Source organism: Ursus americanus, chromosome 6 (assembly GCF_024610735.1).
Source record: "Ursus americanus isolate L20-20 chromosome 6, mUrsAme1.1.p, whole genome shotgun sequence".
Lineage (NCBI taxonomy): Eukaryota > Metazoa > Chordata > Mammalia > Carnivora > Ursidae > Ursus > Ursus americanus.
The window spans coordinates 78,008,771-78,297,128 of record NC_142132.1 but is presented as its reverse complement, the minus strand read 5'-3'; the positions used below and the strand labels follow the sequence as shown (position 1 = coordinate 78,297,128).

General features: G+C 44.7%; 2 protein-coding genes, 1 long non-coding RNA gene and 1 other non-coding gene across 12 annotated transcripts; 3 read left to right on the top strand and 1 right to left on the bottom strand.

The window, feature by feature from the left end:
• Positions 1–74,615: 74,615 nt before the first annotated feature.
• SGMS1 (sphingomyelin synthase 1) lies at positions 74,616–181,631 on the top strand. 3 transcript variants are annotated; one of them, XM_045802388.2, is made up of 8 exons: positions 74,616–74,752; positions 76,700–76,780; positions 144,230–145,032; positions 160,234–160,305; positions 160,550–160,667; positions 175,874–176,027; positions 179,201–179,367; positions 180,022–181,631. In XM_045802388.2, the coding sequence occupies exons 3-8, from the start codon at positions 144,410–144,412 to the stop codon at positions 180,199–180,201; spliced, it is 1,314 nt and encodes a 437-aa protein (XP_045658344.1). In that variant the 5' UTR covers positions 74,616–74,752; positions 76,700–76,780; positions 144,230–144,409; the 3' UTR covers positions 180,202–181,631. The 3 variants fall into 3 exon arrangements, with proteins under 3 accessions (XP_045658344.1, XP_087719269.1, XP_045658347.1); XM_087863143.1 differs by lacking the exon at positions 160,234–160,305; XM_045802391.2 differs by lacking the exons at positions 74,616–74,752; positions 76,700–76,780 and adding an exon at positions 89,265–89,401.
• LOC148110015 (uncharacterized) lies at positions 75,130–88,961 on the bottom strand. Of its 6 annotated transcripts, none has more exons than XR_015724877.1 (4): positions 88,821–88,961; positions 87,680–87,888; positions 81,648–81,825; positions 75,130–75,609 (listed from the first exon to the last, which is right to left on the bottom strand). It is a non-coding gene; the product is annotated as an uncharacterized LOC148110015 (long non-coding RNA). The 6 variants fall into 6 exon arrangements; XR_015724873.1 differs by lacking the exon at positions 75,130–75,609 and adding an exon at positions 76,779–79,306; XR_015724875.1 differs by lacking the exon at positions 75,130–75,609 and adding an exon at positions 76,779–79,013.
• Positions 181,632–189,886: 8,255 nt separating the features above from the next.
• On the top strand, positions 189,887–189,992 carry LOC123795563 (U6 spliceosomal RNA). Its single transcript, XR_006780539.1, has one exon. It is a non-coding gene; the product is annotated as a U6 spliceosomal RNA (small nuclear RNA).
• Positions 189,993–218,408: 28,416 nt separating this feature from the next.
• LOC123795513 (neutral ceramidase) lies at positions 218,409–283,912 on the top strand. Of its 2 annotated transcripts, XM_045802315.2 has the most exons (20): positions 218,409–218,535; positions 221,371–221,594; positions 223,196–223,345; positions 231,059–231,235; positions 232,461–232,588; positions 233,753–233,830; positions 247,698–247,818; positions 249,360–249,485; positions 253,184–253,270; positions 254,985–255,089; positions 255,205–255,286; positions 263,807–263,922; positions 264,997–265,091; positions 266,772–266,811; positions 267,585–267,680; positions 270,761–270,856; positions 273,295–273,441; positions 278,374–278,433; positions 281,302–281,390; positions 283,361–283,912. In XM_045802315.2, exons 1-20 carry the CDS (start codon positions 218,409–218,411, stop codon positions 283,548–283,550), a joined length of 2,334 nt encoding a protein of 777 aa, XP_045658271.2. In that variant the 3' UTR covers positions 283,551–283,912. The 2 variants fall into 2 exon arrangements, with proteins under 2 accessions (XP_045658271.2, XP_087718621.1); XM_087862495.1 differs by lacking the exon at positions 254,985–255,089.
• Positions 283,913–288,358: the final 4,446 nt, after the last annotated feature.

Below are 288,358 nucleotides of genomic sequence, written 5' to 3'. Positions count from 1 at the left end.
GCAGTTCTAACTATGACTTAGAAAAGGAGGGTGCATGAACAAGATACGTGCATTTCTCAACCATCCTGGTGTGGATGCTCTACCTTCTGGGTTGTCTGTGGTAAACAAACATTTAATCCCGTGACCGTCGCTGAACAGGCGAAGCCATTTCTGTGTCTGTTGGCTGAGAACGTATGTGCAGTGCAAGGAGAAATAATGCTACTGCTTTTCAGGTTGAAACCATCCTATTTTGATTTGGTGTCATGGAAGAGGGTTGGAGTGTGGGGTCGTGGAGGTGGTTTCTCCTTCTTCTCTGATACTCGCTGGCTGAGTGGTTATGGGGAAGTTCTCTGACATTTGGGAATGTCAGCTGCTGCCTTTAAAATAATATTTGCCTATTCTCAAAATCTTATGGCTCAAATTAAAAAAAATGCATGTGAGAGATCTTTGTAAATAATGAAGATTTCTTCTAAAAACATTAAATTACTATTAATAGTTTTGGTTAAGGACAGAAAATGGCTTAGACTGGTGGATAGTGGAGATTTTCTTTACTTCTGGTGGCCCTTTATCCTTTTAAATGTCAAGAATGATCCACAAGAGAGTTTCTTTCCCCAGTGGACCCTTCGGTTCCTTCCGGTTGCCTCCTTTCTCATTTCCTGCCCTTATTATTCCAGGCAAAACTCCAGTGACTGAAGAGCTGTAGATCTTCTGAATTTCGAGAGCAGTGAAGTAGGACCATAGCAGAGGGTGTATGAAAGACAACACGTAAGTCAGACTCCACCTTTTATCCGTTTGCAGACACATCACGGATCTGAAGTTCCCCAGAGTTGCTCCTGCTTTGTTCTGAGATTGTCCATGAGGCTCTGATGCACGGAGGGACCTTCCAGGCCTTCGAGGTGCCCCAGCTCACCATCAGCCCAGGGGAGGCCAAGTTCAGTTTGGGGAAGGAAGGAGACAGGATTGGACTGGGAAGGCTACACAGGCTAGGGTGTAGACATGTGGAAAATGAAGGGTACAGGGGGTAGCATCTGCCAGAGTTGCTGGAGATGACGGAAAGGGCTTTGCAAGCTCTCAAGTCACATAATAAACAAGGACATTTAAAAGGAAAAAGGGCCACCTGGATTCAGGAAAATCTCTACTTGAGTCTAAACCATTTTTCACCTTTAACCTGAACTATAAATAGTAATTTAATTGTAGAAGAAATTTTGAGGGAAGTTTCCAGGGGCAGGGGGCCCAGGGAGCCATTTGGAATTGGAATTTATTCTGGAATCGGTTATGATGGAGGCTCTCTGTCCGGGAAGATTGTGGTTACCCAGTGCGCGCTCTGTTCCTCAGTGTTCCTCTGTTCCTCCGTCCTCCTCTGTTGGAAGACCTGGGGCTGTGTCATGGGTGTGCCGGCCTGCCATGACACAAAGGGTTTGCTCCAGAACCAGACCAGCAAACCATTGCTTGTGTTGAGAAAGTCTACCGAGAGTGAAAATCCCCTGCATGGGGCTGCGTTCTTCATGGTGGCGGTTGCTTTCCATCCTGGCACACAATTACCCTCTCTGTGTATGAACACAAAACCGGGTATCGCTTCATGCTGCTTGTTTTTAGGCTGGGTAAGAATGGTATATTGCATGTAGCATTTACTAACTCATTTGTCTTGTTAAGATTCACTTGTTGCATGCATGTGATGGTAGTAAATTGTTTTTTATGGTTAAATAAAATCCTTATTGTAAAAATCTACCACAGGCGCCTGGGTGGCTCAGTAGGTTAAGCGTCTGTCTGTGGCTCTGGTCATGATCCCAGGTCCTGGGACTGAGCCCCACATCGGGCTCCCTGCTCAGTGGGGAGTTGGCTTCTCCCTTTGCCCCTCCCCCCAACTCATGCGCTCACACTCGCTCTCTCCCACAAAAATAAATAAATAAATAAAATCTTAAAAAAAAAAAAATCGCATTTTATCTGTTGCTCCACTTCCTTCCAAAATTGGGTATTTTGTTGCCAGTCTAGTGGGTGTAAGATAGATATCACTCTGGTCTTCATTTGCATTTTCCTGATTAATAGTGAGGTTGAGCATCTTTCTTTTTAGTATCCTTTTGAGAAAAGAGTTTGTGATTTTAAGGTAGACAAAATTTTCGGTCTTCTGTTGTATGGCTAATGCACTTTTCTTTATTTCTGTTTTTTTTTTTTTTTTCTTGGTTTTGTTTTTTTGAAATATAGCCTAATATTCTCTTAACTATGTGTTTGGTTCATTTTCATTGCTAATCTTTTTTTTTTTTTTTTTTGGATTGACTGAAGTTTTTGTTTATTTGTGTTCTAATTCAGTGTTCTTTTCTCTGTGGGTTTGGAATGCATTCCATTTCTGTCCTCCTGTGATTGCCCTGAAGTTACACTGTGCACACCTCACAGTTTTGAAGTCAATCAGTAGTTATGGTGTCACCATCCCCCCCCCCCAGAATAGTACAAAACTTGGACACCTAGTGAAGAGCGTCTCCTGTTCTCATCGCCATCCTTTCTGTGTTTCAGTTCTGTTTTGCCGTACGCATCAGACCATGTTACCTTTTAGAGATGCTATGTTTAGCTTCATATGTAACGTATCTTGCGTCTCTTCCCTTCTTCCATCCTGTACCTTTCCTCTGGTGAGAGGTGCCTCCTTCAGAATTGTCTTCCCTTCGAGTCACTGGGTGGTTGCTTCTCTTGACTTTGGTTTATGGAAAGTGTGTGTGTGTTGCTGTCCCGGGTCTTAGCTGACAGTCGCTGTCGGGCAGCGTTGTGAACGCACTGCACACGGTCCTTTGGCTTTCGTTGTTGCTCTTGGGAAATCCACTGTTAGGTCTCTCGTCGTCATTCTTTGGTAAATGACTTGGCTCACTGGGGCCCTGCAGTCTCCCTTCCTTGTGTCTGTGTGCGGCTTTCTGGTTTTTATCCTGTTTGTATTTGGATTCATGCCATTCATTGGCTCTGAAAATTTCCCAGCTATTAATGCTCCTAATGCTGTCTCTCTCCTGCTCGCTCTATTTGCTCCTTCTAGTTTCGATAAATAGATGTTAGAGCATCTCTTTTTCTTCTCCATCTCTTTTAATTTGTAGTTGGTATTTTCTTCCCTTTTTTTCTGTTTGATTCTAGGTAATTTCTTAAGATTTAGCTTCCAGTTTAGTAATTTTCTCTTCAGTGGCGTTGAATTTTTTATTTAACCCATCCTTTGAGTTTTTCATTTCAATGATTACATTTCTTAATTTTTGAAAAAAAATTTTTTTAAATTTATTTGCGAGAGAGAGGAAGAGAGGATACAAGAGGGGGATGAGGAGCAGAGGGAGAAGCAGACTCCCCGCTGAGCAGGGAGCCCAACATGGGGTTCGATCCCAGGACCCTGGGGTTGTGACCTGAGCTGAAGTTACATGCTTAACTGACTGAGCCACATAGGCGCCCTATTTCTTCATTTTGAAAAGCTCAATTTCTGTTTCAGATCTGCCTGAATATATTTAGTGGTCTCTTTTTTGCTTGCTCATTTTTTTCCCTCCATCTTTTATATCTGTAAGCAACACCAAGCAGAGTTGTTTCATATTCTGTATTGGATAATGCCAGTATCTGAAATCTTTGGTGATGTAAGTCTGTGTTTGTGGCTTGTTTCCTAGTGTCCATGGTGACATGAGTTTTGATTATGTGCTCATATTTGATAATTATATGTCAGAATCCTGAGGTCTTGTTGAAATTTGTGTGTGTTTGTCCTCGGAGCCAGGAGGGTGCTACAGAGCCAGGACTGTGTTCATTTTCTTTGGGAATCCTGGTTTCTGGTTGGGTTTTCCCTCCCTGTAGAAAGCTTTACTGGTATTCACCTGGCCTCCATGGCAACTCCCACTCTCTTCTTCGCTCAGATTTCAGTGTGCTGTCCCTGCTGTGTCTTCCTGGTGTTTGTTTCTCTTCCTGGAGCTAGCCAATGTACTGAAAAGTATTCCTAAAATTAATTTACCCAGCATAGCAGACAGGCCCTAAAAATACCTGCCCACCATAATTTCTAAATTAGTAATACCCAAGCAATACTTGACAATTTTCCGTATGTGCCTTTATCAATTTTCTTTGACTCTTAAAACTTTATCTGGTACATTAGTTTACCCATGGCTAAGACTAGTGCAGTAGCAAACTCCTTGAGAGCTTGCTAAACTGTATTGACACTCGCATCACATACCATGGCCTTAAACTTTTGCCTAGGTTTTTTTTTTTTCTAGTTAATCTAATGCACTGATTCTAGTTCATCTACTAGTATTCACTTCCTTGGAAATTCAAATCTCTACTTTTGGAAAAACTCATAAGCACAGAGTTCTTATTCACTACTCCTTTCTTCTGCGTCTCAGGCTGTTTCCTGTTAGAGTGTCATTTTTCTTTTTATGCAGAATCCTGGGTATAAAAGATTCATTTGTGGATCTCTGCTTGTGGATGCCTCTCTTCCTCACGCGGAGTGCAGATAACAGGGGTTTGCTATTGTGAATTAGAGGCATTGTCTCCACAAACCCCCTGTCCTTACATTGCACAGGAAACAGCGTGAAGTCTTTGATTTGTAAAATATCGAATTGCCTTGGGCACATGAAAACATGTTTTGTTTCAAAATGGATGCCAATCGAGGTTGCTGATTTCATAGACTTTTTATTGATTCTTCAGCAGAATGATCACCTGTGGGCAACCACACTCTGACGGGTGTGTGTAGGTCACAGCTTTGTGATGGGAGTGCTGTGGGAGGTGTGTCTGCTCGGCAACGTCCTTATGCTCTGTAGGTTACAGGGAGGATTTTTGTAATACCAGTGTAATCATAAAAAAGGCAGGCACTGGAAATGTTCTTGGGAAGTGCTGAGCTCTGTGGCTAGAAATTCTCCGAAGGATGGCCTGTCACTACTGGCTCTGTACTTTCCCTTGGAAACTGGAAGCATCAGATGATTCTGTGGCTTTTCCTCCCTTGGACAGCAGTTACTTAGTCTCTGTGCTCATGTTGTGGGTTCTTGTTGGCTGTCCGTTCAGGCACTAGGGAAGGTTGTTGCTTTCCAGAAGCTTCTTCTGGAGAGCTGGGCAGGAGATGCAGAAGAGCTGGAGAAGCTTGCCAGGAGTGGCCAGTGATTCCCAAGGAAGGCCGGGCGCCGCGGTGCAGGAGCGCACACTGCTCCGTGCGGAGAGGGATCGAATCCCCCGTTGCGTTGTTCCTGGGCCCGGGCAGTGATCGGCTGGAGCGGCCACTGGCCCTTTGGACTTCCGTTCTCCTCTTTTATGGTGAACATGTGTCCTTGGGAGGCTGAGATTTAGATCCTTAGCATGATTTTAACACAGTTCACCTGAATGCAGTGAACTCTGGTCCTATCAGGGCCATGCAGAGAGACAGCCCAGGAACGCGGACTTCTCAGGCAGGGCGTGAAGAACGGGGGCCTGACAGTCACTGTCAAGACAAGTCTGCTCACCAGGCCCCATCATGTGGCCCAGAGCAGTGCTTTGTGTCACGTGCCCCGTGCCCCGTTTCTCATGACCTTGGTCCTAATCGGGCTTGTCTAGACCACAAATGGTTGGCTTCTCCTCTCTCTGACTCAGCACGGGGACACTTGGCCATACATAACATTTTCCTCCTTTCCCACATGAGGTAATGAACTTTCTATTTCTAAAGAAGATTCTGAAAAGCAGGCTTATTTTTAGCACCTTCTTCTCTAACTTGACCTCCCTCCTGCTCAGCAGATTCACATCTGAATGCTTGTTGTCATACTCTTTATTTGATGCCTGCAGAAATGCCCACGGAGTGATTTTTATTTGCCTTCCTCAGTCAGGGTGTTCGGAGCTTGGCAGCATGGTGTAGAGGGAGTCATACTAGGTTCATCGGTAGCCAGACAACCTGAGTTCAAGCTGAAGTTCTGTTCACGGTCTGTTTGACTTTGGTTAATGACTTAGCTGTTTCTGGGTTTTAGTTTCCCACCTGATAACTACCTTAATCTGTTCATGTGCTAGAGCAGTAGTTCTCAAATGTTTTTTTTTTTTTCCAAAGATTTTATTTATTTATTTGACAGAGAGACAGCCAGCGAGAGAGGGAACACAAGCAGGGGGAGTGGGAAAGGAAGAAGCAGGCTCCCAGTGGAAGAGCCCAACGTGGGGCTCGATCCCAGAACTCCGGGATCACGCCCTGAGCCAAAGGCAGACGCTTAACGACTGAGCCACCCAGGCGCCCCACTGAGCCACCCAGGCGCCCCTCAAATGTTTTGCTCTTAAGAAACCCTTGATACTCTTGGGGTGCCTGGGTGGGTCAGCTGTTAGGCATCTGGCTTCGGCTCAGGGTGTGATCCCAGGGTTGGGATCGGGCCCCGCATCGGGCTTCCTGCTCCACTGGGAGCCTGCTTCTTCCTCTCCCATTCCCCCTGAGTGTGTTCCCTCTCTCGCTGGCTGTGTCTGTCATGTCAAATAAATTAATTAATTAAAAAAAAAAAAGAGAAACCCTTTATACTCTTAAAAACTATTGAGGACTCCAAAGACCTTTGTTGAGGTGGGTTATATTTCGCATTTTACAGTAGGCAGAAAAATGGCCCCCAAAGGTCCCCATGCTAATGCCCAGAACCGGTGAATATATTGCGTTACCTGGCGAAAGAGGCCGCAGAGGAGCCTAAGCCTAGGATCTTGAGATGGGGGAGGATCCCGAATGATCTGGCCTAACCAGGTAGTCATCAGGGTCTCTGTGAGGGGAGGCAGGAGGGAGTTAGCAGGGTGGAAGCAGAGATTGCTGGAAGGGAGGGGAGCATGAGCCAAGGAGCCCAGGTGGCCTCTGGGAAAGGTCCCGGGCGCATTTTCCCCTGGAGCTTCGGGAGGAACTCAGCCCTACCAACACCTTCATTCGGGTCCCATAAGACTCGTTTTTAGACTTCTGACCTCCAGAACTATAAAATAATTTGTGTTATTTTAAGCCACCATTTAATTAAGTTAAATTTAAATTTAATATATTTTAAGCCACCGTTAAATAAAATTTAAGTTTAAAAAAATAATTCATTAAAAAATAACAAACCATTATAGGTTAGCATAAATTACTTTTTTGGGGAAAATAAAATTTTCTAACTAGTACTGAGAAAACTAGCACTGCTTTACATTTTGTAAATGTCTTTAATTCTGCCTTAATAGGAGACAGCTGGATGCTGATATCAGCTCTGCCTTCAGTCCGCTGTGGCATCAGAAGTCACGTAGCCTCTGAAAACTCCCCCGTGTGCTCACGAGAGAGTGAGTGAGCATTAAAGAGGCAAATCATAGTGTTGGTTCTATGGATTACCTCAAAGGGGTGTGGGGTCTCCAGGGGTCCCCAGACCCACTTTGGGAACTTCCGGGCTAGAACGTCGCCCCGCGGCTCTCCTAGCTGCAGAAGACGCTGGAGCTATGGTTCTCATGCTGGGCGCCAGTTACAAAAGTGGAGGTTCTCTTATTAAGAAAGAAAGGGAGAATGAATATTGAGGGATATTTAGGAATCTCAAATTCTTATTATATGAGCGTTTGATGCACATTGTAGGTTAGATAATCACCAAAATGTTGGTTTCCCTTCTCCTTGCCAGGGAAGATGGGCATTCCGCTTCGACTGCACCCTTTAGAAATACCTACGACAGGGCACAATGGTATGTGGGCAGAAGCATAATTGCAGTGAATTGCATTTTTAGCATTTGTAGATAAATTATATAAGACATCTTTTGTTGGGTGCTCACAGGCAGCTTTTTGATATCTTGTTTGGGTCTTTTGAACTTAACAATATGCTTCCTTTCCTTGGGTAGGAGGAAATGTGGAATTGAAATGAGATTCAGACTAGCTTTGATTCATAGTTATTCTTCATGGGTTTAAAAATACAGGGGGCGTGACATTTCCTCTGGGTCATTCTGTAAACAGTTCCTGCTGATCCCTGGCGGCATTCCGTGGCTGAGGAATAACTCAGTTCCAGTTTCTGATGTGAAATATTTGTGCTCAGAAACTTATATTTTTAAAAGATGTGTATAAATACAGTTAAAACAGTTGGGGCTTAAGTGGCTTAATTTTGAGCTTAATATAAGGCTCAGTGTCGATCTCACTAATTGATGACCATGTTTAATGCATTCTTCGTGCTATCCTATCTTTAAGTCAATTATTGTACTATGTTTTGGGCGAGTGAGAGATTGGGAGGTACTTTTACATCTTAATGTGTGGTCTCGAACTATTATCCCAGAACCCTGGGGTGGGAGCAGCTTCGTGTCTTTCACGCCTCGATTGTCCATTTGCCAGACGAACTGACCGGGAAGGGGAGCTTTGGTGCGGGATAGAGGGCGGTGCAGAAGAAGTGTAGATGGTAATTTTAGGGCCTGGACTACGTGTAGGGGGAAGATGCCCTTGTCTAGGAGCCCCACTGGGGTGGGCACTTTGGGGGCCAGAGTATCTCACTGGTATCTGGTGAGCAGTTTTTGTTCCTTTGCTGTTTTTCTCAGTGGAATCCGTGGTGAAAACAGAGAGCGAAATCACTTTGGTGTAACTTGAACTTGAGGGACTGGAGACCTGCCGGTCTTTAGCACCTTGCATTGGACCACTTGGGGTCTTCAGCACCCAGCATCGTCATGGTAGCCATCGGTTACCTGTGTATGGGCTAGAAAAATTCTAAGTGAAACCAGTAGAAGGGTGACCCTGTTAGTTCTTGAATATTTTTCAGGTCATGATTACCTGGTGGTTCTCCATGCCACACCGGCTGTCCCTGAGATTCACTGGGTCTTCCAGAAGAGGAGAGTGTGTCTGGCTGCCATGCCCTCCTCTCTTCTCTTCAGGGTCATGACCACTGTCCCCCGGTCTGCCAATGGGCAGCAGGGGTCAAGGTGCGAGCTAAGAGAAGGCTGTGGTTACAAGCCATGTAGTGATTTATTGCAACTGCTAGTGGTTTTGAAAGTATGGGCTGGAATAATTTTCTGATACTTTCAAATAATTGCAGTACAATTAAGATTGCAAAAGAAATCGTGTTTTGATATGGGAGTGTCTACATTAATCACTAAATGTAAATGCATTCTATGTGTAAGAGACCCAACTAGTTCAGGGCCAAGAGCAGGGCTTACGGGTCTCCCCAGCTCTTCAGCGAGCCCGGGGGCTGCCCAGCTAGCCAGCTCTGCGAGGCCCCCACGCCATCCGAGTCCTTGCTGCCTGCACAGGCAGCTCCCGGGGTGCTCAGGAGGCAGTATGTGACAGTTTAGGCAAGATTAGGGTCTCTCTGTAAAGAGGCGGAAGAATTTGAAGCAGGCTAGCTGTCGTGTCTCCTTTCTTACTGCTCTCCTAGCTGACGTCTACAGATGCTGTTGCAAGGGCTTGCTCCTTTTTGAACTCCTGGTCTCATGTCCTTAGACACGAAGTCACGAGAGGAGCCTGCCCTTTCCCTCCTCCTCTCCCCACTAGAGGGTAGCTGCTGGTTTCCCGGCAGGTGCCAGGCTGGTCTGGTCCCAAGCCTCGACACGATGGGCAGGTCTTGTTTCTCACCCCCTGAGGCCACCTCCTCTGTCCTGTCGCCGCCCTCCCAGACGCACAGCCATGCTGCTGTGAGAGTTAGCTCCTCTGTGCTCGGAGCCTTGAAACGGAACACCTGTCTCAGGCCTCTGAGTGGTCTTTTCCTGTTGAGACCTGTCTGTTGCGGTCCACTCCCTCAGAGCCCTGCCCTGTACGTTGTCATCTGATAGCTGGGCCTTACATGTTCACAAAACATTTACTGACTACCTACTGTGTGCCTAAGAGCTGGGGCGTGGATACCAGGGAATGCAATGCAGAGGTGAGCCAGACCGTTGGGGCTGTTGGCATAGAAGCGGGGGGAGAAACACAGCAACACAGCATTAGAGATTACTACCCATAAACGTACGTGCAGGTTCGAGCGAGGACATGAGCGGGAGGGAGCCCCTCTGTCCTGAAGGCTGTGTGAGCCTGAGCCCGTCCCACCAGAGGAGAGCCATCTGCCAGCCACCGGCTAGAAGTCCCTGACGGGTTCCTGCGTCCCCACTTCCTGATGGGATTCCATTGCTTCTAGTCTAGATCAGTGGACACCTCTGTAAATAAAGGGTCTCTAATGGTGGAATTTGACCCAGTGTGGCAGGTGGTTAGAAAGAAATTTTGGAGGCCGTGGGTGTGTCTCGGGTAACATCACACGAGCAGTGGTCAGTTCTGTATCTTTTGGGCCAGGCTCTGACCTCAGGAGAAGATTAGCAGTCCTGAGCCCCAGAGACTTGTTTGGATTCTGCTTTAAGAATTTGTTGGTTGTAGGGGCGCCTGGGTGGCTCAGTTGATTAAGCATCTGACTCTTGAGTTCAGCTCAGGTCACCATCCCCAGGGTTGTGGGATCGAGCCCCATGTCGGGCCCTGCACTCAGCGAGGAGTCTGCTTTGGATTCTCACTCTTCCTCTCCCTCTGCCCCTCCCTGGCTCACATTCTCACTCTCTCTCTGGAATAAATTAAAAAAAAAAAAAAAAGAATTTGTTTGCTGGATACTTAGTGCTCAGTGGCTCAGATACTTAGCTACCCTGCTCCTGCAGTGAGGCCCCAAATACTGAGTCTGCGGATGAGGCTAGATCTAAGCACCTGCCGGTCTAAACCAGGTTGTGTTTGAATTTTCTGTGTTCTCTTTACTTTTCATTCCTGGATAGTACTGGTCACAGTTGGTCATTGTGTGTGTATGTGTTCTTTTAAAGGCAGGCAGTATGGCTCTCCTGTTCACCATCGTATCCTGTCGTCCACCCTGGGTTTGGTATGTAATACAGAAGGGACAGACAGACACCCAGCCTGAAAAGTGAACTTCTCTGTCAACAGTGGTTTGCACAAGGCAGCCTGAGACCAGATAACTGATGTTTAATTTGGTCAAGAGAAAAGGCAAAAAGAGTAGTCCAGGAGATAAACATTATACAACCAAAAGGTCTTTTCAAAATACATGCTTGGAAGGGATAGATTTATATCCTGATCCTGGTGGTGGTTATATGAATCTATACATGTGATAAAATATTATAGAATCGTGCAAAACAAAACAGAGCAGACAATAAGCAGGAGCACGTCAAAACTAATGGAATCTGGGGAAGGTCTGTAATTGCGCTTATGGCATTGGGCCGGGGTCCGGCTTCTGCTGTTGATAGTCGTGCTGTGGTTATGGAAGATAAGCGGGGGCCTTGAGGAGGGACACACGGGAACCCTTCTCTCTTTGGTTGAGTCTAAAACGATCTCAGAATCAAAAGTTAAAAACCTAACAAAATACCGCTTCATACCTATGAAAATGGCTAAAAACCAGACAAAACACAACCAGGTAATAACAAGTCCTTGCAGAGATGTCCGTGGCCGCACGCTAACTCAGCGGTAGCAGGGACACACACGGTTCCTGGACTGAGTCTCACGTGCATTATACGTTTGAAAGAAGCCAAACTCGAAAAGGTACGTCCTGCATGACTCTCAACCGTCCGTGCTGTGTGACCCCATGTCTCATGACATTCTGGACAAGGCTGAAGGACAAGGTCCGAAGACAGGAGTGGTCGTGAGTGGGCAGGGGCGGATTGACTTACAAAGGGCATAGGGAGCTTTTTTGGAAGGAATGAAATGTTCTGGATCTTGATGGTGGAGGTGATTACCTGTCTGTATGGTTTGGATAAAAGTCAGAGAGCTGTGCACTAAAAAAGATGGGTCCCTGCATAAATTATGCCCGAATAAATTTAACTTTAAGACAAAGTGCCAGCAACAAAAAGAAGTAATTAACGATGAGCTTTGATTTAATGCCCACAAAGACGGCCGCGTCTGCCGCTTGTCTGTGTTAGGATAGGACGGGCTGGGTCCTCCGTTACACAGGGTGGCTCATTGGGACATGGCAGTATAGCCTCTTTGGGACTTTGGTCTCTTAATTATTGCCACAGAGGTGGGCGCTCTAGTGTTTGTTAAATGCGGAGGTTAGAACACGAGCTTCTGCTGGAGTCCTAGCGGAGGCAGCTGGAGGCATGTATCACTGTATGAACATTTAATCAGGTGTCACTCTCTCTTCTCTCCTGGCTCCTGTGCCATTAAAAGTGTCATTAATAGGGCACCTGGGTGGCTCAGTCAGTGAGCGTCTGCCTTTAGCTCAGGTCATGATCCCAGGGTCCTGGGATTGAGCCCCATGTCGGGCCATGTCGGACTCCCTGCTCAGTGGGGAGTCTGCTTCTCCCCTCTGCCCCTTCCCTTGCTGTGCTCTCTCTCAAATAAATAAATAAAATCTTTTTTTTTTTTAAAAAAAGTGTCAATAGAGCAGACAAGGTTTTGGGTTGTTTGTAATCTCAGCCGTAACTGTTCTGTGATCCTCCCCGCCGCCCCCCATGGATTATAAACCATCCCATCAGGTTCAGTGTGGTGGGAGGAGGCAGGGCTAATCTCAGCGTGACAGCCTGTGGTCTAATTTAAATCTAACTCGCAAGTGTTGGCAGCCGGAACTCGAAGATTCAGACTGGAAATTAGAAGATCTGGAGCTGTGAAGCGGTGTCTCGATAATCAATGGCCTTTGTAAATCAAAGTCAAAAGTTGATTTTGAGAGGAGCTTTACACAGTGAAGACTCCGCTGTGATTTCGGGGAGTGATAGGTACAGGGCCTGCTGGTGAAGCAGACAGGTGGGTAAGGCCTGTCGGGTGACAGCAGGCTTTCCCAGCAGAAGACTCCTCATTAATTTGAAACGGTGCTTCCTAGACTGGTTTGGAATGAGTGCGATCCAGTCATCATTTCTGTTGGGCGAGTCCTTACTAATCATAGCCGCACGTCCTGCCTGTTGGGAGGGAGCGGGCCCTGTTCCCAGGGTGCTCCCCATCCCCCAGGCTCTGCCAGGTCCCACGCCGCCCTGTAAATCCCGCCATGGCCGAGGGGACTGTCAGTGGGGGGAGACCCAGACCCAAGGGGCGACGCATGAGGTGGGCCTTGATGTGTAGGTAGGATTTGGTCTGGTGTAGGAAAGAGAAGGCCGAGGCCGTTCAGCCAGAAGGAGCTAAGTGCTGTAGGGGAGCCTTTTATTTTTTTCTTTAATTTTTTTCTCTAATTTTATAGAGAAACATGAAAGCTTTTGTGGTCAGGGAATCATGACATGGACACTGGGCAAAGAATTTCTTTCTTCCCTCCATGCCTACATAAGAGTTAAAATAAAAGCATTACATTTATAGTAAATATTCAGAGTTTCCAAAAAGATAGAAAATAAGTCTTTGACCCCCTTTCCTCCATATCCGTTTCTCTTGCTGTCGTCCTTAATTACCACAGCATTTGTGTTGTGAAGCACATGTTTAGTATCTTACGTTTCTGTGGAACAGAAGCCCCACGTGGGTCTCACTGAGTTAAAATCAACATGTCAGAGACTTTGGGTCTTGCCTACCCTCGGCCACTTTTCTTTGGTTTGTGGCTTCTTCCTCCACTGTGTCCATGACCATTCCTCTGTCATCAAACCGAGGACAGGGTCTCTGATTTTAAGGACCCGTATGATTGGGTAGGGCCCACCGGAGAATCCTGGATACTCATGCCATCTTCGTATCCTCAGTTGATCCCATCTGCAAAGCCCCTTTTGCTATGTGAGCTAATATTTTTACAGTTTGGGGGGTTAGGACATGAACATGGGGGTGTTACTTTTAAGCTCATATCTCCTCCCACCCTTCTTCTTTTTCCCTCCCCGCTGGTAAACTATCTGGACCCGAAAGCTAGTATACAAATATTTTTTAAAAAATTTATCCATTTGATCATAGTATGTACAGTTTTATACCTTAAAGTTCTTTCCTTTTATTAGCACCCACCTTTAAAGCTCGACAAGAGTATTCTAGTTAGCTGGTATTACTTTTTTTTTTTGAAGGTCACAATCAATGCTGGAGTGACCATCATTGGACATATATCCTGACATATTTTCCCCACACATGTCCATAGGGAGGATAGACTGAGTTACTGGAATAAGAGTATCCGTGGGTTGTTAATGTTGAAAGAAGAACGTGACGGATTAATCAAAGGGCAAAGGAGTGGTGATACAGAGAGGAAGTGCTTCAAGAGCATCAGGGAAGGGGGCAAGCATTCACTTACGGTTTATTTTGTGCCATTCACGGGCTAGCGGAGTGACTTCCTCTTTCTCATTTGCTGTCTCCCTGGGATAGGGGCAAGCTGTTTTTGACCCGTTTGTTGAGGAGGGAAGTGAGCCGTCGAGGCTCCGTCACAGCTCTAGGATCCAGTCCCCAGGCTGCATCCCACCTGCCAACGCTGGAGACACCGTCCATGTCAAGGACACTGGGGGCCCCTTCTGTCCCCCACATCTCGGTTCTCCAGTGTGGGCAGCGGAGTGGTGGGTCTTTAAAGTCTCTTAGATTGTTTCACTCTTTAAATGTTTGTGGAGCTCTTATGAGCATTCTTACATGATTTTTACTTAAAATCTCATGGAATGAACAATTTTTTTTCTAAAACTTCATGTATTTAAGTCATCTCTCCGCCCAGCATGGAGCTCCAGCTCGTGACCCCGAGACCGAGAGTGGCACGCTCCCCCGACAGTCAGCCAGGTGCCCGAGATTATGGTTTTAAGTAGAGCTTTAAGGCCGCACGCAGCACCCTGCATGGCCTGAAGCCTGATGTGCCTGGGGGCTCTTGGCTGAGTGGCTGGGCTGGGGGCTTGTGACTGTATGGGAGGTCTTCCCTGATGGGATCTGTCGTGGGGCTTAAGCTGGCTTCATCCAGTCTCTGAGCTGCGGTTTGGAGCCCCTGGTCAGAACAGAAGTTCCCCTGAGAGGTGCCACTCGGGCACTTAGTGTCTTGGGGTCGAAGCCCCCGAGGATGGCATGTGGCCATTTAGGGCTGTTGCTCCCGGAGAGCCCTAAGCGCACATCTTTGCCGGCTTGGTCTGGCCTGGCGGGCCCTGTGGTGGCTGGTGGCCGTTAGCTGGCTAATCCTGGGAGGAGCATGCCACAGTAAACTGATTAGGGTACAGGTGACTCCCGTGGCTCAGGCCTTTCTCTCCTCCCTTGTACAGAAGGGATCGTGCATGGAAGTTGTGTTGATGGCCACCCCAGAGGGCTGGTGCCCCCGCGGACTGGGCTGGCTGGGGCCCAGGGCCTCGCTGCTCCTGGGCTTCTGCCGCTCAGCAGGGCTGCATTGGGTGTGCAGGACAAGGGCTGCCTGTGTGGGCCCAGACCAGGGGCAGCTGCAAGAAAGGAGAGGGATAAGGTCCTTCTGTTTTGCTTTGGCTCCTCTCTAGAAGCTCCCATCGGGTGTTGGTAATGTCACAGGGTTCCTTAGGAAAGCTTGACCAGGGCGGCGGTGGCGGGGGTGGGGGGAGCGGCGGCACGTATGCTGAGGGTCTTAGGGACCTTCTGCGGGGGGAGGTCCTGTTGGAGGGACAGGGATGGAGCAGTGGGCTGGGCCTCAGCGCCGGCAGCGGTGTGATCTCGGGTCGGTCTGCGGGGGGCTCGGGCTGGAGCAGCGGTGCCAGCGCTCGGTCACGCCAAGCATGGTACCGTGACACTGAGTGCTGATGACCATGCTTTGCAGAGATGAGGAGTCTGACGGCGCTGCTTCTGGTTCGCCGGCCGCAGTAGTTAAGAGCTCTGCGAACCCGAGCATGTGACGTCCCGTCTTCACTGCTGGTGGCTGTGTGTGTGTGTGTGTGTGTGTGGTCACGTGGCTCTTGCAGGGGTGCAGTTGGGGTGAGCAGGGGCACCTGGTTGGAGGCCGCCATTCACGGGGGAACTGCGTGGTGTGTGAATGTCTCTTATTTTCTGCCAAAGTGAGTGGCTCCCCTTATCTCTGATCTTTAAAAATTCTGATAACTGTGTACCAATGAGATGTCCTGTCCCCCAGGGCCTGGTGCTCCCCCAGCCCCTTTTCACTGTCCTGGGCTGTGAGGCTCCAGGAGTAGACACTTCTGCTTGCTGGGCTTCCCGTTACAGGATGACCCTGTCACATGCAGTGACAGTGAAAACAGACGTGGTCGAAATGGCGCCACTTGGAACTTCCATTATTTCAACATGGCCTGTGATTAGGACCGCACGACGCAAGACGTAGACAACGCAGTGGGAGAATTCAACTGTGCATTCTCCTCGACAGCACAGGGGAGCTGAGGGGAAGGCTAAGCGGCTTCCCAAGTATTTTCTGAACTCTGCTGTTCCTGAGGCACTGGAGATGCCAAAGTGAGTTCAGCCGATGTGGTCTTTGGCACCTTGGAGATGGTTGGGAGCTTCCTGGGGCAGATCTTGAATCGCAGAAGCGATGCTTTAACCTGGGGGAGCGTGGGGTATCGTAGGTGTGTACCGTACGGTCTGCAGGGATGCAGGTTGGGAAAGTTACCTGGCAATGACTGTGAGCTGCAGGGATGACAGGGAGGGATGCTGAGGAGATGGGGAAGGTCTCCCCAGGCTGAAGGGACACCAGCAAAGGCCCTGGGGCAGAACAGATCTAGGCACATTAGAGAAGCTGGAAGGAAGGCTAGCGAGCTGTGGGACCGGGGGTGGGAATGATCAGAGAGGTAGGCAGGGCTGGACATGGAGGAGGGTCCAGATTTCATTCCAGAGAGCTGTGGGAAGCATGGAGCTGTTTAGAGAAGGCCGTGATATGATTACATGTGCGTTAATTTTAAAAGACGACCCTGGCTTCTTAGTGAATAGACATGGGGGCCAGGAAATAAAGGACATAAAGGACACGGGGAGACAGGTGTAGAGCTTCTGTGGCCATCCAAGCTTGTGAGGACGAGGCCTTGTGTTGCTCAGAGGGGGACTAGAGATGAACATGGTGGGGGTACAGTCTATAGGGCTGGCTGATTGTATGGGGAGATGCGGAGCCTGCCAGGAGAGGGGTGGCGCCATCTGGGCAGAGAGAAAATTGGGGCATTTGTGGTTTGGAAGGGGGGAGTGTCTTCTGGACACTCTCCTTCCCTTTTGGGGACACGCTCCCCCTGGATATTGTGTGGCTTTGCTCCCCATCTCCCTCGGGGCTCTGCTCAGAGGGCCTCTTACTGGGAAGACCTTTGGGCCCACGGCTCCCACCTCTGTCCCTACTCTGTCTTACTTGCAGGCCTGTGTGGGCTGACAAACTACTTGTTTGTTCTTTGCTGATGGTATTCATATTCTGTAGCGGGATGGGAGCTTCTGGAGGGCAGGGGGTTTTGATCTGTGTTATTCCACTTGTGTCCATAGCATCTAGGACAGTGCCTGACATATAGAAGGCTGGCAGTAAGTGCTCGCTGGACGAATCGTGACTTTGATTTGGGTTCTGGTTTTTGTAGCCTTTTCCAACTTGATTGACCTGTAATTAACCTGAGGCCAGAAAGAGGTGAGCTTGGGGGGGTGTATTTTGATACAGTACTGCTCATTTGACATGTCAAGACTTTTTTTTTGGGCAGGATGAGTAGAAACAGTTAATTTTTTAAATTCAGTATTAGGTTAGACATCATAGAAGAAAGCAACCATAAAAAAGTTTGAATATCACATATTTTTTGTTCTTTACTAGTGAGTGTAGACACCTAGCTCTCCATCTGATATATTGCTCAGATTTGGGGGCTAAGTTACAGCACCTTGCACTTCCTCTGAGCTAATTGCTGGTTTTTCTTGGAGGGTCCATTGGCCTTTGATGCCTTCTGTATACTTTCTGGGGAAAGGTCTGGAGGCTAGGATCAAAACTCCCTGAAAGAGAAACCTGAGAGGAGCACAGGATAAAAACCTCCTGTTAGAGATATTGGTGGATCTCTGGGTCGCTACATAGCCAGCAATTCGAAAGGACTGATAGTTCAGAAATGTTTTCCTAAATCGTTATGACTTTTGGGGAATCAGTCAACTGCTGTTCCTTGTGAAAGAAGAGCAGGATCTATGCTGTGGAAGAGGAGGCAGTGTTTGTGGAATGGTTCTGAGTGTATCTGTCGAAGCCTGAACACCCCCTGTCCCCTGTCATCCACTGGTTGTGTAACTCTGTGCAAGTCACGTAACCCCTTTCTCTAAAATGGGCATCACCGAAATTGTATTATGATTTGAAGGGTTAGGAGAAGACAAATATTCATTATTGTTACCGTTTATAAGGTAACATAATTAATGCTCTTGCTAAGTGGAATTTAAAGGTGGAGTGGTCTCAAAGAGAGCTAAGTGTTATGGTGTATCATTGGTCCAACCCAGTGTTCCCCAAACTTGCCCGAGCGTAAGAATCTCCTCAGGGTGCTTGTTAGAAGTAGAGATTCTCAGGCACCACCCAGGCTTGCTGAATCAGATCTCCAGAGGAGGGGCCTGGGAATCTTGCTAGGTGGGCAGGGTGGTGACACACCAGTATTTTGTGAGCCTGTCCTTGGTTGCAAAATTCTGCCTGGTGAATTCCAGATATGTGTCTATGCTTGTCAGATTGTGTCCCAATTTTTAGACAGGAAATATGGTCACTGTTCATATAGGCCATCTCATTCAGAATCTTCCTTAATCAGAGCAGAGAGAATATGCTTCTGGGTTCCCAGGAACATGAGAGGATGTGTAGTTGCACACAGCATAGTGTTGGTGTAACTTACTCAGCTTTCTTGGCCTTCGTTCTTTCTCTTTGCAAAACCTGTACGATCTTAATAACTTGCTGCATTAAATACATAGAGCCACACAGTCAGTATATCCTGACAGCTGTCTGTTCTCCCGAGTCTCTACGGCCTCAGTCTCTGGGCTGTCAGGATGACAGTGACCTGGAACAGTAAATGCACATGGGGGTGACCGCCAGGCTTTGTTCATCAGTTGGCCAGGCCAGCAGCTTTGTTCTTTCCTCCTCTGAGGGCTGGGAACCAGGAAGGAACGTCTCACTTGACTGCACTTAGGACAGCATGTTCTTAATCAACTGTTCTGGAAAAACAGCATTTAGTTGTTTTCACACAAGCCTGCAAGTTGATTTCCCCTCTGTGCCCAGGCAGTAGCTAATCATTTCCCTTCCGTGACAGAGGCAGACGAGCGTCTGAGACTTTAACTCAGACAGCTGAGCCTTTTCCAGACCTTACAGGGGATTTCACACCTCTGGGAGGAGTATAGGACTCTCATTTTTTTCAGAAAGGTGGCACTCCCCACCCAGCTGGGGCTGGGGGTGGTGGTTCTCTCACAGGATTCTAGGAAGATTTGAAGAACTGCTCTGGCAGCCATTGTATGGGCCATGGTTTCCTGCTGATCTTTTAGTTCACCTTATTTCAGGTTGGCCTCAACTGTGTCCGTTTGCATTATCGTGGGAGAAATTGATTTGTGCTGAGAATCTTATTTGGATGATGAGTTCATTTTCACACCTGTGACAAATCAATCTGCTTTTTGGAGCTGGTGTTAAGATCGCAGATTTGATGTGTATTTATAAATTTGCACACTTTTACTTCGTTAGAAAAAGCTTGTGAGTTCTTGAGGGCATCTGCCTAATGCATTGAGAGTTAAGGATCTGGAAATTGAAAGACAGGCATTTCTTCTTTTTTTCCCCTGCCCTTGTGTTCTCAGGTGACAAGGTTTTGTATCTGCACGGTATTAAGTAGCAGAATCTAAAATTTAGTGAATTTTAAAACAACTTATCAGAAAAATGTGAAATGTGGGCAGATACTTGTTGCTCAGTGAACAAGCCTGACGTTAGGACTGAAGCCTTCCAGATAGAAAGGGCCAGAGCTGGGTCCGTGTTCAGTGTTTGCTTGCTTCTTTCTCGTGGGTGGATAGCAGGAAGCCGGTCCTCAGTGGGGACTGTCCCCTCACTGTTACCCTTGGGGATTACGGGGTGAGCCTAGGCCTGCAGCTTTTCTTCCTGGCTTCTCTTGCTGGTCTGGCTTTCTCTTGCTTTCCTTATTTGTAAATCATCTTGGTGGGGGAGAAGCCAGAGGTGGAAATTCAGTCGTGTGTTGTAGGCAGTAGAGTGGTTCTGTTTAGTCACAGCTGCAGGTGGAGGTCTTGTGAAGTGGGTCAGACGTCTCTAAATCGCGCGTACAGTTCTCAGAAATAAAGACACGGTCTCTGTCTACAAAGCAAGCCCTCTGCCCAAAGAAACACATTTAAGAAATCCCCAAAGCCCAATTCCTCCTTTCCCCGAGCAAACACACATACAAAGAAAATGGACAGTGAAGTAAGATGTGCAATTTTAATTTCATTAAATACCCATACTTAAAATTGTGTTTATGTAATTATGTCTAATTATCTAAGAAATTAGTCCTAAGATTTTTTTCTGTGAAGGTTTTAATGTCACCATGCATTTGAATATCTCACCACATTGACATCTTTGAAAGTGGGGTTCCTGTTTCAGCCTCCTTTGGAAACTCCTGCGGCAGCGAACGCAGGACAGAGCGCCGTACCAGGCTTTAGAAGCGACTTGTTGAATTGCACGGGAGCCTGACTCAGCCCATCTGTGTGGGTGGAATTCGGCTCTGCTTGCTTGTGGGCGTCCACTAGTCATGATGTTTATTTACAAGCTGTTTCAGCTCAAGAAATGCCTGCTAATTTCTCTCAGTCTGTGAATCATAGAATTATCTCTGCAAATTAATTTCCTTAATTAACCCAGAGAACAGGGAAAACTCAAACATGTTTCATTAAGTGCTCTGCTTAGGATAATTAAAACAATGTAACAAAGTACCTTTGTATATAATGCACGATTTTGTCTAAAAATGATGTATAAAACATGTACTTGTCAGTAGTTGCCACTTAATTTTCAGATAATTTAGGACCTGTTTTCATTTGTGTTAGAACGGCAGAATTTGTAGGGGCGCCTGGGTGGCTCAGTCGGTGAAGCGTCTGCCTTTGGCTCAGGTCATGATCCTGGGGTCCTTGGATCGAGCCCCACGTCAGGCTCCCTTGCTCAGTGGGGAGTCTGCTTCTCCCTCTCCCTCTGCCCCTACCCCCCTCACGTTCACTCTTTCTGACAAATTAAAAAAAAATCTAAAAAAATAAATAAGTAAATAAAAAATAAAATATGTGTGTGAGGGGCACCCGGGTGACTCAGTCTATTAAGCATCCAGCTCTTGGTTTCGGCTCAGGTCATGATCTCAGGGTCTTGGGTATTGAGCCCCACGTCGGGCTCCATGCTCAGCGGGCGTCCGCTTCTGCCTCTGCCGCTCCCCCTGCTTGTGCTGTTGCATGCGCTCTCTGTCTCTCTCTGTCAAATAAATAAATAAAATCTTTAAAAAAAAAGAAAGAACGAGCCTTTTTCATCAGGCATCATGTCTTGCACTTTGTATATCTTACCTCTTAACTCAGACCACTCGGTACAGGCACTTCGTGAGATTTTGGGAAAGGCATCTCTGGCCAGATGTGGGCGGTGAATGGCATGGCATTGCCTTCATGGGAAGAAAAAGGTGCCTCTTCCTGTGGAGGGACATAGCTCGAGCCAGAACACAAGAGCTTGCAAGCTGGGCACATCCTCCTTCAGCCCCAGTGAGCTCCCCTCCACGCTCCTTTACCTTGACCTTGCTTCAAAGTAGTAAAGTAGAGCCCAGGATTCAAACCTGTCCCTTTAACTGTTGAGGCTCTTCTCTTTCCCCCAGTCCCATAGAAAATGGTCATCACTATATGGTTAACATTTGTTGAGCACTTCCTGTATGCTCTGTATGCACATAATATATGCCAGACATCCCGTAAAGCAAGACCTTATATGCACATTCTATTTAATCTCAAAATACTAATTTTATCACTATTTTACATATGGGAAAAATGAAGGTTAGACATCAAGGAGCCTTGTGTGGCAGCCCAGTTTGTGTGGTATGACGTAAGCCTCCCGAGTGGCCGGTACCGTGGCCGGGAGCTCGCCGCACTGTGTGCAGGGACTGCACGGAGACTTCGCTCCAGCAGCACACTCCTGAGCCCACATCAGACCTTTGGGTTCTGAGTCTCCCCAAGAATCTACATTTCAGCAATCACCCTGTGACATTTTTTTTTTTTTTTTTAGAGATTTTATTTACTTGACAGAGAGAGACAGCCAGCAGAGAGGGAACACAAGCAGGGGGGTGGGAGAGGAAGAAGCAGACTTCCAGCGAAGGATCCTGACGTGGGGCTCGATCCCAGAACGCCGGGATCACGCCCTGAGCCGAAGGCAGACGCTTAAAGACTGCGCCACCCAGGCGCCCCCACCCTGTGACCTTTATGCAAAGAAAAACTTAGAACACACAACAAAACTGATCACAGCACTTTCTTGCTTGAAATTCTATAGTGACTTCCTTCTGTCTACATGACAAAAACCAAACTTTAAAGCCTTGGATTTAAGGGGTGCCTGGGTGGCTCAGTGGGTTAAGTGTGTGCCTTCAGCTCAGGTCATGATCTGAGGGTCCTTGGATCGAGCCCCACATCGGGCTCCCTGCTCAGCGGGGAGTCTGCTTCTCCCTCTGCCCCTCCCCCCACAGTTCTCTCTCTCTCTCTCTCAAATAAATAAATAAAAATCTAAGGGAAAAAAACAGGAATGGTAGAATTTGTAGGTAGGATTCTTTCCCTCCGTCCCATCCTTAGCGTTGAAGGACCATCTTGGGATGTGCTGTGATGGACAAAGGAGAGGAGCTCCCCTAGGTGCGGGGAGGGCTGCAGGAATGCGGGCCAAGGCAAGGCACATTTGAGGAAGCATAGTTGTTCTTGCAAGAGCACAGGTCACCAGAGAGGAAGACAAGAGAGGACTGTGGCAAGGCTGGGGTACTCTGTGCAGATCCTGGCTGTCTGCAGAGAAGGCTTGACTTATTCTTTGTGCTTTAAGTGGGAAGTGATGAGGCTCAGTTTCCGCTGGGAAGAGTTCTTCTGCACTGTGCTGGCTAGAGGACTGGAGTTCCCAGCCCTCCCGGTGCCTTTCTCGGCTTCATTTCCCTGGAAGCACTGGTCACCAGGGAACAACGTGTATCTTTATTTATTTGCTTGCCCACTGCCTGCCTGACATCCGTTCTCAAGGGCAGGGATGTCTGTTTCCCCACTGCCATCTCCAGTATCATGAGAATGCCTGGCAAGTAACAGGTGCTCAGCAAATATTGATTAGCCAATCAGTTGCAGGGGTCAGTTTCTGAAATCAAAGTATGCCATTGTTCTCCCCACAAATTTAGTAATTGATTTAGAGAGGGAAAAATAGTATCCGTTTAGTGCAGAAACTGGACAACACCTTAAACAGGGGGTCAAAGTTAACATCATGAGTAAGGGCCGGTGGGTTTCACGTGGCTCTGGATGTGATAGTCTTAGGTCATACCCCAGCCAAGAACGTGACATTGGAATGGGATCCAAAGGATAAGAAATAACTCTGAAATAACTGGGCAGCATCACCACGGGCTGTCCCAGGACCCATCAGTGTCACTGCGGGCTGTGTTAGGATTGATGGGAGTTCTTCCAAAAGCAGGCTGACTTTCCTTCCTAAATCTTGAACCAGCAGTGAAAGATGAAAAGTTACATACCCATATACCATAGTTATTGAAATTAGAAAGAAATTTAAAGCATTTTAACACAACAGTGGTTGAAACAGTTTCTGGTTAAACCCAAACGAATCAGTCTAAACAAATGCCATTATCAGGGCATCTCTGTGTTTCCTGCTTCTTTGGGTTCATGGGAGAAAGAGGTTAGCATGAGCTCACCAAGGTGGAGAGCTGCAGACAGTGTGGAGACCCGAAGCCAGTAACATGATTACAGTTTTGGAGTGTTATCTTACATGAATGTTTCTCTTTGCATCAAAATTTTAAGGAGTAATTTAAATGTACTGTAATATTAATGGGGTCTGAATCAGAATCCCTATGTGATTAAAAGTGTTAATAACTGTACAGTGCTTAGAAAAACGCCCGGTGCACACGTACATATAAGGGGTCTAGAAGTGCTTTCCATGGTGAATTAGCACCCTTTCAATTGAATTTTTATTTTTAAATCCATTTCTATTTATTTGATTTGCTTAAAGGTGAAGTGCACGATTATCTGCTTCAGGTTCCCAAACATTTTATATTTCATCGTGAGTTATTAGTAAATCCATAGAAACAGTAATAACAGCAGTTACTTGGTGGGGGTTTGGGTTAAATGATTTCTGTCTTCCCCTCAAGTTCTGTGAATTTGTAAGAGATGCCAGATAAAGGTGCAAAATAAAAGATCCCCAGATAGGCTTGTTTCTTTAATACAGGACTTGATTTAGCCAAAGCCACACATTTGAAAGAGCCATCTGACATTGACTCTTTAATTTATTAACTGAGAGAACAGAGAGAAGCAATCTTGTCTCACAATGTTCTCTACCTTTCTGCTATATCTAGATTAGCTATAATTTAAAATATGTGACAAGTTCTTGTTACCACTTCCATGACAGCTTTGAGGCTTGAGGAGAAAATGTGTAAATTACACAGAACAAGCTTACTGCATCAATGAGGAAAGGATATGCAGGTAGAAAATGCTAAATATGAGATCTTTTTGTGATTTATGTTTTAGTGGCATTCCGGTAGTCACGAAACATTCCTCTCGTCCTCGTCACCTGTCCTGCTTTCAGTGGCGGTGAGGTGTCCGGCCTGGGCCCAGTGTGTAGTCCAGTTCTGTAATGGCATTCTCCCGACAAGTTTTGGAAGTGAGCGTTTCATAGATGAGTAAATTACGAGCTCGATTTCATTAATGAGTAAACTGAAGTTTAGAAAAGGCACTTTACCTGTCTCAGAGGTGGTGTTTTCAGATTGGAATATAGGGTGATTTTGTGTCCAAAGTTTTCTGTTTTTGTTTTTTGGGTTTTCTTCTGTTTTGTTTTGTTTTTTTTAAATCGTAGCTGCTCTGTGAAAATTACCTCTCAGAATTATTTCTCTGCATACTCATGAAAAACAGGTTTGCTAATATTCTTAACCAACTGCAAAAGTGAGACAGAAATTTAGTTCAATTGGCCAGTTTTAAAGTTTGAAAAATAAAGCATTGCCATTAGGATGACTGCCATAAACAACCCAGCCCAGAAAATGTAAATGTGGATGAGACTGTGGAGAGCTCCTAGGACCTCACGCTATGGTGATGGGTGTGGAGTGGGGTTCACTCACTCCCTGGATGAGGGACTTCAGGATCCCCGGACCTGGGGGCTGTGCTGAGTGTTTGTCAGTGGAGAGTTAGTGGAGAGCTCCTGAGGGATTTGCAAGTTACTGGAGCCAAAGAACTGTGCTGTTGCCCTGGTTTCCATCTGCACAGGGGTGTCACCGGTTCATGGGACATGTCTCTGCCACCTTCTTGCATGTTAACCTATTGTGTGTGGGGGGGTTAAACTTCCTCATATCTATGCATTTCTGCAACGTTGTTTGCTCCTTTTCACCATCTCTCGGAAGTCAGATCTTATGAGAGTGTGAGGATGTTCAAAGAAACTGGTTTAGGGATGTTTTAGTCGCTTGGTTATATGTTAACAGCATTTAACCTAGAGTTTGGAAGCCGGGCTGTGCATTTAATCCTCTAGACCGTTAATTATACAGTGGGTCGCACCTGGAAACCTCCACGTGTACCGTGCCTCATTAGTCAATGCCATTAGCATGTCTTTTTTTTTTAAAGCAAGACAAAACATTAGTTTGCAGGTTTGTTTTGAAAGACCATTTGCTAAAATGTCAATATCACTAATGAATAGACCCTTTTATTATTTTTTTTTGTACTAATTGTCCTTGTCACTGGTGATTGGAGATGGGTGCCGTTGCTGAGCTTTTGGAAGTGTGTATCTGGGCTCTAGCATGGTCTTGAGCGGCCGTGGAGTGGGAGCGCCCCTGAGCACCTGTTAGCAATTAGCCCTGCGCTGATAGTACCAGGGCTGACATGCACTGAGCCGCTACTTTTTGGCCTGATTTTTATGGATGAGGACACCGAAGAGGTTAAGCTGAACACATTGGGGCTCAGAGTTCCTAAGTGTAGGGCCAGGATATGAACGTGGGCAGTTACCCCAAGTCCCCATTGTGGCATCATAGAAAGAACCCTGGGAGGTAGATGACTGTATTTCCAGTTCACCTGCGAGGAGCTTGAGGTTCAGAATGAAATGATGTAACCACAGGTCATTGAAGGGCACCCAGCTCCTGAGAAACCATGTGGTCTGAAACCCGGATTCCTCAGTGTTGCTCACAGTTGTTATTTACGGTGGGACTGCCTGTGTGGGCTTGTCCCACATACTTGAGGCCATGGGGCCTCTCTGGACATCACTCACTGGCTGCCAGTAGGCACCCCAATGATGGTGCCACCCCAGGACACCCCCGCATGTTTCTAATGCCTTCTACTAGACGTCATGTTTACATTTCTTAATTTTAAGCTTGTCTCATACTGTTATACTACATTGTCTTCCACAGTAATTTTTTAATCAACAGTAATCAAACTTGACTTTGCTTATAATTTGGAATAGTTAGAATAATTGAAATAATTGTAAATGCAAATCATTTCAATACAGAATCAGAGAGATCGCATCTCATCTGGCTTCTTATTTTACAGATCACACACACACACACCCCCAGAGGCACGGAGATGGCAAAGAATAAATTGGCCACTGACTGGACTCACCCTCTGTGGACGTGGGGACCGTTTCTTCTCATTAGCGGTTCGCTTTGGGCAAGTGCATTTGAGTGAGCTGTGTTTATTTTCTAATGAGTGGTTTTTGACCTTTCCAAGGAAGACATTTGGAGGGTTGATGTGATTGAACTGAAACAGTGTACCATGCAAAAGCAGGACGGGTTTGTGGCGATTTTGCAAACGTTACTTCGAACGTGGTCTTTCCTTTAAACAGTTGAACAACACTGACGGCACTGGGGGCTTGTGATGAGACTTGTCCCTTTTACCCCAGCAGATGTTCATGTAGGCTGCCCCAGAATTTAAGTGGAACAAAAGGCAGGTTAAGTTTTCTCACGTTTACTAATCCCGATGACTCCCATCAGGATTTTTGGAGAATGAAAAATGGTATTGTTTGAAGACATGCACTCGTTCAGAGAATTTATTGTATCCCTGTCGCGTGGCAGATAGAATTTTTAAGTTCTGTGGATGAATTGGGTATAGATTTTGGCTGTTGTTTATGGTACTGATGATATTTATGCCCTTTCTGTATTCTCAATAAAATATAATTTTAAAAGATCACTTGTTGACCGCCCCTTAGGTCACTCGACAAATGTTGTGTTCTGTGTGTAAGAACAGCGTTAGAGGTTTGTTCTGGTAAACGTACCCTCTCTTCCCCTGATGGTATGGCCCTCATTCATTTCCTGGTATGCCTATAGAATTTGAAATGTGTTTTTTAAGAACACATTTAATGAAGAAGTTGATTCATTATGCAAGGAAGGTCATCAGATGATTCCATCTTTTTTAAAAAGCATCTTTAATCTTGTGGAGTTGATTTGGCCTCAGATTTGGGTCATGTTGAAATCATTAGCAAAACGACAGACAACCTACTGAATCGGAGAGGATATTTGCAGATCATATATCCAATAAAGAGTCAGTATCCAAAATATATAAAGAACTTACACAACTTACTATCCAAAAAACGAACAACCTGATTGAAAAATGAGCAAAAGACTTGAATAGACATTCTTTTTTCCCCAAAGAAGACATACAGATGCCCAACAGATACATGAAAAGATGTTTAAAATCATTCATCATCAGGGAAATGCAAATCAAAACACAATGAGATGTATCACCTATGTACCTGTCAGAATGGCTACTATCAAAAAGACAGAAATAACAAATGTTACTGAGGATGTGGAGAGAAGGGAACCCTCGTTACCCTGTTGGTGGGAATGTAAATTGGTGCAGCCACTGGAGGTTCTGCAAAAAATTAAAACGAACTATCATATGATCCAGTAATTCCCCTTCTGGGTATTTATCTGAAGAAATTGAAAAACCCCAATTTGAAGAGCTATCTGCATCCCTGTCTTTACTGCAGCATCGTCTGCAGTAGCCTAGATATGGAAGCAACCTACGTGCCCATCAGTAAATGAATGGATAAAGGAGATTTGGTGTTTACGTGTATGCATGCGCGTGCGTGCGTGCGTGCACACATACACATATACACAATACACACGGGAATATTACTCAGCCATAAAAAACATTTTGCCGTTTGCTTACGATATGAATAGGCCTTGGGAGTATTATGCTAAGGAAAATAAGTCAAAGACAAACACTGTATGATTTCACTTACATGTGGAATCTAAAATATAAAACTGAACACACAAAACAAAACGGAAACAGACTCCTAGGTAAAAGACACAAATTGTTGATTACCAGCAGGGCGGGGGCTGGGGGGATGGGAGAAATAGGTGAAGGGGATTCAGAGGTCAACTGCCAGTTATAAATAAGTCATGGGATATAACGGACAGCATAGAGTATAGTCAAGAATATTGTCATAACTTTGTATGGTAACAGGGTAAGTAGATTTAGTGTGGGAATCATTTCATAATGTAGGAGAATATTGAATCACTATGATGTACACCAAAAAAAAAAAAAACAGCAAGAAAAAAAAATTGGATTGTGGTTAATCAGTTAAGCCACAGAACTTGAGGAAACTGATAAATCCAGAAATGTCTTCTGGTGAATGATGGGAAAGAATTTGCAGGTGTTGGAATAAACCTTCTCTAGATGCCCTTACACAAATTTGGAGGTGTTGAGGGATATGCGTTTCTTACTGACTGTGGGAAAGGAAAGTTGAAACTGTTGATATGGATCTTTCATTACTAATTCATAAATCGGAGAGGTTGTTTTGAAATCACCCAAGTCCTAGTAACAGGAAAATAATTCTCCTCCTCCTCCTTGTATGGTGACTGGGAGTGTGACTTGGGAAAAGTCTGTTTGAATCAGTAACTCCCTTTGGAGACACTTCAACTGATTGAGAGCTATTTCATGCCTTTTTTACTTTCATGACGGAAAGACCACTGATTAAAAAGCTTGCTATTGGAGAACTCTTAAGAAATAAAACCGACGAAACAGCAGATTTAGGGCACCTAGAGTTATTCATCCTGATTTGTGTACCTGCTATTACACCCGTAGCAATGGCATATCCCGGTTATCAGCGTTCTTAACGATGACCTTGACTCACGAGGATCATGTGAAATTTGGTTATGCGGATTGTTGTTAAAAAAAAACTAGGAAAGAATCCAAGAAATATATTTAAAAAGGTGTTTAGGATACAATGTGGATGAAAACAAGTTATAAAATAGTACACGTATACATCCTTCATTTGGTAAAACCAACCATGGTTCCAAAATTTATGGCATACCTGAGTAACTCTTACAAGAAAATAAATTTTATTAGAATTTGGGGGAAAACCTAAGTCTCCACTAAGCAGTGACTTGACCATCTTTCATAATAGGAGGGGGCGGGGCAAAGGTGTTGAAGAATATTTTAATAGTTTAGTAGCCTGGAAATGTCCATATGTTGTGACCAGAAAAATAATTGTGAAACCGTGTGTGTAGTCCTGAACTTATAAAACAAATGAATTTATTAAGTAAATACATAAAAAGTATATATAAAAAGTATACACACTATACAAAAATATGCAAGAAATATACAAAAATTATACCGAAGGGTAAAAAGTTTTCATTTAACTCTGTATATACATTAGTGGATCAGAGATTCCTGTCTTCCTCAAAAAGGACTGGAAAGAAGTATTTCAAAGTGGTGAGTGCTCCTGATCAAGGGCCAGGGTTATTGGTCATTTTTCTTGTCTGTGCATATTTTTTTTTTTAAGATTTTATTTATTTATGTGACAGAGACACAGCCAGCGAGAGAGGGAACACAAGCAGGGGGAGAGGGAGGGAAAGAAGCAGGCTCCCAGCAGAGGAGCCCGATGTGGGACTCGATCCTGGAACGCCGGGATCACGCCCTGAGCCGAAGGCAGACGCTTAACGACTGCGCTACCCAGGCGCCCCTATTTTTGTTTTCTAATAGCATTCAGAGAACGTCTAGGGGCTCCTGGGTGGCGTAGTCTGTTAAGCGTCTGACTCTTGGTTTCAGCTCAGGTCTGATCTCAGGGTTGTGAGATCGAGCCCAACATGGGGCTCCGCTTGGGTTTCTCTTTCTCTCTCCCTCTGCCCTTCCCCCCCAAGCTCACTCTCGCTCTCTCCCTCCCTCTCTCTCTAATGTAATAAATAAATACATACATACATACATAAATACATAAATCTGTTAAGAAAAAGAACATCTAGTATTTTTTCAAACGGGAAAGGTAGAAAAACTGTAATGCATTAACAGAGATTTTCACCTACTAAAAGAGAAGAAATTCAGCCCAGGAAGTCACTTTTCTTTGATCTGGTCAGCTAAGCCTCATTATATTGTTTGATAACTGAGCCATTTGAGGATTTTTGTCTTAACCTGGGCCTCCTAAGGGAGGTGCTGCTTTGTAGCCTGTGGTCATTAGACTTCAGTGATGCAAACTTAAGACACCAGGGCTGTGAGTGGTTGTTCAGGTGCTCAGGTTACCCCCAGGGGGTGAGGCCCCCTGTGGTCTTTGTATATGGCTGGCCTGGATGGACACTTAGCCTTTGGCTGAGGAATACACTCAGTAGAAGAAACTCAAGAGCCAAGCTAAGTGAATCATTTTCACTAGGATAGGGATTTCCAAGCTGTAGTCTTTGGGGTTCTGAGAAGCAAGAGACAGCGCATCACCACAGCCTTTTCTTGGAGAGTCTCTGTGTGCATTAGCATTTTCAGGGTTCTGAGAAATTCTGGAGCAAAGAAACAGACCATTGCAGCCAGAGAAGGGTATTTAGTGGAATTCCACTGACATTTAGGAGTGGAGAGCCGGGCGGATGGGCCCTGATGGAAAGAGTAGGCACTGAAGAGGAGGAGATTTTTCTGGTCAAGGGGGTGCCTGTACAGATCTGGGAGTGACCTAAAAGTTTTGAGTTCTCCATACCTAAGGATGTGGTTTCAAGGGGGTAGTTTTCCATGTGCATGAAGCTTTCAGTGGTTTCCCCAACACGTGGTAGCCTTGAAAAGTGTGTTTAAATCATGTTTTGTAAATTACATAAATTCCTATTTTAAGTCTTAGTAGGAGACTCGTTACTTGCAGGAATCTTTGTGATTTCTACTGTGTAAATCCTATGTGTAATGTATTTTCATGCGTCAGGGTTATTTATATCGAGAAGCCATTGACTTTAGTTCATGGGTTTTCTTATAGCATTTAGAAAAATGAATGACACAGTTAACCTCCTATTCACTGTGTCTATAAAGTGGAATCATTTGGCCCTGTTTTCTGCTTGATGTCTGTAGTTCTTTGTTTAAAGAAGTTCTTTGTTTAAAGTAGAGAACCCCAGACCCCTGTTTTGGGGAGTTTAAAGGCTCTGAGAATTAAGTAATCGTGGCTACGTGCATGTGCCTTGTTTTGCTAATATTGCTGGGCAGCTCTTTAGCTCAGAAAACTTCAGTGCAAGGGCAACAGATTAGGACCAAGATTATTATTTTTTTCTGAATAAATGGAGTTGCTTCACTTTTAGGTTGTGTGTTCTACCTGTCTTCATTGCATAGCTCTGGCTGTAATTTTAGCTATGTTTTTACACACACACACACACATACACAATTGCACACACACACGCACACACACCATCTACCACATGCATTGACTTGGATTTTGTTTATATTATATCCATTAAGAAGTGGATGCATGATGTACGTCTGTGCAGTTGGAATTCAAGGCTTCACGTCACTTGTCACGTACTGATGTACATAACAGACCGAGAATGTAACTTGCTTTACTGGGGAAATTACCTTGATGGCATTGACATTTGTATATGATCCCTGTATCACTTTGTCCGAATTGTAAGGATCTGGCTTCCAAATAGCATGGACCAGTTACTTCGTAGCATAGTGAGTTATTCTGTTACTAGTTACTGTGAATACTTTTCTAGATGTTTATTTTTTTAAAAGATTTTATTTTTATTTGAGAGACAGAGAAAGCGAGAGAGCAGCAGAGGGAGAAGGAGAGGGGGAAGCAGGCTACCTGATGTGGGGCTCGATCCCAGGATGCTGAGATCATGACCTGAGCTGAAGGCAGATGCTTAACGGACTGAGTCACCCAGGGGCCCCTTTTCTAGATGTTTATAATGGAACAATGTTTAAAATGGATCATCACTGCTAAAGAATAATTTTCAAAAAGTTAAAAATGTGTTTCATGTAGATGTAAAATGAACATGTAGGTTTTTTAACTCAATGAGGAAATTAAAGGAAAATCGCAGGAACTAGGAAAAAAAGGAATGATTTTATTAATAGATAACAAAACTGGTTAGAAAAAGAGCAGTACAAAGTACTTTTTTGGGTTATCTTTTCTTTCTGGCAGAAGTCAAGTCTTACTTGCATTGCTGTGGACAAGATTATTTGGAACTCCCGCCAGTTGTAGAGAGTTGTGAACTAGACGGTGGGTCAGAGGCTCATAGCCCTGTCGACTGGGATGGCCCCCAGTGGGCCCACTGCGCAATGTCTAACATGCCGTTGAAGGGATGCCTAGGAACTTCTCTTGTTCCTTTCAAAGTCTTGGACATTTTTTTCTGACATAATTCTAAAACTACTTTTTGAGCAGTTTCATTGGTTGAATGCTTACAGTTTTAGACCCTGAGACAAATGCCCTTTTTTTTTTTAAATTAATGATTTTTTTATTATATTATGTTAGTCACCATACAGTACATCCCCGGTTTCCAATGTAAAGCTTGATGATTCATTAGTTGACAAATGCCCTTCTAATTTGTTAAAAGCTGTGTGATGAGATAGGTATTTAAGATAGGTATTTGGATTTCCAGTGTCTGGTTTTAGTACCATGTCCCCCCACCACTACCCCATCCCAGTGGAATATTGAAAATATGGTTAAGGTGGTAGCACTATTTCTGATATAAATATTCTCGCTAATGACTAAGCAAATACTACTCTCTCTGCTTCTTAGTTTCTTTAAGGGAAAGGTGGGGCATTGTATCATTGGATATTTTAAATGAAAAACAGAGCAACTGAAAACAGCATGAAAAATTCCAATACTCTTTGTATATACAGCCAAAATGGGACAGCCTGGAAAGCGGCACCTTTTAGGAAGTTTTATAGAAAAATTTATTAATTCAAATTAATTGGATGAGAAGTCATCATGTGACAGTGCAGATAGTAAAGAATGTTTCCCGCACTGCCCACACACTGCCCCCAGTAGAGCCCTCCTTGGTCGAAAAGGGGCCTGTTGATTCACCAGGTGCTGCCTGTGCTGAGGTTAAAGGCCACAGAGAACTTAGAGACCCTTGTCCAAAGTGGCCTTATTTTCTAGCTGAGAAACCTGCAGTCCAGAGGAGAGAGGAACTCGAATAAACCTGCATTTCCTTAAGAAGGGGCCTCAGGTTCTTTACCAAGTGATGTGAGCTGTTTGATCTAAAAGAAGGTGGTTTTGGGGCACCTGGGTGGTACGGTTGGTTGAGCGTCTGTCTTCGGCTGGGGTCATGATCTCAGGGTCCTGGGATGGAGCCCCATGTCCAGCTCCCTGCTCAGCGGGGAGTCCACTTCTACTCTGCCCCTCCCCCCTCCCCACTGTTCGTGCTGTCTCTCAAATAGATAAATCTTAAAAAAAAAAAAATAAAAGGTGGTTTTTTTCCACCTGCACGCGTCCATAGCACGTTCTTCCCCACAAGTTTAACGTCTGTGACCATCATGAGCTCTGTCGGCGGTGATCTGCTGGTTGTGGAAACCAGGGCAGGCTCATCCTGGGTCGGTCTGCACGTCCCATGACAGACTTGGCCCAGGGCACTTGCCCTGACTCTAAGCGGCCCTCTTGGCCTTGTACCCCACCATCTAACTAGCGACTTCCTTTAGGGTTTCTGGAGTCCAGGTTTTGAGGCAGACATCTGATTGGCTGGCCCTATCTTTTTTGGTTCCTGGCCAGCCTATGAGCGGCTGCCTTGTGGTCAGGTGTTCTTGCAGGCCCAATCCGCTGTGGCTGTTTGTATGGAGCTGTATCACGTGGCAGAGTCCCCGGAAGTTGGGCTGCGCAGACGCCCTGATGCGGGCCCACCAACATCCGCCTTGAGAGAAGTAGGTGATTCTCAGCCAGAAGCGTTTCCCATGATCTGCTTTGGAACTGGAGTTAATAGGTTTATCTGTTTCTATATTGGAGTAGATTGGGGATTTCTTCTTAGTCCATCTTGTATTCTTATCAGTCAGCTCAATTTTGCTTCTTTTGGGAACAGGAAAGACCGCTTCTGTGACTGGCAGAGTTTGTCACGGCGGCTTGGTTTGCCGGTCACGGCGGCTTAGTTTGCCGGTCCCTGCTGAAGTTTCTTCTGAAGTCCTAACGCTGCTTCAAAGTGTTTAAAAAGGAAATTAGAATGTTCTCATTGTTCTGAGTTCCTTTAATTTTCATTAAATATTTATTCTCAATATCTAAAAAGAAACAAGATTCTAACGGCGAGGCATTCGGATTTGTTTTTAAAGTGTGTTTATGCAATTGCCGGCCTGCATATGCTCCGTGTTTGGGATACTGATGCCGCGGGCCGGGTCCCCCGGGACCAGCCAGGAGGGCCCCTGGCTGCCCGCAGGATAGAAATCGCACACCAGCCAGCAGGGTTTATTGAAGGTATAGAGAGAGTGCAGGTCCAGACAGAGCCTCAGAAAGGAGAAGAGGGAGTCCGGTCCTAGCTTGGGGTCGGGTTTTGTGGAGGATCGTGGTCTGGTGTACGTGTCCCCTCAGGCATCCAGGAACCATGAGAACAAAGAGGAGGGCCCACGTGTTACTCCTTGGAGCCAGGGGTCTTGGCATGGAGATGTCTAGCTCTGTGGCTGGAATTCGCATATGACAGCTTTCCTGGTCCTTCTGTAGATGTATCTGTTCTTGAGAAATCACTGACTCCTGGCCCCTCACGAGGAGGACATGCACTATTTGCACCACGCTGTGTGTGTAAAGTGGGGGTGCAAGTCCTAGAAGCAGGCAAAGGAGCAAAGGGCAGGTTTTTGTGGAGTCCTTCAGTTCCTCTATGTCCGTATGACATAACCTCTGCTTATGAGACTTTCTGACTAGTTGGGGAGATGGTGTTTCAAAGGGAGGCTTTTGGGACCACAGTGGATGAGACCTTGTTGAGATAGTTTTTTAAAAGGATTATAGCTTTTGATCCTTCCATAATTAAAACTTTTCTTGATAGTGACATACAACTGTGTAAAGGTGGTTTTAATGAAAGGTAAATTATAGTCAGGTATTAGATGGGAGTAATTACCAATCCAGAATTTACTAGGTACACATGTGATATTTTGAGAACAGTGCTTTTGCTAAGTAAAAGAAAGATCATGTGGAAAATTCCTGTATTATCGTAAATATGTTGATTTTCGTTGTTCTATTTGAGCCCGGTGGTGGGCATGATTGGCAGTGAGGGAGCAGGGAGGGGAAGGACATTAGAGAGAACTCCAGAGTCAAACATTTAACAACGAACAGATCTTTTGAAGATAGGTCGTACTCCAGTTTTGAAAATGGTGATTCAGAGAGCAAAGTAAAGGTGGGTGAACTGACCTGAGAAATTTGATTTGAGAAAAACATGATAGGATTTTGTGGGTGATTATCGATGTCTGCCTCAGGTACTGAGAGTGTGCTAGGCTCTTGCCCTCAAGGAGCTGTGCTTAAGTAACATTTGAGGAAGATTCTGTTGGCACATCTTTGGGCAGCGTTTTAGTAACCTCCAGACCCTGCTCCAATAAAGCAGGGCAGGGCTTTGCTGATACCAGGACCTGCCACGTCAGAAAATTCTTTCTTCATTTTGTGAGTGAGCACAAGTTCTAGGCGCCCAAGACTCTCCTGGGCAGCCTTCGAGAGGGAAAATCGGGATAGATTTTCTGTTTTGGGTGGGAGCAGGAGTACCCAAAGATTTAATTATTGTAAAAAATACTCCTTTCGTTTGAAAGACCCTTTTCTGTGTCCCATACACCCCTGTAGTAGTAGTAACAAGAAGACATTCGCCAGTCTCACAGGCTGGTTTGAGGGATTAGAACGAGATGCGTGGAATGGCCGGAAATGTTGCCTGGCCCCAGGTGGGGAAGCGCTTGTGTCGGTTGATGTTATTTGCCTTCCTGGTATCACTTGGCGCACAGAAGTGTAAATAGTGCAATGGGTTTTCCTTCTGGCTGAACTGCGTGAGCTCCTTCAGAGAAGCTGCTCTTGGATCTCCGTGTGATCCTACTCAGGAAAGGTTTGCTGAATGCTGGGAGAAAAGGTACTTTTCTTCTTCCTTCTGAGGAAGACACTTACCTCCTCTTTGGGGAAGGGGAGGAGGGGTGATTTTAGCCTGAGGTCACACTCAGGTCTTCAAGGATTAGCTTCTGGGCCGCGGTAACCATTGTGCTTTGTTCCCATTAATTTCCCCCATCACTTCCTGGAGTATGGTTGCTTTCATTCTTTGTCATCTTTCAGAATGACTAGCACCTTGTATTTCTCTAAAAATGCTCCCCCCCCATCAAATGCTCTCCTTTGGCTCCCACATTTTAGTGGGTTGCAGTTTGCAAACCTGTCCTTTTCTTCCAGATGAACCTGTTCCTCCAAACTCCCCTATTCAAATGCGCTTTACAGAAGAGAAGAGAAGGGAAAGCTCTTTGAGAGGCAAGTTGGGAAGTTGCCAGGGTTGTTAATGGATGACTTTTTTGTGGTTTGTGTTTTCTTTTACACTCCAGTGAACGGCTCAGAGACAGAGCTCCGGCTTCCCTGGAGAAGCATGATGTCCTGCCCATTGAAGCAAGGGCTGAGGGGAGGAGACGTCCAACTCCCTCTTGGTGCTAGTCTTTAAATCTGGAAAAAGTAGGAATGCGGTGCAGTGAGGGGCAGATGAAGGCTTTCCTGGAGTGTAATCCCACGTCGTTCTCCCTGGTGAAGAGGGTGATACCAGCCGCCAGCAAAAGGCAGCCTGGTGGGGTCTGCAGGTGCGCGAGGCACCTTCTGGTTACGTAAACTTGACTTGATGCCTGGGGCCGGCACTGCCTCTGAATCCCTCCCTCCTGAGAGACTGCTGAGGTTCTTCTCCAAGCCGAGAAACCGTGCAATTAAACTGTGTGTTGAGCGTTAGAGATTAGGAAGAAAGCACTGCTTTGTACTTTGGATTTTGTAGTCTCAGACCAAGATTTATTTGCTGTTTATGAGTGAGACTGAGAAAAACTGTGATGGTCTTTACTATTCTAATAAAGTGTAATTTTAATGGAAAAATGTAATAAAAATAGAAGAGTATAATTAAATTGATCTTGTGCTGTTACTGGTCTCCGTATTATTCTTGTCTAATTACACACCATCTTCCCCCTGAGAAGAAACAACTGAATTATAATTACAGAGTTTGGGCCGGGGCTGCCAACCTTGAAGCGTGCCCGCTGCTGTTTCCGGTCACGTGTCCGTGGTGGACAATGGCAGGTGATTTCAGCGTCGTCTCCGCAGGTTGTCCCGTGGGCAGCATCTTTCTCCCAGTCTCTCAGGCTGGCCTCCAAGATGGAGCCACTCCAGGAGGAAGTGATAAGCTTTGAGAGGACTGGCCCTGCAAATACAAGTCTGTAAAGTGGGAGCTGGCCATGCCTTGCAGAATGTCATGAACTTGAATCTTTTCCTTCCTCAGCCTTGCTTCTTTGAGCCTTCTGCTCCAGTGTGGTTTTTCTTGAGAGCAGGTCAGCAGTAGGAAACACATAAGGTGTGTCTTGCCACCCAGCATTAGTGAATAAGGGAAGGCTACCTTATTCCTTTTTTTTTTTTTTAAAGATTTTATTTATTTATTTAACAGAGATAGAGACAGCCAGCGAGAGAGGGAACACAAGCAGGGGGAGTGGGAAAGGAAGAAGGTGGCTCATAGCGGAGGAGCCTGATGTGGGGCTCGATCCCATAACGCCGGGATCACGCCCTGAGCCGAAGGCACACGCTTAACCGCTGTGCCACCCAGGCGCCCCAAGGCTACCTTATTCTGTCCCCTCTCCCCCCAGTATTCATCTGCCTGTCACTGCGTTAACGTCTGTGAAGAGTCTTGTTTTACTACACTCGGTCGCAACTGAAGGGTAGAGCCACAGCCCTACCTATGTAATTTGGATACCCCCCCCCCCCCAGATGCTTTACTGTGCAAGGTGAGCACAGTTACCTGGCTTACTCACAAGTCCCAGAAAGAAACCCCCCCCCCCCCGGTGTTTCTTCAGGGCATGTGTCTGTGTGGAATGAAGCCTACAGCTTTGTTGTGCCCTCCTTGTGCCGGATCCCATATGCAGAAGATCCCCTGAGAGCTCTCAGCCGCTTGAACCATTAGCTTCTCCAGGCCTATTTTTGTTTCTGTCCTCAAGCTGCTTGTTATCAAGACATTACCCCATCTCACAGGAGGAAGGCATGCCTGTGCCCTTTACTCAGGACATATCAGAAGCAATTTGAAACCAGGAAATAGTGAAAGAATCATTAAGTGATTTTGAATTGAACAGCAGGCTTGGTTGCTTTCATCTGGGAGCCAGAACTGTGCTGTGTCTTTGGTACCCTGTAGACTTGATGGGAACTCTTTCCTTCTTCCTTGCACTGTGACCTTGGACAGGTTTGCAAGCTTGGACAAGCTACCTAATCTCTCTGGGTCCAGGGTCTGCGTTGATTGACTGGGGATCCTAAGGCCTATCCCGCTTTGCAGGGTTCTCCTAGGATTAAATGTAAAGGCATTTAATTCATTTACATATGGTGTCTGCCGGTCCTAGCTATAGTCGTTGACATTATTTGTGCTTCCCAGTGAGAATGCAGGAAGGCCCTTTGAGCGACATGCCTGTAGGCGAGTACATCCCATAGAGCCTTATATCCAGTCTTCTTGGATGTTGTCTTTCCTCTGCCTCTTCAAGTAGCAGGACAGAAAATTCTCCTTTTGAACTGTGTTCCCTGCTTTTTGAAAGTATCTACGATTGAATTAAATATTCATGCAGGTATGGCATGTCGTTTGAAGGTGGCATTATCCTAGGTTTCTCGGTAATTTTCTGGTGGCGATTTGCCTCTGCGTCTGTGACTTTTTTCTGATGGACATCATGTTCTTTTGATTTCCCCCGCTGCAGTGGGAAAAGCATACAGAGCATAAAACAAATTAACATGACAGAAATTACACCTTGTGAAGTGTATGGATTTCTTTTGAAACCTCTCCTTTGAGGCACAGAAAGATAAGTGGGCCGACTTTACAAGTCACAGAACTAGTCAACTTTCTGGTAATTCAGAAGACTTTCGTGGACTGTGAATTACTTGGTTCTTTCCCTTTAAATGATTCATGAGCAGGAACCATACAATATACTCTGTATCTGATTAGCCTGGCCTTTTTTCTGTGAACATTTTCCTTTTGGTTTTCTGGTGTCTCCAGCCCTGCATAGAAGCTGTGAAGAGAAACGGCTTTGGGGGCGTCTGAGTGGCTCAATCGGTTAAGCATCTCCCTTCAGCTCAGGTTATGATCTCAGGGTCCTGGGATCGAGCCCCATGCTTAGTGGGGAGTCTGTTTCTCCCTCTCCCTCTGCTGCTCCCCCTGCTTGTGCTCTCTCTCTCTCTCTCAAAGAAATAAAATCTTTAGGAAAAAAAGGGAGGAATAGTTTTGCCTCCCCTGCTGTTTAGCTTGGGGAATCGCCCTTACTCACTCTGAGACGCAGCATCCTTCTCTGTCTGCAGGCTTCAGAGCAATTGGAAGATCAAATGAGTTGATGTGTCAGTACCTTAGTCTAGTTTTTAGCACAGACTTGTTTGGTTATTACCTGTTTTTTCATAGGTGTTTTTGTACCTATAGAAAGGAGATCCAATCTCCCACCTCCCTTCCCTCAGCTCCCCTTCCTTCATCTAACTGCCAGAGGGACATTCATCTATTTATATCATAAAATAGCTTCTGTGTCCTACAGTCTCTAGAGATCTTGCAGGTTGACCTCAAACAACCATCCAGTCAGCCAAAACATTATCCTCAGACGTGTCCACATCTTTCTGAGATAGTCTCTCCTTGTAGTCAGTGACTACTTGCTTCTCTCTTCCCAAAGCATTTTATTTTGGTCCAGATACAGGGATTCATGGACTCTCAGGCAGATGCCTAGATAACAGTACCTTGCCCAACAGGCAAAACTAATGTGTGATATTTGAAAGGGCGACAGTGACTTTTGGGGAGAGCGGTGGCTGCATGTGTGTTCGCTTTAGGTAAATTAAGTGAGCCACTCAAGATTTCTGTATTTTTCTGTATGCGGGTAATACAGATGTTAATTAATTTTTTAAAAAGGTAACTTCTGGGGCGCCTGGGTGGCTCAGTCGGTTAAGCGTCTGCCTTCAGCTCAGGTCATGATCTCAGGGTGCTGGGATTGAGCCCTAGTCCGGCTCCCTGCTTCTCTGTCTGCCTCTGCCCCTTCCCCTGCTCGTGTGCGTGCTCCCTCTCTCTCTCTCTCTCTCTCTGAAATAAATAAATAATCTTAAAAAAATGAAACGGTAATTTTCCCCTCTTTCTGCAGATACCATAATTCACACACGTAGTGGAAGGGCGATAGCTCATTCCTAATGAAATTCAGTGAGGAAGCGAGTCTAAGCCTCTGAGGGGGCGTGCATCCAAGACGACTTAGAAGCCCTTTGATCATACACATTTGCACATAGATGGTCTGTAGATGGTCCGCTTGCTAGTGTTGTATTTGGTAAAAAATGAAGATTTAAACAGGTTGCTACCCTTTTACCCTGTAGTTGTAATTCTTATAGTTTGAAAAATGATTCATTCTTACTTCTTTATCTTTCTCTGTATCAACAGTTAGCAAATTATTTGCCTGACTGGAGAAGAGATCATTGATAAAAGTGTATGATTTAAACCTCACGCTATACCATTAGGTATACAAGGTGTACGTCAGGTGTACAAGCGTTTAGTAGCCATGGATTTGCGTGCTTCTGCGTGGCTTTGCCTGATGAGGTTGACTCTGTGCACCGTGACAGCCAGAAATCAGCTGGGAAGTGGAAAAGAACAGTTTTTGCTGTGGATAGAGAACAAGAAGTAAACAGTAGTTACCCTGGATTTTAGGTTTTTTCTTAGAAACAGCTCATTTTCTTATACGCAGTTCATTACATTTTAATTTACTTATTTTCTTCTAGGTTGGAAGGAAGATTGTTGCAGACAAAAGCAACATGATTCAGGTAAATGGATTTTTAATTTCTTTATGTACCTGCTATGCTTGGTTTCTGTTTCCCATGTTTTCCCACTGAGAAGAACTAAAAAAACCCCAATTTTTGTGGCCAAGTTGAATATATAAAGAATGTTCTGGGTATGTAGAGGTAATAGCCAAACGCCTACGTAATTACACCATTTAATTAATTTAGTCACATATTGTATATTTAATAATCATGTATTTCTATCAAACAGCATTATAACTCATGCTGTTTCCTACCTCAGAGTCATTTTCTTCCCAGTCGTTACACACGTATCTGACATCAGTGTCTCTGTTATTGGTCACATTTTTGAAGCCCCCAGTAGCATGTTCCAGAGCACGTTACCGTTTTAGTTGTTTGCAGTGCAGCACACTTGGAATCCGTGTGTGGTGCTATAATTGGAAGCTTTACTCCAGGCTGTAAGTAACCATGTGCCCAGTGTGAGCACAGCTGTTATTTTGGAGATCTCCACCGGGTGACGGTTTTAGGTTGGCTTTGTTAAATATTCTTGCTTGCTTGCTTCCATCTATTCATTCATGTATTTCATTAGTTTTGAGGTAATTACATGGACATTGTTTATAATCGAGATAGAGCTATAACAGGGATGCTTGGGTGGTTCAGTTGGTTAAATGTCTGACTCTTGATTTTGGCTCAGATCATGATCTCGGGGTTGGGAGATCGGGCCCCGCGTTGGGCTCCTCGCGCAGCGTGGAGTCTGCTTGGGATTCTCTCTCCCCTTCTCCCTCTGCTTCTCCTCCCGCTCATGTTCTTTCTCTCTCGAATAAATAAATAAATCTTTAAAAGAAAGCATAATCCTATAACAGCCACCCCCTGTTGTTCCTTCGGTGCCAATACTCCTTTGCCTGGAAGAGTCCTTTCCAGCTCTTTTCCTTATATTCTCTCGCATTTGCCTATTTCCAAATAGTACACCATATGCCGTAAGTGCCGTTTATTGGTCTCTTTTAAAATTTTAGACTTATGTATTGATTTCCTGCTAAGGGTTTAGCACTCAGTATGTGCTGCTGCCTCCTGTCTCCATTTCGTGGGTATCCTCATGTTATATTGTGCGGATACATTAATGTTTAATGTTTGCTTTATTATGACTGTGTTTTGTTTGTGGCTGAGCTTTGTAACATTTATGTTGCAATGTCTCAGGCCGCTCTGCTTCCCAGTGGTTGTGTGTGATCTCCTTTGTTTCTCTGGAAGACGTTTGACTCTTCCTTATCCCCAGAAAGCTGAAATTTCCAGTTGGGACATTGGTCTTATGATCTTTTGATGTCAGTGGTCCTTTCAATTCTGAAACTCATGCCCTTCAATTTGGGAAATTTTCTTTTGCTACTTCTTGGGTAATTTCCTTTCCACTCTTTTTTTTCTTTCCTGTGAGCTTGTTAGTTGAGATTTGGACCCACTGGTTTGATTCTCTCATTTTCTTATGTTCTTTTCTGAACTATTTTCTTTTTCTTTTTCTTCTTCTTCTTTTTTTTTTTAAGATTTTATTTATTTGACAGACAGCACAAGCCAGGGGAGTGGCAGGGAGAGGGAGAGGGAGAGGGAGAAGCAGGCTTCCTGCTGTGTAGGGAGCCCTACATGGGGCTCGATCCCAGGACCCTGGGATCATGACCTGAGCTAAAGGCAGACGCTTAACCTACTGAGCCACCCAGGTGCCCCTTCTGAACTATTTTCCATCTCCGTGTGTTTTTGTTCTTCTTAGAGATTTTCCTATTACTGTTGAACCTTTAATATCTGCCAGCATGTTTTAATTTTTATTGGCCTCTGAAGATTTTATTTTTAAAAATAGGATCCTGTTCTTGTTCCATGAGAATAAGGATGGTTTGTCTGGCTCTACCAGCTGCAGTAAAGATCTGGGGCTCTAATTACCTTCCCTTTTTTTTTTTGCTTAAAACAACAGAGAAGTTTTTGACCTTATAGTTCTGCAGGTCAGAAGTCTGATGGTTCTCACTGGGCCACTGTCAAGGTGTCTACCCGGTTGTATTCCATTCTGGTGGCTGTAGAGGAAAATGCGTTCCGTACCTTGATGTAGCTTCTAGAGGCTGGCTGCCTTCCTTGGCTGTTGGCCCCCTTCCAGGTAGGGGCCTCTTTAAATGAGCAGGTCAAATACTTATTGCATACTGCATTACTCTGACCTCTTCTGCCTCCTTCTTTCACTCTTTAGGAGTCTTGTGATTACATTGGACCCACCTAGATAATCCAGAAAAATTTCCTCCCACCTTTTTTTTTTATTGTGGTAAAAACCCAAAGTATATAAAATTTTCCATTTTAATTATTTAGTCTAGTAGAGTAGTGTGAACTATATTGATATTGTTATTAACAGCAACAGGTCTCTACAACTTTTTCATCTTGCAAAACTGAAACTCTGTTCCCATTGATCGAGCTCCCTCTTCCTCCCTGCCCTTGCGGCTGGTATCCACCGTCCTACTCCCGATTTCTAAGAGTCTGACTGCTTTACATACCTCATGGAAGTGGAATCTTACATATTTGTCTTTGGGTGACAGGCTTCTCTTACTCAGCAGAATGTCCTCAAAGTTCATCTGTCTTGTAGCACATGACAGGATTTCCTCATTAAGACTGAGTATTAATACTCCATTTATGTCTGTACCACTTTTTCCATTCACCTGTTGATGGACATTCAGGTTGCTTCTAACTCTTGGCTGTTGTGAATAGTGCTGCAGGGAACCTGGGTGTGCAAATGCCCTTTTTTTAAAATTTATTTTTTATTTAAAAATTTTCCCCATATTTTATTCAACTGTAGTTAACACATAGTGTTCTGTTAGTTTCATGCGTACAATATACTGATTTGGCAATTCTGTACATCACCCCATGCTCATCACGACAGGTGCTTTCCTTCATCCCCCTCACCTGTTTCCCCATTCCCCCCATACCTCCCCTCTAGTGACCATCTGTGGGTTGTCTGGAGTTAAGATTTTGTTTGTCTCTCTTTTAGTTTCTCACTTGTTTTGTATCTTAAATTCCACATATGAGTGGAATCATGTAGTATTTGTCTTTCTCTGACTTATTTCACTTAGTGCTATACTCTCTGGCTCCATCCATGTCATTGCAAATGGCAAGAATTCATTCTTTTTTATGGCCGAGTAGTATTCCATTGTGTGTATACATATACCACATCTTCTTTATCCATTCAACAGTCAGTGGACCCTTGGGATTGCTGCCATGATTTGGCTGTTGTAAATAATGCTGCAGTAAACATATTGCGTGTATGCATGTATCTTTTTGAGTTCGTGTTCTTGTGTTCTTTGGGTAAATGCCTAGTAGTGCAATTGCTGGATCGTAGAGTAAGTTCTGTTTTTAACAGTGGCTGCTCCAGTTTGCATCCCCAGCAACAGTGCGCGAGGGTTCCCCTTCCTCCACTTCTTCACCAACACCTTGTTTCCTTCCTTCCCTCCTTCGAGGCCACTCTGACAGGTGTGAGCTGCTATCTCAGGTGGTATTGATTTTCATTTCCCCGATGATCAGTGATGCTGAGCACTTTTTATATCCCTATCGATCACCCCTATATCTTCTTTGGAGAAATGTCTCTTCAAGTCCTTTGCCTGTTTTTGTAATTGGGTTATTTGTTCTTTGGGTTGAGTTGTAGGAATTCTTTATGTATTCTGTGTATTAACCCCATTATTGTATATATAGTTTGCGAATATTTTCTCCCAGTGACAGGCAGCCTTGTGACGGACTGTTGCCATTTGTCTATTTTGCTTTTGTTGCCTGCACTTTTGGTGTCAGATCCAAGAAATCATAGCCAAACCCAGTGTCATGAAGCTTTCCTTCTGTGTTTTCTTCCAGCAGTTTTTAGTGTTAGGTCTTATGTGAAGGCCTCGAATCCATTTTGAGTTAATTTTTGTGCATGGTGTCAGGGAGGGGTCTAACTGCTCTTTATGCAGACTTTTAACCAGTCTCCCTCTTCCCAGCGCCTTCCTTCTCCTTCTGGGGAACCTCAGCCCCATTTCTTGAGCCTTTCAGGAGCAGTTGGCGGGCAGTGAGCTTCCAGCTAGCTCTGTTGGGCTCAGCAGTCATCTCTGCTTTCAGCTTCCAAAATGCCACTGATGTCTGTGGGCTGCTCTCATATACTTTTCTCCTTGTCCTTAGGACTGTTTTTTTCTCTCTTTACTACATTTTTAATTGTAGGGGGATTTCGAGGGAAGCAGAGATAAACAGCCCCATTGCATCAGTCATTTATTACTCCAAAATCCAGATTCCTCTTTTAAATGATACTAAATATCATTTATTTTTTATCATGATATTAAATTCCATTTAAAAAAGTAATCTGGATTTGGGGGCTTTTAAGAAATGATATCTCATATACTCTATTGTTAGGATGTACCTCCAGAAATAAGTGTTCAGTCTATTCCTTTGCTTCCTTTTTTGTTAAAGCATGTAAGGCTAGCATTGATTGAAGTTACTTTCCCAAACGTTATTTTGTAATTCAAAATAAACAGATTTTTTTTGGTAATATGAGATCTTGAATATAAGATGATACCTGTTTCCTGAGGTATACTTTTCTTGTGGGTGGAAAATCCTTGATTTATCTTCAGGTGTCTACGCTGTATGTTGGTATCATCAGGAGATGATGTTCTTTTATGTAAATATATTTTACTCTGAAGCTTTAATTCAATACTCTTGAGCCAATGAAACGGCAAGCCTAATTTTTGTTAGTTTTTTTTAGTTAGCTTATGACAGTAGCTTTCTTGGTCGTGTGCACATCTTCCTCAACTTACTGTGATGATAAACCCATCGTAAGTTTAAAGTATTATAAGTTGAAACACTCAATGCACTGAACAGCATAGCTCTCAGCCCAGCCTTCCTTAAACGTGTTCGAACACTGACATTAGCCTCCAGTTGGGGAAAATGAACTAACCCCAAGCTTGTTTTATAATAAAGTGTTGAATGAGTCATGTAATTTATTCAGTACTGTACTGAAAATGAAAACCAGCAGGGTTGTGTGGGTACAGAATGGCTGTAAGTTACCCTTGTGTCTCGCAGCTGCCTGGAAGCTGAGGCTTGATGCCGTCAGGATCATGAGAGAATACTCTACCGTGTATCACTAGACCAGGAAGAGATCAGAATTCAAAGTATGGCTTCTACTGAATGTGTATTGCTTTTGCACTATCGTAAAGTCAAGAAGTTGTAACTTAAACCATCGTAACCCGGAGACCACCTGTATTTGGTTACTTACAGGTGTAGCCCTGTTTCTCACAGACAGGATAGGAGAGGGTAATTGGGGGACGGCCTTAGGCTCTGACAAGGTCATCAGGGCTGTTAAGAGTGGTTTCTTTTGGACCAAGAATTGTTTCCTCACAAAGTTAATTCTGTTGGGTAGTCTCAAGATATCTGCCACCCTGTTTGGTACTGGCTGTAGGATTTTTGCCCTGGGGTCTAAGGATGGGCTTCAGAGAGTTGAAGGTCTTTCTTAAATTTGCGTGGTGTCAGAATAGCCTTCGCTGTCCTCAGCTAGTCGGTGACGTAAGGCTTATGTGATCCTGAAAAGGGTTGAGGACCTACTTCTAATAGATGGTTCTAGAGAGGAGAAAATAGAATGCTGTTGATTAAATACGATTACAATAAGGTGCCCTGTGCGAGCTGCCGTTAGATGGCACATTCTTGCGCGTGGAAGTACCGACAGCTGTCGATGAGGGACTGCATGAAGATGCTCTTTGTGCTTTGTCAGAGGCAAAACATCTCCAGCTTCCTGGTTATGCAGAAGCCCGTTTACACTTATGTAACCAGCAGAGCTGTCATTCGTGAGCGTAATGGTTTCCCGTCAGAGAAGTGACCACCTTTCTTCGACTTGTAAAGAGGGTAACACCAGTTACCCTTTGTTTTCATACTGAAGTTGATGCAGTTAATTTGTGAAAATCAGTTATTTGTTGACAAAGAATGTAGATAAACTGATAAAAAGAGAAATGCCTCTATGACATAGAGAGTTACAGACTTGAGTTTTTAATTAAGAAAAGATGGGATTTAATGTTATGTATATTTTTGGCAAAAAAAAAAAAAAGCTTTAATAAACAGGAAGAAAGGAAAGAGGAGGGTGGGAAGTTGGGGAAGGCCAGTTGTGAATTTTTTGTTTCCAGTCTAACCCTTCTGTGTGTTCACTTCTAGTGACGTGGCCTTGGCTGATAAGGTGTCTCTCAGCTTTAGGGTTTTATGGTTCCATTTTCACGGTGGCTAAGCTTAAGTTGCTCCTTTATTCCAGGAACATCATTGAGATTTTTGGGGATTGTACAAAAGCATCTGGTTGGGAGCGTCATGAAGGAAGAGACAAGACCCTGCCCGAGGAAGCGTACATGAGAGTAACGTAGGAGCCCGTCGATAAATGCAGAACAGCAGCTGTGGGAGGTAGGTAACAGCCAGAGCCTGGGCTGACCCTGCCGTGGCCCCTTCTGCTGTCCCCTGTCAGCTGGAGCCGCAGAATGTCACTCACCTTCTGGCCTCAAGAGCAACTTAACTTGACCGAGGAGGGGGCTGTTGTTTTAACTCCTGGAGCAGCTCTGACGCAGCCTCTCCGGAGCCCTTCCTGTTCCCTGAAGGACAAGAAGGACCATAAAGACATCATGCAACTCTGGGCGGATCAGAGTGGTAACAAACTGTAGCCAGAGACCTGCCTGCCTTTGATTCTGGGAATGGGGTGGCCAGGATCTAAGCTCAGCGAGGGTGTGACCTTTGCATCGGCTTTATTTGTTCCTTCCTGGCTTTATTCTTACCCTGACTGATGCCCTGGCAGTCTTGAACTTTGACCTGCTTTGACAGGCCCTTCCCCCACAGTTATACTGTGAAGTGCTTACTTCATTTCCTTGCTATTAGTCTTTAATTCTTATCTCCTCAGTAGTGCTTATTGTCAAGGTCAGGGTTGCGCATTATTTCCTATCCCGTGACCTTCACTGGATGTCTTTTGATACGCTGGCACTTTTCTTATGGAATCGACCATGTCATGGATGTGTCACCTTGATCCTTAAAGTTTTTGTTTTCCTTTTAATCTACCAATCTAGAACACTAGAGATGTACGTGGGGCCAAGTATTTGTCTTTGATCATCACATCATCATGGGAACATTAAACAAGTCCCCTTTCCTAGATGAGGATACTGAGGGTCCAAGTGGTTACAGGGCTGGCTGCGATTTCCCACAGTGCGCCTGGCAGACATGGTGTTCGGCAGTCCGTCTGTCTGTCTGTCTCACACTCTGCACTATGGAGACTGTCCCATGCTGTCTCCCCTTTTCGAAGCAGGATTTGAAAACTACCCTAATGCCTGTGGACTTATAACTCTTCTACTCTACTTTTTCCACCAGTGTCTGCTGCTTGTTTCCATTTCCTGGATTCTTGTTTGGTTTATAATCACACTTACAACATTGAATGAGCTTATTAAAATTTAATATTTTCAACAGTTATTGTTTCATAATTTTACTGAGTATATATTATCGGTCTGAGACAGGATGAAAAATGTCCCTTTTCTAACGTCGGCTCCCCTGTGTTCGTGGATAAGTTGTGAGTTGATGCCGAGGCACGTGTATGTGGAGGAGTGGGCTCACGTGTTTCTGACGCACCTGGGCTCCCAGAACCTTCCAGGACAGGGTTAGTGGAGGTGACGTAGCCGAGATACACCGCTTTGCCGGAAGTCTTCTTGTGCAGTTCACAGAGGTGTTTCGGAGCCCAGGTCCTTCAGAGTGTAGACCCATCTATTCAGGTGTGTGGTGTTGGCTGAGGGGTCACGTCTGTGTGCACAGCTGGGAAGTTGCCCCGGAGGCTGCGAGCTTGAAGTTTGAGTCAGTTTGAGAATAAATGGAATCCACTTTATTTTTCAGTAGTGGGCTACGTGATGTGAAAATCTGTGTATTTAGGCTTCTCAGATATTTTTTTTTTTTTAAAGATTTTATTTATTTATTCGACAGAGATAGAGACAGCCAGCGAGAGAGGGAACACAAGCAGGGGGAGTGGGAGAGGAAGAAGCAGGCTCATAGCAGAGGAGCCTGATGTGGGGCTCGATCCCAGAACGCTGGGATCACGCCCTGAGCCGAAGGCAGACGCTTAACCGCTGTGCCACCCAGGCGCCCCTGGCTTCTCAGATATTTTTATTTAGTTAGCAAACGCTCTGTATACCCATACATATTTTAAATCTTCACCAAAAGCCTGGGCGGTAGGTGTGGTCTGGCTTCTTGGAGCAGGACTCAGCTGTGGCTGTGACGTCAGGAAGCTTGCCTGGCCTTGGGCCGTCAGAGGCCAGTGGGGTCAGCACTTGAACCCAGAGTGGTTTGATTTCCCGGACACTGCTTTTGACAATGATCCTGCCTCACTGATCACACACCGCGGGGACGTTTATATGGCAGATGCGTCCAAGAGGTTTTTTTTATGCTTTGCCATTAATACAAGGGCAGCCCTACAACATATGGTTAAATAAGCCTCGTCCTCACAGATGTGGAGGTTTCTAGATGCTCCTGGTGCTCACGCTGGTGAGTCTGTGCCACATGGTTTACGGTGCACCGAGCCAGCCCTGAGTGGCTGGGAGCAGTGTCTGCTCTGGGCACCCGTCTCCCATGGGCCTGCTGCCCGTGGCAACGAGGTGCGAGTCCCCTGAGCAGAGGCATGAGCTTCCTTCTGTCCCTTCCGAAGCCACGGTGCCTGGAGTTTGGCCACACAGGTCAGGGCAGCTCCAGCGTTCATATAGGAATCCCCAAATATACGAAATCTGCAGACCTCAAAATTTCCGGTATATAGCAGCAATGTCGCTGTGAGTAAAATTTCTTCTTGTTCTAAAACGTACCTTTTCCCTGGTATTACACAAAGTTTGGTAAGAACTGAACACGTGCCAACAGCAAAGTACACACCATGACTCAGTGGGAGCCACTGATAAGGTTTGGTGCGGATGCTTCTAGGTTTTATTCTTATGAATGAGTACACCTCTTAACAAGTACAGAATTAGAATGATAGTGTTCTAGATCCATTTTTACTTTTATAACTTCGGTGTTTTCCCCATGTTTCAAAATTTTCTTTTACAACATGCTGAAAAGTGGCTACAAAGTATTCTCTATGGGCAGTAGCAGAAATTATTCCACCCTGATATCTGATAGACCTGATCCTTACTCTGTTCAGTCAGTACCTCTCCAAGTTAGGCCACTGTGGTAGGACAGAGTATTAAAATAAATGTAATTGCCAAAAGTTTTCATATATCCTGTAAAATGACTAATGATGGTTAAGACTCGGTGATGAGAAAACCCGGGGAACGTCTGCCACATTATACAATGAACATGACTTGTAAGTTCCCGGGATGAATGCCCTGCGTAAAGGGAGCACGGGACGTTCTCTTTTGACCTGGATGCTTTGAAACCTGCTTTTCTTTCATTGAGGTGACCCACCTTTGTTTTTGGGTTTTTTTTGAGAGAGAAAGAGAGAGAAGCTTGTGCATGAGCACGAGTGGGGAGGAGCAGAGGGAGAGGGACAAGCGGACTCCACACTTAGTGCGGAGCCCAGGGTAGGGCTCGATCCCACAACCCTCAGATCAAGACCTGAGCTGAGATCAAGGGTCGGACGCTTAACCCACTGAGCCACCCAGGTGCCCCAGAGGTGACCCACCTTTGACAAGTAACTAGTGTCTCCATACGTAGGTAAAACTTCTCGAATTCTGATTTGCAGATTTACACCCTTCTAGTTGCTTAATGTATTCAATGCTTCATGTACTAGTTAAGTGAGCATCCCCCCCCCCCCTTTCTTTGGCTCTTTCATGTAGGTTAAACCCTAGGTCAGACAGCCGCACCAACCCGAGGAAGCCACAGGCCCCCTGAATGATGCTGCTTTTGCAGTTTCCTGGGAGACATTCCCAGTGTAGTGCCAGCATGGCTTGTGAACCAGAGAGCTCTGTGCTCCTCGGGATTGGAGTTCCCCAGCTGTGGTGCTCATAGCTGAGATGAACAGTTAGTTAGTAGAAGCCCTCCACCCAGAACAGGCTGACGTGAGGTGGGGACTGTAATGCATTGTTCCTTATTATTCTTCTCTTCCAGATGTTCTTATTAAGTTAAATTATCAGCATCACCATCATCACCATCACCATCCCCACCAGGCCACTGCTTTCCAGACCCGGTTCCTTATTGCCCTTGGGATTCCAGTGTGCCTGGGGGGGCTGGGTTAGGACTAAGGGTAGAGGGACAAGGCCTTTGACCTCCTTACTGTCCCATCAACCCACAGCCCTGCTTTTGTATGTTTTATGTACTAAACTTGCACAATGCTTTGTTTAAAGAAAGGGCTCTTGCTTCAGGAAGGAAGGACTGAGAGTCACGATGGCATAGAGAACCTAGGGGAGGTTGACAAAGAGAAGGAAAATACACATTCACACAGTATTACTTCAGGTTTCCCTTCTGCCTGATATCTCCTGCAGGCACACCTTGCTTCTTGGGTTTGGACTTAACGTAATCCCTCCAGTTGGAATTCCCATAGACTGACCTGCTTAGAAATTCATGGTTTTCATAGATGTGCCTCAGAAGTTCCAAGGTTAGGAGAGACAGAGGGCTAGCCTTATAAGCATTGGTGGTGGAAGGTAACTTTAGGGATGGGGTCAGCAAAGGATGGTCATTATAACTTGTTAGGGGCCCTAGGAGACTGGTTTCTATGTTAGGGTTGATGTGGACAGTGGGAAGACGCTCTTGTCGTCAGAGTGATGCAGTGCGTGAGACTGAGCCTGACCGTTTGTGAAATCTTCATTACCTGTTTCTGTTTCCTTCTATGCCTTTGCTCACACTGCTCTGTGGAAGACTCGTTCTTTCCTTTTGTGTCTGCTTAACTCCCCTGTGATGTCCCAAGTCCAGTTTAAATAGCTCAGCTCTCTTTCTTTCTGGCTGCTTTAAAGATTCTGCTTTGTCTTTGGTGGTTGTGGTTTCTTCCATCTAAGAGGGGAGCTCTCTTTCCTTGCCTTCTCTTTTTCCTGATGATGACTTTCTGGATTTTCTCAGTCTGAAGATTGATATTAGGAAAGTCTTACCATTATTTATTAGAATAATGCCTCTTCCTCATTTCTTTATTCTTTTCTTCAACAAGAAACTCCGTAAGACATAGGTTAGACTTCCTCACTTCCCAGTCTGTGTCCCTTTTTTATTTTTGTTGTCTTTGTCCTTATGTGTACGATTTTGGACCGTGTCTTTGCTTTTGTCTTTTGGTTCACCATTTTCTTTTCAGTTTATTTTTAATCTGCTGTTTAGACTGTCCTTGAAAAAAAGGGATTTTTATACTTTTAAATTTTATGTATTTTTTTTTTTTGTAACCCTACTGCTTTATCTCCAGAGCCTAGACAAAGGTACAACTCCTACTACATTGGTGCTCAGTAAATAATGTTTTTTTAATTTTTAAATTTTTAACCATTATTTTTGGTCCCTCCTGAAGTCAATGTGGTAATATTTTTTAAATAAAATTTTACTCCGTTTCAAACTTCCTTATTTATTGAGATACATTAAATCTGTTTATGTTGCCTTCCAGCATTTGAGTTCCAGTATATGATGTCTTTTCAGATCTGACTCATTTGCCTGTGTCGGCACTCACTGCTGGTGACGTATTTCCTTGCATGTTGATGATTTATGGACTGGGAGCTCATGTTCCTTGGAAGTTTTATCTGTGCAAGTTCTTTAAGGCCCAAATCGAAGTATTTATATTGGCTTCTGTCAGGTACCTGTAGCACCATCAGATCAATTCCCTGCTTGCGATTTTTTGAGTTTGGACCACAAATCCACAGAGTACTAGTTGCCGGTTATGAATTCTCAAGGGAGATTTTCCACCCCACCCCTCACCCCAAATATACTCACTTTAAAAAGAAATCACCCATATCCCGAGGCACAGTTGTGTGGGGTCCAGCTTAATGCAAGGACGTGTTCCACTCACAGCTGAGCGGTCTGGGTTTATGTCCTCTCCTGGTCCACGTAAGGATCGTGACGGAAGGTCAGTGTGACCGGGGTTCTGGTTTTGGCGCTTTCGTACTTCTGTCTCTTACTTTATTGTCACCTCACCAGTGCATTTAAAAAGATGTCGTATTTTCTTCTTCTTTTTAGTTACTTTTATTTGGGCAGGGGTGGTTTAAGGTGTCTGTTGTGTCATTCTGCAGAAAGGAAAGGTCTGGTTTCATTGCTTTGTTTTTAGTAGTGCTTGGTTTTGTTTTGTTTTTTAAGATTTTATTTATTTATTTCAGAGTGAGAAAAAGAGAAAGAGAGAGAGCGAGAGCACAAGCAGGGGGAGCAACAGGCAGAGGGAGAAGTAGACTCCCTGCTCAGCAGGGAGCCTTGTGCGGGACTCGATCCCAGGGCTCTGGGATCATGACCTGAGCTGAAGGCAGACGCTTAACCCACTGAGTCACCCTGGCACCTTTTAGTAGGTGCTTCTAACAGATGAAGTGGGAAGACATTTGGGGCAGAGCTCAAAAAATTACTAAAAACTTAGGTATAAGCCCAGTTTCTCCTTTTATTTTGGGTGTCTGCTCTGCACCGTTGGATTAGGTCATGAATGAGGTGGAGAATAATACCTTGTAATATACTTTCGGAGTTGGGTAGACCTTGATGTCTTTGAGACATTACTTCTTGAAATGATATTCATTTTTTGCTCATCGATTTAATGAGCTGTCTAATGTTTTACTGTATTATAGAATTTTACCCTTCCAAGTAAGCTTTGATCCCCGAGTAACTATGATATCCACCATGGGTCCTCCTGGTGATGTCCTGAGAGGCTCTGATACACGTCGATCCTTTTATTCAGCGTTATTTTGCTTGATTCTGAATCAGCGGAATATGATTTGTAAGTGAAAATAGTTGCAAGTAGTAGACTATGCCGGTGATGTGAACAAGAAATCAATCTCAAGAAGAAATTCTGAATGTTATGATTTCTGTACACAGTGCGCAGCTCTGCAGGATTGGGTTTAGGATTTGAAAGTTCAGTTGGCTCTGTACTGTTGGAGTAAACCTAGGCAGCAGTGTAGACGGCAGGAAGCATTGCCATCTGACGGGAGCGTGTAACCTGCATGTGCACCGCTCGGGACCCCAAGGAATCACACACTGTGTTGTGAACTTTAATCTTCTGTTTCTGAGAATCCCGTCCTGGATTAATGTTGCAGAAAAGGACCTGCCATCTGAGTTACTAACCTAGGGCGTGTAGCCCTCCCTGCCCCCCCCCCCCAAGTCTGCATTGCTGCAGAGGGTCACAGTGTCCTGGAAACAGCGATATCTTTGGCATGACGCAAGCTCGTGAGTAATTGTTTAAGCATGTCTTACGGGTCTAAGCAAATGGTGGATGGAGTAAAAGTTGATTTAAAGTGGTAGAAAGCTCAGGTTACGATGATCAGAGTAGGGGTGACAATTGCCCAGTACAGATATGTACTTCGAAATCTTGGAAAAGAATTGTGTGCTTTAAATATTTGCCATGGGGGCGCCTGGGTGGCGCAGCCGTTAAGCGTCTGCCTTCGGCTCAGGGCGTGATCCTGGCGTTCTGGGATCGAGCCCCACATCAGGCTCCTCCGCTATGAGCCTGCTTCTTCCTCTCCCACTCCCCCTGCTTGTGTTCCCTCTCTCGCTGGCTGTCTCTGTCAAATAAATAAAATCTTTAAAAAAAAAAAAATATTTGCCATGAAAAGAAGCAGAAACATAGCATGGTCAGTATGCCAGCCGCATTACTAGCTGTAGACTTTTACATAAGACAGTTATGATTAGAAATTTTAACATTAATGTTTGAAGGGCTGAGAGGAGTTCATATTTATTATGTTTTTTTTAGTAACTTTTGGAATTTTAATTTTATAAAATACGTGTGCATAACGGATCTTCACATTTAGTCACGAAGAAATGGCTGCTTTTAAAATACTGTAATGTTTACTTTGAATTGGCATTGGTGGAAATGGTTTCTAAGGAGGAAAATGGTTTGTGACCCAAGTTATAAATATATTTAGGCTTTTAGATTATTTAATCCAAAGCATTCACTGTTTATTATTTTTTGCTCAAGGTTTGATAACATAGACTTTTCCCAGGGTTTTCTCGTTCTTTTCAGTTGTATTTTTCATGTAGTGAATGAACTTCTGAAAATTATATCAATGATATTTTTAATAAATGGAATTAATTTAGGTTGACAAGGAAAGTTCACTAATTTAAAAAGGACTTCTTAAGAAATCCTCTAGTAAAATGAAGAAAGCCTTTTTGATGTGGATCAGTCTTTTCGCTTTTTATGCAGGGGTTTTTAATCCTGGACCACTCCTTTGATAATTTATTTATATCACACTGAAAGATATGTTGGGTATTTTTGTTTTGACTGTATATATCTATTTCTACCCGTATTAGTTTGGGAAAGAAACCAAAATATAAGCAAAGATTATATAAGTAATACCTAACTTACAGAGTCTTTTTCTTCCAACAGGTTTGGTGGAAAAATGTTAATTATTAATGGATTCATTTACAAACCCCTACACAGTCAGAAAAGCTACTACTAAAAAAAAATATTTGGAGGCGCGATTATCGTCCTGACATTCTCACATTCTGTGGGTTTCCCCTTCTGTCAAAATGAGCGAATCAAAATAAAATAAAACTGAGTGATCTTTCTCAGTGATGGGGCCCAGTGACTGGGCGCGAGTAGCCAAGGGGTAGAGAGCAGGTAATGGGTATCCACTTGCAGTCCAGAGTCTGTTTTGAAACTCATTGCTCTCCTCAACTTTGTTTCCTGTGAAGAGCCTGTGAAGTTCCTAGTCTCATCGGGCAGGATAACCCAGAGCGATCTCACCGCCGTGGGTGTATAGAGGTTGTTTCTTCTGTACTCCTTGCTGCATAATCAGCTATCCTGTGTCATCTCCGACATTGCTGTTTGCTTTATTTAGAAAATACTCTGTTAACAGTTCAGATCGTCTCTTCTCTGAAGGTAGCAGTATCTGCAGGTACGGTTCATGTCCTCAGGACTCTGTCGCTAATGAAAACCTGGGACCTCAAGGACTTCCAGGAGCTTCCTTCATTCACCAATTTTTGGTGTTGCTTTTACATTCTAGGCCCTCCTTTAGACACTTGAGGTAGTGAACCACTTTAGTTTTGTTTGTTTGTTAGTTTGTTTAAGATTTTATGTATTTATTTATTTGAGAGACAGCACGAGTGGGCGGAGGGGCCGAGGCAGAGGGAGAAGCAGACTCCCTGCTGAGCAGGGAGCCCGATGTGGGACTCCATCCCAGGACCCCGGGATCATGACCTGAGCTGATGGCAGATGCTTCACCAACTGAGCCCCCCAGGTGCCCCTGAACCACTTTACACAAAAAACCCCAAAACCCAAACCTACACAGTGTAGCTTACGGCCTAGTGGGAGGAAGACTGTGGACAAAGCAGGTGAACAAGTGGAATGCAGGGTGCTGGATGACGGTCAGAGTCCTGGCCTGGCTACGGCTGAGGGGCGGACGGGAGCGGGCGCGCGTGCGAGTGTGAGAGGTGCCCCGTAGCGCAGTGTCGGGAGGGCAGGGGAGGCCGCAGTGTGAGGGTCACCTCCCAGTAAGGACCTGAAGGAGGAGGCCATGAGCCTGCTCTCTCGGGGGCAGGAAGACAGAGGCCCCGATGTCCTCACTCCAGATCCAGGAAGGCAGGCGCAGCCGTGCTCGAGTGCACACTGCTGGGTCAAAGCCAGATTGGTGACAGCCACACCCCTGCTCTCCGCCACCCACATGGCTTCAAAGAGAACTTTTTGTTCATCTCAAGAAGCTTCCCAGCTCCTAGCAAGATGTGTCCCACATCGTGAGTGTGAGGATTGAACCGTGTGTGTTCGAAAGCCGAAGTCCTACGGAGGGACGGAGGGAGATTGTTTTCTCTGCTTAGCTTGCGGAGCCCCAAGTTTATGTCCCCCTCCCTCAGGCCTCTTAAGAAGGTTAAGAAAGAACTTTTCAGGAACTACCCTTTCTGCTTTTCCTTTTCTCTATTTAAAGATTTTTTAAAATCACTTTGCTTTAAAAATATTCCTGTTTTCATTTTATTGGGGATGTTTCAGAAGAGTTGTGCTGAGATTGTGTAGAAGGCGACAGAAGGCGTAGCTTCCAGGGAGAGTGTACGGCAGTGACAGAGACCAGGGTCGGGGCAGCGTGTCCTCTGTCCCCTCCAGAGACACTGGCTCGTTCCCTGTGTTGTGAATGTGGGGTCAGGAAAAGGCAGTTTGCTGGGGTCATTGGGGGCGGTGTCCTGTTTCAGTCTGAATAACGACACCTTAAATTGGTATCGGATTAAAGGAAGGCCCCCCAGGGGCTTGGGGAGGAGATGCTGGTCCTGAGCCATCTCTCCCACGCCTCCCACAGCCCGCCAGGGAGGACAGCGAGGGACCGCCACTGCTGATGTCTCTCAAAGTCCGGCCGGATTTTGGGGTTCTTGTCACTATTTGAGTCTGTACATGCTGTTTTTCCTTCTTGCTCAGAATAAAGAAAAAAAATTTCTTTCTTCTTTTTGGATGAACTCTTTGTCAGCTAATGTGCCGTTGATGCTTTTGTGACTTTGATTTTAAATACTGTTACGTCACCGTGATGCTCATTCTTAGACCCCGGACCAAAGTGATTGGCTGTGGGGTTTTCTAGGCAGACTCACAGAATTTCAGTGGCAACGAGGACTAGTTGAGTGTAACAATTAATGTTACAGTGTTGCCCCCCCCCCCCAAACGAGTTTGTGAGAGTGAATAAGTCAGTGTGTAGGCTGAGAGTTCGCCAAGGGGACCACACAGACTAATCGTTTTCCTTGGCACTGGCCGTTGAGCCCTTCTTGTTGAAGATGGAAGTGCACAGAGTGTAAGACTTGTCTTGTATTGATTCGGGTGACATTCGTCTTGTCCCAAAGATGTTTGTATATTTGGGTAACGTTTAAGGGTTACTGTCTGGAGTCAGTAAAGGTCGGGGGATCATTTATATTCTAGCACGATCTGCCACAGCTCTTGTCTCCTTTTGTCTTGGGTGCCACTCCGCCCACATTTATGGTTCCTGCTCCTTCAAAGTGCTGATTTGCGTGCGGCTCCCCTGGCCTCTCTACCTCGTCACTTCGGCTCTCGGTGTCTGGTGCTGCCTGGATCGGCGTCTCCGCTCATCCACTCCAGCAACAGGCCTTGCATGTCTACTCTGTAGACCCTGTTCTAGGTACGGGGGGTAGGGCGTGGAGCCCCACGAGGTCCCTGCTCTTATTGTATTGGGGGGGGGGAAGAGACGCGTGTGCCAGGTAATGGGGAGTTTTAGGAGGAAAAATAGAGCCGGGCAAGGGTGTGGAGTGATGGGGAAAACACCATCTTCAGCGTGGGGGTGTGTGAGTGCTGATGGGGCAAGCCTCAGACCCAGGCTCTCTGAGGGAACCGTGTTTCAGGCAGAGGAGCCTGCGTTGCAGAGACCGTCCAACAGAAGACACTCGGGCGTGGCTGGAGAGGAGCGGGCGGGGGGCATCGCAGGGTAAGGCTGCAGAGAGGAGGTAAGCAGGGGCCGGGCCGCACAGGGCCTCTGAGGGGTGTGATGAGGACCCCTGCTCTTGCTCTTAGTGAGGCGAGAAGGTACCTGAGTTGTACGCAGACAAGCGGAGTGGTCTGACTCGTGCCTTAAATCTTCAGGGTGCCCCATGAGGAGCGTCCTGGAGGGCACACAGGAGGTGCACGGAGACCAGTTAGGGGGCTCTTGCCAGAGTCTCGGCCAGCCGTGGACCCTTGGCGAGGGTGGGGGGACTAGTGAGGGGTGAGTAGGAAGGGGTCCGATTCTGAATACATCCCTAAAGAAGGGCAGTAGACTTTGGGTATGGTCAGGTGTGGATCTGGGAGAGAGGGGCCTGGCCTGAGCTGCTGGTGAGCTGCGTTACCGTTTCCTGAGGTGGGGAAGGAGGCAGGAAGGAAATGCCAGGGCTGCGGTCTTCATGAGTTCAAGTACATACCTGTTGGGTATCTAAGTGGGAATACCGTGGAAGCTGTTGGCTGTCTGAACCTAGAGGTCGAGAGAACCCCATCTGGAGTTACCTTTTTACTGGGAGTTGTCTAGAAGGGATGGTGCTTCAACCGGGGGGATTGGATGAGGTCACCTGAAGTGCTCTGCACGTGTGGTGGGACCCCTGGGGCTCCTTGGGCCTCTAGAGGGGTCCGCAGAGTCACAGCTTTTTATACCAGTACTAAGACGCTCAGTAGAGTAGCGATTTTCAGAGGTGACGTGGGACATCCCTGCAGAGCGAATGCAGACACAGATGTGGCGATCTGCTCTCGTCTGTGAAGCTGGATATTAATGTGAAGCTGGATATTAGAGAGATTGTCAAGAACGTAAAACACTGCCGCTGTTCATACTAAAGACATGTATTTTTGTTTTGGAAATGTATTTTTCATTAAAATATGTTACTTCTGTTGACGTGTAATGGGCTTATTGTTGCTTTTAGATGAATTCATAAATATTTTAAAATTTTCTCAATTCTCTATCACAGTAACTGTCTGCGGATATAGCCCTTGTAAATAAGAGCTTTTTGAGCTCCTTAATAATTTTTAAAAGTGTAAAGGGGTCATGAGAGCAAAACATTTGAGGACCGCTGACCTAGAGAGGAAACGGCAACAGGGAAGACATCTGAGAATTGAATGACCCTTTGGGCCCTTCTAGAGCTAAGGAAGAGCCCACAAAGGACAGTGAGAAGGAACCGCCAGAGGGAAGGACAGTGAAAGAGGACACTGGGGGCCAAGGAAAGTGAGTGTGTCCAACAGAAGCAAGAGGTCACCTGTGTCACGTGCTGCAGATAGGTCAGATTAAATGAGAACCAAGAACTGACCGTTGGCTTTAGCAATGTTGGAGGTCATTGATTTTGAAATGGATAATTTCAGTAGATGGGACAAGAGTAGGCTCAGGAGAAGGGAAGTGATTTGTATCTCAGTTAGATTCCTGAGAGTAGGAACTGGACCCAGCCTATCTCTTCACTTTGAGACTGGCCTTCAGATTTACCTTGCATGGGAACCCAGCCCCGGCAGACCAGCTTTGAGGCTGGAGCAGAGGATGTGAGCATGTGGTACTGGACAGAGTTGCCGAACCCCCTTTGCTGTGCGTGGGGTAATTGCCCCAGTTTGCATTCCCACCAGCAGTGTGAGAGGGTTCCCCTTTCTCCACATTCTTGGAGTTTACATAAAAACTTAAAAAACAAAAGGTTATATGGGTTATTTTTCCTAAAGCTAAGAAACATGGTTATAGGGGATTAGTTACTAAATAAGTTTTTCTTTCTTAAAATTACTGTGTCTTTCAAAAGGAATAATAGAACTTTTTTATATTTACTTCTTATATATTATTGATCAATATTAAATGTTATGTTTTTTAAATTTTTTATTTTTTTAAAGATTTTATTTATTTCAGACAGAGAGAGCGAGCACGAGTTGGGGGGAGCAGAGAGAGAAGCAGGCTCCTGGCTGAGCAGGGAGCCTCATGTGGGGCTTGATCCCAGGACCCTGGGATCATGACCTGAGCCGAAAGCAGATGCTTAACCAACTGAGCCACCCAGGCGCCCCTAATGTTATGTTTATAGGGGGAAAGAAGAGGTGTATTTTCCTCAAGTGAGGCTTAACCAGTTTATACTCAAGAACATTTATTTACACTTTAAGGTAATTGTTTATGTATATATCGCATCCATCAGACTGAGAACTTTTCATCAGTAGAGTGTGAGTTTTTTAGTTTTGTTTCTGTAGGGACTATCATCCTACCTGGAATACAGTAGGAATTTAATAAATGCTTTAGAAGGAGTAAGATGCTATAACATTTACATTTATGTTTTATAGTATGGTGTTAAAAGTAACCTATAAGTAGGATAAGTAAAATTAGATAAAACCTAAAGGACAGATTGCTTTTAATTCTAGGTTGGAACAAATGTTCCGAGACTATTTTGATAGGAAGCAGATAACAATACTCTTTCCCTTGCTTTGATTGGGTGGATATTTCAAGAATGGCATGACTAAACCAGATCCACACACCTTCTGTTTTTGAGGCTTTAGAAGTCCTCCAAGGTAATAAGAGAAATAGGTTTGACCTGTGAGAGACCGTATCTTCTTCAGAACTGATTCAAAGATAATTTTTTGTGAACTGTTTTTAAATTTGGGTATGATTGATACACTATATGATATATAAATTTTAAGTGAACACTTCAGTGAACCAACATTTCTCTTAGATAACATTTCCATCGCCCAGAAAGTCCTCTCGTGCCACGTCCAGTCATTCGTCCCACCTCAGAAATAAATGGTACTGTGATTTCTATGAACAGAGCTTAGTGTTGCCTCTTCTAGAACTTCGTGTACATGGAGTTATACAGAGTGTGCTCGTGTATCTGGCTTCTTTTGCTTCACTTAAAGGTGTTTTTGAGAATCATACTTCTTGTTACAAGTATCAGTAGGTTGTTTCTTAATGTTGATGAGTAGTATTCTGTGGTGTGAATTTATCTACTCTTCTGTTTGGGTGGGTTACATTTTTTGTCTCTTATGAACATAACTACCATGAACATTAACGTACAAGTCTCTTTGTGGACATATGTTTTCATTTCTTTTGCATATACTTAGAAGTACATCCCTGGATAAGTATATATTTAATCTTATAAAAAAATTATCAAACGTTTTCCTAAAGGGGTTCTATAGTTAAATATGCCCACCAGCAACGTATTTGATGCTCTAACATGCTCTGAGCCTTTGCCAACACTTGCTGTTGTCAGTCTTTTCAGTATCAGCATCAGCATTCTAGTGGGTATCATGTGGTACTTTGTGATTTCCTGTGATTTCTTTGATGATAATGATGTTGAAATTTTGTCATGTACTAATTGGCCATTCCTGTGTCTTCTTTTATGAAGTAATCTAGTCAGGTCTTCTGCTTTTTTAAAAACTGGGTTGTGTGACTTTTTTGTTCTTAACTTTTTATGTTTTTTAGTTCTGAAATTAGAGCTGTTCTTTATGTATTTTACATATAAGTTCTTTGTCAGTTATTTGTATTGTGAATGTTTTCCAGCTGGTGGTTGTCCTTTTATTTTCTTAACCATGTCTTTCAAAAGACAGAAGTTTTAGTTTCGATGAAGTCCAGTTTATCAGGGTTTCTTTTTCCCAGAGTGCTTTGCCTAGACCATGGTCACAAAGATATTCTCCTATGTTTTCCTGCTTTATACTTTTAGCTTTTATGGTTAATTCTATGTGTGGTGTGGAGGTGAGGATTCATTCCTTGTTCCATGTGGTTATCAGTTTGTTGCCGCCCAATTTGTTGGAAAGGCTATCCTTATACCCACTGAATTATTTTGGTACTTTGGTCAAAAAAATCAGTTGACCATAAGGCTGTACATCTGTTTTTGGCCTCTGTTATGCTTCACTGTTTATTCATCTGTCCTTACTCCTTTATTGTATTTTGTTGAGGAATTTTGCACATGTGTTTTTTTGAGTGATATACTACTGTAGTTTTCTTTTATCGTCTTTGTCTGGTTTTTCTATTGAGATCATGTTGATACATGCTTTCCACATGTTTATTTATCTGTGTCTTTGAACTTAAAATGCATGTTTGGTAGATCCTATGTAGTTGGGGATTGCTTTTTTGTGTATTCTGACAGTCTTCGCCTTTTAATTGAAATGTTTAGTCGATTTACCATAATTATTGATGTGGTTAATTTTAGATCTACCGTTTTTTTGTTTCTTACTTGTCTCATCCTGTAGACATTTTTAATCCTGTATCCGTTTTTCTAATTTCTCTTTGTTGAATTAGATAGGTTTAATTTCTCTCTTAGGTTTTCAGCTCTACCTCTTTACCTTGTTCTTGTAGTTTCTGTACAGATTACAATATTCATCTATAATAAGTCTTTTTTGAATGAAGATTTTACTACTTTGTGTAAAAAAATGTATGAAACCTACAATATGGTTTCATTTTCCTCTTCTTGTTCATTGTACTGTCCTCATACATTTTATATCCGTATATGTTATGGGTACTAATACAGTTGCATAGCTTTTATACAGTATACATGGAGTATATATAAATAGTATGTGTACACACAGTTAATACAGTATCTGTAACAAGTAGGTCTTAAGGAAATTAGGGGGTTTTTCATGTCTACGTATACATTTACTTCTTCCAAGGCTCTTCATTCCTTTCTGTAGATTCAGATTTTCATCGGGTACCACTTCTGTTCTTCCTGGAGAGTTTCCCCCCGGCATTTCTCGCAGTGTGGGGCTATTGGCAACAGATTGTCTCAGTTTTCGTTTATATGAAGAGTCTTTATTTTTCCTTTATTTTTGGAGGGCTTTTGTTGTACATAGAATTCTAGGTCGACAGTTTTTCTTTGTTTTTCCCCCCGTTCAGTTCTTTAAAGATGTTGTTTGCTGTCTTTCTGATGAGCTGTTGGCTGTATTCTTATTACTGTTCTCTGTCTTTTCTTCTCTGGTCACGTCTACACATTTTTGTTGTTGTATCTTTGGTTTTCATGGTTAGGTGACATTTTCTTGTGGCTAACTGAATATCCTGCTCTGGTATATTGCTGTTTTTACTCAATTTTGAATGTTTCTTCCCCATTCTCTCTCCTCTCCTCTAACATGTACATTAAATCACTTCATACTGCCCTCTGGTATTAGAAGCTCTTTTTTTTTTTTAAATAAAGATTTTATTTATTTATTTGAGAGAGAGAGAGAGCTAGTGGTGGGGGAGAGGGCAGATGGAGAAGACGAGGACTCCCTGCTGAGCAGGGAGCCTGATGCGGGGCTCGATCCCAGGACCCCGGGGTTCACGACCTAAGCCAAAGGCAGGCACTTGATGACTAAGCCACCTAGGCGCCCCAGAAGCTGTTTTTAAACCATTGTTTTTTTTTCTCTGTGCTACAGCCTGGAGTATTTGTATTGACATGTCTTAAAGTTCACCAGTCCTTTGTCATTATTGTGTTATTGTGTCCACACTGATAATCTCTATATCTGATCTATTGTTCATTTCAGATACTGTAGTTTTCAGTTCTAGAATTTCCATTTGGTTCTTTTTTTTTTCTTTCTTAAATCTCTTCTGAAACATCCTATTTCTTTACCCATTCTGTCATTCTGTAAATTCTTCAATATATTTAGCATTGTTATTTTAAAATCTTTGTCTTCTGATGCAATTTTCTGGGTTACGGGTAGGTCTGTTTCTGTGAACCGCTTTGACTATGGAGTTACATCTCCCATTTGTCTCACGTATGTATGAATTTTTGATCCTATGCCGGACATTGCAGATGCTATGTTGTAAAGATTCTGTTACGTTCCCCCAAGGCAGGTTGAGTTTTGTTCAAACAGGCAGTTGAATTAATGGCAAGTCAGCTTGCATAGTACAGAGGCTCGTCCTTAGGCTGCGCTGCATTTCTCTTTGCCTGTACTTCCCAGGAAATGTCTGCTCGCCAGGGGAAGTGGTCTTTGTGCCTTAAGCCAAGGTGCTGCTGTGGTTTCAAAGGAAAGTCTGAGGCCTTTATCAGGCCCCCTGGAGCGTCAGACTCTGAGATGGGTGGCTGTTGGAACTGGTCAGCTTCCTAAAAATGTTCCAACTGTTGTTATTTTCCTCAGGATCCTGGACTTGGCGTTCTCAGTTCAGTCAACAAATGTAGTATTGATTTGCAAATTTGGGACTTCACCCTTGATGGCTTCCTCATTTTGGGGACTTTCTTCCTCAATTTTCAGCCTCGCTGGCTGGCCCGTATTCTGACCAACAAGGCTGCGGTTTGCTCTTTTGAGCTCCATCTGCTGTGGCTTGGGTTGGTTTCCTCTCATGCGATAAGCCCTACAAATGTAAATTATCATCAAGTGCAATTCCCTTCCTTTCAAGGGCTAGCAGATAGTTTACTTTCCGCCTGGGTGTTTTCCCCTGCCTTCCAAGTTGATTTTTATATTCACCCACTGTTTATAATTGTTATTGGGTAGAGGTCGGCTCTGTCATTGGAAAACCAGTCTCTGAAGGAATTTGTTGTGTGTGGTTTATTTCAGTCATTTATGAAGAGGTGTCAAACCTCTTTCATTTGGAGCCTGAAAATGTCCTCAAGTCATGTATAATGGATGAAACTGTTGTTGCTGGCCAATAGAGCATTATTTAAACACAAGACCGTGTTTATGAGATAGTGTTTATGAAAAGAAATGTAAGATGTTAAAACATAATCAAAGATGGGAAATTTGGTCATTATGCATAGGCTGATGTTAGATAACCATGTGAATTGAAATTAAACCTACTTAGGGCATGTACTTAGAGACCCCAGTATGTAAACATTGGAATTAAACTTCAGGTAACTACTAGGGCGTTCCTAATGTCTGCCTGGCAATTTCTGACCTGTATAGATAACCTTAAAGAGAGGAAACTTCACTTTTGAAGTTTCTCACCACTCTGAATTGGAATTGAAATAGGCTAGGTAAGTTTTGTGCAGTTTGCAGAGCCCAAGACCAGAGAGAAATTAGGCCAACTTAAAATATAGCGTGCTCCAGGAAAAGTGACAGTGTAGTTAGAAACTGAAATTAACACCACCAGCATTGCTACAGTTTTGCTTTTGTGTGACCACGTTCACCAAGGTAAGATGTGTCATCATCATATTGGTGGGAGTGGTGAACATTTAAGGTGGATAGAAACCTTTTTTTTTTTTTTTTTTTACTCTGTTGGCAACAGTATGTTAAATAGCAGCAGCATTGCTGGTTTTACATTTTCTTTCTCTCTAATGTTTCTTTGGAAAAGATTTGAAGTATTGTCTCATCAGCAGATTTTTTGTTTGAAATAACTTTTTTAAAAGCTCTTTACAAAAATATGTGATCATCATATAAAAAAGGAAATCCCGATGGCCCTTGAACAACATGGGATTTAGGGACACTGACCCCCCCCCCACACAGTTAAAAATCTACATGTTACTTTTGTCTCTCCAAAGCGTAACTGCTGTTGACCAGAAGCCTTCCCTATGACATAAACAGTAGATTAACATGTATTTTATATATTGTATGTATTGCATACAATGTGTCTTAAAATAAAGTGAGCTACAGAAAGGAAAATGTTATTGAGAAAATCATAAGAGAAGATACATTTACTGTACTAGACTGTATTTCCTGAAAAACCCATGTGGTTTTGTGAGGGTCAACTGTACCAGTAGATAAAAAGGAAGAAAATGAAATTAATGCAAATCCCTCTGCCAGGTGCAACCACATTGGGGGGCATACATCATTTTAACTTATTCTTCTGTTTTAATTTACAAAAAATGGATCACTGTGTATATATTTTATGATTTTTTTTCTGTTTTAGTTCAAGCAGTTCTATATGTGTGTCAGTTTGTGCTTTTATATATGCTGTGTGTATCTATTTAAACAAAAAAGAAATGGTTCAGATACTTGTTTAAAATCCATCTAGCTAGCTAGCTTTGAATTTGCTAGGGCCTAGGTTAGGGAACTCTTTTTTTTTTTTTTTTTCTTTCTTTTTGAGAGAGCGCTCACCTGCGAGCAGGGGGAAGGGCAGAGGGAGAATCCGAAGCAGACTTCCCGCCAAGCTCAGAGCCAGATGCAGGGCTCCATCTCACGACCCTGAGGTCATGACCTGAGCTGAAGTCAAGAGTCAGATGCCTAACCGACTGAGCCACCCAGGTGCTTCTGAGGAACATTTTATCATTAACCGAAACCACGGTTGTTTTTGTAACTGATAAGCTTGAGAGAAAAGTGCTTTATAAAAGAGCTTCTACTTTGACGCAGAATGGGTTTCCTAATGGGTTTCCTGCCCTTACTCTGCTTACTGGCACATGGACACTACCTTCTCTCTGGCTTTATCACATTGCACGTGGTACAGAGCTGCTCTGCAAAACCATGTTCTGCTGATTTGGTGACGACCAGGTGTATCTCAGTGCGGAGTGTGGTCTTGCAACCCCAAAGGCTTCTGTTTAGTCAGGATCTCAGTGCCAGCCTTGTACGTAGGTGTGGAACAAGGCGTCTTTCTGGAGTTCATAGTCTAGAAGGGAAGCCGACCTTGAGCTCGGGAGGCATTATCAGGGTGCCAAGGGTAGTGAAGAAGCTCAGCGTCATCGGCGTGCATGGCAAGTGTCTTGGAATGTCCGAGAGGAGCTTCTTGGGGGAAAAGATGTTTAGGTTGCCACCTTCCCAAGGAGCAACAGCTAGGGAGGAAAATGGCAGAGGAAAAGTCTGGGGCTGTTTTCCGGGTGTGCTTATTTGCCTCTCTTCCTGACAATTTCCTTTTGCAGTCACTTTTGGAACATGGGGGCGATTTTTCCCATAATTGTCCATATAACACATGTCATCCATGTAAACTGTGCGGTAAGATGGGGCTGAACAGTTCTAGGAGTCATCACGGACACACTGTTTTACAGCCTGGTTCTTTGGATGTTCATGACTTGGGATAAACTAACAGTGAACAAGTGAATCCCTTCAGTGTCTTCATCCAGGGGCGAGGCTGAGCCCCCCGCAGACTCGGAGCTTGTGGTGATGGCCCGGAGGTGCTTGCTGCCGGCTGGACGGCTGTGTCGCCGGGGCTAGCCGACTGCCACGGGAGGGCCAGGTCTGGCTGGGGACCTGTTTTTAGAGATGCGGCTCTGTCATCTGTGTGTCACCTGTGGTGCTTTCGCACTGTGACGGCAGAGCTGAGTAGTTGCAAAAGATATCACGTACCCTGCAAACCCAACACGCCGGTTCCAGAAAGTATCTGCTGACTGGTCAAGGCCTGATCCACGACCAGACGCCCCACATCACTTCTTTATTTTGGTTGGTGTTTCTTCCCGGATTCTCCACTGCCACTCGGCTGTTGGGTCTTCTCGTTGTCCCATATCTTTCTTCTCTCCCTTCCGACCAGTGACCCAGCTAAGCTAGCCAACCAGTGGGATCAGACTGTGCCACCATCACCGCCAGCCTTTGTCTTCGGCTCTTCTCCACTGAAAGTTTTTTTTTTTTAATTGTTACTTATTTGCGAGCAAGAGAGTGAGTGGGGGAAGGAGCAGAGGGAGAGGATGAAGCAGACGCCACGCTAAGTGTGGAGCTCAGTGCAGGGCTCCATCCCATGGCCCTGAGATCATGACCTGAGCTGACACGAAGAGTCAGACGCTCAACCGACTGAGCCACCCAGGCGCCCCTCCACTTCACTTTTGATCATTGCTCACTCTCAGAAGCTTTTCCCATCACTTCTTGCTTCATCGAGGCCCAGAGGAGAAAAAGCACAAATTTTGGCTCTAAGAAAATGGTTTTTTTATTTGTTTATTTTAAGTAGACTCCACCTAGCGTGGGGCTTGAACTCACAACCCTGAGATCAAGGGTCGGATGCTGTACCGACGGAGCCAGCCGGGTGCCCCTCCAAGAAAACTAAAGTTGAGCCCCTCCATTCGAAAGTAGGCATGTCACTGTACTACTTAGGCATGTCACTGTACTACTATGAACCTCAGGATCTTTTTCTGACAGTGGGGATCACATGCTGCATCAGGGTTGTTGCAAGGATGAGGCACGTACATGCTGTCGTATCTGTGATTCGTTCTTCTCTGCAAAACTGACCAGGCTGAATGACCAGCTTTCTTCACTTAAATGCATCTGTAAAGAAGTTAATTTTGTTTTTAAATTTATTGTGGAATAAGTGTGGTTTGTTTTTATTTTGAAATTTTTGCTCAGATGAACACTGAGGAAACTCTTCTTATTAAGTACGGTTTAAATAGGAACGCACGAATCTCAGGTGATCTGCATTAAAGTATCTCTGTAGCTAAACCAAAAATCAGTGCCACTGGATGGAAGCCCATTTAATGTATTTTTGCAGAAAGCACTGTATTTTGAGAGTCCGCGAGAGTTCCCACGCTAAGTCAGGAAATCAGAGACCTTTTTCTTCCTGGCTGACCGAGTTGTGGGTCGTGTTTTGGTCCCTGTACATTCTGTGGTCGAAGTCTCATGCAGTCGGTCGCTGTACAGGCTCCAGCAGCCTGAAGGTCATGCGTACCACTGACGTGCGTGGGCTGACATGTAAAAGCTGCGAAGCTACCGATGCCATGGAATGTTCTACCACGGATGGAACGTGCTACGGTAGCAAAGGTTACTTGTGCCCATTTTGTGTATTTGGAAAGGAGATCGTGTTTTTAGATCCAACAAGGAGAAGAAAGTAGAGGAACGACCTTGTGTTTTAGATGCTACTTGATGGTGAGCAAGAAGAGCGTTCTCGAATGACTCACCCTGTAGACACTGTGCTGAGCTGTGTCATGTGTGTTCTTGGGTCCCTTTGGGTTTGGGTTTCCTTTTCTGTAAAAGAAATAGTTACCTTTTTTACAAAGATCTTGCCATCCATTTGGGCTCGACAGCGCTCTGTAGAGCCAGGTGGGTGCGTGAATAACCCGTGTTCTCTGTAATTCCGCCCGTTATTCGCCCTCTGCCACGTGAGGATGTCAGCTTCGGTGAGTTCGGGCATTGAAACTTCGCGGAAAGAGCCCTGTGTGTGGGGAGCAGCGTGTCTGCAGTGTTAGCGTGACCGTGTCAGAGTGCACACGCATGTAGAACACAGGTATGTGAGGTCCTGTCCTGCTCGTACCCGGAGAGGCTGATGTTTGTGCTGAGGACAGAAGCCTGCCATTGGCAAGGGGGAGAAGAAACCTTGATTCCTCCTTGCTTTGTCGTAAGCATATGCTTATTCTTGGACTGAGGAAAAGATGAGGAAGGAGAATGTGGAATGAAGGACCACTTCTTTTTTTTTTTTAATTGCTTTTAGGCTGTGGAACGGTCCCGTGACTGGAGTCCAGGAGGGGTGCAACCCGGGACAGAGGTCTAACCCCCTCTGTTTTGGTAACTCCTGCTGCTGGTGTCAGGGTGGTATCTGTACACACAAAAGCAAGTTGCTATTTATCCTAAACACAGAAGTTTCTAGGAGGAGGATGAACTCCGGTCTACATTCCTAACAGCCTACCAGATCACGCATTAGGGATCTCGCCGTCTGCAGTGTTCGCTTGTTCAGATGAGGTTCCTTCTGCCAGAGATACGAGGACGCATGACTTGTTTATGCCCAGACAGGCTCCGTGTATACAGCTCCTACCACAGGGCCTTGGCACAGGAGGGAACCCCAGAGCATCTATGGAATGGATCCGTGGGTTTAGGAGCACGGCTGTGTGAAGCAGTGGGATGGACATCCTTACGTAGTGTTTGTTCTGGGCCTCTTGATTTGCTTCCCTGGTTAACATTTATTTAAAAAAAAGAAAAAGTGGATCATTCCTAAGAAAAAGCAGCCTATTTTAGGGACATCTCTGTTTACTTAGAAAATACTATGCATTGCTTTTGAAAATGAATTGAACTTTTTTTTTTTTAAAGATTTTTTATTTATTTATTTGACAGAGATAGAGACAGCCAGCGAGAGAGGGAACACAAGCAGGGGGAGTGGGAGAGGAAGAAGCAGGCTCATAGTGGAGGAGCCTGACGTGGGGCTCGATCCCGTAACGTCGGAATCACGCCCTGAGCCGAAGGCAGACGCTTAACCGCTGTGCCACCCAGGCGCCCCGAAAATGAATTGAACTTTTAATATGACTGTTTCCTCAATGTCATTTTTTTTCTCTTGCCCCAGAGCTTGCTTTTTACAAGTAGGAGCTTTCTAGTGTCATGGAAAGTTCGTTCCCATTTTTGTCCTTACAGAATATCTGATACCACTGATTTCATTAGTCCTGGCTTGAAGCTAAAGTTTGATAGACTTGGGTATAAAGAAGCCTGGGAAACAGGAGGTCCAGGTTGCGCTTCTGAGCGACCCTGAATGGGTAGGTCACTTAAAGTGTGGGTCCGTGTGTCAGCACCTGTTGCCGAGAGGCGAGGACTAAATTAATGAGGATTTTCCAGCTTTTCTTTCCACACTTTTCTGCTGGTAGCAAGATGGCCTGTTGAGGTAAGAGGTCCCTGGCTCACCGAGTCAGTCTTAGCCACATGCTCTGCTTGAGAACCGTTACTTGAGTTAATTTGTAAAAGCTATTGGTACTTGCTTAGAAGATTTTAGAATATTTATATTTGGGGATTGGGGGGCACGGCTGGGTGACTCAGTTGTTTAAGCATCTGCCTTCGGCTCAGGTCATGATCTCAGGGTCCTGAGTCCTGCTTCGGGCTCCCTGCTCAGTGGGGAGTCTGCTTTTCCCTCTCCCCCGCTTGTGCGCGCGCACGCTCTCTCCCCTCAATAAATAAATAAATAAATAAATAAATAAATTAAATAAATAAATAAATAAAATCTTTAAAAAAGCAAAAATAAAACAACAGCAACAAGAAGAATATTTATATTTGGATTTAAAGGGCCCATATTAGCAAAATTTAGATGGAACTTTGGATGTTTTCATTTCTCCTGTTCTCAAAACCACTAATATAGAAAGTCTGCAGCTCGTCTGTCTGAACATGAGTTTTATGAAGTGTTCAGGCGTGTTACATCACCTTTAAAATACTGTTTTGTTCCAAGTGTTTTATGAGGGGTAGGATCCTAGCAGAGCTCCTGTGATGATCGAAATCCTCTTGCTGTTTCGGTGTGTCAGTGTTGGCATGCTGAGTAGTTTTGCAGGGCAGCTGGGTGACCACATCACCGTTTGTAATACTGTTATTTCCTTGGTAAACATGTTCCATGACATCCTGTAAATGGCAAGAATGGGGTAAGAGGACATGTGTGGTAAGGGAGGGGACGGAGGGTCCGAGGCAGAGACAGCTGCATGGGAGGGTGCACGCCAGTGGATGGGCCCCCTCTCCCGGGCCCTGGCCCTCGGCCTCCCTCAGAAGTGTCAGGGACTCACATTGCGCTTCCCTTCTGTATGAGTTAGCTGTAGTCACAGAACGCTCCAGAACGCTGTCACTCCAAACAGAGTGGCTTCATCAGGGTGTCAGCTGTCTCAGGGTTTCGGTGGGTCAGGGGTCCGGTTGTGATTCAGCTGGGTGCAACTTGAAGGCCGAGGTCAAGACGTCAGCCAGGGCTGCTGTGTTCCCTGAAGCTCAACCGGGGAAGGGTTTCCTTCCAAGCTTATGTGATCGTTGGCAATTTCTTGTGGGCTCTCAGACCGAGGGCCTCGGTTTCCTATTAACCGTGAGCTGGAGGCTGCCCTCACGTGGCTCTTCTTCAGAGCCAGCAAGGTGGCAACCTTGTAGCAGAATGTAGCAGTCTTACATATGTGAGGTAAACAAGGGTAGCCCATCATTTTTGCTTATTCCACTGGTTACAAGAGAATCTCAGGCCCTGCCCTGCTCAAGGGGCAGGTGTGACACAGCTGTGGGTAAGGAGAGACAGGGACATGGGGTCATTTTAGAGGCGGCCACATTTGAGGCTGTCTGGGAGTGTGGATTCTTTGTGTCCTTCCTCTCCTGTCTGTGCATTTTCCCTCTTCACTAGGAGCATGCTTCTGGTCCCTTCTGCCTTCTTTCTTCACCCAGCCTGCAGAGAATTCTGTAACTGTGGGTGGCGTTTCCTCCTCTCTTCTGCTGTAGAGATGCAAGGGAAGGTAGCAGGAGGCTCTGCCTCGGTGAGCAGCTCCCAGGCGGTCAGGGCCCTGCCTGCATGGCTGGTATTTTGAGTGTGTGACACATTCCCTAGCCGGTGTTTCTAGGTCATAATGTGCTCTTTATAAAGGACCCGAGTGGGGTCTTCCCAGCTTTTGTGTTTCGTGGTCAGCGCTGTCTTTAAGCAAGTGCTGACCTTCCTAGTGAGTTCACTTTCCCAGTGTTTTCCTCTTAGGGGTTCTCGCAGTGACCGTGCTTTAGATTTTAATTTAGAATCATTAGTGGTTTTGGTCGTTTCACTCTTTGGCCCCGTTAACTGATCTTTGGTATCATTATCTCTTCAGTCATCTTGGGGTGTTTCTTGCCCTTCTCCCGCCTGCTCCTGGTCTGGGTCTGAGTCAGTCTTCAAGGACTGCTCTTCCTCATCGCCGAGCAGACAGTGTGGTGTCGTGGTTGAGAACCAGGAGCAAAGCCAGACCACTGGGGTTTGAATCCCAGCTCTGCCGCTTATTAGTTGAGCAGTCTCAAGTGCGTGCTTCCACTTGTTTCTTTGTGACGAGTATTAACATTTTTGAGTTTTCTACTGGCCAGCAGATCTCCTTACGAGCAGCTGCCGCCCTCACTTGCTCCCACGATGGATACGTGTTGATAATAGGAGCACTTTGCTCCTCATTACGAAATGAAACGTTTCTTCAAGCCTTTTTCTGGCCTCCTGGTAATGGCGGAACCTATTTGAGCTTACGAGGACACCTCCCTTTTTTGGTGACATTGCTCTGCCACCTGCTTCGCCGCCTCAGGATGAGGATTGCGGAGTGTTTTGTTTGCCTTGAGCTTTACGAAACTGTTTGCAGGCATGATGTCCTCCAGCCCCCATCAGAACAAAGGGGACTTTCTCTCCCTCTCCCTCTGCCCCTCCCCCTGCTTGCGTGCTCTCTTTCTCAAATAAATAAGTAAATCTTAAAAAAAACAAAACAAAACAGGAGTGTGTTCTTTTCAGCTTTTACGTGACTGTTGTGAAATCGTAACATTGTATAAGCAGCATGATTAAGAAGTACTGGGCTGTGAGCAGCCTCAGCCAGGAGTTCCACATTCACTGAATTGCTTGTATTCTGGTGATGCTACCACCGCCCTGCGTTCTTTGAAATGCACTTCACCTCCACCACCTTATAAACCCTTCCCCGCCTCAGTACCTGGCACAGTGTCTGCTGCCAAATGGATAGTTCATTCACGCCACTTGTCGAAGTCACTTAGTCTTTTGAATAACCATAGTGATGGCAGATGACCAACTTTGAGGAGGAACTTGATTCCGCAAACCTATTAAAATGTTTTCCATTAAAGCGAAGAATGTGGGTCTTGTCATGAGACAGATTTTCTTGCGGGCATTGTATGCTGGTTTTGAAGGTAAAAGAGGAGTGTCAGCCTATTGCGAGCAGTCAGCATCATTGGAGTGAGTCCCAAAGAGGATGACGTAGGAGGGGTCAAGGAGCACTTTTTTTCAGATAGAAACTTCTGTTTAAAAGTTGCTGTTGCTGGGGCACCTGGGTGGCTCTGTCAGTTGAGCGTCTGCCTTCAGCTCAGATCATGATCCCATGGTCGGGGGATCGAGTCCTGCATCTGGCTCCCTGCTCAGCAGGGAGTCTGCTTCTCCCTGTCCCCTGCCCCTCCCCCTTGCTTATGTGCACGCTCTCTCTCTCTCTCTCTCAAATGAATAAATTAAAAAAAAAAAAAGTTGCTGTTGCCTCTCCTGTGGGTTTTTTTTTTTTCCTTGAAAGCCTGGCTGACAAGTCCATGCTGTTGTTGATGAGGCCGTGATATGAAGCTAGCCATGGCAATGGGCTGCCTGCTCTTCTCAGTGCGGCTGTCTTCCCCACACATGCCCTCTGAGTACTTGGCATTGCACACCAGGAGAATTAGCACTGATGGAAATGATTCATTCCCTCTTTCAAGAATTTATCATCAAAAAAAAAAAAAAAAAGAAACACAGTGCTGGTCTGCAGAATTCTCCAAATGCACAGCCAGAGGCTTCTTTGTGCACGTTAGTAAAGACGGTCCGCTAGGATGGGCGTTCTTGTTGGACACTCCACGCAGAACAACTTGGGAAAGTTTGATGTTCTTGTCAGAAGACTCCCAAATGCTCACATAAGGGAAAGGGTCTGAATTTAATGGACTGTAAACGGGACTTGCAATTGTGGCCGTGAATTTAATAGATGCCCATACTTGCCGTTCGTAAACACTGTAATTGCTGTATGTCTTACAGACGTGTTCTGTGGTGGGCACTGTATATGCATTCTCTCTAACCTACATAACTTCTCCCCACAGTATGTGTCATTGTCCTTCTCTTCCAGGCCTGGAAACTGAGTTTTGGAAGGATTCAGTATCGGACAAACATCACTCCAGGGGAACACAGCAGAGGTGTAGTTCCAGCCTATCTGTCCAGCCCTAGTCCAACCTTCTCCGCTGTCCATGGTTTTGAAAGTCTTCTGCGCCGGGTGACCAGCATAGAAAGCTCTTGCTAGCTGGTGAGTACGGGGCTCCTTCCTCTCGGTGTTGGGTATAATCCCTAAGTCCCTGACTTTTGAGTCCTTCCCTGCTAACTCTTAGTGATGTTGGTAAGTTCTATCCTTTTTCCTAGGAGGCTCTCTGGATTGATGTGGCATTTGTTCCATTCTCTCCTTTCTCTGTGGCCCCTGACTCTCACCCCCACTCCCCCTATACACGCAGACACACACACCCTTCAGGTTTGGAAAACTTGAGCCTTCTATTTTTATACCTGAGGTGACAGTGTCTCTTCATAATTAATATGAATCACTTCTCTCTGAACGACGACACTGAGGCTTTGGGTGAGGAAGAGTAACAGGGGCCCATCTTGTGAGTCTGACCCACTTGGAGCCATATATTCTTTTTTTTTTTTTTTTGATGTAAAGTTCCATGATTCATTACTTGCATATAACACCCAGTGCTCCATGCAATACGTGCCCTCCTTAATACCCATCACCAGCCTATCCCAATCCCCCACCCCCTCCCCTCTGAAGCCCTCGGTTTGTTTCCCAGAGTCCATAGTCTCTCATGGTTCATTCTGCCTTCTGATTACCCCCCCTTCATTCTTCCCTTCCTTCTCCTACCGATCTTCCTGTTTCTTATGTTCCATAAATGAGTGAAACCATATGATAATTGTATTTCTCTGCTTGACTTATTTCGCTTAGCATTATCCTCCAGTCCCGTCCATGTTTCAGCAAATGTTGAGAAATCGTTCCATTTGTTCTTCACATAAAATGAGCAATAGTTGCATTTTACCTGGTGGAAGTGGGGTGTTTTCATTTGGGGCTCTTCTGTGAAGGGGAAGAAAGCAGAACTTCTTGCCCCTAGGTTGTGGATCCTAAAATGTTATGAAATTAAAAAACAAAAGTAAAGCATTGTTCAGAGTGCCTTGCTCTTGGAAGAGGGAAGGCCCTTTGCTGGGCATATAACATTACTCCATGAATTATATGAATCTCCAATATATGAACTGGACATATGGATAAGTTAGCAAGTCTGGTCATTGAGCACAGGTGTCCCAGGTCCTCGGATGATACCCTTATTGGATCAAAGCATGCTTGACTCGGCAGATTTTATCTTTCATCTTATTTAATCCTCTGAACCCCACACAGTGTAGTGGGGAGCATTGGATCGTCTTTTGGAAAAGTAGAAATTGAGGTGGGGAAGAGATGAATGGACTTTGCCAAGGTCGCGTGGCTAGTAGGATGTAGGACTTTGAACCAAGGTTTTCTCTGTGTGGTATCCTTCTGTTTGTGTTGGTGGTTTGGGTTCCCTAATGATTGATCTTTCCTGTTCTGTAAGTTTTAAACAACGTGGGAAATAGAGCATGGATCAGATGGGAATCAACATAGACAGCTGCTTGATTACTGGTAAACCGGGACTGGAGACCTCACAAGCGTCTCTGAATCTACAATGTGCATTTGACTCCAGCAGCCTTGACCTCCTAGACCTCCAGTACCAGCTGGGCTTGTGGAGAGCTGGAGGGAGCCCCAGGCTGACCTGCTCGGCGCTCCGCATGGCTGAGCCCTCAGCCAGTGCTTCCTCTCACACTCCCAGGCAAATCTGTCACTCACCTCCCAGAAGAGTGCAAGGAGGGGCCAGGGCCGGGAGAAAGAAAACTGGCTTAGTCTGATACTGCTTCCTCCCAGGAAACAGACTAAAATCTCTTCTCAAAAACCATAAGGCAGGGCATTGGAGGCGCTCTACACCCCAAACTCCAGCAGTCGAAATACTGCTCTTTAAATCTTTTTTTTTCTCTTGGGGTGCTCTCTCTTGTTACTGTGTCCTTCCTTTTTGATTTTGAAGGGAAAGGAAGAGATGACTATTTTTCTCTCTGTTTTGGTTATAAAGAGAGGAAAAGACGAATGTAGAAATCCAGAAATGGTCTTGCTGAGACCTGTGACTGATCAGACCCCTTCTCCTCGTGACAGGTGATGGAAGTGTGCTGGAGCAATGGGAGAAGCTGGTAACTTCTAGGAAGCCAAGATGACCAGAATTGTTTTAAATCATCAGTAAGTAAAATTTTCTTAGCCCATTGGAAGTCTTTTGATTACCAGTAAACGTTCTCTGAGAAACCATAGTAAAAGAGTAGCTCAATCAAACAGCTAAAAAGTCTGAATGAGAAAATGTTTAAAAAATAAATATCCAGACACTTCAAAAAATTGATGCTGACATTTGTGCAATTATTGTGTCTCGGTAAGCGTGTCCTTTTAAGTTGGGTGTAGCAGTTGGGCAGACAGAGCATAAGTACTTAAAGGATGAAAGGAGGATTCCTTTTATATTAACTTTGGAATAGCCCTTCTCAAATACAGACATTCTCGTTCCCATTGGTTCAGTGAGCACCACGGCTTACCGACCGTGGGTGCACATGTTTTGGGAAGTCCACGTGAATAAGCTTGGTGAATACGAATCAAATTGAGCTCTTTGTCCGCTCCCTCTCCACATCCCTCTTTGAGTCAATCTGTCTCATTTTTTATACATCGGAGGCCATTACTAGTTGCTTATGATCTGACAGTTGAATGTAGTTGCTTCTGCTTTCATTATGAGAATGACAATGTTAGGATGTGGGGTTGCCGAGTGAAAAGATTGTATATTTCTGAGTCAGACATTCCCTGGCCTGATGCTCGCCTTTATGCTTTAATAGCACTTACGCAGCCTCTCAACCTCTGTGTGTTGGACTCGATCATCCCTCTCATGAGAAGAAAGACCGGGGGTCATACGCTGTGCTCTGACTGGTGCCTATGGGGCCACAATAAAAGTACAGCTTACCCTTGAGCAGCCCGGATTTGAACACACAGGTCCACTCGTATGTGGATTTTGTATCGTATGGTCCTTTAAATGTATTTTCTCTTCCTTGGGATTTCCTCTGTAACGTTTTCTCCAGCTTGTTGTAAAAATACAGTCTATAATACGTAGAGCGTACAGGTCCCGTGTTCTTGGCCTGTTGATGTCATCGGTAAGGCTTCAGTCAACAGTGGGAGATCAGAAGTTAAGTTTCAGGAGAGTCCAAAGTTACTCTTGGATTTTTGATTGTGTTGGAAGTTGGTGCCCCCACCCAGTGTGGTTCGAGGGTTGCCTGTAGTTGCTTTCCTTCCTTATATTTATATCGTGATGTACAGTGGACAAGCCCATATTTGACTCAGACTGACCAGCTCCACCTCCTTGGCTTCTGTCAGGCTGTGGGGGGTCGGTATTGCGGGCATTGATGTGCAGACAAATGTTAAGAGTTGGCCAGCCAGGAGGAGGTACCGGGAGGGGGGATCGAGGGAGAACGGAGGGAGGATAGAGAGAGAACTGGAGCGAGGATGAGGGGGAGGGCAGAGGGAGGATGGGAGGAAGGATGGAGGGAGGATGGAAGGGAGGATTGAAGGGAGGATGGAGGGAGGATGGAAGAGAGGTTGAAGGGAGGATGGGAAGGGGGTTGGGAGTGGGGACGGGAGGGAGGACTGAAGGGAGGATGGTGGGAGCACAGACAGGGTTGTAGTGTTTTTGATTTCTGTGGTGTAAATACTCCCCACGTGGCTGATTTCCCACCAACAAGGTCAGTGCAAGCAGAGCTGAGAAGTGGTGGGCAGGTGCACCCCAGGCACCATTTAATACCAGCCACATACGGTAGTGCAAGGAACACAAGCATAAACCATAGTAAAATAGGAAGTGGTGAGTTTTGAGTATTTACTACCTTTACTTTTAGTCTAATTTATTTTAATCATGTTTATGTAATTTAACTTTTAACAATGGCTGCGTTGAATACATGGCTTGCCGGAAGCCTCGAGAGTCTGACAGTCTGCCCCCGGGGGCTGGTAGGACAGCGCTGGGCGTAGATTTCCTGTGGCGAAGACATCCTTAAGCCACAGTTCTTCAGTTATCTGTCTCGGCCCTGGTGGTACACGTTTGGGGTTGGGTTGGTCAAAGCAAGGTTTGCTTTTGAATCTGTGCTTGGAAGCTCGCGTTGCCATGCTCACCTGGCTTCTGGAACTGAAGAGAAGCCCTGAGACCAGTTTCGAGCATCAACCACTTTTCTTAGACGTGTGACCAGAGCTCTTCGGGTATTAACCCAGCTCTACTTGCCACGGCACCCTGGCCTCTCCGGCTGTGGAGTGACCGTGGCTGCAGCCAGTCAGACTGTCCGCTCCCTTCTGAGTTGTCCCTTCGCTGTGCTCCCTTGAACCTGCGTCGCGTCACGTGGGGACACTTCGGGGACCAGCAGCCAGCATTCCTCCTCACCCACTGTGGCAGGTAGCTCTGCTTTTGTTCAGAAATTAAGTTTTAATGAAAGTGACTTGTCTCCAGAGAGAGAGAAACAAAACAGGACAATATCTGGGCGGTTTGGAATTCACACCGGCTTGATGAAAAGCAAGGGAAGTGGAGTGCAGAGCGGACGCTGGATCAGGTAGCCCGCTGTTGCCTTCTGCGTGCTGGCGGCCCTTTCGAAGGGAACAATTGGAGCCTGAAATTGCTAAGTAACAGCTCAGATTGTGGTGGTTGTTTTTATTTTAAATCTCACCCACCTAGCTCTCAAAACACGTTCTTTATTGAACCTAAAAAAAAAAAAAACGCCTTGGATATTTCAAAACATTCGTTGGTGTCAGTTCCCTGCAGCTGACTTACATAATCTGAAGACATTTATTTCCCTTATTTCCTCCTAAAACAATAGGTATTTACAGTTCCTACTGAGTCAAGGACGGACTTGGATTATTGCAAAAGCAATTCTTGTCCCTTTCACACTAAAGCCAATGGATGGAAATCTGAGACACTTGCCTCTGGATGAAGAAATATTGACCCGTGTCTCAATCCAGATGAATCAGGGTGTCTTTGGCCGCACTGAAATCAGACTTAGGACATAACCAACAGAACAGCCTCGCCACACATACGATATTCTGATTTATTATTTCTCTCCCCAGAAGACACCTGCTGCTGTTTCTGGACATCCCCAGTGTAGACGAGTGTTTGATTAGAGAGCTGTCAGGTGTGTAGTCCTCAAACGTGCAAATGTTCCAGCCATGGATGGTGTGCCATCCACACACTCAGTGGTGTGCTCAGTACGTGGGAGTCCTGGGTTACGAGGGTCAGTTCCAGTACAAATAAGACAGGCTCATCCCAAACATAGAAAGCCGTGATTCCAAAACAGATGTGGCCGATGTGATAAGAGATACGTTAACTATTCTGGAAACCACCTGGAGAGAGAAATTACCTGTGTGGCAGGAGTGGCGAGGTCAAGGACACTTTGAGGAGCAGATGATGTTTGCAGTGGGTATTTAATGATTAATGCCTTTTAATTAAAATACCAATTTTAAAAAATTATAAAAGTTAACCATGCTAATTGGAAAGAACTTTAAAACTGTGAAAATTATTAAGAATAGGAAATTCATCAATATTATCACCATCTAGAGATACCATTATTAACCTTGTGGGTTTTTTTTTTTTTGGTTTGGTTTTGGTTTTTTTTGTTTTTTGTTTTTGTATTCTGCCATACTCTTTCTAAGCCTGGATGAGATATGTACTTTTTTTCTCCCTAAACTGGGTTATTTGTTATAAACATTGTTTTGACACCTAATTTGATTGACAGGATACGGAAACCATGCCACATTAATAAATAGACACCGACATCCTGTTTGTCATTGTTACAGAGCATTTCACGTGTTACTCTGTTACGTGGTCTGTGATCTATTTAACCAGTTCCCCAGGAGTGGACATTTTGGTTGTTCTCCACTTCTCATTCTAGAAAGCACACTAGGGTGAACATCCTTGTGCATGCATAGGGTGCACCTCCCCAGTTCTGTGGGCAGGATCTTTGAACAGAGTTGGGGCAGTGCTGAGGGAACATTCTAGCTAGAAGAAAGAGTGTGAGAAGAGAGGCAGAGGTGGGAAAGAAAGATCTCAGTCTGGGGATAGGCTGGAATTGTAGTTGAGCAGAATGCTAAGAGAGGAGAAGGGGCGCTAATTGGGGCTATAGGTGGAAGATGGGGCTCTTCTATGCCAAGCCCTTTAGTCATTCTCAGTTGGGAGCCAGATTGGAATCTACAGCCTAGTTCAAACGAAGATTCTGAGTATCTTCAGTTTTCCTTAAGTTTCCTTACCTGGGGAAGAAGTAATTAATTAATTTTTATAGATAATAGATAATTAGATATTAGTTATAGATAATAGATAACTAATAGTTTTGCTTTCCAAAACTTCTTGAGAGCCTTAAGAAACCAACAAATCGGGGAGTGAATAATTAATGGAAGTCGGGAAGAGTGTGTGTGTGTGTGTATAGAAAAACTGTAAGATTACAGGAGACTGTGGTTTTGAAAAGTAAAGGAAACAACATTAATTCATGTATTTTATACACTTATTAACAAACTATGGACAAAATGTAAAGACAGTTTGGGAAAGATATGGATTTGGAGACAAGTATCGTAATTTAATAATAATACTGTCTTCTATTTACTAAGTGCTTTTTTGTGCTTGTATGTTTTAAATACATCGTTTTACCTAATTACTCAAAAACATTCTCAGGAAGAGTGCAGGATTGTCTCCGTTTTGCAGGTGAAACGGAGGCCTCCAAGGCTGGCTTTGGGGAGGTGACACCAGACTTGGAGTTGGAGTTCAGGGGCTGCTAGGGCCTTGGGCAGGTCCGAGGACTTTGCTGGGGGGGTTGTAAGGCCATAGTAAGACCTGGAAGGTGATGCAGGGGAACTGCTTTCTGTCCTAGGATGGCTGCTTTCATCATCACTGAAGGGAAGAAAACACTTCCTCAGCCGTTTTCTCTTCCCTTTGTGGTAGATCACATTGTTGTTAAAACATTTGTTCCTTCCTACCCACCCTCCATCTCTGGGAGGATTATACTTTCCCAGCCCCGTGAGGGTTGCCCCCAGTGGCTGTCTGGGCCGTAGGACTTACTTTGGCCAAAACAATGCGAATAGCGATGACACATGCCATTTCCCAGCAGAAGCTTTACACTAGACCTGGGTCCGCCATGTCTCTCTCGTCCTTGCCATGAGACCCGCATGTCTCAGTTGGGGGTGCTCCTTCTTCTTTGGTCCCCTTGAAGAATACATGCAGGCCAGCCACAGCTCACCTCCAAGGAACCAAACAGAAACCAGGAATAATAAGACCTTTCTCTGTTGTTGGCCTCCAAAATGTTGGCACTCTTCCATACCGCAGTGAGTTAGCCTGAACCCATACAGTCCCACTGTCGTACTGCAGCCTCTCTCTTGCACTGAAGAGATGAACCTTCATCACACGTTATCACTTCCAGTAAGGCATATTACTAGGTACTTAGGGTTGACCGAGTTGCCCCTTCATTTTGTTTCTTTCTCTTTCTTTTTTTGAGAGAGCGAGACAGAGCGAGAGAGCACACAAATGGTGAGGGGGAGGCACAGGGAGAGGGAGAAGCAGACTCCAGACTCCCCACTGAGCAGGGAGCCCAACACAGGGCTCCATCCCAGGACCCTGAGATCATGACCTGAGGCAAAGGCAGACACTTATCCGACTGAGCCACCCGTGTGTCCCACTTCATTCTGTCTCTTCAAACACTCGTAGAACATGTCTCAGGTCAAGGTCTGGACATCTAGAGGTTTCAAATAATCCAAGCCCTGACCCCAGCTTAGGATTCTTTGAGCTCGGCGTGACTGGGTGCCGTGTATCCAGCAGCTGTGAAATGGGGCACAGGGTTGGGTCACAGAGACTGGTGTCTCATGGTCGCCCACGGGCTGTTGTGTGCCGTCCTTATGATGTCCTTGGAGTGGCACTGCCCTCCGTCACTCTAGCTCATCTTCCCTCTCCTCCCCTCCTGCTCAGCCTGTGTGTCCTGCACTGTCTAGGTTGTGCTAAATGTTGGACTTCCTTATTCCCATCTTGCATTTGTAGTGAAACAGTTTGTACCGACGCGTCTACTAGATGAGCGTATGTCTTTTCTTTGACGTGTCGTAAACTGTTCAACTTCACAGGCAACATATCTTAAATTTTTTCCTCGCAATATAAATTGCCTAACATGTTATTACAACAAAATTAAACTCTTAGTAAATTACTGACTGTTTTTGTTGATCCCCCCCCGCCAAGTTATTGGTTCTTTTTTCCGTGGTGTATGAAGTGGAGGAAATTGTTGTCAGAGCGCTGCTTTGTGTTTTCCCCTTATGGTGTCTGATGCAAGAAGGCTCTGTGTGGACTTGGTAATACCTTACCTCAATTTGGAATCATTTGGAGTTGACCTGTCGTAATTCAGATTCCGTGTCTAATAAGTTGACAGGTGTTCCAGGGGCTCTAACTTGATTTCATGTTTCCTAGTGACTCGTCCTGGCTTTGGACCATGGTGTGGAACCAAAAGCTTGGAGAGTTGACTAGTCTGTCTAGTAGTTTCTGGGCTAAGACAATGCATGATTTAGCTACTCAGTCATTCAGCGATTTTCTGTCTGGCTGCTTCTGACCACCTCTCCACTTTGATTTCAAAAGGCACACGGCTAATTTATTATTCAAGTCCCATCTTGGACCAAGGGCTTTCACAATTTTCTGTCCAACAAGCACAGAAAGAAAGGGGTACAGCCTGGGTCAGACAGGAAGGAACACTCAGGAACTGCCCTGGTGTATTGGTAATGGTCTGCTCTTAAGGTTGGGTGGCAGGTTCATGATTGTTGATATTAATATTATTTTTCCTGACAGATACACTAAATATATTTTCTTGTATGTATTAAATACTATATAACCAAAAAGATTTTTTTTAAGTGTAAAACATAGTAAATGCTGTTAAATGCATCCATTGTGGTTATATTGGCAGAAGTGAGTCACAGTTATTATTACAACTTTAATTTTCTTTTAAAACACCTTAGATGGGCGTTTTAATAGAGTGTGCCCTGTTTTTTCAGTAGGGCACAATAATTTTATTTTGAAGGCACTGTTTATTGACCTTTGATTTCCAGAAGCTCTTCATGTAAATATAGGCAGTGGTACAGCTTAGGGCCCACCCAGAGAGATATTTTCTCTTGTTCTACCACAGAGAAGTATCCTCTGTGAGGAAGGATATAGAGGGGCGCCTGCGTGGCTCAGCCAGTGAGACGTCTGCCTTTGGCTCAGGTCATGATCCCAGGGTCAGGGGATCAAGCCCCATGTCGGGCTCTCTGCTCAGCTCAGCGGGGAGTCTGCTTCTCCCTCTGCCTCTGCCTTTAAAAAAAAAAAGGAAGGAGATAGGAAGTTAATGTCTGGTTATTGACAGTGACTGGCCACTAGTCCTTTTCTCTTTTGCAGGAAAATCTCCGTGTTTACACAGTCTGAACCACTAGCCCTGTCTCCTCAGCCATAAGCCCACGCCTGCCTGGCAGGTACGGGGGTCCGATGTCATAGCCCCAGCTTCGGGGTCAAACATACATGGCTTTGAAGCTGGCCCTACTCATCTTAGCGGTTGACTTTGGGCTCAACACCTTCTTGACCCCCAGTTCACAGTGGGCTCAGTACAGCTGTTAACACCTACCTTGCTGTGCTGTGTACATGTTAACGGGAAATAATGTGTGTGTGACAGAAGGCACCGTCATGACTAGATCCTCAGTAAATGATTAAATTGAGCATGTTTTCTGCTCGTTCTGGGTGGAATTTCAAATACATTTTCCTGCAGGAACAATGTGAAGAATGAAGTTTGAGTACAGTATTAGAAATATTATAACTAACATTATACTTGCGATCAATCATAAGTTAAATAGGCTTTTAAAGACGGGCCAGAGAAGCCAGTGCCTATGTTTTGTCTCGAGTGAAATGCATTTCAAGTGCCACATGAGAGTTCCTTGACTTCAGACTTGAGAAGCAAACTTTTAGAATGTAATGTATTACCAGGCTGAGGGCTGTTTAGATAAACTTTTGCTTGGACATAAAGTGGAATTTGACAGGCAGTAGTGGTTTTTGGGCAAATGAGCCCTTCTTTCTACTTTGGGGAAGTAAACTCACCTTCTGGAGACCTTACTGCTCTTCCCGCCAGTCCAGCTAGGTAGTTCTAGTGCAGACTGGCCAAACAGGAGACCTTGACCATTGGGTGGGTGCATGGCCCCACGGGGAACCAGTGTGAGTTTTCCCTGACACGCTTTACAACTCTGGAATAGTACCTCTCGGTGGCAGAGCTGGGAATTAAGCGGAAGAAGACAGATTTCAGGAAGGGAGAATGAAACCAGTCTATAGAAGAAGAGGTACCATCTGGTCCTGGTGGGGTTCATGTTGAGTTGGTCCTAAAACCCAGGTGCCCCTGTGGCTTTCCTGTTGCTGGGTTACATAGAGCCAACACATTCCACCTTGCTCTTATTTATTCATTTATCTTTTAATTTTTAAAATTTTATTTATTTTCAAATTTAAATTCAATTACGTAACACAATGTATTATTAGTTTCAGAGGTAGAGGTCAGTGATTCATCAGTCTGACATAATACCCAGTGCTCATGCCAGCACGTGCCCACCTTGCTTTCACTGGGGATGCTTCAAGTGCCATTTCTGTTGCCCGCAAGCTAAAGAATGGTGATTAATTCATTTGTTTACACTTGGCATATTTAAGAAGTTGTGTCTTTGTCATGGCAATTATAATAAATATAATTACATGGTAGGACAGCTGGTTTATGACATAGCTTTTTGAGAACAATGGTAGCATTTATTCCTATCTCATAAAAGCACAAATGTATTAGCACTGATCAAAGGATACTAGTGACTGTGTGTGTCTGAGAGAGAGAGAGAGAGGGAGAGAGAGAATGACTCTTAGAACACACTGATGGTCACCAGAGGGGAGGTGGGGGGATGGGGGAAACAGGTGATGTGGATTAAGGAGCGCACTTGTCGTGATAAACACCAGGTGATTAAAATAAAAACTTTTAAATAAGGAGAATGACTCTTGATAGCAGTTTGCTCTAATGCAAACATCTTACAATGTTTGATTTTAAATCATATAAACAAATACATACAATGGTTCTAGTAGTTACAAGTTGCTTTGAACTGCCTTTTGCTACCATTTCTAGTGAGGAGCACTAGGTCAAGAGTGGGTGTTGGTGACTCTACCATGGACATGGAGAGAGACGTTTATCTTTAAGGAGGAATTGGTACTTCGGCAAGATTGCCAAATGTGTGTGTATGTGTGCCTTACTAGAAGGGGAAGATAAAATGAGTTAATGCCTCTGTTTTCTTCAGTGGGTTAGTGTTGGAGGAACTGAGATTTGATGTGATGACACCCTTTTGTAAACTCTGCTTCCCTTTAGGAAGTATCCGATTTGCTCTCTCAGTCGTAGCGTTCTGTATTGTTGGAACATGTCATAGAGAGCAAAGAAACACATCTGCCGCTTGAGTTCTGCGTGCCAACTGGTTTGAACAGCTATAATATTTGCTTCTTGATGTGTCAGCAGTCAGAATGAAGTTTTCCTTTCTCCTTTGTGGCTGTTGTTGAACTGAAGCATCAGTTATATCAACATGACTGTGTATTCAGAATTGGCTGTGTCCTGGGCGGGGGGTGGGGGTGGGGGTGGGATACAAAGCCTTTGAGACACAATCTCTTCCTTAGATGGATTTTTATCATCTGGCCAGAGAGAAAGGTCAGGGAGGGATCTCGAATCAAAGGAAGATGCTAAGGTTGTGTAAGTCAGTATTGAGACGGCAGTATAAAGAATAAGGTCTGGAGGCATTTGGAGGGAAGGAGGGCTCTCCAAGGCTTGAGCCAGTGGGGAGGGTTCCAGGAAAAGGAAGGGTCTGCAAGGTTACTGCTAGTATGAAGAGGGAGAGAAAGTCTACAGCCAAGGGGTATGATGTGGGCCTCCATGTGGAGGTGGTACTGTAGACACCAAGTAGACCAGTTGCCTTATTTGATGGTGGGGGTTGGAAAGGTGGAGGCCAGCAGTTGAATGACTGAACATCATGGCATTGGGCCCATGGGCTAATCGTCACTTTTTCTTGAACTGTATAACCATAGACTGTACTACTGATAATTTGGTACTGTAGGCAAAAAAGACATCCTAGAAACTACTGTGAGAACATTTTAGCAACATTGGCAACTGTGTCTTTACTTTGGAAGCATAAGGATTATTGTAAACATCTTTCAAGTGCTTTGAGTTAGTGATTGCAGGTGGACGTATGTATGAAGCCCTTCTTCCTGGACAGAGCACCCATTCTGTGAATTTTAAGCTTGACTGGATCCTAGGCAATAGAAACAAAGTAAATTATCACTCTCTTTTCTGGATGGCTACCTTGCCCTTCCTCTTTCCTGTATCTCAGTGTATCTGCGTATGTCTACCCCGGCAGACAATTGCATTTTTCAGACTGCAGGTGTTAGGTTTCCTGAGTTGCTCACATACACATGGGTATTATCTATACAGCCTTCCCATATAAAAGAGCTGCTATTCTTGGTGTAACAGCCAACATAGTATCAGTTTGGCCAGTATAACTGGTTATAATAGTTTTGTAAATAAAAAATCACTGTGCTTAAAAATATTAATTTGCATGAATGTTTGAGAAAAGTTGCCTATAAAGCAAATGTCTTCCTTTTGATCTCTACTATAAAACCATAGCTGTTTAATTGATAGAGAGAGGGAAGGTTTATGACATGGTGGCTGGATGTTTATCTTGTGATGGTGATGATGCATTGGGAGCACAGAGGGAGGGACCTGGCAGCTGGAACAGCAGTCGGGGGACACTCAGCCTTGGTGACCTGGCATGGGGGAACGAATGCATGAACCAGGAATGGGAAGAATGGTACAGATACGGGAGACACGGTAGGAGGCTGTCGTCATACCTGTTGATAGTGAATTCGAGAGAGAGAGAGAGAGAGAGAGAGAGAGCTCAGATGACTCTAGAATTTAACTCAAAGCATCTAGGACGATGAGATTACCTTTATGTGAGAGTCAAGAGAGACTTCCAGCTCTGTCATCTAGACTATGGGCCAATTTGTGCCTATAGCTAAGGATAAATGTGAGGTTATAGGCTTACCTTGCGCCTGCCCTTTTTGGCCATAAGTTGGTCTTTCGGGTGGAAGAACTCTTGGAGCCCTTCAGAGAGATGACACGGTTGACTTAGCGCTGGGCTCCTGGTCACGGTTGACTTAGCGCTGGGCTCCTGGTCACGTGTGGGCACAGCTGGGATTAGTGCTGGAGCTCTGGACTCCTGGTGCAGTGCTCTTTCCACTCTAACGTGCTGGACTGGAGAAAATCCCATTTTAGAAAGGGCTTTTGATCTCACTTTAGATCTGATCTTTGGCTGATGAGTATTTTGAAGAATTTTTGGCCTATAGAATTATGATTGGTTCTAAAAATGTACGAGGAAGTTAAACTCAGGAGATTTTCTCCAAAGCCAAGAAGGTTTAATTTGTAACTTAAAAAAAAAAAAAAATTCCTACCCCCACTAGCCATTAACTCATTTCTTAACCGGTCGATAGGACCTAGCAGTCCTGAAGTCCTCTGTAATTGGCCAATCCCCAGTTACCTAAAGTTTCCTTTAAATAGTTTTATTCCTTAATAATGTTTAGGGCACAGTAACCCAAATGGAATGAGTATTTGCAAAATCACTCTTTTTTAAAAGTTGGTTTACTGTGGCATAAATGAAATCATTTCAATTTTAAGCCTTTTTTTCATAGTAAAGTTCCTGTTCTATAGTAAGAACACCAAATCCAAGAATCCTAAATCAAAAGTTTCCTTAATTTATTTTTATTTTTTGTTTTTTTACCGCTTCAGTAAAGGACTCAGACCACACAACACCAAAGTACTATTTCAGCTCTAAAGTTATTTGGATATTTTAATATTGAAAAGAATTTTTAAAGAATGATAGGCTAGTTTGTCCATAGTTTTGGAGATTCAGAACTCAGGGACAGGACAGCATTGTTTTAGCGCCCGATGTATGTCGAACGCTGTGCCCAGTGCTCTGTAATATTACATATAAGCCGTCCCTGCAAACTATGTCAGGTGGGCATTTTACCAACCCCCTCACCCCCACTGCGGATAATTCACTTGCCCAAGGTCATTCGGTGTCAGAGGTCGGATCCGAATCTGCCCTGATGCCCGGTCCCATGCTCCTTACGTCCAGAATCGCCGCCTAACTCAGGCACTGTTTCTCAAAGCAACGGAAACCAACCTACCTCCACGGATCTGTCTGTCATGACGAGATTAGTTCTTGTTTTGAAAGAGTTTTTAAAGAGCCATCGACCATTTTCTTGGAAGTTGCTAAGGCTGAAGTTCGGGAAAAACAAAACAAAACAAACAAGTTCTTTTTTAAAGGCTGATATAAATCAAGACAGGAAAGTTCCGCCTTAGCCGACAGTGAACACGCTTATTGGTTAGGATCGCCCGGGCTGACTCATTTCTTTTTCGCTGTGTTAGAGGGCCACACCCTGCATTCCAAAAAAACCTCTGCTGCCCGGCCACACCCGCGGCCTCCCCGCGGGAGCCTCCGGGGTCGGAGCCGGCGCGCCTGCTGCCCGCGGCTCCCGAGCGCGGCCGCCCGCCCGCCTGACCCCGGCGCGGCTGTGGGCGTCGGTGTCGGTGCTGGCGTCGGTGTCGGTGCTGGTATCGGTGTCAGTGCACGCTGGCCAGCCGGCCGGCCAGGCCGCGGGAGAGGCGCGGGCGTGGGGCCGGGAATCGGGGCGCCCCCACCGCACCCCCGGCCGGAGCCGCGCGCTCGCTCGGCGCCCCGGGAACTTTGCCTCTGGGGAGAAGAGACGTAAGTGTGCGCCCTCTGGGCCGGGTGGGACGTAAGTGTGCGCTCGCCGGCGGCGGGACCCGGCCTCTGTGCCGTGCAGAGCTGTCCCGGTAACGCGGGGGCTGCCCTTGCCCGCGCCACCGCCGGGCCGCGCCGCTCCGTGGGCGAGGTGCGCGGGGTCGCTTGCCCTTTGCTGGACCGGTGGCCAGGGGGGTGGGGGGGCTGCAGCCGCCAATGCTCCGAAGGTGGTGGGGTGCTTTGGAGAACCAAGGATGGGGGGGTGGTTTCGCTTTGGGGTTATCGGACAGGCCCAGTGCAGGTTTCTGAGGGAGTTGGATTGCATGCACAGTTCGGTTACTAAGTTTTGGGTAAGTCCTCTCTCAGACTCCAGCCCCCGCGCGGAAAAGGCCCTTCAGCTACCTCCTTGGGCTGGTGCAGAGACCTGTGCTGGGGTCAGAAGGAAGCACGTGCGCCTCGTGTTTTGGAATGAGCCTGTTTACTCCACAGCGATGCTTTCTATTTATTGTGACCAGTAATTGCTCTTGTGGAATTTGTGGAAATAAATACCCTGAGAAGAATGCATGGGACTTGCTCCCCATTCCCCATGTGCGTTTGCTCTGTGTAGTTGTGAAGTTAACACCCAAGAGAAGGGTAAGAATCGGGAGACCCTGAGCTCCAGGTCCATTCTGTTCTTAATCCCTTAATCCTGTTGCCTTACCACTTTAAAATTGACATAGAAATAAAATCGTGGACCTTCTTTAAAAATCTGTGTAAGAAACTAGTCAGCAAGCACAGAGAGTTTTGTATGGTGGGTTGCTGTTTTTTTGTTTTGTTTTTTTTTGTTTTTTTGTAAGAGGATGGGGAGGTGTAGGGACAGGAGAAGCCGAATCTTGGGATTGCTCTGTTTGGCTAAGGAGGGACACCGTGCAGCAGACACGGATCACCATCACAAACACTGTCTGCGCTGGAAGGGCAGGCTGAAGACACGCTGGTAGCAGAGTGGATGACAGGAACATTGTAAATTGCATTATGGAGTTACCACCATGAATTACGGAGTTATGAATGGCATCATTATACTTCATTTATGAAGATAGAGACTAATGCGGACTCTAACAGAAAGAGTGAGGTTCTTTGCAGCTGACTTTTTCAGTCTATGAAGGAAACTTCTCCAGAAAGAAATCCCTTCTAAATGTACTAAGGAAAATAATTGGGTAGAATTTTTAATGAGTTACCCTTTGAGCTCCTGGTGAGCACTGTTTCCAAGTTCATGGGCTGGATCGGCTCAGCTGCTTTGAGTTTAACTCAAGTGCCTCTGTGTGAGATGGGGATCCCAGTTCTTTTGAGGAACAGCCTGTGATGTTGAAGTCGCTGGGGGTGAGAAGGGGAAGATACTTTGTTAAATCTCTGAGATGTCTAAAATCTAAAGGGATGATTAAATTTAGATTTTGATTCAAGTTTTACCTAGTTGTTGTGACAGAGCCAAACATTTAAGGACCTGCTTTTTAGCAGGAGCGAGATGCTTTGCACCCACTACTACCTCATATAATTTGTACGATACTGCTGAGACCTAGAGGTGTTATCTGTGTTTCGTAGTCGAAGCAGCAGCTTTGGCAAGGTTACACAGTGACACCGGAAGGGAAGGTTTAAGATCTGTAATTTTTCCCATGCGGCTCCAGTTGCTCCTAACATAGTGTTAATTTTTCTGCGAGAAATAATCCAGAGGAGTGTCATCGTTCAGAGCAGATTTGTTTGGTGTGATTTTAAAAGCTCCTCGTTGCCCCAGTGCCAGAATATCAAAGTTCAAGGCATGGTGCATGTACTCTGGGAGCTCACGGTTTTCAAATATTAACTTGATGAGCCGGTTAACACATGTGGCAGCCTCACCATTACAGACTTGGGGTGACTTTTTCTCCTTTTTACCCCTGAAGCCCTTTAGTTCTAGACTTGCATATCCTTCCTGCTCCTCACTCACCAAGGGCAGCTCAGGCCTTAAGCAGCTGGGGTCGTGGGCTTCCAGGGTCGTTGTCGGTGAGTGCACGCCGGCAGTGATTTCTGTGCTACACGAAATGGTTTTAAATTGATTTTCGGAACTTAGCTTAGTGTTGAACCTGTGTATTAAGAACGGCGAGGTCACGAACGGCACACACTGTGAGTGCTGGAACTTTTCTTGTTAGATGAAGGTGAGAAAGGCTCCGTTACGGCAGCCGATACGGCAAGAGTCCCTCTGCTGGGCCGGCTTTGGGGAGGTCAACATAAAAGAGAACAGTGTCACCGTCTTAGAACGCCATGAGCTACAGCATCTGTGCCAGAACCCAGAGCCAGGTGTTGCTCACACCCCCACCTCATCACTGTCACCATCTATTTGATACAGAACACCCACTAACCTTGTAAAGCAAAGAATGCCGTGGCCTCCTCCTTAGACCTCTCTAAGTCCGAGCTGCGTGAAGTCATTTGAGTTGTTGAGGATGTTGAAAGCGCATGCCAGTGTGATGATAAAACCACTTGGGGGTAATCCTGTGAAAATCATGGAGAGGAGGAAGTATGCCAGGCAGCTTGATTTCAAAACTGGGGACATGGCAAATTCTGGAAACTTAATATTCAGGGCTTTTGTTGGTATCTAGCAGAATTGTAAATGACATTTTTGAAAAGGTGGCTAGGGATGGATTTAGAGAGAGGGGTGATGACCCGTGTCCAGCATCGCTCCTCTCTGTCTGGCCTTATTTCTTTGCTGCTAGTTACTGGACAGGTATATCCACATTGCCACAGGTGCTGACAGGCCTGCTTCTGCCAGATGTTTAACAAAGTGCTACGTGTTCTGTGCACATGTAGGTTGGACAGCAGTAGAGATAAATGGGTTTGTGTTTTGCCGTCCCAAGGAGGGATGGTACGTAGGGTGAGATCAGACTGGAGCTAGGTGCCCGTGGTGTGGGGCAGTGGGTACAGCTGGAGGAAAAGGTCTTGCACTAGGAGAGGCAGAGTGTTTCGCACCAGGGAGGCAATGGCCCCACGGTTCTCCGAGGCACTGGAGAGAGTGGTTAAGAACAGGGACTCTGGGGGCACCTGGGTGGCTCTGTCAGTGAAGCGTGTCTGACTTGGGCCCAGGTCATGGTCTCAGCGCTCATGGGGAGTGTGCTTCTTCCTCTGCCCCTCCCTCTTTCCCTGTCTCTCTCTCTCTCTCTCTCCAATAAATACAATCTTAAAAAAAAAAAAAAAAAAAAGAGGGACTGTGGCCTGACCTTGGGCAGGTTATTTGAGGGCTCTGTGCCTCAGTCCCTTCATAAAATACGGATAATACTACCTCCTTCGTATGGTTGTTGCAGATGTTGAAGGAGTAAATTACACAGATAATCCACGTGAAGTGCTTAAAAAACCAAGCCCGGAGGTAAATTGTACGTATTGGATGTGGGTCTTCTGTTGTTGCTCATGCTTTTACAGCTTTGGGCAATGCTGTGTACGTTTCTCGGTTTGTGTGTCAGTGTGGGCCCAGAAGGGGGTAATCGGGTTTGGACAAGGGTCTGGAAACTTTGAACAGAGGTTGACGACCCTGGGGATGTCCAGCCTAGTGTGAAAGCTGAGGGATGGTATTTGCCTCATGCCCAGTGAGGTCCTGCACGTTGGGTGGTCTAACAAGTGCTTTCTCTTCAGGAGCTGTAGCTTGGTGACCTAGAAGTCTCCATCAAACTGGGATTGAGAGGAGCTCGTTCTTGGTATTGGTACAATCTTGAACCAGTGAGGTGATCTTAGGCACTTAGCTAAATTCAGTGGTTCTCACGGGGTGGTGCGGGGTGGCCAGAGGCTGTGGGGAGGGGTGGGTGAGGCCAGGGGTGCCGCCAGCGTGCCCCGCTGCATACGACAGGCCCCTCAACACGGAATTGTCCTGTCCAAATGTCAGTGTGAGACATTGAGGAACCTCTGCGTAATTTCACTACAGTGTTCCGGGTGTGACATGTCAATACTTCTCTTTGCTTTAGCGAGATCACAGAGTCGCTTTAAGAGCATGTGTATGAAAGGGCCTTCAAGAGTTAACGTATTCTGGGGTCTGCAGGTGCGCACAGCGTGTACGTGTTATCGGCAGCGCCCCAGGAAGATGGCATGAGCTGCATTCCCTAGAGGAAGCTGGTGCTGTGCTTCCAGAGGGTCCAAGAAGCTCGTGCTTGGGTCTCAGCTGGGCTGATGTGACCTGCTTTGTGATTTGGAGCAAGTGCCTCTATCTGGGAAAACCCAGTCCCTGTTTCATAAGAGTTGCAGGAATCAACGAGGCGAGGCTGGAAAGCTTACAGCGCAGCAGTTAGGCGCCCGAGCGAGCCATTGCTTAATTTTTCTCTTTTTCGGTAGTGGGGTTGGTGGTTGCTTGTTAAAATGGAAGGCTTGGAAGGAGGATGAATACAGAAAGTGGATTTCTAATAGTTAAAAGATAAAATGCAAGAAGGGTTCTTGAGATCAGAATTTCAGAGGGGCTCTGTCTGGAAGTGTTAACTTTGGCCCTGCGGGGAAGGAGCTCGAACCCTCTCCTTGACGCAGGGCTGGAGCTGGCCACGTGAATCGGTTCTGTGTTTGTGAACTGCTCCACTGTAAAAACTTGGAATGTTTGTTTTTAAGCAGTGCCATTAACTCTGTTTCTTCATCCTACTCTTGATATGATTGATGGTTTCTTAATATATTGTCTGATGCCTTAAGATACAACCACACACCCAGCCCCGTGTATGCAAATGTGTCAGCTTTGCAGTCTTACTGACTTCCTGCCCCCGCCCAGCCTCCCCACCGAAGATGAAGCAGAGCTTTCACGTGATCGCTCTTCCTGTCACCCCCACGGGTGGACCAGCCGTAGAGCTAGGAGTCTGGAGGCCATCCGTGAGTCCCACTGTCCCACTGTGGTGGCAGCCTGTGGCACATCCGTAAAATCAGCTGAAAGTTCATGCATTTGACCGCAGGGTGATTTTTTTTTTTTTTTTTTTTTTGAGATGAGCCTTGGGTGGAAAGATTGCCACCCCGCCCACTGTGGGCACAACACACCCGCCGTCTCCTTTGTAAGGTAGAATGTTTTGCAGTTCTGTTCGTCTTCCAGGAGGTAGCCCTGAGAGACGCAGCAATGAAAAGCTTCCTTGGCTTAGAAGGAGGCTCTTCATCAGGTTGGAGGACTGAAGTCAGTTAGTGAATTTTTAAAGAAATTTCATTTTCTCACTCCGGGTCCCTGCTGCATGTGGACGGAATTGTTGGAATCTTGCCTGCACGCGGGACGTGAGCCCTCACGTGGGGCAGGTGTCAGTGTGCCCCCTCTAACGGCTTGCCTCTCTCTGGGCATCTGGAAAGCTGTCCCCCTCCTGGAGCAGTGGAGAGAGGACACACTGGCTGCCCCCAGTAGACAGCAGCAGCCCCAGCCTGAGTGGCAGGTGGGCTAGGAATGACTTGGGCATCAAAACCCACTTCTGAGAAGTTTGTAACACAGACCAACCCTTCAGGTAGCGCTTGGAGGCCTTCCTGAAGCCAACCTTCATGCTTAACCCTAACCCTCCCAATGTACAGAAATAGAAAGCGATGTTCTGGACTCCCCTGGTCTCGAGCTGCCCCAGGGTTGCTGGGTATAAAGCAGGATTGACAAACTCAGAGGTTCAAACAGAATCGTGAACGGGGTACACGGACTTGCAGAGCTCTGTGGGTTCAGAAGGCAAGAGTTTGATATCTGAGCCAAGCAGAACGTCAGGTTGCTATTAGACGATAGAGATGGTAGACAAATTACAGTTTCAGGTGGTCCCAGAGAGCATAGTTCTTGAAGCCCGATTAGATGATTTCTGCACTCTGGGCTCATCCCCATCGCTTTGCTTTCCCAGATGTGGATGAGGCTAGAAATTCCCGAGCTGCTACCCCGTTTGTTAAGGGTGCTTGAAGGCTGACTGCATTTGCAAGGCCCCGGGCATCCACCCGGTGGAGTTCCACACCATTTGCTACCAAAATCCAAGTTCTAGACTGTGCTGAGTCAACAGATGTTAAGATAGATTTCTTTGCATTTTAGAACTAGAGTCCCGCCGAAAGGCCCAAATGCATTTTAGACACAGGAACAAAGAGATTTAAAATGTCACAGTAGAATGGTACGGTATACCTCGTTACCCTTATCTGTGAGCTTGTGTTTTTAGAGAGTTTAAACTTGGTGTTTTGTGAATTCTTTGATGCGCTAATCTAAATGTTCATTGTGGGTGTAGTTGGTTCTTTAGAAAGCAGTCCCTCCTCCTTCCCAGAAATTCCTAAAGCTTTCACTTCTCTGGAATCACTGGTTTCCCCCGTGAGTGCTCTTGGTCTGTGGGGTGCCGCGCACGAGGGCCAGGTAGACCCCTTATCCTTTCCGACTTGGGAAAGACTCGATTCTGAAAGGAACCGCAAACACATCGCAGTGCCTGGAGCAGAGCAAAGGTAGACCGAGGAGTACAGAGCCTCCTGGCTCCTGGGGCAGAATCGGCACTTGGTTCAAGGTAGTCGTTTGTCTGGAAAGGGCGTTTGGAGAGGAGTGCGCCGACGTGGAGTCTGTAGCCGGGGCGAGGGAGCGAGCTGGCAGGGCCAGCCTGGCCTGTTGGCGGAGAGGGTGCCCCGCTTCTAGAGAAGCCAGAGCCGGTCTCTAAGGGACCCTGGCCCTGGGCTGGGGCTGTCTGTGCACTTTTGAAATCAGACCTTTGGGTTCCAAACCTTACTCTGCCTTGCCCTAGACACAGACACCATGGAGCCCACCCTGACCTCACCATGCGGTATCGGGCACACAGGGACACCATGTATTTCTGTCCTATGCCCGCTGTGCGTTCTTGTGATTGCTCTGTGGGGTCCCTGTAAATTGTCATTGGCAGAATCCAGCATCCAGTCTATGCGATGGTTCATATTTCTCACAGCAGTGTGTTAAGTAGGCATTTTTATTTTAATGCCCCCATGAGCATGGTTGACAGGTCCCGTCTCTTGATCATCTGATTTATGAATTTCAAGGTTAAGGGGTCAGGTTGGCGAGCCCCCCGCAGGTGACAGTGGGCTGGAAGCACCAGCTTGCTTCCAGTTGGCTCTCGTCTTCACCCTGAGTGCCCTTTTCTCCGTGACTGGTAACATAAGAGTGTGATGACTGTCATAATGCTAGTACTTTCCTTTGCTTCTTAGAAAATGTGGAGAAGAGGAATGAGCGTAGCTCAGTGCTTATTCATGCTGGAAATGTGGTGTTCGGTTGTGCGAGTGACTCATGTGAGCATGAGTAAAGCAAACCAGAGTCCATTGTTTTAGTTACAATGTAAACGGAACTCATCCCTACTCTGCTGGTTAGCATATCCTGTGATTCTCATTTAAATCGCACAGATTACTAAGCCACCAGAGAAGTCCCCAATCAAAGCAGCTCTGAGCTAGAATTTCACTAACTTTTTTCACTGTGGTTTTGCGTTGCTAAGATTCTTACAGATTTTAAGTAGATAAAAGTAAATAAAGTTTTAAATAAAAGAAGTCTGCTTTTATTTGGTTGTTGAGATAATATGCCCCAGTCTTTTGGGCATCTGGGTTCTGGAAGCTATGGTACCTTTAAAATGTATTCGTATAAGACTGTCCTTTTCATATTCTTATATTTACAGTGATATACTGAAACCTTCCCTGAAATTAACTATTGCTGACAGTAACGGGTGTTTGTACTGTTGAGCATTTGCTGGAGAAATACCAGCCCTGGGACAGTCACCTTCTTAAATCCTTAGCCTTTACTGCCAGGAGCAATTTAATTCTCAGCAGAGGCAGAAGCCTGCTGTCTTTACTTTGATCATGTCCCTGTCAAAGGCAGAGATGTGGAAGTTCAGTGTGTCCAGCCCAGAACCTAGTTGTCACCAACCCAGACCGAGGGGACTGCCTTTCACACAGTCTCCAGTGCCAGGATGGCCAGAAGTATGTCTTAGGAAAACCACTTGGTCCCAGGAAAGCTGCAGGGGACTCCTGGGAAGGGAGCAGGGAGCAGGTCGGAGCGCTGCCCGCTGGGTTGAAGAACACGGAAAACAGCAAGAACTCTCCCGTTTTCTCTCTGCACGGAGAACTCCTCCCCTCCCTGGCCTGGGTTCACCTCCAGGCCTCTCCTCAGCGGCCCCCATGTCCTCCAGACTTGGTTTTCCTGCTGCCACTGTGTTCCAGGGAGCTTTTGTCTCTGAAAATGTGTTAACCAAAGTATCTGAGCGAATTGTGGGTCCGTGTGGGTCAGGGGGGCTGGGAGCTGCTGTATTTTTAAACTGAATAGAATCAGTTGGAGGAGCTAATGCTTCTCCTTTGCTTCTCCCTCCACCTGCCCGCCCCCCCGCCAAAGCGCACAAATCGCCAGCATCACCAGTCCTTCCCCTCAGCGGGGATAACCATGGGCTGCACTTGGCTGCCCAGTACCCTAGCTGCTAGCCACATGCAGACGCTTACATTAAATGAAACTGAAATAGAATGAAAAATTCTTTTTGTTAATTGCACTCATTGCGTTCAAGTGTGAGGTAGCCACACAGGCCTCCTGGCGCCCGTGTTCGGCAGACCAGACCCAGAACGTCTCCATCATCTGATTCCCGGGAAGATGAGGAAGCCTTAAAGAAAATAGGTAGGAAAGCATTGGATCCGCTTTCAAGGAATTCTGTGTAAACCAAAACATTTCCAGGGCTTAAGGTTGGCTCGTTAGGCCAAATGAAGACATGTCACCGAAAATCTGAGGTTTCTTCCATTTTAAAGTTGGGATTCTACTCCTACCAATCTTCCTACTTCTCTGCCTGACTTATTTCACTTAGCATTATCTCCTCCAGTCCCGTCCATGTTGCTGCAAATGTTGAGAACTCGTTATTTCTGATAGCTGAGTAATATTCCATTGTATATATGGACCACATCTTCTTAATCCAGTCATCTGTTGAAGGGCATCTCGGCTCCTTCCACGATTTAGCTACTGTGGACAATGCTGCTATGAACATTGGGGTGCATATGGCCCTTCTCTTCACTACATCTGTATCTTTGGGGTATATACCCAGTAGTGCAATTGCTGGGTCGTAGGGTAGCTCAATTTTTAACTTTCTAATCGGTAGGAGAAGAAAGGGAAGAAGAAAGGGGGGGTAAACAGAAGGGGGAATGAACCATGAGAGACTATGGACTCTGGGAAACAAACTGAGGGCTTCAGAGGGGAGGGGGGTGGGGGAATGGGATAGGCCAGTGATGGGTATTAAGGAGGGCACATATTGCATGGTGCACTGGGTGTTATACGCAAGTAATGAATCATGGAACTTTACATCAAAAATTAGTGATGTACTGTATGGTGACTAACATAATATAATAAAAAATTATTATAAAAAAAATAAAGTTGGGATTCTAGCAGAGAGCAGCCAGAGTGAATCATTGGCACGGGGTGGGGGGTGGGGTGCAGAGCTGCAGGGTAACCGGTTGGTCAGGGCCTGAAGTCTGCAAATAGAGGGAGTTCGGTGAGGTGGCTTCCCTAGGAGAGGGGAGCAGCACACGGAAGAAGCCTGGGAGTCACACAGCAGCAGGTCCTTGTGGCCTCGGGCTGGAGGAACCGATGGGGCGGGGAGGGACTGTGATTGGCACTCAGCTGTGGACAGAGGCTGAAGCCATGGACGGTATCCAGAGAGATCTGCGGAGAGGGAGGCCAGACGGGCTTCTGGCAGCGTCTCCATTCTTTGTGCCCTCGGTTCCACCCGGGCCTCCCATTGGTCAACTCTGCCCCTGCCCTTCCCTGGGGAAAAGCCAGCAGTCAGGGCCAGGAAGGGCTGGGTTTGTGGGCCAATAGGCTCAAGACTGACCCAGCCCCGTGTCTGTGAGCTGAGCCCCTCTTAAGTGTAGGGTAAACTCCTAATGCCACCCTCCTTTGGGCACAGTCAAGCACCTCTTTACAGATCATTGAGCGGATGGCATTGACTATGTTTCTGGGGATGGACTATGAACTCCTTGTGGGCAGGAACTGTGTCACACGCCTCGTGGTATTCCAGGCCCCTGGCTCATAGTGCACGCATTTGTAGGCCTTTAACAAATTGGTGGAAGTGCGTTATTTGGAAGGTTTTTTTAACAGAAAACTTTTCATGTTTTTTTTTTAAAGTTCTTATTTAAATTCCACTTAGTTAACGTGCGGTGTAATATTAGTGTCAGGTGTACAATATAGTGATTTGCCGCTTCCGTACATCAGCCCATGCTCGTCACGACAGGTGCACTCCTTCATCCCCAACACCTGTTTCATCCATGACCCCACCCACCTCCCCTCTGATGACCAGTAGTGTGTTGTCTGTAGTAAGAGTCTGTTTCTTGATTTGCCTCTCTCTCTCTCTCTCTTAACCTTTGCTCTTTCGTTTTGTTTCTTGAATTCCACATATGGCAGAAATCATAAAATACTTGTCTTTCTCGAACTGACTTTGCTTTGCATTATACTCTCTAGATTCATCTATGTCCTTGCAAATGGCAAGAGTTCACTCTTTTTTATGGGCAAGTAATAGTCCATTGAATATATATACTGCATCTTCTCTATTCATTTATCAGTCTGTGGACGCTTGGCTGTTTCCATAATTCGGCTATTGTTGATGCTGCTAGACACGTCAGGGTGCATGTATCCCTTTGACTTAGGTTCCCCCCCCTTTGGGTAAATACCTACTGGTGCTATTGCTGGAAAGTAGGGTAGCTCTATTTTTAACTTATTGAGGACCCTCCACACTGTTTTCCACAGTGGCTGCACCAGTTTGCACATCCACCATCAGTGCACGAGGGCTCTCCCTTCTCCACATCCTCATCAACACCTGTTGTTTCTTGTGTTGTTGGTTTTAGCCATTCTGACAGGTGTGAGGTAATACCTCATTGTAGTTTTGATTTACGTTTCCCTGATGATGAGTGATGTTGAGCATCTTTTCATGTGTCTGTTGCCATCTGGATGTCTTCTTTGGAGAAATGTCTTCATATCTTCTGCCCATTTTTTAATTGAATTATTTGAGGGGGTTGGTGTTGAGTTTTATGAATTCTTTATGTATTTTGGGTACTAACCCTTTATTGGATATCATTTGCAAATATCTTTTCCCATTCAGTAGGTAGCCTTTTAGTTTTGTTGACTGTTCCCTTCACTGTGCAGAAACTTCTTACTTTGATGAAGTTCCAATAATTTATTCTTGCTTTTGTATCCCTTGCCTCAGGAGAGACATATTTAGAAAAAAGTTGCTATGGCCAGTGTCAGAGAAATTACCGCCTATGCTTTGTTCAGGGACCTTTGTGGTTTCCTGTCTCACATATAGGTCTTTAATCCATTTTGAGTTTATGGTGAAACCGTTTTTGTGTATGGTAAAAGCACCATTTGTTGAAGAGACTGTCCTTTTTCCATTGGATATTCTTCCCTGCTTTGTCAAAGATTAGTTGACCATATAATTGTGGGTTTATTCTGGATTTTCTTTTTTTTTTTTTTAAGATTTTATTTATTTATTTGACAGAGAGAGACAGCCAGTGAGAGAGGGAACACAAGCAGGGGGAGTGGGAGAGGAAGAAGCAGGCTCCTAGCAGAGAAGCCTGATGTGGGGCTCGATCCCAGAACGCTGGGATCACGCCCTGAGCTGAAGGTAGACGCGTAACGACTGCGCCACCCAGGCGCCCCTATTCTGGATTTTCTATTCTGTTCCATTGATCTCTGTTTTTGTGTCAGTACATACTATTTTGATGACTACAGCTTTGCAATATAACTAGAAGTTTGGAATTGTGATGCCTCCAGCTAGCTTTTCTTTTTCAGGATTGCTTTGACTATTCAGGGTCTTTTGTGGTTCCATACAGATTTTAGGATTGTTTGTTCTAGTTCTGTGAAAACTGCTGTTGGTATTTTGATAGAGATTGCATTAACTGTGTAGATTGCTTTGGGTAGTAGAGACATTTTAACAATATTTGTTCTTATCCATGAGCATGGATTTTTCCACTCCTTTGTGTCATCTTCACTTTCTTCCATCTGTGTTTTATAGTTTCAGAGTACAGGTCTCTCATCTCGTTGGTTACGTTTATTCCTAGGTATGTTATTATTTTTGGTGTAATTGTAAATGGGATTGTTTTCTTAATTTCTCTTTCTGCTACTTCATTATTAGTGTATAGGAATGCAACAGATTTCTGAGCATTGATTTTGTGTCCTGTGACTTTACTGAATTCATTTATCAGTTCTAGTAGTTTTTTAGTGGAGTCTTCTGGGTTTTCTATATGGAGTGTCATGTCATCTGCAAGTAGTAAAATATTTACTTTTTTCTTGCTGATTTGGATGCCTTTTATTTCTTTTTGTGGTCTGCTTGCTGTGCCCAGGACTTCTAGTGCTGTGTTGAATAAAAGTGGTGAGAGTAGACGTCCCTGTCTTGTTGACTGTAAAGGAAAAGCTCTCAAATTTTCCCCATTTTGGATGATGTTTGCTGTGTTTTTTTTTCTCCCCCCACATATGGCCTTTATTATATCGAGGTATGCTCCCTCCAAACCTACTTTGTTGAGGATTTTATCATGAATGGATGTTGTACTTCGTCAGATGATTTTTCAGTGTCTGTTGATAAGATCATATGGTTCTTATCCTTTCTCTTTTTAATGTGATGCATCACGTTGATTGATTTGTGAATATTGATTCACCCTTGCAGCCCAGGTTAACTCCTATGTGATTGTGGCGAATGATATTTTAATGTATTGTTGGCTTTTGTTTGCTAGTATTTTGTTGAGGATTTTTACATCTATGTTCATCAAAGCTTTTGGCCTGTAGTTCTCTTTTTTGGTGGTGTCTTCATCTGGTTTTGATATCAGGGTAATGCTGGCCTCATAGAATGAATTTGGATGTTTTCCTTTTTTATTTTTGGAATAGTTTGATAAGAGTAAGTATTAACTCTTCTTTAAATTCACATGTGAAGCCATCTGGTCCTGGACTTTTGTTTGTTGGGGGTTTTTTGATTAGTGATTCAGTTTCATTGCTGAAAATCAGTCTATTCTAATTTTCTATTTCTTCCTGTTTCAGTTTGGGAATTTATATGTTTCCAGGAATTTATCCATTTCTTCCAGGTTGTCCAATCCGTTGGCATGGAGTTTTTCATAATAATCTTCTTATAAATGTTTGTATTTCTGTGGTGTTGGTTGTTATTTCTCCATTCTCATTTGTGATTTTACTTATTTGGGTCCTTTCTCTTTTCTTTTTGATAAGTCTCCCTGGAGGCTTATCAGTTTTATTAATTTTTTCGGGGAACCAATTCCTGCTTTCATTGATCTGTTGTATTGCTTTTTTAGTTTCTGTATCATTTATTTCTGCTCTAATCATTATTATTTCCTTCCTTCTGCTAGCTTTAGGCTTTGTTGTTCTTTTTCTAGCTCTTTTCGATATAAGGTTAGGTTGTTTATTTGAGATTTTTCTTGCTTCTTTGGGTAGGCCTGTATTGCTGTATGCTTCTTTCTTAGAACTGCTGTTGCTGCATCCCAAAGGTTTTGGACCATGTATTTTAATTTATTTCCATTTATTTTTTAAAATGTATTTCTCTTTTTATTTTCTGGTTGACCCATTCATTGTTTAATAGCATGTTATTTATCCTCCATGTATTTGTGGTCCTTCCAGACTTTTTCTTGTGGTTGACTTCAAGTTTCATAGCACTGCGGTCAGGAAAGATGCACTGTATGACTTTGATATTCTTGAATTTGTTGAGGCCTGTTTTGTGGCCTAATATATGATCTGTTCTGGAGAACGTTCCATGTGCACTTGAAAAGAATGCGTATTGTGCTGTTTTAGGATGGAATGTTCTGAATATATCTGGTAAGTCCATCTGGTCCAGTGTGTCGTTCAAAGCCATTGTTCCCTTGTTGATTTTCTGTCTAGGTGATCTGTCCATTCCTGTAAGTGGGGAGTTAAGTTCCCCTACTATTATATTATTGATTATTCCCTTTATGTTTGTCATTAATTGTTGTATATATTTGGGTGCTCCCAAGTTGGGTGCATAAATATTTAAAACTGTTAGATCTTCTTTTTGGATTGTCCCCTTTATTATTATATAATGCCCTTCTTTGTCTCTTGTTATAGTCTTTGCATTAAAGTCTAGTCTGTCTGAAAAAGTCTTGCTACTCTTTGTTGTGACATCGATTTGTGTGATAAATGTTTCTCCTTCCCCCTCACTTTTAATCTGCTCGTGTATTTAGGTTTAAAACCACTCTCTTATAGATAGCATATAGATGGGTCTTGTTGAATTTTTTTTTATCCATTCTGACACCCTATGTCTTTTGATTAGGGTGTTTAGTCCATTTGCATTCAGAATGATTATTGATAGATATGTATTTATTGCCATTATATTACTTGTTTTGTGGTTGTTTCTGGAGTTTTTCTCTGATCCTTTCTTATCTTTCTCTGTTTCATGGTTTGCTGGTTTCGTTTAGTGATTTATCTTTATTTTTTGTCTTTATTCTTTGCATATTTATTAGTTTTTGATTTGTGATTACTATTAACTTTGCATATGACAGCTTCTCATGTAGCAGTCTCTGTGAAGTTGATGGTCATTTAAGTTTGAACCCATTCTTTACTCCTCTCCTCCCCACATTTTTGAAATCTGTTCTCATATTTTTCAAGCTTTTGTTTTGTGAGTTCCATGACCAATTTTTTAAGTAGAAACACCAGCTTTTACTGCTTTGGTGTTTCCTGCCTTCATTCTCTTTTATGTTCTTTCCTTTCGACTCACAGAGTCCCCTGTAGTATTTCTTGCAGGGCTGGTTTGTGGTCACAAACTCCTTTAATTTTTGTGAGTCTGGGGAACTCCATCTCTCTATTCTGAATGACAGCCTTGCTGGATATTCTTGGCTGCAGATTTTTTTGTATTCAGCACTTTAAGTATATCCTGCCACTCTCTTCAGGCCTGCCAAGTGTCTGTGGAGAGGTCTGCTGCTAACCTTAGGGGTTTTCCCCTGTCAGTTAAGGAATTCTTTCGTCTTCTTGCTTTTACGATTTTTTTTTTTTTGCTCTATTTTGCAAATTTAATTACAGTATGTCTTGGTGTTCGCCTGCTCTTGTTGATTTTGATGGGAATTCTCTGTGCCTTCTGGATCTGGATGTGTGTTGCCTTCCCCAGATTAGGCAAGTCTTCAGCTATGATTTTCTCAAATAAATTTGCTGCTCCCTTTTCTCTCTCCCTCTCCTTCTGGGACTCCTATAATAGGAATGTTAGTATGTTTGATGGGGTCACTTAGTTGCCTAAGTCTGTTCTCATGTTCTGTAATTCTTTTCTCTTTTGTTCAGTTTCATTATTTTCCATTATTTTGTCTTCTGGGTCACTAATTTGTTCCTCTGCTTTTTCCAGCCTGCTGTTCATTGCATCAGACCTGTTTCCAATCTCCTTTATTGTATTTATTCTTCATCTCTGATTGATTCTTTTTTAACTCTTTTATCTCTGTGGTAATAGTCTCACTGATGTCTTTTCTCAAGTCCAGTGAATATCCGTATGATCATTACTTTAAATTCTCCATCAGGCATGTTCCTTATATCTGTTTCACTTGGATGTCTGGCTGCAGTCTCATCTTGTCCGTTCATTTGGGATAAATGCCTCTGTCTTGGCATTTTGTCTTAGTCTCTGCCTTCTGTGTGTTAGAAAAGCCTGTTGTGTCTCCTGCTCCTGAAACCAGTGGCCTTATAATTATAGAAGAAGTCATGTGGTGCCCAGGGCCTGGCGCTTCTGGCAGTGTCTCAGTGTCTCTCTGTGCTACATGTGCTCTGCTGCTGTGTTTTGGCTGCTCTATCTTTCAGGCCAGTTGTCTGCAGAGATTCTCTTTGCCTTTTTGGGCAGTGTTTGGTTCCTGGCCTGAATGTGGTGAGTTTTAGCTGGGTGTGCTGTGGTCTGCTTGCGAAATGAGCCCTGACACCACCTCCACCAGAACTGAGGCCCTGCAGGACTCTGATCGGGAGACGTGGTGTGGGCAGTGGTTTGTGCTGGTCTTCTGTGGGAAGGACCCACCATGCTGGGACTGAGGCAAGCATGATTGAGAGGGACAGTCCCACCAGAGCACAGGGGAGTGGGACTTGGTGCAAGTAGGTTAGGCAGCCTGTGTCAGCACTGTGTTGCTTCTCTCAGGTGGCCCTGTGTTTATGCTGAGGGGTTAAGTAGGGAAATGGCCTTAGCCAGTTTCTTTGTTCTTAGAGAGGTGTCTGCCTCCCTGAAGGCTGCCTCTCAGACATCCACACTGAGAGAAGAGCAAATAATCTCCCTCCTGTGTGCCCCAACCACTCTTCAGATGCTGCTTCCATGCTGTCTGCTCCCAGGTTGTTTGCCTGCTTTCTCTCCAGGGGCAGTGTAGTACCCTCCAGGCTCTATCCCAGCCAAGCCTGCTGACCTTTGGAACTCCAGGCTTTAAGCTCTGCTTGTTGCTGGAAGTCATGAAATTCAGTCCCTCTCATTTTCTAAGCCAATGGCTACGGGGAAACCTTCTCCTTGTGCATTCTGCTGTGTGCTCTCTGGCTGTTCTCCATGACCATGGCTCCAGCCTCCTCTCCGCAGCACCTGTGATCCGTGTCTCTCCTAAACCTTCTTTGATGTAGCTTCTCCACCTTTAGTCATGGAATTTTGTTCTACCAGTCTTCAGGTCGATTTCTGGGGTTTGTAGGATGATTTGATAGTTACCTAGTTGTGTTCGTGGGACAAGAGTAGGCTAGAGTCCTCCTACTCTGCTGCCATCTTTACCCTTAATGTCCAACTTTTCATGTTTGTTTAAAGAATATGTTTGTGGCCACCAAACTACGAAGATAGAAGCCAGTCCTCTCTCCAAGTGAACAGGGAAGGGGAAGAATCTTGGAAGTCCCTGTACCAGAGCAAGAAGGATGAGTGGGATGTAGGAGGGCTTGCAGCTGGGGAATCAGCGAAGGGATCTTCTGGGGGAGTTCAGTAGGGTTCAGTAAATAACCATTTGCACAAGTCCAGTTCTCATAAGTTCTGTCTTCTTGGGCTCCCTGCAGTTTGTCATTTTGACCAAAATGAGGGAGAAGGAGAAGGCTCTGAAAAGAACATCCAACTGAAAATGTTCTATTTTGACTGTACAGAAATTGAAAATAAATCAATTCCTGATATACCATCAGCTTTGGATCATGGACTTTTTGCTCCTAGTATTTCCTGAATTTACTGAAATCTCATAGAGATTTTTATAATTCAGTTTCATGCTCATATTTTCTACCCTGAGCCCATCACTGTCCTGACTCATACGATGGCTTATATAATGGTAAATTTGCACCAAGCAGAGAGTAGGCCTCCAGTAAATACCTGTTCACCAAGTAAATGAGCAAATGGTGAGCAGTCATAATTTCTGGCTTCAGCTATTTTTCATGGCATGAAGTCATTGCAGAGCTCTCTAATTTACACCTGCGTGTTTTGTTTTCTATAGGATGTCCTGTAATGGTATCCATTTACTGAGAGCTGCTCAGTGTGGTCAGGCCTTACCTCTGTCCTTCTGAGGCAGGTACTACTGTTCTCAGTCATGAATAAATTTGCTGCTGCTTCCATTTAGTGGCTAGACAGCTGACGAAGAGGATGACCTGGTCTTTGCCCCGGAGGGGCTCAAGGTCTAGCACATGGGTCCATTTCAGTGGAATGAACCCCATCTTCAAGGACACCTCTGTCAGGGGCCTTAGAGTGGGGAGGGCTTGCTGGAGAATGGGAGGGAGGCCTCAGGAGTCATGTGAGGCTCAGCTCAGAACCCCCATGAGGACCTGGGGCCCTTGAGTCCTTCCGGAAGACCAGAATGCAGACTTCACTTTAGTATGAGAACAGTTTTAATACAGTTGAAAAATCATGGTGCTTCATACTTTCTGCCCTTTTTGTATATGACTGTTATTTAGAATTCGCTTGTGAAAAGTACTTATTGTGAAAAGTAAGAGATAGGTACATGGGGTTTCGTTTCTATCTTTTTCGCTGTGTTTGTTTTCTGAACGGTTCATCTTTCTTGATCCCTGGAGCAGGGAGGAGTCAGCAGGTCTAGGCCCTGGTTCTCCAGGCATCAGGGCACCCGGTGGGGGAGGCCAAGGCATGTTTCAAGTTAGAGAAGATGTGCTGGGTACTGGGTTCATGCCGTGCCCGTGCCAGCTTCACTAAATCCTCCCGACTTGACGCCATCAGGATCACGCTGACCCATCATTACCATTATTTTTGAGAGGTGAGCAGACTGAGCATGGAGTGCTGAGGTGGTGTGAGGCTGTGCAGCTCTGCACAGAACGGGAATGATTCTTGCTCTTTCTTTCACTTCTGTAGTTTGCCACGGGACCTATGGCAGGAGGGCTGGGAGGTAAAGGGGGGGTGTATTGGTGCCCCCAGAGTCAAGGCCATCTGGGAGCAGAAGCCAGACAGTGGTTTGAACACGGATGAAGTTTGAGCAGGGAACAGTTTAAGAGTTATTAGCTATAAAAGATAAAATCAATGGAGCAGACGAAGGGGATTAAGAATATACTTAGTGTGCTGAGCACTGAGTAGTGTATGGAATCGTTGACTCACCCTATCATACACCCCAAACTAGCATAACACTGTAGGTCCGTTATACTTCAGTAAAAAAGTAAAAGAAAATTGGAAAAAGAAAACATAGGGGAAAAATTAAATAAGAACTGTGGGAGGTTAACCATAATATTTGCCATTAGCAATTAAACTGAAAAATTAAAAAGAAAAACCTCAAAATAACCACCAAATGGAAAAAGCAGGCCAATGACATAAACACATAGACACACACAGACACACACACACACACATTACAAAAAAAAGTTTTAAGAAGAATGATTAACTATGACAAGGGGTTGGAGCGAAGATGGATTATCTAATAAAAAGTAAACAGAACTCTATAGGGTGTAGAAATAATGGGTTCTAGGGTGCAGGGAGGGGCCCCTGAAGGAAGAGGCCACACCTCACACCCCTCTGAGACCTGAGTCCAGACCCCGACTGTGTGGAGAGGATGTGGCTGTGACCTGCTGTGTGCACAGAAGTCGCTGGGTGCCGGGGAGCACTGTCTGTGGAAAGATGTCCAGCTGGAGACCCCCCACCGCGAAGCTGTAGGAGGCAGGTGCCGCCCCAGAACCTGGAGGCTCAGCGCCTTCCTTCTGCTCTGCAGCATCTTTCCAGAAACTTCTTCTACTGGCAAAACTAGCTAGCAAGTGGAACACATGTTGAAGGGACCCAGGTCCAGTTTTGTGGATCAGGCAATAAAGGGTGAGTTTGTAGCTGAGGCACTCAATGGATACCTGGGCACAGAGAGAAAGAACTCTTTTGTTTTCTTTTATTCAGCCAGGCAATTGGACGTGATACATATACATTTATGTGGGTTCACGCCCCCCCCCCCCACGGTACTTCCCGCCATGTGTGGTTTGATGGCTTGTTATCTCTGTGGTTTGATTGCTTGTTATCTCTGTGACTTACCACTAGGGGCCTATTGAAGATTAAGCTGGTTTAATTTTTTATTGTTTGCCTCTTAAACCTTGGATAAATGCATGGGTGATTGGGAATTGGTGGCACATTTACGAAGCGCCGTCCAGCCGGATGACCTCCAGGCTCAGTGTCCTTTTTTAATGCCTGGGAAGATACTGGGTATAACCTAGAATTGTAATTGCATGTGAAGTAATTCAGTCTGAGATTTTATCTCTCAGGCTTTATAAACATTTGCCAGAGGCTTTCCTGACATATCGTCGGGCTCTGGTTTTATTTGTCTGCGGTGGGTTTTTATTTAGTTACTACTGCATTTCTTTATACTGCTTCCTTGTCAATCTGGAAGAGTCATTCTTCCAGAAGAGCTCTTTAAACGTTTCCCCTTCAGACTGTTTCCTCCGTAACAGCTTTGGAACTGCTCGATTTGTTTGTGACTTCTTGCCCCCCGACTCCATGCCATGCGTCATTTCTCGTTTAGTCGGAAACACTAGAAGGGGAGAAGTACTCAGCCTTGTCCTTGTTGCTGTTGGGCTATCCGTGATGCCGTGTCTGTTTCAGTTCGTATTTTGTTCTGTTCTTCTGCCTCAGAACTGTCCTAAAAATTCTTTAACTCGTTAAATACATTTTGGGAGGTTCAGGTGGTAATAGATTTTGTTGAAAAACAGAGTGCTAAGAGAGAGAAGATACTTGCCCATAATCTTACATTTAGGTACCCGATGATGTTGAAAATAAAAGGAGTGCATGTATGTGGTTAACATGTAAATGGTATCAAAAGGTACAGAAAGGGAAGTACAAGCCTCCCTTCAAATATAACTATTATTACATTTCTTGGGATTTCTCCCGGGGGAAAAATGGTTTTGGCACACATCTGCATCTATGGCTCTCTGCTTTTTTACTTTGCTTAATAAAGGGATTAAATATACATATTTTTCTGTGGGCATTTTTTCTTTTTGTACTTTTCCTATTACATTTTTAGAGATCCTGTCCCTCGACACACACGGATTCTCTCTGACATGATATGTACGCGATTTCAGGAGATGGATGCGTAGTAATTGATTCACCTGTGCCTTATCGCGGGCTGTTTGGTAACTGTCAGGTGTTTTCGGGGAGGAGCTGTGGTTAGCTGTTGGAGTTACTACGGTCTGCCTTTTTGTAAACAAACATCTCGCTGATGTATCTGTAGATTAATCCCGAACAGTGAGATTGCTAAATCCGATGATAAATGCATTGTAAACTTTGACAGACATTACCACATTGCACTCCAGAAAGGTTACCAAGATTGATCTTCGTTTCCAAGTTTGTCTCTTTGCCACACCCCCACCGGCACTGTCCCATCACCAGGCTTTGGCGTGTCTGCCAGTCTGCTAAGTTAAAAATGTTATCTCTTTGCTTTTCACTTGTTTATCTTTAATTACAGGTTTAGGGTCTTTTCATAGGTTCGTTGGCCTGCTGCGTTTCTTTCTGTAAATTGCTCCTTCATGAGGCTTTGTGCTCTCTTCCCCCTCCACTTTCTTTTCCCTCCTTTTGTTTCCTGTAGGGGTCTTTATCATACCGACTTCTGTGAGCTCATTTTAAATTAGAGAAATGAGCTGTATTTCGTATGTGTTGTGAGTGTGTTTTCTCATGTCATATGGTATCGTTTGAAAACGTTCCTTAAAAACATTGTTTTTATTTTGGTGTAAAGATTTTTAAACGTGTTCTTTTTAAAAAAATGAGAAAAGCATGTGCATTGAGAAAACTTGGCCATACTTTCTGCTGTTTTTAAGGCTGAGTAGTTGTAGTTTGGGACAAATGATTATGCCCCTAGATCCTAGTATGTCCCATAGCTCTGGGGACCCCATAGCATCTTACTTACACCAAGACTGCTCTGAAGGAGGGATGGGTGCAGGTGTCCTTCCCCTCTGTCCTTGCCTTGGCCTTCAGCAATTTATGGGCCTCTTAAGAGCAGGTGAGCTCATGAACAGCCATGTCTACAAACATCCAAATTTGGCCACCTGGGTATGTCATTTCTGGTAGCCAGACGTGACGGGCCCTACCTGCTTCTGAATCCCCAGCACCTGCAGTGAGTGGTACCTGAACTGAGATGCAGTGTGCGGGATGAATGGATGGAGACAAGGAAGAGCAGGGAGAATGAGCAGGAACGGAGAGCTCGCGTGAAGGTTCATGTTGAAACGCTGTCGTCCGCGTGACGTGTGCGTGCCTGACGATACAGTGCTGCGGTCGGTGCACTTCCAGGTCCTGTCTTCATAGCCCTTTTCGTCTCACGATATGTTGTATAGCATATGGAACATGGAGGCAGTGTGCTATGGCCAAGCGTTGTTTGGGTGAATCTCTCTGTGTTCCCACATGACCGTCTACACCGCCCAGTGTGAGGTGATCGCATCTGTTCCCTTGCGATAAGAGTGTCGTTAAGACTGTATTTTAAAAAATCAGATTTCAAGATAATGACTGCACGAAGGATGGATTTCTCTCCAAATTTCTTCAAAGAATAAGCTTCTCCTTTGAACATTTAAAATTTAGGATTCTGGTTAACAGAAACAGAGTGTGTGAAGGCTTGTCACATACCCTGTAAACTGTGACTCAGCCTAAGTCCCAGGTAAATATCTTGCTAGTTCTTCATTTAATTAAGTATCTCCAGAGAAGAGTTGAAGGATTTCCTGACAATTCAAGTAATCTGTATGTATACACTTAGCTTATTCGTACGTGTGAGAAGCTTTTTCATGGTATCCGACAAGGGACAGTATGGAGGTACAGTGTTTTCTTGGTTGACAAGTAGTGTAGCTCCTTGAGAATATCATTTCTGGCAGGATTGTGGCCTCTTTCTCATGCCGTTTGACTCGTGCTGAGAGGTCTGATGGTTTTGTTTGACTCTCCATAGTTGTATGAGGGCAGTTGATTCTGCTAATTTGAATTTGCTCAAGTGAAAGCCTGCACTGGTGAAACAGGTTTATCTTTGAGAAAGCTAGTGCCAAGCTCTGACTTCTGTGAGTACTGCTTAGCGGCATTCCACACAAAAATACTTGGACATCAGAAGGGGAGCGAACAAGCTATTGTATTTGAATGATCCCAGTGCTTATTTAATACCCATTTCAGTGTAGGCTCATGAAGTCATTGACGAATGATGTCAGTAATTAGCCTCGATCAGACAAATTTATGGTGGTTCTGTAATGTGCATTTTCTTCTCCATAGTGCATCGGAATGAATGATAAACAGAGATGTTTTCAAAGGTCTGTCGAGCTCCATCAGAGGGAGCCCGCACACGGTTTCCTGGGCACGGTCGTTTTGTTCTGCCCTCGTCCACCCTGCATCCTTGGCTGTAGCTTATAAATCAAGTTGACTAAATCAGGTGGACATAAATTCATTTGTGCATTTGTCTTTGACATGTCATCCTGGAGGATAGATGACTAAGACGAATGGAATCTGCTTTGAAAAACGTGTCTGTGTGACAGGAGTGTCTGTAGTTTGTCCAGCAACGATGAGGACGGTCTCTTGGCGAGACTGTGGTTCCTGTTGAGAACGGGTCAGCCTTGGAGAAACAAAGCCAGTGAAAAATAAAATGCTAACATCGGCTATGACCGTTGTAAAAAGCCGACAGTTCAAGGGCCTCTCGGGAGCTTGTGTCGTGTATGTTTGGTTAGCTGGTGTAAAATTTGGGGGGTGTACAGGCTTTTTGGAGGAATGCTTTGCCGCCGGAGTGAAAAGTGTGAAGCACTTCAGAAGGCAGCCGGGTGGGGAAGCAGAGGCTTTGCAAACGGACGGACGTCTCTGCCTTCGATTCTCAGTGCTGCCAGTCACAGGTGTCCCCGAGAAAGGAAGGTGGTCTCTCCAGGCCCCGGTGGTTCTTACTTTGTAAAAGCGCAGGTTAAAACGCCTACCACAGGGAGTGGAGAGAAAGACCAGAGTTGGGTCCATGGTGATCGCCGAGCAACTGGAAGGTCCTTCCCTTCCGACAGCATTGTGGGTGCTGTGCCCCTCGACGGGGCGTCCTTGGAAAGGACGTGAAAGGTGCTGACATTTAAAGTACCTCCCACAACAAGAGGTGTGGCACACGGGCTTGTTCAGAGCTTGGCGATGGGCAGGAAGGCAGAGGTCTGCTGTGTGGTTTTGGATTGTGACTGTTGCTGATTTTCCCCGCTGCAGGCTCTGCAGTCAGGTAATTGACCCTGGTTTCTGTTGTCTGCCTCACGATGAAGCCACAAGTCCCACTGAGGTCAATTATTAGGCATAAGTGTTGATCCGAAGCCATTGTGTTTCAGGAATCTCTGCCGTGGGTCTGGTCACACGTGCTAATTATTGCCACTGTGAGGCAGCGCGGTTGCCTTGGTGGCTGCCGCCGTAGGAGTCGGTCCCAACATCTTGAGCCTCTGGCCTCGCGGGGGCCCCCGGGGAGGTTGGTTACATCAGCACCGGGCGTGAGACGGGCTCTGACCCCTGTCCAGTCTCCGCCCAGTGCCCGACGCCTCCTGCTCACAGTCACGATGCACATACTTGGAACAAGAAGTCGCGGTCGCTCGTCTCATACTCTCTTTTCTCCATGCAGAAACAAAGCTTCTGTTCGTGTTTTCTTCCCACCAAGAAGTTGTGGGTACACATGCTGATGAGCGCCCCCGGGGACACTTGCTGTGCGCTGGGCCCTGTTCTTGGGGCCCGCTGTGTGTAACCCGCGTCGTTCATCCTCGCAAGCTCGTGGAGGTGATCTCACCCTCCCAGTCACCGAGGCGGGAAGCCGCAGCACAGAGGGGTCAGTCATTTGCTCAAGATCTCACAGCCAGTAAACAGAAGAGCCGGGATTGAAAACTAGGCCATCTCTCGACCCCCAAACTAACCTTCCTCTCCAATAAGAAAAAGCAGTTAAAGAGATCATAACCATCTAAATTCCACCTAGCCGGTCATAACCCTTCTGAGCGTTCAGTGCCCATACTTCGGAATCCCTAATTTCACGTTTGTGGGAAAAGCCTCTCTCTCCCTGCCACGTCCCCTTCCAAAGCATAAACATGGTGAACAATTTGGCATGTATCGACACATGCAAACACATCTTTATACACGTCCCGCTAGGCGGCACTGTGCTGACGAGCACTTTTCTCCCCGTATATCCTGCACGTATTTCTGTGTGTGTGGTATGTACTCTTTCGTAGTTTTAGATGGACCGTTGAGTGTGGACGCAGCGCTGTCAGAGGACGGCCATGCCGTAATTGCTGTCGCTGTAGCACTTTCCTCGATGGACATCTCGGTTGTCCTGTTTTCCCTCCATCACTTACCGTCGCCGTGTATGTTGTGCGAAAGTACTGTTGTTTAGCTCATCTTCTCTTTTGATGTTCAGGCCCTTAGAAGACACTGGGATAAACATTCTTAACACTTGGGATTTGAATATGTCCTTATTAGTTGCTGTCCAGTCCCGATCAAACTGCTAAGCCCGAGTGATCACCCTGTCACTTAAAACAGATACTTTACTGAGATAACACTTTACATATCATACAATTCACCTCTTTTAACTGCACCATTCAGAGATTTTAATAAATTTATGGAGTTATGCAACCAGCTAGCACCAGGAAACCCTTCTGTCAATCCGAGCTCCCCTTTGCCCTTTCCAGCTACTCCCATTCCTGTCTGCAGCCCTGACAATAGTCATTGAGATTCTTGGTTTGGTTCAGTGGAGAACCAAATACGTGCTGGTTGCACAGAATGTAGCAGGAACGTGTCAGAATCTCACCTTTGGGAAGTGATGCCAGAAAGCTCCAAGTCAGGACACCCCAGACCTGTTCTGGGCCCTGAGGGGTGGCTTCACTTCACATAGGGAAGGCGTACAATTGGTCTGAACAACTTTGTAGTGTTAAAATAATCTAAAAATCCTAAAAATCAAAATTATGATATTGTAGCTTTCATAAACCATTTTGACTTAAAAGCTGATAATGTTTAAAAATTCCGGATAATTCCAAGTCTGTAATTAACATTTCAGTATCTGCCAGTTCCTTCAGGTATTTTAGATGCGTGCTTCTGGCACTGAGGAGCTGTTATGATCCGATGGTTCATATACGGTCTGTGGGGGGGGTTCCGTTTGAGGTGCGTACATATTTATTTGTAATTGTCATTTCAGGTGAATAATGACTATTTTCCAAAGACCTGTTTGTCAAGAAGCTCAGAGAGAGTGGAAAAATAACAGGACTGCGACTTTTCTGAATGAGAAAGCCACACGCAGTACGCTCTTGACCGTCTCGTAAAGTATTTGCTAGTGTCTCAGAGCCCGGTGCCCACGGCTGGAAGGGTTTCTGTGTGTAGGCCTTGGAAATGTGTCTCATATGCGGAGGGCATTCCCAAGTCAGGGCTTGAGGTCACAGTTCGGGGACGCCCCTGCGCTCCTGAGGCAGGTCCTGTCCCCACCATCCCCTCAGAGGTCCCACACCTCCTCTGTTTATCGTGGCTTCTTTGTGAATCAGTAACACCTGAGGAGGAGAAAGCTTTTCCTTAAAGGAAAGAACACATTTATCTGGAATACCTCTGGAACCGGAACGGTTGCTTAGGTGACACATCTTGTGTTTTGTCATCTTCGTGTTTTGTCGTCTTCGGCAAATAGGAAAGGCAGCTTCCTCAAGTTGTGTTTGTCCTCGAAGCAGCGAGCCCGCATTGATGTTTATCCAGAAAAGAAAACTCGTGCACAGAGGCAGAGAGACCCAGACATCTGAAGAAGCTCAGACACCGTGTCCTTCAGAACTTTTAAACATTGATTTTTCTCTCTCGTGGAAGGGGACGGAGCCGGGACCAGATGTGTGTGGGGCTGGCATGTTGTTAAAAGTCCGCCAGCTGGGTCCTCGCCCCTCCCATTTTGGCTGTGGTGTCACGGCTGTCTGCACTCATGTCAGGTCGAGACCCGGCCAACCTGACTTCATCCTCCTGTACCCTTCACTGTCGTCAGCTCGCTTTACCGGGGATGTGCATGATCCAAGGTTCGAGATCCTTCTCTCGAACTGGAGACTGGAGAATGACAGCGCGTGCAGACTGCCTGTGAGCCGTAGGGCGCCCCATGCGGACTCCCAGCTGGTGTGCAGGGACCACGGCTAGGACGATTGCCTGCTGTTTGCGAAGCGGACGACTTTGATCTGAGTCCCGCAGCCACAGAAATCTCAGATGACGAGATTCACTGCAGGAGAATGGGTCGGGGGTATTGATGGAAAGAGAATAAACCGGTTGGTGCTTGTTTGTTGCTCTTGATCTTAGTGCACAGTAATTTTGAGTCAATTTAATAACCTAAATCAGCCAGCTAATGTTCACATTTTGAGCGCCCCATAATTGCTGAGCTCCCGAGAGTGCGCTGAGGGATGCAGACATGTCTTACGAGTGATATTACCTCGCTCTTTAGAGCTTTCTTTGTAATGGAGTCTCTGAGCTGCTGCTTTTAGAGAGTCAGAGGTGTGGGGACCTGGCTGATTTGAAGAGACTCTTTGAGTTCTTAAATCAAGAGAGGGAAGATGTGGAAAATAATGCCATTTGGGGTATAGAACGGACTTAGGTGTGAGAAGATACTACTCTACTGAAGGCAGCCATGATTTATCCAGCACCTGCTATGTGCCTGGATTGTACTAAGAGCTTTGCAACTGTTTATCTCATTTAATCCTATGAAGTAGGTGGTTACAGTTTCCTTACATTTTATATATAAGGAGAGTGACTTGCAAAGGCTGTTAACTTCCCCAAAATCATAGGTAGAGTTTAAGTCTAATTCTTTCTACTTTGTAACCGATTTGCGGTAAGACTAACCTTTTCCTTCACTCTCTGGTTCCAATATATCCCCCCTTCCACGGTCCTGAATTTTTTTTTTTTTTAACTCTCTCTTTGTGTGCTCTTGAACTCTGCTACTTACAGATGGGTGAATATAGATTGGTCTTCTGAAACACAGTCTCCTGGGGAAAAGAAAGACACTATATAGTATGAATTGGCCTTTCCCTGGCTTTGCTCACCTCCGAGCTGGGCATACTTGTACGAGCTAATGGGGGTTGTCAATGCAGAGAAAAGAGAAGAGGCGGTGTTTAACCTTGGCCACCAGATGGGGGGCACTGGGTCCCCGCTCTGTGGAGCTTAGGGAAATGAGACTCTTCAGGACGCTGGCCACTGAAAAGGGGCTGAGATTTCATCAGGGCAAACTGTCCCCCTTTCATTCTTGTTCCAGATCTTCATCAGGCAAAGGGGAAATACGAGGGTCTGGAGCTTAGTGGGGTTCCTTACAGAGTCTTGGCGAGTGCGGTTGGCCCCTGTGGTTGCGTGATGGATCGGTGAAGAGTGGAGTAGTAAGGAATGACATATGCCCACCACAGACATTTAATTAAACTTGGAGATACCGGTGTGCAGAAGTGGCCAGTCTTTGATGTGGTGTCAGGACCGTGTCTCTAGACGCGGGTCCTCTGGTGCTCCGTGTTGTCGCTCCCTCACGAAGCATACTTGTCGCGTGTCACCAGTGGTGCTTGGTCTTCACTCCTTCAGAACAGCCCGGGACAGAGCCCGTCTGGACTTTTCCCTCCGAATACTAACGTGGTCTCAGACGTCTGCACCTTGTTTGGCAGCTGGTTTTGTTTGTCCCGTCTTCCTAAAGCATTGAGTTTCATTTTTATGGGAACAACCGCTCACTTGGTTTTCAGACTCAAATCCGTGTGTTAGTATTGAATTGAGTCGGGTAATGACAACCGCCGGCACAGCCTGCGTGAACAGGTTCGGCGGCAGACGTCACTGAGGCTTGGTAAGTGTCGCATGTCGACCAGTGGTGGGGGCAGTGTTGTTGGGCTGATGGCCGCGGTGCCAGAGGCAGGGAGTGGCGCTCAGCCACCACGCGCTGTCCTGTGTCGTGAGGGGGCGACGCTGCACCTGCCCCGGAGTGGTGAAGGGAGCCATTTATGGCGGGACGACCCCAGCAGCTCCTTCCACGTGATTTTTACCGCGAATCCCATCTTGGATTGCCCACATCCGGTGTGCTCGGTGTGCTCATCTCAGCTGGCCCGCGCGGAGGTGTTACTGAGGATGTGATCACAAAAACGTAGCTGTGTGGCAGGAGAGAGCAGGGTGTGGATGTTGCTGCCCCCTGGGGGTGTGACGCCTCCGGACGTCCCTGGACCAGAGGGAGAAGGTCCGTGGTGTGTGAGCCTGCGCTCCTCTCCTGCCTGCTCAGGTGCCGCTGCCTAGCTCCCCCTGGTTTGTAAAAGCTAAAGGGCGTCCACGCAGATGACAGCATTGTTCTGCGTATGGTAATTCGTTCGTAAAGTGTAATTCATTCATACAGGGGTTTGTTAATTTGGTTCATTACTTGACTTCCTTTAGGAACTAGTCATTAACTTCCGGTATTGTCCTTTTTAGTTAGGCAGGAAAGATTCATACCGGTTATTACTTGCCACCCTCTTTGGTGTTGAAGGAAAAGCAAAAGCCTAGAACAAAACAGCGTTGGCTCTACCAGCCTGAACGTTGGGGTCAAATTTGATTTGCTTTCCTGCCCTTGGAATAAGTTAGACACGACTTAAACCAAGGTTCATAGGCAGCTGTAAGGAACGGACGTTATTTGGTGTGTGTTTATTTCACATAACCTCAGATTTACTTTGATGTCCATTTCGTAGTGCCTGGCAGCAGAATTTGTCCAGACCTATTGAAAGACTACAGCTTCTGAGAAAACCCCCAGTGTGAGAGTGAATGGGTAGCCCAGTGGCAACAGGCGTTGGCTAGCGGATGTGATTCTTGATCGAGTCTGGATGAATTCTGCCCTGTCATGTATCATAAACTCTGGTAGAGAACATCATCTGAGGTGTCAGGTGAGAATCAGCACTGTGCCGTCACCTGTGCTGCTGTCCCTGACTCATCCTCCTGAGAGGAGGAATTCATGTGGCCCGTGGTGGACGTTTTATTGTGGGATTCACGAGGCGAGCACTCAGACGCCTTAGCTACCAGCATTGGATCTTTACGTTCAATCCAGTTGCACATTTGGCCCGGGGACTCCTGGCCCAGAGCAAGATGGGGAGACCTCATAAGATTTGCATCATCTTAAGGTAGGGACTGGCCAGTTTTTAAGAAAAGCTTCTCTTACATGATAAATATAATGGAATATTACTCAGCCATCAGAAAGGATGAATACCTACCATTTACATTGACGTGGATGGAGCTGGAGGGTATTGTGCTGAGCGAAATAAGTCAATCAGAGAAAGATAATTATATGGTTTCACTCGTGAAATTTAAGAAACAGCACAGAGGATCACAGGGGAAGGGAAGGAAAACTGAATGGGAGGAAATCAGAGAGACAAACCATGAGAGACTCTTCACTCTAGGAAACAAACGGGATTGCTGGAGGGGAAGGGAGTGGGGGGATAGGGTAACTGGGTGATGGGCATTAAGGAGGCCACGTGATGTGATGAGCACTGGGAGTTATATGCAGATGATGAATCACTGAACTCTACTTCTGAAACTAATGATGTACTATGTGTTGGCTAATTGAATTTAAATTTGAAGAAAAAGAGAAAAGTTTCTTTTAAAAGCTAAAAGCTGAGAGAGGAAAGACAGCGAGAAGGGGATGGAAATGCTTTTCACCTTCAGCCCGAGGATTGGCTGACATGGCAGTTTTCCCCCTGCTTTTGTAGCGTCTGTAGAGAGAGATACAATGTATGACTCAGGTGACAAAGGTCAGGAGTCTGAACTCTCGGATTATCAGTATCTTCTTGCTCTGGGAGGATAGCATGACCAGTGTTCTGAGGACATAAGATCAAAAGAATCCCCTTGGCTTGGTAGTTGGACTTTTATCGGCTCACCTGCAAAATCTTCTGGGGCTGTACTGCTCGGCCCTTGCTTCTCTTAGCCGTATCTCGGGTGTCCATACTGATAGAAAATCATTTTGCCAAGAGGATGTTTTTCTTGTTGAGGGACAGCTGTCAGGAAAGATCGCCAGTCTGTGTAGCTGCCCCAAGTAATTGGTCTCAGAACTCAGTACCTTTATCAAGTGGAGTTTCTAGAACAGAGCCTCCTTGCTTAACCTGCTTCCCTGTCTGCTGTGGTGGTGTTTCTCAGAGAGTCCTGACTCCCGTCCGCCTGTGGTGCTAGAAAGAAAGTCAGAGCAAGTGAAGAAGTGGACCATTCGAGTGAAGCTTTAGCGCATGTCTCCCTGGTCAACGCCAGGCAGTGGTTTGGGCCTCTCCTGGTTCCCATCGTGTGTCTCATGTGAGGCAGTCTTCCCCGTCAGCTTGAATCCTTTTGCCTTTCTTCTGTTGTGGACTAGCCCTGGTGTCTTTGGGCTGAGGAACCGGACATATGTCCTTGTTCTCTGAGCAAAGAGCTAGTGGACAAAGGCCTACCTGACTGTGCAATGACTGGTGGGTGACACTTGGGTGCACAGTCAGGGTCAGGTCGCACTTTGTTCAGGGAATGTCATGCTTATGGGCGGGTGATTAAAGAGGTGGCGGTTGCACTATGTGTATGTATGTTAAGTCTTCCTATTCTCCACCCTAGAAGGATGAGTGCAGTCGAGACATGGTGGCTCCAGTAATTGGGGATGAACGTGTGAGGCTTGCTGGACGGACCTGTGTGCTGTGAGCGGTGGTGCTCTGCTAGTGGTGGTGTGGAGCCTGCTGACCTACCCTTTGGTTTCATCCCACCACCCCACAGAAATTTGTAGGTGCTTTTATTTTCTTCTTTTTTTCCAGACACTTTCTGTTTTTGTGTATGTCCATGTATTATTTTTAAAACAAATTGGGTTCCTACTAAATTAGAGCTTAAGAAAAACATTTTCTTGCACCAGTTTTCGAAACCGTTGTTAAGAACGTAGAGTGACTCGTCAGACGACCTCGGTATCCTTATCACCCAGCATTAATGACTGTCAGCTCTCTGTGATTGTGGTTCCGGGATGGGGAGGGCGGTATTTTAAAGCAAATCTCAGGCATCATATCATGTTACTCCAACACTTTGTTCTCGTGTTTGCTATTCAGTTATTTACTTTTTGTCTGTTGACTCTTCTTTCTCTCGTTCCTGAAATAACTCTTGGACTGTGCCCTGCTGGCGTTATAAAGGTGCACACTTCTGGCAGCCTCACTCTTTGCGTGGTGGTCGATGGGCTGGGCGTCAGGGACCCTGAGGAGGACAGCCTTGGTGGCGTGAAGTTACTAGGAGAATCCGGAGGTATGGCTGCGGCCTCCCTGGCTCCTGGGGTTAGGTGGAAGGCGAGGCCTTTCCTTAGGATGTTGTGTTTAGGAGAAGGAGATCCAAGTCTAAGTCCTAGTGATTGGTGTGATTTATCAAACACTTACAGAAACTATGGCCTTGAATCATAAGACGCTCTTAGGGGGCCCGGCTAGATATTGTTTTATTTCTGTAGTGCCCCGGGCAGAAAGCTGTTGACGTCACAGCGTAGTCATTGATGAACTGGCCGTGCTTTGAGCGCTCTGACAGCCTGTTTTGTGCCACGTTGCCTGGTTTTGAACCGTTTCCATATGGTGTGTCTCATCTGGCCCCCCCGCAGCGGCACCGGGTGAGGAGAGGGTCTGAACTCTGCCCGGGTCAGTTCAGAGAGACGTCGAAGGATTAGAAGGGGTTGTCAGTGACTTGACATTAGTTCTCGTGTCTCCTAGCCTGGAAGCCTTCCTGTTTCGAAGGGTTTTGAGTTGCTTTGGAATCTGTTGTGAAACCGGAGCATGCCTTTTTCTTCATACTTGAACCTTGCTGTGCAGATGTTGGTGAATTTCGCAGATGGTGGACAAGATCCTGGAGATGCTAGGGGAAGATTCAGTGCTCGCATCAGCGTTCTTCTGTTCCATGTTCCACTGCTTGACCAAACCCTGACTGTGACCACTGCCACTTTGACCTTCTTACACAGGCTACTTTTGTGACAGTGGAATTCATTTGAGCTTAATGTCTGAAATTTTTCCTGGGAACTGGAGATCTATGATCCAGTAGAGAAATTGTTTGGACATGTCTCCACCCCCACAGGAACTTGGTGCAAACGTCAGATTTCGCAGTTCCTTTTAAAATGTCTAGACATGAACATTCTATTGGCTGAAATTCCCCGAGGGAGTGAAGTGATTCTTCAGAGTTTATGCTCTATGCAGAAAATTTTTACAGTAGCAGTCTCAAAATTTGTGTATTTTGTTTCTCACAAAGATACTTTTTATTTCATCAGTTAACATTGGTTTCCTGCTAGTGTGTCTTTCCTGGGACAGGTGTATCTCACAAAACATGGTGCATGCGTTTGGCTTAGGGACATTACACAAACTTAAAGTACCAAACATTCGAGTGAGAATTGGACATAATTTCAGTGCAGATATTTTAACAATGGTTTATTATTCAAGGAATTCTTTATAGAAAATAGGCTAATCTAATTTTTCAATATGAAGTTGCTTTGAAAAAATTAAGAGAGAGTCAGCTAAAATCAGGGGGAATGTGTATTTTGGAATATGTTACCCTATAAGCTGTACTATTTCAAACATTAAATTAGTCAAAATGGTTGGTTAGCCAAATGTTATCAAACCGAGCTTCTGGTTTTAACACGTAAATAAAACTCAGATCTGCAATTATTACATTAGCCAATATGCAAATGGTGCAGCCAAATAATTAAAGACAGTGCTTAGAAGCAGTTTTGTTTGTGAAACAAAAAGCTTCATGCAAAGTGTAATGAGACACAGGGCTTGTTAGAGATTTTGTGTTTTGCGGGCACCGCGAGACTGAGCTGAGCACGCGTGGTTGAAGGGCTACGAAAGAGCAGTTCTGTTACTGAGCCTGGGCCTTTGGACCCCGCTGGGATACCAGAGGGCTTTTATCTGTGGGAACTGGTGGTGACTGGGCCTGTGGGGTGGAGGTGGGGACGAGGAGACAGACACGAAGCACATCGGCTTCGTGTGCCCACAGCCAAGTCTCAGCTCTGCCCCGTCGTTGCCGTGTGATCGTGGGTAACGCACTTCGATGACCGCAGTTTGTAAACTTGAAAGATTCAATTAGAGTGTGATTTTCAAATGATGGTGGTCGAATTCCCACAGATATGAGTTGGTGGGTCGAGAGGTGTGAAGTAACGTGATAAACATATTCTTTCTTGATGATTCAGGCAAAAGGGGTGGTTTTTGTGTGGTGCTAGCCTTGACTGTAATCTAGGGTAAAACACAGGATTTACATGTGGTTTTAAGGTAAACTGTGAACATAAAGTGCCATTGGCCCCTCTTACTGTAGGGTCCCTGAGGCCTGTGCACCCGGACCCTAGGGTGGCTGTGTGTACCCTCTGCCCACAGGAGTCTTCGGAGAAAGTGTTCAGAACGTTACAGTTGCCTGATGATATGTAGACTCTTTCCCTGTTCTTGATAGCATTCCCACGTAAGAACAGATCACGGACGCCTTTCTTTGTCCTGCTGTTGTTGTGTTTGTAGGTTACTTGGAGGGCCAACTCCTGTTACATCAAACTAGTTAGACTCACTGTTTCATTCGTTCTGTTGTAGCCGTTGAGGACCTGCTCTACGCTGGGCATGGTTTGGGTCTTTGAATAAGTAAATTTTCTCCGTTGTAATATTTAACTTAAATAACCAGTATTTTGAGTAGATGATGCATTCACGTGGTTCCGCATTCAGATGGTAAGAGAGGATCCACGGGCACAGGCGTGGTTCCCACCCTCGCCACCCAGGTCCCCTCCCTGGGGTCCATCGGCTTCATCTGCATTGAAGCCTTCAAGCGATATTTTTTGTATGCCTCTCCTTCCCTGTCTTTTACGTGGATGGCGTGATATAGCATGTAAATCTCCCCCTCACTGTTTTCATGTGACGGTTAGATTTGCACGTCTATATGTTTTCGGTCCTGAGGGCTGCACCTCAGCTGGGTAGCACGGGTGCCTGGCGGCCGGGGCTCGGGAGGCCGCCTTGCCCACCCCGCCTGCCTGCACTTGCGCGCACGTCTCTGCTTGAATCTCTCACGAGGGGAACGTGGTGCTTCTCGCTTCGGTAACGAGCAGGGAAAGCCCTTGTGAAAGGGATGGTATAAGGTAAACACGTTCACACAGACACACGTAAATGTGTTTTGGGGGAATGGGTCGTGGCCGTGTAAGTGGGAGGGAGGTGGGGAGCTCTTTGGAGCTTGGAACCTGGGGACGGCGGAGGGGCTTTTCAACCCGGGGAAGGGGCTCTCTGAAAGAACCCCAGTCATGTTTGCATACCTTTGCCCAAGTGGTTTGTCCCCTGATGTGACCCCCGCTGTTGCAGCTGTGACTTTGCTCAGGAATGGTCTGTGGGGCAGATGGAGCTTCAGGGGTGCTTAGAGCCAGAGGGAAGTCTGTCCACAGCTTGGGCTCCGGACAGGAAACCTGCTCTTGACTCCCAGCTGCGGAGCAAGGGTGGGGACGGTGGACACGCTAGCCTGGGCAAGGAGCGGAGGAGGCGGGCGGGCCTGTGTTAGGAGCCCCCAGTGGTGGTGACCCGTGAGTGTGCTCCCAAGGTGGCGGGGAAAGAAGGGAGAAGAATTTGTCAGTGGTAACAAGGCGTGTGGTAACTGTGCCCCCTCACTTTGAGGAAGTGAAAACACATTCTGGAATCTTCTTTCAGCATTACCCCATGGTGTGAAGAGAGGGGAAGGGATGACATCCTCGCCTGGAGGTGCATGCCCCTGAGTGTAGGGCACACAGGCTTGGAGCCGGCTGTTGGAACCCCACTCCAGTGTGTGACCTCGAGCGCGTCAGCTCATGTCTGGGGCCTTGGTCCTCACCTGTCCCTAGGCGCTCTTACTTCTTTTCGTAGGATTGCTTTGCTTTTCAACAAGCGTGTCTGTAAAAAGCTGAGGTCCTAGTAAACTCTGAGTACTGTTAGCTGTTCTCACCTCCCTCCTTGCCAGGAGGTGGGAGCAGGAGTGAGAAAGCAAGTAACAGACATTCCCTCTCACACGCAGAGCAGAAGTATGCTAAGAAAGGGCCCGGGATTTTTTTTTTTTTTTTTTTTTAAGAGAAAGCATGCGAGTGGGGGCAGGGGGCAGAGGGAGAGAGAGAAACTTAGGCAGGCTCCATGCCCAGTGCAGAGCCCAGCTCCGGGCTTGAGCTCATGACCTGAGCCGAAATCAAGAGTCAGACGCCCCACCAACTGAGCCACCCAGCTGCCCATGGCCTTGGGTTCTTGATCCTGTTTGGTTCTTGGCTTAAACTGCCCTCTGGACAGTCAGTGCTCTTAAAGGTCATTTAGAGGTCACCAGGGCCCCTGGGAGCCAGAGCTTTGGTGTCTGTCAGACGGGTTTGCTCGGAGAACACATGTATCGCTCTGATCCTTCGGTCATTAACAGCTAAGCGGAGGACGTAACGCGGGCTGTCCTGCAGTCCAAGTGTGTCTCTTGTTGCTCTCTCGTGTTTGTAGCTTGCCCGTGGCTTTCCAAAGCTGAGCTTAAATCCACAAAGGCTGTGGTGCCGTGATTGGCTTTATGGCTCTTCGTACACTCTGAGGGAGAAATGTTTAGAGTTTCGGCTTGCATATCCAGACCCCTCAGGGTTAGTTTGAAGTTTATTTTCTTGTTCCTTTGGGGTTAGATTTGTTTTTTAAAAGGAGGGATTGTCTCATCATAGATTTTAACTCCCACATGTAGGCGTCCTGAAGTTCCCTCTTCACTGATCTACACCCAGCAGACAGAGCTGTAGAAGAAGAAAATGTGATGTCCTGTGCGGGGGCCTCAAACTCGGCAGGGCGGGGGGTGGAGGGTGAGGGTGGTGGTGGTGATCTTACGAGGGGGAGTGATGAGGGCCGGTCCTGTGGGGCCTGCTGCAGGGAGAGGCGAGCTGCTGGCTCTGCACCCCCACCTCACAGCCCTCCAGCCTACCCCTGCTGTGCCCTAAACTCGCCTTTCGATGGAACATTCGAGACTTCTAGGCACTGAGTGCTTTACCTAAATTTTCTCCTTTCGCTTTCTTCAGAACTTTGTGGTGGCCTCAGGACAACTTCACAGGTGGTTTTGTCTTTACTGTACACCCAAGAAAAGTGGGGGAGTTACACCATGGTCGCGTGGCAGGAGCTGGTGGAATGGGCACGAGAACGCACATCTGCCTCATTCCAGGATTAGTGTTCTTAGCCCGAACCTCGCCATGGTCATAGCCGCCATTGGTGGAGGATGTACTGTGTGCCAGAACTGTGGCTTGTAAACAGTTCCCCGAGGTTACCAGCCCCAGTAATAAGACATGGGGACATCATGTGCCCCGTCCTGCGATGCCCCGAAGAGGATCCCACGTCGCTTGTGAAGTGTTGTTGCCAAAAATGCACAACCTCAAGCTGATGTTGCGAGAACATCGGAGAGGCACTCTACAGAGTACCTTCTGCTGACAGTGGGGTCAAGGCCGGGAGGCGCCAGGGCCGATCGAGGACGGCCACGTGTTGGGGGACACTGTAGGTGAAATGCAGATAAGGTCTGTCTCTTGGTCACGAAGAGCACAGCAGTGTTAGTTCCCTGGTTTTGATAACTGCACTCTGGCCATCTACGTTGTTCACAGAAAGGAAGCCAGACGGAGGGCCATACCTCCGTTTTCTGTCCTGTTACTGCCGCTTTTCCCTAAATTTCAAATTGTTTCAAAACAAAAAGGCAAAAAATTTTTTTTCAGCCACCTGAGATCGACATTGTTTATTCTCATTTTAGAGATGAGGAAGCAAGAAGCTTGAATGTTCTGTAATTCGCCCAGGATCACACAATGGTCGCCATTGTTAGTAAGAGAAGGAGGGAGAATTCGAACATGTTCCCAGACGTTCCAGCACCCACTGGAAGCACCGGGCCTGTGGCTGCCTGAAGTTTAAGTGTGTGTGTGAGAGACAGCAGCCGTGACCACATGCCAGTCAGAAAAGAGCGTCTGTGCCTATTGAGAAAAAAAGCAATGCACATTAATAGTATAAAATTATATATATATATATGTATATATGTGTATATGAAACAGTATTAAGAGAATTTTATATTTAAGGCAATTCAAAAAAATCACAAGAAGCAGCCCAAGTCAAAGTTATATAATTTTTACCAAGGAAAGTGGAAGCTATTCATTATAAAGGCATTGTGATTTTTTTCAAATAATTTCTATATCCTGTGTCTCCAAATTACAAATACTACGTTCCTCTCTCTTCTTGGTGCTGTCTCAGACTTTTCTCTGTAGAATTGGCATATTTACTCACGTGACGCTTATACCATTTAATTCAAATGATGCAAGAAGAAAACCATCCTTTTGTCTTGCTTTATTAAAACATTGATGGTTTGAAAAAAACAGGATTGTTTTCAAACTTCAGGCCAAGGATAAGAATACAAGTTTGAAAGAAAATCCAGTATAAATTTTAAAAATATGGATAAAATAGAATTGGAACAAAAGTACTCTTAATAAAAGGAAGAGGTGGATCATTTGCTTTGTTCATCTCAAATAATTCAATGAGAAATTCTGGATAATTCATCATACAAAGATCTAACCTGGAATCCCGTTCTGAGCCTCCATGTCCTCACCAATAAAATAGAGGCACCATAAACTTACCTAGAATTTTTGCTGAGAGAATCATATAATTTTATAGCTTATAAAGTACCTGCAAATAAAAGCTATAAGCATTCATCTTTCTCTCTTTCTTTCTTTCTTTCTCTCTCTCTCTCTCTTTCTCTCTCTTTCCCTTTCTTTCTTTCTTTCTTTCTTTCTTTCTTTCTCTTTCTTTCTTTCTCTCTCTCTCTCTCTCTCTCTCTCTCTCAGAAAGCGCTTTCTTCTTAGAAGCCGTTGTACTTTGTGTGTAACTCTTGCTGAAGTTAATAACCTGCTTCTGAAGACTTTGACCTTTGTTATTTTGATTGGCATGTGTTAGGTGTTCCAGGGAACTACAGAACACAGGTTGCTGTGTGCTGATCTGTGTCAGCCAGCGTACGATGGTGCTGTTGTTGCTGGCATGTGATTCCTGTGGCCCTGTGATAATACTGGCAACTCATTAAGATGAAGCCCAGGGTGACAGGCCTGGGGAGCTCGTGAGACCAGAATGATTTCGGGGGCTGGTTTTGCGAGGAGCTGTAACTTAGCTCTGTCTGCTCAAGCCAGCCTGGCAGCTTGCAGGGTCCCCTCTCCAGGTTGTTCTTGATAGCAGAGGATAAGGGGGTGTGTTGGGGGGATTTGTGGTGAGGGTGGGGTGGGAGATGGAATGTGTGTGTATGTACTGGGGGAGGGCATCCACCTTCCAAACAGCTTTTTATTTTTATAGTCTTTTATTAGAAAAATATTAAGTGCTCATGGTACTTAATTTTGAGAAGGAAAGTGGGAGCATTAAATCATCAAGGGTAACTGTCATCAGTTTGGTGTGTAGACCTAAACTCTCATTTTCTGGCCGTGTAGATCTGTCTATGATTACAGACATCACAAAACCATGACTAAGCCGTCCATAGACTGCACAGAAGCTTGCTGGAAATTGGCAGGATACAACATCACATGTATCTTTCCATATCCTTGCACACATTCCAAGAAGAGAATTTATCATGGTGTAGAGTTGCTCGTTAAGGGTACAGATTCCATTGGTCAGTTTCTTGTTGTTGTACATGGGGACTCTTCCCAGAGATTGCCTGGTGGCAGCTAAGACCCACAGGTCAAAAATCAATTAAATATAATCTCCGCTCTTAATTCCCAAGCTTACTACCATGTAAATGTTACCTAATATAAAAGGTATAGATATGGATGTCTAATATAATCTAACAGTCTAATAGTTTTAACCTCAGGAGTTGCAGAGAATTTAAAGACAGAAGGTCTGTCTCCTCCTCTGGTGGAGCTCAGCTCTGGGACGGGTGGGTTAGCAGAGTCTACAGGGGGCTGGGCCAGTGGCTGCTCTGTTTTTCTCTCATTCTGACCAGAGCTTCCCCTGCCAGCGAGGTTGGATGGGTTTTCAAAGATGCAGGGGACCCGGAGCCCCATGGAGAGGCGGCGGCCAGGGAGGGTGAAGTCCGGGACCGCCTGGCTTGGGCAGCTCTTCCCAGATGGGCATTTATATCTTAAAATACAAACGTTAATGTTGGACTTGAGAACTCTTCAGTCATCTTTCTTCCCTTCCCTCCTCCTCTCTTTCTCCTTTTCCTCTTGTACTCTCTATAATCTTTATTTTTTTTAAAAGCACAGAGTGGTACATGATTGTTGCATAGAAATCGCGTATAAGCAAGTGATGCTCCCCCACCCCACTCCAGTCTCCATCCCCGTTGTCCCATAGCCTCTGATCGTGTGTACTTGTAGACTGTTTATGCTTATCACATGGATGTCCATCTATACAGCAAAATACATGCGTTTTATTTTGTTTATTTTTTTAAGTAGGCTCCATGTCCAGCATGGAGCCCAAAGCTGGGCTCGAACTCAGGACCCTGAGATCAAGACCTGAGCTGAGGTCAAGAGTCGGACACTCAACTGTGACTGAGGCAAATGCCCCAAATACGTGCATTTTAGAATGAAAATCGTGCATAATTGTTTATCACAGACATACTGATATCTACAGATCTGCCTCATTCCTCCAGTTGACTGCACGCATTCTGCTGTGGGAGGGTCCGTGTTTATTTATCCAGATCACAATGAAGGATGTTTAGATGCTTCTGCTCTGTAATCAGGGCTGCAGTGAATGCTTTTGAACCAACGTCTTGACTGGTTAATATGTCTGTAAGCCAGAGTCTGAGAAATGGAATTTCTGTGACATAAATAAGTTGTAGAGTTTGGTAAATAATGTCACATTGCCTTACATAAAGGTTATGACAGTCTTAACTAATTTCTATCTAATTATTGCTGCTTGTGCTGAATCTTACATATATTCCTTGTATTTATCTCCGATTCCACACTTTTGGCACTTTTGGTTCCATTTATCCTACCTGTCGTGTTCTTGGTATTGCCCAACCCGGGTCATCGGTTCTCACTGTCGGAGACATCCAGCGCTTTTTAAGAATGGCTGCTCGGGACAGAAACTAAACTTAGAAACTAAACTTAGAAACTAAACTCTTAATCATTTGGGGAATAAAGTAAATCCAAGTTCAGTACATTATTCTGCCAATTCTTGCAGGCACTGGTTTGATGTTCCTTCGTGGTGAGTGATAGCCATCAGCATTAATTCCGAGTAAGAGCTGATGTGCTCGATACCAGTCATGGTTCTCTCCACTTACTCATTCAACAAGTATTTCTTAAGAGACTGTCCTATGCTAGGTGCTCTACTAGCCCACTGAACGTTTTAGGTCAGACTACATATTTTCACGCAAGGGTGGGGGATTGGTGAGTAGAAGTTTCTGATTAGTACATGAATATGCCTTTGAGTCTTGTGGGTCTTACATCTGATGGCATTGGCTCTAATGGTTGGCATGGGACCGGAGAGAACATACCTGCCTTAGACTGTGTGGTGTGAATGGCAGGGTGGAATTGGAGTTGGCTAAACCGAAGAAGGCATGCGAGACGAGTAGGCTTGGAGAAGAGTAGGAATTTGGTTTTGGAACATGGGAACCTGGCTAGGCAGGAGTCATGATGTGCATTCCTGGGGCTCCCAGAATGCCCAGGACACTGTTGAATGCTTAGTACGTGCTTAATAAATGTTGGGATTTATTTTGATGAAGTGATTTGGCTCTTACAGATAGGTGTAATTTTCAGTCCTTAGCTCTGTAGTGCTGGCTCTGTTTATACCAAAGAGGAAAAAAGCTCATGAGGATTATAAATAGGAGATGAATTTGAGCTTGCGTCTTCAGCAAAGTTGTGCCTGTCGCCTTTGCCAGAGCGCGTGGGTCATCTGCTCTCTGAATGCTGATCGACAAGTTCCCTTCATGAACAGGGCGTCTCTAGAACATACCTGAGGCCCACGCAAGCAGGACTTATCTGAGGTACGAGGACCTTGCGTTCTGTGCGTAGCTTGACTCCTCTGGCGTGGGCATGGAGCGCGGTCCAGATATGGCATAGCCGCCCACGGGACTGCCCCTGCTACTTTAAAGTGAGAATGCAGTTTCCAGAAATAATTTGGAAAGCCATTTTGGTGTTTTTAGTTGCCAAATAGCCTCCTTATTGAGAGATTCTTTCCCCCCCACACGTAGTGTACAATTGCCATTCTTAGTCATTTTCCAGTTTCGATCTTCATGACTGATGTTTTGTCCTGTTACAAATGAAATCCGTAGTTTCCCCTGCTCCTTGTTTCTCTTTTATACTGAAATACGACATTTGGAAGTTGAATTGTTTGATCCCATAGTTTACATCTTTAGCTCATTTGACAAGATTGTGAAATGCTTTTAATGGCCAGGCTACCTTTTTCAGGTTATGATAACATAATGTTCTCATTGTATGTGAAAATGACGTTTTGTCAACTGGTTTAGGTGTTAATGCGTGCAGAATTTGGGGGTGGGGGGGCGTCATGAGCATTCCATGATCTGGCCATTTAAAAAACACAACTCCGGACTGACGCCTGTGGTGTGTTCTCGTGGCCAGGCTCTGGTAGGTGAGGAGTCATTAGCGATGTGCCATCTCGACGCTGTGTTGCTCAGGTGTGCCTGATTCTCCTGTCATACTCCAGCCAGGGCTCAGCCGCGACTACAGATGAATGAACAATCCATCTATAAAGAATCTGCAAGTTCCCCTTCTTTCCGAAGCCGTTGGGAAACGCCTGTAAGGTCTCCTATTTCCCACGATGCTACTGTATCTCCCACTGTGATACTCAGTTTGTGTTAGTGTTCGAGACTTCATAAATGCATGTGAACTTGAGAGAACTCTTTATGACTCTTTTTGAATTTACTTCACTATAACTCAACACAGGGATATACGTTCGACTTTTTGAGAGTAAAGAATGTATTTCAACAGAGAACAAACTGGTGGGGGATGGACAGAAGGGGTAAGGGGAGCGGGAGGTACCTCCAGCTACGGAACGAATGAACCATGGACATGAAGGGCTCGGCACAGGGAATAGTCACTGGTACTGTAATAGTGTCGTGAGGTGACAGATGGGAGCGACACCTGAGGGGAGCGCGGTGTGACGCATAGAGAGGTGGAGCCACTGTGTCGTATACCTGAAACTGCTGTCACACTGTGTGTCAACTGTCCTCAAAAAGTGTTTAGAAAAAGAATGTATTTCACCACCTGAACAGCAGCCTTTGCTGTGCTTTGTCAGATCTTCTGTTCCCCCATGCCTTTTGCTAACTAATTTTATAACTTAGGTGATTTTATACAATGTTTTTACAATTCAGTTGTTGTCAGTGATTTGGGTCCATCGTGTACAAGGTTCTAATTTTATGGCATTAAGTTGCAGTAGCCAGAGAATAAAGCTTACTAAGTTGTTATATAAAGCAAGAATAGATCTCTAAGCGATTGTCTTGTTGGGTGAGATGCAGGATAGTTCCGATTTGTAGTATGGTTTCCTAGAACTGGACACGGCCAGGTTGCTGATTGTGGGGTCTCGAGATGCGCATTAGAATCAGATGCATATGGTGGAAGGAGGATCAGTTGGGGGTTTGGAAGACAGAGGGGTTCTAGTTCTTGCAATTGGATTGCCTCCTTGTATTGCTTGGGTGCTAGAAGGATCTCTGTTGGAGGATGTCTCCCAAATCCTTTATAGCTTGGGAAGGGTGCCCAGAATGGGTTCACGGGCTCTCTGCCGTCCCCTGGTGGTAGTCTGCCTTAGTCCAAAGCTAGCTCTGCAGCCCTTTCGCAGCTGAGCTTTGGTGCTATGAACCATTGGTCCATTAAGGAAGACGTGCAGCACATAGCGTAATGTATAGAACAGTTAAATCACTGTGTTGTACACTGGAAACTAATGTAACATGTGTGTCAATTACACTCAAATGAAAAAAAATTTAATTTGAAAAATGAAGAAGCTCACTGCAGGTGGGCCCTGGAAGTTTGAGAAATTATTAGGTAGTTAGAATCAAGATGTCATGGCCAATGGTGACTGGAGAGAAGTGGATGCACTGATGGCTACTCGTTTTTTGAGTTGGTATAACTGTGGTTGGGAAGGGGGGACGCTCCATGCATCCTTTTTGAGCGTGGAGATAAAGGTAGAGGAGACCCACACTTGGTTTCTCAGGATCCTTGATTCTGTTCACCTCCAGGAGACCAGAAGGGGTCCGGGGCAGGGGCCAGGCAGGGGAGCATTTTGTGGGTGAATATGGCGGGCACGCGGGCAGCGCCCTCACGGGAAAGGCTGCCCAGCAGACGCGCACGGAAGCACCATCAACTTTGAGCACACCCCTTTGGATGCTCTCTAGTCTGAAAATAGTTTGCACTCCTCTTGCTGTCCATGGAAGTATTAGAAATTTATTTTGGGAAATAGACTTGAACTTGATTTCTCCTATCTGGGCCTGTGAGTTGTTGCTAATTTTGGAACATGGTGTTATGCCCCAGGGTCATGTTCCCTAAATTAGCTTTCCTTTTACCTCAGTGAGTTACATTTATTTCTGTAAGTGTAAGTTTAGAAGAGATTGCATAGACTTTTTCTCACTAAAATGGAAGAGTTTTGAGTTCTGTGGTATTTCTAATCCTCAGGGGACTGTTCAAAAAAAAAAAAAAAACAACAACAACCAAAAAACCCACTTCCTTGCAGATAAGATTTTTTATTTTAATCAGGAAACTGTGTTCTGTCCTTTCAGCCTGCTATCAACCAAGCAGTCTCCAATTTAAACAGTACAGGTACACTTTAAATTAGTTGTCTTACTGGTACGCGTGGTGATTTGGGCCCCAGTGGATCTTCCAAAGCCCATAGATTATTAAAAATGGCCTTACTTCTGAGTCAAATTATCAGCACACATCCAAGTAAGAATTTCTAACCATTTCTGGGCAGCAGAAACATTCTGGGAGAGAAGCAGTTAGAAACTGAAATGGTAAACCTTCCAGGACATTTTCCTGGTGTATGAGACAAGGGGACAATATATTTGAAATCTGAACTTAGAAAATCTTGGGAAAGTGGTTACTGCCTGTGAAACGTATCTAAATTTTATGGTACTTTTATTCTGGGCATTTATCTAGTATTAAAGAGGCCCCATTGCCGATTACAGTAGTGTGGCTAAAAAATGCAATAAAAATTCCACTCTTAGATATCGTAGGGAGGGAAATAATCCCTTTTTCTTCTAACCATCTCAGGTTCTCCGGCTGGGGCCCCATAAACTAGACTGACAAAACACAGATTAACTAGGGAAAAGCAAATGAGTTTATGAGGTGCGTGGGAGGTACACAGGGGAGCACTTCAGGATGAGTAACTCGAAAAAATAGTTAAGAACTTGGTTGAATACAGCATCTTAAATAAAAGAACAATAAATTTTCTTGTAGCGGCAAGACAAAGGCTAAAAGAACTTGGAGCTTATCTAGGGCAGCAAACCTGAGAAGGCAGATTACACTGGGAAGGGAATGCAAGTTTTGTTCTGTGGATTCCTCTGGGCTGAGTCTGAAGTTGTCTCCTGGGATTCACTTCTGCTGTTCCAGGTGGAGGGGTGGGGGCAACTTCTGCAAATTTGTGTCCAGCTTTTGGGCAGCTAGGGGAAGAGCAGAGAGCATTTTTTGTCTCTGCTTCCTCTCGATTGCCTTCACCTGAAAATAAACCTACCAGGGCAGCCTGTTTTGGGGTTACGTATCGTGCTGTCCTTCCTACCGAGAATGGGGTCGGTGGGCTTGAAGTCTGCAGTGGCTTTTCTGGCTGGGGATGGAAATACCTCTAAGGGAGGTTAAGGATGGAGACCGGAAGCAGGTACAATGTGTGGAAAGATGGAGGGAAACACGACCTGGATGGTGACAAGCACTGGGGCAGAGCATCCTTCAAGATCTCACTTCCCTTTTTCCTTTAAAATGATTTTTTTTTAAGTAGGCTCCACGCCCAGTGCAGAGCCCAACACAGGGCTTGAACCCACGACCCTGAGATCAAGACCTGAGCTGAGATCAAGAGTCAGATGTTTAACCGATGGAACCACCCAGGTGCCCCTAAAATAATTTGTTAATACGGAATACTAATAGCAGGAACATATCTTACATTTTCAGCCATACTTCTTGGACATTTGACGAACACTTTCCATCTAGCCGTTCATGTCCCCTTAAGTTCTGAGAAGTGTTTTCTCTTGTGCCCTCACGAGCTCCTACTACTCACGTGTGGAACTTCGTAGATTCTGTATTTAATGTTTTTACCTTCTCTTTCAGTTTTCCATCCTTTGTCTTTTTTATTCCAACTTAATATATAGTGAATTTTTCATATCTACCATGAATTCACAAAGAGCTTTCTTTTTAAAATTCTCTGAATGCCTTTTTGTGTGTGTGCCATTTTGTTCATAGCATCCGTTTGAGGATGTGAATATTAGTTTCTCTTAACATTGTACTTCCCTGTTTCGTTTGTGTCTTCCATATTCTCTTTTGTTTTAATCTCTGGCTTTCATAGTTATTAGAGCGTTGCTTCAAATGTCTCTGAGAATTTTTATTTGTCCATTTATATTTTAAAGGAAGCACTAAAAATGCCATCCGGAAGCACTTTTCATGAATCTTGTTTATATGGATTTTGATGCAAGACGATCCGTGTTCTTTTCTCATAAATTGTATGGGGTTCAGAAAATGTCGATCAGTTCACCTGCCTGCGAGTTTTCATCCTGGCAGCCAGTACTGTGGGGTCTAATGAGGTAAAGGGTTAGGGCAGGGCTGACTTACTAACATCTGTTTGCATCTGTTTTACTCAGTCCCTGTTTAGTACAATTCCCCTGGTTTCTTTCTCTCTTTTTGGAAAAGATTGATTTATTTACTTCAGGGAGGAGTGTGGGGTGGGCAGAGGGAAAGAGAGAATCTCAAGCTGACTCCGTGCTGAGCATGGAGCCCAGTGTGGGGCTCGATCCCAGGACCCGAGATCATGACCTGAGCTGAAATCAAGAGCTGGCCGCTTAACTGCGCCACCCAGGTGCCCGACGATGCCCCTGCTTTCTCCTTTGTCTGGTGACCCCTACCCTGGCGGCTGTTCATTCCCCCCTTCTTGAGGGGGGAGGTGGTGGTTCAGCTGTGCGGAGTGAGAAGCTGGAGGAACTTCTTAACCCGCCGTTCAGCCAGCCCTTCTGTTCTTAGACCCCGTTCACCCCCACCTTGCAAGGCACTCGTGCCACCAGCTCCTCATCGTTTTAAGTCTTTTGTGATGTGAATCACGTTGCTTCTAACCCTTCCTTGTCACGGGCTGAGGTTCTGTTTCCTGGGTCTGCTGACAGTTACCCACAGTCCACCTGCTGCCCGGCCTCCTTCTCTCCTCGCCTCTTCTGTTTTCTCTTTTTTAGAAATCCCTGCTCGCCATTTCAGGAGAGCTTGAAGAGGCAGTGGAAACGAACGCATACGTTCAGTTAGACATCTTTTTTGAATCTGCTTCATTTTTTGATCACGTGCATGTAGGTTTCTGTCCCCTTCTCTCCCCAAAACAAGATGATATGGCTGCTGGATGACTCGAGCTTGGGGGCTTGAAAAAACCTGTTGCCTTTAAACATGTATACCTTATGCATTTGCCCATTTCTCGTTCTCTTATGAGCCCCACTTAACCCTTTGTTCTCTCCCCGTTCCTCCTGGGGCATCAGCCGGTCTCAGGCCTGGGCTTTTCCCGCACCTTGTTTAAACACACCTGTCTTTTTTTTCTACTATGTTTTGTTCCTTCATTAAGGTTTCAACTTTCCTTTACCTCTTTTGAATACTCCCTTTGCAGCCTCTCCTAACTTTATTTTCTCAAGTTCATGGTCTGGCAAACTTCCTGTTTGTTGCACCTGCCAAAGTTCTCCCTCTTAGAGGATTATTTCCTCATGTAATTTATAATTTTCAATTCTTGTTCATCCTTAGCTGAGATTGCTTTTTCCATGGGAATGCTGTGAAAACTTGCTTGTTGAAAGGTCTCTAAGTTGCTGTTTTGTGTTTACTTCTCTTGTATTTGCATTAATTTCTTGGCTTGGGACCCATACCACACAAGTCCTGTGAGTTTGAAGTTTGCATTATCGTGTACTGATTTCACAGGCCCAACTCTTCCAGTGTCAGAGGGATTCTTGTTTAATTCAGGGTGTTAGTTCTAGTTGCCTGTCTGGATCTGGCCGCAGGCCATGTCCTCTGCCCTTGCATCTTAAAACCCCAGTCCCTGGCCGCTAGGGTCCAAGGCTGGTGTCCCTCTGAGCTCAGTGTGTTGGCTTGTATCTTTCCCACTCTGGCTTTGAGATTTCTCCTTTTTTGGTACATGGGAAGTCCCCTTTCTGTATTTTGAAACTCATTTTGGTATTAAAATTCCAGCAGTTTTATTTATGTAGGTTTTTATATGCTTGATGTACAAAGAGGTACACATCACTGGGTCCATCTCTTCGCATTCTTTTTTTTTTTTTAATTTTTTATTTGTTAGAGTGTGTGCAGGTGAGGTGGGGGAGGGGCAGAGGGAGAGTGAGAGGCAGGCTCCCCACTGAGCAGGGAGCCTGATATAGGGCTCCATCTCCGGACCCTGGGATCATGACCAGAGCCCAAGGCAGATGCTTCACCGACTGGCCACCCGGGCACCCCTCTTTGCATTCTTTTTATTCATGTATTCAACATACTTCTATTAAGTACGTAGTGTGTGTTAGGCTCAAAAGATTCAGAGGCAAATGGAACTGGGCTTCTTGAAGGTGGTAATCTTACAAGGATGAGAGTAGGGGGCATAATGGGTGTTGTAGGCAGAAAGCACAGCTAGGGAGGTACACGATGAATGTTTGTGAGGGAAACTCCTGCCCACTGGAGCGTGCGTATAGCCCAGGTCCACTGTTTGCTGGGAAAGGCCGTAAGGTAGAGAAATACTGGAGGCAGAAACTAAAGCAGAAGCAAATGGCAGCCTTTCCCAGGCTTCTTGGAACAGATGAGATCATGCTGTGCGTATCAGCTGAACACGAGAGCCAGTGGAACTTGCAAACACTGATTATATCCCAGCATTCTTGAGTGCTGCTGCAATGAGTCTGTGTTCAAGGACCACAGATGAACCAGATGAATATTAAAATAGTCCTGCTGGTTTCAGACTTAGGCAGTTATTAATCAATTGAGTAGAAATAGATCATCTTCAGAATTTTGGTAATTGGGTTCTAAGAATGAAACCCCAGGGGAAAGCCGGAGGGACCAGTTGTCATTAGAGGTCTGCAAGGTTCTCCTGATTGTAATGACAAGAGGGCAGAGTTTCCAAACGGTCTTTTGCATTTGGCCATAGATACCTGGATAGACGGGCGTTGAAAATCTAGATGACGGAACAGTTGTGATTCTGATGGTTTGTTGTTTTCTCTCTGGACTGATGGGAAGTATCTGAGACTAGAATTTCTTGATGCACTTGGGTTCTGATTTCAGCTTTATGTTTGTAGACAGTTTGGCTCATCTCCTGGGACCATTATATTTTAGAAATCTGAAGGACTTGGGGAGCTACACACAGGAGGGAAAGTGTCCAATTACTTGGAGAAATCTGCAGGCCCACTTCTTATTTTGAAAGAAAGCTGACATAGGAAGGGTCTGTGTTTAATCTTTACAGTGCAGCCTCCATGTTTAAAAACATAGATTATGCTCGAATAAACACAAAATAATATGTGTTTATTAGAGAAATGAGAACACTGAAAAAAAATAAGCAATTAGTTTACGATTTCATCGCCCAAAGGCAACACAAGTTGGTATGTGCCGTCAGCCTTCTTTCCTATGAATAGTTTTGATACACTATGTTTACAAAAATGGTATCCTTGTCTTTTGTAACCTGTTTAGAGACAAAAGTATAAATATGTATCACTAGAACTATAGAAATCTAGTCCTGTCTTAGTGGAGGTTTAGTATTCCGTTGTATGACGCCATATTTACGTCTCCCTGTGTAACTTGTAGGTGGTTTCTAATTTTTGCCGTAATAAATGATTCTTTGAATTTTCTGGCTACTAAAGGTGTATATTCTGTCCCAGAACGACCCAAAGGGAAACTCAGGGTATAGGAAAAGGAATTAGCTGGTCTTGCTGGTGGTGTAGAACTCTCATTGAAACGGATGACACAGTTCTGACCATCTAAGAACAACCAGAACCATGATGCATAGCGTACAATTGACATGGCTCGTTTCTTGTCACTGTGTCCTATATACTACTTTCGTCAGCCCAGACTCCTCTCTTTCCCTCTGGAGCAGTGGGGGCTGCTACATTGGAATGGGCGCTTTTGGGAAGGGCCACATAAAGGGAGGCTGTGAGTTAGTTGGTCAGGTGATAGGGCAACTGCTGAGAAAGCACACTTTCCGTGTACTGTGCAATCTGAGTCTCAGACATGGTGAGATAGACAGGTGTGGAGGAAGAGGGGAGACCGCACCAGCTGAGGCTCTCCTCACAGCCTGAGCAGACCCCTAGCCCTGTCTTTCTCCCAGCTCCGCAAAATCAGGCAGTGTAGACCTCGTTCAGAGAGCCGCTTCCTAAGGGACGGTTTTGTTTGCCAGTCAGAGTGGGACTCTGGAATTGGAGCACTGCAGCTAACAGCAATTTAAAATAAAAGGACCATTTAAAGGTTAAGGCATCAAAACCGATCTAAAATTCTTCCACTATATATTGAAGTTAGTCGCAGGTCCTTTAGCTGAAGCTGTGTGGTCGCTCCTCTAGCCATTCTTTTCTCTTCAAATAAATACAGTTTTATGAATTCTGCCTATTTGGGTTAACTCTTTGTGTGTTAAGTAGCAAAAAACCCCTCAAAACCAAAAACAAAAAAACAAAACAAAACTGTAGCTAATTAGATTGGAGGAAAGCGTTTGGGTGTTCTCCAAATTGTGTTAGAGGAGAATTGGACACCTGTCTCCTGAGTATTAGAACGGGCTGCGTTGCCCTAGAAGGTCCGTTCGTTACTGCTGCATTTTATGGAAAGTTCTGGGGATGTAAAGACCTTTATCTGGACTTGCAGTGTTCACAAAAAGGCAGTTCGTATGTTTCAAGACAATAATGTTGATTTTTGATTCGTGTTGCTCTTTGAGACGGCACCCACAGGTAGTTTCGTGTTAGAGGTCTGAGCTCCGACACGCTCCCCAGTTCTGAGCTGGCACTGAGCTGGTTATTTGAGCTAGTAGAGCAGAATTCACATATAAAGCCCACGTTGCTTCTGCTTGTGTTTTTAAAGATTCGATGCAAGAAGCAGAAAGTTTAGCTCACTGTATGCTTCTGTGACTAATTGTGCATGCACCACGTTCTACTCTTCTTTGCCACCATCAGCATGTAGAAACATCTGGAACTTGGCTGTAGTTTCCCCATTGACACGGCAGCTAAGTTCATTCAATTCTTAATTTCATGGCACTTATTTTAAAAGTTCCTTCAATCTTCAAAGAATAAATAACATTCAGTATAATAATTTCTTACAGTTTTATGTCTTGCTTTATGTTATCCAAAGCACTGTCAGTTGTGCATAAGTTCCCTAAACTAATGCAATCAGCAGACGGGATAACTTCTTTCACCATAGGAAACTGAGGCATGAGGATTAGAGTAAAGTACTGAGCAATTATTGGACTCAGATTTTCTGAGCAGTTGTTTCATAGCTGCACTGTGCATTTTCTGGCATTTTAATTCTTGAAAACTTGTGTTCATTATTTAATTGATATGGTAGCTTTGTGTTAACACAACAATGTCTTATTTCTAGACAATGCCAGACAATAAGATAATATAGTAGATTCTTTTCGAGTAGGGATAAACACATATTCATAAACGATTTAGTTATTTTGTTTGTTGATGTTTTGTTTTCATTACCAGGATAATTGCTCTAACTTATTTTTCTGGTTCTAGAGGGCTGGCTTTGATAATTAGCTATAAATAGTTGATGGGTGTTGTGGCATCTTATCTGATGGTTTTTATAGTATTAAAGCTTAAAATATCTATTCTAAGAATTGGAGCCAAATTGTTTTAGCAGATTTATTTTTCACTCAGTTGGGGTCTCAGAGAAATCCCTGCTGGGTTTGGAATCTATAATGACTATGTGTTTTTGTTCCTCCCCTTAATCCTATAGGACTCTGTGATTTTTTTTTTTTTTTAAGGCTCTTAGACTGCCCTTCACCTATGTTGACATCAGTGAGGTCTTTGAATATTTGCTGTGGGCAGCCCGGGAAAGCACGGTGGGTTTGTCTAGCTCAGGGACTAACTCTGCCACGTCGGAGAGCTTAGACACATCACAATCCCACTAGACTTCACTTTACTTATGTCTGAGACTTGTAGATGAATGAGCCCTCCAGCACCTCTTCCATCGCTCATATTCGGGTATTAGGGAATATCAAGATTTTATTCTCTTACGGCTTCTGAGTACCAAGTCTGAGGACTTGAGCTAGGCATTATTTCTGAACTTTCTCCAGTAATGGATTCAGGATGGCTTTTCTGGATGGGGGGATGGTGGCAGTAGTTCCCTGAGCTCAGCCTAACCTACAGTCTCCTGGGTCTAGGTGCGGAAGCACTTCTCAGAAATGCTGCAGTATCTTCTGTTCTATTCTGAAGTGAGTGTGTGAGGCCGGAAGGAAGGGACTCTCCCACCTCTTCTCCCACGGCTGGGCCCTGGGGTCTCTGAGTAAGTCCTGCCTTTGAGCAGTGGCCTTTGAGGTACCGAGCAGCTGCCAGGCAATTACTTCTAGAGAAATGACCTTTTTTCCCTTTTACACGGTGTTGGCATCATCCGCACAAAAATAGCATCTATGCCTTTATTTTCAAGCTTCAGAGCTTGCTTAAAAAACAAAGGTTTGTTTTCTTGTGAAATTTGGAAGGTTGTTTGAACTCGTGTGTTGGAATGATTGGGCTTTTAAAAATGCCATTTGGAAGGGGCAGCTTCAGTCCCTATTTATGAAACGTCACTGTGGGCCCAGTCGGGTGAAAGCAGGCCGTTCCAAGAAGAACAAGACAGATTTCTTGGAGTAACTAATAGCTTTCGTTCTTTTCCCTGATTGGAGTCTCCTGGCAGGAGCAGACCGAGGGGAGGTGGGTAAGGCTGTTACTGATCCTATTTTCCAGAGGAAACAGAGTCTCGGTGGGGTTAGAGGACTCTGTCAAGAAGGGAGGTGGCCGAGTTGGGTGTCAGCTGCGGGCTCCCCGTCTCCACGGCTGGCGTGCGTCGCGGCACTGGGCACACAAGCCAGTTAAAGTACATCGTTGCAGCCACTGGTGGTTCGGAATGCAGGGAGGGGACAGGACTGGGAACGATCTGAGGGACTGAGGGAAGATTTGGGGCTTGTTGAGAGTAGATGGAGAACGCCAACGTGGAGGAAACATTGGGACCATCTCAGGGAGCGGACAGTTGTGTTGGCCTCGTTATCCATGGAAGCCACTGGTTTATCTCGCTGTGTCTTTGGGGTCCCTCCAGCTGTCAGAAACCACCTGCTGGACTAGTTCTGTAGGGTTAGCGTTCCTTCATCCGTGTGTGTGCGTCTGTTGGCCCCAAAGCGTCTCTGGCCATTTGCTGTTTTTCTGTTGTAAAGATGATTAAGCCTTAAGAGGAGATGATCTGACAGTTTGCTCAGCAGAGAAGAATGCAACAACACATTGGCATTGGTCTGGTCTCTGTGGTTCTGAGGGGTTTCCCCTCGTGGCAGACTTCCCACAGCGACCCGGGGGAAGCGAGGATCCCACATGAGAAGCCCTTTCATTCCCTTGGGCCTGAACATTCCACCAGGAGTTTTCTTTTGAGCTCTCATAGCTGCTTCGAGATGGGGAGGGCTCCCTCGGCTGACCCTGTAAGTCCACTGAGGAGTGTTTGGGGCAAGGCCGGGGCGGGATGCCAAGAGAGCCCCTTCCCACAGGACTGTCTGGCAGGATTTCCATTTGGCTTGTGTCGTCTTGTCGCCGGGCAGTACTAGCGATGACTGAAGCTCCTCTAGAGTGCTTCTCAAATGGCCAGAGGTCCACTCCAGTGTCCTGATTCTCTCTGAAGAATGCCCACCTTATCATGTTCCTTGACCATCCGAATTGTTCTGAAGCAGTTTTCAGTATCAGTGGCATTTCCAGTAGATTTTATTTTCTTTTACACCCTCTACATGTTGGTAGATGTCAGGGACATTTCCTGAGATACAAGCAGATGTCGAGTGAGCACCTCTGAGCCCTTGCATTGTGAGTTATGCGGATGCTCAAGATCGTAGCCCTTCCACAGTCGCTCATGGTCCCCGGGGCTGGGGGGCGGGGGGGGGGGCTGCAGACAGACACTTTCCACAAGGCAGTGGTACAGCATCGTGGATGCACAGAAGAGAGAACACCCAACCTTTTGGCAAGGTCTGGGATATCTTGAGCTTTACTGCCATTTCATTGGTTGTTACTTGGATGGGGAAATTGGGAGTGGACATCTGTCCATCTTCATTCCAGAGTCCGATTTGGGGTTTGGTAGAGCCAAGTTTGAGTCTTGTTTGTGCCAGTACCTCCCAGTGTGCTCCCTCGGGAGGTACCCGCAGCCAGGAGGACAGACTCAGTGAAGTCCATTTGAGAAAGCCTGCTAGCCAGTTTTCCTACTGGAGGATTTTCTAGAGCGTCTAACATGCTGATACATGCTGCTGTCTCTAGAAGAGGCTCAAGTATACAGTTCCTAGACTTACTTTGGATTTTTTTTTTTTAAACACAACATTTTATCAGATGATTCTACAAAGCATACTTGGGAAACGCTGCCATCACTACTTTCTAGCCTGTAAGCCTACAGATCTGTGCAGGTGTTCTTGTAGTTAACACAACATTCATCTTTTGAGAAAAACAGGTTAGCCCACTCTTAGGGTGTTTTCTTAGTGAGATGAAGTAGACAGTAGCCATTGGATAGGATAGAAAATTTGAGAAAGGAGAACAAAGGATGTGACATCAACAGACCCCTTTTAGTGCTGGATTTGCATACTGTTTTTAAAGTACTAACAACATCCCTGTGAGGGGGATACTTCCTTTCACAGATGAGTAAGCGGAAGCTCACCCAGGGGGTTACCCATGGCAGATTTTGAGTCAAATTATGGTCTGTCTGCTGCTGATGACGTATTTCACTAACAATGATGATTTGTTACAAAACTGGGTCTTTATTCTTAACTTTTCTTGTTGTTTTAAATTGTAAGTGATTGTTACAAAAGGAATACATGCTTATTAAAGAATAGGTGGGAGAAAGGTAGAAAATGCCCCAAGTAGGGAAAATGAGATTCATTGGTATTTTTGCATTTTTATAGTAAGACTATAAAATGATTGGCCCGGATGGTCCTGAGGCCCAACATTTCTGTGATTCTCTTGATTATCTGTGAAGTTGCTGTGTGTTGTGTATGTGTGAAACCATTTCTCCACCAGATGGAATGGTAGATTAGGCACGTTTGCTGCCTGATTTCAGGTGATCTCAGGAAGCAGGTAAGCACGGAGGCAATCCCTGCCCCCTACCGAGCCATATCCAGAGCCCTGTTGAGTTATTTCTTTGGAGAGGCTGTGAACCGTTTCCCCTTTGATACGATCCATCCGCCGGGGTGTCCTCTGCTGCTCCTTCGGGGAAGATGAGCCCGGGAGCCCGCGGTCCCTTGGGCAGGTTGGTGCGGGACAGCGGCGGCCTCCCCCGGGGCCGGGCCTCCGGGTCTTCGTCCTCCTGGCGCGCCGGGGCCGTGCGCCCCGCGGGGACTGGCGTGGAGCACGCTCCTGACTGTGTCTCTTGCCTCCGCAGGGGGAAGACGGCCGGGGCGCCATGAGGTGAGCGCGCACCGGCGCCCAGAGCCCCGGAGAGCGGTGTGCGGGCTGCGGGAGCGCGAGCGGCCCCGCGTGTCTGGCCACGCACGACCCCGGCATGAAGCCGGGCAGCATGGGCGCGCCGCCACGGGACCGCTGACCCCCGCCAGCTGGGACCATGAAGGAGGTGGCGTACTGGTCCCCCAAAAAGGTGGCGGACTGGCTGCTGGAGCACGCCATGCCCGAGTACTGTGAGCCCCTGGAGCACTTCACGGGCCGGGACCTGATTGGCCTGACCCGGGAGGACTTCGCGCGGCCGCCCCTGTGCCGTGTGTCGGCCGACAGCGGGCAGCGGCTCCTGGACATGATCGAGACCCTGAAGGTGGAGCAGCACATGGAGGCGCACAAGAACGGCCACGCCAACGGGCACCTGGGCGCAGGTGCGGCCAGCCCCGGCCCCGCCGGCGGCTTCGGCCTCCAGGCCAAGCCCAACGGGGTGCCCAACGGCTACAGGAAGGAGATGATCAAGATCACCATGCCGGAGCCCGAGCGCTCCCAGTACCCCATGGAGTGGGGCAAGACGTGCCTGGCCTTCCTGTACGCGCTGGCCTGCTTCGTCCTCACCACGGTGATGATCTCGGTCGTCCACGAGCGAGTGCCTCCCAAGGAGGTGCAGCCCCCGCTGCCGGACACGTTCTTTGACCATTTTAACCGGGTGCAGTGGGCCTTTTCTATCTGTGAAATTAACGGCATGATCCTCGTGGGACTCTGGTTAATCCAGTGGCTGCTCTTAAAATACAAGTAAGTAAAGCAAAAGCTGTCAGTCTCTGGGATGGGGGATGGGGTCTGCCTTGCTGACGTCTAATAGTCCTTATGTGGAAGTGAACTTATCAAGCAGTAGGAATTGAAGCATACTAGCTCCTTTTTTCATGTTTATTTTACTGTTATTTTTTAAACCACGTACCCTGTTGAACCGGCGAAAGCTCTGGCAGCTGTAGGAAAATGCTGTGTTTATTGCCTGTTTTGTACAAGAGTCATACAGAGTGATGAATGGGGTTGTTTTCACAGGGAAGAAAACCCTCAGAGAGCACAGGCTCTTGAATCACAGACAAACTACCCAAACTCGGGGTCATTAACACACCAGATAAATTGTTGACAGGCGGCCTGATGGCCGTGTGGCTCCCCCACCCCAGTCAGACAGCGGGACCCTTAGCAATCCGTATCCAAAGATGTTTCACACACAGAATGCAGAACAGTGGTCCCAGAGTGCCTTGGGCTGTTGGGAGAATGACGCCCTCGAGAAATGACTTTGTTTAGGTGGATGGAATGTGGATAAACCTGCCCGGCCTTCCACCTTCTAGAATGTGTGGCACTTAAAGGAACAGGTGGCTGTTGCATTCAGGTTTCTGGGGATTTTAAACAGGCACCTCCTTTTAGTTTCAGGTGGATCCAAAGAGGCTCTCATGTCCCAAACTCTAAACTCTGTACAGACCCCTCGGGCAAGCCGTGTGCTCGGGCTGCTGGGTGTCTGGTTTTCCCGTTAGTGGACGGCCATCTTTATGGCTTCCATGCGTGGGAGCTGGGAATGGTTTGTTAAGGAACTGCGCTTCTGTCCCGTGGACTGTGTTTCACAACCCACAGTATGGTCGAATATTAAGGAAATCCTCTTAACTCAAGAAAATAAAATGCAGACTGAGAGTCTGCACCGAACTTTATTCAAGAAACGATAAGTTTTTTCCTGGAATGTGTTTTCACCTTGCAGATTCGATTTCCACAGGTGGGAATGAGCACAGCGCCTGACCGTGTGTGGGAAAGGACCGTCTTACCCTTTATAAAGGAAGTTGTTTAAGTGGACCGTGTTTATTTTGGGGTTGGCTTGGCAGTTCTACAGTAAGCTAAGTTTGAAATAGAAACCGTGGTCTGGGCTGTGTTGACTTGGTAGAAGATTTGTTGGTTGTTTGCTTGCTTAGTTTTAACAGGCTAAGTAGGTAGGATAGACTTGAAATGTGAGATGCTCAGAATTTACTAAATTACATTCTTTCAGCCACCAAACTTCAGATCTGCTTTTGACTTTCAAACTTTTTTTGTCCTAAAAGTCCATTAGAAAAAAATGCCAGTACAGTTTGCTTTAAAAAGGCAGGTTAAATTCAGATTATGTTTCCTGGGTTTTTCCTGATTTTTGTAGTTTTGTGTATTACGAGTTTGTTTTCTTTTTTTTTCTTCCATAAACATTTGTGCATGCAAGCAAATAATTGCCCCAGAATAAGACATTGTATATCAGTCATACCCTGTACAACTTCGGATGTATCACAGAACTGTGACTTTCATTTTCTTAGAACTGCGACTTTAAATAATGTGTTCTTGTTCTTAAGAAGTGTCCCTCATCATAGGGCTTATTTCTTTTAAGCATATTACTATTCATGTTTCTCTCAGCTGGGACTTCTCCTCAAACCAGTTGCTCTTTAAGCTTTGTGATTGCATGTTTACTGGTCCTTATTGCCAGTACTGTAGTCATTTGTGTATTGAAATGACGCAGCCGCAGTGAGCGGTGAATCCGTTGATCCACACCGTGGGCAGAATTAAGCCAGTGCGGGGGCGCAGGACTGCCTGGGTCCCAGCGCCCGCCCTGCCCCAGCATGCCGGTGGTGCGGGCCAGTCTCTAAGTCTCGAGAGCGTTCTTTTTCTCCCAGATAAAGTAAGGGCCTTCTAGTCTAGGCGACTTCTGTTATTCTATACAGCTATGTTTTGTTTGAAACATTATCGTTATGTTTAAAAAGTACTAGCCGCAGAGCAGGTTTTTTGTCCAGAATACATCAACCCAAGATTCTTTGGAGTCTTCTCTCTGGTCTCCCTCTTGGCAGGGTAGGGACGTGGGAAGGGGAAGCCTGCGGTTGTCATGGATAATCCAGCCCTGTCCGCCTCTTGGGGCATGTCCCTGGCTCCCCCGCTCCTTCCTGGGGAGGCCCCCTCTTCAGTGGATGTGGCGCAGCCCAAAGGGTAAAAGGTAGGAGGAGAGCTCACGATTGACAGAGGACCAAGCAGCGGATGTAAATGGACTCCTTTCCCCGGCCCTCAGCAAGATTTGTAGAGTCAGACCCCTTCTTTCCAGTTGTTTGTCTCTATAATGTAGTGGTTTGATTTGCTCCGTCTGTTAGGTAAGTGGATCCTTCTGGTTGTGGAACATTCTCTTTTACGGAGCTAACGTCTCACTCACTCTTTCTGTGCGAGTCTCTCCCTCGTCTCACCCCTCTCCCCAGCTTCCCCCAGAGGTTTGCCACTCAGGAGCACGGTTCACACAGCTCCTGGGAGTTAAGCCTGTTTGGCCAGTGATTCCCAAGGGCCGTTTGACTTTGACATTAAGAGTCTCCAAGCCCTTAAAGGAATCAGCCTGTTCCTTCCTGCTTCTGTGTCTTCCACTTCTTAGAGAAGAATCAGAGGCTGAAACTATAGAGGGTGAAACGAGATCACTAAAATGTGGGCAACGTGCCCCAGTAATAAGCCAGATGTGTGAGGCACTGGAAAACATTAATGCTGAATTTGACCTTGAGACACAGTTTCTCTTTCTGTTGTATACGGTTGTCCTTTACCGTTAAACATAAGTTTTGGGTTTTTACTTACATTTTTTCCCCTCCTTTCCTTCTTAACACGTCCACCTCAAGTTTGTACGTATGTATGTTTATATATATAAGTACATTCACATGGGATTTCCATGACATTGCAACGTGGAAAGCAACAATAATGCCTGTCCTTGAGAACTTTTTTGATTTTTAAAATTGTAAATAACATCTCCCCATTTAGAATTGGACTTTCAAGACACCGACTAGGAAAAATCCCTGGGGAGTCTCTGCATTTGTGTCAGACTTCCCTGCAAAACAGATGTCCCTTGTTTTCAGAAAGCATGATAATATGTTAACCTTACAGATTTGGTAAGGTCTCCTCATGTGTGGCTGAGGCGTAGCTCCCACGGTGCATGACCCGTGTGGCTGAGCTCTGTCAGGACATCGTGAGCCCCCACAGAGAAGGCGGCCAGGGAGTAGGGTTGTGGAATTCCGAGTCTGTCAAGCGTCCTCTAGCCACCAGAGAAAGCAGTGTGACTTAGACCCGTGGTCAGAGGTGCCAAAACTCAGCTTGTCCCCAGCCGAGTCACCACGTTCCTCTTCCAGCTTCCTCCCCCTCCTGTGTGGGCAGTGGCTTTTCCTAGAAACCTACCACGTCTCCTTCCCCACGGAGAGCCACTACATTCTGTCCATTCTAACTTCAGTTTCCTTACCTCTTTCCATTCCCGTGTAGTGATGGATGCTAGGTGCTCCAAGGGAGGCCCCGTTCCTTCGTGTGGATTGAGGCTCCTTGGTAATCTGGCCCCGGTCTGTCCCCACCTCCTCTCTGACTGCTCGGCTCCTGTTTCCCAGGAACACTCCAGGCTCGTGTCCTGGTGCTTTCTACTTATGGTGGGTGCAAGGGTTTAAGTTCCTCTGGGGAAAGACTCGATCCTGAGTGTCATTCATCTTTATGCCCCAGCACCTGGGACAGAGCCTGTCAGATAGAAAGTGCTCATTTAAAATTCATTAGTTCCTTCAACTTGTCTTGACAGAGCAAGCTGCCAGGCGCCGGGCGCTGTCCCCGACCCGGGGTGCTGCAGTGCGTTCTCGTGGAGCTTCTGTTCTGACCGGGGTCAAGCAGGCGGTCTGTGGCTGAATGGATAATGCCAGGTGGTATTCAGGGAAATGGAGAGAATTGAAGCAGCATGAAGGCTTAGCAGGTGTTGGGGTTTGGCGGGGGGGAAGGGGTGGTGTTTGAAAAGTCGTCTGAGAGGTGACCGTTGAGCAGACACCTGAGTCCAGGTGAGGGGGCGCCATGCAGGTGTGTGGGGCGGGAGCCGTCCAGACAGGAGACTCAGCCAGTGCAGAGGCTCCAAGGCTCCCCCCACCCCCGCCCCGAGGAACAGCCAAGGGCGTGTATGGCCCACCGAGCTGGGAAGAAGCGGTGACACAAGAGGTCAGCAGGGTGTGGACGGTGGACTCGCGTGAGAGTAGCGTGGGCCACGGATACAAAGCTGGGATACTGTTCCGAGGGTGATGACCGGTCATCAAAGGAGAGTGAGACGGTCGGATTTGTACTGTAAAAGACCCGCTCTGGGTGCCATGTAGAGCACGGGCAAGCACGAGTGTAAGGGCAGCCGGCTTGGACGCCAGTGCAGTCGCCCAGAGGGACGCTGGCTGCGACTTAGCCCACTTGACATTTGAGGACATCTTGTGCTGGGGCGGTGGGAAGGGATGGGCTCTTTCTAGAAGCCCTGGCTTCTGTTGCATTTAGGATTTGCTATGTTTTCTAGCCACAGGGCTGGCTTCCATTGTAGAATTTCTCATACATGGTTTTTGGGTCTCTCTGTGAATCCCTGAATTCTATATGGAATTGAATGAGGAGATCGAATTCACCCATTTGGGAGCTCTCACAGACTTACTTGGATACATTTTATTTCAGAGCGAAGTCCAGTCATGAGTCTATCCCAGTGGGTGTTTTCTGCCGTGGATTCTTTGAGATCAGATATTGGCCTAAAGGGAGTAGAGTGAGTCTGTTAGGGTTGAGGGTGGGGACAGTTTAAGAATGAATGAAGTATTGCAGGATGTATTGGCCCATTGGTGGAGAAAAGGTGGGAAGAAGAAAAGGAGCCACTGGATAGTTGGGACGTGGAGTGCCAAAAAGCTGAGCGCTCAAGGCACTTGGGGCCTGGGGTAGAACATTCCAGCCTAAACATGGCAAGGAGTTACAGAGAGACTGCAGCCCCTGAGCAGGTTCTTTGAAAGTCGATGGCGTGCCCAAAGGGAAGGCGGAGCGAAGAAGGGAAATGGTGCTCGCAGACCCAACCTGAGAGCTGCCATGACCTCCCTGCGGGGAGCAGTTTCTGGGGCCGCGCTCCTCTGTGGGCAGGAGCAGTGCCGGTTCCCGGTGTGGCTTTTCTGGGATGACGCTCCGAGAGCATGGACGTGGGTCTCCAGGTGGCTGGCAGCAGCATGTGTTACGTTCCGAGACCACTTTGGAAAATACCTGTTTTGTGTTCTATCCTTTGATGAACGCTCTGGCTTTGAGGGCCTTGTTTATCAGGAGGGAATCTGCCAGCATAAGAAGGTGTCTACGGCGTCACCTCTCCTCTGCGAGAGCGATCTCATTTCCCAAAACGGTCCTCGCGCTGACGGGCAGCTGTTGCCATCAGACGTGGACTTGATTTATTTTGGTCTCAGTCCCTGGGCTAGACTGGGCACTCAGGTTGCTCTTCGTTTTACCCGGTTTTAATTCCGTTCCTGCTGCTGTTCACATTAAGCGGATTGGATCGAAGTACTTCCCTCTCTCCGCTTCTACTCCCTGAGGCAGTTTGTGACACAGTGACTGTCAGCGTTGTTCCCGTTATGTTGAGGTCTTCGATGGATGTGGTGAAGTTCGTCAAAGCTCTGGGTCAGAGCATTTGATAGGAAGCTGGTCTCCCCACATTCCTACGCTGTAGAGGTCATTTTTCCAGCTCTGGAGGAGCCTTTTCTGAGGGCTGTTGCCTTTATTATAAATTGACCTCATGCTAAGGACCGCGAGGCTAGTCTGTCGTGGCATGTCAGGACATCATTATGTTTAGCTGTTGATCGAGAGTTCTGGAAGACAACGCAGCAGCAGACGCAACAAAGCATGGAGGTTACCTTCTGGCGGTTCTCTGTGCAGCCTTTTGGGGGCACGTGGCTCCTGATTTACTTGGCTGGTCAGCTGTCGTGTCCCTCCCCAGCAGTAAAGCAAGAGGAGAGTGCAGGGACCACCCCCCCCCCAACGCCTTTCTTCTCCGTCTGCACACGTGCTGCGTCCTGGACATGCCGACTCCGTCTCTTTCCTTCTATACGTCTCCATCCACGTTGTCAACAGTCATCAACACCCCGTTCCAGTGGCAGATCCCAGACCCGTCGAGTAACAAGAACTGGGTTTTATATGCATTCTGTCTTCTGACCCGGTCAGTCCTGAAAATAAGTGGCAGCTCCCCTTTCTCAGCGAAGGTCATAGAGACTCCAAGAAGCAGTTGACTTTGCCTCAGGTCCCACAGGGAATGACTTGGGGATTGGAGGCTCTTCGGTATAAAGCCAGTCCGGAGGTGCCTGGCGTCACCAGCGCCTGCCCTCTGCACATGAGCTTTCTTTGCTGAGGTGGTGGCGTGAGTTGGCGTTCGAGGACAGACAGTAAAAACGGATCTGTTCAGTGTCCAGTACTAGGGTTTATGTGTCACATCCCACCACGTGGGAGACATGCACACTTGCCCCAGACGGGTCTGCCGGCCCTGAGAGCTGTCCCGTCAAGCTGGTCCACCGTAGTCTGTAGAAGACACATGTGGCTCTGTCCTAGATGTGTGCTGTCCTGTGACCTCCCAGGTATGGCTCTGTCACCCCCACTCTGGGAAATCCCCTCGGCCACCAACCTCAGTCACACTTTTCCACTGAAGACTGCTGACCAGGACTACCCAACCTTATTTTCTTCCTTTGTTTCCAGCAAGTTCCCTCCCCATTTGATTCTGACCACCCCCCCCCCACCGCCATCTGGGCTGAGATCCTATTCCCTGTCCATCCCTGAGGCCCTTCCCTGTCCCATTATCTTCCCCTGTGACCCTGAGCTCCTAGGCTTCTGCGGGCCCCTGCTTCACCTCCCTCTCAGGGACATCATCCCTCACAGAGGAAGGACCGACACTCTAGGAGCTGGGTGATGAGCTCAGTCCTCTGCTTGGCCTCACTGCTCACTCCCACAGTAGCTGACAGGTGGGCTCCTCCTATTTCCTCATTTTTACCAAGTTGGATCTCAAGATCTAAATGCTAGTCTAGGTCCTGGGAATTGTAGGGAAACTAGATTCACCCTGCAGAGCTCCCTAAATTCAGGAATCACAGCAATTTAGGTTTTAAGGAGCTTTCTAACCAAGACTCAGGATAAAGGGGCAGAGAGCAAACATAAAGGTACATATGGACAATACATTACCATTTTCATGCATTAATTTTTATTTATAACACCAGAGAAAACGAAGTCTTGCAGCTTGCCCATAGGCAAATTAGAAGAGAAACAAAAGGAAAACAAAACTTACCTGTTATGTTGCCAGACAGAAATAATGGGTTTGGCACTCTTCTGATATTTTTCTGTGTGTGCTCAGATATATAAAATTTATATATGCATGTGGTTTTTCTTTTGTTTTTTAAGTAGGCTCCATGCCCAGCGTGGGGCCCGACGCAGGGCTTGAACACACGACCCTGCGATCATGACCTGATCTGGGCTAAGAGTCAGACACTTAACCAATTGAGCCACCCAGGCGCCCCTATACGCGTATGTTTTTAAATGGTATTATATTTGCCTTCTACTTTAGAGCGCGCCCGGGATGGCTTCTTTCCCCCCCTTCTTTTAAAAAACCATTAGGGATGATCTGCTGTAGAAGCCACCACATCTGTCCCCCTCCGGCCCGGCTGCGTCTGACGGTGGCAGCAATGCACTCAGTTACGCGGCAGATCCTGCTGGTGGTAGACCACCAGTCCCTCCAGCTGCTGACTTTCCTGAGTGAGCTGCTGAACGGCCGCAGTGACATGGTTTCCTCCCCTGGGAAATGGGTGTCCTACGGTCGTGTCTGTCCATGGTGTCATGCAGATGGAGGGAGATAACGTGTATGACACGCCCGACTGCGTCCTTGGCAGCCTCCTGCTTCCTGGGCCTGCCCCACCACACCCCCTCTTAGGAAGTGGCATCCCTGCCCTTCCTTGCTCTCAGGCCAGACCTCCTGGTTTCATTCTTGAGATTTGGGGCCTGTGAATCCCACCCTTCCTGGCCACCTCTGTTGCTGCCCTCGGTCCCCACTGTCCTCTCTCAGCCGGGCTGGGCAGGAGCCTCCTGCCGGCCTCTCTGCCACTTGTCAGCTCGGCAGAACGCCTGTGTCCCTGGCAGAGTAAGTTGGCGGATGTCCCTCTTCTGCCGGCACGTACAGCTCGAAGGCCAGAATGCTGGTGGTGACTACGGAGGTCCTGCCAGATCCCCTGTCATTAGCACTCTGCTCCCGACCCCTGCTGCGCAGCAGATACCCACACACGCTAGCCCCTGTCTGGAATGTTCCCCCGGAGACACCCTCGCTCAGTTTTACCATTTAGTGCGTATCTAACATGCTCTGTATTTTACTTACTTATCTTGATTACTGTCTGCCTCGTCCACTAGAATGCAGGCTCTGTGCCCACTGTGCTTGTCGCTCTGCTCTCGGGCCCCGCATGATGCCCAGCACACGTGCTCTTACTACGTGTAGTAAGAGGCATAACAGCCGCTGGCGTCTATTGAGTGTTGCATTGTGCTACTTACTGGGCCTAAAATCCGCCAAGTGTTAGCCCCCGCTGCTGAGATACGCTTATTGTGGTTTTAGAAACCCTCTGTGAACATGAGTGTGTTACTTCTAAGGTTAATCCGTTAGCCGCAGAGCAAACGTTAACTGTTCAGTTCTGCTAGCCGTGAGGGAGCCAGCCCCTGGGAAGGGGAGTCACGTGGTAGGTTTTGGTGGAGGAGGGGTCTGGGTGGACATGTGCATCTGTGCGTCATATACGTGTGTATCTAGCTATTTATGTAGAACTGGCTAGACCGTGTGTGTGTGTGTGCATTACGTATACACACAGATATTTGCGTGTGTGCTTTATGTACATGCGTTTATAGGCACACGTGTATACACACACACACACGTGTATTTGTTTTTGTTAATAGCCGGAAGTAGCAGCAAGATGTAACTGCTTCTGACTTTAATCCTTCGTAACTGTTTTAAGTAGATCATATTGATGTTCTTTCATATCTTGTAGAGTAAAATTTTTTCCTGATGTTATGATCTATATTCCAGGAAATGATATATTTTTTTAAAAAGTGGGTTGAATGGGGACAGTTTTATAATGTGATCTGTTCTTTGCAGATTCCCTAAACCGGTGTGGATCATTTCCTGCACTTAATTGATGATTGTATTATACTGCAGATCTTTTACATGGGGCTTAGAAAGAAAAATCTCAGCTGTTACCGTTTTTTCCCCTTTACCTCGACAAGTTCATTAGTAAAAAGAGCAGCTAATTGCAAGTCTAGACACCAAGGGCCTGTGGTGGTTCGCGTTGACCGACTCTGGCCCCAGGTTAGTCCTTAAACTCTTTACACTGTAATTTTCCCATCTGTAAAATGGGACAATAGTAGATGCTAAGCAGGAACGTGGTTAAAATAATTAGTACCGAAGATATAGAATCTCTTTGAGTTGGCTTTTTAAAAGGCAGAAAGGAGCTCTGCATGTACAGACACACGTCTGGGCCAGGTCCAGGGGCATGTCTCATTCTCCTGATTCACGGACGGTGCCGTCTGCCCCGTGGAGGGGGACACCCAGGAAATATCACATGAGTTCTAGATTTCCCAGGAGAGGTGTATGTTTACACTTTGTTCTGCAGCATTTCTTCCTTCTCTTTTGTTTATTTCACAAACCTTTCCTTGGAATCTTCTTTCCTAAAGGACTGGATTAAGCCCTGGGTTTTCATGGCCCTCCACCTGGAGCAGTTGAGAGCCGGGTGAAGGCTGCGAGGAGACGGGGAAGGAGGATGGAGGACAGGGGTTTGCAGTCCCACTGGGACGAAAGCAGCGATCTTAGCAAGTGTTGTAAGTTTTACTGTTCGGGCCGAAAGGGTGCAGAGCGAGCATCAGTGCAGATTAATTCTGGCCAATCTATGAAAGAGTTTAAAGGAGAGACGTTTATGGGAAGAATCAGGAAGGGCCTGTCAGAGGGAGTAAAGAAGCAACATTGTGAGGCACAGAACTGCGTGGTGATGGCCAGCATTGCAGGGACCATCGGGAGTCTCACTGGGACTACAACATGAGTACGGCAGGCCTGTGTTTAAGAGCTTCCTCTGATAGAAGGATTGAGACCCTCTTGCTAATGGTGGTGCCAGTGGCACAATTAAAAATACCATAAAGTAGAACCAAAGTTCCGAAGGGATTTGGAGGATGAAGTGGGTCTGTCCATTTGGGGACATCTGGAAGGCTTCGTGCAGAAGTGGTATTTGGGGTGGATGGCAAAGATTACGGCAGACGGGATCATGGGAGAGGCCAAGACAGAGATTTAGGGCAAAAGCAAGAAGCTAGGATTTGAGAGAATAATGCGGGGCTTCTTTTGCCAAGGGCAGTGGGCTTTATGTCTGCAAGATAAGACAGGTAAGGTAGCTGTGGGGTCAGGTTGAGGGGAGTTTGAACTCAGTAGGTAGTAGTGAGCAGTTGTCATAATCCAGGGAATCCAAGGGCTCATAGCAGGGAAGTAAAGGGAGGCTTTACTTTAAAACAGAAGGCTGAGTGTCCTGGGAATACAGGCCCACCTAAGGCGGGAGGGACTTCACAGCGCTAATTTAGATTAGCGCTGTACTGAGTTAGATCTGGAGGACGTTGCAGAGAGCAGAGGGAGAGGAGGCTGGAGAAGGTGGGCCAGCGTATCCAGGGCCTCCTGGGCTTGGTAAAGGATTTGGATTCTATTTAAAGTGTATTTGGCATCCATTAAAGGTTTCTTTTCTTTTTTCTTTTTAGGATTTTATTTATTTATTTGACAGAAAGCATGATCAGGGGGAGGGGTGGAGGGAGAGGAAGCTGCAGACTCCCTGGGATTATGACCTGAGCCAAAGGCAGACGCTTAACCAACTGAGCCACCCAGGTGCCCCCATTGAAGGGTTTCAAAGGACATAGTTTATCTGTTTCCAAAAACTGATTCTTGCGGGTCCACGTGGAATGGATTTTAGGGAGGCACGGGCGGAATTAGGGACAGCAGGTGGAAGAAGGAGAAGTCCAGGTGAGATAGAATGCCGAGACGTGGCTACAGTTTCAGATGGACTGAGTAAACATCGGGGCTGTAAGCGTAGCTGGGCGCAGTCTGCAAACAGTGACGGAAAGTGGGAGCATTTCATGTTAGAGATCTGGAAGGATTTGTTTCAGTACTTTCATAATTAACACAGTTATTGAAGTATTATCAAAATTCTTATTTTGGGGAGTTCTGGTCCCTATGAAATACAACATAAAACACAGTGAAAAATCTGAGTAAAGTAGATTTTAAGATTTTGTTTATGTGAGAAAGAAAGAGAACATGTGCATGCTAGCAGGGCTTGCAGAGGGACAGAGAATCCCAAGTAGTCTCTGTGCTGAGACTGGAGCCCGATGCAGGCAGATCATGACCTGAGCTAAAACCAAGTGTCGGACACTTAACTGACTGCGCCACCCAGGCGCCCCTGAGTTAAATAGATTTTTAAACCTAACTTAAATGTGGTAGGATGTCAGCTGATCTCTAAGCACACAGGATGCACAATCCGACACCATTCCCTGAGTCTTCTGTGTTGTGTGATGTATTGATACGTCAGCTTGCACTTGGAACCTCAGTTTTCCCATCTGTGAGACAAGGAGCACGTTGCATTCCAGGTTGCTTGAAGAACTAAAGGGCACAGCGCTTGGCATATAGGAGAAATTCGGCAAAACCCTAGCTGCTGTTAATAACAGCCTGGAAAACACCTCAATAGCATTGCTTCGATTCATAAGGAAGAGGCGAGGCATGCTTTTACTGGTGAGGAAGTGAATTTCCAAGGAGATTAATCAAAATGGCCCAAGTCACCATGTGAGCCTTTGTTAAAGATGGAGCTAGCAGCTTTGTGGTGGTGAGCTCCACGTGCCTGGTCCACGCGGCGCATCCTGCCCTAGTGGCTGGTCCCGGACCTGAATCACGCCCTGGCTTCCATGACCGCGCCAGGGCTGCGGGTCTCCCTGACTCTTCCCACGATTACGTGCGCTCCCGCTCATTTGTTGCCGCTGGGTTTGGAATTATTGCTTCGTTCCCTTGCCGTGTGTCGGGGTCTATGTTTCCCAAAGCTGGGAGCCTAAAGAGCTTGCAGACCAGGTGTGAGCTCTGGAAGACTTGCTGTATGTTTTCTGGCCGTGGATTAGTTGCAAGAGACAACTTGCAGGAAGCAAAAGAACTTTCCAGTATTTTAATTTTCACGCTGTTGTGTTGATGTCTCTCACCATTCTTTTTCTTCAGAATTTTAGACCATTGTGCCAAACGCCAAAAACAATGTACTGTTGCTAATTATGGTAGTGTTTAATGAGGTTTTGAGCACTTTCTTTGTAAAGAAGGATGTTAAAAAGTTTAATAAAGTCACCTGTTATAGCTGTAACGTGCTCTTCCAGCAAGTCGGTGATAGTTCTCTATAAAATAGTAACACTTCTTTCATGTTTCCTTATAATCATTTTTAACGAATAAGGATTTTTTTTCTCTCTCTCAGGAAAAGTAGTTAAGAGCCCATTACCCAAACCCTTGAGAGACTAATAGAGAACCGAGGCCAAATGCAAGTCTCGGACGAGGGCACAGTCATTAGGCAGCACGAGTGGCTGGGGAGGGGCTTCTTTCCAGCGTGAAAAGAGAGACGACCCCACGGGAGGAGAACACCATTGTGGTTTGAAGAATTACAACAGTGTCTTGTCCTTGGCATTTGCTTCATCTCCCGTAATACCTCATTAACACTAATTCTGTGGCTTTTTTGTTGCCTTGTTGCATTTTTAACCACTTTAAACTTTTTTTTTTTTTTAAACACGCCTTGAACTTATGTCATCCCAATTTTAGTATATGTGCTGCTGGGGCGAGCACACACATCTTGAACTTTTAAACCTCTAAGTAAATAAAAATTCTCATGTGTGAAGTTCTTTGATGAAGGAAATAAATGCTTTAAGTGCATATAATTCTTTGAAACATTTTTATAACCTGCTTTTAAAAGCTTGTGCGAGAAGAGCCTGGTTTAACATTATATATCAAAGCTCTTCTAAGATTAATCTTTAAAAAGTTAAGTAAATGCCAAAGATAAGATTCTTACAAACAGCTGCTTTCAACTTATCACCTTGTTAATATTGATAAGTCACATGGAAAAGTCACTTGACTTTTTCACTTCAAGTCAAAGAGTAATTGTGCCTGAATCTTCAGTGTTTGGTACTTTTAAACTTTTTTTGCAATCTTAATTGTAGTCTTTACTCAAGTGGACTGATAGTGGTCACTTTGTTTGTCTTTCGATAAAGAGATAAACAGATCCAGATAAACCTAACAGCTTGCTTGCTTTCTTTTTTTTTTTCTTTTCTTTTTTTGAGTAAAGCGATTGAAGTTTATTAAGTGAAGATACAGAAAAAGCTCTGAAGAGTGAGAGGAGTCCCCACAAGGTTGCCAGAGAGGGCCTTTAGGGGTGGTTGTCTATAGAAAGCTAACGGGGAGCGTACATCCTTTTAACATCTCTCTTGATAACACCTTCAATGGCTTACTTCCTTTTTAGGGGCTGGTTATTCTTTGTGGGTCACAGGTGATTATCATAAAAACACCCACCCCGCTTGACCCACCCCACACGCCTAGGGCCACAGGGTCCCCCACCCCAAATATAACAGCTGTCTGTCTTAAATCTTCCTTGGGTGGTTCAAGTGAAATTGGAAATAATTTGTTTATTTGGGCAGGAGGGCTAGAAGAGGGCGTTTGCTTCTGAAGAAAGATGACCCTTCTATCTCACAATGGAAAATTCATCTTGGCCAAATATTTCGAGTATTCTTGGTCAGACATTTATAGGGTTAGTATTATTCTCTAGCATTGTCCCTCTTTATATTGTTTAATTATATTGTGCTTTTTGTCATACTTAAAATTAAAGGCACATCCCTTTGCAAGACAGCTTTATGCTGAATAAATTCTTGTCCTCAGAGGTAGCGTGTGCAGCTTTACTAGGAGAAAGTAATACTGCCTCTGTGGTGAGCAAGTCTGACCCAGTTTCTGAAATCTGGGTCTGGGGGCAACACATGGAGCTCTATCCATACATCCTGAGTAACCCACTTGAACTGCTGTACTTAGGAATGAAATGCCAGGAGGGTTGCATGGGGCATTTAAAAAAATTTTTTTAAAGATTTTATATATTTATTTGATAGAGAGAGGGCATGCACACACAAGCAGGGGGAGCAGCAGAGGCAGAGGGCGAAGCCAGACTCCCTGCTGAGCAGGGAGCCCAGTGTGGGGCTCAGTCCCGGGCCTTCAGCATCACGACCTGTGCCGAAGGCAGACACTTAACTGACTGAGCCCCCAGGCGCCCCTATTTTTAAAAATTTTTTATTCACACAACTGTCACATTACTTTATTCCTCTTGTTAAAACAAAAAATGTAGATGATACCAGTTCTCTTCCGAAGACACACTTCAGTAGGAATGTCCGTTCTACGTAAGAATAGAGCTATGCTATAAATTAGTTGATTAAATGTTCAGTATCTGAGAGGAAAGCCTGTCCATTGTTTCTAAGATTTTTTTGTATTTTCAACTCCGGTTGTCCCAGGCCAGGAAACATTTGAACTCCTCCCAGTTGAGAAAGAGGAGCCCACGGGACTGCAGAAGAACAGGGTAGGAGTAGAAAGGGAGAGAACTTTTTTGTCCAAGGATACACTGAAGCTAGTACAACTTCATCTAATTCAAGTTAACCTATGGGGAACTTGAGGCTGGGCGAAGTCACCAGGCTCAGTATACTTGTTCACGTGTGAATATCCAACAATTTCATTAGAAGGACTCATCAGCTTGAAATGGAAAAGATTTCTGTTTCTTGCTTATTTTGTTATTCATCCACGTAACCTAGATATTTGAGGCTGGGGCTTTCCATACATGATTTCTAATGTTGTCCCCGCTTTACGGGTTCAGAAACTGAGGGTCCTCTGTCAGTGGCCTGTCCCACGGCCACAGAGGTCGCATGTGGAGAGAGGTGGGGGTCAGATGCTGTTGACCAGACAGGCTCTTTTCTTGACATGATACTTTCTCAGATGGAGATCAGCTAAGAGAATCCGTACGAATAAAATTGTTCCGTGTCTGACTCAAGGTCAGAAAAATTGTGAATTCTCATTTTAATGCCACTTTTGCGTTCTGAGCATCTTCCCTTTTAATGACTGAAAACACACTCTACTCTCTAATTGTTTAAGCACAGGTGCGGAGTCGGCTGGGATGGATCAGAATGGGCCCCACTGACCCACCGGGGGAACGTCAGCTCAGCTCGGGTGTAAGCCTCAGGCTGCCTCGTCAGCAGCGGAGAGCCCTGTCCACTCCTTTGGCCACTTCACTTTAAAAGAATCAGAAACCACAACCTCATTCTCAAAATCCTCACCTCAGTCTCCTGTTGGCTCTGGTTATCACGTTGCTATTTCCAGTTCTCAAGTGATTTGGGGGTTGGTATGTCGGGTCACGGACAGCCTCACTGCGCCTGCAGAGTCATGACCGAGTGCCCTGTTTCTCCCTTCCTCTAGGTCTATCATCAGCAGAAGATTCTTCTGCATAGTCGGCACGCTGTACCTGTATCGCTGTATCACAATGTACGTGACCACCCTCCCAGTGCCTGGCATGCACTTCAACTGCTCTCCGAAGGTAAACCTCTGCTCCCTGTGATCGCCCTTCTTGTCTGTCTGTCCTCCTGCCCAGGGGTCCTCTGACTGAGGCCGGAGGTGACCGTTGCCTTAGCATATTGTCAAAGCCCTGCATCTTTACCCGGGAATGTTACTAAGCAATGTGGCAGGGCGCCCCCCTCTCCCCGCTTCTCAAAATCTCCGAGCCGGCCAGTGCACCTGAGCGGGGAGTGCACGGGTCTAGTTAGCGTGCGGGACGCAGGGAGGCTCTGTGTGTGGGTGTAGCTTTTTGGTTTCCTGCCAGACGTTTAAAATATCATTTGCTCCCTTGACATGGATCCAAGAGCTTTTGGATGCATTTTCCCTCTCTCGGATGGAAAGTTTGGCTTCCAGTGGTATGTTTTCCCTTCTTTCTGTTAATCCCTGCCATGGTGATCTATGATGGCAGTGCAAGAGACACTGTCCCTGTCCCCTTGCACCCTCCACCCACCCAAACAGGGTCACTGTTCCCTGGAGGCACGTTTGCCATGTTGATATTCTCTCGTAGCACAGAGACTTTTCTTTAAAATAAACTCTATTCCTCTCGCATTGGCTCTTTCCATCAGGTTCACAAAATGCTCCTGACCCCTAACCTTTACCTTGCAATGCTTCCAGCTAGGGAGACCACTGGGGCTTTTGAACTAATTAGCAGAAGATTCAGTTTTAAAAACGTTTGCCGGCCACAGAGCTCTAATGCAGAAGGAATGGTCCCTTTGACTAGGTTGGGAGCATACGGGGTGCCATGGTGCATTTGGAATCACTTCTTCGCGGTGCTCTAGAGTTGGTAAAACACCCATGTCCTTTCAGTTCCATCTCCTTTCACTTTTGTTCTTCCCAGAAGAGAGGGTCTCTCTGCTAGAACTGGGAAAAGGAGAGCAGAAAAATGCACCAGGTTTTCAAAGTGGTGTCTTTATCATTTGAAATTTTGGATGCCTCTAAGTTACATGCTTCACTGCGTCCTCTTCCGTCTTAGACTGAGGTGTGTGCTCAGGGAGGTACCTGGTTCCCTACTTCACTGTGTTTTTGCTTCAGACTCTTCACTGAACTCTGGGGAGGCTGTCATAAAGAATGAGTGGTCCCATCATCTCTGTCAGCACCCCACCCCGCCCCACCCTGCACCTTCCGTCTCGTTCCCTCTTCCTTCCAAGAAGCCGGCCTCACATCTTCTCCAGCCTCTGTGAAAGTTCTTGAGCACTGCCTGTGGCTCCTGGTTATAGGAAATGTCTTACTATCAGTGGGGGTCCGATGGTGTGGACTCTCGGCGGGGGGCTGGCTTGATAAGCAGTGTGTTCTCAGTAGTAGGCTGACAGTTGGGATATTTGCCCAAGTTCAGTTGAGCTTCTTGAAGTCTGTGCATGGGGAAATTTCTCCACCGGGGAACGTGGCGTGCCGGGTCAGGCCCACAGTCATGGATGCGACGTGGAAGGGTTGTGCTGTGTAGACATTCTCCCTGGTCTGGTTCCGCCCCCAAGACCTCTCTCTGGCACGCCATACAGTTGCCAGCAAGCCCAAGCTTGGTTAGCATTGGCTCTCAGAGAGTCTGCCTGAGTCATCCGCAAATGCAGCCAAGGTCCCGTGGCTATAAATAGTTGTGGTTTTTCTTCGTAAAGACAGAGGTCACAGCAGGAACTGTGCAAAAAAACCCAGCCCAAACATGCCACTTGTGTATGGTGTTGCTAGAAATCCTGACTGGGGTCAGGATGGTCATTTGGAAATTGGGATATTTTTAAGTAAAAAAAACACAGGAGGGGATGAAACGTAAGCACAGCTTAGCAAAAATCATTAGTTAAAATCTAGTTACTTCTCTTGTAGAACAGGCTCTTAGAGGAAAGGATACAGAAAACAATTTTTTAAAAAGATTTTATTTATTTATTTGGCGGAGAGAGAGACAGCCAGCAAGAGAGGGAACACAGGCAGGGGGAGTGGGAGAGGAAGAAGCAGGCTCCCAGCAGAGGAGCCTGATATGGGGCTCGATCCTAGGACTCCAGGATCACGCCCTGAACCGAAGGCAGACGCTAAACGACTGAGCCACCCAGGCGCCCTGAAAACAATTTTTATTCTGAAAACGTTCATATGTCTCTCCCAGAGTAGAGAAGCTCAAACATGGGACCTCCATATACCCAACACCCAGACCCAGTACTTACCAAGACTTGGCTACATTTGCTTCATCTCATTTTTTTTTTTTTGGAAGTATTTTAAAACAAATGTCAGTGTCATTTGATGGCTATGTGCTTTAGTGTACATCTGAAAATTTTGGACATTTTATGGATAACTTTAATGCTGTTGGTATAGTCAACATGATCAATGGAAATATTTTGGTCTTGGCGATAACCAGTTCATGGAATATCTTGATTGTCTTAAAAATGCCTTTTTAAAAAAATGGTTTGTATAAATGAGGAGCCAACATCTTTATATTTAGTTGCTGTGTCTTTTAAATCTCTAATTCTAAGGCAGTCCTTTCTCCCTTTTTTTTTTTTTAACCCTGTCCGTAACTCATAGAGATGAGGTGGGTTGTTCTGTGGAATGGCCCATGTTCTGGATTTCTCAGTTTGATTCTTTGTCGTGTCGATGAGCTTTTTTCTCTGCTCCATTTCTTCTGTAAATAGAAAGTGGACTCTGGTGACTTGATTCAGTTTGGTCTCACCTCTGTGGGCAGGAAGACTGCACAGTGAGACAGGGTGATTTCTGAGGCTGGATGGAAGAGTTGGGGGAGGCCTGGCAGCCCAAGTCCAAGGATTCCGTGGCCAGTGAGGGCTAGATGGCCACCCTGGGAGCCATGTCAGAGGGAGAGGGGGCACCAGAGAGGGTCCCAGAGGCCAGTGTGGCTGCTTCACAGCCTGGCCCCGGAGCTCATCCGTCAGGACCGAAAGGAGCCTCCCTAAGAGTTATCCGGTCCAGTGGCTCCATTCGGGGTCTCCCCAGAGCAGCCTGCCCCTGAACCGTTGCCCAGCAAGGGGGCTTCTCAGGCCGAGTCATAGGAAGAACGGAGGTTGGAGGCGGCTTGGGCTTGCACCCCGCGGCCCCACCGTGTGGCACTTGTGTTTACCTCTCAGGGCCTGTGAGCCTTGATGGGCGGCACGGCTCAGAGGACACTTTCTGGGTCTGTCCTCAGGAGCTCTCTGAGTGAGTGGCGGTGACACATAGGGGCTCTGTGGGTGCAGAATGCCACACGGAGGTAAGAAGAGAGGTTGATGTCGTCACCAGGCTCCGTCCCCTACGTCTGACCTGTCTGCTGACCATTCCCTTCGCAGGCCTGCATGAGGAGTTGAGCCGTACTGTCTAACGTGCCCTTGAACTTGGTTCTGCCGTCCTATTAAGCCCCATCGTTGGCATACTGAATTCTTCCCTTGACGCCAGTACTCACTCCGTGTGGCTTCTAAGAAAAGTGGCCCAGCGGGCCTGCAGGAGTAATTATGAAGATTGTTCCCATTGTTCATTTGATGGCGGTTCACGCTTCACCTGACAAGATGTAGTGGCTTGGAGAAGCGGTCGTGGGAAATGAGGAGGACGGAGAGTGGGCCTCCTCCCGGCAGTGCTCCTGCCACAGAGATGAGCCACGGGGAAAGCTGGTGTGTTCGGTTCGGGCCGCGCTTGTCCCGGAGCCTCATGGAGGCGGGACGGGCTCGCGGCGGGGGCTGCCAGTGTCTGATGCTGGATTAGCCTGCTGAGCTCATCAGAGCTGCGCTGCTGGGAGCGTGTGGACTGAGCGGAGCACACCCTCTTGTCATCTTGGCCCTGTTGTTTAGGATTCCATTTAAAAAAAAAAAAAAAGCAAAATGCAGAAATATGTGAGAATTCTTCAGCATTCTTAGCTTCCTGTAAGAAAGTTTTTCTAACTGTTGTAGCAAACTCCGAAAGGAAAAAAAAAAAAGCACCCCACCCTGGGCCCCGATACACAGACAGCCTACGGCCGACGGAGGAAATAATGTCTGCTGTTTTCAGCTCTCATCTTAGTAGTTGCAGGAGTGAACCCGTGGCTCTGTTTAGAGTGAGGTGTTCTGTGGTCTCCACGGTGCCCTTAGGTTTGCAAACCTTGGAGAAGAGGGGGCTTAATTAGAGCAGGGACACGCACTCCTGTGACACCGTGTTTTCGGTGGCATGACCCTCCTGAGCTGGGAAGAGCCCCCTGGTGGCCATGGGCTGTGTTGGGTGGCATGGGGCCCATAACGGTTCAGCAGGACAGGAGAGGACAAAGTAAGGACAGAAGGGCTTCGTAGCCTCCTCTGCTGTCAGTGATCCTGTGTCACACGCACGAGAGAGGTCAGAGCCCCTCCCGCACCCCGCAGCTGAGTGGTGCTGGCCCCGTCCCCAGGCTCCAGGGCCTCCGCTCTGGCGCGAGCCCAGGCTCCCAGGGCGAAAGGCCCCGCACTTTTGGGGACCATGTGACCTTTCTGGGGTGTTCTCATGCCCTCGGGGCAGCGTGAGTGTGGCAGGCCGCCCCCCTGCCCTGACCGGCCTTGGTGCTGTGATTCACCTCCGCGACCCTTACCAGCATTTGTTACCAAAGCAGCTTCATGTCGTTCCGTTCAAGTGCATGGAACCTAAATTGTGCCTGATTTTACCTCCTTTTCTGCTCACTTCCCTGTGTCTTACCGTCAGCATAACCTGCCTTTTTGTTTGTTCTCACTTTTACCTGTTCCTTGCAGATAATTCCCAGAGCCTTCCCCATCGTGAAGCTCTTCACCTTCCTCTGTCTCTCTCCACTATTCTCTTCCTTTTTCGGGGACCAAAAAAAAAAAAAAAATGGACTAAATTATTTTTTTCTCTCTTAAAAAGATTATTTTTTCCATTTTAAAGAAACTACTCATTTATTATAGATACGCTAAAAAAATACAAAAAGACGAAAACTTTTACCCTCACTGCTGGCCCTATTTACTGTTGACGTTTCTGTATTAGTCCTTTATGTACGTTTGTCTTCATGTTTCTGATTGTGCTTTCTGTACAGTTGTTCCTGTTTCTTTATAGTGTACACTTGATATATGCAGTTTTACATGATTTTGTAAACGTTCTAAATGGTTTTTTGTTGTCTTATTTTGTTTTCCTGAATCTCAGGCTCCACACCCAGTGCAGAGCCCGACGCAGGGCTCGATCCCACGACCCTAAGAGCATGACCTGAGCTGAAATCAAGAGTCGGACTCTGGACCGACTGAGCTACCCGGGAGCCCCCTAAATGATTTTATTTAAGGGCCATCACCAGGGAGACTCGCTCTCCTGGATTGTGAGGCGGGGAGATTGTTTTGATGCCCAAGCAGGTAGAGTGCTTCCTGGATAAGCATTTTGAGAGAACCGGCCTTGTGTGGGGTAAATGTTGAGGACCCACAAAACGATACCACAGGTGTCCCCCTCCTGGGCACGCAGATGCCGTGACAGACACATAAGCCAGCAGATTGCTCTGACTCGCTGAGTCCTGCCCGTGACAGCGTGTGGCGCCCCCAGAAAGTGGTGAACACCGCTGGGTGTCAACTGTGCCGAGGGGATGCCGTCTGAGCCAGGTCTCAGACGGATGAGTAGGAGTTTGCTGTGCGGAGCCGAGGGGCAGAAGGGTGTAGAGGGGGTGTGGGCAAGGGAGTGGCGCTGGGTGTGGGACCCTGTGACGAGCAGCCAGAGATAAAGCCAGAGAGGCATGTGTGGACAGACTTGAAGGGGTCTTGTCACCCTTTTAAAGAGTTAGGAAGCCAGGAGCGGTTGGAGGAGGAGAAGTATGATGGGGTCACGTGTGTCCCTTAGAAGAATCCCCCACGATACAGGAAGGAAGCTGTTTGGGAGGGAGGATGGAGGATCCCACAGTGACACCAGTCCTATGTCCCCATTCCTGCCAGCTGTGATCCCCGTCGCCCTGTTTGCATTCAGTCCTCCCAAATGCGTTGGGGAGAGACTGCATTTGCTTCAGGGACACTCGACTGGCCTGCTGCCTCCCAGGTACCACCGGTTCTTAAGCGATGAGGCAAGGAGTCGGGCTGCGTCTCTGTTTTGTGCGTGAGGGAGGCGTGGTGCTGTGGGCCGGGCAGAGACGGCCGTGTTTGGGGGACGTGGGGAAGGGGACAGAGGTTTTCAACATGGCAGCAGCCAGCTCGTGTGAAGAGGTCACCAGAGTCAGAAAGCATCCAGCAGGCATTCCAAGGAGCGAGTCTCCGTGAAGCATTATCCGTTGTGTCACCGTGCAGGCGGGTGGACGATGGGACTCGCGTCCTGAGGGAGGGATGCCGGAGCTGCCTGGACACTGCAGGCCAGGTCGTTCATTCAGAAGCCGTATTTCCTGCTGGAGAGGTTCCCATTGGCCAGGTTTGAGATTGTTGGAGTATCCAGTGAAATAAAGGCAATAATTATAATACATCAGTAAAGAAAAAACCTTTTAAAAAATTAATGTTAAGGGCAAAAAAGTTCAACTCCTAGATGGAAAAGAAATATTGCTATTAGAAAATTGCCATCTGCGGTGACTACAGGAGTAATTCCAGCAGGAACCAAGAGTGGGTCCCGAGGCCACTGGGTGAAGAAAGGTTGGGGGTATCCTATTTACATAAATTAAGGAAAACACAAATTCCTGATTAATTAGAGAGGGACAGAGGTGTGTATTCAGTGGAGAAATCTGGTGGATACTCCCATAGCCAAGTGACCAAACCAGTCACAGGACAGTTATTATCAGATGCTTTTCAGTGTGATGTGCTATGGAGAACACACCATTTCTGTAATATTCCTGCCAATCACATTGACCCTGACTTTGAGCACAAAGAAACAATCCAATAAAACCAAATTGAGGGACGTTGTATAACTGGACTCTTCAAAAATGTCACCGTCTAAAAACAAAGACTGAGAAACAGAAAAATTAAGACTATGTCAAGTGGCCTCGAAATGTATCCTGTGGCTGGACCCTGGATCGGGGTATAGATGCGCTAAAGGACGTGCTGAGACCTTCGGGAGCCTGAGTCAGGATGTCTGTAAACTGCGATCCTCCTGCCTCGTTGTTACGCGTTTAGGAATGTGGCGATGGAAGAAACTGTCCTTGTGGTTACGTATGGGGTGAAGCACCCTAGTATATTCAGCTTGTTCTCACGTGGTCCAGGAGAGAAGAGAGCGAGGAAGAAGCAAATGTGACAAAATGCTGATAATTGATGAGTCCAAGTGAAGGGTCTGGGGCTGTTCGTCATACAGACGATGCCCGCCCACAGGGGCCCCTCTTACGAGTGTTTGAGTTTACCGTGGTGGGCAAGCGACACGCATGCCGTAGGAGCCGTGCATCCAGTTTTGTGAATTTGAATCTTTTCCTGGGCTAGCCCTCCTTTCTGGTGAGGCTGGAGCCTCAGCGCCCGGCCAGCCTCTGTTCTCCTTGCTCGGGGACGGTACTCAGTACGATCCACGAGACAGTCAACACTTGGTCATAAAGTGGGCTTTGCATTAGATGGTTGGGCCCAACCGCAGGCTAACAGGAGCGTTCTAAGTGTGTTTCAGGTCAGTGAGGCTAAGCCCTGAGCTTCGCTGGGTTGGTGATAGTCAATGCATTTTCGACTTAGGATATTTTCAGCTCACTATAGTTTTATTGGACTGTGACACCGTCGTAAGTCAAGGAAGATCTGTACTCTGTAGATCTAGAAGTTTCCTAATGAAAATCTGAGGGAATTTTTTAATTTTTGCTTCACAAACAGGTAGGGTGAAAGGATCTCCCCAACACTTACAGCAAAGATAATTTTGTTAAAAAGTAATCATGCCTTTCTGACATGCTGGATTTCTTTAATGGGACAAGTAAGAACATGGGTGAATGACTTTGAGATTTCATGAAGCTTTGGTAAGTCTCCTTACTAGAGGCCGTGAAAAAAATTTTAAAGTTTTTACTTGGGGGGGAAGGAAGGCTGGTTGGGGATTAGTGTTTCATTGCTGATAATTATAGAGGCAGCCCTCCTCCCCCCAAAATAAAAAAGCCAGCCTAGTAGAAGAATGGATGGAGACATTTGATAACGGAGAGGTACAGAGCCCCAAATCCTTTGGAGCTTAATGGACGGAAAAGTCGTTTTTAAAGTTGCATATGTGAGTTCTAAGAGGATGTATGTAGTGAAATCTCTACATCAGATCAGTGGAGGTGGATACGATATTTGTGTATGAGGCAAAATCTTCCCAGGAATGAGGCAGTTCCCACATGGAGGAGGAGTTCAGAAAAGTCTCTTGTGAGCACGGACGAGAATCCGTGAGGGCTGCGTGTTCAAGGAGCACGCCCCGAATTTTGCGTGCTGGGTGCTCGGCATGGAGTTCTCCCTGAAGGGCTTGGGGATTGGGGTGCTGCCTTAAGTTGGGGCAGCACTTTATAATGTCAGTGGTCACTTCTGCCAGAGATCCTCTCACTTCGGGCGGTGAGGGCTGAGGGCGAGGAAAGGTAGTCCTTGCCGTCCTACAGAGGAGAGAATTCTGAAGCGAGAACGGGCAGGGCGTTGGTCCAGAGCCCCCCAGACGCTTCAGCCTGACCTGGGGCTAGGGTCGGATGTGCGCTCGTCCTTGCTCCCGTGAAAGCAGACTCGGAGACGTGTGGAGCATCGCTCGAACACAGCACAGCGCGAAGCAAGGAAAGTTACAGTCAAATCGAAAACACCGCGCTTGAGAAGGCAGAAAATGTACAATTGGTGTGAAAGATTTCCGTGAAAATAACTTTTATAGAAATGGGGAAGTTTGGTTTAAAAGGAAAAAAACACTCGGGGAAAAAAGGATCTCTGGGAATACTGGTGTGCACCTGCATCGGAATGACGTGTGTGGTGGATGGGATTTCGTGAGAACAGCAGCAGCGGCCTGGGGATGCTGTTCGGGCTCCGTCACTGGGGGAGGCGTTGGCAACCATAACGGGCTCTTCGTAAGGACGCAGAGGCAAGCTTGCTTGGGTGAGAGGAAGGATCTGGATCTGATCCCAGCTGACTCACTGTGGGAAACAGGGAAAGAGCCTCTCTGCTCATTTGCTTATCTGCAAAACGGACCTCATGACTTCTGCACCAGCCACCTGACAGCCTGGGGAGGATAGGACGAGATAACTAATGGGAAAACTCTGTCGAAAAGTTCGCATCTCTGTACGAACGAAAGCTAATGTTTTCTTATGTAAAACCACCCCACCGGTCCCTTTTCCCTGACCAATCAGGTGAGAGTAAGGTGTGAGAGGTGGTGAGGGCACAGGTATGAGATGATGAGGCCGCTGTGATGCCCGGAGCTTGTGAACACACTGCCTGTTCCGTGCGGGCCTCAGGGTCACACGGAAAGACATTCTCTTACTCCTGTTAGTTCTGTGTGCCCGTCACTAGTTTAGGAGGGCCGTGTGCCAGGTGAAATCCAGGGAGTGGCAGAGTTCTGCCGGTGTTGGCTGTGTCATCAGGGCTGAAGGTGAGGGGAGACCACAGCATGTGGTGCATGCTTCTCAGCGGCAGGCTGCCCGGGGCATGATTGACCTGGGTTCTGCAGATCCTTCCGTTCCTCGATGCTGGGTCCGTAGCGGGTGTGGACTGTGGTCTGCGAGTTTCAGAGCAGCTTTCTGGGCTTGGCGTGGATAGACAAGAGTGAGTTTTCTGTGTGGCAGTGAGATGGTTCTTCAGGAATGCGACAGAAAGCTCCTTGCCCTGGTGGTGGTAGGTGGGTTCTTTGAATGAATGAATGAATGAATGAATGCTTTGAGAGATGCCCGGGTCATGATAGCAGGTATTACCTCCGTTAGGTACGAGGCTGCTCAAGGAAAAGTTACTTTATGTGTGTCCAGGCCGTGGTTTGTGCAAGCTGGGGCGGGGGAGGGGGGGAGACCGGCCCCGTGCAGGTGGCGTGCAGTTTTCTCGATCGTCCACAGATGGCGTCCGAGAACTTGGACCCCCTTCCCAGCTCCGGCACTGAACAGCCAGGGAGCAGGACCTGCTGTGCTGACTCCCCAGGGCTGCTGTGAGGTGAGGCCCGGGAAAGGGGCGAGGATGATACTGTAGAGCGTTTCTGCCCCACGGCTCACTTTGAGCCATTCATCACAGTTCTGCCAAAGCCACAGATTCGTGCAGCATCGCGTGATGAGATCTGGTTCCAGGTTTCCCCTCCTGGGCCTGTAGGGGGTGAAGCTCAGTGCATGTCCCTGCTCTTCAAATGCAGGACACCGGGCCCTCTGCAAACCGAAGGATGGCGAACGAATTATCGTCAGAGCGCTGTGTTAGTCAGCACTGAAAAAATACTGTTTTTGTTTTTTGGTTCTTTTGTTTTGTTTTGGTTTTTGGTTTTTTACAAACCACAGGCTGCCTGGTTTCTAACTCCTAGAGTGGTCTGTGTTGTTAAGAAGCCTCTCCTGCCCGGACTTGCTTTCTGTGCCTTCTTCTTGCTTAAGTGATTTGGCCAGTTTACTTAATTTCTTAGCCATTCATTAGATATTGAAGAAAATTGCTTGATTTTTACCAAAAACTGACTTTTCTGTGTCCCTAGGAGACTGTGATTCACATAGTGGTATAGATCGGAGATCTCTTGTCACAGCTTGTAGTTTCCACTGAGAAAGTGAGCATGTGAATGTCCCCCCCAAATATCTCTGCTTTCAAAAATGAACATTCAAAAGCCTGCTAATGGGGGGGGGTGTGTGTTTATAACCAGTTTCAGTGGAAGAAGCACACTCCATGCTGTTTCCCACTGAATGCAAGTCAAAAACACTAGGCAGAATACACAGAGTGGTGTTTTGAGGACACTAAAAGATAGTAGTAGGCAGATTGGGGAAGGAAACCAAAATGAGAAGTATGAGAGATAAGCCAAGAGTTTCCTTTCTTCCCATATGTCCTGCCTGCACTCGAAGGCACCCTGAATCCCACCACTGCAGACTTCAAGACAGTCCCTCTCTTTCTAGCCCAAGGAGCAGGAATGGAAGTCCCTTTGGGACAGAGACTGGGGGAAAGCCTACCAACTTCCATGCAAACCCTGTTAACATGTGGAATGTACATTCTAGCCTTTAAAAAAAAAAAAAGCATAGATAATTATACCAAATGTTTTGTCTTCAAGAGGAGAAAATGTTTATGATGTAAACCTGCACAGGCATTGTAAATTAGTTTTTCCTAATTTATTAAGCAGTTATAGGGGCGCATGGATGGCTCAGTCAGTCATGATCCCAGGGTTCTGGGATCGAGTCCCACGTTGGACTCCCCTGCTCAGTGGGGAACCCGCTTCTCCCTGTCCCTCTGCCCCTCCTCTGCTGCTCGCACCCTCTCTCTCTCTCAAATGAATAAATAAAAAATCTTAAAAAAAAAAAAAGGCAGTTATAGCCTAGTTGGGTGCATTTGAATCTCTGTAGTGTGAGTCCAGTTCATCCCCTCAGAGTGGGCTCAGTACATCCCAGAGTTATTTGCAGGGACTCCTGCTGTTTGCAGAACGGGCAGGGCCTGGGCTTCGAATAGCAAGGGAACAGCTCATTAATGACCATTCCTGGGTAGATAGCTTCCAGTTTGTTGCTTTTATAAATAAGATTACAGTGTTTCTTCATAAAGCTTTCTTTCCTCTTTGGGGTCATTTCTCTGAGGTAGACTCCTAGAAGCCACGTGAAAGGGTCACAGGCTGCACTGTTGAGAATGCCGGTCAATACTGATGCGTTTTGCAGGGGATTTGGCCGATCGTGATAAAGCTGTCAGTGTCCAGGCTGTAGGTGAGGAGGTTGAGGGGTAGACTGGTCAGCTCCCTGGGGTCACACAGCTAAGTGGCGGAAGCCCCACCTGCCTGCTCTCCTGCGCCCCTGGCGGCCGCATCCAGCGTGTTCCCTCCTAATAAGGGAGCCGCTTTGAGGAGATGGGCCACCCTGTGCCTGCCCTCCCCAGCGGCCTGCTTCTGTCAGCTTTGCTAACTTGACAGGGGAACAGTGAGCTCCTGTTAATGTCCATTTGTATTTCTCTTTGTTTGACAGAGTCTCTCTGCCTCCATCTGCTCTTATCCTCTGTCCACTGATAAATTTTGTTTCCTACGTTGGTCTTATTTACTTGATTTATATGCAGTGCACAGGAAAAAGATGGTAACTTGTTTCTGCTCCAATTGTTTGGCAGTTTGTCTTTTACTTTGTTTGCTTTTTTAACCATTAAAATTTTTTACATGGCTGTAACCATCTGTCTTCTTTTCCTGTGTCCCACTAAGCTAAAAGAAACTGCCCTCCTCGCAGAGATTTGACCGACGTGGAGAGATATTTTTGAAAGCAAGCTTAGGTGTTATAGGGGCACTTGTAAGAAATGCAGCATTAATTTCTGGCTATTTTTTTCCTCAATGCTACGTTTACCTTGTGGTTTCTCCCTCCTCCCTACACGTACAGGTTCCCCACGAATATTTTGGTGCTAAAACGGGAGGGCAAATTATGGGGTGATGGTGCCTGAGAGTAGGATTTCTAGTGTAAAAAACAGAGTTTTAGAAGGACAGTCTGAAATAATATAAAGTGAAAAGCTACCTAACCTTTTTTGCCATCATTTTCTTCTTTATCCATTGTTATGCCAGAACTGGACCAAACTTTCAATTTAAAACTTAAAAAAAATTTTTATCATGTTTGTACACACATACAATTTAAAATATAAAATGGTTCTGCAGAAGTTGTTATGAAAAACGTGAGCCCCAACCCTGACCCAACGCACTTTCAGCTCTTTTAACTGAATCTGGTGGTGTTTGTACCTTCATATCTTTTCACTTTTTATGGGTGGGGGGTGTGTGTGTAAGTGACATGGCGGTTCTGTGTACTTTTCTGGTGGAAATCTTAATTGACCTCCTACGGGGAGGCCAGGACTGAGGGTCCTCGGTGCCCCAGCCCGAGTTCCGTGCCTTTTTCCGCCGCGCCCTGTCCCACCATGGGCTGTCACACTTCCTACCCCCTCTTCCCCGTCTGGTTCTCTGTTCTGATTTAATGCCGTACCCAGCGCTTACATTATGAGTTTGTAAATGCTCTTTGTAGCCAGCTCCTGTCGGCCGCTCTCGTTACATTCCCGCGCTGTATTTTGTTTCCTGTAGAGTTAGTGACTGCCTTGCTTTTTGCTCTCTTCGTTGTCTGTGCACATCCATCCCCCATGTGGTGATGTCATTCAGTGCTGTCGGAGGCAGTGCGCTCTGTTGGTGTCACCTCCCTGAGGACAGCCCTCCCGCACCCCGACTCACCCCCTGCACTGTCCGCGCTCACAGCCCCTCGGCTCTCCCTTTATTGGCGTCCTAGCGGGTCCTGTCTCTTCTTTTTTCTGCATTTACTCCTTTGCTTTACAGAGCTTATCCTTGCAATTTCCTGAAAACAAGAGGACATAGGTGGTAAATACCGTGAAATCTTGTGTGTGTGAAAATGGCTTTAGTTTATCCTTTACTGTAGGGCCAGTTATAATATGGCTGGGTATAGGATTCTAAGTTGGAAATCATTTTCCCACAGAATTTGGAGGCATTCTTCCAAAGCCTTCTGTTTTCCAGTATTGTTTTTGAAAAAGCCTGACTCTTGATCCTTTGTATGAAGCTTGTTTTTAATTTCTGGAGGTGTTAGGGTGTCTTGTTATGTAGGTCTGTTTTCTTCTGTTGAGCTGCACGTTCACTGACCTTTTGAGTGCGGGAATCCATGCCGTCTGTGTGATGTGTTCAACCTGCCATGTTAACTAGAAATCCGGATACATTTCTTTAAAGGAAAATTGTAAAAGAACATGTATTTCCCCAAGCCTGGACTGTCATCAGTGAGGAGCTGAAAAGGGTCATCATGATCAAATTGGTCAACTAACCAGAATTTTACAGTGTGCTGACAAGTGTAATCACAGGCAAGCACACATTTCGTTTGACCGAGCAAATAAAAATTGCACTGAGTTGTTTAAGCCACTTATGACTCCAGTGTGCGGCCCAGACGTGCCTTCAGAGACAGGTGGATTTATTTATGAACTTTTTTCACTCTTATTAAAAGGGAAAAACATGCAGTTCTACCCACGTAATTTCAGAAGACTGAAGGCACACCCACCTCTGTCCCTTGTCTGGGTTCGGTCGTCGAATGTCACAGACCAAAGTCATCTTGCATTTGACTGCTCCAGTCTACGGTGCTTCAGCTGAGTTAGCCCAACAGTTGTGCCGAAGCCGAGCACTGCAAGTTTTCCTGATATTTTTCCCAAAATGACTCTGGTAGTAAATCAGTCAGTGACTCTTTTTCTATCGGTATAATTTTAAAAGTTGGGCAAGCGTCTGCTGAAGTGTGCTGTGGAAAGGGCTACCATCCAAGGAATATTCTGAGGCCACGTGCTTCATCTCTAGGACCATACCCCTTCCGAGCACTGTCCGAAGAGCAGTGAATGCTGAGCGGCGGGGGGTCTTCATGGTGGGGGTCTTAGGTATATCAGTATGAACTCATAAAGGCAGATCGCTCCTGTGCGTTTCCTGTGCACTCAGCGTCCACACTGAGCACTTCTGTGACCAGATGTGGGGGAATGAATTCTGATGCTGCCTCCCTAGAGATAGTGTCAGATCCCAGAGGCTAAAGGCTCCGTGTCACACTGACTGTCCCCACCTCTTGCTTCAGACAGTCCCAAGTCCGGGTTGTCCCCGGGGCTTCTGACCCCCCAGCTATAAATTGGAGGTTCCTGTGACCCCTCCTCAGGTTTGATTAATTTGCTAAACGTTGCTCACAGAACTCAGGAAAGCATATTACTTCCTAGATTTCCAGTGTATTATAAGAGAATATAACTTAGGGCAGCCAAACGGACGAGATGCTCTGGGTGAGGTGTGTGGGAAGGGGATGCAGAGCTTCTGTGCCTTGTCCGGATGCGTCACTCCCCCTGGAACCCCCGTATCTGGACTCTCACCAATGTGGAAGCTTTCTGAACCTTCATCCTTCTGGATTTTTGTGGAGCCTTCCTTATGTAAGCGGGATTGATGAGGCCATTGGCCATGGGTGATTAACTCAGCCTCCAGCCCCTCTCCCCTCCTTGGAGGTCGAGCCCCCTGAATGTCTGGTTGGCTCTCCTGACGTCCGGCCCCCATCCTTTGGGGCTTTCTGAGAGTCGCCTCGTTAGCGTGCACTCCAGTGTGTCCAGTGTGCTGAACGGGGCTTGTGAGGAATAACCAAAGACACCTTCATCTCAGGAAGTTCCCAAGGTTGTGCCAGGGGAACAAAGTCAGAGACCAAGTATGTACTTCTGATTAGAAAATCACCGTATCGCGAACAGTAATTCGGAACAGTAGTAATCATGGCGCACTTCCATGCGGACCAATAACGGATCTTGTTTTCTCTTTTCCCACCAGCTTTTTGGAGACTGGGAAGCCCAGCTGCGGAGAATAATGAAGCTCATCGCCGGCGGTGGCCTGTCCATCACTGGTTCTCACAACATGTGCGGGGACTATCTGTACAGTGGCCACACGGTCATGCTCACGCTCACCTACTTATTTATCAAAGAGTGTAAGTGCGCGGCAGCCTTCTGCGACACCCAGCCCTTTCCCCGGTCTCTTCGGAGTCTCCTGCAGGAGGGCGGCCCCTCTCCCCACTGCGCCCAGACACCGTGGCCCCCACAGTGACCTGTGTGGGAGGGGTGTCTTGTTCCCTCAATGTCAGCGTAGCATTTGGGGTGCGTTGGAGCTGCTGGAAGGAGCCAGAAGGAAATCTCCTAAGACCAGAGGAATCGGGTCAGGCCTGTCTGGATGTGATGGTAAACCGTGTGTTTTCAAGCTCCCGGCCCTCTGCCCTAAGCCATGGGGACAGAAGGGGCTCGATGACATCCCTCATACAAGCCGTGGGCTTGGGGACACTAAATGAGGCAGGAATGAACAGGAAATTCCCTTTAAAAAATGTACTTAGAATATTTTATTATGAGATACACAAAAACAATACTAAATACGCCCCTGTCCACAGCTCAGGTGTAATAGATGCTAGTGTTTTCCGTGTCAGTTTCATTTTAACCCATTAAAAAGCAAAACGTTACTAGATGATGAAGGCCTTTCATTCCCTCCCCTCCCGTTTTCCTCTGTCTTTTCCATGCATGTTTTGGTGCTTTTGTGTCATGGTTTGATGGTTTGTCAAATCTACGTACTGGTGTTACGTTCTCTGTGGTCTTCTTCCCTCTTGCTTCCTCTCAGACGATACTGGTGAGACATGAGGCTCTGGCTCATTGTAACAAACCACAGCTTATTTATTTTTCTCTGTGTAGAAAACTCAGTTGTCCTAAATATTTTATTGTTAAAAACAGTCTCTATGAGCATTATTCTGGCAGTTTCCATGAAGGATAGTGAGTAGACCCAGGCGGCCGGTACCTCGGAGGAGGGACACACACATGGCAGTCCGGACGTGTCTTGGGAGTGAGTGTGTGGCACCGTCTGGAACGTTGGTGTGGTTGGAAGTCAGAGCAGTGGTCGTGATGAGAAGTCACAAATGGACCAATAAGTAGGAATCAGATCATGGAGCGTGCCTTGAACCACGAGAAGGAGTCTAAACTCCATTCTCTCAGAGACAGGGGCCATGCTGTCCTATTCCTCCTCCAGAGAAGGAGAGACCCCTGCTGGAGCAGGTGCAGGGTGGGTGGAGGGGACAGGGCTGGAGAGCAGGGCGAGAGTGGGGGACTGGCTGCTGCCACAATCCAGGGAGGATGTGGGGTGGTCTGAACCACCGTGACGGTGTTGGCATTGGCGAGACGTGGAGGGAGCGGAGAGAGGTCAACAAACAGGAGTCTGCAGGGAGCAGGGCTGACTGGGAGCACAGGAGACAGTTGAAGACCAAAGGCTGGAAAGCCCAGTTTTGGTCTTTTTTTTTTTTTTTTTAAGATTTTATTTATTTGACACAGAGAGAGAGAGAGAGCACAAAGCAGGGGGAGCAGACCCCCGCTGAGCAGGGAGCCCTCTGTGGGGCTCGATCCCAGGACCCTGGGATCATGACGTGAGCTGAAGGCAGACGCTTCACCGACTGAGCCACCCAGGTGCCTCAGGCCAGTTTTGGTCTTAAACTAGGGGGATTTTAGAAAAGAGGAGCTGTGCTCCAGGGCACCGGGAGAAGGGAGCATAGGTGTTCTGCTTGCACTTGGCATGTGACCAAGTAGAGTGAATTCTAACAGTTTCTGTTCAGAACTGTCATGGCACCATCTTGCCCTTGTGCCGGGGTGAGCTGGCCGTGGCGGTGGGTGCCACGGAGGCCTGGTGTAACCCCCCAGGGGAGCACTCCTGCCCCCTGCTGATTGTACTGCAGTGGGGGCTAAGCCTTATCCTTGAAGGAAACCCAGCTGCCATGTTGGGAGACTGGGAAGACTGGGGTCACAAATGCGGATTTTGAGTCCTGATGCTATCACGAGCTCTGTGACCTCGGGGACCACCTTTAACCTCTCCAAGTCTCGGTTCCCTCATCTTTAGAATGAGCTGCTGGTAGCCACACTCTAGCCGAGGAAGAGGTGGTAGGAATGAAAACAGACGGCATATGTGGACTCCAATGGAGTTGCATGAGGAAGGAACAGTAGCTGCTATTGCTGTGTTGTTAGGGTGCAAATATGGCTTCTCCTGGGAGTGGAAAATAGACCCCCCCACACCACTCCATTTAAAGCCAGAAACCTCCCTTCACCTTCTCTGTTTCTGATCTTGCTTCTCCTGTTCAAATTTTTAATTTTTTTCTTGGCACTTACCACCTTCTCACATACCATCTAATTTACTTAGTTATTGTGATTATTTTGTATTGTCTCTCCTCCGTACTAGGACGGGACCTGCCTGCAAAGGCAGGTTCTTCGCCTGTTCTGTTTATAGATCATGGTAGCTAGAACATCTCCTATCACGGGCACATAGGAGATGATCGGTAAATATTGGCTAAATGGATGACTAGTTCTTGGACCCCTTGACGATCCAATAAAAGTCTGAACGTCCTCCCCCCTGGGTAGGGAGGATAGATCACAGGCAGGTGACATTGCCACATAAAACGGAAACCGTCAGACCCTCTCCGGCCCATGCTTCGAGGACACAAGAGGGGAAGGCTTGCACTAATAGAGATTCTGATGCTTCCCCCCAGGGGGGCTTCCAGATCGAGGTATGGACGGGTGTTTCTCTGACCCTGCCCTGCCTTTGAATGCACTTGGACCCAAATCCCCAGGCGTCTGGATCCTTTCTTATTTCTACTTGAGAAACGAGACTCTCAAAGACTTTCAGACTAGCGTATGGTCGCAGAGCTTGGGAAGCAAATAACACGGTTGCATCGGTTATGACTGCCCAGTCCCCATATAAGGGTCTCTAGACCGAAAGGTATTGATTTTTGTTTAGAGCATTAACCCCAAATGATTTACAAGCAAATTGACTAAATGGCAGTGGGCGGTTTTAATAGAGCGTGATGCATTAGCCTGTCAGTTGCCCCTTTAAACTGTATTTGGGATTATAGGAATCAAGCAGTAACCAAATATAAATTACAGTTGCTGATAAAATCATAAATTAAGCTGCTGCCATTCTAACCTTGGTTATGTATAATCTAAAGCCCTTGGATTTGCTGCCCACGCGACGTGTTTCCAGAAGGAAAGATCAGATTCCCTGGGTGCGGAAGTGGTCATAGAGGCGTGGTTGGTGCCCTTAGCGGGGCTGGAACGATGGGGTATTGTGGGTGTCTGCTCTCTTCAGATTCCCCTCGACGACTCTGGTGGTACCACTGGATTTGCTGGCTGCTCAGCGTGGTTGGGATCTTCTGCATCCTCCTGGCCCATGACCACTACACTGTGGACGTGGTGGTGGCGTACTACGTCACCACGAGACTCTTCTGGTGGTACCACACGATGGCCAACCAGCAAGTGAGTGTCCTCCTCGCGGGATCGCCGCTTCCCTCTCCCCACCCCCACCCTCCCCTCCCTGGCCTGGTGGTGCCCGCAGGGCGAGGGGAGGGCGCAGAGAGGCCACGGACGGCGTGGGGTTCTCTCAGAGGGGTCGGCGACTAGGATTGAGTTGTCTTTTGTGAGGCTGACCCACTGGAGAGTGAAAAGTGAACAGGGGATGTGTGAACGCAGTGACACGGACATCACATCCTTCTAGAACGAGTGCCACCCTCCCGCCGCCCCTGACAAATGTCTGCTTGGTGTCCATCCCCCCCAGCCCTCGCCCCAGCTGAGTACTGAACTTCCATCACAGAAAAGTCACCAAAACACTGATGGAGGGATATATTTATGGATAAGAGATAGTGTAAGGCCCGGGTTGTCCGTGCGCTCCCGGAGCTGGCGTTGTTTTCCTGCTGGGGTGTGGTCCAGTTAGCAGATGAGCTCAGAGCGGCAACGTGCGTGTATAATGGGGGCACACGGGGCACACAGGGTGGGTCTGGGGTCCTCTGTGAATTGGAATAAGGAAACCATCTAAACTCCAGGTGGAAGATGGTTAGCAAAATGCGCATGTTCCTTTGGGGGCTGAGACGGGCTTGTCCCCCTGACTTGGTTTTCCTGTCCTTGTTCTCCCAGGTGCTAAAAGAAGCTTCCCAGATGAACCTCCTGGCTCGGGTGTGGTGGTACAGGCCGTTTCAGTACTTTGAAAAAAATGTCCAAGGAATCGTACCTCGCTCTTACCATTGGCCCTTCCCGTGGCCGGTCGTGCACCTGGGCAGACAAGTGAAATACAGCCGCTTGGTGAACGACACGTAACGGCCGCACACGGTGGGGAGCGAGGAGCTGTCCGAAGTGCTAAGGACTCCATGAGAGAAGATGCCATAAACAAACACCTCCCTGATCCTGCTCTCTTTCAACCGTTACCTTGACTTAACCTATTGAGTTACCTGGTCAGCACTGTGATCTTTTTTTCTCTCCAAAGGACCTGCGTTGGACAACAATAAAGAAAATTTAACCTATCATGCACTGTACACATTTTCCTGTTCATAAGTTTGGGATTTCCATAACCTGCGACCACCATGTTCCTTTGTATATGATGCAACAGCATAAATGTGAGCTTTTATATCATCAGTTCTGGTCTTTCCAGGCACATCTGGAAATAAAGTGTATTATTTTCTTGGGAAAACATACTTTTCATATCTCTTGCCCCAAAGATTGGGCTGTAAGCCATTTTCTAGCAAATGTCTCTATGAAGGTTTCTAAGTACCTGAATTGGGTTCGATTCTGAAATCTTTCTACCTGTTGCACCGATATTCAAATAAAAATGACAGACACAGAAAGGTTCGGTAACTTTGGGTTTTGTAAAAATCAGCAGAGAGAGTGTGTCAAAAAGTGCAAAAAAAAAAGATTCTGTTATAAAGTGATTTTCTAAGTATTTCCTAACTTTATTTTTCAAAATAATGTTATGAAAACCAAATTTAAAGATTTTTACATGTCAGAGAGAAGAGAGTTAAAATTTAGAAATGCTTCTTGGGAGAGAAATTTGTCTATGTTTCTAGTGCCTTTCTTGTCTTGATTGTATGGTCAGTAGGCAATCTTAAATGTTTTTATTTAAAATAAAATATTCCATGGAAATATAAATGTATGTATACACTACTAAATTTTGCATTTATAGCTAAATTAAATCAGAAGACTGCTTGTGGTTTTTAATCGCTATGAATTAAAGAATGGGGGAGTTAAAGTCAGAGCCCGTTCCCATATTGTGAGCAGGTGGCAATGACACGTACCACTTAAATTATTTTATCATCTATTTGGTAGTTCGATTTTAACTATACAATGAAAACAGCCATGAATACTTTGTTTTTAAAAAGAGAGTTTTGAAAATGATCACTTAACTAAAACTTGAAAGCTCTAAATTAGTTATCCATACTCTCATGACAATTTTGTTGGTAAACAACAAAACAGAGATCTATTTCTTTAAAATATATTTGTGCAGAAACTGCATGTAACTCTAAGTTTTACTCCTGACATGAGTATGTTTGGGGAAGTATTCTCTTCTATACTTGCCAATGTGGAGAACAAAATAGTTTTTTAAGAATGAAGAAGTATATATATCCATTCTGTATTTTACGCAGCAGAATTATCTTCCGTAGGGTTTTTTTGTGTATTCACAAGGTGATATTTGTATTGTAAAACAATAATGGTGAAGGAAATAAAAAGGCTTTTAAAATTTTGTTTGTTTTAAATATTTGTAAAGTTATTATTCCAGAGAGTATACTGATATCTTAACAGCTTACCTAGATCATAAATTAATCAAAATGCACTTTTTAATAAAACCTGATACTTAAAGTAAATGGCTGTCATTTCTAATGTGTTCGCATCCTTCCTGGAAGTTGTCGACGAAGTCATTAAGGCAAAGGTAAAAAACTGTGTTGTGTTTGTTCTTCACCGGGTTTGTCTGAGACCGGGCCCGTGGCAGTCCTGTTTCTTTCCCCTTGAGGTTCCTGAAAGTGGACGAGTGAGTGTCTTTTCAAAAACACATAAACAGGATCAAAGGCGAGTTAAATTCAAGCCGCAGACCGCCTTGGCTAGCGATGTCAAGCCAGTGAGCTTTCCTGCGTGGGGCTCTGGACGTGTGTCTCCGTCAGAGCGCGGGATGGCCTCTGGAGGCAAGTGGACCAGAATTCGGGGATGGTATTTCACTGGTACAGCCTTTCCTGACCTTGACCGTCAAGCAGGTGCTGTGTGCATATCGAAGGGGAAAGCAACTTGAGTAACAAAAATGCAGTGTTGGCACATGCTAAAAATTGGATCCTTTTTCCTAAGCCAGGTAGTTTTATAAAAAAAAATAACTACAGGTTTGCGTCCTACGTGTGTACTAAAGAAATTCGTGCCTGACTGCACTGGGTCATGAATGGACGTATCCTGTGGCTCCCCAGTCTGCAGATCCCAGGAAGGACGGAGAAATCCCGTGTTCAGGAGAATCGTAGTCCGCTTGATAGTGCCTCCCTGACTGAGGACATGCGCTTCTTTTGTCCTTTTGTTTGCTGAGACAAAACCCTGGACAGTAGCTGCTTTTTGGCTCTCTTTACATGGAAGGCACTTGCCATGTATTATGTTGGTAACCCTCACAAAACCACAAGGTTCGTTATTATCCCGTCTTGCAGGAGATGACTGATCGGAGTTCTGGTTTCCACCCTCTCCCCAGCACCCCGCACCCCCCAAATGCTGTGAGTGTTCACAAACTCTGTAGTAAGAGTCAGCAGTGGGAGAAATCGGGACCTGACCGGTAAAGCCAAATGGGACGCCTTTTACTATGAACTGAGTAGGAGGAAATCCACATCACGAGATGAGAGACTGATTTTCCCAATTTCCTAATGTTTTATTTGTATCCCGAATACCTACTTGATAAATGTGGTAAATATCTCATAAACTTTATAAATATCACATAAAATGAAAACCCTTGCTAGCTTTAATTTGGCTGTCGTTGTACAAAAAGTCAACCAGATATTGAGTTATCTGGGGTATAGGATATGCTACTTGGATCCCTCAATACTGATATATCTTTTTTTTTTTTGGTAAGATTTACTTATTTTAGAGAAAGACTGCAGGGGCGAGGGGCAGAGGAAGAGGGAAAGAATCTGAAGCAGACGCCCGACTGAGCGCGGAGCCCTTTGCAGGCTTGATCTCACAACCCTGAGATCACGACCTGAGCCAGAACCAAGAGTCAGATGCTTAACTGTTCCACCCAGTTGCCCTGATACTGATATTCTTTATTTTTCTCTCCCTTTGGTCAGGAAACTTACTTCGAACAAATCCAGCCTTGATACCCTGCTTACCAGCACCTAAATTTCTTCTCTGTCTGCTGCTTTGGTACAAGTCACAAGAAAACTAAGCCACCTGCCAAGTCCAGAGTCCAGCCCTCAGAGGTCATAGATGGGCGTGGTCCGTGAGCAGCGCACCTAGTGAGGGGAGGTTGTGTGAAACTGGAACGAGGGAGGAAGAGGGTTCGGATCGTGGGGAAAGGGGCAGATGGACAGCCCTGGCTTACTATCAGTGGAGACAGGGAGGGAGGGTTTATCACGAGAGCTAATGTGTGTTGCACATGTGAGAAATCCTTCACGCTCAAGTGCTGGCCTGGCACTGGTGTCATTTAGCGTCTAGCAATTGAGAAAATGGATGCTATGGATTTAGAAATGCCCTTGAGAATTCATGCTTTACCAGTCGCAGCATACAAGTAACATCTGATCAACAGGAATAGTACTTCTTCAGAGAAGCCATTCATTATTCCATCAACACACCATGGTTGGTGAGTGCAAAGATTGGAGAGTCTCTTGAGAATTCTTGGGACAGGTTTACTAGAGATTTGAAGACAGAGATCAATGAGATAGGCAGACTCTCATGTTTTTCAAAGTTGAAAAAAGAAATAGGGGGTCCAAATTCAGAGGCTTATGCAAGCTCCAGTTGTCCTGGTTCCTGTGTTGAAGGATGTCCAGGGTGTGGCTTGAGGGGCCAAATGGCTTCCCAGGTGAGGACACCTAGAGGGGGCTGGCCCAGAGTCCGCTCCCAGCCCCATGGTGGCCTAGAACCTCACGTGTTGTGACGCTCTCTTGTTAGGTGCATACACATTGAAGTTGCCCTGTCTTCTTGGAGGATTGACCCCTTTATCGCTCTGTCCTCTCTCTATTCCTGATAACATTCCTTGTTGTGAAGTCTGCTTTGTCTGAAATTAAAATAACGATTCCAGCTTTCGCCTGATTCGTGTTCTCAGGGTATGTATCTTTCTCCATCCCTTTATTTTTAACCTCTCTGGATCTCTAAAGTGGGTTTCTTGTAGTCAGAATATATAGCAGATAAACGGCATCTTGTTTTTAATCTATTCTGACAATCTCTTTTTGTTGGTGTTTTTAGACCTGTCACATTTCAAGTATAATTGATAACACAGTGGACGCTTGAACAATACGGGTTTCGACTGAGCAGGTCCACTTACACGTGGATTTTTTTTCAATAAATACAGTACTGTAATTGTACTTTTATGATTTTCCTAAATTTTTTTCCTTTAGCATTATTCTAAGAATACAGTATATAATACATATACAAAATAGGTGTTAATCAATTGCTTGTTATTGATAAGCCTTCTCGTCAACAGTAGGCTAGTAGTAGATAAATTTGGGGGGAGTCAAAAATTTTATGTGGATTTCGACTCCCCCCCACCCCCAGCCATTCATCTAAGTTACCATGTACGTGTTCCTAGTAACTTACGGCTTTGATGACTTCTGCTCCGTGTAAGCGGATCTCAGCTCTGACTCTGGATGCACCCGTCTCCTGATTTGGGGGTGGTTTGTCCAGCCTTTTCTAGCTGTAAGGATGGGAGAGTGGTGACTTGACTCCAAAGTTCTTTGCATGTTGAAGATGAAACAAGAAGTCCTTGGTGACCCAGTTTTTGTGGTCAAATAAATTTAGAAGACAACGAGTAAGCTGTTATCTGGAGAGTACCTTTAATGGCTGGGCATGCAAATTCGTGTCCTAACGACAACTGAAGACCTAAAAATAGAAATCGCTGTTAGAGTCTACTTTAATGACTTCCAACTCTCCACACACAGGGTGTCCAGAAGAACGGGAAGACAATTCACACCAGATTGGGGACCGGAGGGGGCACGTTCAGGTATCTTTCTTGCCAGAACCCTCAATGCGCTCCCCCCCAGAGGACTAAGGATGTAGCCGAGCACTAAAGCAAAGCCCAAACTCCAGATGAACTGGAATGACTTGCCCTCTCCTTCTTTCTTTCTTTGGACTGCTCTAGTGGTTCGTTGTCTGGGAGCGCTCTGGGCTATCCCAAGCTGGTGTCTGGGAAGGAGTTGCTTAGTAACAAGTGAGATGTTGGTTAGTAACAAATCCAGTTGCTTATGAGGAACATCAAAACATTATGAGAAAGTGTCAGGTGTCTACCGTCCAGAAATCTTGGTCTATTTTTGCCAGAAGGTTTATAATATGTTCTGTTAGGTTAGTCCGTGTCTTTCTTCTCTCTCTTACCTTTTTGGCTTGGACTAAGGTAAGTCCTAAACAGTTTAACTTAATGGCTCAACACGTTTTTCAGTGCGAGCGGGAAATAGGACAAGTGTTGGTCGGCTTGTAGCTACTCTGGTCCATTTTCTACCAAGAACCTCAACCAGGATATTGTACATCCTTCATTTCACGTCAAGGGCTTTGTCCAACTCCTCTCTCAAGAGTTGCAGTCTAAGATGCAGGAGCGCTCGGGGAGATGTAACTAGTCGCGTTCACGTACCCAGGGCAGTTCCTGAAAGAACGGGAATCATCGGGCATGACTGCGGGTGACCGACGTGGCAGTGGAACGTAGGGCAACGGAAGGCGCGTGAGCAAATTCTGTGCTCGATAAACAACCACTTGTGTTACACGGAGGGAAGTGAGAGGGAGAGATGAAGACGAGGCCCCGGGAGCCGTTAAGAAGTCCCAGTCGATGGAGACACTGGCCCCAGCCAGAGAGAGAGAGAGAGCTGGACCATATATGAAACCAAACAGAGACTCAGCCTTTAGTTGAACTTCTGGGGACATTATGAGTAGACGGAAGCCATTTACGGCTTACAACTTTGCTAAAATACTTGCTCTACTGTCCTGAGTGTCTGAGCTGCGTGCACCGTGTTGGGTTCGTGGCGGACTCTGACGTAGCGGGACACAGCTTGGACAAGGAGCGAGGGTGGAATGAAGCACAAACCAGGGTTATGGGCGCTTGGGATCTGCTCCCCTGGCCAGCGCGGTGTTGTCCCACGGAGGATCTGGTGTTGTTTGAATTGCTCCCTGCTGATAGTATTGATCAGCGTGAGAGGAGAAGCCGAAGGAGGTTTCGGCCAAAGCATTCTCTGTTTACTAAAGAGCCTGTGACCATGGAAAGGCACATAGCGGGGGTTCCACTTGGATGCGCAGCCCTGCTCCCCAATATCGTACGATGTTTCAGGGGGAAAAATCATTTGGGAAAAAGCATGATCTGTTACCATGAACGTCTGTTTGGAAGCTTCTCTGAAATCCTTGGCTTTGAGTTTCAAGAGGCCACCAGCCAGTCGTTGCCAGGCTTATGGGAAGCGTGTTCACGGCCAGCCTGAGCGGTCCCAGCAGCCTTCTGACCTCTGGCCGTGTCAGGCCGTGACAGTGGCCCCTGGCGGGGGTAAGCACTGAGGGTGCCGTGTGTTCGCAGGAAAAGCCTCCTTTCTGCCCATGCTTCAGTGAGCCTCACAGGCTCCGTGCAGCCCGGAGGGGGGCGGACACGTTTGCAGGCAGTGCTGGCTGCGTTTCTCCACGGGTTCTGGGGGCCAGCACGTAAAGCAAATGACGTGAAGAGGAGCGGTGTCCAGTTGGTGCTGTGGTCACACGTCTGCCTTGGGAGTGTCACTGGCCCCGGTCGTGGGTGTGCAGTGCTGTGCTCAGCTGCTGACCCCAGATGACCACAGGGCCTGCTCTCTGCCCCTGTGGCTCACAGTGGCCGCTGCAAACCCTGGGGCCAGATGGCTGCCTCCTGAGGGTTCCCCTGGGGCTCCTGGGTCCTGAGCAGAGGGAAGCAGCTGCAGGAGGGCAGAGGGGTCCAAGCAGGGACCTGTTCTGTGTTCTTGTACCGTCCCTGGTACCCACTGCACCCTACAGGCAGTAAAAATGGCTGGGGTGGGGGCTGGGCGGCAGCACGGTGCTTCCTTCAGGAGAGAAAATGTCAATGTATTCTGCATGCATAACCCCCACATACTATTAACATGCACCAAGTGTGAATTCAAACAAAAAGTCACCAAAATTAGAGGGGAAGGTAGCTGAAATGTCACTTTCACACATGCCAAGCCTGGGGAACTGTGACAAATTGGCTTCCTGTAGATCTGGGGTATCAAAACTGGCTTAATTTCTCAAGATGTTCAGGGCCTAATCACCAATTAAAATCAGCAAAAACAAAGAATTCGCACAGGCCCCGGGAAATTCATTTTTCTCTCGGGAACGAAGAGGGCCCCGATCCAAGTCTTTTTCGTTTGACAAAAATGAGGAGGGATTGCTGGCAATCTTCCTGCCGCTAAAGGAGGTCAGAGCAGGAAAGGAGGCAAGGCTCACGGGAGAGGCCTGCTGGTTTCTGCTCTGATTTCCAGCGGCTTGCTTCCCCCGCCGGGGACTGCAGGAAATGCGCTAGCGGGACCGGCGCCGAACCCCAGGGACCCCAGAGGGCAGGTGAGCCTTAGGTCCCGTGGAACACAGGCTTCTCCGTCTCCCAAATTGCTCTTCCCAGGCTGTTAGCTTTTGATGCGGTGAGGGGGTGGGATCTAAGTTAGGGCTTAGACACACACACACACACACACACGTATGTAAATTTAGCATTCATGTCAGCATATTTAAAACTGTAACAAATCTTCCCTTAGAGAAACATCCTTAAATTTCATTAAACTAGTATTTGACAAATTTATGTGATCTTGAAACCCAGTGCATATAAACCCTTCTTCCCCTCTAATATTTTATCATGAAAAATTCTTTTTAAAGATTTTATTTATTTATTTGACAGAGAGAGAGAGAGCACAAGCAGGGGGAGCAGCAGGCAGAGGGAGAAGCAGGCTTCCTGCTGAGCGGGGAGCTGGACATGGGGCTCGATCCCAGGACCCCGGGATCATGACCTGAGCCGAAGGCAGACGCTTCACTGACTGAGCCACCCAGGCGCCCCATCATGAAAAATTTTAAGTCTAGGGGCGCCTGGGTGGTACAGCGGTTGAGCGTCTGCCTTCGGCTCAGGGCATGATTCCGGCATTATGGGATCGAGTCCCACATCAGGCTCCTCTGCTATGAGCCTGCTTCTTCCTCTCCCACTCCCCCTGCTTGTGTTCCCTCTCTCACTGGTTGTCTCTATCTCTGTTGAATAAATAAAATCTTAAAAAAAAAAAAGAAAGAAAAATTTTAAGTCTACACTAACTTCGTAAGAATTCCACGATGAGAGCCCACGCAGGCACCACCTAGTTTCTACTGTTAATAATAACTTGCTTTATCACGTATTAATCAGTTTGTCTTTTCATCCGTCTATCAATCATTCTTATTTTTTGAATGCATTTCAAAGTAAATTGCAGACACTTCTGAAACACTTGAGCATTCGTATCGCGAATGAAAATTCAAAATTTGTTCCCAGGTAGTTTTGTTTTGTTTTGTTTTGTTTTGTTTTGTTTTGTTTTTGAGGTAAAATTTATAGGCGAAGAAATACATAAATCTTAAGTGTATATTTGCTGTTTTGACAAATGCACGCACCTTTGTAACTCGAACACTTAACATAACACAGAATTACCATCTCCGTTCTACCCCTTCCCCATCACTCGGCCAGCCCCCCGCCCTACGGTAGCTCCCGGGGACAAACATCTCCTGTAGCCGCCCTGTTTTCCACTGTTGATTTTCCCCACCATACACTATGTATGTTCTCTTTGCGTCTGCTCATGTCATTCTGTGTAATATGTTCAGATTCATCCGTGTGGCTGTGTGTTGGTGATCCGTTCCTCTTTAGTAGTGGCTCGCATGCCATTGAATAAATGGAGCACAGTGACGTCATCCGCTCTTCTATAGATTATGCTGGACAGTTTCCAAGTTGTGGATATTGTGCAGACAGCAGCTTACAGTGTTCTGGTATGCGTTTTCCTGTGTGTGTGCGCATGTGTGTGCGCATGTGTATCTGTGGGCATGTGTTGTGTATGTGCACACATGTATTATGTGCATGTACATGCACGCACGTGTGTGCCTGTATCGTGTGCATGTGCGTACATGTGTGCGCGTGCATATGTGCACGCACATGTGTGTGTGTGTGCCCATGTGTACGTATGCACACACACGTGTGTATGTGGGTGCACGTGTGCATGTCCTTAGGTTTATATGTTGAAATCTCTCATGGGTAAATACTACCCGGGTGTGAGATTGCTGGGTCATAAGGTTGATGTATGTTTGATTTTATAAGAAATGACCAGACCTGCTTCTAGATTTTTCTTGCTCTTAAAAAGAGACCCCCAGGTAAAACCAAACCAAACCAAGCAAGCGAACCCTTCCTTTGGGCAAGGTTGTGTCTAGATATGACACCCAGATGTCTGCAGCCCTGAGGACAGAGCTGACACATGGAAAGGAACTGGGTCCTCGGTGACAAATTAGACCCTGGAGTAACGAGCTGTGGGGCTGCCTTCCTCAGAGTTATGTGAGCTAACAAAGTTCCTTGTTATTTAAGACAGCTCGAATCAGAGATTCTTTTATTCTTTTCTTTTATTTTTTTAAAGATTTATTTATTTATTTATTTTCAGAGAAAGAGACAGAGAGAGCACAAACGGGGAGCTGCAGGCAGAGGCAGAGGGAGAAGCAGACTCCCCGCTGAGCAGGGAGCCCGATGGGGGCCTTGATCCCAGGACTCTGGGATCATGACCTGAGCCAAAGGCAGACACTTCACCAACTGAGCCACCCAGGCGTCAATGAATCAGAGATTCTTTTAAAAAAAATGTATAGAGTTGTGCTTGCTTCAGCAACATATATCTAAAAATTGAAACGATACAGAGGAGATTGGCGTGCCCCTGAGCAAGGATGACAGGCAAATTCACGAAGCGTTCCATGTTTTTGGGATGAGCAGTGGGTGTTGCAGGTAAGTGATGAATCCCTGAATTCTACTCCAGAAACCAATATTGCACTGTACGTTAACAAACAAAAATTAAAAAGATGTATAACGTAAAAATTTTATAATTTCTACTGAAGTATCATATACATACAGAAAAGTGCATACAGAATAATTCCCACAAACCAGGTACAGGTTAGTAACTGGCCTCACGTGGAGGAACAGCACTACCTGTAACAGGGCGGCCTCGGGGAAATAGGCCATGTCACACGTGATCAAAATTATAAGTGCAAACGTAAGAGTTGAGGCCCCGTTGAGGTCACTGGGGCATCACAGCAAACGTGTAAGGAGTGCCCATTAGAAACCCCTCTCTCCTCTCCTGGTCTCCCCGAACCCCACCCCTCCTCCTGCAGCCACTCTGTCCACACGGGTTTCGGTCCCATAGTCTCTCTCCAAATCTGCTCAGCTTGCCCACGTTGTCGTGCAAGGCCGAGCCGCCGCGTTAGCCGAAACGGCTGCCGCTGAGTGTCCCTCAGTGCGTCCCGGGTGCGCCGTGAGTGGGTGGGGGACACCCACTGTCACGGAATTGCTCCACCGTGTGCCCTGGTCCCCATGGGATGGGCTGAAATGTAATAAGCCCTGGGACTTTGGACATGTGTCTACTCGGGCCCTGGATGTTATCTTATTTGTGAAATGGGTCGAATAACAGCAGCTACTTCCTCGGGCTGTTCTGGGGGTGGAATGTAAAGGGCTTCCATGTATTAAGGGGGTTCGTGTTCTGGGGTTTCGGGGATAATATCTTTCCAGTTTCCACCCTATGCAGGAAGGGATGCTTCCCACCGCGTGCTGTCAGCGGAAGCACCGAAGATCCCCCGTGTCACTGGAGCCGGGCAGACCCGGGGGGCACCTGCTGGGTACCCGAGCAGAGCTGTCTGCAGCCTTCAGCTGTCCTGACACAGGAAGATCAAGGCAGCAAGTGGCCTTGTGCAGGGTTTATGAGGGAAAGTGTGTTCTCATCTAGACATCAATCCAATCGTAAAAGCTCCAATTAGAATAAACTTCGAACAACTACATATGAACACAGACTGAAAATAAGCTACAAATGCTATTTCTGGTTTTTGGTCTAGGACGCACCACTGCTAAGTGGACCTCGGGTGGAAATAAAAATGTAGGGGTGGGGGCTTCACGGAGTCTGGAAGACAATTAGCCAACTGTAGATGAAGAAAAATTTGGACGAATCAGAGCAGAGTCAATAGCTAAGCCTTCTCTTCTCAGAAACTGACCTTTAGAGATACTCACATTAATTGGATATTAAATTGTACACCAGTATTTCCCAAAGTTCACCCATTTGTGCATAGCTGACGTGATTTTTCCCTGTAACTATTTATCACTTGTACTATATTTAATTAGCATTTCTCCTTCAGTGAGTTCCTTAAAAAATGTCTTTAGCCTTACTCTATAATTTCTATTTCTAATTCACATCAAAGCCACTACGTAAGCATCAAAAGAAAAAGTGTCCACTCTGTGCCGCTGAAAACCCAGCACCCTTTGGTAGGTATTTGCTCCTGTCATTGACTTTGCAGACAGTGGATCACCCCCAGCCAATCTCAGCAAGCCGTGTTCATAAGGTCCTGAGCTAAAGAATGTCCCCAACCCAATGCTTGTTCTCTTTAACCAGCCCCATGCCTCTCACATGGCTCCCTGTCTCAGCCACGGTCGATGGCGCTCTACCAGGTCTTCAGCCTAGAAGGCGGTGGAATCGCTCTTCGCTCTGGTCTTTCTGCCAGCCTTCTAAGCCCGACAGGAAATCCTGTGGGCTCTGCCTTCCAACACATCCCTGTTCTGACAGCTTCACATCATCCCACCTCCAGCCCCTCGTGCAGCCTCTTGGTTGGGTGTCATGAAAGCCTTTACACCATCTTGCTGCTTCTCAGCCCGCCTCTCTGCCCCGTCTATTCCCCATAGATCCTGGGTGATAGATTCACTGGAAAGCTTTCCAGAGGCCAGATGATGCCACGCTCTGCCCACAGATGTCTGAATACTTCCCATAGAAGTCAAAGCAACAGCAAAAGTCCTTCAGCCCTTCCTGACCGCCGTCCCCTGCACGTCCCCCCCACGCGGCTTGGCCCCATGTCCAGCTGCTCCTCTGTTGGTCTCCCTGCTCAGGTAACCCTGGCTGTCCTCTCCCCCTTCAACCCAGCAAGCACATTCTTGTCCAGGGATCGTTGTGTGCCCCTCCTTTTTCCAGGAATGCTTTTCCTTGGGCACAAACATGGCTTGTACTTTCTCCCACTTCCTTCAGGTGTCTATTAGAATGTCACCTCATCAGAGAGGACTTCTCTGATTCTACCGTGTTCAACAACATTCACTCACCTCTTATTTTGCTTTCTTCTTCTTCTTAGCACGTATAACCTAACAGATTACATTTAATTTCATTTTTTGTCTGTCTCCTCCCATTTAGAATGGAAACATCACGAGAAGATGCTTAGGACTTTGTTTTGGCCTAAAAGGGTAGGCTTGGCAAATAGTAGGCATTTAATAAATACATGAATAAATATTGGGTGGCATAAATACTATTTGACCATCACAGTCGAGGGGCTGGTGCCCAGAAAGAGCAGAAGCAGGGAGGGAGCCCCACCTGCCCCAGCTCCCGTCCCTTACAGTTGTAGACACGCTTCCTGTGACACGGGTAACGTTCTTCCTGACTCACATGCTCATTCATTATTATGCAACGATATTACGCGGAGCTCCTTTCTCTGCTACATGGGATGCTGCCCATTACATGAATCACCGAAGAAACCCAGTAGGATCTTTAAAATGTACTCAGTTGAATTTTGCTTTTTGAGCAGTTCCAAGGAAACACAGGAGTGACACATGGCCTTTGTGACCCAGATGAAGAAGTCACATGGCATAGTTTCCATGGTGTCTGTTGTCGTTACGGGCAGGCACAAGCCCACCCAGCTTCCGGGGGGAGATGACACAGATCCCCACTTTTCCACCAACGGAGTGTCGAAGAATTTGCAGCTATGTTTTTGAGCTGTCCCAGGGAGGCATGACTCAGTTAGAGGGGAGTAGTTGGGAAAGCTGGTTGAAGATAAAAGTTTGAGCAGGGGCGGGATAGGGCAGGAACGTTTAGGAACCATCCAGAGAGCCACGTGCCCCCGTGGGAGACTGACAAGGAGAAATGTCAAAGCCAAAGGCTTGGGCTGGGTGAGTTTGAATACCTGGTTCAGGAGTCTAGTCTTTATTCCGTAGACAAGCGGTGTTTCAACCGTTTTGCGTACGTATCCCTAAGGGAATTTTGAAAAACACATTATTTAGGTTCGCATCCATTTCCCCCCATAATTTAAACAGTGATGGCAAAGGTCAGCAGCTCTACGTGGTCATTCAGGCTGATGGAGGTTTTCCACTTTCTTTCTGTGTCATCCAAGGTCACTGCGATACATCCCTCCAGGTCTGTGCTGGAGCCGGGAGGAGCTCCCGTGGGAAGGCGTTATGGGCCAAGGACGTGCTGGTGCAGGTCACTTGTGCTCACTCTCCATTGCCAGACCTCAGCTAATGGCCACTCCCGACGGCAGGGAGGCCAGGACGGAGCGAGGAACACAGAGTGTGGAAGAGCTAGCAGTCCTCGGCACAGAGCATCTGTATGGATGGCATTCGGCACATTTGCTGCCATCCAGGAGCATTCCACACAGAGGCTGCCGCTCTTGCTAACATTATTAGTAATACGCATTCAGTGTGCAGGCTGCGTTGTGCACAGATGGATGCGCACGCCCTGTCCTGGGGCTCGGAGGCCCCCCAGGTAGATGCACTTCAGGCAAGGGGGGCCCCGCAGCCTGGAGCCCAATTCATAGCTAATAAACCTCGGCCGGCAGCCCGGCCGCTCGGGTCAGTGGCTGCAGACAGAGGCTGTGCTAAGTCCCGGCACAGCTCCCCACGTGGCTGTTCGTCCATCTCCTGTCCGCCTTCGACAATCCACCCCCCCTCCTCTCTGCCTGGCACCCAACTTCTACCTCCAGAAGTCCCAGAGTGGACCCCGTGACACCTGAGGAAAGCCAGGGACTCGCCCTGGGCCAAGAGGCAAGTTTCCGTCCCCGTAGAGGCTGCTCGAAGGAAGTGTCCCAACAAGCACTAGAAAGGTGGCCCCAGCTTTAAGAAGTTGAGGCTTTTGTGCTTGCTGTGTGGGAGATGGGTGGAATGTCGCCCACTTGCAAGAACGGATCGAACATTCCATGTCTTTGCTTTCTTTTCCCTGCCACTGATCCCAGGGCCCAAACGGTCGGAAGAGCGAAGTTTTCCCTCTGGATTCTAGGAGCCTTGGAGACTAAAACAGAGGCCATACTGCAGGAAAGGGACGTTGGCTTTTGTCTTGGGAAGGCCACCGGGGCAACAGAAACAGTGTCTTATTTGCTTCCTTAAACTCCCAACTTTAAATGCCTAGTATCAGTTTTTTTATGTAGTTACAACCTCTCTAGACAAGTGGGCCATCCTCTGGCCAGAGCTTCACGCCTTCCTTCAAAACGACCCTGACTCTCCAGGTGGGAGAGTCCCCTGGGTACTGGGAGCTGGGTGCGGTGGAGACAAATGTGTTCTTTTCCAAATCAAACAGGAGAAGCAGGTGTGCCCGAGTGAATGAATGTGCATGCACGTGTGTGTGTGTGTGTGTGTGCGCGCACGCGCGTGGGTGCAAAGTGACGAGCTCCAGGTGTGACCTTCCAGGGCTGGTGCCAGGTTTTTCCGGCAGCAGGCTCACCCGGGGCGCGATCTGCCTGGGGTGTGAGTCAGCACACAAGTAGTTAAGTCACAGCGGGGCTGGGGCTCCGGGCAGAGGAGCACAGTCGGCCTCGGGGACTTAGCATGCAGCACCGCTCAGCGCTCTGCAGAGGGGGGCCTGGCTCGGGGCTCCCCAGGAGGACTGACCTGCCACCTGGAACAAAACAGCAGCAGGTCTAGGTACGTTGCTGGGCTTGGATGGATGGGGTTTTGCTTTTTCCCCAGAGGGCGGAGCAGTGGTGGTTTGTGTTTGCCACCAGAATCCCCTGGACACTGAATGGGAGCCCGTGTTTATGAGGGGGGGTGTGGAATAAGCCCTAGGGAGGGGGAGGGGGAGGGGGAGGGGGAGGGGGAAGGGAGCAGACCCTCATCCTCGGTTATGTGTCCCTGGCCATGGCTGTGGCAGGTTTCCTCAATTCCGTCCGCATTCCGGTGCTGGGAGTTAGGTCGTTTGAATGTCAGCGGTAGAGGGGGGAATTCAAAAGGGCTCTGTTTGCTGTTTTTCTGCCAGTCTTAGATCTATGTTCAGAGATGGGGATTTGATTTGAAGAGTTATTTGCCGAGTTGGTGAAATCGGGTAGCAGATATCCATTTTCCTGGCCCGTTCTGGACAGCAAGATTCATCTCGGCAGTCTTAACAGGCAAACTTCTCTGAATTTACCCCCTGCCTGAGTGAGAGCGTGTCCCGGAGGTGGTCTTTGTCTTGCTTAGGGCTTGACAACCGCTGCCTTACGCAGTGTGCCCTGAAATCACTTTGAGGGTCCTGGTCTTGTAATGAGTCTGCTCGACTGGGTCACCCCGGTCCTCCCATCCCTTTGGATGACTCTATTCTATTGCTCACAAAATACCTGGAATTCTGAGGAGATTGGAACTACCCTCAAAAACTTGGTTTGGCTGGAATTTCCAAGGATATAGGGACTTGAGCAAAGTTTGTCTGGATCTCATTCCATCTATTATCTTTTTTTTTTCTTTTTAAGAGGTGGGGGTGGGGCCGAGGAAGAGGGAGAGAGAGAATCTTAAGCTGGGTGTGTAGCCTGATGCGGGGCTTGATCCCACAACCCCGAGATCATGACCTGAGCTGAAATCAAGAATCGGATGCTTAACTGACTGAGCCACCCAGGCGCCATCCTCCCCCATTCTTTTTTTAAAAACTAGATTACCAGTTTCTTATAAAAGGATATAACTCAGGAATAGACAGATGTAGGTATGGGGAAGGGGCGCAGAGCCTCCCTGCCCTCTCCAGGCCTATGACTCCCCCAAATCTCCATGTGTTTACCATCCTTTTGGGTTTTTATGGAGGCTTCATTCCAGAGGCATGTTTGATTAAATCCTCATTCCACGTCTGTTCTGCCCCTGTGGCATCAGCCACCGATAACTGACATTGATGACCAGGGTGATGTTCCCTGCGGCCAGAGTCAACAGACGTGAGTTCAAATCCCCTGTCTGCAAAGCATTAGCTCTTCGAACTCCCTTGAGCCTCACTTGCTTTGTTTGGGAAGTTGGGATCCGGTGTGTGCATACCTGCACTGGTGCTGGAGGGAGACGTACGATAGGCTCCAGCACCAAACCTAGTGGAGAGACACACTCATCACGTAGTACGTGCCAGCATGCAAGAGTGTCTACAGTTTAAGAGGAAGAAATGGGTTAAGCCATTCACTCTATGTGGGGGATCACTGCTCTGAGAATTAGCATCTTTCCAGCACTCTGCAGTTTTCACGGCAATATCACACACTTGCTCTCTCTACTGGCTTCACAGTCCTGTAAACCAGGAGGATGAGGAGAGGCGTGCACCCAGCCCCATCACCTTTGCCAAAAGGAAATCGTTGGTGTTGTGAGGTGATACCTGGAACCCTTGCCTCATTGGTTGAAGCAGAGATGCGAGGAGCTGGCTCTAAATGTTCTTCCAAATAGGCACCTTTCCAAAGCCTTTCTGCAGTGAGAACTTTGCCAGTCTCTTTTCTTCGCAGAGAAAGAAGTTCCCACTTCTCTGCTGAGACCACTACAAGGTCAAGAGTAGGTGAGAAGAACGGAGAGCTTACCAGATCTCTAGTGCGAATACGCTGTTGGGAGGGAGAGGGAGGAAGCCGAGCTAATCTGGACTATTTCTCGGGGCAGCCGCCAGAAGTTCTACTGGCATGGGCGGGATGGGTATTTTGGAAAAAATGGTCATAAAAACTCAGAGATGGTGAGTTATCCAGTCTTAGGATCAAGACTGTTCAACAGGAGGTGGTTCTTCAGCCACCTCCTATCACTAGATCTGAATGTCAAGGATCACCCTACAGGGAAGGAACTCTGATGCCCAGACTTCCTGCAGCAAGGGGCACTTTCAGCTGTGACTCTAAGTTGTCCCACTCGTCTATTTTCCCATTCAGCACGTGGGCGTTTGTCCCAAATTTCTCCAGAAGAGTGGGGTCCAATTACCCTTATATCCGTGGTCATGGGGCTTCTCCTCACACCTTACTGAGGACAGCGTCAGTGACATTAGAACACTTGAGAAGAAGGGGACAATGCGGTCAGAGGGTCGTCATTCACCCCTAGATTATGGCAGCCACTGAAACCACTAGAGGGCAGTGCAGAGGCTCGTACCAGCGCCGTGCGGGAGGATTTTAATGTCTGCTGATGAGCGTCTTAGGATCCTGCGGAGCAGGGAGGTCCCTCAGGGCCTCAGAGAATCTCTGGGGACTGTTTTCATTACTGCTGTTGTTGCTATCTACATCGCCTGATTGCTCTTGCAGACGGGCCTGTCTGGGAAGGACGGCTAACATAAAGAAACACATCAGAGCGTATCTATGATTATTTACGATACAAAACAAAGCAGTGTGTACCAGCTAGATACGGTTTCCACCACCACCTGCAATATCCAGCCTCAATTCCTGCTCCCCACTGCCTCCCTGGCTCCAAGGACAGTACCGTTATCTTGTACTATACTTAAATGTCTCATTGGCGGCTTGAGAGGTGTTTTGTGCAGTGACGATGATGTGTTAAAAAAAGTTCCTCTTGGTTCATGGGAGCCAGTTGCATGGAGACTCCCCAACCTGGCTTTTCAGTGACTTTTTTGGTAGCTTGTAATCAACCATGGGGAGAGTATTTACATCGCAGGAATTGGCAAACGGTACAACACACCCAGGCTTTGGATTCCTGGAGAGCCGGTTGTTAAACACTTAGCAACACACCACTGCCCATACTTGTCCCAGAAAATTCTTTGATAAAGAAATGATGTGCTGGTTTAAGATATTAGGAGAAAAAAAACAGGGAATGCTACTACCTTTCGAAATGCTCAGACCCCCGCACTACGTTAACTGAATCACATAATGCCATCTTTATGTTACTGTATTAATAAGAGGAAGAATTTATGAGGAAATCTTTGCAGCTGAAGTGTGAGTACTCTAATCTGTTTCCAGCTCATTTATCTTTTGGGGTTAGTACAAGTAGAAACAAGACCTATTCCAAACCCGCATGTGGAAGATTATTTGTTGACGTTCGTCTCCCTAACTTCACATCCATGGAGCCTCATACACATCTCTGGGTATGACCAGCATTGATGGACTCTATGGCTGCGCTGACTTCAGACCTTCTCAGAGACTGGGGAAGCTGCTGAGAACGTCCTTTATAGGCACATTCACTCACTGAGAGGTCCTTAAAGTTTCTCCTCTGGTCATGCTAAACCAAAGGAAATTTTCCTTTTAGAAAATGAGAACTTCCCGTGGATGATACGACCATAGTAGAGGAATTATTCTTAGAACTTAACAGGTGTCTGTACTGAAGACAGAAGGAAAGGGCATTGTGAAGCAATCAGATTTAATCATTAAGTACACCTGACTTGTATTTCTCAGTGAATCCTCACAACCCTGGGAAGAGATGGCTACGAGTATTTAAAGATGAAGAAATCGGTGCTTTGATGCATTTGGTGAGGGCATTGCTGGGATTCTAACTCGAGAAATTTTAATCTAGAACCCATCCTCTTAAGCCACCCTTCTTTACCATCTCCCTGCAACATGGGTGACCAGAAATTCAGCTCCTCTCCTCTGAACATGGGCCCCCACTTTTGTCACACGAACAACAATCTCCATTTAGAGGGAGCAGAACGATGGATCTCATAATTTGATCAAATTTTCTACGTTTCATCGAGCCTCTCTGTTCAGACACAAAGCGGAGGTTGAAGGATGGAGCCGGGAAGTTCAAGGTTCCCCAGGTGCAGCCATGGCCAGTACCCAAGAGTCATTCTTTCCAAACTTTCATTGTGTGCAAGAAAAACAAAATTCTTGCAAACCGATTTTTCACCTCTCCTCCTCTCCTGGGTTCCACTAGGAATCTTGAACAACGTTCTAACATCCTTAGAAGGAGCAAGAAGTGTGTTTCTCTCCCACAGGCCCTCTTCAAATGTTGCTGGCACTTGGAAGAAAGGCTACCTGCATGACATTTTTGTTTTGTGTGGTAGTTACAAGTGTTAGTCTCAGCCCTTGCCCTGATGCTTTTGTGCCTGATGTTTATACCCACGACTCAAATTGAATCCTTTTTCTTCTCCACTGCCCGGTTGGTTTTTCCAACTTTCTTCTTTTGGTGCATGGCACCCCAAGTCTCTCCCAACGCTAAAACATTGGAGTGATGTTTGATTTGATCCTGTCCTAACTCTGGCATACCCGGGGTATGAATGTGGGAGTGGCACAAGGGAACATCATCTTCCAGAAGGTTAAGGTAGACAAAGATTGTGAATGGCTGCCCTCAGTGTAGCCAAACCACACTGCTTGCTATCAGGTATATTTGAGGCTTCCCTTCCCCTACACTTGGGTGAACACTGATACGTTATCATCCACATCTCTACCTGGCAAAATCTGTTCTGTTCTTCAAAGTTTGGCTTCAATTCCATCTCCTTCATGAAGCCTTCCTTGATTTTTCAAACTAGATACGATCTATCCTTTTTGCAAACCCCCAGAACATTTTATTTCAGATGCTTATGTTCAAAACTTGCATTGTATTTATTTTGCACCTGTCTTGGATTGCCCATATAATCAGCAAGAGAGAAATATTTTTTAATCCAATTTTTATTTTTTCTTTGGATTAAAAAAAATCTTTCTATTTCACTGGGCTGCATACACTGTAGAACCTTCATAAACTGGCCTCTTCTGACCCTCGTCATGCCTTTCCTCAGTAGCCCCTTTGCCTTCTCTGTTCTTGGAATAGCAGACAGCTTTGCACATGCCATGCCTTCTGATCAGGTGAAGTAGATTGCCAGAATGGCCACAGTTCTCCACCCTTCCCTGAATCCACACCTTCTGCAATGTGACTTCTCATTAAGAGGTGGAGACCATTTCTCCTCCCCCTGAATCTGGGCTGGCCCCACGGCTTGCTTTGGTCAGTATAACGCGTCAGAATTTTCAACGTGCCAGTTTGGAGTCTGGCTTTCAGGTTTCCACTCGTGTTCTTGGAAACTGGCCCAGCTGCCACGTGAACAACCCTGGGCCAGCCTGGAGGAGGATGAGAGACCATGTGGAACAGAGATGGGCTGTCCAGGAGAGGTCATCCTAAACCGGCAGCTCCAGCCAACCCAGCAGCTCTCTGTTGATGCATTCACAAGCCCCAGCTCAGCAGAACTGCCTCATTGGCCCAGCCACATGGCTAACCCACAGAATCATGAGCTAAATAAATTGTTATTTTAAGCTGTTAAGCTTTGGAGTGGTTTGTTACGCAGCCAAAGCTAACAGATATATTAGGTTAACAGCTATCTTTCTGGACTCCACTTAGATATCACTTCCTTGACAAAGCCATCTGTGACCCCTTTTGAGTCTGAGTCAGGGTTCCCTGCCTTGTACCCAAGAGGCACATACAGTCCAGTATTATAATTACTTGGCAATCGTCTCTATCTTACATGTGACTGTAAGATTTTTGAAGGCAGGAATTTTGTTTTGGGGATTATATTCTTTTGGTCCTGCATAGTATCTGGGACTTGCTAGGTGCTTGAGGAATATATTTAAATGAAGGAAGCAATGGATTAAATCAGAGGCTGTAATTTATGGCCTGCATATGTTTGATTTGTCCTATATAGAGTGAATGATAAAATATTTTTTAAAAACTTGTTCGCCTGGGGCGCCTGGGTGGCACAGCGGTTAAGTGTCTGCCTTCAGCTCAGGGCGTGATCCCGGCGTTCTGGGATCGAGCCCCACATCAGGCTCCTCCGCTATGAGCCTGCTTCTTCCTTTCCCACTCCCCCTGCTTGTGTTCCCTCTCTCGCTGGCTGTCTCTCTCTCTGTCAAATAAATAAATAAAGTCTTAAAAAAAAATTGTTCGCCTACATTTGCAGATCAAGAAATTTAAGACAAGCCCCACAATACTAATTTTCACTAAAAGAAATGGAAAGACCCATCAATATTGGGCCTTCATTTCCTCATGGTGCCAGCGAGTGGTGGCTGTCCCCTTTAGATGAGCACACGCTTCTGGCTGTGATGGTCCCCACTGATCCCTACCTACTGTGTCATTTATCATGGAATCTGTGCAGTTCTGCTGTGTCTGCGAGTTTCGCTCAGCTGCTTACAGGCTATAAAGCCCTCAACACTTAGGTAAGCTGCTGATAAATGTGTCTGCTCACCCAGCTCTGCCTGCAGGGTCGTTGTGATGGAGGCAGCTTCTCTCTTCCCAGGCAAGACTTGAAGCCTTGCTCATAATCTCATTTTTTCTCCTCTACAAGTTGAGTTTTTTTTCTCCCTCCAAAGGATTTTCAGGGATAATTTAGCTTATCACCTGCCTCAACGAGAGCAAGATGTTTTCTTCCATCTCCTAATTCAGTTTCATTATGGCAGGAATGGTGGTTTGGCTGGAGGTAGCCGCCTCACCCAGCAATGCTGGCAGGCCTGTCAGGAACATGCCAGTTTTCTGCTGTTTTTCCCCTTTAATGGTGCTCAGAGAGGTCTGTGTACTACCTACTAGTTGTGGCCTCTTTCCTAATGGGTTGCAGAGCCTTTAAAAAAATTAGTTAATTTTTAATTCAATTACTTCATTAAAATTAATGAATTTTAAATTTAATTAATTAATATTATGATTACTTATTCTATTTACAAGGCTTAGAACTCAGTGATGTTCAGCAGGAATGCACTGGTGTAGTTATACCAGTTGTTTACCCGGGCCTCCGTTCTAATTGGTCAGTGCTCGGGCTGAACCAGTAGTTAAATCTTTTGAACATATCAACCCTGAGAACTTAACACTCTGGAATGGAAAACATGCTAGTCTTCAATTATGCCTTTACCTTTGGACTCATCTGTGAGGCAACAGGCTTAAGAACGTGGTCACAGCTCTATGTCACTTGGTGGTATCAATTCTCTTATGTAAACACCAACTTAATCATCCAATTCAAAAGAACCTTTATCTCTTATGGTGCATCCAAAGTTCAGTTTACCAGGGCATGAAAGGCAGCTCAGCCTGTTTTCTGATTAGTGAAATGAATAAGCAGGTAGAACCCGCTCTGTTCCATTAGTCCTAAGTTGGTTGTTGCCTCATTGTCTCTAAAAGTCCCTTGGGATCAGACAACTGACTTATGAGTTCAACCAAGATGGAGTCTGACATGGACACAGTCTACCTCCTAAAGCCAAGAGGAGGAACTGGAACTCTATGTTTTGTAATGATTATTCTTCATTTAAGAATAATTAAGAATAGAGTAGCAGAGTTGACACCTCTCTTTTCAGCCTCATTAGAAATTAGGCTACTCTAGGTGACTATTTCACATCCTGTATATGTCCATTGAAAAAAATACCTTTGTCTCACAAAAGTAATGCACAATCATTGCAAGACATTTTAATATGGTTAAGCAAAATGCAGAAAATAAAAAGTTCCCCCAAATCGCAATAGCATTTCAAAATGGATTAGTGTAGTTATCTCTTTGCCTCTGTCTCTCCATATTTTTGACAGCTTTAAAACTTGGGACTGCTTTCTTTTAAACCCCAAGCTTAAAAACAATATCCCCGAAGGGATTGTTTTCAAATCTGTTGCACATTCTCCTGCTGTCTTAGATATTGTTAAGCAAAAATGAGTCAGGTTGTTGCTCTGATTACTGACCATTGTCATGGCTGAGTCGTCGTCTCTAGAACCTCCTTTTCTTGCTACTCTTACCACCTGTGTGCCTGCTTCGAGAGACCCGGAGTTTTCCAGTCTTCTGTGATTGGAAGAAAAGAATGGCTGGTTAGAATTGTTCATCAGTGAAAAGTCAACGAGTTCTGCACAGGTCCAATGCAAACTCTATTTCACGAGTCTCTGTGACCTGGAGACATTTTATATTTACTTCCCATTTGTAATTATGTCTTAGAGTTGAGGCTGCCTGAAGTGTGACCTCTGAATTAGAGAGCTTTGAGTGTATTTTGAAATGAAATGTGGAGCATCTTTTCATGTATGGTTTGTCATTGGATGTCTGCTTTGAAAAAAATGTCTAGTTCGTCTAGTTCTTCAGCCCATTTTTTAATTGGATTGTTTGTTCTTTGTTATTGAGTTATAGGTGTTCTTTATATATTCTGAATTAATCACTTATCGGACATATGGTTTGCAAATGTGTCTCCCTTTCTGTAGGTTGCCTTTTCATTTTGTTGCTGGCTTCCTTTGTTGTGCAGAGGCTTTCGTCTGATGTAATCCCACTTGTTCACTTCTGCTCATGTGGCTTGTGCCTTTTGTGTCATATCCACAAAAATTATTTCCAAGGCTAATGCTAAGGAGCTTCTTCCCTGACATTTTTTGTAGGAGTTTTACAGCTTCAGGTCTTATGTTTAAGTCTTTAGTTGATCTTGAGTTAATTTCTGTGAATGGTGTAGGATAGGGGTTAAATTTCATTTCTCTTTTTGTGGTCATCCAGGAACAAAACCATTTGATTTTTTAAAATTTAAATTCAATTAGCCAACGTATCATTAGTTTTTATTATAATGTTCAGTGATTCATTTGTTGCATTTAACACCAGTGCTCATCACATCATGTGCCCTCCTTAATACCCATCACCTGGTTACCCCCTTTCCCTACCCACCTCCCCTTCTGCAGCCCTCAGTTTGTTTCCCGGAGTCAGGAGTCTCCTATTGTTTGTTTCCCCTCTTTAATTTGTGGCACTTTTTGGACTGAAAGAAATGTTAAAGAAGATTAAAGATTTAGCTAAGGAGTCTTCTTCATGAACTGGTGTTAATCAGGTGGCTATGTTAATCAAAATGGGTGGGGGGCTTACTGTGGAAAAATTGTTGCTTAACACAGAAGCATTTACTTCTTGCTTATGCAAAGTGCACTCCTGGTCTGATGACTCTCGGGAGTAGATTTCTTCCAAGTGGTGACTCAGGGATCGTGTAACCTATCATCTGGAACAGGCAGTTATTGGGGTCACCAGAGCAGAGGAAGAGAGATTATGGAGAACCCACACCCCCTCTAAATGCCTCTGCACTAAATAGTTCAATCTGCAAGTGACACATGTCATTGCCACTCACAACCCATTGACCAGTGACTACCAGGGGCTTGGAGAGCATTACCTCCCTGTATGCCCACAAAAGAACAGAAGACCAGATATGGATGAGGGCTTCAAGGCTCCATCACCATGACCTTAGGCAAGTACTGGAATTTCTCTATCTGGCAGGGGACGACCATGGAATCCTTACCTCTTCCCACCATCCTGAGTCTAAATCTCTGATTTCTTCTTAGCTTTGTGATGTTGGTTGCTTTGTAGACACTATGTCACTGTTATTCTAAGAATATCAGGCCACTACGAGTAAGGGACAGATGCTTGGTCTTTAACTGGCAGTATAACCTTTGGCTATTTGTTTCACTTCTCTTGGACTCTATTTTTTCTTTTTAATTGGTATGTAGAACAGGGATAGGAACAGCACCATCCTCAAAATATCGCTGTGGGTGCTCAATGAAACAACTCATGTAATGTTTTAGGACAGTGTCTGGAGCATATTATAAGTTCAGGATATTCATGTTATTTTATTTTTTATTTTTACTTTTTGAAGGCGACTGTCCTTGTGCCGGCTTTTTAAGTGTCTACATAGTAACAGCTCGATACGCTGATGTTGTCCTTTGTGTCCTGGTGTGAGGAGTCAGCCCAATCCATGCCAGTCTCTTTCATCTACTGACCCGTGAAGTGGAGTCACAAACTCTGTAGGTGATCTGGGTCTTTTCCCAAGACCATCAACCCCCTTGCAGTTGTAGTCTCATCCTCTCTAGCTTAGGTTCCATCACTGCCTGTCCCTGTCTTGGCTCCATATCTCAGGTGGATCCTGCCTTTGGCTCCCACAAGCTTGATATTCCTCTCTGGCTTCCCCCATCATTGAGCTCTGGCTTTCTCTCTTAGACTTATAAGAGAAGTCTAGGCTGGCCCCTTGCATTTCTGGAGTACTCTCTTCCCTCAGGGGGATAAGTGCTCTCCCTAAACTCAGCCTCTCAGAACCCAAACCTTGCCTCAGTTTCTGGTTCACACACGGGCTTGGTCCTGGCCTCCACACAGCAAAGGGAGCAGCAGACACCCCCTTTCCTTTCCCACCCCCTTTAGGCCTGGGCATTTCTGGTGCCACCTAACCCTTATCGCCATCCCAAACCAATGAAACCCCAGGATGTGAAGTCCTCCTGCAGGCATTAGCCCTCCAGGAGGATATACATGAGCAAGAATTTTTTTCCTTTTCCCCCTGGATCTTAAGTAGATTGTCCTTGGGAATGAGCCAGACAAATTGTAGCAAGAGAGATTGTGAGAAATGGCATGAGTTCACTCTCTAGCATGGGGGTGGTCCAGTTCTCCTCCCCCCTTGCTTTTTGGCTACTCTAATGGGGGCGGGGCTCTGAATGGTTGCCAGTGGGTTTGCTCTGGGCAGGTAAAAAAGCAATTTTCACCACACAGGGTTCCTCCTCAGGCTTGGTTCTGCCCCAAACAAGGAAGACAAAATGCTTTCATGTCATCCTCCACTCGGGTTGTCCTTTTCCCTGGTGGCTGGAGAGAACATTGAGTCAGCCTAGACTTTGATATAAGCAAACTTTCTGCTTCTCTTGGTCCTTTCCCCCACAAGTTCTATCAAAGGACAATGTGGTATTTTTTTTTTTCTATACATCCCCCCACCTCCCTTCCTTCTGGTAACCATCAGTTTGATCTCTGTACTTACAAGTTGGTTTCTTGGTTTGTCTCTCTCTCTCCCCCACCGACCCCTTTGTTTTGTTTCTTAAATTCCAGTTATGAGTGGAATCAGGTGGTATTTGTCTTTCTCTGACTTACTTTGCTTAGCATAATACTCTCTAGGTCCATCCATATTGCTGCAAATGGCAAAATTCTGTTTAATGGCTGAATCATATTCCATTGGTGTATATGTACCACATCTCCTTTATCCATTCATTTATCAATGCACACTTAGGCTACTTCCCTAATTTGGCTATTCTAAATAATGCATCAATAAACACAGAGGTACATGTATTCCTTTGGATTAGTATTTTTACATTTTTGGGGGTAAATACCTAGTAGTGCAATTCCTGAATCATAGGGTAATTGATTTTCTATCCTGCCATGTTGCTGAATTCCTGTATGAGTTCTAGCAATTTTGGGGTGCAGTCTTTTGGGTTTTCCACATAGAGTATCATGTCATCTGCAAAAAGTGAGAGTTTGACTTCTTTGCTGATTTGGATGCCTCTTATTTCTTTTTGTTGTCTGATTGCTGAGGCTAGGACTTCTAGTACTATGTTGAACGACAGTAATGATGTGGACATCCCTGTCGTGTTCCTGACCTTAGGGAAAAAGCTCTCAGTTTTTCCCCATTGAGGATGATATTCACTGTGGGCTTTTGTATATGGCTTTTATGATATTGAGGTAAGTTCCCTCTATCCCTACACTGTGAAGAGTTTTAATCAAGAAAGGAGGCGGTGCTTTGTCAAATGCTTTTTCTGCATCTATTGAGAGGATCATGTGGTTCTTGTCCTTTCTTTTATTAATGTGCTGTATCACATTGGTTGATTTGTGGATGTTGAACCACCCTTACAGCCTAGGAATAAATCCCACTTGGTCATGGTGAATAATCCTTTAAATGTACTGTTGGATCCTATTGGCTAGTACCTTGATGAGAATTTTGGCATCCATGTTCATCAGGGATATTGGTCTGTAATTTCCCATTTTGGTGGGGGTATTTGTCTGTTTTGGGATCAAGATAATGCTGGACTCATAGAAAGAGTTTGGAAGTTTCCTTCCATTTCTATTTTTTGAAACAGCTTCAGAAGAATGGGTATTAATTCTTTTTTAAATGTTTGGTAGAATTCCCCTGGGAAGCCATCTGGCCCTGGACTCTTCTAAGAACATATTATGAGCAACTATATGCCAACAAATTAGGCAATCTGGAATAAATGGATGCATTCCCAGAAATGTATAAACTACCAAAACTGAAACAGGAAGAAATAGAAAACCTGAACAGACCCATAGCCAGCAAGGAAATTGAAGCAGTCATCAAAAATCTCCCAACACACAAGAATTCTAGTAGTTTGGGTTCTTGTAGTTTTTTTGGTGGCGCTGTTAGGTTTTCTGTGTATAGTGTCATATCATCTGCAAACAGTGAAAGTTTTACTTCCTCCTTACCAATTTGGATGCCTTTTATTTCTTTTTGCTGTCTGATTGCTGTGGCTAGGACTTCCAGTACTACGTTGAATCAAAGTGGTGAGGGTGAACATCTTTGTCTTATTCCTGACCCTAGGGGGAACACGTTAGTTTTTCCCTATCAAGGATGATGTTTTCTGTGGGTTTTTCATATATGGCCTTTGTTATGTTGAAATATGTTTTCTCTAGACCTACTTTGTTGAAGGTTTTCATCAATGGATGCTGTACTTTGTCAAATGATCGTATGGTTTTTATCCTCTTATTGATGTAACATATCATGTTGATTGTTTTGTGACTGTTGAACCACACTTGCATCCTGGAAATAAATTCTACTTGATTGTGGTGCATGATATTTTTAAAAAAATGTATTATTGAATTCAATTATTGCTAGTATTTCGTTGAGGATTTTTGCATTTGTGTTCATCAGAGATATTGACCAGTAGTTCTCTCTCTCTTTCTCTCTCTCTCTTTTTGTGATGTCTTTATTTGGTTTTGGAATCAGGGTAATGCTGGACTTATAGAATTCATTTGGAAGTTTTCCTTCCTTTTCTATTTTTTTGGAATAGTTTGAGAAAAATAGGTATTAACCCTTCCTTAAATGTTTAGTGGAATTCACATGTGAGGCCATCTGGTCTTGGACTTCAGTTTGTTGGGAGTTTTTTGATTACTGATTCAATTTCATTGCCCGTAATTAGTCTGTTCAAATTTTTCTATTTCTTCCTGCTTCAATTTTGGTAGATTATATGTTTCTAGGAATTACCCATTTCTTCTAGGTTGTCCAATTTTTTTGGCATATAATTTTTCATAATCTCTTTTTTAAATTTAAATTCAATTAGCCAAGGTATAGTACATCATTAGTTTTTGATATAATGTTCTTTTTTTAAAGATTTAATTAAATTAATTAATTTTTTAAAAAATTTATTTTATTATGTTATATTAGTCACCATACAGTATATCATTAGTTTTTGATATAATGTTCAATGATTCATTGGTTGAATATAACACCCAGTGCTCATCGTAATCTCTTCTAATTCTTTGTATTTCTGTGGAGTCAGTTGTTTATTTTTCCTCTTTCATTTGTGATTATTTTTGCCCTCCCTTTTTATGTGTCTAGCTAGATGTTTATCAATTTTGTTGATCTTTTCAAAGAACCAGTTCCTGGTTTCATTGATCTGTTCTATTGATTTTTTAGTTTCTATCTCATTTATTGCTGCTCTAATCTTTATTATTCCTTCCTTCTGCTGGTTTGGGGTTTTGTTTGTTCTTCCTCTTCTGGCTCCTTTAAGTGTAAGGTTAGGTCGTTTATTGGAGCTTTTTTTGCTTCTTGAGGTAGGCCTGTATTGCTATCAACTTCCCTCTTAGAACCACTTTTGCTGCACCCCAAAAGTTTTGGACCGTTGTGTTTTCATTTGCATGTTTCTATGTTGTTTTTTATTTCTTCTTTGATTTCTTGGTTGACTCATTCATTGTTTAGTAGCATGTTATTTAACCTCCATGTATTTGTGGTCCTTCCAGATATTTTCTTGTTGTTGATTTCTAGTTTCATATACTGTGATCAGAAAAGATGTGTGGTATGACTTCATTATTTTTCAATTTGTTGAGACTTGTTTTGTGACCTAACATGTGATCTCTTCTGGAGAATGAACTTGAAAAGAATATATATTCTTCTGTTTTAGGATGGAATGTTCTGAATCCATTTGGTCCAGTGTGTCATTCAAAGCCACTGTTTCCTTATTGATTTGCTATTTGGATTATCTGTCCATTAGTGTAAGTGGGTGTTAAGTTCCCTTAGTATTATTGTATTACTATCCGTTATTTCTTTTATGTTTGTTATTAACTGTTTTATGTATTTGGGTGCTCCCAGTTTGGGTGCATAAATATTTATAATTATTATATCTTCTTGTAGGGATGTCCCCTTTATGATTATATAGTGCCCTTCTTTGTCTCTTGGTACAGTCTGTGATTTAAAGTCTATTTTGTCTGATATAAGTGTTGCTAATCCTGCTTTCCTTTGCTATCCATTTGCGTGATAAATGTTTCTCCATCCTCTCACTTTCAATCTGCAGATGTCTTTAGGTCTGAAATGAGTCTCTTTTCGATAACATATAGATGGGTCTTGTTTTTTTATCTATTCTGTCACCCTATGTCTTTGGATGGGAGAGTTTAGTCCATTTATATTCAAATAATTATTGATAGATATGTATTTATTGCCGTTTTGTTACTTGTTTTGTGGTTGTTTATGTAGTTTTTCTCTGATCTTTTCTTCTCTTGCTTTTTTTCATGGTTTGTTGGCTTTCTTTAGTGATACATTTGGTTTCTTTCTCTTCGTTCTTTGCATATTTATTATTTTGCATTTTGTTGTGTGGTTACCATTAAATATTTATATAACATCTGCATATAGATAGCAGTCTATATTAAATTGATGGTCATTTAAGTTTGAACCCATTCTTTACTCCTCTCCTCTCCATGTTTTAGGTCTGTGGTGTTATATTTTACAACCTTTTATTTTATGAATCTCTTGTCTGATTTTTACAGAAATACTTATTTTTACTGCTTTTGTTTTTTATTTTCCATATTCTCACTTATGTTCTTTCCTTTCCACTCACAGAGTTCCCTGTAATATTTCTTATAGGGCTGATTTAGTGGTCATGAGCTCCTTTTAATTTTTGTCTGTCTGAGAAACTCTTTTTTTTTTTTTTTTTGGAGAAACTTTTTATCTCTCCTTCTATTCTAAATGACAACCTTGCTGAATAGAGTATTCTTGGTTGCAGATTTTTCCTTTTCAACACTTTGAATTTATCATGCCACTCTCTTTTGGCCTGCAAAGTGCTGAAAATTCTGCTGATAACCATATGGAATTTCCCTTATATGTAACTGTCTTCTTTTCTCTTGCTGCTTTTAAAATCCTTTCTTTATCACTTTGGCCATTTTAATTACCCTGTGTCTTGGTGTGGACCTCCTTGGGTTGATTTTGGAGAGGAGGGTCTCTGTACTTCCTGAACGTAGACATTGATGTCCTCCCCCAGATTAGTGAAGTTTTCAGCTATTATTTCTTCAAATTAATTTTCTGCCCCCTTTTCTCTATCTTCTTCTGGGATCCCTATAATGTGAGCAATGTGGTATTTTTTCCCTAAGTGCACCGTGCAGGTGGGAGATGCTAAGCATCTGAGGTTTATGTAGAGGGAATGACTTGCATCAAAAGATACTGGCATCTTGTCCCTGAAATGAAGATACATGAAACTGCAGCCTGTTTCCCCCCAATCTGCCTTCATAATCTTGTATGGCAAATGGGTCAAATTTGTCACTGCCAAGTGCAATAAATTCATATCCGTGGTTTTGGAAAAAGATAAATCATCAGAGAATAATTTCCAAATACTCTGCAAAGGTCATATGGCCCCACAGTGGTTTTCTAGCAGTAGCAAAATAGGGAAAATTTTCAATTCCAGTTTTATCTACATTTCAAACCCTCTGCATGTTTCAAAAACAGCAAAAACACCCCTTCTTCCCAAGGCTGAGTTTGTCAAACTCTAACAGGGAGATCATTAGAACCACCCATGAGGAATACACCAAGAAAAGAACTGTGCTGTAAGGTTTAAATGCATGGAACCGACCACTCTGGGGCATCCATATAATTAATATAATATAATATAATATAATATAATATAATATAATAACTCATTCACATCAAGCTGTAGAGTTAGTAGAGAACTTTAAAAAAATATTGCCTATGTGAAACTTTCAGCAAGGTAGGTTTTTGTTAGTCTCTATTTTCCTAATAAGAAAAATGAGAAAGAGGGATTAAGGTCACTGAGAAAAGAGTCTCAATCTTCAGATTCCAAATTCCAGTCCTTCCCATATACTCAATCTTTTGCCTTTGACTTTTGCTGTTTGTATCGAAGGCAGGACTGAGGTAAATTTGGGGAGAGAAACTCTGCAGCCCCGGAGGAGTGTATCTACTTTTTTCTATGAGAAAGCAGGACTGCCAATATTGCTGGGAACAAGGGCTTTGTGAAACCCCACAGGGAAGGAGAGCCACAGCTCTGCTCTGTGACACATCATCTTCCTCCTGTGCCCTGCCACTATGGTCAGAGCTGTGACGTCCCTCATAGAGGGAACCCGGGCTCTCCACTGCAGTGAAGTACAGCCATTAGTCTCATTCTCAAGTTCAACATACAACAAGTGCAGAAGCAGTTTAATAAGAAATGGTCTCTCCAGCTTGGAACAGAAGGGACCTCTTTTCTATTGTTTGAGGTTTGAGGTCAAGATTCAATGGAGATAAGTGTAAAGGCGAATCTATAAATAACCCTCTGATAATGGGACTGTTTTGAAGTTCAAAGGGATTTTTCATTCTTTTGCGAAATGTATGAGGTAGTAAGGTACCAATGGCTGCCCTGTGTATTTAAAACTAATTTCTTTTCTGACCTAATGAAGAATTTATTGTGTCAGATTGCTCATCACTTTTAACTTTAAAAATATTCCCAGAGGCAGCTTGGCATACAGTGTCCAGTGATTAGAATGCATATATTCTCCAAAGGGAGGTCCAATGCTCACTTTCATGAGATTTAGCTTGGGCAAGTTCCTAGAGGGAGGCAACAGAATCTACTCCAGCTAGCTCAAGAGGAACAGGATTTATTAGGGGGTAGAGATAACTTGCTCAGTCATTGTGAAGGGTCAAAACAGAGGTTTGGGGTTGAACTCCCAGGAAAAACTCTCCAACTTAAATACAGACCTGAGCTGCTGAGGGATGGGTGGCTTTGGTAGTGGTCCTGGAATAGGGAAGTGGCTGCAGCATCAAGAAGAAACCACTATACTGCTGTCTCAGAGTCATGCTGGCACAGTCCAAACCAACAAAACAGATGTTTGATACAGAATGTCTCCTCTCATGTGGCTCAGTTCTGAATCAAAGTCTCACACTAGTGCATCTGAAAGGCGGAAGTGAAACTGCATCTGGAACTCTAGGCAAGTGAGTGTCCGGCATTGGCACACCAGCTGGGTTTAGAAAGGGTGTTGAGGGAAGCCCTCTACAAAGCCAATAGTGCTTTAAACCACAACTCTTCCCTCCACTTGCATATTAAAGAGCAAAACTGAGTTCCCATCCATCTAGCCTCCCACCTGTTGCATTATTTGTTTATCACTCATCCATTTATCCATCCATATATGTGTCCATCCATCCATCTACCCATTCATTCATCCACCCATCCACCATCCATCCATCCACCCACCAACCCATCCACGCATCCACCATGCATCCACAAATCCATCCATCCATCCATCCATCCATCCATCCATCCATCCATCCAGTTTTTGAGCTTTTGGTATTATTTCTTTTTTTAAAGAATCTGTTTCAGAATGTGTCTAAAAGATAAAAGACTGTTTAAAAGGTCTGACTATAATACCATTAGCACACTAACATTTTTAACAATAACTCCTTAAGATCATCAAATATATCTAGTCAACGTTCAAATCTTCACAATTATCTCTTAATTTCAAAACCAGTTTGTTTGAATCAGGTTCTAAATAATGAGGGTTTGGGTCTTACAGCATAAGTTGATTGGCACGTCTCCTCAGCCTCTTTTAATCTACAGTTTCTTCTCCTTTTTTCTCCTCCCCTCCCCTGCCTTGGCCACTCTCCTTTCCTGCCCTTTTCCTCCCTTGCCTCTCTCTCATTCTCTTCTCCATTCTGTTCCTCCTCTTGTTTCCTTCCCTCTTCCTTCTCATCCTCTTGGTCCTCTACCTCTCTCTCCCTCTCCGTTTCCAATTTCTTTGTTAAAGAAACTGAGTCATTTGTCCTATGGTCTTCCACAGTCTGGATTGTCCTTACTATATCCCCACATTGTCCTCTAACATAGTTGGTTGTCTCTTGAATTTTCCATAAACAGGCACTCAGATCTAGAGGATGCTCCAATTCAGGGTTACTTTTTTGGTAAGGGTACTTGAGAAGAACACGTCACCCAGAGGCTTGCAATATTTATTTGTCTCTCTTTTGGTGACTTATATCAGCATCCAGTCAATGATCATTGCCTAGGTCTATCATTTCACTAGGGGTTTGCAAAGCGTGTAGATTCTTGATGTGTCATTCTTTCCTCATTTATTGGCTGGAACATTTCAAGTGTGAGAAGCTATCCCTCATCAATGATTTGGCTTTCCCAAGATACCTTTATATAGGGAAAGTAGAGTACATTCTTGATCTCTCCCCCCCACCTTTTTTCTTATCTGTTTTCAGAAAAGCAAATTGGAATTCATTATTTTAAAGGTAGTATCTTTTACAGGTAATCAATGAGGTTTTTTTTTTTTTTTAGTATCATTAAGACATCACGGATTTAAGCAAATTTGGTTTGTATCTATCTACTGCAATTATTTTTTTTTTTAAATTGATGCCCAAATTGACCCATTTGAGAGGGAACCTCTAGTTCTTTTTACATAATTCTAATCTTCTTGATCGTCATCTTGACTTCTTTGATTCCTGGTATGAAAATATGCTGCAGGTTTCATTCATATATTTCTTGTCCCAGACCGAGAAACAGCCATTTCTTCAAGGATCTCTTGTTCCCTTTAGCAAGAAACAGTATTTAGAGACCATAATCTGGATGCTCTATGAAATAATATATGTTTTTTAAAAAGTAATTTATTCTTCAATTATTCCAAGGATCAAAGAATGAAAAAGGATGTGGCAATTAGCATGGAGCTTTGGAAGTCAGTATCAAGCCTTTGAAGGCCCCGACCCTGCAGGCATAAGTAAAAGAACCTGTGGTGCTAATGACCAGTGGTTAATGGGTTTATGAACTGAAGTTTTGAGAGAAGCATTTTTGGGGGGTTGAATACAGTTCATGTGTTTCTCTCTAGCTGCCTCTGCCCTCCGCTGGGTAGTTTCTCCTTCTGTGATAGGGAGTTAGGAGACAGAGGACATACTTTGCTTCATCATTTGCTAATGTGGAGTGACCACTCGGACTTGCTTATCCCCAGGGGCTGCGATGCCATGCTCTAGTCAAGGGGACACGGTAAGAATTTGGTGAGAGACAAGAGATCTTGTCTAGGAATCTGGAGACTTGGGCTCACATCCTGCAATAAGTATTGCTCAACCATGCTCACTTTTGGCCATCCTTTCCTGTTCTGGAAGCCATGTCACCCTTCTGTGTGTGTTTCCTCGTCTGTAAAATGGGTGGCGTATGAGTGCATGTCTTGCGGTAGTGGGTAGAGTAGGACAATCATCCTTATCCTAGCAAACAAGATTTGTCTGAGGGCCATCCAGACAGAAATCAAATATATGTACAAGTTAAACTCTTTGTGGTGATTTTATCTTGCCCTCACCCTCAGGTGGTCTCACTCCTGGTGACAGGAGCCAGCTGTTCTGATGGGTACTGCAAGTCCCCTTGGCCCAACATCACTTCTCCACTGGCTCTGCCATAGTCCTTGACATTCCCTTGATTCTCACCCCTTGGTATTTAGGGATGGTTCTTCAAATGTCTGGGAGAAATGATATATGATCTACTAAACACTAGTAAAAACGAGTATACAACAGCGCAAGAACGCTGTGCAACTATTAAATAATTTAATGACCTGAAAAAATTACTATATTATTCACATTCTTAGTTCATCTAAAACTTTGCATTCTTTTTATGCACAAGACCCTAAGCATTAAAATCACTTTTCTCATCTGCAGTTGGTGTACATGTAGCTCAATGTTAGCCATAGCCCACACCAATGTCTAGCATGCATCATCAGTCCCTCTTGATCGCTGGTTGAGTGACAAGTGGCAAGGGGTTCTTTTTTGGTGATCCAGGCTATAGACCTTGCACAGAACTTGTTGTGCTGGAGAGTGTGTAAAGGCTGAAATCAATGACCTTCAATCCAGCAGATCTTCTGCAACTTCTACCTCAGTATCAGTCTGTCCCAGGGGAAAGTTTGCGTAGAAGGCTCTTGTTATCAATACACTTTAATCTCCTCCTGCACCAAGCCCACAATGGTATGCTAATGAGAACTCTACTCTCCTGGGCATGACTGTGAACATCTTTCCTCAGCAGATTTCAGAATGTGCTGAGAAATCTTGGCTAAGCAACGGTGCAAGGGGAAAGAAACAAGGTTCTGGACTGTCATTTGCTTTACTGGGATGCAGGATTTCTTTTGATTGGTTGAGTCAGGTAAGAATACCTGTATTTTCTTGGAGAGGGAGGGAGGGATCTTGAATCATCCCTGTGTCTTAGAGATCTTGATGAAATCCTAAAAGCTTCACTCTATTTTCTTAGTTTTGGAAACCCATTTTGCCAAATTATTACATTTTACTCTCACAGTTGAAAAACAGAGACCTCAGAATGGTAGACATGTGGCAAGTGGCTTGCCATTGTGTCACAGAGCCTCATCACTGAACTTGCAGAATTGTGCCAGACGAAGTGAGAACCAGTGGGAAGTGCCAAATCTTTTAAGTTACAACCATTAGCTCAGCTCTCCGTGGTGCATTCTGAAGACAGACAAGGCATTTGCTTTAACATTTGAATTCAGACTGTGGTCATCAATGAAAAATAAATAGCACTAACTGATTAAAAAAGAATAGTGATAATGTTGGCAGTAATTGTGGCAACAGAGCAATGAAACCCATGAAGTACATCATTGAAATCCGAGTTAGAGCTGGACACTCCAATGTTAAATCGAGTGCCATTGTTGACTTGTGTAAAAGGCTGCTGGTGGTCATCAGTTCAACAGAATAAAACTAGCAAAAAAGAAGGAGAAGAAGGAGGGGGGAGGAGGAGGGGAAGGAGGGGAAGGAGGAGAGTATGATTTTGAACCATGTCTGTCTCTTATGTAGGCTCCTACCACATGCCCACATTTACACACGCAGTGTATGTAGACGTTCTGCGGTTGGGAGGTCCTCCTGTCAGCCATGTTTAGTTGTCCCGTTGGTGCAGCAGCTCTCCCAGGCAGCGGGAAGGTGAATGAAGCCAAAGCTTTGAGAAAGACCTAGGTACACTGGGCTTGAGGTTTGCCACTGGAACAGCAGCTAAGGACTAGTAAACTTAGTTGGATCATCAAAGTTTCAGAGGCATATATTAGATGTGTTTCCTGACTCCTGGGGGCTGACAGTGAATGTTGGGACCAAGATCGGAACTAATTCATTTTGCCTTAAATTTGAAGTTGTCCCTGATGGTAGCAGTGAAAGCAATCATGGTAATGATAAATGGATGAGGACAGTATGCTAATATCCAAGAAATTTGGGAAAATGTGCCAGTTTCTTTGTCCACTTCCAGTTCAGCCCTACCTCTGAAATGTTTGCTGTTAGACTGATTTTTGAACTCTAGTCCAGGGATTGCAAAATAAAATAACTACAAAGACCAGGTAGTAACTTAGATGGAACAGGTCCACTGGGAAGAGTCTGTGGTGGGGGGGGGCGGGGAAATGCAGGCCCCATCAAAAGGAGCTACTAAACTCCTTTTTACTAAGTTCTACCAAACTCCTGGTATGTAGGAATTCTGACTCAATGTTGCCATGGTTTATGAAATATTTTGAAAGAAAACTTGAGGGTTTAGATTTATAAATGTAGACTCTCTTTTTACAGATAAACTATAAGCTCTTCTATCTTGTCAACTAAATCAAACTGAAACAAAAAATTGGGCCATGCTAAGAACACTTGTTTGTAGCCAATTTATAACTCTTGCGGATAGTAGCATCCAAGCCACATATTACCCACCTTGGAGGCAAGTCCTGGGGCTCCAATCCCATCTCATTGCTCTGGCTTCCTGAAGAATGGATTAAGAAAATGGACTCTGAAGTTCCTACCTGTGCTTCCAATAATTCTTTAATGCTTGCTTCATATAAACTCCCTTTGCTGTTTTGGAACCAAATGATAAATGCAAACATTTTGAACACCTACTGCATTCTATGGGATAAAATAATTATTACTGTCATCTCATTTTTATAAGAACTCTATAAGATGGGTACTAAAGTTATCATCATCATCACAACCCTATTTCTAGATAGGGAAACTGAGACTCAGTGTTGTGGAGAATTTCCCAAGGTCACCCAGTAAGCAGCAGAAATGAGATTTGGACTCTGGGGTCAGAAGGCAGAATCCAATTTTTAACCACCATATTATACCTTCTCCTGCTAAATTATGTGGAGTTTTAGCTTCTATAGTCTCTCTGAGTGACAATGCTTCCTACTTCTAAAATATCTTAAGGAATCTGTAAGGACATTTTCTGCTTTTGTAGAACACAGGGGCATTGTCTTTGTCCTCATCCTTTGACAGGGCTTGCAAAATGTGTGGGATCCTTCTTCTTTTTTTTCTTTTTTAAGATTTTATTTATTTATTTGACAGAGATAGAGACAGCCAGCGAGAGAGGGAACACAGCAGGAGGAGTGGGAGAGGAAGAAGCAGGCTCATAGTGGAGGAGCCTGATGTGGGGCTTGATCCCATAAAGCCGGGATCATGCCCTGAGCTGAAGGCCGATGCTTAACTGCTGTGCCACCCAGGCGCCCCCATAGGATCCTTCTGATGATGGAAGAGTGAGATTTTCTTAATGCCTGGCTTGAGACCAGAGATGCCACCCCCTCTTCCATATTGTTTTCTCAGTAGGTATTAACTGGAGATTAGTAAATGGAGTTTAAAGGCCAAAATTGTGTTTCACTTCCTTGTAGACAAGATAGTTTTCCTTAGGCCATGACCATAGAGGACAGCCTGAACCAGGGGTAATCATCCGTATTGATAGAAGGGCTCCAACCTTGACCTGTGTGCAGATAGCATCATCATCATAAATGAAAGCAGTAGGACACAGCCAAGGAATACAAATAGATTTTGGCTTAGTTGCTAATGCCACATGGTGGGTGGTGGCTTCTAGAAGGAGCACTGTGCCGAGAAAGGTTTGGAAACCACATGTGAGCTCACCAAAGAGTGCTGTAATTGATTGGTCTCATCTGCCATGGCTTGGGATATGGAAGTAGTGGCAGGTAGGCTCTGTACTTGCCATCCCTGGTATAGTCTATTCGTATGGAAGACCTAAGACATCTAAGGTTTGGGCAGCTCAAAGCATATGCGTTTTAAATTTGTGATTCTGTCTTTTCTGCCTCTTCCATTTCTGCTTTTCCTCAGGAGAGATGGCCAAACGCACCTTCTCCACGTTAGAGACGTTCCTGATTTTCCTCCTCGTGATGATGACCGCTGTCACGGTAGCCCTTCTCAGCCTCCTGTTTATCACCAGTGGGACCATTGAAAATCACAAAGGCAAGTTGTCATGGGCTCTCTTGGATGCTGTTCCTAGCCTGTGGGAAATTCCTTGATTACTGGGGATGGCAAGGCAATGAACAATGTCTACTGATAATGCCGATAACAGGGCAGTTCAATGTGTACTTAAGCAACGTGGGATGGCCATCTAACCTTTACATTAATTGCCCTTTCTGCATCGATAGCAATTTTTATCAAGCTTACCTTTGCTCACAAATAGCCAGTTGACAGGCATTCTGACATGTGCTTATTCATCTCTCACTTTTCCACTCACCTAAGCCCAGTTCAGAATTCTTCAAGGGAGCTCCAGTGGTGCAATCGGTTAGCGTGCGATACTTATACAGAATTCTTCAAGGCCCAGTTATGTGAGCATTTGCCCCAAGCCTCTTCTCTTTCTCTTTGCCTTTTCTCAGGCATCATCTTCTCTTGGGGACAAAAGGAGAATGAAAGACCCACCGAATATCAATTAGTCTGTGGAAAGCTTTAGAGAAGGGACATTGAACTCAATTCTTAGGACAGCCACTGAAGTTCTGTAAATGAAGTGGAGTGGGGAGGTGGACTGGGGAGGTGGACTGGGGTGGGGGCCAAGGTCCGCAGTCCCTCCTGGGTGCCAGCTGGTAGTTGTCATGGTGTCATATGGACTCAGATCTCCAGGGTTTTCAAGAGAACCTGGAATGGATGATTCAGGCATCTTCTGATAATTTTTTTTAATGTTGGGAATTAATTTAGTTTTGGAAAATGATAGACGCTACATTATAGGTAATATTGGGCCCCTGGGTCTCTGATGGAGCCCTACTTTGGTGGTGGGTCATATACTGGTAAACAAGTAGAGAAGACAGGTGGGGGTTGAATGCTTTGACCGAAGTAAAGGGAGGGCTGGCTTTATGTCAAATAGAGAAGGAGCCCAATTTTTTCACCTCAGTTTTCTCTTTGTGGCCTCTTCTTTCCAGTATATTCTCTACCATGACCGTGCACTTTGAACTCCCTGCAGAGGGACAGAGATCCTCTGTGCCAGCAGTGCGTAGAGCACGGGCATGGACTGCTAGAAAGAAAAAGATCCATAGGACTTCCTTAGTTTTAGCTCTTAAAGTTCAGAGGCTGAGACTCAGGGAGGTGATCAACAGTTATGGTAACTATTCTCATCATAGGAGTGGCTGTTTGTTGAGCGCTATGGTCAAGAATCTACATACTTTTCCCACTTAATTCTCATACAACTTCTATAAAGGTAGGTGCTGGTCTTAGTACCATTTTCCAGATGTAGAACCTGAGACTCTGAGGTCCTAAAGACATCACTCTTCACCATCGGACCTGGTTTGGCTTTGGTTGGCACCGCATTCCTACGCTGGTATCAATAAGGCAGAAGCGCTTGCCTCCTTCCTTGCAATAATTGATGTCTTATAGAAAATGGAGGCTTGCAGTTGAGAAAATATGGATTCTAACTACGTGTCAATTATGGATGAAAGAGCATCAGATTCTGAGTCAGAGGAGCTGGACTGTTCACCGGATTCATCTTGTGTCCTCCCTGAAATCACAGTTACATCACTTCCCTGGGCTTCAGTTTTCCTATATGTAAAACTGACAAGATCAGACTAGGTGATCTCTAGCTTTTCTTGGGCCCCCCAATTCTAGGATCCCAGGGAGTCACCAGCCAATCTCTTGACTGAGTACTTTCTGAGCACCAATGCCTGGGACAATGACATCTGTTGCCTTGGCCACCCCAGCTGTTGTCTGGGGTGGACACAAACAAACAAATAAGATATCTCAATATATAAATAGTACCAAAGCTATATGCTGGTAATCAGTCTAAATTTTTAATATGTATTAACATATTTATTGTTCAAAACAACCCCAGGGAGCAGAGTATTGTTACCTCTATTGTATAGATGAGAATAATCGGGGTAGAACAGGGTAAGTGATTTGTTCAGCTAGTATGTGGTAGAGTCAGTTTTCAAACCCAGGCTCTTTGGTTCTGGTACCTGCTCGTGTAGTCTCCTATGCCATTCTGCCTCCTCTGATACTTTGTGTGTGTGTGTGTGTGTGTGTGTGTGTGTGATGTTCACATAGGATGTGTGTGTACACGCACATATGTAGAGGGTGAAATGAGTAAAATAAGGTGGAACTATGTTGAGCCTACAGTGATCTAGTTGGTATTCTGAATAAAAGGCTTGAGAAAGTTGGGGAAGAGGGGGCAGCATAGAGACAGTAGGGGTGGCATCCCCAGACAAGGGTGGAGACAAATCCCTGGAGGCTAGATTTAGTAGGCTGTGTGCCAGGAACCTGGCACCTGGTTTGTTTGCCTAGAGGAGACAAGCAGGGGGAGTGAGTGCAGGACCATGAGTTCAACAAGGAAGGGCTTGTGATGAGAAGTTGAAGGACATTTAATGCAGGCCTTGATTGTTAGGCAGAAGTATTTCCAGTTCAAGAGAAAGATCCTCCTTAGGATTATTATATACAACAAGTTCCTGAGATGTTTCTTACCATTTATTTTATTTTATTTTATTATTTTATTTTATTTATTTTTTTAAAGATTGTATTTATTTATTTGAGAGAGAGCATAAGTGGGGTGGTGTTAGGGGCAGACAGAGAGGGAGAAGCAGACTCCCTACTGAGCAGGAAGCCCGACATGGGACCTCATCTCAGGACCCTGGGATCATGACCTGAGCCAAAGGCAGACGCTTAACCAACTGAGCCACCCAGGCTCCCTTCTACCATATAGTTTAAATATGAGAATATATAAAGATTTTCCCCTAGGAAACTGAACCTATGTGTTCTAACTGATGCCAACAAATAAGTGGACTGAAATGGCGTTTCTTAAATATTTTATTCTGCTTTTAGATTCAGGTTTCTCAGATACCCAGAGCTCCCCGGCCACCCAGACCTCCCTGGCCACCTTGGGCTCCACAACCACTCAAGGCTCGACAGTCACCAATGGCTCTACAACCACCCAGGCACCTCCTGTGATGAGCACCCCAGAGCCTCCTCTCTTCCAGAACTTTAGTGGCTACCATATTGGTGTTGGGCGAGCTGACTGCACAGGACAAGTAGCAGATATCAACTTGGTAGGTAAATCATGGGTTCCTCAAGGAGAACGAAATGTTATTACTTGCATCCTACACTTATTCCTGATTATTACGTCATCAGCAACAGCATCATCTTCTCACTTTTTCATTGACTTCCCTGCTGTTTAACACTAAGAATATTGTACCATAAAGAGGGACCATGTGTTCAACTGCAACTCCTTTGTAAAGTCAATTGGCCATTTTTTATGAATGGAAGTGGCAAGGCTGGCAAACTCACATACCGCAGGGTACCATGAATGATGAAAGCAGGCCAGTGTAAGCAGATAAGCAACTAGTGAATCCTCAGTTTGGGGGGCAGTGGGAAGTGGAGGGGGGTACAACAAGAAGGTGCATGGCTTTAACAATTGTTGCCATGCAGGGCTGCCCCATCTTAAATTTTTTCAAGAGAAGCTAGAAAATCTCTGGATCAGAGACCTGAAGATCTAAATCTCTCAGTTGGAAAATATAGGCAACTCTAGTTAAAACTGGACACCTAGTGTGGGCCAACACTGTGTAAGCCAAGGAAAGGGCTTCTGTGGGTCCGGGTGGCCTATTGGCTGGTGACATGCAACTTCTTGGTTGTGATGGTGGATGTATTCATTCATATCAACCCTTTTCTAGGAAGCTAGAACATGAGGTGGTTTGATGAGATTTTCTCCTTCCTACCAAATAATCTTTAGATTCTAGGAGTTATTCCCTACTGTCTGTTCCGAGAAGCAACTCTGGAATGTGAACCCTAAGTGAACACTCCTATGAGGGGTCAAGCAAGCAGTAGAGGGAGCATTCTGAAGACTTCATGGGTGGGTCTTATGTCACGGTGAGAAGGAGTGTTTGTGATAGGTACATTTGGTCTGACAACTGAGGGATGGTCAACAAGGTAAAAACCAGCATGAAGTACCTTGAGTAGAGACTATTTAATCACAAAGAAACCATTTTCTTCAGAAAAAGAAAGAGCATCACACACCAAACACCTGAAGGGAGGGACCTTCAGTCTTTAGGACATTCTGGGAATGTGGGGTGATGGTAGGGGAACTACTTCCTTCTGTATCACCTCAGGCAGGAGAAAAGAACAGAAAACCCTGGAAGGTCTCTGACATGGTAACGGAATTCCAGCGTGAAGCCAACCCCTTCCTTGCCCATAGGCCTGTGAATGACTTCTGCCAAACTGATGGCTACTCTGCCTTTGCATTTTTCCACACAGAAGAGTAAAGTCTCCTTTATGATGTTGGCTTTATTCTCGAAAACACATATTATCGGGGCACCTGGGTGGCTCAGTCATTAAGCGTCTGCCTTCGGCTCAGGGCGTGATCCCAGAGTCCTGGGATTGAGTCCCACATCAGGCTCCTCCTCTGGAAGTCTGCTTCTTCCTCTCCCACTCCCCCTGTCTGTGTTCCCTCTCTGGCTGGCTGTCTCTCTCTCTGTCAAATAAGTAAATAAAATCTTTAAAAAAAAAAAGAAAACACATATTATTATCTCACGCAAGGCCACAGATTGTGTTTTACTTCGCCTTTCCTAAGTGGTCTCTTCTTGTGCAGTTGCATCTCGTTCTGGTGGCAGGGGACTGAGGCAGAGAGCCTCTGACTCTCTCTCTTCCTCTCTAGATGGGCTACAGTAAGACTGGCCAAAACGCACGGGGCATCCTCACCAGGCTGTACAGTCGCGCTTTCGTCATGGCGGAGCCTGATGGGTCAAATCGAGTGGTGTTTGTCAGTGTCGACATAGGCATGGTATCCCAACGACTCAGGCTGGAGGTAAGTGGCAATGAAATGACATGATTTAAAAGAAAAGGTCTGGGAGTGAATGTGCCAGTAACTAAGCCCTCCTGGCTTCTCATCCAGTGACTTTCTACTGCCCTCCACATTATAAGCTCTTGACAAGCCTACAGACAATCATCCAGCAAACGATTCCACTCTCAGTCATCTTGGTCAAACTCGTTTTCAATTCTGCTGATGATTCATTGCCACTGTTAATGTTAATGTGTTTTGCAAGCTTATTATGTTCGAGGAAACCTTCACATCCATTCTCTTATTTAATCCTCCTTGTTAGAAGTCTGAGAGCTCCAATTACTCACTAATCCTTCCCTCAAGTTTTTAGACCATTGAGATGCAAGGAGCCAGAGGAGAAGTAAAACACAACATTGAAATGATGTTGCCCATAAATGGCTGAAGTTGGGTGAGAGGGAGATGGGGGTCTCATTATGCTATTCTGATTATTTTTGTACATGTTTGAAAATTTGCATAATAAAGTTTAAAAAGAATACAATGTTAGCTTTCTTACTCTTTGAGCTCTATTGTAGGCTATGGAAGGCTCTTCTGTGATTTTCTCCTGATTGAGACCATGTTACCCCCTCTGTGGGGGAAGGTTGAGTTTAGCAGAAGGGTGCCCATGGGCCCTGGGAAGGCAGCAGTAAGATGCACAGAGGGAAAGGGAGAAGTAGGGTGATGGGCATGGCCTTCCAGCTATGTCTTTCTAAGCCAGTTTCTTGGCATTGACCCAGTTGTATTTTCTTTTTTTCTTTTCTTTTTTTTTTAACAGATGTTAAATTTTTATTAACATCAAGTTTTATTTATTTATTTTTTTATAATCATATATTTTTATTATATTATGTTAGTCACCATACAGTACATCCTTGGTTTTTGATGTAAAGTTCAATGATTCATTAGTTGTGTATAACACCCACTGCACCATGCTATACGTGCCCTCCTTACTACCCATCACCAGCCTATCCCATTCCCCCATCCCCCTTCCCTCTGAAGCCCTCAGTTTGTTTCTCAGAGTCCATAGTCTCTCATGGTTCATTCCCCCTTCTGATTACCCCCCCTTTCTTTATCCCTTTCTTCCCCTACTGATCTTCCTAGTTCTTATGTTCCATAGATGAGAGAAATCATATGATAGTTGTCTTTCTCTGCTTGACTTATTTCACTTAGCATTATCTCCTCCAGTGCCATCCATGTTGCAGCAAATGTTGAGAAATCGTCCTTTTTGATGGCTGAGTAATATTCCATTGTATATATGGACCACATCTTCTTAACCCAGTCATCTGTTAAAGGGCATCTCGGCTCCTTCCACAATTTAGCTATTGTGGACAATGCTGCTATGAACAGTGGGGTGCATATGGCCCTTCTCTTCACTACGTCTGTATCTTTGGGGTAGATACCCAGTAGTTGTATTTCCTGCATGGGATCAGGTCACAGAAAGAGAATGTGCTCTTTTAAGATCTGCTCGCATATTCATGAAGGTGAGGAAGAAGAGAGTCTGGAGCACTCAGGACAGTGACCATTAAATGTCCACTATTCAGTGTCACGTTATATTAGCCTCTATTAAACACTGTTTCTCTTGCTGTGTGAAGTGGCCAGTGACAGGGATGACAAGGGGGCCTTGAAGTGTTTCTCCAGTGTCGCTCCCCAAGAGGAGAATGGAAGCCTCCCCCATCTCTGGGCCCCCAGGGAGCAGGGGATTACATGTTCTCCCCACTCCTACACTTACAACAAAACTATGAGGTGGGTTTGTTGTTCTCCCCACTTTATGTATAAGGTAACAGAGTCGCAGAGAAGGCAAGGAATTTTCCCAAATTCACACAGTTAGCAAATGGTAGAGCTGGTTCCTAAACACATGTATGCCTGATACCAGAGCCCACATTCTTAAAAGTGACATTATTCTATTATCTTGGAGGGAAAAATGCATTGATCACCTGGTCATTTTGCTGGTCACTTCAGGGGGCACATAACCAAGTGAGTCATAATCCACATTCCCTATGAACTCACTACCCAGTTGGGGAGAGGAGGAAGGGCTGTAATAGAAAAACACAGTAACTATAATTCACTAAAGTATGGTGGTGAGTTAGTTATCTATGACTGAGTAACAAGTAGCCCCAGAATACAGGGGCTTAAAACAGTAAACATCATCTCACATTCTGTTGGTCAGGAAATCAGGACTGGCTTAGCTGGGTGGTTCCAGCTTAGGGTATCTTGAAATCAAGGTGTTGGCAAAGGCTGCAGTCATTGGAAGGCTTGATTAATCCACTTCCAAGATGATTCACTCGTGTGGCTTCTGGCAGAAGGCCTCCATTCCCCGCTTTCCATATCCTCATGGCCCAGAGCTGCTGCTTTCCCCAGAGCGAGCAACTCGAGAGAAAGAGCAGCGAAGAAGCCACAGTGCCTCTCCTAACCCGGCTCAGAAGTTGCACTTCTAGCCTATTCCATCCACTGGAAGCAAGTCACCAAGTCCAGTTCACACCCAGGGATGGGAAAGCAAAGAGTCCCCTCTGAAAAGGAGGGCTAGCAAGGAACTTGCAGGCGCACAGTGTTTTAAAATTACCACAAGGGAACTGGAAAGTAGGGAATAATTTCATAGTGGATGTGATATTTGCATGGGCAAAATTTTACTTTAATTTCTGCATAGTTAACAGTATAGTTATACTAGCTTCAGGAGTAAAGTATACCGATTCCAACAATTGTATACGTGACTTAGGGCTCGTCGTGACGAGTGTGCTCTTCCTCCCTTCACCTAGTTCACCCCTCCCCCTCTGGTAACCCTCTGTTTGCTCTCTATAGTTAAGAGTCTGTTTTTTTGGTTTGTCTCTTTTCTTCTCTGTGTTCATTTGTTTTGTTTCTTATATTCCACCTATGAGTGAGATCATATTGTATTTGTCTTTCTCCAACTGACCTATTTCACGGAGCATTATAATCTCTAGATCCAACCATGTTGTTGCAGATGGCAAGACTGCATTCTTTCTTATGGCTGAGTAATATTCCAGCACACACACACACACACACACACACACACACACACACACATATAAAAAATCTGAGTAATATTCCAGTATCTATCTATCTATCTATCTATCTATCTATCTATCTACCACATCCTCTTTATCTGAATGGGAAGAATTTTCGGTGGCTAACATGGGGAGAGAGAGCCATCAAATGGAGGAGACAGCATGACCACAGGGAGACACAAGGGAGGAATGTAGACTGTCCTTTGAAGGGACAGGAATTCGTGCTATTAGGACACATCTGGGCATGTAATTGGGAATACACCTGGAAGGTATGTTGGCCATAATTGTAGAGGGCCTGGGATGCCAGTTGATTTTTACTTCTGTAAGTGATGGGGATTCTTTGAAAACTTTTGAGTGGAGGAGTAATGCAAACCCAATTTTGCTTTAGGATGATTAATCAGTGATGTTTGATGCAAGACTGAGGCTGGAGGTGAGGACACAAATTGGCAGCTTCGTTAAATTAATGTCAAGGCTCTACTGGTAAGGGTCCAGTTGGGAAAACGGTCATCACACTTGGTATTTCAAGCAGAAGAGATTTAATACATGGGAGTTTTACGATGCGTTGGTAGGCTGAACGAACTAGAAAGGGAAACTAAGGTGGCAGGAAGGATTTCAACTTTGCTTGGAAATTTCTCCTATGCCACGAGAGGCTGGCACAAAGGTCTTAAATCAATGGGGTGGCAGCGAGACTACATGGTGGTAGAAGGTCACATTAAATGATAATGAGATTTGGGAATGAATAGAAATAAAGGCTAGCACTTGCATATTTCCCATGGTGAGTCACGCACTGATTGCTTCTATGTATTAATGAATTTAATCCTCCAAACAACTGAATGAGGGAGGTGCTATTATGATGTCATTTGACATATTGGGAAGCCAGTTGCAGGGGATCGAGTAACTTGTGCATGGCTAGCCAGCTAGGAAGTGTCTGGGCTGGGTGCGCACGGAGGCATCTCGGTGCCAGCACCCACACGCACTACCACGACGCTTACTGCTTTCCCAGAGCACCGGCCGTGCTTCTGACAGGGGAAATGGTGGGGTCATGAGAAGAAATGGGAGAGTCAAAGGTGAACTTTGGGGATGGAGTGTGGAGCAGAGAGAGGATCCATGTGTTGGGTTGTAGAGACCTTGAAGTCAACAGTTCACCATTTTTCCCAATTCTTCCTGTTTTTACTTCCCTATACAATCTGAGATGCAGTGGGAAGACCTTTAAATGAACCCACTTCCCTACCCCAGGTGAACCCAAGGGAAGGTGTGAAAAATAAACGTAGCTAAACAGGGGCTCTTATGCTTCCCTAGAACACCTGGTTTTAGGCAGCTTCTCAGTCTCACTTTCAGGATTGATGAACTTTCCAGCATGGAATGAAAGTTTGGGAAGATCTCTGAGCAGTGAGGCAGGACAGGAGAACAGAGTGGCTTTCCAGCTCTTTCCATGGCAGGTTCTCAGGCGCATCAGTAATAGGAAACTGAACACAGAGGGGTGAGCTGTAGACATTCGGGCAACTTCTTCATTCTCTTCAAACACCCTCCTCTCATGACGTAGGGAACATGCTAATTATAATGGTTACTTGTAGGCATTGTCTTTAGAGGATTGAGTTTCTCTTTCCTTCTTGAAGTCCCATGTGTCGGACTTTGTATTGGAGAGTATAGTTTAGGATGCAATGCCTGTGACCTGTTTGTAGCCTTTTTCTTTTAAAATTTGAGATCCATAATTCCTATCTATTTAAGGGCTTGGTTCTTGAGTAAACCTGAAGAAGTACCCTGACTTCTAAAATCCTAACATAGTTCTCTGGGAATAAAAATGGGGGTAGGGCCAGGGGGACCTTTACAGTTGACCAGAAAATTATTTTTTTCCACAACCTTCTTGTCTTGGTGACGGAACTGTGAGAACATTAGCTTTTGGCAGCAGCTTTTAGTTGAGTTTTGTGGCGTCCCTTCAGTAATCATTCCACCTGCTCCTTACAGATGCTTCTTCCTCGTGTGGGTCGCCATCACTGTGTGGAAGAAGGTATAAGAGTGATGAAGCATGTGGGCTGGAGTTGGGTCACACAGAAGCAACATGGAAACTTCTTGGGACGGAGAATGTGGGCTACTTGGTCAGAGAGTGTTAGTCTGGTCACGTCCTATTTCCTTTCCACATTAGCCTGGCATCACAGGATTGCATAGTGGACATGGTAACCTAGCAATCGGTGTTTGCGGCATGGATTGGCTAACGAGGCAAGATGGTTTGTTAGGTCTTCCTCGTTCAATGGCTACATGAGTAGACGAGGGTGGTGTAGCTCTTCACCTAAAATAGAAGTTGAAGGGATGTATGTACGTGCACTGGGTATACAGCCCAGAAGTTCCTGCTGCTCCCGTATGGACCAGGGGTGTGTTGGAACTGGCTTGGACTGGCTCCTGAGGGCTGATTGTTAAATGTTCAGGAACTTTGTGAGCTCGGGTTAGATTCTTGAAATTGACTGTGGTGGGAATATTTACACCTCAGAAACTGGCAAACCATGCAAACGAGGGCTTTCGTTTCCATCTGAATGCCAGTTTATCAGCACGCCGCTGCCTGTGCCAGACCCGAGGTAGACAGAGGTGCTAATTTAAAAAGGCCCTCTTTTTTTTGTTAAGTCCTTCTCAACACACTGCATCTGAGAGCAACTACCAACACATAGGACTGGGTACACGAGTAAGCAGTATTCGCCATCCCTGCCATAATTGAGCTTTCATCCTTGTGCCCAGTATTAGGAGGTAGTGTCCTACATCGAGGAAACTTGCTTTAGGTTTGGCACTTTTTTTAAAGTAATTAATTAATTTTTATTTTATTTTATTTTATTTTTTAAAGATTTTATTTATTTATTTGACAGAGATGGAGACAGCCAGCGAGAGAGGGAACACAAGCAGGGGGAGTGGGAGAGGAAGAAGCAGGCTCATAGCAGAGGAGCCTGATGTGAGGCTCGATCCCATAACGCCGGGATCACGCCCTGAGCTGAAGGCAGACGCTTAACCGCTGTGCCACCCAGGCGCCCCTAAAGTAATTAATTTTTAAAATTATTATGTTCAATTAGCCAGCATAGAGCCCATCATTCTTTTTTGATGAAGTGTTCAATGATTCATTAGTTGCATATAACACCCACTTTTTAAAAAAGATTTATTTATTTGAGAGACAGCGCACAAGCAGGGGGAGGGGCAGAGGGAGAGAATCTTCAAGCAGGCCCCCCCGCTGAGCAGGGAGCCAGACACAGGGCTCAATCCTACGACCCTGAGATCAGGACCTGAGCCGAAATCAAGAACTGACTGAGCCACCCAGGCGCCCCGTGAGATCATCTTAATGATTTTTGGTATAAAAAATGTCAAAACATCTTTCCCAAGGAAGCCAAAATAATACCAAATTTCAGATTAAAGCTCATTAAAGCAGAATCAGAAACAGGTGCTCAGCACCATCAGGGATTTCTCTCTGTTGTTTTCTCGATGTGTCTGTGCCCCACAAGCACACATATCACGTATTTCGATGTTCATGGACTGACGAGTGCAGTGAGCATGCCCCGAGTCTCTCTGTGTGCATTCCCTCTCACTCCACAAGTCATCTGGAAAACTCAGGGCCTTACGGCCACACTTGGCCTGTCCTTTCTGTGGCTCGGGAATCCCAGGGAGGCCGGGCTGGGTGATCCCGACGTAGGCGAGAACAGCAGTCACACCCCCTCCCTTCTGTGTCGTGAGGTTGGACTCACGTGCGGCTAGGGCTGCGGGTGTTCGAAGGCTTGCCTGAGGTGAAGGGTCTACTGTGTCTGAGGTGGCTCACCCACAGGGCTGGCAGGTTGGTGCTGACAAGAGGGCTCCTTTCCAAACGGGGGTCCCCACAGGGCTGCTGGGGTGTCCTTAGGTCACAACGGCTGGCTTCCGCCAGGCCAGCAAGTGTGACGCTATGTGTCAGGGAATGTCAAGTTCTTCATTTTGGACCGGGAGGCAGTAAAGAGGCCTTTACATGCTCTGTTCACTGCCCCTGGGATGCTTTTCCCGTGTATTGCTTGACCAGGTTGCACTCTTCATTTTAAGCCTCTGGTGAAAGGTAACATTTTTTTTCCTCACTGACACCCATCACTCTCTTTTTCCCTACCCAGATATCTTTTTCTTCATAGCATTCACCACTGCATGATACAATACAATATTACAGACTTACTTGTTTGCTCATTTCTCCCCCATTAGGAATAAAAGCTTCGTCAACGTGGGAAACTCACACATTCCCAGTGCTTAGACCAGCGCCTGGGCGCTAATACCCTGTGTGGAATAATGAATAGGAAAGCGTACTCATTCTATAGAGACGCGGATCTTGGTTGTGGCTCTTCTATTTATTCCATCAGCGGGCACATTATTCATCTCCTGTGTGCTTCAGTGTTCTCAGCTAGAAGACTAAAAATACCTACCTCTTGGGTTGTTCTAAAGATTTTAAAATAACATCATGCATGTAATACTTAACCCTGTGCTCGCAAATAATGAGGCTCCATGAAACACCAGCCGTGGCGGGGACTGTTGGTGTTGATGTTGTTACTACGAGGACACACTCAAGCGTAGGGTGAGGGGCCACTTGACAGGGATGTCATTGATGCGGATCTGCGATTAGCCTCACCCGAGCCTTTTCCATAGCGAGTTGCTATGTTATCCCTCTTCTTAGCTCTAATTTTTTTTTCCTTTTCTCCTGAAGGTCCTGAACAGACTGCAGAGTAAATACGGCTCCCTGTACAGAAGAGACAATGTCATCCTGAGTGGCACGCACACTCACTCAGGGCCAGCGGGGTTTTTCCAGTATACCGTATTTGTCATTGCCAGTGAAGGCTTTAGCAATCGAACTTTCGAATACATGGTCACTGGCATCGTGAAGGTAGGCACAGAGCCCCAGAGGGAGCTGTTTTTTGCCTCGCCTACAAGTGTTGAGGAGTGGTTTGCTGTGACATGGAGACAGTCCTTCGAGGGTCTTGGTCTGAGCATCTTCGCTCCAACCTCGCCTCCGTTTCTGACTCCCATGCAGCTTCTGGTCTCCGAGGCACTGTCCTGAGAGAGGACAGTTCTCTGCAGGAAGCCTCATGCAGTTGTCTAAAGGGACATAAAGTTATAACCATTATAACCGAGAGGGCCCCCACGTGGTCTGTTCTCTGCGTTAAGTCACACGAAAAGCAACCCATCAAGGAACCTAAAGTAATTACAAATAATTGCAATCTTGCCACCTATTTCCCAAACAGCATGGCAGGGGATCCTGTTTCTACACGCACCCTCACTGCTCATGTCCTCAGTGGTAGCTGCAGCCAGCACAGAGCTCCTTCCAGAACCTCTGAGCCCCCCTCCCATTCCTGGCTTGGGTTCCTCTTATTCCTCTCTCCCTGTCTCTCAGCTTACTATTTCCTCCTACAGGATCCTGTCTAATGTTCTCCCCATGCCTCTGCCTTCAAGATGTAGTCTCTCTCTACTTTTTCTCATGAAGCCACTCCCCAAGCCCCACCACCTAGTCCGCAAAGGCAGACACATCCTTGCAACAATGTTTTCCAGCCTCTGCCTGGCACGTCATGGCTGGCTGCGTGAAATCAATTTCATGGGTTGCAATACGCATTGGAAAAACAGAACTAAAAACAGATCGGAGAAAATCATGGTGCCAAACACATAGTAAGGGTGTAGTTTGTCTTGTGGACTTTTGTTTCAGGACACAGGCGTCGATGCGTATTAAGTTGTGATGAAAAATTTTTGCTTACTTTGGTTTTGAGTCAGAAAGTTTGAAAAACTTTGCCTCGGTGTGTGGGGGGATGGAGTGAGTACAAATCCTGGTCCGGTGTTGGGGGAGTCACTCCCAGTTTGGTCACCTGAGCCCGAGAACGGTGTCTGACCCAGCAGCCCCGGGACACTCAGGTGCCCATTGTTGCAAGCTTCCCAGTTCATGGCAATTCTGTCTTAGCCCCAAAGCCGTCTGCGCACCCCCAGAGTGACCCTCCCTAGAAGGAGCAGCTTGGAGACAAAGGAAACTGTCCACAGCGCCCCTCTGTTTATATTGACTAAGTCCGTATCCCACCAGGATTTCTTAATTCCCAACTTGCTCTCACTCTCTCTTTAACCCACAGAGCATCGAGATGGCGCACAAAACTATGAAACCAGGCAAAATCTTCTTCAACAAAGGCATTGTGGAAGGTGCCCAGATCAACCGAAGTCCCTCTTCTTACCTTCAGAATCCTGAGTCCGAGCGAGCCAGGTGAGGGGGTTTATTGGGATCAGATCATGTGTTTCCTTTAGCCGTCTCGGTGACAGAATCTAAGAACACAATTGTTCCCGGAGGAACGTGGAGGGATCCTGAGGGAGTAGTAAAGCTAAGATAAATTTAAAACGTGCTTAGAGGTTACGAGTGGCAGAAGTACAAAGTGAGTGTGGGGGCACACACCAACCCACGCACAAGTCTGGCCGCTTTGCTGGCTGTGGGGAGTCAGCGACAATGGAGGAAGGACTCCTGGCTTTGGAAATGGGCACGACTCTGGTCTCATCTTTGCTTGATCGCTTCCTAGTCGTGTGACTTTGGTGATTTGCTTATTTGTAATTTATTGGCTCTCAGCCTCTTCTGCAAAGTGGAGATAAAAATGTGCACGGCATGTGTTTGTTAAATTAATGAACAGCTCTTTTTATTATGTCATTCAGAAGAAATCACCTCCGTCCAGGAGAATCTGGCAAGAGAAAGGACATAAAAGGATAAAGAAACTGGAATAAAGAGCAAGAAATAAAACTAGAGTAATTGAACGGAACGACTAAGAGACATAGTTCTTTGTCTTTTTTTTTTTTAATTTTTTTAAGTGCTGAACCAGGTTTGCAACAGAAGAGAAGCACGTGACTACTATGGCATAGTAAAAGAATACCTCAGTTTCAATTTGACCGCTTGACATTTTACATTTGTCTGTGTGTTTTTCAGTAGATTTCAAAGGAATTGATTTTTAGAAAACATAATCTGATTTCCCTTGAAAGGAGTTGAAAAAGCCACTTTATGCTGCAGGTCATGAATGCTTTTGATTTTGCATATTCCTTGCTATTTTTAAGAGATTCCATTAAAATTTAATATGAGTAGAAATTTCAAAGGCCAGTCTTTCTGGTAAGAAATACCAATACGTTCTGGAAGATCATGTCTATGACATAGAGATGTATGTTTCACGTCCAGTCGGCTGGCCTGATGCCTCGGACTCTGATAGCGCTTGCAAACCATTTCTTTAGCTGAGGAATGGGGTCGTGGATGTGGTTTGTAGGACAATACAGCAAGTCAGGACGCCTCGCTTACGGAAAGGTGTTTTGGTTTTGTGTAGCTCCTACTGCTGGTCGTACAGGAGGGCCAGGCTCTGACGTCGAAGTGACGGAGTTTCTTTGTTTTGCTGACTAGGTATTCTTCAAATACTGACAAAGAAATGGTCGTCCTAAGAATGGAAGATTTGAACGGAGCTGAACTGGGCCTTATCAGGTACGCTGTTTACTTTTTTGTTGTTGTTTTCCATTCTGTCTGGATAACTTTCCTGAGTCCTGAAGAGGGGGTGATGGGAGGAAGAGACTAGAATAGTGGCAGCAGACGTTGAGAATCTGTGGAGTGGTTCAGAGTCCAGACTTGGGAATCAGGTCCATCTGGGGTTCAGCCATGGACCCTGGGACAAGGTTCTCAGCCTCCCAGGGCTCAGTTCCTCACTTGGAAAATAGGGCCAATTAAAGGATGAGGTAAATGAGGGATCTGGGTGAAGGTATGTAGCATAGCATCTGGCATATGATGTAAGGATTCAGTCAGTCCCAGTGCTTATTACTCTAGCAAGACGTCATATATGGAACTTCGATGACGGCGGACCACTCGCTCTCAGTAAAATGAGAAACGCTCTGACCAACTGGGCAAGTGATAATGGGTTCGAGATGATTTACCTGTGTTTTCCTACAAGAATGAAGTTAAGTCCAACGTAGGGCATTGCTAATGAGTGATGGGAGCAGAATCGAGGCCATGTCTAGGAAACAGATGAGGCAAAACTACAGCGTGGCATGGATTTGAGTTCCATTTTGTATGTAAGAAAATGTAGATTTTGTTTTCTTCAAAAAGAAGGCATTTGCATTCATGTGTGAATTTGGTCCCTGCAATTGGACAGACTCAGGAATTGTCTGGATGGGTAACAGTGCCAGACGCCTTGGTGTGTGGACTTCCAAGGGATGCAGGATGCCCGACGGAAGTGCAAGATGGCGCACAGGCACTGCAGTTGAGTGGCTGGGGTTCACTCTGGGTTGTCATCGTGACGAGCTACGTGACTTTGGCCAAATTACTTAACTGCTCTATGTCTCAATGTTCTTACTTTAAAATTGAGGGATAAGGTGAGTCCTCAAAATGTTGATAGTAAGTGTTATTAAAGGCAGATAGAGTCTATCAGATAGAGTCATGAAATCCTCATGTGAAAGTTTCTATGGAAGTCAAATTCACAGTTAATTATAAGTAATAAGAGGTGAATGAAAACATGAAAGACTATGACCAGGACTGGCCCGACAATAGATGAAGGACAGCCTGGTGGTGAGGGGTTCTGGTGTCAGGTGTAGGTTTTAGGACTCGAGTTCAAATCCTAGCCTGCCACTTACTAACCCTGAAGCCTAGGGAAAGTAACTTACCTACTTACTCCTCAACTATTCCATTTGAAACTGGGAATAATAATACCTCATAGGATTGTTTCAAGATTAAATGAGGTAACACATACAAAGAACACCATTATTGGCTTATCAGAGGGCTTGACATTCTTAGTATTGGAGTTACTTCTTTGGGTTTCAAGTGAGGTCACTAAAAACTCCCTGATAAAATAAACTTTATTATTTGGGTTGACATAATAGGAGTCATTCATCCATTAATGATTAATTCATCTACCGATTAGTTGCCTCCCTGGTGTTTCACTCAATAGACTTTCTGAATATCCGGCATGAGGCTGTGTGCTGGGGGTATGTTGTGATGAATAAAGCATGGTCCCTATCATGAAGGGTCTTACCAGCTGGTGGGGTGATTGGGGCAGGGCAGCACAGAGACAGACAAGGGATCACACCAGAAGTCAGGTGGCCATCAGTGCTACCACCTGGGCACGAGTAAATGCTGTGGGAATTCGGAGGAGGTGGCACTGATGCTTGGGAGCATTGTGGGAGGCTTCACAGAGAAAATGACCTTTGAACTGCAGCTGAAGGAGCCAGGCGCTTTCTCACGGAGTCATGAAAACACAGTGAGCCGTAAGGCCAGAGTATGGGTGACTGTCAGGGAGGGGCAAGGGGTGAACTTGAAAAGTTGAGCTAGTTCCAAATTGTGAGTCACTTTGGTGGGACATTCGGTTCAGAGACAGTCAGGATACACACATATTATCTGTAACTAGTTAGAGAATTCCACATTTGTTGGAGGGAAGAAGGACCATTTTTCCTTATCGTTTATACTTAACTCTTGGCTGAATGACTGAGACTATTCATGATTCCCTTCTATTAGTTTCTGAATCATTTAACGATGCCAACGGAAAGCTAAAACATGTTATCCTTTTGCCAGATGTTCTTTGCTTCCTTGCATATGACTATATAACATATCTAGAAGTCCCAGGGTCAACTGTTAAGGTTATAACAACTCGCCTCCATCTGCTATGCGTAACACACTGCAGTAACTTTCTATTGTTCTTGTAGCTGCCGTATGTTATCCTTGATGTAAGTGCTCCTGCGATTGCCTCTTGTTGCGTAGTGATAATTGCTCTTTGAATGCATTAAAAATGGTCCAAAGCACGAAGTCAAGTCTGGGCTGCTAAGTAGCTCAGCCACCATATGTAGGTGCCTGCTGTTAGACAGAATCCCAAGGTGGGAGGAGTACGAATCTCAGATTTGCAGGGTGTCATCTAGTCCAAAGCTCAGCTATGGCCTAGAAAGGTGATATGACCTGTCCAATGTCACGGCCAAGACTGCTCTCTTTGCACTGAAAATCATATTGAAGTCCACAATTGATTTTTTTCCTACTTTCATTTTTGTTTTCATTTCTTCATTCAGCAAGTCTGCACTGGATACCTGCTATGTGCCATGCAGGACTCCCCAGTCCTTGGAATGGTGCATTTCCTGACTGTGAAATCAGGAATCAAATACCTTAGAACCAAATCCCCACGTCTGTGCTCCTTGAGCAAATCCCTTAAACTCTCGGAGACTCAATTTCCATATTTCTCTAATGTGGATATAATATCTTCTCTCCATAGGTTATTATTCACTCATTCATTTATTAAATATTGTAGAGCGTATACGTCATGGACTGAGCTAGCACTATAGATACACTGATGAGCAAAAATAGGTGGAATTGTTGCTCTTATAGAATTTATAATCTCCTGGTAGAGACAAAAGGTATCCAAATAGTCATACAAATAATTATAATTGGGTTATAATTGTATAATTATAATTGGGTTAATTGCTATGAAAGGAAGGTATGTATAGTTATCTTAAAGGGACTTGACCTGGTCAGGGAGTTTGGGAAAAGCTTTCCTAAGGATTTATCAATGGAACTAAAAACCAAAGGAAGGGTGAGAATTGACTGGCAAATTGGATGGTGGTGGTGGTGGGGGGAAGGAGCATTTAACATAGATGGCGAAGCATATGCAAAAGTCCTGTGGCCCATTAGAGGAGCTGATAGAAAGTCTGTGTGCCTGGAGTGCAGAGAACGGTGTTGTGAGTTAAAGTGAGTAGTAGAGATTAGATGCTACAATAAAGATTTTGGTCTTTATACCAGGGGCAATGGAAAAATCATTACAGTATTTTAAGCTGGGGTTGGGAGATGGAGGCTCTTGAAGGGTTAGGAAGAGTGGAGACTTGAGGAATGGAATAGAATTCCATGTGTGAAACTATTCCAGAAGTCATTAAGTTCTTTGCAGCTGTGAGGGCACCATTTGCTTCAGTTGGCCTGTCTATGCCAGGGAAGTGTTTCTGTCTTTTTGCCTGGTTCTACCTCATGCAGAAACAGTAAATGATTTGTCTCTAGTTGTGGAGGACACATTTGGGACGTTCTGAGTTCTGAATTAAAATGGAAGCTGGATAGCATTCACAAAATTCACTTTGAGGGACTCTGGAAGGCACCTGAAAGAAGGAGTCTCTCCTCCAGTGGAGAACACGACATTAAGTCTTGAGAAATCCTGTTGTCATAGGATAGCTTGTGCAAGAGGAAACTCTGAAAGGAGAAAACCAAGCAGAGGTTTCAAACGTCTGCACCAAAAGGAAAGTCATAAGGGCAGCCAGATAATCTGAATGGCGGCTCTGGTTGGTGCCTGTATCTCTGGGCGTGGTGGCTGGGGGAGTGGGGGAGCACAGGCTCATTTCCTCGGGCTCCATGCACCAGCACAGGCTTGGTCTCACTGCTCTTCCCTCTGCCCTGTCAGGTTCTCTGTCTTCAGCTTGCAGGCAGGGCATGGACTTTTTTCTCCTTTTTCTTATCTTATCAGCCCTGTTGGGCTCCATCCTGCGTGGCTCCTCTTTGCCAGAGCTGTGAGGAAGGTCTGAGCGGGTTTCTGAATGATTGCTCAACTGCCTTGTGTTTTACGCACTGCAAATCCTCTTGTTCTCGCAGAAAGGGGTCACGTGAGGGGGTTCTTTCAAGATGTGTGTTACGAAACAACAGGATGATTTGTTCATCCTATTTGAATAACTGGTGTACGCACTTAGAAAAGCCCAATTTATGACATTAAGCTAATTTATTCGAATGATGTTGACTTATAGAACTTGGTTGTGGGGTGTGTATGCGTGTGTAAATCTTCTCTACATCTATGACCATGACTTCTTGAACGATCACGTCTGTCTGTTCTGCCCTCTGCGTTCTCCCCTCAGTCTCCTTACCTCACTCACAGAGCAGGCATGGAAAGCTCAGGGCCTGCCCTTCACCAGCCATTCTGGGCTTCTGCCTCCACCTCAGCTCATCTTTGTACAAATACCTTCTCCATTAGCGTTAACTCTGGTTTGCAAAGCCCTGCTCTCTATTTCTACGTCCTTAGTTTCTTCTTCCTGTTCTGCTTCGTTCCTGCTGTCGTGAAGCTTGATGCCATCTTCTCGCCCCAACTTCCTGTCCGCTTGCTTGCGCTGTTCCTCTCTGGTGGAGGATAATCCTGGGCTCTGTGGTGAGGGTTCGTCCTGCGTCTGGTCCACCCCTGTTTAAAGTGAAGCTGCTGACTAAGCATTCTTTGATGACAAGGGTGATGATAGTTGACTGATGACAGAGATAAATCATGCTTGTTAATTTAAATTGTTAAATTTAAAAGTTCAGAAACCAAAGTTTATAGGGGCGCCTGGGTGGCTCAGTTGGTTAAGCATCCAACTCTTGATTTTGGCTCAATTCGTGATCTCAGGGTCATGGGATCAAGTCCTGCATTGGGCTCCACACTGGGCGTGGAGTCTGCTTGAGATTCTCTTCTGCCCCTCTCTCTGACCCTCCCCCCACCCCCAGTCACATGCGAGAGTGCCCTCTCTCTCTCAAATAATTAAATAAAACTTTTAAAAGAGAAAGTTTACAAAGTTTAAAAACCAAAGTCATAAAACCAGTTGCCAAAACTGGCAGAAGGCTTTGGACTTACTTGATTGTTGGGTTTCTGGAATATGCTTAACCTGAAGAGAGTTGGGAGGCTATTACTTTTTTACTCCAAGTATACTTTTTTTTTTAAGTATAAAAATAATATGTATTCACCAGGGAAAAATAAAATATAAACAAGTAGAAAGAAAGAAAAATTAACTCCAAGTTTTACTTCCCAAAATCAATCGTGGCTCATATTCAGGCACATTTTCTTCTGCCCAATTCCCAATGTAGAACATAAAATAAAAAATAAGCTTGTCTAAAAGGTCATTCTGTAAAAGTAGGTGCTTAGTTCCACTCTGGGCACTAGAAGTTTTAAAATACTGTGAGAAATATTAACTGTATCTCTATGTGCTAGTGTGTGTGTTTGTGTGTGTGTTTGTGTGTGTATGTTTCGTAGTGATTTTCTTTACATCTAATAACGATTTTTTTTTGTCTCAAAATCTTTGTATTCTCCTATTAGCACAACTAACTCAGCTCTTTGCAGGTTAGAATTTGCAGGTATATTTTTTCTGTCATTTTCTTTCAACTTTTATTTGTTCTTACATTTTAGAGATGTCCCTTATGAATATCATATAGCTTTGTTTATTTGTTTTTCACTTTGACAATTTTCATCTTTTCATAAGTGAGTTTAGTCTATTTTTAGGAATTGTAATTACTGCATATCTGCACTTCTTAGGTATCTTTTCACTTTCTGCTATTTGTTTCTCTTTTTCAATGCTTTTTCTCCCTCTCTTATCCTTTCAGGATTGATAGAGATTAAAAAAAAAATCTTTAAATCAAAGATTATAGGGGCACCTGGCTGGCTCAGTTGGTTAAGCATCTGCCTTTGGCTCAGGTCATGATCCCAGGGTGCTGGGATTGAGTCCCCCATTGGGCTCCCTGCTCAGTGGGGAGCCTGCTTCTCCCTGTCCCACTCCCCCTGCTTGTGCCCTCTTTCTTTGTGTCAAATAAATAAATAAAATCTTTAAAAAATAAATGGAAGATGATAGTTTCCAAAGATGGTGGCAACAAAAACTCTTATCACATGTATTCTATACAAAGTGACCTTGAATAAGACCCATTAAGACATGGAGAGGATTTCCCTAGCCTTTGAATCTTGGCTGGCCCTGGAACCATTTTGATCAGTAGAAGGTGTCAGAGGTGACACTGTGGCAGGGTTGGGATAAGTTTTTGGTTTTTAATGGACTTTATTTTTTAGAGTAGTTTTAGGTTCCCAGAAAAATTAAGCAGAAAGTGCAGAGATTTTCCATATACTGTCTGCCTGTCCTTCCCCCCATCAGTATCTGAGAACAGAGGGGTATGTACATTAAAGTCAATGAACCTACATGGATACAACATTACCACCCAAAGTCCATAGTTTACATCAGAGTTCACTCTTGGAGTTGTATCAAGTGGTTTTTAAAATCTTCTCTCTTTTGTTCAATGTATTTTATATTTCAACAGTGAACAAAAAAAAAAAAGGAAAGAAAATTAAAAATCACCTGGTAATTCTGGGACAGGATAGCTTCTATTAACAGTTTGTTACATATCTTGTTAGATCATCTCTGTACATTTTTTATTGAAAAAGTGAGACTTTATATACAATTGGTAGCTTTTTCATTCAGAAACACCTTATGAATACCTTTCGATGCTACTTAGTATTTTTAAATTTACCATTTCTAATGGCTGCATAGTATTCTGTTGTATGCATGACAATGTACTCAACATAGCAGCGAACATTTGATACTCAGTTTATAATTTTTGCCATCATAAAGTACCATAGGATAAACATTCCAGAACAGATATCTTATATATTTGCCAGTGATTTCCCTAAGCTGAATTCCTAGAAGTGTGATTGCTGGGCTAAAAAGGAATGCTGCTTACTAAGGCTTTTCTTTCAAATGGCCAAATGGCCCGCTGGAAGGTTTTTGCTACTTTTCACTCCTGCTACCAGAACATGAGTGGAGGGCTGCTTTCCATGTTCTTGTCAATCTTGGGATCATCATGCCCTACAATTATTGCTGAATAAGAGACCCCCAAGGGGCGCCTGGGTGGCACGGCGGTTGGGCGTCTGCCTTCGGCTCAGGGCGTGATCCCGGCGTTATGGGATCGAGCCCCACATCAGGCTCCTCCGCTATGAGCCTGCTTCTTCCTCTCCCACTCCCCCTGCTTGTGTTCCCTCTCTCGCTGGCTATCTCTATCTCTGTCGAATAAATAAATAAAAAAAAATCTTTAAAAAAAAAGAAAAAAAGAGACCCCCCCAAGAGCCAAATCACTTCTGTCTTCCTTTCAGTTTCTTCAATTCCTGGTTAGTTAGGCTGGATTTAAAAAAAAATACTCAAATACTCTTTGGGCCATTTCTTGTTTTGCTTTTGTTGATTGCTTCATCATGTCGTTCAGGATATAAGAATTTTGAATGTAGTGATTTATTAGAATCTACCCCACCCAGCTCTCTCTCCAGTTACATTATTGAGAGGCACTACATCATCCAGGACTTTTGAAGACAATAAAAATAGCTGCAAATGTACATCTCTTTTCTGGAAGGGAGATGGTAGAAAGATTTTTCCAGGATGCTGGCCACCAAGTTTACCTGTAACTTCAGAAGGGCTCCCCTTGCTGCTCATTGTCTTTCTTTAATCTGGGCAGTCTGGTCTGTACTCTGTTTCTGCTTCTTTAAAATTCAGGTCATTCTTTGGGTCTGGTAACCCTACTAGTATAATGCAAGGAAACACCCTTTCCTCTCCTTCCCCAGATAGTTTGTAGTGGGGCAGGGTGAGAACTGTAAGGGAGGTGAAAAAGAGGTGTGTGAATCAGGGTAATTCGTGCCAAGGGCCACAACACACAGCCCATGAAATTCCAGTGGCTTAACACGTTAAGGACTTGAAATGTGCATATTCCCCACACGTGCAAAGTCCAATAAAAATTGGGTGGTCCCTCTGCATGTGTGTGATTGGCCAGGGCTAGTCACATGTCCCATCTTGCTAGTGAGACAGGGAAGTAGAGGACATTGGGTATTTTGTAAGCCCATAAATCTCTGCCACAGGAAGGCAGGGTTTCTTCCTTTAATTATTTCATGTGCATATGATGTGGGTTGAAAAATATGTGTTGAATACACAGGTGCGCATGTTTCATATATTTTAGTATCGTAATCTATGACACACACACACAGAGCTTTGCATCTCTTTCCCCCGTATCATCACCATCATCACCATCCTGGCCATCAGCTGCAGACCAGGACCGGGATCAGGATCAGCGCCATCCACCTCATCGTGGTGATAATTCACTCCATTCTCGGTGTAGACCAGTCTTTGTGCCGAGCACTTTAGATGTACTTGTTCCTTGGGTTGTCAAATGTGAGGCAAATACTACTATTATTATGCTGCATAAATGAACACTGAGGTTCCACTAGATTAAGAAATTTGTGTCTGAGTCTAGAGCTAGAACTTTAGCTGCTAAAACATATGGCCTCAGTAGAGTTTCTTAAGACGGCCATAACAAATTGTTATGCTCTGGCTGGCCTAAAACAACAGAAATGTATTCTCTCACCATGTCAAGAGGCCGGAAATCCAAAATCAGGTGGCAGGGTTGGTTCCTCCTGGAGGCTTTCAGGAGAATCTGTTCCATGTGTCTCCCAGCTTCTGCTGGTAGACCTGTCACTCCAATCTCTACCCTCATCTTCACATTGCCTACTTCTCAATGTCTCGGGGCATCTCTCTGATCCTTTCCTCTTGTTATGAGGACACCAGTCACTGGATGTAAGACCCAACTCAGGCTAATATGATTTCATTTGATCTTTACCTTGTTTATATGTCTAAAGACTATTTCCACATAAGGTCACGTCCTGAGGATCTGGTGGACATGAATATGGTGGGGGACGCTATTCAACCCACTACAGCTTCCTATATTGTATTTACCCAGAGGGCTCCCATTTTATTACACGTCTTCATGAACACTACCTTCCAGTGGATGTACAATGTTCTCCTTCCCAATTGGTGGACATGTAGGTCAGAGAGGGCTGCCATTAGCACATAGGACCTTGATGCACAGCATACGGAGGCACTTCCTTCTCTGGGCTGACGGAAGTGCCTAGCTCCGTGAGCGGGGGGCTGGATTTCAGCCTCCGTTTACCACTTTTGCAACTCATTCTTGTGCAGGGCATGCTGGATGTGGTGGCCTGGGTTTGAGAGAATGGCACTTGGGACAGGTTTGTTACTGTGTTAGAATATGGAGGAAGCTCAAGTTTGCATTTGGCTTTTCTTTTCTGCTTCGGAGTAGGAAGTGCAGAGTGTCTGAATTAAAAGAGGCCCTAGAAAATGCCTCAGTTACACAGGGGAAGAGAATAATTAGAAGATTTTATATTAATTTGCTGTGTATTGATTCACAAAACATAGTCAAAATTCATTATTGTTCAGTCTTAGGAAACAGAGACTCAGAAATTTTCACCAACTTTACTACAGACTGGGAAAAAAATCTCTTATCTCTGGACCTTCCTTGGTAACTTGCTAAGCCCTGAAGAGCCCTGCTTTTGCTATGATGTAATGATTATTTAGAAGTGTTTATTTTATATTTTTTATTAAATATTTTATTTATTTATTTGAGACAGAGAGAGAGCATGAGCCAGGGGAGGGAGTCACAGGGAGAGGGAGAAGCGGATTCCCGGCTGAGCAGGGAGCCCGATGCGGGACTCCATCCCGGGACCCTGAGATCATGACCTGATCAGGATACCTTCCTTGGTATCGTGCTAAGCCCTGAAGAGCCCTGCTTTTGCTATGATGTAATGATTATTTAGAAGTGTTTATTTTATATTTTTTATTAAATATTTTATTTATTTATTTGAGACAGAGAGAGAGCATGAGCCAGGGGAGAGAGTCACAGGGAGAGGGAGAAGCGGATTCCCGGCTGAGCAGGGAGCCCGATGCGGGACTCCATCCCGGGACCCTGAGATCATGACCTGAGCTGAAGGGAGACTTTTAACCGACTGAGCCACCCAGGTGCCCCTTAGAGGTGTTTATTAACAGGGGCATATTTTATCCTTTTGTGTCCGTATTCTAACTTCTTTTGAAACCACCTCAACCTTTCTTTCTCTCTTTTGAACTCTGCTTTGAAGAATGTGGGTTGGTTTTTTGTTTTGTTTTGTTTTTTTGGGTTTTTTTGGTCAGATAAAATAAATTGTGAGTGCAACTTTCTTAAACTAAAATGACCACTTTTCTGCATATATTTAAAGATATTCATCTCTTGCCATAATACTTTGGTTGCTGTGACAAGCCAGATATTTGAATAGCATGTATTTCAAAGGCCAGAGGAGGAAATATACAGCATCTTCTTATTCTGAAATTCCAAATAACTTTTTTGAATGCTTATTTTTTTAGTTTTATAGAGAAAGAAAATTCTGTTAATTTTCTAAGGCCTCAAGTAAGTGAAAATGAATACATGAAATCAATGAAAATTCAAGTCTGTAGTCTAATTAGCAGACCAAAATTCTTAGCATTTGCTTTCTTTACAAATAGTGTTCCTTGATGGTAGGGGATAAACCTGATTCCTCTCTATGTTCCCTGGGGTTTAACCCAATGCCCACCATATGCTGGGCTACTAATAAATTCATGCTGATTGAATGATGAGAGCAACTGCCATGTCTCCTTGCCCTTACTCATTCTGCTGTGGCCAGATTGACCATCCATCCTCCTAGCCCTCTATACCCCTTCTGATCTTCATGCCTTTGCTACAAATGAGTTTCCTCCATTGATCCCCTTGCCAAGTTCCTGCTTATCTTTTAAGACCCAGCTCAGATGTCACCTCTGCTATGAAGTATTCCTCAAGGGCAAGATGATGCCTGTTCGTCTTCACGTCTCCAGTGCCTGGCACAGAATCAAAGTTAACGAGATGTGTACTGAATGGGCAAGTGAATGAAATGAAGGAACAAAGCCAGTATCCCATGGCAGAGAAGAACTTGGCCTTTGTGGTCTGACAAACCTGGATTCATAGACCCGCTTCTTGACTTACAACGGTGTGACCTTGGTCAGATGACTGCATCACTCAGAGAGGTCATTTCCTTAGCTGTAAAATAAGGACAATGATAGCATCTGACTTGAAGTGTTCCTGTTAGAATGAAATGAGATCCTGTGCATGAAATCCTTCACCTAATCGGTGCTAAATGATAGTCAGTGTTGATAAAATGATTCTACTGGTTTCCTTCGATTGCACTGGAGGGGTTGCGGTTTGGCCGAATCCGGCTGACCTCAGTGCAATCTTTTCAGACAGGAGTATTTTGGTCGGGGAGCCAGGAAACTGTGATGGCCGCCACCCCCTTTTCCTTCCAAACTAGATGGAGTAAAACTGCAAAAATACAGACTCCCAACCACCTGGAAAATGTTTGTTGACGAGAATTTTCTCTGGCACTTGAGTTTTAGGAGGGAGAGGCAAACCATACACACGAAAAAGAAACTAGGGTAAGGATTTTTTTTTTAAATATAGAAACTCTGCAAGTAACTTCTGGGAGATGACCTTAGAACTACCTTTCACCTAAATTTCTGTCCGTTTACGTGGTGGCAAATACTTACCTTGGGGACTGAATTTTGCTTATGGACTCGTGATTTGGCCTTACACTGTTTAAAAGAAAAATTCGAAGTGGATGTCAACATGAAAAAAAAACCCTATTATGGAAATTTTCAAATATATGCCAATTTAGCGTGATTAAGCTAATGAATCTCCAGCAGCTCTTATCCAGCTTCAGTAATCAGCAATCCTCTGTCACTCTGTTTCATCCCTCTTCTTCTTTTGTTTGCTTTGCTAGACTTTTAAAAGCAAATACCAGATATCAAAACATTTCACTCATAAATATTTCAGCATATATCTCTATCAGGTAAAAATGTAAGAAAAGTATAACTACAAGCCATGATCATAACCAACAAAATTAAAAATAATTTCTTAATATGATCTAAAACCCAGTCTATACTCAGTTTTCCCTGTTTGTACCAGTGAAGTCTTTTTACAGTCCTTTTATCTGAATCAGAATCCAAACAGTCCACAGACTACATGTGTTGACTATGTGCTTGAAGGCTCTTCATTGGTAACAATTCCCCTCCTTTTATTCCATGCTACTTACTTGTTTTTTTTTAATTGAAAGGTTTTTATTTGAGCATAGTTGACACACAGTGTAACACTAATTTTAGGTGTACAATGAAGTGATGCAACATTTCTGTAGGTTATGCTGTGCTCAGCACACGTGTAGCTACCATCTGTCACCAGACAGCACTATTACAGTGCCATTGACTAGAGTCCCTATGCTGCGTCTCTCGTAGCCATGACTGATTCATTCCCTAACTGGGGTCCTGTGTCTTCCACTCCCCTGCACCCATTTTGTTCATCCCCTTCCACTCCTTCCTCTCATGACATTTACCTCTTTAAGAGTTTTTAAATCAATAAACATTGCACAAAAACATGGACTTATGGAAGATCTGGCAGCACTGGCTTAGACCTTCATAAGCAGACTAGTAGAAGCTACTGTCTTCAGACCACGCAGGTCCCTCCATGTAGCCACAGTTCACGCCAGTCCCCATTCCGCCAACCAGCTCAACCCATCTGTGTGGCCTGCCCAGCTCCCGTGGGCGTTGTGCTGGTGATCTCTGACCTACATAGACATCTGTTGGGCAATGAGGACTGGATCCTGAACGACAGCCTTGAAGTTTAGAAGCATCCCTAGTCATAAAGTAAATGCTCAGTTTTGTGTGCTCTATTACTTAGGTAGGAATGTAAACTGAAATGTTTAAAAAGCTTTCAGCAAGGACTTCAATCAACAAGGATTTTTTTTTTTTTACAAATCTTAAATTGGCCTGAAACTTTTGGAAGTAGTGTCTCTCTTTTCTTGAGCATTCATTCTAGGGAATTTGCATGATAGCCCTCCATTTTGTAAGTCTCTTTTTCACCTGTGTGGAGGTTTGATCCTACAAAGGCCACGGGACAAGGTGTCACGAGACCCAAACTTTAGCCTTGGTCCTTGATGACCCGTGGGCTGCCATTTTGCTTCTCTGAGACACCTTGCAGTGAAGGGGACAACCACTCTCAGGGTTGTTGTGAAGTTCAAGTAAGGTAACAGATGTGAAATTAGTTTGTAAACTGTGTAGCTCTACAGTTAAACACGGTATTACTATGCACAAGGATACATCAAATTAGGTAGAATAGCCTCTTTCACACCTCTCTGCACTTACTCCGTTGTGCCTTTTCCCTGGAATGCCCTTAAGCATTAATTGCTAGTCATCTGTGGTCCCCAAACACTTTACGCCTATTTCTTTATAACAGTCGCCACATTGTATTAAAGCCATTTGTCTACATCTTTGTCTTCTGCAAGATTCTGAGCGTAAACTGCCGTTTGTTCCATGCTCTACACACAGTAGACTCTCAGTAAGTGCTGAATGAGATAGGATCGATTTTAATACTTACTATGTGCACCTGTCTTAAAGGACAGAGTATGTGCCTATACAATGCCTTAGCTATATGGTCTGGTCACTGACCAGTCTTGGCTCTTGTTAAAAGCTTTGACACTGACGATGATGATACAGTTATAAAAATCGAGTGTTGTATTTTTATTTTAAGTAAGTGATTAGACTTTTGGAGTATATTACTAGTCATTTAAGCTCACCAACAATGGAAGAACCTAAATGCGGAATGCCTCTTGTTAAAAAAAATTTCTTTTCCTGCTGGAGAACACTTCAGCTCCCCGTCATTGTCTTTGGTCCCATTGTCTGGTTCTCTCATGAACTGAGGGCTCCTTGTTCTTTTATAGCTGGTTTGCCATCCACCCGGTCAGCATGAACAACAGCAATCATCTTGTCAACAGCGACAACATGGGTTATGCCTCTTACCTCTTTGAGCAAGAGAAGAACAAAGGCTATCTACCTGGACAGGTGAGAATTTTTGTCATTAAAAGCATCATCTTAATGCGCGGAGTATCACCATTCATGCAATGCTCAGAATAGCTGATTCAAATCCTCAGCGTCAGGTGTCATCATGGATGTCACATACTCACATGCTTGGGTAAAAAGAGTTCTCCATCCTCCCTGATGGGGAAAGAAAAGTAAAAGATGACTAATCGTGTCAAATACTACTTATATGGATGACCTCATACAGTTACAGTTCGTTGGATAAGGAAGGACAAGTTCAAGATTTTTGCAATATAGAATAGTTTTGATCACCTTGGAAATATGATAAGCTGTGTTGATGTTTACTTTTGTTTTCAGAGCTATGAATGTATTAAGCACCTTCTGAATAGTGTTAAGAGCCTGACTGAGGACAAGATGATGTGTCTTTTTCACTGGTCCGAATTTCCCTGTTAAGGGCAAATTTCCTTTCAAGGAGTTTGTGTTACTTTTCTTCACCAAGGCCAAAGTCAGAGACAGCCCTAATGCACCAGACTTGTTTTTTAACTTTGAAACACAAGGAGGGCTGGAATTAGAGACAGGGGCTGGAACTCAGTCTGTGTACTTCAGAAAGCTCCTCAGCTCTGTGGAAATTACTGACTACAAGTAGCTAAGTGAGGGGGTACCCAGCTCTGTTTGACCCTAGGGTCCAAGTCCCAGATGCAGAAGAATAGAAGAGAATGAGAGCCCCAGGCCCTTGACCAGAATCAATGTCTAAAAGGTGTATAGTGATATAAAAGTTATTAGTCCCATGAACATTTCATCTGATCTTCCAGCTCCTTGTTGGCAAAACAGTATTTTTTTGCATTTTAGTTTGAGTTTTAGGGAAAAGAAAGGAAGTTCCCATTTATGATCACTGGGTGCTGGGCACTTTGAGATAAGTTATCTTTTCAGTATAAAAAGAGACACATGATCTCTGATACCTGTTTCTCTCTCGCCCCAAGAAAACTGAAGACATTCAAGGTGGAATGGTAGGTCAGTGGGGTTGAAGTTAGAGTCTTGCACTATTCAGAAACGTTATGTGTTATTACTTGAGGTTGAAGGGATAAGAGAAAAGCTACATGGAGGCAGATCTGGATGGTGGACACCACATTTAGGTTCAGTTTTGCCACAGGAAGTTCTGGATTCACTATATTCTTTTTAAGCCAGGAGGATGTTTATTTTTCAAGGAAAATCTCTGAGCTCCAGATACAATACCAGAGAATAGCTTGAAGAATCAGCACGTTACAATTTGTTGTTGTTGTATGCTGTTTCTTGTCAGAATCTTTCTGTTGGTGGCACAGGTTTGAAGCTGTCCTACTTGAGACGGCTTTATCGATCATTGGAATATCGTGGGTGATAATATGTATGCGGATGCAATGTGAATTTTTTTTTCAGAAATTTTCTCAGAATGTTATATCTCCTCCTTTTATTGTCTGCAAATGACTTTGAATACTTCCCCAGAGTGGATTGAATGTTTGCATTTTTAATGGAAGTCATTATGGGAAATAAGAAAAGAATAAAAGGCACTTGGATGTTTCTTTTGGCAGGGACCGTATGTAGCAGCCTTTGCTTCATCTAACCTGGGAGATGTGTCCCCCAATATCCTTGGCCCACATTGCGTCAACACAGGGGAGTCTTGTGATAATGCCAATAGCTCTTGTCCAGTTGGCGGGGTAGGTAATTGTGACATGAAATCTTGGTTTTTGCATCTCATGTGCATTTTATGTGTAAATATCCACCATTAACTTATAATTATGTTTTCCTCAAGTGTACACATGCCTACTGACTGCTAGCTTGTGCTTTTCTCAGAAGCACCCACTAAATTCCGATTGGGTAAAATTCTAGTTTCCCATTTGATTGACCGCTAAGCTTTTTGAATGGTGAGATAGTCAATGTCAGAGATGCAAGACCCTTCCCTAAACTTGAACAATCTGAAAAATTTCACCTTGGCATTTCTGACATAGTGAGTTAGTACCAGGAACTGCCTGCCTGAGATGTTTCTCACTGATCGTTGAGTCTATGGGATTTTTAAAAAATATAAGATCAACATTTTTTTTTTCTTTTCTTTAAAATCACAAACAGGCACTTGAGTGGTTCAGTCGGTTAAGCATCTGCCTTGGGCTCAGGTCATGAGCTCCGGGTCCTGAGATTGAGCCCCGCTTTGGGCTCACTGTTTGGCAGAGAGCCTGCTTCTCCCTCTCCCTTTGCTGCTCCCCCGCTTGTGCTCTCTCTCTGTCTCTGCCAAATAAATAAAATAAATAAATAAAATCTTCAAAAAAATAAAAATAAAATAAAATCACAATCTTGCTGTGAAAAACTCACATGACATGGAAAATATAGACAACGGTAAGAAGTGAGTCCTATTTACTCCCTTTCTCCCCTCCCCCCAGGAGTTACAACTGTCCTACCACTTCTTGCATACTCATCTAAGCATTCATGAATAAAATTTTGTAACTTATTTATTGATTTTTTTATTGGTCTGAGATTGAAGTTTTCCACCTTATAGATCTTAAAAATCTTTTTGACTCTATATAGGTCTGTGTGGTAGGTTTTAAAAGCAACAAGAATGGCCGTATATACCATCAGTTTATTTAACTGCTTCCCTGCCATGTTCATTTAGGTTTTTTTGGGTTTGATATGAGCAGCAGATGCTGTTCTTTGTGTCTATAGAATATGTCACTGTGATATTACTTTTATTAAACATCATTTCTGGGCTATTTCTTCTATTCTAGTCAGTGCCACACAATGAGTAGTATGGTCTTAACAATTACACTTTTCTATTATATATTACCATTTTTATATAGAAAGTTTTCTTTTGTTACCCTTCCTTTGCAAAATTTCCATACATTATTAATTAATTCACATTAGATTTATGGATTACTTGTTAAATTCCAAAATTTAGAGATGAAATGTTTAAATAAATTATGAGATCTATTTGCAATAGGATATTATGCACCAACTCAGTGTGTTGTGTTGGAATACTTAATGGGGGAATTTAATCGGCATTTAATATTGCATATTCATGATGACTGCAGTTTTGAAAATAAATGGGTCCTAGTAAAAAGACAAAGTGAAACACACTGATTTGTTAACCCTGGTTCTCTCTGTTTGGCATTATTATAGGGAGTGTTTATTCTGTTTATCTTATTTATTTATACAACTTTGTGGTTTTTTTTCCTACCGTGACCATACTTTGTAATCATAAAAAATTATGACAAAATCACACCCTCTCCCACAACAGAATTCTGTTTCTTTCTGTTCTGTTCCATCTGTTAGATTGCCTTCCCTCATGTTTGCAAGAGGGCAGTCAATACCGAGGAAGGAGTATCCTTTTCTCTCCCATATATGGTAGGAGAGAGAGAAAACCTCTCTTCTAACCGTGGAATAAAAGTTCTTTTCAGTCCGATTGGGTCAATAGAGGTACGTACCCATTCCTGGACCAAAGAAGCCGCTGGGGAAATGATATGTGTTCATGGGCTTAAGCTGTGGTTTCTGCCCAGTCTTTGGTGAGGCCTAGGGAATGGCCGTGATCACCTTAGACTGACCTGGAACTGGGAATAGACTCATTGACTGTTAAAGAAGAGATGGCTTTCTGAACAAAATCATGATTCACTTAAGAAACCAAAAGAGGGAAATGGGCAAATGTTGCCATGTCTATTGCTTTAATGTCACTTCTTCAAACAGATTTTTTTAACTTTAGAAACTAGCTTTGATGTAAAAAAAGATATATGCTTGCTAAAAAACTCAAACAATATTGAAAAGCTCAGAAAACAAAACAGGTAAATGAGCTGCCCCTGACCCCACAGTTAGTCTGTTAAAGATTTAATGACTGTCCTTGCAGACAACGTTTTCTGTGTCCAGGCGCCTATCTGCATGTACAGTTGTACATAAATGAGGTCCTACTCTAATGCGATCTGGAACCTGCTGTCTTATTTCCAGTGAATGTACTTGAAAGCATCATTTAAACTAACGCCATAATTTTTTATTTTAAGTATAAATCAGTTCACCAATCCTCTACTGATGAGAACTTTCTTTCCCTCCCTCCTGTCTTCCTTCACACCCTCTCTCCCTTCTTTTTTTCCTTCTGTCATATAAACACGCTTTGGTCACTATGTGTGTTGTACATATTTTCACGTGTGTTAAAGTTTCACTTTAGGACATTTTTTTTAAATCTTTTTTAAAGATTTATTTATTTATTTGGAAGGGGCAGAGGGAGAGAGAGAGAGAGACTCTCAAGCAGACTCCCTTTGAGTGTGGAGCCCAACCTCGGGCTTGATTCCACTACCCTAAGGTCATGATCTGAGCTGAAACCAAGAGCTGGGTGTTTAACCGAATGAGCCACCCCACCCAGGTGCCCCCAGAACAAATTCTGAAAAGTGAATTTGCTGTCAAAGAGAAAGTGCCACCACCACGGGGTGCCTGCCATGTCCCATTACCCCTGTAGAGCGTGAGTGACAGTTTCCCCAAACCCTCAGTGACACCCGGTTTATCAACCTTTCAGTCTTTGCCAATACAACATGCAAAGAGCTCTCTCTTTGTAGTTTAAATTTATATTTAATTATTCATGAGATTGAATATATTTTAATGTTGAATGGCCATTTGCACTTCTTTTTTGCAAATTACCAGTTTCATCTGTATTCCATTGTCTATCCACCGGGATATTTTTTCTTTTTTCCTCCCAGCTCTACTGAGATGTAATTGACATACAGCATTGTATAATTTTAAGGTATACAATGTGATCATTTTTATACACATATAGGATGCTTTTGACTGCAAATAAGAGAACACCCAACTCAATATGGATGAATCAAAAGATATTAAGAAGGTGTTCACCCATATTTTCTTTTAATACTTTTAAAATTTCAATTATAATATTTAAGCATCTGGTCAATTTCAAAATCTTCTGGTATAAGAAGTGAAGTATAGAGCCAGATTTTTGTGCTGCCTTTTCCCAGAAGATCTCCTAGTTGTTCCAACATAATTTTAACTGAGTTTCAATTTAAGATAATCATGAGCCATGGACAAGAACAGACACGTAGGAAGATATGCAGCCAGTGTGGGAGACTTGTGTTTAGGTCTTAGCTCAGATATTAGCTACCTGTATAATTTCCGACAAATTGCCCAAACTGCCTGAGCCTCAGTTTCCTTATCTGTAAAAATAAAGTGCTGCCATAGGTGATTTCTGAAGACCTTACTGCTCCAATGCCATGAGTGATTTTGCTTTTCATTATCTGTAAATGGAGAGACTACCTGACAAGAAATGCTGGAATGTGGGTTTCACAGTATGTTTGCTTAGCTTCCCTTGTCATTTTGCATTCCTTAAAACCACTGCTCACTTCACCGAGAGTCTGCCTTGTCTCCTGTGTGACAGCCCAGCATGTGCGTTGCGACGGGACCCGGAGAGGATATGCTCCACAGCACGCAGATTATAGGACGGATCCTATATCAGAGGGCAAAGGTCAGCCGCGGGCCCCACTGCTTTCAACTTCACTTAACGTGGTTCTTTAAAATCCCGCGACAGGGTTCGTGGGGATGTCAGCAATGGTAAGAGGTCACAAGAGTCTGTGGGGGCCGTGGAGTCTGCTGGTGCCGGCCCGCGAGGAAGGCCGCTGCCAGCAGCACACGGGAAGGGCCCTCGGACTGCTCGGCTGTCTTCTTCTAGGAAGTCCTTTGAAAACCAAGGAGGCAGGCAAACGTTCTGTTCCAGCCTGAGTGCTTGCTTCTGGTGATGGATAGTGGAAGCATTTCAGCCAACATGGCGTCAGGCACGCCCGCACTGATCGTGGCCTTTCTCTCGGGCTTGGCTGCCAGTCGCCTGACTGTTCTTCCCGTCCTCAGTGACGAGGCCAAACTGGGCAGTACGGCTCCCCACACCTGCAATTTGGAGTCAAATTAGTTCCTAGTCTTCGATATGCCCCAGTTGTCCATCTTATATTTTCTTCTCTTTCCTTCTTAAGACGTTTTTTGATGAGGAGCGAATCTGCTCTTCAGTGAGATTACGATGAGCTGCTCTCTGCTTCTCCCTCTGCTAAATTGCATCTTCCATTTTCCCCCTGTATTTTGTGTCCACTCCGCTGGAGACACATTTAAGATTGAAAAGACTGAGGACGACCCCAAGCCGAGATCTCTCCCATAGTTCGATCTCTTTCTTTGCGAGGCTAACTCATACCTTTGTTGTATGTGTGTATGTGTGTGTGCCTGTGCATGTGTTTCAGTAAATATTTTGCTCCAAGGGTTCTGAAATGTTTCAGGAGCAATTAAGGAAGAACAAAAGCACCTTTAAAAATGTTAGGCACCAGCCAGCCTAATTGCTGCAGTTTCCTTTTAATTACGGTGGTATTATCAGTGGATGGTTCCAGATGAACAGCTTCTATGTAGGGTGTGCACCCATAACACGGTTTGGTGTCAGAAGTTTTCTTACTGTTCTGGGCCTGGGAGTCATAGGGATTTGTCCCACCTTCTGGATTCTCTTCAATAAGGCACAAGTTCACCACTTATCGGGGAGGCAGCTGGTGCTACTGACAGCTCACCCCGAAAGCCCCCATGTGGCTGTCGCATTGGGGTTGGGAGGACAGTCAGGTGTCAGGCAAAGGGGCATCCGCTGACGTAGGATTGACCCACCGCGTGCGGTACCAATCAATACAAACTGATGTTTCCAAACATGCTGACTCACATTTCCCACGAGATGGAAAAAGCATCAATTCACCCTACAGGAAAAAACCCCAAAGGAACTTCCAAGGGTGGATGGTGGGAGAGTGGGAAGTCTTTCCAGCCACCCTCTGGTGCCAGCCCTGTCAGAGGACCCCCAGCTTCTGAGGGAGACCCCCTGAGGTTGTGCTCTGGTTCTGGCAAAGACAATCACTGGGCCTGTGTCCTCCTCACCTTAAATTTTCTTGACTGTTTTTCAAGTGAGGCCTTTTGTGCCACAGCCTGTTTCATCAGAATGTCCTATTTGTGGGGGGAATGGACACAGGTCAAGGTCTCAGGGCCTCCACACATCTGGGAAGCAACTGGGGTTGGCAGAGCACGCCACGTGGGTTGTGGCCATTTCTAAGCAGCCAGCAAAGCAAAACATGGCGGACAGGTGCTTATCCAAGTTGGTACTTATGGGGCACAGTCGGTACGATTCATTTTAACTCTTTGGCTTCTAACAGTAAGTGTGGGTTTTCTAGGAACTGTATGCCTCTGCCTCCCAGGAGGTCACTGGACCACTGGCCGCGGCTCATCAGTGGGTGAATATGACAGATGTCACCGTCCAGTTCAACTCCACACACACAGTAAGAATCACTGAGCCACACTGGGCTGATCTCATGACTTACTTGAAGTTTAACTTCTGTTTCTTGCTTCTGTTTACTTTGTATTTTTGTGTTGTTTTAAAACTCTCCCCTTTAGGCAAAAACGTGTAAACCAGCCCTGGGCTACAGTTTTGCGGCTGGGACAATCGATGGATTTGGGAGCCTCAATTTCACGCAGGGTGAGGTGCCATCTGATGATATCTGTGGTTCCGGGTTCTGGAGGGTTTAGTGGTCGCCGTACCTTCATGATTTTTTACTATTATCTTTAGACGCGGGGGTGGGCGTGCTTTCCAGGTGTGTCTGTGACAGCCAGATTTCCCAGGGATGCGCGTCTTCTGGAACTTAGCTTCCACTGATCCGAATAGAATTGGAGACAACGTCCGTTTGTGTATCAGCCCACAGATGATGGTTTTTAACGGGACGGGGCTAGGGTGGAGTTGGGAGGAGGACAGAGCGGGATTGTCATTGTACCTTCAACAATAGGACTTGGCTCTGCCGTCTGCTAATGAATGCCTCTTTCTCTGGTTCCTTTACTGAAGCGTAAAGTCCTCAGGGCAGAGGCCTTCAGGAGCCGGAACATGGGCTGCCAAGTCCTCTTCCTGTGTGCATTGCCACACATTCGTAACTGACGATTGTAGGCTTCGTACTTTCGTCTTGATCATCTCTGTAATAACATGCACTGTAAAGTAGAGGAAGTGGAAAAATGGATGAGTCTCACCTGTAGGAAACATTTTGGCTTCTTTTATTCCTGCTTTTTATATATATGTATTTCGGAACCATTCATTGACAAAGTAATGAATACAGTTGCAGTTTGAGACATTTGGCCCATCTTTCCTGGTAATATCTCATCCAGGGTGGTCTAATTTCCTAGAACAATAATTTTTAACAGCTTTATTGAGATGTAATTCACATACCATATGATATACCCATTTAAAGTGGTTTTTCGTGTATATAACGTGCCCATAGTCAATTTTAGAGCATTTGCAATACATCAAGAAGCAACCCTGTACTCTCTAGCTATCACTACGCCCGTCCCTCATCTCCCTCCAGCCTAAGCAAACCTGGATCGTTCTGTCTCTGTATTTTCCTATTCGGGACGTTTCACGTACATGGAATCATAAAATACGTGGCATTTTCTGTTGGTTTCTTTCACTTAGCATCATGTTTTTGGGGTTCGTCCGTGTCGTCCCATTCATCAGTACTTTATTCTTTCTGTGGCTAAACCCTTTGACCCGGGTTCCAGTCCCATCTTCCCCACACTCCAGCCCCTGGCAACCCTCATTTTACTCTCACTTCTATGATTTTGGCTTTTACAGTTTCCACATAGAAGTGAGAACCTCCAGTATTTGTCTTTCTCCATCTGATAATTTTACCGTTCTTTTCCAATTTCAATGCCTTTTATTTCTTTTTCTTGCCTAATTGCTCTGGCTGTGATTTTTTTTTTGAAATTGGGGTTGAGGGGTGACTGGTTAGACAGGAAGACACATTACCATTTATCAGAAGTCCTACTGAATAGGGGTACTGTTTTCTTCTGGGAGAAACTGTTATGTTTTCTACTAGAGAAATGGGCAAAGGCCTCTCTCCCTAGAACATGGCTGGTGAGATGTTACTCTTGGGTAGGCCCCCCAGTCTCTGCAAACATGCCCAGCCTGCTGTATTCCTTCGTAGGGAACAGAATCTTACCAATAAGGTGGAAAAGATTTGAGACAGGCCCACTCTTCACCCTACAAACACCTTATACTAAAAGGGGGAGGGGGAGAAAGCACGAAGAGTTTAAGGTATTTAAGTCCAGCTTTTTCAAATATGAAGCATTTTTAACCAATCCATTTTTAAATTTTTAAATTCTTGACATTATAGAACTGGAATTTATTAACGTCTACTCTTACATTTCTTATTGACAAACAAATAAAATTCATGAGCCAAAAACCCAAAGCAAAACTAAAAACAGGGAAAAACTTGTAAAACTAAATATGGATCCCAACATTAACGGCTGAACAGAGAATGTTAGTTTTTAAATTCTAAGCAGAAGATAAGTTGCATATTACATTGAATAGGAGTGGTGAGAGTGGGCACTCTTGTCTTGCTCCTAATCTGAGTGGGAAAACTTTCAACCTCTCACTGTTGAGTGTGGATTTCTCATATATGACCTTTATTATATGATGTACATTCCTTCTGTACCCAATATGTTGAGTTTTTATCACGAAAGGATGTTCAATGCTTTTTCTGCATCTACAGAGTTGATCATATGAGTTTTATCTTTCATTCTATTAATAGGGTGTGTCATATTTATTTGCATATTTTGAAACACTCAGGAATAAATCTCACTTGATCATGGTGTATGATCCTTTTTATCTGTTGTTAAATTCAGTTTGCTAGTATATCTTTTAAGATTTTTAAAATTTATTTATTTGACAGAGAGAGAGCACAAGCAGGGGGAGCAGCAGAAGGAGAGGGAGAAGCAGACTCCTTGCTGAGCAGGGAGCCCGATGTGGGGCTCAATCCCAGGACCCTGAGATCATGACTGAGCTACCCAGGCACCCCAGTTTGCTAGTATTTTGTTGAGGATTTTTGCTTCTATATTCATCAGGGATAACTTCCTTTTTTTTTTTTTTTGTGGTGTCTTTATCTGGCTTTGGTATCAGGGTGATGGTGGCCTTGCAAAACCAGTTGTGGAATAGTCCCTCCTATTCAATTTTTTTATAATAATTTTTTATTATGTTATGTTAGTTACCATACAGTATATCCTTAGTTTTTGATGTAATGTTCCATGATTCATTATTCGCGTATAACACCCAGTGCACCATGTAATACGTGCCCTCCTTAATACCCATCACCGGCCTATCCCAACCCCCCACCACCCTCCCCTCTGAAGCCCTCAGTTTGTTTCCCAGAGTCCACAGTCTCTCATGGTTCATTCCCCCTTCTGTTTACCCCCCTTCATTCTTCCCTTCCTTCCCCTACCCATCTTCCTATTTCTTATGTTCCATAAATGAGTGAAACCCTATGATAATTGTCTTTCTCTGCTTGACTTATTTCACTTAGCATAATCTCCTCCAGTCCCGTCCATGTTGCTGCAAATATTGTGTAATCATTCTTTCTGATGGCTGAGTAATATTCCATTGTATATATGGACCACATCTTCTTAATCCAGTCATCTGTTGAAGGGCATCTCGGCTCCTTCCACGATTTAGCTATTGTGGACAATGCTGCTATGAACATTGGGGTGCATATGGCCCTTCTCTTCACTACGTCTGTATCTTTGGGGTAAATACCCAGTAGTGCAATTGCTGGATCATCCTCCTATTCAATTTTGGAAGGAGTTTGAGAAGGATTGGCACTAATTCTTCTTTAAATGTTTGGTTGAATTCACCAGTAAAACCATCTGGTCCTGGGCTTTTCTTTGTTCGGAGGCTTTTGATTACTGGTTCAATCTCCTTTCTCCTTAGTCTGCTCAAATTTTTTATTTCTTCATGATTTAGTCTTGGTAGTTTGTATGTTTCTAAGAATTCATCCATTTCTTCTAGGTTTTCCAATTTGGTGATGTAAAATTGCCCACGGTTGTCTCTTATGATGCATTGCATTTCTGTGGTAACAGCTATAACATCTTGTCTTTCATTTCTGATTTTCTTTGAGTCTTCTTTCTTTTTTCCTTAGTGTACTCTTCTTTCTTTTTTCCTTAGTCTAACTAAAGGTTTGTCAATTTTATTTATCTTTAAAAAAACCCAGCTCTTAGTTTTATTAATCTTTTCTATTTTTTTTGTGAAATTGCTATTTATTTATTTAATAATATTTTTTTATTATATTATGTTAGTCACCATACAGTACATCCCTAGTTTTTGATGTAAAGTTTCATGATTCATTACTTGCGTATAACATCCAGTGCACCATGCAATACGTGCCCTCCTTAATACCTATCACCAGTCTATCCCATTCCCCCTGCCCGCCAAAGCCCTCAGTTTGTTTCCCAGAGTCCATAGTCTCTCGTGGTTCATTCCCCCTTCTGTTCACCTCCCCTTTCTTCTTCCCTTTCTTCTCTATTGTTTTTCTGATCTCTGTTTTGTTTCTGCTCTGATCTTTGTTATTTCCTTCTGTTAACTTTGGGTTTGTTTTTCTTTTTCTAGTTCCTTGAGGTGTAAAGTTCGGTTGTTTATTTGCTTTCATTTTTCTTTTCTTTTTTTAAAAAGATGTATTTATTTATTTTAGAGAGAGAGAGAGAGAGTCAAGCATGGGGGGAGGAGAAGAGGGAGAGGGAGAGAAAGAATCTCAAGCAGACACCTCACTGAGCATGGAACCTGATGCAGGGCTCGACCTCATGAGCCTGAGATCACAACTTGAGCTGAAACCAAGAGCTTGGGCATTTAACGGACTGTGCCACCCAGGTGCCTCTCTGTTGTTTCTTAATGTAAGGGTTTATCATTATAAATTGTCCTCTCAGAACTTCTGTTGCTGGACCCCATAAGTTCAGGTATGCTGTGTTTCTAATTTTATTTGTTTTGAAATCTTCATTATTTCCCTTTTGATTTCTTCTTTGACCCATTAGTTGTTCAGTAGTGTGTTGTTTAATCTCCACATATTCGTGAGTTTTCTAATTGTCCTCTTATTATTGATTTCTAGTTTCATCAGAAAAAATAGCTGGTATGATTTCAGTCTTCTAAATTTGCTAAGGCTTGTTTTGTTACCTAACACATGATCTCTCCTGGAGAGTGTTGTATGCACTTGAGAGGAATATGTATTCTGCTGCTGTTGAATGAAATGTTCTATATGTGTCTGTTGGGTTCATTTTTTCTAAGGTATGGTTCAAGTCCAGTGTTTCATTGTTGATTTTCTGTCAGGATGATCTGTCTATTATTGAAAGTGGGATAAAAATATCCCTACTATAATTGTATTGTTCATTTCTCCCTTCATATCTGTTTAATCTTTGTTTTATATATTTAGGTGCTCCAATATCAAGTGCATAAATATTTACAATTGTCATATCATCTTGATGAATTGACCCCTTTATCATTATATAATGACTTTCTTTGTCTCATTACCATTTTTTATTTAAAGTCTTTTTAGTAGGACATAAGTATGCTTCTGCTCACCTTTGGTTTCCATTTGTATGGAATATATTTATCCAAACCTTCACTTTAAACCTATGTGTATTTTTAAAGTGAAGTGACCTCTTGTAGGCTGCATGTGGTTGGATCTTTCTTTCCCCCATTCGATCACTCTATACCTTTTGTATGGAGAATTTAATCCATTTCCATTTAAAGTAATTATTTAAAGGTTAGTACTTACTGATGCCATCTTGTTAATTGTTTTCTGGCTGTTTTGTAGTTCTCTTGTTCCTTTCTTCCTCTCTTGCTGTCTTCCTTTATGATTTGATGATTTTCAGTAGTAGTATGCTTTGATTCTTTGATGTTTTGCATATCTACTATAGGTATTTGTTTTTTGGTTACCATGAGGAGTCCATAGAACATCCTATAGTTATGACAGTCCATTTTAAGCTGAGAATTTAACTTTGATTGCATACAAAAACTCTCCTTTTATCTCCTCTTCCCATATCTTATGTTTTTTGATGTCATAATTTGCATTTTTTACATTGTGTATCCATTAACAGATTATTGTAGCTTTAGTTATTTTTAATACTTTTGTCTTTTAACCTTCATACTAGAGTTCAGTGATTTATATACTGCCATTATAGTATTAGAATACATAGAGTATTCTTAATTCAATTATCAACTTCCCTTTTCCAGTGAGTTTTATACTTTCATATCTTTTATGTACTAATAGTATCCTTGTATTTTAGTTTGAAGAACTCCCTTTAGCATTTTCTGTTCCATAATTCATGTAGGCTTTCTTCACTCTTTTTTATTTTTATTTTCCTCCACTGATTGTATAATTTCAAATGATTTGTCTTTGAATTGACAAATTATTTCTTCTGCTTGATCAGATTGGCTGTTGGTACACTCTACTGTGTTGTCATTTCATTCACTGTATTCTTCAGCCTCAGAATTTCTATTTTTTTAAATGTCTCTCTGTTGAATTTCTCATTTTGTTCATATATTATTTTCCTGATTTTGTCTAACTGTGTTCTCTTGTAGTTGTTGAGCTTTCTTAAAAAAATTATTTTGAGGGGCACCTGGGTGGCTCAGTCAGTTAAGCATCTGCCTTTGGCTTAGATCATGATCTCAGGGTCCTGGGATTGAGCCCCCTGTTGGGCTCCTGGCTTAGTGGGGAGTCTGCTTCTCCCTCACCCACTGCCCCTCTCCCCTGCTTATGTGCAGACTCTCTCTCTTGCTCTCAAATAAATAAATAAAATCTTTAAAAAATTATTTCAAATTATTTGATGACAAGGCATAGATCTCCATTTATTTGGGATCCATTGTTGAATAATTACTGTGTTCCATTGGTGGTGTCATGTTTCCTTGATTTCTGTTGTTTCTTAGGAAGCCTTGAATTTTGTCTCTGTGTTTGATAGAGCAGTCACTTTGCAGACTGGTTGTTGGTGGGGCAAGACCTTTACTCATGGTGTGTGCAGGGACATTGGATGGGTGTGCTGTGGCAGTTCCAGATCCAGGGCAGGGCCAGTGGAGTAGTGTCCATGTAGTTCTTTTCAGCCTAGGTCAGCACTGGTGAAGATTGCGTGGCTGTGGGTGTCTGCAGCTGCCATCAGTGCTCTTGGGATCCCATGGCTGCTGCTGAAATCCTCCTGACCTCTTTCCCTGCTGGGATCTCTCTTGAGGCTAAGTTTGGCTCGCAGGTGCCCTCACAGTAGTGGTGGCACTGATGGCTGATGCACGAACACCCATGGATCAGTGACAGATCTGAGATCTGGAGCAGAGGTGCTCATAGAGCGTGGGCAGCTCCTGAGTCCAGGGCACTGGCTCTCTAGTAGTAGTAGTGGCTCTGTGCCTGAGTTGTGGGTACATGTGGAGCAGCCATGGAGCTGGGGATTGGAGCACATGTGTTTGCAGAGGATAGTGGCTCTGGGGTCCTGATGGAGCACAGGCACACATGGTACTACCATGATGTTGGGTTCTGAAACATGGGTGTGGATGGAGCAGATGGAGCTCTGCGGTCAGGGGCACACTTGGGGGTGGGGGCTGACAAACCTGGTCCCAGGGTGATGCACTAGCAGCTTCGTATGGGTGAGGAGCAGCAGCATCTCGTCCCCTGGGGGGGGTCAGTCCATGGTGGTGGTGATGGTGGTAATGGCCATTGGTGACCTCAGTCACAAAAGTTGCTGGTGTCCTCTGTGGAGCAGGCTGCTGAGGTCTGTGCCAGTGAAGACTACAGGGTCCTCTGCTGTGAAAACCACAGGAAGTCTTCCATGGGGGCTGTTGAGTGACAGGGGCCGCTGGGGTCCTCCATGGAGTAGACCAGTGGGCACTGTGATGGCACCTGCCATACAGCTGATACTGAGAGCCTCTGCACTTCTTTGTTCCTCTCTGTTTCAGCTAAGTTAATCCTTCCAGTGGTCCTTTCTGTGTGATTAGTCCATGTTTCACTCCATAGGTTCTTAACTGGACTCTTGAGCCTCCCTGGGACTGTTTTCATTTGCGAGTAGCTAATTGTGGTTTTCTGTGGGGTGACAAGGGCTGATATTTTCTATTTTCCCTTCTTGCTATGTCACTATCCTCTTTTTTCTTAATATGGGCATTAAAGCTATAATTTTCCCTCTAAGCACTTCTTTCGCTGCATCCCATAAGTTTTTATATGCAGTATCTTCATTTGCATTTATCCAAAAGCATTTTCATATTTTCTTTTAATTTCTTCCTTGACCTTGCTTAATTTCCACATATTTGTGGGTCTCCCAAATTTTCTTCTGTTATTTATTCTTAATTTCATTACATTGTGGTTGGAAAACACACTGTGTGTGTGTTTATTTCATGGCCAGCATACAGTCTCTCCCAGACAGTGTTTGTGCGCTCTTGAGAAGAGTGTCTGTCATGTTCCTGTTGCATGGAGGGAGGTACGTGCAGGTACCTGTTACATCCACTTGGCTTCTAGTGTTGCTCACGTTTTCTATTGCTGATCTTCTGCCTAGTTGTCCCGTCTGTTACTGCAAGTGGGTTATTCATGCTGCAACTATTACTGTTGAGCGTCTCTTTCTCCCTCCATCTCTGTCAGTTTTGGTTCATGTATTTTGGTGCTCTGTTGTTAGGTCCATGTATGTTTATAAGTGTTATAGTTCCCTAATGGATTATAGATTCTAAGTTCATAAGTTTCAGAGTTAACATAACTTTTCCCCAGATTGTGGCATTTAGGGGTAATTTTGTGTAAATAATTAAGTGGGGAGTTAGGAGAGGCTTTTTCTGTGGACAGCAAGCCAATCAGTACTTCAAGTTGGAGGTGTCATTTTTAGTTTTTAAAATGGGGAAAAAAGTGATTTCATTCATAGATCTATAGTTAGTTATATTGTATTATTTTTATTTGCAACATGGATGAGGAAGAGCAATGGAAACAAAACTTTAAGGATGTTGAACAAAATATGATCTTTTATTCTATCAGCCACAATGGGGATCTAATGAAATAACGACTCCTCTTTTAGGATGAACAGGAAATTTTGCCTCTTTTATTATTCAAACTGTTTGGAATTATTGGGCAACAAACTTAATAAAACCTTTGCAATAAAGGCCTTGTTGCGCATTTGTCAAAGTGATGTCATTTTTCAGAGGGTTGGAATTCAAATTAATCCTAACATTCCTAAATAGGGACAACAGTAGGGGATCCATTTTGGGACAGTCTTCGGGATCAAATCCTGGGCAAGCCCTCTGAAGAAATCAAAGAGTGCCATAAGCCAAAGCCAATCCTTCTTCACACTGGAGAGGTAATGCATTTTTTACTATCATGGTAAAATTAGTATATTGATGAATTGTCAGAGACAAATGATAGATTTTTGTTGACATGGGAGTTCCACATCAAATTTTTAATATTAAAAATATGTAAAGAATCTAACTCTAAGGAATAAGGGGTTTATTATTAATTATTATTAAATATTGTGATTTAGAATATATAGTAAATAACTCGAACAACGAAAACAGTGGAAAAGGAAGAATTCAATCAACATCTATCTTATTCAGGATTCATTTATGTTGACTCCAGGACAGGAGTTCACATACAATTCTCTGCAGAAAAAAGCATCCTCAGGTCATATAAAAAGGGACATGTTCATGTCTCAGTTGTCTCTCAACTCAGACAACATGATTAACTAAAGCAAAATTCATTTTAATACTTCTTTGGACCGTGGGTTTTCACATTCTAAATGTCAAAAGATTGTGTAGTGTTTATAGTATAAATTATTGATGTAGAAAACATTTTTGAATAGAGTTTTTTCCCCCCTAATATTCAATTAAAATTCTTCAGGAAGAAGAAAGAGAGGAAAGGAAGGAATAGAGGGAAATCTTCTACACTAATCTAATCTGACTATGGAAAAGGATAGATTGTCTTGGAGAAAACTTGGAAAGTAAGGCAAGACTTGGTACCTGCAAATTTAAAGTGTTATGAGAGTAAAAAGAGAAATCATTAAATTAAGCTGTTTCAAACGTAGAATTACCTATCCATCTTGCTAAGGATAGTCACCACAGTGCTCCAAGAGAACCCTTGGTTACCTGTTACACATGGTCATTCTATGATGCCAGATCCACCAAAAACTTCACTGATGAGAAAGGAAGTCCAGGGTAATGGGGCATTGCCATCTGAGATCCATATGTCATGACCAAGATAGAATATTTCATATTACCTCATTCATTAGATAGAAAATCTGTGATAGTAGGATGAATCACCAAGAACAGCTGGGAACATTATAAATCCTTTAATAACAGAATGTCTGTGAGCATCATCTGTCTCTTAGCCATAGAAAGAACAGTATTCCTAACACAGTTTTCATGTTTTGGGTTCTTAGCTGACAAAACCTCATCCCTGGCACCCAGATATTGTTGATGTTCAGATTATCACCATTGGGTCCTTGGCCATAACTGCCATCCCTGGGGAGTTTACGTAAGTCCTTCTTTGTTAACTTTGTAGTTAAAAATGTCATCATTGTGTATGTGTTTCTGTTGGAATCACTTCTTCTCGTGGGCAATAATTCTGAACTGACTCCTTTGTATCTCACTCTGCCATTTTGGCAACAGTGACAAATATTCCAACCCTCTTTTGGGGGGCCTCTGAAGAGTCAATCTTTTGATGTGTATTTCTAGTGGGTAAATGATAGCAAACATAAACATTTGAAAAACTTATTCCAAATGTAAATGATGTTGCACATTATTATGTCAGTAGAAAGATGTGAAAAAGTATCAAAATACAGATACTTGAAACAGTTCAAGTATTAGAAGCAGGAAAGATGGTTTGAAATCTGCTCCTTATGCAGTCTTCCCTATCTTAGTAAGTGGCAATTTCAGATCTTTCCAGTTGCTCAGGCCCTAAATCTTGGAGTCATCCCTGAATTCTCTCTCTTTTCAATTTCCCCCACTTTCAATCTTGCAGCAAATTCTGCACATTCCACCCAACACTTTCTATCACTCCCTCCCTGGTCTAAGCCACCATTAGCTGTCCCCTAGATTACTGCCATAACCTCCTGTCTCACCTGCTTGCTTTCTCCCTTACTCCTCTGTAACCTTTTCTCAACGCTACAGTCAGGGGAATCCCTTTAAAACTTAAGTTAAATCAAGTCAGGGCTCAAATCTCTCCAGTGGCTTCCCATCTTACTCCAGGTAAATTCTTAAACCCTTACAACATCCTACAAGGGCCCTATGAGATTTTTCCCTCTGCAGCCTCTCTGATCTGATCTTTCATACCCCTCTCCTCCTTACTCACCCCTACTTCAGCCACCCTGGCTTCACTGTGTTGCTTCAGTGCAATGCATTGCTTCAAGCATTCTCCTGTTTAAGGGCTTATGAACTTGCGGTTCCTTCTGCCTGAAACACTTACCCTCCTCTTATCCCCATGGCCGACTCTTTTATTTCTTTGGTTCTCTGCTCAGATCTCTGACAGAGATACCTGTTGTGCTGACACTATATGACACTGTCCTCACCACCATCCCCACCACCACCATCACCACCACTGCTGCCACATTCCCACAGCATTAGCCCCAGCCTCATCATCACAAGAACTACCACCATTGCTTGTCATCCTTACCCTGCGTTATATTCCCCATAGCACCAACTGTCATCTCACTTCTTTTTTTGCTTGTTGACCAGCTTCCCTCCCTGGAATGCAAGCTTCCTCCTATTGAATCCTTAGCATTTAGAAGTGGGCTTCTTCTGTAGTAGGTGCTGTGTTTTATTGAAGGATTCAGTGAAGGAACAAAATGATAAATTCTTCCTAGGCAGGGGCAATGCATTCTCTACTTGCCCCAGTTTTTACTAACATAGAACACGAACAGTATATTTTTGCTGAGTCAATGAATGGAAAATGATTGTAGTCTTTGCCAGTGATATTCATTGATTTTCTTTGCCTCCTGCAAGTTGTCTTTTTTCAGTTTAGGATTTATTTTCAAGATAGGACAGTTAGGGACAAAAAGCTCAACTTTGGCTTTGCATTGCCATAGAGCTCCTACATACTTTACCATATTGTGTTATGTGCCAGGATCATATTTGTCTTGCACTACAAGTTTGTCTGTATTCTTTGCCTACATTCTGAGTAGAAAAACACTTAGATAATTCTGTTTTCTTGACTCAGGACCATGTCTGGACGAAGACTTCGAGAGGCAGTTCAAACAGTAAGTTAAAAATGAAATAAAGTGTTTATACATTTATATTTGATGAAGAGAAAAGAATCCCCTATTCCTATGGTCTGATACCTTTTAAATTAATCTTTGCTGAAATGAGTAGAGTTTCAAAGTTCTTGAAAGTAATGCTTAGAGGTCAATAAGAAATATTAGTGGTATAAAAGCAAGCTTAAAAAATTATGAGGAAACTAGAATCAGGTTTAAATAATTTATTGCTTTTTATATATCAATAATTTTAAAATTAATAATGGTTTTATGGATTAAATAACAAATCACCCTAAGTACCTTAATATCATGAAGTCCTGTCTAAATAAAATCTAACACATGTTAGGAGTTCTGTATTTTATCTGTATCTATTTATATTCAGGAAGCATTGTGAATGGTTCTAGAAAGACCTAATCAACAGAGGTCTTAGTACTTGGAGTTGGAAATAACCACTATGGTTAGTTAGTATCGTCCTATTATTCTTTTTAGGAAATGGATAAAATATCTGTATTTTAGTTATAAGAAGATTCTACAACTGTAAATGTAATCACTAAGATGTCTGTAGATCCATTGACTTGCCCAACCGTAGTGTAGTGTTGGCTCTTACTTTTCCTCAAGGACTCATCGTACTTCTGCATTCCCAGGCAGTTTTGATCATTACGAATGATGTTAGGAGAGCTACTGACTCACATCTATGATTGTGTGTTAGGTATATCTGGGCCAATAAAATACATTATGATGGAGAGTAATTTTATTGAGCTCTATGTTTCCCCCACTAGGAATTTGCAACCCATGGCATGCAGAATATGACCATTATTATTTCGGGTCTGTGCAATGTGTATACACATTACATTACCACCTTTGAAGAATACCAGGTAAGGTGAAAAGTTCTTGGCATTTAAATGAACTATCCCCTTGTAGAGACTGTTGTGTCAAATGCAGGTTTTCTCTCTAGACTTCCTTAATGGTGTTTCGAGAGATGATTTTGTTTTGGGACAGAGGAGAGAATGATAAGCCGGAGGTTGTATTTGGGAGTTCTAGGTTTGCCCTGTCCAAGTTCAAGTCAGAATTCTGGTCTCACTGACGTCTACTTTTTCTGAAATAAATTATTTTGTCTGGAGTACTGGTAATAAGCCTGGGTGGTGACATACAACTTTCCTACCTTTGTCCATGGTGCTTTTGATGCCTGAAGTTTCTGTAGAATGGAGGAAATTTTTCACTGATAGCTACTAATTATTTAAAAATATTTTTAAAAATTTATTTATTCATGAGAGACAGAGAGAGAAGCAGAAGGAGAAGGACTTGATCCCAGAACCCTGGGATCGTGACCTGAGCTGAAGGCAGACGCTTAGCCAACTGAGCCACCCAGGTGCCCAATAGCTACTATTTATTGAATGTACTAGCCAAGCACCTTGCAAATGTTATCTTCAGTCATCTTCACAGCAAGCCCTGGAGTAGGGGTTTATTATATCCACGACATAAATTAAGAAACAAAGCCTCTGAGAATTTAAGGGAGGTAATGTTTCTTGTTTGCCAATAGTGCAGACAGTAGCTCAAGTACTTTTTTAATGGTAGTAGTTAAAAATGCAGGAACAGTCTAGATTCCCAAGTTCATGTTTGCTGATGTATCTGCTGGTATATCTTGGCAGTCCACACAGAGGCATCCAGTCCACTTTTTGACAAATGTCCAGTGATGCCAACAGTGGCGTCTGCCTTGCTGTCCTCTGTTGACTTTCCCTGCCTTCTAGGAAATTCTGTTGAATAAAGGTTCTTAATTGGGGCAAACTTGGATGGGAATACTTTTCCTTTATCCATTTTTTTTTCATTTCTCTGTAACCGTTATGTAGAATTTCCTTCAACTGGGAATGTAGGTGACAAACGACAATAATATTGGCAGTACCTCTGACTTTGTCACCCATAGGAACCACAGATATATTTTATATCACAGAGAGTTATTGCAGATTTGGAAGTAACTCCACTCTCATCACTATTTTAAATCACAGTAGTTATTAGATCTGCTACTAGATCTTGTTACTCAGTAAAGAAGCACAAACATTACTTGTTCAATAAAGAAGAACAAACGTTGGGGCACCTGGGTGGCACAGTGGTTAAGCGTCTGCCTTCGGCTCAGGGCGTGATCCGGCATTATGGGATCGAGCCCCACATCAGGCTCCTCCGCTATGAGCCTGCTTCTTCCTCTCCCACTCCCCCTGCTGTGTTCCCTCTCTCGCTGGCTGTCTCTATCTCTGTCAAATAAATAAATAAAATCTTAAAAAAAAAAAAAAGAAGAACAAACGTTATCCTATCACAAAAATGGTTTTTTATTGTTTGATTAAATATATTTCAGTCTAACTGGTTTTCTTTGCCAACAATGTATTTTACTTTATACATTCAGGAACATTTACTCTGAGGGGTCCATAAGCCTCAACAGATTGTCATAGGAGTCCTGGGCACAAATAAGGTTAGGAACCCCTACAACTTCTCTCAGGGACATGCTCCTGCAAGGATTAATATTAATTAATTTATTCACTAATTAATTCAACAGACATGTGTTGGGACAGATACTGTACTAGGCACTATCTGGGCATAACAATTAGTAAAAATCTGCCCCTCCCCTCAAGACTACTAGGATTTATGATCTAGTGAAAGGCAGGAAAGAGCAGGTAATCACATTGCTGTAAAAGGGATGTACAGGGTTAATAGGAAAAGAAAGAGAAAGTTCACTAGTCTGTATTGGGTATTAGAGAATGGAGACTGGAGGGTTTTCTGGAAGATGTAATCTCTGTCTGAGTTTTTGAGAATAAGTAGGGCTAGTTAGGGAAAGAAAAGTTAGGGAGGTGTCCTGTATTGAGGAAGCTATCCATACAAAAGTCTGGGGGTGCTGAGTTAGTACGTTTGAGGGGCCATAATTAGTTGAGGGTAGTGAGACAGGGGCTAGTTGATGGGGAGGTTTTAGCTGATGGAGCATCTTTTATGCTATGGTACAGGGCTTTACCTCAATAAGGAAGGTTTTGGAAAATGGCAGTAGAATTCCAAGGAAGGAGTGTTCTGATCAAATTTTGGTTTAGAAATGTCACTAGGAAGACAGTGTAGAAAAATAAATTGGAAGGGCAAGGGTGGGGGCAGAGAACTGAGTAGGAAGTTATAGTTATGATCTGGGTGAGAACCAAGGGTTTGGCCTCAGTAAGATTGGGAGAGAGGAAAATGAAATGAAGGAATTCAAGAGATTCCAAGTAATGGTAGCTTGGAGACTTCCTGGATGTAGGATGAAGGAGAAGGAGGAGTCTAAGATGGCCAAAGGGTGGCATTCACTGGGATGAAGAACGCTGCAGGGAGAGCGGGTGTCTTTGGAATAATGAGTTCCACTTTAGATTTGATGAGTCTGAGATTCCCGTGAAACAGCAGGAGGCTTGCAGTTCAGCTAAAGGAGATGCATCTGCTTCTATTTTATAGCCATATAGTGGTTAAATGTCCTTCTCCACACAGTACCATCATCCCCAATCTCCCCAGGAGTTACGGAGACTCTCATTTTCCCTCATTTCCCCCCTCCTGCTATGCTCTTTGAGGGCCAACATTTATATTGCAAGTACTTACGATAGACTTAAGCTTAGGAGCTATTCTGCTCTCTCAGATTAGATGGGGCGACAGTCCAAATGGCATAAACTGAGAACCGACTCCATTTAGCAAGTAGTTAATGGGAGCCATTTACTTTAGCTGGCAAATGGAAATGCCCACCGCCCTTTGTCAGGATTAATGTTATTAATTAATAATTAATAATTATTAATAATATAATATAATATAATAATAATTACTAATAATAAATAATAATTAATGAATTATGCCTGTTTGAATTATGTGAGATGTCCAACATCACCCCTCTCCTAAGATGTGGCACTTCCGCAAATGGTTAGAGATACATAGAACAGTGTAAAACTCAGCCCTGTCTCTCCTGCAGGCTCAGCGGTATGAGGCGGCATCTACAATTTATGGACCCCACACTCTGTCTGCTTACATCCAGCTCTTCAGAGGCCTTGCTAAGGCCATTGCTACGGTAATCAAAACTTGTAGGCATGTGTGTCTCAGGGGTGGGGAGATGCAGGGGAAGCAAAAGAAAACCTTAGCTTTAAATGTCCAGTTTTTCCCTTATTTTTATTTTTCAAAACCTTTATTTTTAAAGTTTGCAACTATGACATATCTCTAAGAAACAAAACCGTTAGTAAATTCAGATACAGTTAACATCTCTGGGTAGTGACAGCTTCATTCACATATATGATCTCATATTACCCTCCTGATTACCATGTGAAAGTAGGGAGGTATCATTTTCCCCCCATTTTTCAGATGAGCAAAATGGTTTGGAGATGGAAGTCATCGGGCTTACTCTAGCCGGGGGTTGAACCAGTGTTCTCGAGGCCTGGCCAGAGTCTCTCCAATCTCTTAATGAGTTGAGCAGATCATTCCTTCTGAGATGCCCATTTCCCCATATTGTAGCATCTCTGAAATGGCGATGTGTCTTCCAATCAGAGGAGTTTTATGACTATGATTAGTAGCATGTTTTTACTTTCTCAAAAGCAGTAGCACTTGCTATAATCACTAGAGGCTTAGATGGGATGAAGTACAACCTTGGAGTGCGTACACATTGCATCGATCTAGGGTACGTGCACCTCGACAAGTTGACTTAGAAGAACTCCAGTCGTGGACCTCTTCCTTTAGGGTGCAGGTATTAATGAAGCTGATTCTGGTGTCAGAAGATGAGCCAATAAGCAGGATAAAGGGCTTAAAATCATCAGCAGATCTTTATATAATCCCATATGAGCCCCAATAAAGGCTGGGACACAATTACCACGTAGTGAAGACAACGGAGCCCATTCAGAGAAAGAGCTTGGTTATATTGAGTGGAAACAAACAACACAGCTGCTTGTGAGGGTCAAAACAGTTGAATATGGGCAATTCCATATGCCTCCACCTAATTGCTGACCGTACGAAGTTTCACGACCGGGTATCTACTTAGGATGCATCTTAATTGCCTGATGATTGTTTTATCATAGCATTCCTCTCAGTTTTAGGTCTGATCCTTTTCTCCCCCCAAAGTGGAACTGCTTTAATTTTCATCATAAAAGCTGTAACTAGTTATAGACTTTTAGATTATACAGTAAAGTATAAATCTAGAACCCATCCCAAGAGACGGCCACTGTTTTCACTTGCTTTGACTGTCATCTATAGTTCCTCCCACGGAAATAGTCTTCAGGTTTTATAGTGAAACTTAAGCAGAAAGTGTGATTCATTTTGTAGAAATTTGTATCACAGCCAGTGTTATGGTTCTGTAGCTAAGATTAGCCATGTGATCTCGAAACAAAATACCAAGTATCTCCCAGCTTATGGTCCCATTTGTGAAAGCGGAAGGCCAGCAAATAGATGTCATGGCCGTTGAAAAAGATTAAGTTGTTAAAGTGAGGATCAGTGTCCATTACGAAGGACTACTTAAAATTTGAGATTAACGTTCTGATGATACTATTAAAGGTGACAAATGTGGAAAACATAGATTAAACCAGTCAGGGCATATGCAGATCTTAACTTTTAAGCTAAAAGTGTATTTATTATATTTTTTAATTAGCACAAAGAAGGATTTAGGGGGAAAAAAGCTTGGTATTGACTCTGAGTAAGAATTTTTTTTTGTTTTCAAGTTTTTATTTAAATTCCAGTTAGTTAACATACAGTGTAATATTAGTTTCAGGTGTAGAATTTAGTGATTAATCACTTACATATAACACCCAGTGCTCACTTGGACAAGTGCACTTCTTCTTTTTTTTTTTTTTTTTTTGGAAGATTGGTAGGGGAAGAAAGGGATAAAGAAGGGGGGGTAATCAGAAGGGGGAATGAAGCATGAGAGACTATGGACTCTGAGAAACAAACTGAGGGCTTCAGAGGGGAGGAGGGTGGGGGAATGGGATAGACTAGTGATGGGTAGTAAAGAGGGCACGTATTGCATGGTGCACTGGGTGTTTTACGCAACTAATGAATCATTGAACTTTACATCAGAAACCAGGGATGTACCGTATGGTGACTAACATAATATATATATAAAAAAAGTAAGATTAATTTTTAAAAATTAAAAGGAAATCACAGTGTCATGGTAGAAAGTCTTACCATGGGTTAGACTCCTCTCCAAAGTCACACAATTGAAAAATGACTATCCCAGAATCTAAACTTATATAGTGTTTACACTCTGATCTCTGGACTGCATGGTCTGAGGGAGCGAAAGTGTTGTCTACGACCCAAACATTCCTCTAGTGACAAAAGTTTAAATTGTGGATGCCTAGACTCACATTTTAGCAAAGTTGCCCCACATTTTGTTAAAGCTGTTAGCTCTTGGAGAGATGATGTGTGTGTGGATGTTTCCTTTACTAAGGGCATTTCTGGGAGGTTGGGGACTGGGGAAAGGGGCTTTGACTCTACATTGTGTGGTCCTTAAGCAAATGTTCTCTGTTCTAGGATACAGTAGCCAACCTGAGCAGAGGTCCAGAGCCTCCATTTTTCAAACAACTGATAGCCTCGTTAATTCCTAATATTGTGGATAGAGCACCAATAGGCAAAACTTTTGGGGATGTTCTGCAGCCTGCGAAACCTACATATAGAGTGGTAAGGCTCCCGAAGAGATCTTGGAATCTTCCAGAAGCCTGTGTCTGGGGATGGGGGGAAGATACTGTCTAATGTCAACACCTGCCTGTAATCATGCTGTAGACCAGCTGTTCGCAACGATAATTTTGACAATTGTTCTTAACTGTGCAGAGCCTCTGCAAACATGGGAATGGGGAAATATTTATTTTGCAGGTGGTAATGATGTAAAATCAAATTTCTAAAATCCAAGTTCTTCTTTTCTTCTTAAATGGATGGTCATGGAACCATTTGCTAGAGCTCAGAAAAGTCTCTCAAATCAAGGACAGGAAAAGCACGTAGCAATGAAGCAGGACTTGGACTATTACTATTTTATATTTATCTTGTGTCCTGCGACTTTGCTAAGTCATTTCTTAGTCCCAGTAGATTCTGGGCAGGGGATGTGGATTCCTTAGAAATTTCTACATACAGTATCATGTCGTCTGTGAATAAAAGCAAGCTCACTTATTCCTTTTTGGATTTCTTTACTGGAGGCCTTTATTTTTTTTCCCTTAATGCACTGGCTGGAATCTTCAAGACAATCTTGAAGACACGTTGTAAGACTGGGCATTCTTCTCTTGTTTCTAATCAGAAGGAAGAGTATTCAGTTGTTAAGTATGATGTTTTCTTGAGGATTTCTGTAGATGACTTTAATCAAGTTGAGAAAGTTCCCTTGTATGCCAAGTTATTATAGTTATTTTTAATGAAGAATGGGTGTTGGATTTGTTTCAAATGCTTTCCTGTCTACTGAGGTGATCATGTAGGATTTTGTCTCTTACTCTATTAATACAGCATATTGCATTAGTTGATTTTCAGATATTAAATAAATGCTTTTTTGTAATGGTATAGAATCTTTTTTATATCTTGTTGAATTTGGTGTGTTAAGATTTTGCTGAAGTTTTATACTCATGTCCATAAGGGATATTTGCAGTCTTCTTTTCACGTGTTAGTTTTGTTGCTTTTGGTGTCAGGGTAACACTAGTCTCAAAGAATGAATTAGCACGTGTTTCCTCCTGTATTTTCTGAAAGTGTATGGAAAATACTGGTATTATTTCTTCTTTAAATATTCAGTCAGATTTATTAGCAAAGCCACATGGACCTTGGCTTCTCTTTATGGCAAAATTTTTATTTACTACTCCAATTTCTTTACTTACAAGCCTATTCAGATTTTCTGTTTTTTTCTTGAGTCAGTTATGTATCTCTCTTGGCATTTAGTTTGTCTTGAGGAATCTGCATCTTTCTAAAATTATCTAAAAATCTTCCTAGGCATTTGCCCGTTTTGTGTAAGTTGTCTATTTTGTTTGGATAACGTTCATAATATGTTCTTACAATCCTTTTAATTTCTGTATGGTCAACAATGATGGCCCTTCTTTCTTCCTGATTTTGATAATTTGTGTCTTCAGAGAGCTAGCTTTTAGCTTCCTTGATTTTATCTGTTGTTTTTCTGTTTTGATTTCAATTTTCTGTTTTGATTTTTGCTCTGGTGTTTTATATTCTTCCTTCTGACTGCTTCAATTTTATTTTGCTCTTCTCATTTCTTAATGTGGAAGCTTAGGTTCTTTTTAGGTTTTGTGTAATTTTTTATTCCTCTGTTGATTTTTTTTGACCATATATATTTTTGATTATTTTCCTAGTAGTTGCTTTAAGGACTTGAAAAGAAAAAAGAATTCTGATTTTCCTCTCCACACTCTCTACTTTCAGCACTTCCGACAGCAGCTGTGTGGACATTTCCCCCACACCAAGCAATTCTCCAATTCTCTGCAGACATCAACTTGGTGTCCTATGATTCAGTTCAATTCTGACACTATCTGCTTGGGGTTGGCATTTACCTCACAAGTTAAGGGCTCGGTCCCACAAGACTGTACTCCTCCACCCCCACCCCCTCACACGCTTCAGAAACCAATGGTGAATCTAAGTCATCTCTGCTTCTGACTGATTGGCTACAAATTGGAGATTCCCATGAGCCCCTCCTTGGGTTAAATAACTTGTAGGAACAGGCTCACAGAATTCAGGAAAACAGTTTACGTACTAGGTTATCAGTTTATTATACATGGATTACAACTCAGCAACAGTCTGATGGAGGAGAAGCAGAGGGCAAGGTATGAGGGAAGGAGGGCCAAGCTTCCATGACCTATCCAGGAAGGCCACCCTCCCAACATCTCCATGCATTCACCCATCTAGAAGCTCTCTGAACCCCAGACTTTAGGGACTTTTATGCAGGCTTCATTAAATAGGCACAATTGATTACATCATTGGCTATTAATGATTAATTCAACCCTCCGTCTTCTTTCCCCTTCTGGAGATTGGGGGGGGGGGGATTGGACTTGATAATTCCAACCCTCTAATCACAAGGTTGATTCCCCTGACAACTAGCCCTCACCGCCCCCCCCATGTTACCGGAAACCCTGAGCCACTGGTCATCTCATTAACATACAAAAAGACACACCACTTCGGGGATTCCAAGGGTTTTAGGAGCTGTGTATCAGGAAATGGGGACAGAGACTATATATATATATATATCTTATTCTGTCATAGGGCTATAATATGCATCTCAATTAATTGCACTCTACTTCAATATAATACTAAAAATTCTAAAAAATATAAAAAGATTGCTCCAATATATTTTTCCTTTCTCATCCTTTGTGATATTGTCACATATATCACATCTATATATAAATGCAATAATACAATATTATAACTAATTGTCTTATATAATCTCACACCTTCTAAAGAGATTAAAAGAAGATATGAAGAGCATATTCATAGAATATTTTAAACTTAGCCCACATATTTACCCTTCTGGTGCTCCTTATTGTTTCTTAGGAATTCGAACTGTTATTACCATCTAGCGTCATTTCCTTTTAGCATGAAGAACTTCCCTTAGTGTATTTTTTTGTATGACAGCTCTGTTAACAACAAATTCTCTCAGGCTTTATTTAGCTGCAATGGCTTTATTTTCCCTTTATCTTTGAAGAATAGTTTTGCTGCCTTCTTGGTCGAGAAATGGTTTTCTTTTATCACTTTGAGTATGTTATCCTGTCGCCACTGTTCTTCACCCTCTAATGAGAAGTCAATTGCTAATCTTATTGGAGTTTCCCTGAAAGTAATGCATCATTTTTCTCTTACTGCTTTCAAGATTTTCTATTTGTCTCTGCCTACCACCAGTTCGCTACAATGCATCTAAATGTGACGTACTCTGGGATTATCCTCTTCGGGATTTGCTGAGTTCCTTGGGTCACAAGTTAATATTTATCAAGTTTGGAAAATTTTCATCCATTATTTCTTCCAAAAGATTTTTCGTTTGTTTGTTTCTCTCTTTCCTCGAATTCTGGGTCTTCTAGTTTGTGAATGCGGGTACACTTGATGTCATGCTTGTTTCTGAGATTCTAGCAATTTTTCTTCAGTTTTTTTTCTGTCCATTCTTCAGACCAAATAATTTATATTGATAAATTCTAGTTCACGTCTCCTTTCTTCTCATATTTGCTGTTAAGCTCTTCTAGTGAATTTCTCATGTCAGTTGTGATTTTTGGCTCTAGAACATCCAATACATTTTTAAAGATTACTTCTTTTCACTGAGTTTCTCCATATGTTAAGTCATTAACATAAGACTTTTCTTTAATTCTTTAAACACGATTTGTATTAGTTCTTAGAACATCTTTACAACAGCTGCTTTGAAGTCTTTGTCTGTTAACTACAACATCTGGGGACACAGAAAGGCAGTTTTGATTAGACTTTTTTCCCCCAGTATGAGTGATATTTTCATGTATGCACATCCCATCATTTTTTTTGTAGAATACTAGATGTGTTTTGATACATTGTAGCAATTCGGGATTCTAGCCTGACCTCCCCACCCCAGAGTTGTTGTTTTTGTTTGTCTGTTTGCTCACTGAACACTAGAGTGGACCAGATCAGTAACGTCTGTCTCTGTTGCAACGTGTGGCTATTGGATCTGCTCTGTTTTTTTGTTTTTGATTTTACTTTTAAGTCTGGCTCTCAAGTGTTGCCCCTGTGGTTATATAACTTAATGTCCAATCAAATATTGATCAGAGTGTGTGCTTAGATGCTTCAGGGAGTAAGAATTTCAGTTTCTGCTGATAGGTTCTTTTCCTGGTTTCGGGTGGTTCTCTTCCCTGCATGCAGATTTGAGGGGAACCTTCTACAGATCTCCAGAGTTCTCTGTATGTAGCTCTCCTCTCTCTGGTACACTCTTGTCTCTATTACTCTACCTTGTGAACGTAAGACTATTTGACCTTCACGGACTCCCACAGCTATTCTTTAATTTAGACCAACCGCCTGGCTTTGCTTGCGCTCTGCCTACTCGTGCTGTGAACTGCACACTCTGAGGGCGTTAGGCTGGAGCAATTGCGAGGCTCGTTTTGTCTGTTTTCTGTCACTCGAGGATCACTGTTTTCATTGTTTGATTGCTTTCCTTGCTCTGCTGTCTGGAAAGCCATGGTTTAATGCACATTTGTCCAGCTTTGTCATTGTTTCTGGTGGGAAGGTAGGTACACACCTGTTATTCCACTTTGTATCTCACACGAGCCAGTGTCAGTGCAAGTCGTTCACGGGAAGTTTTGACTGCTTTGATTTGAGTCAGCCCATTTCCTGTATGTGTGTCTGAGGGAAGTGTGAGACAATATCAAAGGCTGAAGAAGCCATTTAAATGCCTTGTCTTCATCTCTATCTGAATGTACTAAAAACAAATTCACTGGTGAAAAATTCTTGAGTCACTTCCCAGCCAAAAATTCCTGTCTGTTGTGGCAAGGGTGTGTTCTCTAATATTCTCTGAAGATAACTCACTTGATTAAATAGGATAGAATCAGCACAGGTGCCCAGAATCCTAGAACATTTCATAAATCATGGCCTAAATTTGAGCATGGCAAAGAATGAACTCATCACGTGAGTTTGTATCTTCAGGGAGAAGTTGCTGAAGTCACATTCGTAGGCGCTAACCCGAAGAATTCAGCAGAAAACCAGGTAAGAGTCAAAGATTCTTCTGACGGATTTAAATCCACTTTTTAGTCTTCGTTTGAATAGCCTTATAGAGGTTAACGACATAATGATAAAATGTTCCGACTTGCTTTTCATCTTACTGTTTAGGTGTGTGGAAATTTTCAGTAAGAAGAGTAATGTGGAATTTAGTCTGGGGGAAGAAAAGCACAGGAAACGTTTAACTGGGTCTGTCTAGGTTCACATATTGCACAAAGCTTAGAGAGCTACGCTGTCCCTTGAGAAGATACAAATTTCAATACAATCCCATTTATGTATTCCGATTTAGAAACTCTACAAAATTGGGTCAAATCACCAAAGGACCAAAAGTGAAGTATATCTTTGGTTCCTTCCTCCCCCCAGTTCTGGCTCCTCTCTTACTCCAGAACTGCAGCCTCTGGTCCTACGTCCAGTGTTGTGGAGTGACCATGGACCCCTGGGGGGGATGTCCCACTGGCTTGGGGCCCTGGCCCAGGTGCTTTATGTTATCTTGCATTTGCCATTAACTTACTCTTTACTGCTGGCACTAATGGGATATTTATTTATTAATCTTGAAAAATGGCACATGAAATACATGTTTAATGTAAAAACAGACCATATAGAAGTGCTTAAAGTCGAATGTGAAAGTACCTCTCTTTCCATAAACCTTTTCAGAGGCAATAATTGCTTATAGTTTGTTACATGTCATTTCATACTTCATTGTTTCTATCATATGTAAAGTATACATATGTATAATAAAATACATGCCCTTAATAAAATGAATTCGTTTTACTCCTCTGTAACTCCTTTAGAATGTTCTTTTAATGGGGGCACCTGGGTGATTCAGTCAGTTAAGCATCTGACTCTTGATTTCAGCTCAGGTCATAATCTCAGGGTCGTGAGATCAAGGCCCACATTGGGTTCCACGCTGAGCATAGAGTCTGCTTCAGATCCTCTCTTTCCCTCTTCCTCTTCCCCTCCTCCACTCTCTCTCTCTTTCTCTCTAAAAGACAAAAGAATGTTCTTATAACTACACAAGCAATAACTAGGCATATTCTAGTTGTAAAAATTCAAACAATAAAGAAATATGTAGAAGAAAAAGAAAGTAAGTATACGAAAGTGATTTCAAGGTCATATTTTTTAGTGTGGCTGAGGATGCACTTACTGTATCCATGAGCCATCCTTCCCAGGACCATTGTTACTTATAACTCCAAACACCTTCCTACCAATGAACCTTCCATTTCTGTTCATTGAAATATCATTACTGCTCTAATAACAATTGTGGCAATACGACATTGTCAAATATGACACTGGGGAAAAATGTTTGACTGCTTGGAAAGTCAACATGCACCTGTTGGAAATAATTTCTCTAGGCAGTCAAACTATGCCATAATATTTGCATGTTTATGGCATTGTTTTCTGAAGATATCAAAGTATTATGGCAAAATGGCAGGATTAGCTATCTGTTGATATCCTTGGGCTGGAGAAACACCATCATCGTTATTGCCTTGGAGAAGCAGGACAACAAAATGCTTAAAGCACTGTAATGAGAATAGAATTGATTTCTAAGAAGGCTCTGGGACTCCGCATATGATAATTTCCACTCCCTTTTATTGTTAATAATCCTTACCACCATTTATCTAAGGTTTACTCTTTGCAGGCACCAGGTGAAGCACTTTACATACATTACTACATCAATCTCATTTTATTCTCCTTACTGTCCATTGGCTTACATTTTATTGTCCCCATTTTACAGATGAGGAAACTGAGGCCAGAAAGATTAAGTAACTAGTATTAACTAATTGTGTATCAGGTAGAGATTAGGGTTGGGAAGGGGAAAGGATAGTCACATAGTTTCCATATGCAGTGGTCTAGACTTGTTCTCTGGTCTACACTCTACACCTGTCCAGTGAGGGTTCACCCAATCTCCTACTCCGTCTACAGCCTCCCCGATGTCCCTCTGCCCTAAATGGCCAGAAACCCTTCTCTTTACAAGTCACCATCATCATGAAAACTTTATTGAATATAACCTATCTGTTGAGTAATTAGAGTTTTAAATAATCCCACGGCCCAGGTGTGAGTGATCCATTCAGCAAAGTTTTATTTGAACACCTGTAATGGATAAAAGTGAATCAGATACAAGTCCTACCCTTAAGGGCCCACAATCTAAAGATTTTTGAGGAAAATTGGAGATTTATGGTCTCTGCCTCTTTGAATTTGTTATATTATTCAAATTTGTGCTTAATTTGACATGGAATTCTTGGTCTGAATTGAATTATTGTAGCAATTTTCCAATGGGAACAATAAAACCTGCTTTTGATGTGCTTTCTGGGAATCCATTATGAGAAATTACAGTGATTGCTTTTAGCACCCTAGGACAGGGAAGATTTATGCATCCTTTCCAGTTCTTTCACTCGAGAGGTATATTTACTCATAATTCATTTACCCAGAGAAGGAAGGATGAAGAAACTTTCCTATTTTCCCTCCTAAGACTTGGCGTGACTAGAGAAGGTCTTGGAATATAGATCAATAAACATGTCATGAAAAGGTTTGACTTATGCCTTTTTCAAAATTGCAAGTTTCATTCTATCTCTTCTCTGCCCCTATTTGCAAAATTTGCTATCAACTCTAAAATTATGATCATCCAGTTTTCTTTAAAAAAAAAAAGGTCATGGTGTGTAATAGCCTGGATGAATTAGCATTCTGAAGACATTGCGTGGAATGTGAAGAGAAACACCTAAGAATTTGGATGAGATTCTAATACATTTTCACACAAGGTATTGACAGGTCGGCCTACAGTCCACAAGGGATGTATTTACAGGCAAGTTCCTTCTATGACCGTGTGGGGTCTCATCAGTTATATTAATTACATTTCAGACCCATCAGACCTTCCTCACTGTCGAGAAATATGAGGCCGCATCAGCAATATGGCAGATAGTGCATAATGATGCCTCCTGGGAGACTCGGTGAGCATGTCTGTTGGATATTTTGTCTTTCAAGCCTTGACAACAGTTGGTTAGTAATGCAGGGAAGACAAATGGGAAGCCTGGCTCAATGCATGATATTAATGACATCAAATTCCCAAGGAGCCTTCTGGCCATATTTAGTTGATTTATTAGACTTCATTTTGATTCTGTTTTTCTGCAAAACAGTGTGGTGTGTGCTTCTGGAAGATTAGGTGCTAATGAGGTTATGGCCTCCATTTTTGTAAACATCTGTTAGTTTTGTTTTTTTTCCACGGCCACAGACATTACCCCCAAAGGCTGGCTGGCCTTCCTGCAAACTGGCTGAAAGGCATACTGGGGTGGAGGTGTTGCTATAGGTCTATATTTAGAGCCTGACGTTCCTTCTGGGAAAATCACGATCTATACGTAAAATGTATCGTACTTGTATACGTGGTCAATGATTCTTTATTTGAATTACTAAAACACGAGATGCTCCAGTGTTTATCTCTTCCTGACTCAAGTAAGGAAGGAATTTGCCGATAGAGTTCCCTCAGAGACATATCTCTGTGCCTTTGGTTATCAAATATCTGAGCTGAATGCATATATTGAGGTTTTGAAAATGTGTCTGAAATAAGAAAATATTTCTGCTCCCAAGTGTGTAAATTTCACACCGCACAACAAGTGGGCAAAAGTTTTGGCAATTTCTGTCTAATTTGGATCACCTTAAACTAAGTGATGGGTTGCATGTTGGTTTGCTCCCCATGGTTAACCGAAAATCGAAGTTTGAACATACTGTGCCCCCTTTGATAATCACACATAAATATGGACATACATTTTCCTCTGATCTTTAGGACTCTAGGGTATTGGTCATTTTAAAACAAATAATAAATACATATTTATTGTTAAAATAAGGTTATGCAGATTATAACCATTTTTTATTATCTAAATAATAAAAAACGATGATTTTTTTTTTGAAAAGCCCCAACTCAGAATAGCAGTGAACATGGAGGGCATGGATAGGCCTCCTTCCTGTTCACCAACAGCAGTATCATCACCTCTGTCATGAGAGCACTGGGCCCATCCTTGAAAAACACGGAATGTTGAGAACACCCTCTCTGCCCTGAGCACTCACTCTCTACACCGTTGGGGACATCCGTTAGCCCATTGTATCTCGCTTTCCTAGAAGGGTATCTGAACTCCTTGTAGTGGTCTGCAAGGACCGATGCGAGCTGACTCCATCTGTTTCTGTCAGCTCAACCTCTGTGCCACAGCCCACTGCACCCTGATCCTACAAGAGCATTCTGTTCCTTCCCTGCACCCTCTGCTTTCCCGCTGAAGCCACTTTGCATCTCTGTTCCTTCTTCCTGGAATGTATCTCCTCTGGGGATGTGTGGGTTCAGTTTAAATAACATCTCCATAGAGATACCACTGCCTTATTTGGTTCATTTCACTTCCCACGTTTGAGATCATTTGTTGATTTCTTGTTTGTTGCCTTTCTTCCCCCCCTTGCCCCAGGGGCCTATATGCTCCATGGAACTTTGGGCCATGTCTGTTGTGCTCACTACTGTATCCTCAGACCCCTAGAATAGAGTCTGGCACAGGCGCTCATTAAATATATACTTTTAACAAATGTGTCAGTCGACACAGAGGATGACAAGGGCAAGAGGAATGTTCTAGCAGTTCTCACTCAGGAGACGTCTTGTATTCTGAGTACCAGGTGAGGGAGGCTCCCTGGGGTGGATCATGTTTGGGTAGTTAGAAAGGTAGAACAAGTGAAACTGTTTCTACAAATGGCTATTTCCTAAAGGGTCTATTCCAGGCAGTAAGTATTTGTCCCTGTTTTGTTCATTGCTGTATTCTCAATATCCAGGATAGTGCTTTGGTTAGGGTAGGTACTCCCTCAATATTCATATAATGAATATTCATACATTTTTCTAATCACACATTTTTAAGAGTAAAACTCAGTCGGCTTGTTTGTCTTCTACCAACAGGTTCTATTGGCACAAGGGACTGCTGGGTCACAGCAATGCCACGATACAATGGCACATTCCAGACACTGCCCAGCCTGGGATCTACAGAATAAGATACTTCGGACACAATAGGAAGCAGGAATTTCTCAAGCCAGCGGTCATACTTCCATTTGAAAGCACTTCCGCTGCCTTTGAAGTAGTAACTTCTTAACGAAGAGTTGACAGTTCATTGAAAGAGCAGCTACACTCTCTAATTTATAAAAATGATTTCACATGAATGTAAACTGTGACGATGACTTGGATAATTGTCCCTGTTGGGGCACAGATAGTTTACTGTAAGGGACAGAGGGGTGTGTGCGTGTGTCCAGTTTGTCTTGCTCAGGAGCTTCGTACCCTGGGTGGTCTAGAGACTAACGCAGAACTTCCCTCGGGGCCTGCTGGCTGTTTGAAGGAACACGTCCCCTCAATATGAAGCCTCTGAAAAGTGAGCGAGAGTGGTTGAAGATGCGTGAACAATGGTACAACTATTTATGTATAGAATTATTGAATATTCGTGCTGGGAAATTATTTTGCAGATGGAAACAATGAAGTTTTGCGGATTTAGCATTAACAAAGGCTTCAGGACTTCCCCTCCTCCCCCGACTCCATCACACCTAAAAATATATAAACACTGACCATAAATGTATATGCCCAATGAGAGAAAATTAGTGTGGAAACTAGCATGCCGACTCTTCTGTCTTGAGCACAGCCTCGCAAAGCCATTACCCTGGAGTCGATGTACCTGATCCAGATCGGTTAATGCTGGTAAATTATTTCTGGCATTGCCTTCGGAGGCCAATCACAAGAAAGTCAGACCTGTAATATTTTGATCATGCCTTGTGTTTCCCTAACTGCCCTTATCCCTTTGAGTTGTGTCTCCTCTTCCCAAGACTGGTTCTAAGTGATTTTGACTGTTTTCACTAATCACAGTCACCCCCAAAATACAAGCTTTGCCATTAGTCTAGATATTTAAAACAAAAGTGTTACTGGATTGGAAGGGGGTCCTCGAAGGGCAAGCTCTAAATTCATTGATCTGTTCTTTCTCACTCACTTACTCATAGACCTGCTCAGTCGAAGAATATTTATTAAGACCTACATACCTAGCATTGTGCTAGTGCCTGGCCCTGACGATTGTTGTGATCATATTTGGGATGAATGTGTTAGTGTCAATTTATAAAGCAGTAATCTTCAAGTCCTATCTTATATACAATCTGGTTGGGTGCTCTATTGTGGGGGGAAAGAGGCTCCAGACCATTTGGAAAAAGTTGTTTTCATGGTTATTTTGGGGGCATTATGAAATACCCAGCCCAATGTCTAGCAGAATGAGATATGACAGTCTGACAATGATTGCCCAGAAGTACCAATTCCACTTAAATGATCCAAGATGGGGCGCCTGGGTGGCGCAGTCGTTACGCGTCTGCCTTCGGCTCAGGGCGTGATCCCGGCGTTCCGGGATCGAGTCCCATATTGGGCTCCTCCGCTGGGAGCCTGCTTCTTCCTCTCCCACTCCCCTGCTGTGTTCCCTCTCTCGCTGGCTGTCTCTCTGTCACATAAATAAATAAAAATCTTTAATAAAAAAAAATGATCCAAGTTAACAAGGAGCTGGTTCCCAGGCTACCAAGTAAATTTCCAAAAACTAAGTCATGCTTCTGTATGTATGTAAAAGCTTTAGCATTTTAGGGGGGAAAATGCCCTTTATTTCCAAAAAAATGTTAAGGCTTGAAAATAGTAATGATACTAAGAACAATAATCCTAGTGTTCATTTACCTATGACTAAACGTGCTCTATCGCACTGGAATGAACCTGGGACACTCTGATGGACCAGGGTTCTGGTTCTGTGGGAGTTCACTGCTGGAGAATTAGCTAATTGGATTCCAAAGACTAGTGATCATTTTCCCTAAGGACACACAGTGTTTAGAATAACAGTTCAGAGGCTTCGAGGAGCAGGAAATTCTGAAAGTTGACCTTAGACAGATGAATGATATTAGAACAGATGATAAGATTTTACAAAGTATTTCTCATGATTCAGAAGAGCTTTTGAATTATTTTTCACTACCTCCATGCTTCCCACTGAAGCTCTCCAGTGGGCCTGTGATTCCCTATTGGTTACTTGCAACTGTGCCAAGCCAGATCCAGCATTGCCTTGGTGCTGAGCCTTCTGCACCAGCCCTCCGTCCACCAGTTCTCCTGGCCCCAGATAACCCACAGAAATGTGTTTGCTCACTTGCTGCTGTCTCTTCCAACCCACGCAGTGCCGTTTCTGTTTGTATAGGAAAATAAGACCAGATCCTGCATGATAGAAACCATAGCTATTCACTCCTGCATTAAGCAACACCACAAAGAGGCAGATCTGATCTGTGAATATACAAACCTACATCCAAGCTGTGTTTGTGGCTCATTGGAGCCAAACCATGTGGCAAAAGCTCCTGAAATTGCTGGAGAACACGGGGAAAAGGAATGTGGTTGGTGGGAGAAGGCATCTGCAGAAGTTCTTGTGTCTCATGTCAAAGTGTCTGTGTTCAGTTTGTTGAAATCTGTCCACTCTGATTCGAAGGATGCTGTGATTTTCCTCAAAAAATACTGAATGATCCCTCTATATTTTCAATGAGTATTATGTAAAATTGCTAATATGCAATATCATATTTAATAATAAATTAGTAAAATTTGGAACATATGTTCTATTGAGAAGTGATGCAGACACATGAATACTTGTTTTTCTAAGAGATGGAATGAATGGTACTGGATTCCACGTAGGTCAGGCTGGAAAGTGATATGAATGGTATCTCTAAGTAACTGCCCAAACATATGGGGGTCCCCTTCATCCTTTCCTTCCTGCCCTCCAAAGATTTATTGCTGGAAAAATACATATGGTTTTTGAACTTTTTTTTTTTACTACTAGGGCCATTGAGAGTTGCCCAGGCAGGTAATTATCCATATAATCGTTTCATGAGCCAATTCTGAAAGACACCAAGAATGAATATGCTTGTGAATATCCTTCTCCAATTTACCCTCTCATGCTTCTTCTCCAATGTAGGCTAACATACTGTCCTTCTCTAATAGGAGCACATGGATTTCATCTTTAGCCAAAAGATTTCATCATTAGATGATCCTTTCATGTCTTTAGTTCTGCAAATAATGAGATTTTGGCCCCTGGGTATCCCAATCCCACCTGCCACTTTATACTGGCTTTGGACTATCATGATGCCACAGAGGAAAATTTGCATGTTCCTTACATGATTAGTTAGGCTGTGTTCACCTGTAAGTAACAAAATATTCCTGATCAACAGGGTTCCAAACACGAAAGACATTGAACAACCACACATAGCAGTAAGGTGACAAAGTCAGGTTTCCCACAACCATACCACGATGTCATTGGCTTTTTTTTTTTTTCTTAACATACTAACTTTAATTCTCAGGCTTGTCGCCTCAGTCTCAAGAGAGCTACCTCATGTCTTCCAGCAGCAAGAAGGAAGAGGAGAGTTCCTGCAACCCCTTTTTGGAAGGTGAAAACTATTTAGTAGAAACCCAAGTAGAATTCTCCTTACATTTCCTTGTCTACAGTTGAGTCACATAGCTTCAAGGGAGCCTGAGGAAGAGAATAGTTGGCTTTTTCTGCCTCTGGATGGGGAGGCAAGTTCTGATCAGCAGGGAAAAAGAGATGGTGCAAGTAGCTGTTCTATAAGAGGGTCAGTAGACTCTTGGTGACCAGCACTCCTGTTACCACGATAGGCAACTGATAGTAATGGCAGAGCCAACTTAATAGCTCTTTGACATAATCGGCACTCCTTTTATCTTAGCAAATATGTTTCAGGAAAGAACACATCTTGGAACCTTGATGGTAACAGGACTTGCTCTCTATACTGCAAAATCTATGCATTCATTCAACAAATTTACATGGAGCACCTAACTACTTTGTGGGTGCTGTGCTAGCCCCTAAAGGTACAGTAATGATCAAGAAGGAAAGTTCTTGCCATCAAGGAACATCGAGTCTTAATGGAAGAAGCAGACAGGTAGATAGGCAATTCTGTACAGAGTGACCCAGATTGTTGCTGTTCAGGCTGTTAGAGATGGCACCTTATAGGGTCTTGGGGATATTGCAGGAGGCTTGCTGGGGGAAATAACATCTAAGCTAAGACCCAAAGGATATTAGCTAGAAGAAAGGTAATGGGTGTGTGTGTGTGTGTGTGTGTGTGTGTGTGTGTGTGTGTGTTTACATGCTTGGATCCAGGATGACTACACTTTTCAGGTAAGGGGAATATCAAATAGTTTATCAAGGCTGTAGTTACAGTGCAAGAGGGAAATGATGATCAGAGATGTAGCCCTGAACTTCACCTTCATAAATAGCAATTTGGTGTTATATTCATATTAGCCTTTTCCCACTTAAGACACTTCATTTTTTAATCTGAATGCACTTGAATGTATTTTCCCTTTGCTAAACTAATAAGATACATCTTTTAGAACTAAGGAAACTGATTTTGGTTCCCAGTCTCCAGTGACATCGAAGATCGCCTTTCTGTCTTCATAGGCTGTAACCATTTCTTAAAATTGGATTTAAGACTTCTTTTGCTTCTGTCCATCTCATGTTTCCAAATCTTGATTTTCTTTTGCTTTTTTTATGCCTATTAAGTGGGTGAGTATAGCCCATAAAGACCACTCTCTCCCTTTAGATGGAGTCCAGAGTTCCAGCCTATATCCTTTAAGTACTTATTAATACTAAAAAACTGACCCACCCACATAAACTTCAAAATACCTTGGTGTACAGAAGTTCAAGTTATCAGAGACTGAGCCAGTGTTGATTTTTTTTGGGGGGGGGGGCCGTATTTTAGGATGATGAGCAATCAGAAACTTGGGATATTGGCTTAATACCACCAGAAGAAAACAAATCTACCACCCCACTCTCTGGATCCCCACCCTCAGGGAAAATTGACATGACCATATTCCCTGTTCTATTGGAGCTTACTTATTCAATACAAGACCAGG

Excerpts from the sequence above, each read along its gene's own strand:
- SGMS1 (XM_045802388.2), top strand. The coding sequence starts at position 144,410 with ATGAAGGAGGTGGCGTACTGGTCCCCCAAAAAGGTGGCGGACTGGCTG. Across the intron at positions 160,306-160,549 it reads AACGTCAGCTCAGCTCGGGT|GTCTATCATCAGCAGAAGAT; the intron begins GTAAGCCTCAGG and ends CCCTTCCTCTAG. Across the intron at positions 176,028-179,200 it reads CTACTTATTTATCAAAGAGT|ATTCCCCTCGACGACTCTGG; the intron begins GTAAGTGCGCGG and ends TGCTCTCTTCAG.
- LOC123795513 (XM_045802315.2), top strand. The coding sequence starts at position 218,409 with ATGGCCAAACGCACCTTCTCCACGTTAGAGACGTTCCTGATTTTCCTC. Across the intron at positions 233,831-247,697 it reads GCTGAACTGGGCCTTATCAG|CTGGTTTGCCATCCACCCGG; the intron begins GTACGCTGTTTA and ends GTTCTTTTATAG. Across the intron at positions 247,819-249,359 it reads AAGGCTATCTACCTGGACAG|GGACCGTATGTAGCAGCCTT; the intron begins GTGAGAATTTTT and ends TTCTTTTGGCAG.